At 43.5% G+C, this 288,358-nt stretch overlaps 1 protein-coding gene across 1 annotated transcript; it reads left to right on the top strand.

Moving 5' to 3' along the window:
* The first annotated feature begins 88,247 nt into the window (after positions 1–88,247).
* On the top strand, positions 88,248–261,549 carry FAM20C (FAM20C golgi associated secretory pathway kinase). The gene is made up of 10 exons (XM_066576373.1): positions 88,248–89,623; positions 97,830–98,017; positions 129,650–129,728; positions 204,591–204,683; positions 209,190–209,305; positions 236,504–236,684; positions 252,491–252,600; positions 253,083–253,164; positions 257,029–257,088; positions 260,371–261,549. The coding sequence occupies exons 1-10, from the start codon at positions 89,076–89,078 to the stop codon at positions 260,621–260,623; spliced, it is 1,710 nt and encodes a 569-aa protein (XP_066432470.1). The 5' UTR covers positions 88,248–89,075; the 3' UTR covers positions 260,624–261,549.
* The last annotated feature ends 26,809 nt before the right edge of the window (positions 261,550–288,358 follow it).

The raw sequence follows: 288,358 nt of genomic DNA, 5'->3' as shown, positions 1-288,358 counted from the left end.
CATCCAATAGGTGGTGCTGCAGAGGTATTGTTCCATTTTCCTTTTTAGTACGTATACCGAAATAATCCTTTGATCCACTATTGGACACGTCGTTCATGGATTTGTAGCGAGTAGAGTTCCAATCTTCTGCAACACCCAAATTCCTCTCCTTACCGATGGTACACGTATGAAGGACTGTCGGAGCCAGCAGCAGCCTACGGTCGTTTCATCGTACAAGCGGGTAAAGTATTGTATGGTACACAGCACAGAAAGGTGAGTACAATGTCACCCTATTTACACTAGCAGAAGGGAACTTGCTAGAGATGAGCGAGTATACTCGCTAAAGGCAATTGCTCGAGCGAGCATTGCCTTTAGCGAGTACCTGCGCGCTCGAGATGAAAGGTTCGGGTGCCGGCGGCGGGCAGGGAACTGCGGGGGAGAGTGGGGAGGAACGGAGGGGAGATCTCTCTCTCCCTCTCTCCCCCCCGCTCCCTCCTGCTGACTGCCGCTACTCATCGCTCCCCCGCGCCGTCACCCGAACCTTTCGTCTCGAGCGGGCAGATACTCGATAAAGGCAATGCTCGCTCGAGCAATTGCCTTTAGCGAGTATACTTGCTCATCTCTAGAACTTGCACATGAAGCGTCTCTCTATTTTCTATTGCATCCTCTGCCACATAGGAAGACGCCAGTATTACAAATTGCACATGGCAGGTAGAGGCCCTGTTGCAGATTTTGCACTTGGACCCAAAAAGTTCCAATTATACCTCTAAACTTGACTTTTAGAAATGTGCATTATGTGAAATTTGGATACCTCAGAACTCTATGAAAGGAAATCATTTTCTGCTTCTGAAGTTCTAGGAATTGAATTTTCCATTCCATCCTCATTTCCTCTTTCTATTCCGGACTAAGCCACTTCTTCAAGTCTAGTTTCCTCATTTTGATAAAGTGCCTTGGAAAGGGACATTTTGGTATCTGTCCCATTTTGCTTTCTTCAGAATGTCTAATTGGCGTCAGACATTGGATGGCCTCCATCTTCATTTGCTTTGTTTAATAGTTTGCCGTGCACAAATGTCCTGGTGGTCCTCTTCAATGTCAGATTAAAAAAATACTGTGGAACAGAAAACTTTAATTTAAGACTCAGCCTTGACTTTGCAATTCTTCCGAACAACAGAAGTGACCTGGTACAATCAGTTTCCCTGTCTTGAGTTCTTTTCTATCCGATGCATTCACATGGGGGTTGTAATGACTAAGGATGTAGTCATTCTGTTTAGTCAGAAGTCTTGTGTGTTCTTACAAATATTCACTTGTTTCCTAACACTCTCAGACACACAGTACATCTGCTGTGCTTCACAGCTTTATTCAGGAGTACGGCTATGATACTGATTTAGGGAACTGGCTGCCCTCCAAGGAGCTCTCTGAAATGAAACACAGAGCTAAGGGATCAAGTAATACTTCTCTGAGAACATGACAACAGTTGCAAGGAGGACCATCTGTACTCAAAGAATCAAGGATGCATTTGTTTTGTCGGAAGCAAAGGAGTGGAAGGATCGAAGGGTTATAAAATTATTATGGCTAACACTAAGTTGGCTGTCTACATTTCGTTCTTTCTAATCTAAAGGGAACATGTTGTCAGCATGTTGTTTTTTATGGGGCAGAGAATGAAAGTCCATTTCAGTTTGGCCTGGAATTTGGAACCCTTCAATACTCTCCATATGGTGTTTTTTTTCTTTCCATTTCCAAAGTTAGGCAAGCAAGGATTTGTCCATTTGCTTCAAAAAGAAAAAAGGCTCAGAATTAGCAAATGTTATCACACAGATTAGCCTCAACGACATTTAGAAATAATCATCTTCACTGCTGTCCTTATATAGCTTGTAACAACTTACGTTTCTACCCTTTAGACCCTTTATCATTCTAAAGGGTACAACTTTGCTGTCACTTCTCTATGTACTATTATGGCTTAAATAGCCAAACAAGGCACCATACTGGGACACAATGTTACCACATTTTGTGAAGAATGAGGGACGAGGATAGGGTGGGTAATGTAGACAGCATGTTTGTCTGGTGTATAAATTCTACACAGAAGTGCATAGAAGCATTAAACCATCAACTATTGCTGGTCTGTACTGGAAGATGAATACTTCAATGTTTCCTATCATTTTGAATCAAAATGTCCAAAACAAGATCTGGTATCTGATTGTTTTGGCACTTTCCTACATTGCCAGACTAATTCACTTGGGCCGCTAGAAGAAATGATCCTCCATCTAGGTAGAACATGTACATATCTACTTAGAATTGTACTGTAAACTTTGTTGTACATGCAGGACATATCAATAAGATCTAATAGGGTGTTTGTAATGCAACTAATAAGAAGTAAACCCTAGTGGCAAGCGATTGACTCCAAATGGTGTTGTCTTCTACAGGGTGTTTGGGGTTCATTATTATGTCAAAGCCAGTGGTCAGGTGAGTCAATCTGATCCTGTTTTCCTTATACATCACCAAATGCAGGGCCTTCAAAACTCTCTTAAAAGTGTACAAAGCTCTCTCCAATCCTCCCCCCTCATACTGCTTACACTGCAACTCTCAATCTCCCTTAATACATCCTCTTACTGTAATAAATTTGTGGAACTCCCAGCCAACTCATTAGATTTGCTCCTAGGTTTAAACTTCCCTTGAAAATATATTTCTTTAGGAGGCCTATGCCCCATAACCATAGTTAATGGATCAAATTCAACCTGATCTAGATACCAATATATTCACTCCAACCTGTCCTCAACCATCTACCCTTGTCACATTACTCAACACATAATGTGAAAGTTGGTTCAAGCAGCTTTATATTACCCTTGCCAACATGTGGTCAGTTTCCAAGACAAAATAGCACTTTGTGCCTACTGTCTCACTCCTATCATTCCACTAAGATTGCTAGCTTATGGGTAGACAGACTTCACCGTAGATATAACCCTACCCAAGTGAATCAGTAGAGAACTGTTGTATATAGAGATGTGAAGTCTGGGAGCCTAAGAGTTGGTACCTAAACTCAAATAAATCTGAACATATAGTAGCTACAGCTATGAATGGACATGATGTAAGTCAAGATTGACATAAGATAAGTAATGCAAAATATATGCAAAGTTATTTGACATTTTATGGAGATTTAAACTGTAAAATGGTGTTCATTAGTTGAGCTACTTTTTTAGCTGACTAAACACCAATTTGTCATTCGAGTAGGTGACAGATATAGAAAGATTGATCCCATCAGAATACACATTAAGAGATCAGAAGACTGACTTAATAAGCATTGTAATTTTAAGATTTCAGATTCTAGGCAAGGAACTTCTAAGAATAATAAGGATACGTGGACAATGAACGCTCCATAAAATAGCACAGCTTGTAGTGGATCAAAATAGACCCTTAAAATAGGCCAAAGGGCTGATGTATGTGATGACCAGCTTATAAGGTTGCAGAAAGCCGCATTACAGCTCATGGATATCAGATGGTGTGATGATCAGTGTCTACTGCTCTTCCAAGTCTTTGATGTATCACAACTAGAGATGAGCAGAAAACATGCACAGCAAAAAACGCCCTTCTCACTGAGTCCTAAATGTATAAAAATATGTTGGCTTTTTTCTGAAGCCTTTGCACCACTTTTCCCAACACATTCAAACGTGGAAGGAAAATATGGGTGTGGCTTCAGAGTTACCCTGTGGTTAAGGTCATATCTGTGGAAAGAGATACTGCGCAGTACTCTCACCTCACGGTAAATCAGTCTTGATTAGAGATGAGCGAACGTACTCGTCCGAGCTTGATACTCGTTCGAGTATTAGCGTGTTCGAGATGCTCGTTACTAGAGGCGAGCACCACGCGATGTTCGAGTTACTTTCACTTTCATCTCTGAGACGTTAGCGCGCTTTTCTGGCCAATAGAAAGACAGGGAAGGCATTACAACTTCCCCCTGCGACATTCAAGCCCTATACCACCCCCCTGCAGTGAGTGGCTGGCGAGATCAGGTGTCACCCGAGTATAAAAAACGGCCCCTCCCGCGGCTCGCCACAGATGCATTCTGACAGAGATCAGGGACAGTGCTGCTGGTGCCGAAGCTGCTATAGGGAGAGCGTTAGGAGTTATTTTAGGTTTCAAGAACCCCAACGGTCCTTCTTAGGGCCACATCTGACCGTGTGCAGTACTGTTGAGGCTGCTTTTAGCAGTGTTGCACAATTTTTTTTTTTGTATATCGGCCGTGCAGAGCATTGCATCTGCAGTCTGCAGTCATTGTAAAGAGTATAGGGCCAGTACTGGTGAGGCAGGGAAAGAGATATTCAGGCAATATAGGCAGTGGGCCTTTTCCAAAAAATTGGGGGAAAATACTATATTTGGGCTGCCTGTGACCGTCTTCAGTTTACTGCGTGTCTGCTGGGGGTAGTAGTCATAATTAATACGCAGTTAAGCGTTACAGCAGGCTTGCGCAAAATTGTTTCCTGGATCTGCTGTCTCTGTTACATGATCGCCGTCATCCCGCCAGAGAGAAAGAGTATACATAATATTATACGCTGCCTACAGTATCTATCTGCTGGGGGTAGTAGTCATAATTAATACGCAGCTAAGCGTTACAGCAGGCTTGCGCAAAATTGTTTCCTGGATCTGCTGTCTCTGTTACATGATCGCCGTCATCCCGCCAGAGGGAAAGAGTAAACATAATATTGTACGCTGCCTACAGTATCTATCTGCTGGGGGTAGTAGTCGTAATTAATACGCAGCTAAGCGTTACAGCAGGCTTGCGCAAAATTGTTTCCTGGATCTGCTGTCTCTGTTACATGATCGCCGTCATCCCGCCAGAGGGAAAGAGTATACATAATATTGTACGCTGCCTACAGTATCCATTTGCTGGGGGTAGAAGTCGTAATTAATACGCAGCTAAGCGTTACAGCAGGCTTGCGCAAAATTGTTTCCTGGATCTGCTGTCTCTGTTACATGATCGCCGTCATCCCGCCAGAGGGAAACAGTATACATAATATTATACGCTGCCTACAGTATCTATCTGCTGGGGGTAGTAGTCCTAATTAATACGCAGCTAAGCGTTACAGCAGGCTTGCGTAAAATTGTTTCCTGGATCTGCTGTCTCTGTTAAATCATCGCTGTCATCCCGCCAGAGGGAAAGAGTATACATAATATTATACGCTGCCTACAGTATCTATCTGCTGGGGGTAGTAGTCCTAATTAATACGCAGCTAAGCGTTACAGCAGGCTTGCGCAAAATTGTTTCCTGGATCTGCTGTCTCTGTTACATGATCGCCATCATCCCGCCAGAGGGAAAGAGTAAACATAATATTATATGCTGCCTACAGTATCTATCTGCTGGGGGTAGTAGTCCTAATTAATACGCAGCTAAGCGTTACAGCAGGCTTGCGCAAAATTGTTTCCTGGATCGGCTGTCTCTGTTACATGATCGCCGTCATCCCGCCAGAGGGAAAGAGTATACATAATATTATACGCTGCCTACAGTATCTATCTGCTGGGGGTAGTAGTCCTAATTAATACGCAGCTAAGCGTTATAGCAGGCTTGCGCAAAATTGTTTCCAGGATCTGCTGTCTCTGTTACATGATCGCCGTCATCCCGCCAGAGGGAAAGAGTATACATAATATTATACGCTGCCTACAGTATCTATCTGCTGGGGGTAGTAGTCCTAATTAATACGCAGCTAAGCGTTACAGCAGGCTAGCGCAAATTTTTTTTCCTGGATCTGCTGTCTCTGTTAAATGATCACCGTCATCCCGCCAGAGGGAAAGAGTATACATAATATTATACGCTGCCTACAGTATCTATCTGCTGGGGGTAGTAGTCCTAATTAATACGCAGCTAAGCGTTACAGCAGGCTTGCGCAAAATTGTTTCCTGGGTCTGCTGTCTCTGTTACATGATCGCCGTCATCCCGCCAGAGAGAAACAGTATACAAAATATTATACGCTGCCTACAGTATTTATCTGCTGGGGGTAATAGCCCTAATTAATACGCAGCTAAGCGTTACAGCAGGCTTGCGCAAAATTGTTTCCTGGATCTGCTGTCTCTGTTACATGATCGCCGTCATCCCGCCAGAGGGAAAGAGTATACATAATATTATACGCTGCCTACAGTATCTATCTGCTGGGGGTAGTAGTCGTAATTAATACGCAGCTAAGCGTTACAGCAGGCTTGCGCAAAATTGTTTCCTGGATCTGCTGTCTCTGTTACATGATCGCCGTCATCCTGCCAGAGGGAAAGAGTATACATAATATTATACGCTGCCTACAGTATCTATCTGTTGGGGGTAGTAGCCCTAATTAATACGCAGCTAAGCGTTACAGCAGGCTTGCGCAAAATTGTTTCCTGGATCTGCTGTCTCTGTTACATGATCGCCATCATCCCGCCAGAGGGAAAGAGTATACATAATATTATAAGCTGCCTACAGTGTTTATCTGCTGGGGGTTGTAGTCCTAATTATTACGCAGCTAAGCGTTACAGCAGGCTTGCGCAAAATTGTTTCCTGGATCTGCTGTCTCTGTTACATGATCGCCGTCATCCCGCCAGAGGGAAAGAGTATACATAATATTATACGCTGCCTACAGTATCTATCTGCTGGGGGTAGTAGTCCTAATTAATACGCAGCTAAGCGTTACAGCAGGCTTGCACAAAATTGTTTCCTGGATCTGCTGTCTCTGTTACATGATCGCCGTCATCCCGCCAGAGGGAAAGAGTATACATAATATTGTACGCTGCCTACAGTATCTATCTGCTGGGGGTAGAAGTCGTAATTAATACGCAGCTAAGCGTTACAGCAGGCTTGCGCAAAATTGTTTCCTGGATCTGCTGTCTCTGTTACATGATCGCCGTCATCCCGCCAGAGGGAAAGAGTATACATAATATTATACGCTGCCTACAGTATCTATCTGCTGGGGGTAGTAGTCGTAATTAATACGCAGCTAAGCGTTACAGCAGGCTTGCACAAAATTGTTTCCTGGATCTGCTGTCCCTGTTACATGATCGCCGTCATCCCGCCAGAGGGAAAGAGTATACATAATATTATACGCTGCCTACAGTATCTATCTGCTGGGGGTAGTAGTCCTAATTAATACGCAGCTAAGCGTTACAGCAGGCTTGCGCAAAATTGTTTCCTGGGTCTGCTGTCTCTGTTACATGATCGCCGTCATCCCGCCAGAGGGAAAGAGTATACATAATATTATACGCTGCCTACAGTATCTATCTGCTGGGGGTAGTAGTCGTAATTAATACGCAGCTAAGCGTTACAGCAGGCTTGCGCAAAATTGTTTCCTGGATCTGCTGTCTCTGTTACATGATCGCCGTCATCCCGCCAGAGGGAAAGAGTATACATAATATTATACGCTGCCTACAGTATCTATCTGCTGGGGGTAGAAGCCCTAATTAATACGCAGCTAAGCGTTACAGCAGGCTTGCGCAAAATTGTTTCCTGGATCTGCTGTCTCTGTTACATGATCGCCGTCATCCCGCCAGAGGGAAAGAGTATACATAATATTATACGTGCCTACAGTATCTATCTGTTGGGGGTAGTAGTCGTAATTAATACGCAGCTAAGCGTTACAGCAGGCTTGCGCAAAATTGTTTCCTGGATCTGCTGTCTCTGTTACATGATCGCCGTCATCCCGCCAGAGGGAAAGAGTATACATAATATTATACGCTGCCTACAGTATCTATCTGCTGGGGGTAGTAGTCGTAATTAATACGCAGCTAAGCGTTACAGCAGGCTTGCGCAAAATTGTTTCCTGGATCTGCTGTCTCTGTTACATGATCGCCGTCATCCCGCCAGAGGGAAAGTGTATACATAATATTATACGCTGCCTACAGTATCTATCTGCTGGGGGTAGTAGTCCTAATTAATACGCAGCTAAGCGTTACAGCAGGCTTGCGCAAAATTGTTTCCTGGATCTGCTGTCTCTGTTACGTCAGCGCTGTCATCCCGCCAGAGGGAAACAGTGTACATAATATTATACGCTGCCTACAGTATCTGTCTGCTGTATCAGCTCAGCATTTTAAAAAAAATAGAAGCAAAATACTTAAGGCCTACTACTGGCCTTTGGCCACTTGACTGCTTCTGCGCCGTGAATTCCACTAGCTCAGTCATACGCACCTACGTCTCACTACAGACTTGCGCAAAATTGTTTCCTGGCTCTGCTGTGCGTTAAGTAAGGGAAGTCAGCCTCCAACCACAGGCCAATAAGCGGCACATTTAATTACAGCGTTCTGTTTCTGCACTACTGGTAATACAGCATGCTGAGGGGTAGGGGTAGGCCTAGAGGACGTGGACGTGGGCGAGGACGCGGAGGCCCAAGTCAGGGTGTGGGCACAGGCCGAGCTTCTGATCCAGGTGTATCGCAGCCGACTGCTGCGGGATTAGGAGAGAGGCACGTTTCTGGTGTCCCCACATTCCTCTCACAATTAATGGGTCCACGCGGCAGACCTTTATTCGAAAATGAGCAGTGTGAGCAGGTCCTGTCGTGGATGGCAGAAAGTGCATCCAGCAATCTATCGACCACCCAGAGTTCTACGCCGTCCACTGCTGCAACTGAATCCTCTGGCTGCTGCTCCTCCTTCCTCCCAGCCTCCTCACTCCATTACAATGACACATTCTGAGGAGCAGGCAGACTCCCAGGAACTGTTCTCGGGCCCCTGCCCAGAATGGGCAGCAATGGTTCCGAATCCTCTCCCACTGGAGGAGTTTGTCGCGACTGATGCCCAACCTTTGGAAAGTTCCCGGGGTATGAGGCTGGGGACTTCCGGCAACTGTCTCAAGAGCTTTCAGTGGGTGAGGAGGACGATGACGATGAGACATAGTTGTCTATCACTCAGGTAGTAGTAATTGGAGTAAGTCCGAGGGAGGAGCGCACAGAGGATTCGGAGGAAGAGCAGCAGGACAATGAGGTGACTGACCCCACCTGGTTTGCTAAGCCTACTAAGGACAGGTCTTCAGAGGGGGAGGCAAGTGCAGCAGCAGGGCAGGTTGGAAGAGGCAGTGCGGTGGCCAGGGGTAGAGGCAGGGCCAGACCGAATAATCCACCAACTGTTTCCCAAAGCGCCCCCTCGCGCCATGCCACCCTGCAGAGGCCGAGGTGCTCAAAGGTCTGGCAGTTTTTCACTGAGAGTGCAGACGACCGACGAACAGTGGTGTGCAACCTTTGTCGCGCCAAGATCAGCCGGGGAGCCACCACCACCAGCCTCACCACCACCAGCATGCGCAGACATATGATGGCCAAGCACCCCACAAGGTGGGACGAAGGCTGTTCACCGCCTCCGGTTTGCACCGCTGCCTCTCCCCCTGTGCCCCAACCTGCCACTGAGATCCAACCCCCCTCTCAGGACACAGACACTACCGTCTCCTGGCCTGCACCCACACCCTCACCTCCGCTGTGTTTGGCTCCATCCACCAATGTCTCTCAGCGCACCGTCCAGCCGTCGCTAGCGCAAGTGTTGGAGCGCAAGCGCAAGTAGGCCGCCACGCACCCGCACGCTCAAGCGTTAAACGTGCACATAGCCAAATTAATCAGCCTGGAGATGCTGCCGTATAGGGTTGTGGAAACGGAGGCTTTCAAAGGTATGATGGCGGCAGCGGCCCGGCGCTACTTAGTTCCCAGTCGGCACTACTTTTCTCGATGTGCCGTCCCAGCCCTGCACGACCACGTCTCCCGCAACATTGTACGCGCCCTCACGGCGATTACTGCCAAGGTCCACTTAACAACGGACACGTGGACAAGCACCGGCGGGCAGGGCCACTATATCTCCCTGACGGCACATTGAGTGAATTTAGTGGAGGCTGAGACAGAGTCAGAGCCTGGGACCGCTCACGTCCTACCCACCCCCAGAATTGCGGGCCCCAGCTCGGTGGTGGTATCTGTGGCGTTGTATGCTTCCTCCACTAAACCACCCTCCTCCTCCTCCTCCTCCTACGCAACCTCTGTCTTGCAATCAGATGTGTCAGCAGCGGTGGGCAAGCGTCAGCAGGCGATGCTGAAACTACTCAGCTTAGGAGAGAAGAGGCACACGGCCCACAAACTGCTGCAGGGTCTGACAGAGCAGACCGACCGCCGGCTTGCGCCGCTGAGCCTCCAACCGGGCATGGTCGTGTGTGACAACGGCCGTAACCTGGTGGCGGCTCTGCAGCTCGGCAGCCTCACGCACGTGCCATGCCTGGCCCACGTCTTTAATTTGGTGGTTCAGCGCTTTCTGAAAAGCTACCCACGCTTGTCAGACCTGCTCGGAAAGGTGCGCCGGCTCTGCGCACATTTCCGCAAGTCCCACACAGACGCTGCCACCCTGCGCACCCTGCAACATCGGTTTCATCTGCCAGTGCACCGACTGCTGTGCGACGTGCCCACACGGTGGAACTCTACGCTCCACATGTTGGCCAGGCTCTATGAGCAGCGTAGAGCTATAGTGGAATACCAACTCCAACATGGGCGGCGCAGTGGGAGTCAGCCTCCTCAATTCTTTACAGAAGAGTGGGCCTGGTTGGCAGACATCTGCCAGGTCCTTGGAAACTTTGAGGAGTCTACCCAGATGGTGAGCGGCGATGCTGCAATCATTAGCGTCACCATTCCTCTGCTATGCCTCTTGAGAAGTTCCCTGCAAAGCATAAAGGCAGACACTTTGTGCTCGGAAACAGAGGCGGGGGAAGACAGTATGTCGCTGGATAGTCAGAGCACCCTCCTGTCTATATCTCAGTGCGTTGAGGAGGAGGAGGAGGAGCATGAGGAGGATGAGGAGGAGGGGGAAGGGACAGCTTGGCCCACTGCTGAGGGTACCCATGCTGCTTGCCTGTCATCCTTTCAGCGTGTTTGGCCTGAGGAGGAGGAGGATCCTGAAAGTGATCTTCCTAGTGCGGACAGCCATGTGTTGCGTACAGGTACCCTGGCACACATGGCTGACTTCATGTTAGGATGCCTTTCTCGTGACCCTCGCGTTACACGCATTCTGGCCACTACGTATTACTGGGTGTACACACTGCTCGACCCACGGTATAAGGAGAACCTTTCCACTCTCATACCCGAAGAGGAAAGGGGTTCGAGAGTGATGCTATACCACAGGACCCTGGCGGACAAACTGATGGTAAAATTCCCATCCGACAGCGCTAGTGGCTGAAGGCGCAGTTCTGAGGGCCAGGTAGCAGGGGAGGCGCGGAGATCAGGCAGCATGTACAGCACAGGCAGGGGAACACTCTCTAAGGCCTTTGACAGCTTTCTGGCTCCCCAGCAAGACTGTGTCACCGGTCCCCAGTCAAGGCTGAGTCGGCGGGAGCACTGTAAAAGGATGGTGAGGGAGTACGTAGCCGATCACACGACCGTCCTCCGTGACGCCTCTGCCCCCTACAACTACTGGGTGTCGAAGCTGGACACGTGGCCTGAACTTGCGCTGTTTGCCCTGGAGGTGATTGCTTGTCCTGCGGCTAGCGTCTTGTCAGAGAGGGTGTTTAGTGCGGCTGGGGGAATCATCACAGTTAAGCGTACCCGCCTGTCAACTGACAGTGCCGACAGGCTTACACTCATCAAGATGAACAAAGCCTGGATTTCCCCAGACTTCTCTTCTCCACCAGCGGACAGCAGCGATACCTAAACAATACGTAGGCTGCACCCGCGGATGGAAGCATTGTTCTCTATCACCATCAAAATTTTGGGGGGCCCTCGCCTACAGTGTAATCCAATTAATTTTTTGCCCACCTGCATTAAAGCTGACGTTACATCAGCTGTGCTGGTCACTGCAATGGGATATATTTATGTACCGCCGGTGGGTTCCAGGGAGCTACCCATGCTGTGGGTCCACAGGGAGTTGTAACTGCATGTGTCTACTTCTAAAGAACCCCAGTCTGACTGGGGCATGCAGTGTGGGCCAAAGCCCACCTGCATTTAATCGGACGTTACCTCAGCTGTGATGGGCACTGCAATGGGATATATTTATGTACCGCCGGTGGCTTCCTGGCACCCACCCATGCTGTCGGTCCACACGGAGTTGTGACTGCATGTGTCCACTTCTAAAGAACCCCAGTCTGACTGGGGTATGCAGTGTGGGCCGAAGCCCACCTGCATTTAATCGGACGTTACCTCAGCTGTGATGGGCACTGCAATGGGATACATTTATGTACAGCCGGTGGGTTCCAGGGAGCCACCCATGCTGTGGGTGCACACGGAATTCCCATTGCGGAGTTGTACCTGCCTGTGACTATTTATAAAAAACCGCGGTCTGACTGGGGCATGCAGACACCTTGACAGAATGAATAGTGTGTGGCACATAGGTTCCCCATTGCTATGCCCACGTGTGCAGCTCCTGATGGCGGTGGCACAGGATTATATTTCTCATTGCTTCTGTTCAGCATTATGGGCTATCGCCCCGCCCCTTTTAAAGAGGGTCGCTGCCTAGCCGTGCTAACCCTCTGCAGTGTGTGCCTGCGGTTCCTCCTCATGGCAGACGCACTTATAAATAGACATGAGGGTGGTGTGGCTATGAGGCCAGCGTGTGGCATGAGTGCAGCTGAAGGCTGCGCAGGGACACTTTGGTGTGCGCTGTGGACGCTGCGTCGTGCGGGGGGGGGGGGGGTTGGCAGCATGTAACCCAAGAGAAGTGGCAGCGGAGTGTCATGCAGGCAGTGATTGTGCTTTGTTGGAGGTAGTGTGGTGCTTAGCTAAGGTATGCCATGCTAATGAGGGTTTTTCAGAAGTAAAAATTGTTGGGAGGGGGGGGGCCCACTCTTGCCGCTATTGTGGCTTAATAGTGGGACCTGGGAACTTGAGATGCAGCCCAACATGTAGCCCCTCGCCTGCCCTATCCGTTGCTGTGTCGTTCCCATCACTTTCTTGAATTGCCCAGATTTTCACAAATGGAAACCTTAGCGAGCATCGGCGATATACAAAAATGCTCGAGTCGCCCATTGACTTCAATGGGGTTCGTTACTCGAAACGAACCCTCGAGCATCGCGATAATTTCGTCCCGAGTAACGAGCACCCGAGCATTTTGGTGCTCGCTCATCTCTACTCTCTGTTGCATCGCATCACACGAACACACGTTTTTTGTGCGATGCCAGCAACTTTGACAGTAGGAAATCCTACTGTCAGCCTGGCTGCATCTTCTTCGACACTAGTGTCCCCGTCACTCTTCTTCTTCATCTCTTCTGGCCAGGGATTGAAAAATCCCCGCCTCCTGGAAGCACTGGCTGTGAATGGCCCAGCGCTCGGTAACCAATCACAGCCATTTATCAAGCGCTGGCCCTGATTGGCTAAGCGTCAGCCAATCACAGCCAGCGTTTTCAGGGGACGGTGATTTTTGAATCCCTGGCTAAAAGAGATGAAGAATACCAGTGGCGGGTATGGGAGGAGGCTACAGCGGAGCCCCGGACAGCGCTTCTAGGTGAAGTATACATTTTTTTTTCTGCAGTTAGGGCTTATTTTCAGGGTCAGGCTTATATTTCAAGCCCCCTCCCCCCATCCAAAAGACTGAGGACTAAAAGTAGAGAAAATATGACTATAAGGGCTCATTCCCACAGCCGCATGTATCACGTAGCATTTTACCACAGTGTGAGCTAGATGTGAGATGGCTATTGCTGCGCGTGGCAGCAATTATGCGCTGCACATGACAGCGTATCTCATGCACGCTGTAATGCGCAGTCTGACTTATTTTTTTCAATTCCCTGCTCGCTCTCATATTATATTGCGCATGGACAGCATTTCATACACAACCAATAGAGAACAATAGGGCTGTACATGCATAATACGCAGTGAAATAGAACATGCTACATTCTTTTCATGCATGTATTATACACCATGTGAATGGATCAATGAAAATCAATGTACTTTCATTGACTCCAATCAGCGAGTATTACACACGTAATACACAGGGAAATTATGCTCCTCGAAATGAGCCCTAATAGGCTGTATTAACACTTTTTTTCCCTGCAATTTACCTAAGCTGATTGAAAAAATTATATTGATTGCATCACTTTTCTATTAGATATGTCCATTATGGATATGACATGCAATATGATCTATTATGATTAGAGATGAGCGAACGTACTCGTCCGAGCTTGATATTCGTGCGAATATTAGGGTGTTCGGGATGCTCGTTACTCATAACGAGTACCACGCGGTGTTCCGGTTACTTTCAGTTTCCTCTCTGAGACGTTAGCGCGCTTTTCTGGCCAATTGAAAGACAGGGAAGGCATTACAACTTCCCCCTGTGACGTTCAAGCCCTATACCACCCCCCTGCTGTGAGTGGCTGGGGAGATCTGATGTCACCCAAGTATAAAAGTCGGCCCCTCCCGCGGCTCGCCACACATGCCTTGTGAGTTAGCTGAGGGACAGTGCTGTTCTATTGGAGTTGCTGTAGGGAGAGTGTTTGTAGTGAGTGTAGGCTTCAAGAACCCCAACGGTCCTTCTTAGGGCCACATCTACGTGTGTGAAGGCTGCTGTTAGCAGTGGAGAATTTTATTTTTTTCTCAAAATCGGCAGTGCAGAGCATTGCACCCGGCATTAGGGACAGAAGTGGTGCTTAGGCAGGGAGAGTGTTAGGAGTGAGTGCAGCCTTCAAGAACCTCAACGGTTCTAGGGCCACATTTAACTGTGTGGAGTACTGTGCAGGCTGCTGTTAGCTGTGTTGCTTTTTTTTTTTTTTCTCAAAATCGGCGGTGCAGAGCATTGCACCCTGCATTGATACTACAGGCACAGAATTGTGTAGGCAGGGCCACAACACAGTTATTAGTCATTGAATAGGCACAGTGGGCCTTTCCTTTAAAACAAAAGGGAAAAAAGTATATTTGCCCTGCCTCTGTTAGTCCTAAGGGCTCTGTGTACGTGTGTGCTGCGTGGAGAACGTAAAAAAATCAGACGCAACCAGCTACGGTTGAGTGCAGCCTTGCGCCAATTTCTTTCCTGGCTGGGAAATACCTGCTCTGCCACAGTTAATAACTCTGCAACAGTAAAGTTCTGTGACACTTTTGCAGGGCCGCAACACAGTTATTAAACTTATTATTCATTGAATAGACGCAGTGGGCCTTCCCTTTTAAAAAAAAGGGAAACAATTATATTTGGCCTGCCTCTGACAGTCCTCAGGACTCTGGGTACGTGTGTGCTGCGTGGAGAACGTAAACAAATCAGACGCAACCAGCTACGGTTGAGTGCAGCCTTGCGCCAATTTCTTTCCTGCCTGGGAAATACCTGCTCTGCCACAGTTAATAACTCTGCAACAGTAAAGTTCTGTGACACTTTTGCAGGGCCGCAACGCAGTTATATTAGTCATTGAATAGGCAAAGTGGGCCTTTCCTTTAAAACAAAAGGGAAAAAAGTATATTTGCCCTGCCTCTGTCAGTCCTAAGGGCTCTGTGTACGTGTGTGCTGCGTGGAGAACGTAAAAAAATCAGACGCAACCAGCTACGGTTGAGTGCAGCATTGTGCCAATTTCTTTCCTGCCTGGGAAATACCTGCTCTGCCACAGTTAATAACTCTGCAACAGTAAAGTTCTGTGACACTTTTGCAGGGCCGCAACACAGTTATATTAGTCATTGAATAGGCACAGTGGGCCTTTCCTTTAAAACAAAAGGGCAAAAATTATATTTGCCCTGCCTCTGTCAGTCCTAAGGGCTCTGGGTACGTGTGTGCTGCGTGGAGAACGTAAAAAAATCAGACGCAACCAGCTACGGTTGAGTGCAGCCTTGCGCCAATTTCTTTCCTGCCTGGGAAATACCTGCTCTGCCACAGTTAATAACTCTGCAACAGTAAAGTTCTGTGACACTTTTGCAGGGCCGCAACACAGTTATTAAACTTATTATTCATTGAATAGACGCAGTGGGCCTTCCCTTTTAAAAAAAAGGGAAAAAATTATATTTGGCCTGCCTCTGACAGTCCTCAGGGCTCTGGGTACGTGTGTGCTGCGTGGAGAACGTAAAAAAATCAGACGCAACCAGCTACAGTTGAGTGCAGCCTTGCGCCAATTTCTTTCCTGCCTGGGAAATACCTGCTCTGCCACAGTTAATAACTCTGCAACAGTAAAGTTCTGTGACACTTTTGCAGGGCCGCAACACAGTTATTAAACTTATTATTCATTCACTAGAGGCAGTGGGCCTTTCCTTTTTAAAAAAACTTAAAAAATTATATTTGGCCTGCAGGCTTGCGGCAATTTATTTCCTGCCTGTGAAATCAAATCACTGGTAATACAGCATGCTGAGGGGTAGGGGTAGGCCTAGAGGACGTGGACGCGGGGGCGAGGACGCGGAGGGCCAAGTGAGGGTGTGGGCACAGGCCGAGCTCCTGATCCAGGTGTGTCGCAGCCGACTGCTGCGCGATTAGGAGAGAGGCACGTTTCTGGCGTCCCCACATTCATCGCCCAATTAATGGGTCCACGCGGGAGACCTTTATTAGAAAATGAGCAGTGTGAGCAGGTCCTGTCCTGGATGGCAGAAAGTGCTTCGAGCAACATATCGTCCAGCCACAGTTCTGCGCCGTCCACTGCTGCAAATCCGAATCCTCTGTCTGCTGCTCCTCCTTCCTCCCAGCCTCCTCACTCCACTACAATGACACATGCTCAGGAGCGGGAAGACTCCCAGGAACTGTTCTCGGGCCCCTGCTCAGATTGGGCAGTAGTGGTTCCTCTCCCACCAGAGGAGTTTATCGTCACTGATGCACAACCATTGGAAAGTTCCCGGGGTCCGGGGGATGAGGCTGGGGACTTCCGCCAACTGTCTCAAGAACTTTCTGTGGGTGAGGAGGACGATGACGATGAGACACAGTTGTCTTGCAGTGAGGTAGTAGTAAGGGCAGTAAGTCCGAGGGAGGAGCGCACAGAGGATTCGGAGGAAGAGCAGCAGGACGATGAGGTGACTGACCCCACCTGGTGTGCAACGCCTACACAGGACAGGTCTTCAGAGGGGGAGGCACGGGCAGCAGCAGGGCAGGTTGCAAGAGGCAGTGCGGTGGCCAGGGGTAGAGGCAGGGCCAGACCGAATAATCCACCAACTGTTTCCCAAAGCGCCCCCTCGCGCCATGCCACCCTGCAGAGGCCGAGGTGCTCTAAGGTCTGGCAGTTTTTCACCGAGACGCCTGACGACCGACGAACAGTGGTGTGCAACCTTTGTCGCGCCAAGATCAGCCGGGGAGCCACCACCACCAGCCTCACCACCACCAGCATGCGCAGACATATGATGGCCAAGCACCCCACAAGGTGGGACGAAGGCCGTTCACCGCCTCCGGTTTGCACCGCTGCCTCTCCCCCTGTGCCCCAACCTGCCACTGAGATCCAACCCCCCTCTCTGGACACAGGCACTACCGTCTCATGGCCTGCACCCACACCCTCACCTCCGCTGTCCTTGGCCCCATCCACCAATGTCTCGCACTGCACAGTCCAGCCGTCGCTAGCGCAAGTGTTGGAGCGCAAGCGCAAGTACGCCGCCACGCACCCGCACGCTCAATCGTTAACCGTCCACATAGCCAAATTTATCAGCCTTGAGATGCTGCCGTATAGGGTTGTGGAAACGGAGGCTTTCAAAGTTATGATGGCGGCGGCGGCCCCGCGCTACTCAGTTCCCAGTCGCCACTACTTTTCCCGATGTGCCGTCCCAGCCCTGCACGGCCACGTCTCCCGCAACATTGTACGCGCCCTCACCAATGCGGTTAGTGGCAAGGTCCACTTAACTACGGACACGTGGACAAGCACAGGCGGGCAGGGCCACTACATCTCCCTGACAGCACATTGGGTGAATTTAGTGGAGGCTGGGACAGAGTCAGAGCCTGGGACCGCTCACGTCCTACCCACCCCCAGAATTGCGGGCCACAGCTCGGTGGTGGTATGTTCGGCGCTGTATGCTTCCTCCACTAAACCACCCTCCTCCTCCTCCTCCTCCTCAACCTCTGTCTCGCAATCAAGATGTGTCAGCAGCAGCAGGACGTCGCCAGCAGTCGGTGTCGCGCAGCGTGGCAGCACAGCGGTGGGCAAGCGTCAGCAGGCCATGCTGAAACTACTCAGCTTAGGAGATAGGAGGCACACGGCCCACGAACTGCTGCAGGGTCTGACAGAGCCGACCAACCGCTGGCTTGCGCCGCTGAGCCTCCAACCGGGCATGGTCGTGTGTGACAACGGCCATAACCTGGTGGCGGCTCTGCAGCTCGGCAGCCTCACGCACGTGCCATGCCTGGCCCACGTCTTTAATTTGGTGGTTCAGCGCTTTCTGAAAAGCTACCCACGCTTGTCAGACCTGCTCGTAAAGGTGCGCCGGCTCTGCGCACATTTCCGCAAGTCCCACACGGACGCTGCCACCCTGCGCACCCTGCAACATCGCTTTAATCTGCCAGTGCACCGACTGCTGTGCGACGTGCCCACACGGTGGAACTCTACGCTCCACATGTTGGCCAGGCTCTATGAGCAGCGTAGAGCTATCGTGGAATACCAACTCCAACATGGGCGGCGCAGTGGGAGTCAGCCTCCTCAATTATTTTCAGAAGAGTGGGCCTGGTTGGCAGACATCTGCCAGGTCCTTGGAAACTTTGAGCAGTCTACCCAGGTGGTGAGCGGCGATGCTGCAATCATTAGCGTCACCATTCCTCTGCTATGCATCTTGAGAAGTTCCCTGCAAACCATAAAGGCAGCCGCTTTGCGCTCGGAAACAGAGGCGGGGGAAGACAGTATGTCGCTGGATAGTCAGAGCACCCTCCTGTCTATATCTCAGCGCATTCAGGAGGAGGAGGAGGAGGAGCATGAGGAGGATGAGGAGGAGGGGGAAGAGACAGCTTGGCCCACTGCTGACGGTGCCCCTGCTGCTTGCCTGTCATCCTTTCAGCGTGTATGGCCTGAGGAGGATGAGGAGGAGGAGGAGGAGGAGGAGGAGGATCCTGAAAGTGATCTTCCTAGTGAAGACAGCCATGTGTTGCGTACGGGTACCCTGGCACACATGGCTGACTTCATGTTAGGATGCCTTTCTCGTGACCCTCGCGTTGCACGCATTCTGGCCACTACGGATTACTGGGTGTACACACTGCTCGACCCACGCTATAAGGAGAACCTTCCCAGTCTCATTCCCGAAGAGGAAAGGGGTTCGAGAGTGTTGCTATACCACAGGACCCTGGCGGACAAGCTGATGGTAAAATTCCCATCCGACAGCGCTAGTGGCAGAAGGCGCAGTTCCGAGGGCCAGGTAGCAGGGGAGGTGCGGAGATCGAGCAGCATGTACAGCCCAGGCAGTGCAACAGTCTTTAAGGGCCTGGACAGCTTTATGGCTCCCCAACAAGACTGTGTCACCGCTCCCCAGTCAAGGCTGAGTCGGCGGGAGCACTGTAAAAGGATGGTGAGGGAGTACGTAGCGGATCGCATGACCGTCCTCCGTGACGCCTCTGCCACCTACAACTACTGGGTGTCGAAGCTGGACACGTGGCCTGAACTAGCGCTTTATGCCCTGGAGGTGCTTGCTTGTCCTGCGGCTAGCGTCTTGTCGGAGAGGGTGTTTAGTGCGGCTGGGGGAATCATCACAGATAAGCGTACCCGCCTGTCAACCGACAGTGCCGACAGGCTAACACTCATCAAGATGAACAAAGCCTGGATTTCCCCAGACTTCTGTTCTCCACCAGCGGACAGCAGCGATACGTAAGCAATACGTAGGCTGCACCCGCGGATGGAAGCTACGTTCTCTCTCACCATCCAAAACGGGGACATTTCTGCTTCATCAATCTGTGTCCAATATTCCTCCTCCTCCTCCTCCTCCTCCTCCTGAAACCTCACGTAATCACGCTGAACGGGCAATTTTTCTTAGGGCCACAAGGCTCACTCATCTAATTTTTCTAAACAATTTTTATATGTTTCAATGCTCTTAAAAGCGTTGAAACTTTAACTTGAACCAATTTTTCGTTAAACTGGGCTGCCTCCAGGCCTAGTTACCACTTAAGCCACATTAACCAAAGCGATTAATGGGTTTCACCTGCCATCTTGGTTGGGCATGGCCAATTTTTACTGAGGTACATTAGTACTGTTGGTACAACAATTTTTTTGGGCCCTCACCTACAGTGTAATCATAGCAATTTGTATGTTCTTCGCCTGCACTCATGGTACAGAAGTGTGTGTGGGGTTGGCCTACACTTTAGCTACATAAATGTAACTTGGGCCTTGGCTATACTGCAGCTACTGAAATGGAACTAAGACTGCGCTCCCACTATACTGCTGCTTCGGAATTGTTGCTGGGGCCTGTCTTGAGTGCTACTATTGCTGACATGGAACGAAAACTGCGCTCCCGCTATACTGCTGCTTCGGAATTGTTACTGGGGCCTGTCTTGAGTGCTACTATTGCTGACATGGAACGAAGACTGCGCTCCCCCTATACTCCTGCTTCGGAATTGTTACTGGGGCCTGTCTTGAGTGCTACTATTGCTGACATGGAACGAAGACTGCGCTCCCGCTATACTGCTGCTTCGGAATTGTTACTGGGGCCTGTCTTGAGTGCTACTATTACTGACATGGAACGAAGACTGCGCTCCTCCTATAATGCTGCTAGTGATATGTTAGTGGGGCCTGTCCTAATGCTACGGCTGAAATGTTACGAATTCTGGGCTCTGCCTATACCGCTGCTAATGGTATGTCTCTGGGGTGTGGAAACAGAGGCTTCCCAAAGACATGATGGCGGCGAGGCCATTTCCCACCAACGCGGTTACTGTTAAAGGGGTTGTCTCGCGAAAGCAAGTGGGGTTAAGCACTTCTGTATGGCCATATTAATGCACTTTGTAATATACATCGTGCATTAAATATGAGCCATACAGAAGTTATTCACTTACCTGCTCCGTTGCTGGCGTCCCCGTTGCCATGGCTCCGTCTAACTTCGGTGTCTTCTTGCTTTTTTAGACGCGCTTGCGCACATCTATCTTCTCCATTCAGCTCGGCTCGGCATCACCAGCATTTTGGCTCCGCCCCCTTGTACGCGTCATCGCGAAGCTCCGCCCCCGTCACATGTGCCGATTCCAGCCAATCAGAGGCTGGAATCGGCACATTTGACGGGTGCGGAGCTTCGCGATGACGTGTACAAGGGGGCGGAGCCAAAATGCTGGTGATGCCGAGCCGAATGGAGAAGATAGATGTGCGCAAGCGCATCTAAAAAAGCAAGAAGACACCGAAGTTAGACGGAGCCATGGCAACGGGGACGCCAGCAACGGAGCAGGTAAGTGAATAACTTCTGTATGGCTCATATTTAATGCACGATGTATATTACAAAGTGCATTAATATGGCCATACAGAAGTGTGTAACCCCACTTGCTTTCGCGAGACAACCCCTTTAAGGTGCATATAACCACGGACACGTGGAGAGGACACGTAGTGCCTCAAAAACATCCCCCTCCTCCTCCAACAGGGAAAACATTCTTGGCAAATGCCTTTGCATTGGTTCGTCTGGTGGCAGTCCAAGAATTTCACCTTTACCGACACTACAAGAGAGCCCCCCCACCATCCCCCCGCCACGGCCCACTTAATCCTGGCCACATTTCGAAAACCAACAAAATAAAACCGCGCTACTAGGTCCGCAGTCACCACCACATTACCACCAACGCGGTTACTGTTAAGGTACATATTACCAGTCTGACTGGGGCATGCAGACACCTTTACAGAATGAATAGTGTGTGGCACATAGGTTCCCCATTGCTATGCCCACGTGTGCAGCTCCTGATGGCGGTGGCACAGGATTCTATTTCTCATTGCTTCTGTACAGCATTGTGGGCTATCGCCCCACCACTTTTAAAGAGGGTCGCTGCCTAGCCATGCCAACCCTCTGCAGTGTGTGCCTGCGGTTCCTCCTCATGGCAGACGCACTTATAAATAGACATGAGGGTGGTGTGGCATGAGGGCAGCTGAAGGCTGCGCAGGGACACTTTGGTGTGCGCTGTGGGGGGGAGGGGGGGCGGTTGGTCAGCATGTAACCCAGGAGAAGTGGCAGCAGAGTGTCATGCAGGCAGTGATTGTGCTTTGTTGTAAGTAGTGTGGTGCTTAGCAAAGGTATGCCATGCTAATGAGGGCTTTTCAGAAGTAAAAGTTTTTGGGAGGGGGGGCCCACTCTTGCCGCTATTGTGGCTTAATAGTGGGACCTGGGAACTTGAGATGCAGCCCAACACGTAGCCCCTCGCCTGCCCTATCCGTTGCTGTGTCGTTCCCATCACTTTCTTGAATTGCCCAGATTTTCACACATGAAAACTTTAGCGAGCATCGGCGAAATACAAAAATGCTCGGGTCGCCCATTGACTTCAATGGGGTTCGTTATTCGAAACGAACCCTCGAACATCGCGATAATTTCGTCCCGAATAACGAGCACCCGAGCATTTTGGTGCTCGCTCATCTCTAATTATGATCTGTATGTTTTACACTTATTGATATACCGTATAATGAGTCTGTCAGGAATATTTTTTTCACTTATATTATAATATTTTTGTCATGGTACTTCGGACATTGACTAGTTCTCGGTGTAGATGCGTAATGTCATGGCATCAGCACAGGACCACGTTATGCGCCTGTCGACACAGGTGCAGTGTCATTTGTTGCCTGGCATTGTGAGAAAAATATCTCCTTATCTGAAATGTTACTAATAGTCTGGCTGGGTTGTCTATTTCCTCAGTCAACCTATCAAGTTCTCTGGAGGGGTACTTAAAATTGATTCTAGATTTCTGGGAGTCCCGATAATACACTTTGACTCAGTGTTCTGTGGTCAGGTGTTCTTGCTTCTCTCTGATTTGGATTTTACATCTTTCTAGGAGTGGGTTCGCCCTATTTGAGGCGGGTGCTCCACTTAGTTGTGGGTCTAGTTGGGGCAATTCAGGGAGTGTTACTTCAGCCATTAACCATCATAAGTGTTTGTCTGCTATGTTTCGTTCAAACTTTTCTGTGCCCGTCTCTTAGATTGTCACAGTGTCTTGCTTGCTAGGTTTTTGCCATGTGTTGTGCCAACAGGCCTGAACAAAGGTAACAATTTTATTCAACTTTTTTTGACCTTAGAGCAGGATTTACAAAGTAACAGCAACCTCTGCAGTGACCAATGAGGTTCTCAACCAACTTTCTAAAAGGACCGGACTGTCATATGAATGTGTATTATTAAAGGACTGCTGCAGTGAAATTGATTTCATCCATTATCTTCTTATTCCATCAGCAAATATAAATCAGAGGATCATGTCACAGAGTTGTAATGAAGGAGATCACAGTTTATTCGTAGTTTATTTTGGAAAATATAGAGGGAAAAGATATATATACTGCTCTCCCAGCAGACAGAGATGGCATTGGCTCTAGCTGGTCTAGCAATACTGTACCGATGCATCATGGGTTTCCTAGCAGAGCACAGAGGAAGGGAAAGAGAAATCTAAACACTGAGATCATGTCTGATATGCATCATATCAGACATGGAAGTGAGTGCAACATAAACATAATATGTCCAGTAGGGAGCCCATAGAGTATATGGCAAAAAATAAAGTGGCAGCTATACAGCAAGACACCTTCGCAATTTGTTACACCTGCTAATAGTAATGTTAGGCCTCATGTCCATGGGGAAAATCAGGCCCGCTACGGATTCTCCATGGAGAATCCGTAGTGGGTCCCTCCTGCCCCGCGGACATGAGGCATTAAATCAGAATAAACTCACGTGCTGCGGGCCGTGCGTGTCTTCCTTCCTTCGTGGCCGGATCTTCTTTCTTCGGCCCGGCGGATGTGCTCGGCACGCCGGCTGCGTGCCGTGCACATGCGCTGGGCACATCCGCCGGGCAAAAGAAAGAAGATCCTGCTGCGAAGGAAGGAAGACCTGCATCGCCCGGAGCAGGTGAGTTTAATTCAGGCGCGGGTCTCCTGTGGATCCGGGCGGCTTCCATAGGCTTCAATAGAAGCCTGCGGGAGCCGTCCCCGCAGGAGACCCGCACCTAAATGGAGCATGTCCATTTTTTTCATGCTCCAGGATTTTTTAAATTCACTTTTATCGACCATCCGCGGGTATTTATCTACCCGCGGGTGGTCAATGCATTCCTATGGGGCCCTAGCCTTGTATTTAACTAGTCTGATCACTGTAAAGTGGCTTGTTGGTGTGTGAACCCCGTGACGCCCAGAATCGGGGGCATGTACAGTACCCAATTTGCCTGGGCATCTGCGGCCCTACTACAACCTACTTACTTAAATGTGTTCTCCCGTCTTCTGTATTCTAGAAGACGTCTCTGTTCTGTTTCTCGTGCTTGCCTACTTGCTCTAGTAGAATTCTGTTTCATTTCCAATGTCAAATCATCTCCTTGCAGAGCCATCTCCCTACATTTGGTCAAAGATAACAGAACTGATTGCGAGCGGTCAATAAATTACTTGGCCTCATTAAAAGCAAATATCTGTATCCTGTCATGGTGTCACTGACTCATAATGTGCTACTTAGAACCCAATGAATCATTAAACCAGTGAACAAACCAAGACAAAATACTCTATGGAGACAGGTTAGTGCCACAGTCTGTCCTCAATGAATTTTATATCTACACTGAGATGATGACTATTTTCCGGGCTGCAAAATCATTCGCTGCTGCTGGTTTAATCAGGAAAGCAAATACAATATTTAATATGTTTCATCCATTCATTTCACTGGAGAGAGCCGTCCTTGGGTGAGACGGTTTGGTAGACTGCTCTCCGGTTGCACAGATTTAGACAGATCTTGATCCCCATGATACTGTACCCAATTAAAAAAAAATCTTTCTACTGAACAGTGGAAAGTTTATAAATCCTAATGGGATAAGATCTGAGAAAAAGTAGCTCAAAGGTCTTTCTAATTTGCCATAAATTGGTTGAGTTTTTTTTTAGTACCCACAGGAGGAATAAAGGAGTTTAAAGGGTATGTATACTTTAGCAACAATTTTTTTTATTGCTCCAATGTGTCTGCAATGAAAAATGTAGCACATACAAGGGGTGGGCAAAAATATGGAAACCCTGTATGAAATGCATGCCTTAAAATCGGTCTATAGAGGTCTTATTGAAATATAATTTATAATCCCGTGTAACTTCAGTGGAGGTAATAGGATACAGATGCTACTGGGCAGAAGTGAACATTTGCCCAAGCAGCAAGGTTCCATTGGACAGGGGTTTGAATCACTCAGCTGCTGTTACCAGGTGGCTCCAAAAACCACCCAGAGCAGGGCAAGAGGTGAAGTAAACACAAATTTGGCAGGAAAGATCCCCGCCAAGCTCAGTGCTAATGATTAAAATCCCATTCATTTCATAGGTGTTTCCATATTTTTGTCCACCAACTGTAGTCTTTATTAGTCTGTTCCTACAGTCATGTGTTTGGTAAGTGGTAACGTTGCTAGTGTCATACTTATTCACATCCCCTGGTGCTTTGAAGTCAACATTAAAGGCCCCTTCACGCTGCAAGGTAAATTGGAACGAGCATGCAATGGGCAGTGAAGTAGCGATCATATAACTTTCGCTCAACATACATTTACGCTAAACTCTAACTGATCAGCTTCAATCGTCTATTGGATCATAACCACGCCTCTTGTCAACCTTTCTGCCACTCATTTGCAGTCAGCGTTATGGCGCCTGCTTATATGAAAGGATTTGCCGTAGACGAATGATCATTTTTAGGCCCGGCTCAAAGATTTGATCGGCGAGAATCTAATGATTTGCAATTGATTGTTTGGCAATAATTGTGCCATGTAAGAGGCCCTTAATTGCACAGAAGTCAAACCCACAGGGACGTCAATCAAGGGAGAATGGGCGTGATAAGGGCCTTGACTCTGTAACCCTGCCCGATGCCAATACCACTCTGGGGACTCAGGTATGTGATGGCCTGCTACTTTTAAACCTTAAAGGGGTTGTCCCGCAGCAGCAAGTGGGTCTATACACTTCTGTATGGCCATAATAATGCACTTTGTAATATACATTGTGCATTAATTATGAGCCATACAGAAGTTATAAAAAGTTTTATACTTACCTGCTCCGTTGCTGGCGTCCTCGTTCCCATGGAGCCGACTAATTTTCGCCCTCCGATGGCCAAATTAGCCGCGCTTGCGCAGTCCGGGTCTTCTGCAGTCTTCTATGGGGCCGCTCGTGCAGAATGCCGGCTCCGTGTAGCTCCGCCCCGTCACGTGCCGATTCCAGCCAATCAGGAGGCTGGAATCGGCAATGGACCGCACAGAAGCCCTGCGGTCCACGGAGACAGAGGATCCCGGCGGCCATCTTCAGCAGGTGAGTATGAAGACGCCGGACCGCCGGGATTCAGGTAAGCGCTGTGCGGGTTGTTTTTTTAACCCCTGCATCGGGGTTGTCTCGCGCCGAACGGGGGGGGGGGGGGTTTAAAAAAAAAAAAAAACCCGTTTCGGCGCGGGACAACCCCTTTAACTTTCTTTCTGAATGTGTACAATAACTGAGGAGTTTAACGACTCGGTAGGATTGCTGCTTCTAAGCTTTACATGCTGTTGGGTTAAACTCCAAAAATCCAATAACAGGTTTCCTTTAAATGGTTGGTTATTCGAGTTTATGGTGGAGCTTAAATTTATGTGTATGAAGTTTAGATGAAGTTCATTTTAACAATTTATGAGTAAGTTGTTAATTTAATTTTATGGTTAAAAACGAAGGTCGTGGCCAATTTATACCGCACAAAAGCTCATCAGGTTTTGATTTTATTTCTTTGAATATTTAAAGGGAACCTGTCCTGTCCCTACAGTACTATAAACTAGGTTATGGTGCTGTTAGGGATATGACAGGGACCCGGATCCAGCGCTGTCACCAGTGAAGATTGTGTGCCGCTCAGCAATGTGACTCTTCTCAAATTTCTGTGTGCACGTTCTCCCATACAGGTCCATAGGGGAGCATGCGCATGGCAATCTGAGAGGAGTCACATTGTATTGCACGATCTTCACGGAAACCAAGGAGTGGGTGAGTATAAAAAAATACATCACTCGGCTCCCTGTCATGTCCCCCAACAGAACCATAACTCAGTTTATGGTGCTGTAGGGAGGCGACAGGTTCTCTTTAATATTGCTGTATTGAATAGTATGGTTTATAATCCCATGTGGTGGCCGACTACTATTACTTCCAACTCCCACTATAGTCATGCATACTATAGCCATATACTGTTGGCTGAGTATCTATATGTTCTCAATAGGGATAGAGGAATAAACCAGTGTTAGATACCTCTAGTGGCGGCTTATCTCCGGTGAGAACAGAGGATCAGTGAAGATGAAATCCAACATGGACAACCTGTCTGTGCCATGACTTTCAAGCTGTGGTTACAGGTCTGGGGTGATGTCATTGCCGCAGCTCCAGACCATATGATATTCCAGGGGGTTGCATGCATTCTATACTGGACGCCGAGGGAATAACATCTCCCTTTGGTTTCAGTACTAATAGGCTACCTAGGTTGTCTTTCAGCCCATTCAGTTTCTATGTAAGGGTAGTTAAACTGGCTCCTTGGTGCAAAGGTTACCGATTATACGTCTAGTGTACTAGCCATCATGCTGTGCCGGTATATTCTGTGTCTTAGAGCTCACACATCCTGTGTTCCGTGGTTCTGTTAAAGTTAGCTTCATACTTAGTTTCCCCTAGGCTCCCTGATTTAGTGTTTATTGTCAGGTACCACCTGTGCGCCTCTGACTTGTTCTTGGTCTTTCTCCTACAATTGGATCAGTCCAGTTTGGGCAATTCAAGTGATCTAGGTTGCCATTTTTACAGCTCCTCTCTCTGCACTTCACTACAGTACCCAATGTTAGTCTGGAAATACTTGGATCTCCTGCCCACCAGTTTCACTCTGTGCTTGGACCTGGTACTAATCACCTCTGGTTGTTCTAACTAGTCCTACCAAAAGGTAGAAGGTTTACACTTTATAATGGGCACATGAAGGCTGGCCCAGTATTGGGGGGGGGGGCACAGTAGATAGTACTGTTTGGGGATACACTGTGGTTGGTAATTTATAGAGGGCACACTATGGTTAGCTTAGAGGGCACAGTGGCTGGCAGGTAAAGGGACACACTGTATCTGGCATTACATATGGGCACATTGTGGCTAGTACTCTATGGTGCTAGCTTAGTATTGGAGGGCATATTGGGACAAGCTCAGAATTGGGGCACACGGTGGTTGGTACTTTATGACGATTTAATGTGTCTGGCTTAGTATAAAGTGCACAATATGGCTGTCCCAATACATGGAGCACACATAGTAGCATATAGCTTGCATTATATCGGGATACACTGTGACTGATACTATTTAGGGGAATACTGTGACTAGCTGGTTAAGTATTGGAATGCACTAAAAGTAGTTACCATTCACCTTTCCTGTTATATTCCATTAAATTCATGAGGTGCTATTCTTATACATTTGTTACAGTACTAGTGGGGTGCCTAGGTACGCATGGCGTGGGGCTCCCTGATCTTCACCGACGCCACTGTCCCTTACTAGAGATAGCCCTGATGGTGGACACGTCCAGGCCGCCAACTCTGACCCTACGCTTCCTACAGGAGACAGGAAGGGACCGCAGTACCTAGGCACACCTCTAGTACCATAACATAATAATCGGCCCAAACAAAGTGCCTAGACACAGTGTGGATCCTGTTCAGGCTCTTTCTAGCCAGTTTAGTATCATGTCCATACAAGAGCCAATGCAACCTTTGGCTCAGCATTATCGCAGCAGATGGCGGACATCATGCAGCAGCTGTCTGTCATTAAGTCTATGCCTGCAGCTTTGGATTTGTTTGCACAATCTGAACCCAGGCTTCAACTACCAGACCGTTTTTCTGGCAAACGGAGTGAATTTGTTTTCTTCTCCTGTGTTCCTGTATAGCCACCCATCCATTGGTGTGCGGACGCCCCCGATCTGTATCCTGACCCCTAGTCCGTTTGTAGGCGAATGTAGGGCCCTGTCTGTCTGAGCCCGTGGACGCCCGTTTTCTGTTCCTTACAGACTATTGTGGCTGAAACCTATTGTGTAGGCGCAATAAGTTCTGTTCAAGGTATATATGTATTTTCTGCTCCTTATTGTGACTGTTATGTGTTATTTCAGGCCGTGTTCATGAGTCCTGTAAGACGTGCGTCCATTGAAGGAGTTGGTATATATGTATTTTTTCCGCTCCTTATTGTGGCTGCTATGTGTTATTTCAGGCCGTATTCCTGAGTGCTGTAGACGTGCATCCATTAAAGGAGTTGGTATTTCTCTATATTTTTTTTGTTTCCCTAAAGGGTCCAGAGGCCCCTTTTTTGAGGGGGGATAATGTTATACCTGTCAGCTCATAGTTAATTTTGCCAGCACACCTTGTTCTGTCCAGACAAACTAGGGTTAACAGCTCTTTTGCCTTCCAGTCAGGTTAATTGCCCTACTAGGGTCCTCTCGCTTCCCTATAAGATCTAGCTCTTGCTGCCTGAGAGGGGCCGATTATTCTTCAGTATTGTTCAGTGTTCTCTGTGTAGTCCAGCTACTCTGACCTGCTGGTAATCTGGCCCTGGTACTTTGTGCCATTCCCTCAGTCTGCTAGCTTGTCTGCCTGGTTTGTATCCTGCTTCTGTCAGCTTGTCCGCTAGACCTCACTGTTATCAGCCAGGGTTTTCCAGTCTGCCTCTGTTTGTATCCTGCTTCATGTGAGTAAAAGAGATGAAAAAGGAGGGTGGAGCAAGACCCAGTGAGGGTGGTGGAATATTTTTGGAGTACAAAGTGTTTCCAATGATGGAGTATTTCAAATGATGGAGATGCTGCCAACCAGATGAGGCTCCACCAGGGTGGGCGTGAGTGTAACGAAAAGAATGTGGAAAAATACTGGTATGGGGGTGCAACCCTCTAAGCTACTAGAAGATAAAAGGTTCCATATGTGATAGTGAAAGCACTTCTTTTTTATTATTTCACAAAATAAAAACCAGCAATTGAAAACACGTTTTGGGGACAAGCCCCTTCGACAGTTCGGCTGGATTGGACACAACAGGATGCCTGGGATGACACAATTCCAAAGGTGTTTTGGGTGTGCCAGAGGTCCTGTATGTGCAGGGGGTCAGGGGAGAAAGAAGTGCTTCAGCTGTGTATCCTGCTTCAGTCAGCTTGTTCGCTAGTCCTCGCTGTTATCAGCCTGGCTTTTCCATCTGCCTCTGTTCTGTTTGTATTGTTTGTGTTGGTTAGTGTCATCTGCCTTTCCTGTCTGTACTAGTGGGTAGTATTCTCTTGCATAGGTATGGCGGTCCCTGCCTGTCCCCCCTAGGAAGCATAGGGTCAGAGTTGGCGGCCTGGACGTGTCCACCATCAGGGCTATTTCCAGGAAGGGACAGTGACATGGGCGAAGATCAGGGAGCCCTGCGACGTGTGTACCTAGGCACCCCACTAGTACTGTAACAACATTGTTCTGTGTATAGTACTGTATAGAGGCACATTATGGCTGGCTTAGTATTAGGGAACACATAGTGGCTAGCAAGCATAGGAGTACACTGTGATTGTCTGGCATTTTATGGGGGCACGTGACAGCTAACTCAATATTGGGACACATTGCAACAAGCTCAGTATTGTTACACAAACTAGTGGAGATTATAGGAGGGCATACTGTGTCTAACTTAATATTAGAGGGTACAAAGTGGGTACAAAGTGGTTGGCACAGTATAGGGGGCAACATAATATACTCAGCGGTACGAACGGGCATCAGTGCAGAGGAGAAAGAGAACTGTTCTCCTCCCCTGCTATGGACGTGGGATCCTGTAATACAGGGGTGGGCAATTAATTTTCCCATGGGGCCACATGAGAAATTGGAATGGTTTTAGAGGGCCAGACCAACATACGAAGGCTCCATGCACATTGCCTTAATGGGGCCGTATTCCAGCCGCCCGATTTGCGGCCAGAATACGGCCGCCATTGAAAATGAATGGCGCTGTAATACGGCGCGGTGAACACCCGGTGTTTCACCCCGTTTTACGGCGCGGCCCCCGTGTCTGCCAATGGAGAGGGGAGCGGTAAGGAGCACTCCCATCTCCACTCAGAAGTTACAGTGGCATCACTTAGGGCTCATGTCCACGGGGAAAAGAAGAATTAAAATCCGCAGCGGATTTTAACTCTTCTCCCGCGCGCGGATCCGCACCCCATAGGGATGCATTGACCACCCGCGGGTAGATAAATACCTGCGGATCGTCAATAAAAGTGATTTAAAAAAAAATGGAGCATGAAAAAATCTGGACCATGCTCCATTTTCATGCGGGTCTCCCGCGGGGACGGCTCCCGCGGGCTTCTATTGAAGCCTATGAAAGCCGTCCGGATCCGCGGGACACAAAAATCACATTTTACTTACCCGCTCCGGTTCTTCTCTTCGGCGCCGCGCCATCCTCTCTCAGCCGCGGCCGGATCATTTTGCTTCGGCCCGGCGCATGCGCGGGGCACGTCACCGACGTCATCGTGCACATCCGCCGAGCCGAAGAATGAAGATCCGGCCGCGACGAGAGAAGATGACGCCGCCGCGAAGAGAAGAAATGGAGCGGATGGGAGGTGAGTTTATTGTCATTTATTTGTATTTTCAGCGCTCATGTCCGCGGGGCAGGAGGGACCCGCTGCAGATTCTACATGTAGAATCCGTAGCGGGCCCGATTTTCCCCGTGGACATGAGGCCTTAGTTTCGCTGCTTCCCGTTGCTGACACCGGACTCATTGGTGAGTCACCAGGACACTCTTTGCGGGCCGGTCCGAGCTATTCAGCGGGCCGGATGTGGCCCGCGGGCCGTGCTTTGCCCAGGTCTGCTGTAATAGAACCGGCCAGCTTGAAGTTCGGTTCATTCACTTTCTAACACGCACTGACTTTTTCCCCGCATTAAAAGAAGCTACAATACCACCGATGTTTATTTTTTGCATATAAAAACATAAAACACATTTTGAAGGAAGTTGACCAAATCCAGCCTAAAATAATGGCTTCCACTGGTCACACATATTCATACACTGTTTGCAAATATCCCAATAATGCACTGCAGCTCCGTTTTGGAGGACAGCATTGTGACAGAATTGATTTGTATCGATTCTCAGGCTTAGGCCAAAAATGCAGAAGAACAAAGCTGATGCAAGATGATTGACAGCCGCTCTGTTTTATCTTTTCTGCACAAATCTCTGCTAGTAGGAACAGAGGGCTCAATGGTGTCAGTCTGTGACACTTGGGTGTCAGAGTCTTGCTGTAGAGGACTGAGCATAAATAGTAATTCTCTAATATAACATCATTAAGTCTACAGCCTAATTATAGAATACAGATGTTAAGGGCAGAATAGCTAAAAAATGGTCTCAGTTATAATAATCATTTCGGAAATTGATATTTCTGTAATTAGTTTTTAATTATGGCTTTAATAGATTTGCTCTTGTTTAGTGCAGAAGGGTGTTGTGATGAAATAATACTGGTAGATGGTAGAGATGAGCGAGCATACTCGCTAAGGACAATGCTCAAGCGAGTATTGTCCTTAGCGAGTACCTGCCCGCTCGGAAGAAAAGATTCGGGCGCGGGTGAGTGTTGAGTTGCGATAGTGAGCAGGGGGGGAGAGAGGGAGAGAGAGATCTCCCCTCCGTTCCCCCTCGCTCTCCCCCGCCGCTCCCTGCCCCCCGCCGGCACCCAAACCTTTTCTTCCGAGCGGACAGGTACTCGCTAAGGACAAAGCTCGCTCGAGTAATACCATACAATGGGAAAGTGACTTTTCATGCAAATGAGCGGAAACTAGTTGCGGTTTCCACTCGCGGATGACAAATTGTGGCATGCTCTATTTTAGAGCGTTTTCCCCGCGGACAGCTTCCATTGAAGTCAATAGAAGCCGTCCGATCCACGGCCCTTCCGCATTCATCATTGCGGAAAGGCAGTGGAATCCACGTCATTGCCTAGTGACGGTGGGGGGAAATCTGTACTGCGCATGTGCGCCGGCACACCGGTAGCCCGTCTGCAGTATAGAAGAAAAGAAGAAAGGACAGGTAAGCAGGGACGCCGGGAGCGGGCATGGGCGGATGCCGTGCAGGATTTCGCATGCGGAATCCGTGCGTGCCCATGTGGCCTTAAATATATTTTCTGCCAAGCAGAGCTCATCAATATTCATTCTACTGCCACTCATACCTGTACCAGAGGGGGGCTTTGATGTCACTTGCTCTTACTGGGACCAGCAAGGAAACCCTTTGATGTTAACAAAGTTACCAAGTTACAAGAGAATGTCAATTGTTATATCCCCCAACCATTTGTCCAATATACACAACCCAGACATTATGGCAGACAGCCTTAATAGTGAGTTAATCAGAGGAAAAATATAATTAGTAGCGCGGATTATGTGTCATCCGAAGGTCCCAGTCCCACAATGGTTATATTTTTGGAACTGCAAGTGTACCCCTGGACTTGGTGCATTTACTCCCATCATGGTTCGACCCCGGAACCCACTGAAATTCATATCTGCAAAGCTAATCATTTGTCACATATCATGTATGGTATCCACGAGTGGGTAAATTCATTATATGAAACATGGTGGCCATAGCTCTCCTGTTGGAGTGCATCCTGGGGAAATATGGATGAAGTGTTAAATTGGGGTCCATCCAGAAATCTGCACATATAGTTAGCCAGCGCATCAATGTTGTGAAAAATGAGGTCGGTGGAGGTGTAACTGAAAGAAGGCTTTAAAACTAAGGGAACACCTCCCTAAATTGTCAGACCCAGGAGTGGCATCTAATGCAGGCTGTCCTCTCGTTCTGCATGCACTCCTTGCCCCAGGACTATTGGAAACATCTTCATAGACTGGGATTTTCGATTATTATCCCTCTTTGTTTTTTCTGTGTTTTGCGTGTACTTGTACGCTCCTTACCATTTTGTAAATATCTCGTTTTGTACATTTTCATCTAAACACTGCCAACCCTTTTTAAAATAAAGCTTAAAATGTTATTAGCTGTCCTTGAACACTGTAAGTGAGACATAACCCCGAAGTGTATTAGTCGTCTGTTGGCTGGTGGAAACCGAGGTGGCTGACATACCCGTCAGAAAAAGGCAGTGGTGGCATTGAGGTGTGTTGGTGTGTGCAGGGCCATGCACAGTTCAATTCTGGATCCATCTTGCATGAGTGCAAGATCCAGGGAGCTGAAAATAAGTGAACCCTGCTGTCTGACCCTGTGTGCCGAACGTCACAGGTTGGTGACTGTGGGACCCGTATACCCCATATCCATTACAGGTGTGTTGGTCATTTTTTTTATCCTCCTCTCAGTAATGTTATTTAAAAAACTATATGCAGCTTAAATTGGCTGATAACAGTGAATAAAAGAATATAAATGTAAATAGCCAACCATAGTTAAAACTACAAATAGACAGGCATGTATGGCCTGGCAGTGAATTAAAAAGAACCGTTCTGAGACGACTTCTTTCCTACACCTTGTAATTAATCTAGCTACTTAACTTGACTAAACAGGATAGGAACATCTAGAAAAGCCAAGAAAAACTCCCCTAGGCGAAATGTACTTAACTCCGATTTGCAAATAGGTTGGTTCTCTCTCAGCCTACCATGATTCAAAGAACTTGAGGGTCAGGCTTTACATTAAAGCAAGAGTCCTCTATTGTCCTCTCAACTAGTGATAAGCAAAGTTTTGAAAAGTTCTGTTCCGCTGCTTCGCCAAAATTTTGCAAAAAGTTTAGTTACATCCGAATTAACTTGAGACAAACTGGAAGTTCACCAGAGAACTTAAAACTGGCCATAAAAACCCCGTATAACAATATGCGAGAACTTATGGCTCGTAGACAGTGTTATTCATTAGAGTTTAGGATTAGTGTTGAGCAAACCAAACCAGTAGAACCCTGTTTCAGGTACAACTTTGCTAAAAACTCTGTTTGGCTTTTTGCTGAACCAAACCTTTAGCAAAGTTCAATCTGAAACAGGGGTTCTACTGGTTTAGTTTGCTCCAGACAACTCTGCACCTTCCCTCTTCTTTTAAACAAATGAATCTTCCCAACTTCCAGGTCCACATGTAGACTCTTACTGAACACATGGATGGTAAGGACAATATAATGTTACTAGCAATGATCAAGACATTGTGGCCCAGTTTTGCTGGCTGGAACCATTTATTTTAGAAACAGGAACCTACTTAAATGTGAGAAGGCAGCACCGTGAAGATTAAGAAGGTGCCCCCTTCCCGTCCTGATTAACTTCACCACACCCTTGATCCCCTGAGATACTGTAGGCATCCCTGGAGTTTGTTTGCCCATCATCTCCTTTACAGAATCATTGGGTTAAAGGGAATGTCTCATGGAAATATCTTATCACCTATTCACAGAAAAGGTAATAAATGTTTGGTAATGAGAACAGAGCTCATGTGTATTCTAGCATTACCAGAGCACTTATCATGCATGTGTCCTACAACTCCATTCAATTTTATGGGACTGTTGGACATAGCTGAGCACTTGTACTTGGACAAACCCTCTTGTTTGCATTGTACGACCTGCAGATAGCCACTCCCTTTACTGGTTCTGAGCATTCTTGGACATTTGCATCCCAAGACCCAACCTGGACTTGGCCTATTCTCTCCAGAGCAGACACATAGGCTGCCTTTATAGTACATATGCCTTAATTTGGAAGTAGATATCTGTTTATTACATTCCTAAAGCTACATGGTCCTGATTTTTTAAGACTGTTGACAATGCTGCTTCAAACTTTGCCTTTCATATTTTCCCTATATGGCTTGACTTACCACTCTTGTTATCTTAACTGTGGGCAATTATCTTGACCCTCGGTAACAGAACACAAGTTCCTCTTTTTGTTCCCTATTTGTCTTCCTCCATATATCCCATTTGCTTCATTCATTTTTACTTTTCCAATTTCTTTGACTAGTTGCTGACCAACACAATTTCTTGTTTGGGTTGTCTTTTGTATAGGCTAGTCTTTGGACATCTATTTGCTGATAATATTGATATTTAGAGTCAGGATTAGTGATAAGCAAACTTTTCAAAATTTTAGTTCGAACTAAACCATAAGTTCACCAAATACCCTAAAACTCGTGTATAACACTGTCTAAAAGCCATAAGAGATGTATAACATTCTGAGATTGTTATGCAGGGCTTTTATGGGGTCTTAGACAGTGTTGTACACCGGCCGGTGTTCAGGACTAGTGTTTAGTGAACTGAACCAATAGAACCTAATTTCAGGTAGAACTTTGTGGAAAACTTGTTTTGGGTTTGTTCTGAACCAAACTTTTAACAAAGTTAAAGCCAAAACCGGGTTCTACTGATTCAGTTCACTCAACACTAGTCAAGATGCAGTTGTGTCTTTTCCTATACTTCTGCTCTGCATGCAATGTCTATGTTTCTATATCCTTCCTTCTGACATGGTTCGAACTAATACTGTAAGGGCTTTTCATGTTTGAGATGTTAATATTCATTAATACTCATATTTTTATATGGAAGTCTAAAAGGTGCAAAACAGTTTTTTCAAAAAATAATACAGCTCCACTCTGTCTGCAGACTTCCTCCTGCATCTTAACATTGGCAGGCACTCAGCACAGTCTCGTCCCGCAGTGAAGGTGTGTGTGCCAGCTGTCTTCACTACTTATACAAAGTCAACCGTTTTAGCTGCCAGATTTATCTACTTCATGAGTTACTCCCTGTGGGCTAGCAAAAAAACCTGACAGGCTATAATAGTAGTCATTTGGTACTTGGGGCGAGTTTACTTTTTGGAGTATGGAATAAGTTTTATTGATTGTTTCAGTATATAATAATAGGCAGTATTGTGCAGTGAGTTGTTAGGGCCATAATTAGTGCTTTCTCTGATGGTAACATGTTGTGTCATAGCATTTAGCTAAAATTATAGCACAATAAAGGGCAGTTCACATTGTTTGCTTACTTATGGTATTTTATACTAAAATGCACTCAAATGCAGGCAAATTTGAATATTTAATAACAAAAAATATCTCTTCTTGCCAAAACTAAGGTAGGACCTACATCTGATTGTAGGATACTATAGTAGCTAAGCTTTCCTTCATTGAGGCCAAGATTCACTTTGTAACCCTAGCAGTGTATCTTAAAGGGGTCTTCCAATGAAGAAAACTCCTGCTCATATGTCCTACTAAAGGAACGATAAGAAGACTCTTTCTCAAATTCTTGCTATATCCATGTATTATGTGGCTGCCACGTAATACTACATTTCCTCTGCCTGGCTATGGCTCACCCCAGGAATATCAGCTGTGTGCCAAGGGGGATAATCCTATTGAATGGCCTGGCTATGGCACAGTGACTTGTCGGAATTTCTTTGCCTTTGGCACGCTCAGTATTTACCAAGTCAGGTTCTCAAAGTTACGCCTCTGTGCATGTTTGGACTATGTGTACCTTGCCTTATTGTTACAAAGGTAATTAATATCAGGTGGCTGTGGTTGGAATAGCCTTTTCCCGATTCCTCACAATAGGCAAACAGATCAAGAGTGGGATCAATAAAAGTCCTGGAGAATCCAGACGTGTTTTCTCACAAAGGCACGATGGGTTAGCGTACATGCAATGCCCACGTGGCCACATCACTCCTTGGCACACTTCAGTTCAGTTCCAGAACCAACCCTGGCATTAGGATAATGCCTGTATTGGCACTAGGGAGGGAAGAGGATTACAAGGAAAGGTTAGTGTAACAATAGCCAACTGGCGGTATGACCCACTAGGTCAATAATAAATTTCACATAAAGCTAAACTAGGGAGCAGAGTCTAATGGACTAAGTAGTTTTCATCCTTGCATCATGGGAAGTGATTTTCCCACAGGGATTCCCCAGCTCGCTCTTCCAGAGTTGTGTCCCTAAGCAACAGTTGAGGCGCAGATTAGCTAAAGTTTTCAAGTCGCGGTAACCAAGTTAGGGGGGCAGGGGCAAGAATCATAGGCAGAACATTGGTTGATATTGACAGAGTTTAGTCGAAAGCAGAGAAATGACAGTCATTAAGACGGGCAGCAAACAAGAACATGAGGACCACATCATCGTCATCATGTGGAGCAGGAACAAATATATAGTAGTAGACTCTAGAACCTAATGGATCTTGTTACTCTGGTTCAGAGTGCTGGGAGAAAGACCCTTTTTCTTCTAAACACTTAATGATTCGTCTTTGAGATGATGATTTTGAAATCTGTGCTTAAGACGTTTCCACAAAATGTGCCCATATGCATAGACTTGTCCTCCTGTCGCTATAACACAACACTCGAGATCGCTTCTATGGGCCAACTTGGTGAGGAGCGATTTCTTCACATACCACATTTCTGTTGTGCAGTTTTGCTAAAAGAATGGAAAAAACTACAACAAAACTGCAACATGCATGAAATAATATAGGTAAATGATCATGTAATGTGCATTCTATACTCAGTACTTTTCACACTGCACATCATCTGTCCCATCGCCCATCTGTTATCAGTTTTTTTGGAGTGTACAATAATTGTAAATTATGTAATAATTCGCAACATCCTGTGCTTCATGATAACAGATGGGAAATTGACCAAAGGTTCAATGTGCTCGTGCCTGTATATCATCTGTTGGGATCTAATCCCTCATATAATCTGGCAGAATAACATTAACAAGTCCTCAGAAAAGTAAATTGCAGTTATTTGTTCAAGAAGATGTAAACATATGCATTTGGAAATCTATAGAAGTGTTATCATTGTCATGTGCCAATATATGTTAGAAGAAGAGAGATTCTGGGGCTGATTTTTTTTGTATACCGATCTTAATAAACAGCCCTACTGTCGGAATACGCCTAAAATACACTCATTGTCAAACAAAATCCCTCCTAGAACGAGTTGCCGGGATAGAATGAAACTTTTTATATGTGATTGTAACGGTGATATAAGTGATTACAATATCAGAGCAAAAGGCTAATTTATTGCGGAAAACTGACCACTTGAAGGGAGGCTCTAGTACCCTGCTGGGAGCCTCTAACTTGGATGGAAGATGTGATACTGGTGGGCATGGAGGCTCAAGTATCCTGTTGTACCGCTTCTAGCTTGGATACAAGATGTGATGCAGGTGGGCATGGAGGCTCTAGTACCCTGTTGTACCGGCTATAGCTGGGATACAAGATGTGATACGGGTGGGCATGGAGGCTCTAGTACCCTGTTGTACCGGCTATAGCTGGGATACAAGATATGATACGGGTGGGCATGGAGGCTCTAGTACCCTGTTGTACTGCCTCGAGCTGGGATACAAGAAAGGATACAGGTGGGCATGGAGGCTCTAGTAGCGTTTTGTAATACCTCTAGCGTGGATGCAATATATGATATGGGTGGGCATTGAGGCTCTAGTATCCTGTTGTACCGTCTCTAGCTTGTTTGTAAGATGTGATATAGGCGGGCATAGAGGCTTTAGTACGCTGTTCAGAGCCTCTAGCTTGGATGAAGGATGCAATACGGGCAGGCATAGAGGCTCTAGTACCCTCTTGTACTGCCTCTAGCTTTTATGTAAGATTTTATAAGGGCGAGTATGGAGGCTCTAGTACCCTGTTATACTACCTCTAGCTTGGATGAAGGATGTGATATGGGCAGGCAAAGAGGCTCTAGTACCATCTTGTATTTCCTCTAGCTTTTATGTAAGATTTTATAAGGGCGAGTATGGAGGCTCTAGTACCCTGTTGGTAGCCTCTAGCTTGGATGGAAGATGTAATATGTGTGGGCATGGAGGCTCAAGTACCCTGTTGTACCGCCTCTTGCTTGGATGTAGAATATGATACAGACAGACATGGAGGCTCTAGTACCCTGTTGTACCGCCTCTAGCTTGGATACAAAATGTGATGCAGGTGGGCATGGAGGCTCCAGCACCCTGTTGTAATGGCTCTAGCTTGGATATAAGATGTGATATGGTTGGGCATGGAGGCTCTAGTACCCGGCTGCACCACCTCTAGCTTGGATACAAGATGTGATACGGGCTGGTATGGAGGCTCTAGTACCCTGTCGGTTGCTTCTAGCTTGGATTAAAGATGTGATACGGACAGGTATGGAGGCTCTTGCACCCTGTTGGGCGCCTCTAGCTTGGATACAAGATGTGATACAGGGTATGGAGGCATATAGGTTCCATATGGTATGCTGCAGTATATTAGTCTACATTTGTTGTCACTGAGCTCTAGATCATGCAAACCTGTCGAAGTTGGTGTCCCAGATGGTCCCATACATGTTCTATCAGCTATAAATCTGGCGACCAGACAGGGCATGGCAATTTTGTGGGAGCATTCCTATGTAACCCTTATGTGTGCGGCTGAGCACTAGCCTGCTGAAAAATGCCTCTTGGAAGCCGCCATGAGAGGAACACATGTAGCTGCAGGATGTCCTGAACATATCGCTGAGCTGTCATTGTCCCTCGTACCACTACTAGGGGTGACCAACTGTCATGTTATAGCCCCAGTATTGAGGTGCTCAGCCCTAGGTCTCCAGACATGAACAGGGCCATCATCTGTGTCCAAACTAAATCGCCCAGGTGAATGGCCCAGATGGTGGACAATTCATTGATATGACCATACAGCTTCTTGCATTCTATGCGCCCCTCTCAAAATCTATTAACTGGGCAAAATCTTTTCGGCTACATGGTAGAGGCGTCTAGTGGAAAACAAGCTCTACAGAAGCAGAAAAAGAGGTCACTACACACAAGTAGCCTCTGAGAGCTTTTTTATGGACCAAGGGTGGACCACTTTTAGGGCCTCAGGTGGCAAGACTATCTATCTAATCACGGCACAACTCTAATCATTTGCATATCTGCTGAGATGTAACTGCGTGCCAAGGTTTGCAGTAAAATGACAACTGCTTCTAGGTGCTTGAGTTTTTAAAATAAAAAGTATATTAAGAGGTGAATGCCTCTTCCTATATTAGGCTCATGCTGGGCCACCAAAAGAAAATTCATGACAGCTACAAGCTGGTATAGATTTCAGCTTTAATTTACACTAATTTTTTTGGTCATGCCCCCTGACGTCAAGTCCCGCCACCTTTTTTAAAAAAGGGGGAAGGCTGGCGTAAAAGTTTTGCACAAAAATCACCTGTGCCAAAATTGTGACTTTTGACCTGTGCCAACTTTTGACACCACCATTCTATTGATACACATTTTGTAGACTCCTTTCTATGTTCTTGGTTTCCATTTTTATTATTATTGGAGACTCTTGAATGGGAGTAAATTGACAAAAAAATTAAATTAATTACTACAGTCTATTGAAAGTGATGGGGTTCAGCCTTACCTGTGTGTATATGGCAATATCTTGCCTTATCTAGACCTCGAGCAATAAAATAGAGCACTCATTAAAGGGGTTGTACCAGAATAGCAAGTTATTCCCTATCCACAGTGTTACGTATTTGGATGTGGAACCACTGTGTTGTCCCTCCGAGCAGGGGAAACTACTTGGAAGGACTGACAGCTGACCCAGAGACCGGATGGTCACTCCTCAGTGTGTAGATACGTACGAAGCAGAGACTGGGACTCAGCTAGCCCTGTGCTGGAATGGGGTAATGAAGTCCCTGCCTAAAAGAGCAGAGTAATCGTCCCGATAAGGACAGCCCTGAGCTGGGACCTGGGCACTGAATAACCCTGTCAAGGCCCTAACCGGACTTAAATGTACCAAGCAGAAACAGGAACCAAGGAAGTGAGCAGGAACAGGAGATCTGGGTAAAGCACAAGTAGCTTACAGCTACAGCAGACTTGAGATCGGATGTCACAGAGATACTGCAGGAACAGCAGCCACAAGCTGTCATAGAAGAACAACAACAACCCGGAAGCACTAGATAGCAGGGGAAGGTATATAGGGGAGTGATTGGCAAACAGCCTCTAGCTGGGTGGAGGAGTCAGGAACGTTAACTCCAGAGATGCTGGAGCAAAATAAATACAAACTCAGATAACAGACAGGGCAAAGCAGCAGACCTGTCTGTTATACCTAAAGGCCCATATACACGGGACGAGTGTCAGGCAAATGATGCCTGACACTTGTCCCCGCACATACTAGTTCCCGTGCACCTGAACAGTAGCTAGTATCGCTGTTTCACAGCAGGGGGCTGGAGGAGATTTCTCTCCTCGCGCTCGCTCACCCTTCTTCATTGACATAACATAGCAGCCATTCAGTACTGAATGGCTGCTATTTACACTGACCGATCAATGATCAGCTCATTGTCCATCGTTTATGCTGCATAAAATCCTGATCGGGTAGTGTAAATTGCAGCCATTCAGTACTCAACAGCCGCTATGTTATGTCAATGGAGAGGGGTGGGGGAGTGCGAGGAGAGAAATCTCCTACAGTCTCCCCACTGTGAGCCAGCGATACTAGTTCCTGTGCAGGTGCACGGGAGTTAGTATGTGCGGGGATGAATGTCGGGCATCATTTGCCCGACACTCGTCCCGTGTAAATGGGCCTTAGAACATAGAATCCTTGTTCTCAAAATTGGCAGGGATCGCAGTGGTGAGACTCCCAGTATATTTTTTATGTGTATACAGCCTTAATTTAAATGATCATGTCATTTTCTGAAGATAAAGTTACTTTACAAAACTATCTTCTGACTATTTCTCCCATTGAATTTAGTACCATTTTCCTTCTAATTGCTGGGCTTAAATTATGTGATCATGTGAAGCCGTATATATGTCACTTGCTGAGAATATTAGATAGTTTAGTACGTGAGTGCACATATAATGTGCAATCACTGAGTACATGGCACGTCTCTAGAAAACACCATATTTAGATGCACCTGGCCAGCAGCGGTCTCGGTGGAATTTCTATCCTAGTAGCTGGAATGCCCCACGAGGATTTGGCTGCTTAGCAACAGCACAGATTTCACATTGATAATAAAAAATAAAAAAAACTATAGGGGATTTTAAAAAGTATCCAAATGTAACTAATAGTCAGAGGGACACTTCTTGGTTAAAGTTACACCAGGAAAAAATAACAGCCTCACATTTCTAAAAAAAAAAATGCTTAAAATTTGTATTAGTATGCAGTGTGGGTATGATATTTTGAATTTAAGAGTCAATTAAAATTTTTGAAAAAAAACCTACTACTAGCCCTGATGTATGAACAAGAATGAAAAAATTGTCATATGCTATCAGTTTGGGGCATTTTTTATACTGTTCTACTAAGACTTAAAGGAGATGTCCCGAGGCAGCAAGTGGGGTTATACACTTCTGTATGGCCATAATAATGCACTTTGTAATATACATTGTGCATTAATTATGAGCCATACAGAAGTTATAAAAAGTTTTTTACTTACCTGCTCCGTTGCTAGCGTCCTGGTCTCCATGGTGCCGACTAATTTTTGGCCTCCGATGGCCAAATTAGCCGCGCTTGCGCAGTCCGGGTCTTCTGCTGTTCTCTATGGGGCTCCGTGTAGCTCCGTGTAGCTCCGCCCCGTCACGTGCCGATTCCAGCCAATCAGGAGGCTGGAATCGGCAGTGGACCGCACAGAAGAGCTGCGGTCCACGAAGATAGAGGATCCCGGCGGCCATCTTCAGCGGTAAGTATTGAAGTCACCGGACCGCCGGGATTCAGGTAAGCGCTGTGCGGGTGGTTTTTTTAACCCCTGCATCGGGGTTGTCTCGCGCCGAACGGGGGGGGGGTTTAAAAAAAAAAAAACCCGTTTCGGCGCGGGACATCTCCTTTAAACAAAGTCTGTCATGCCATTGCGCATGCACTCATTCCCCAAATGCAGCACATCTATAGTCTATCTGGAATGCAAGGCATCTTTGGCAAGCTGGAGACATCAACCCAGATTATAATGGATGTAACATAACATAGTATGTTAGGCTGAATGGAGACAATGTCCATCTAGTTCAACCTGTTTCCACCCCCACCCCTTGTTGATCCAGAGGAAGGCAAAAAAAACACCTAATGAGGCAGAAGCCCTTTTGGGGAAAACAATTCCTTCCCGACTCCATAGTGGCAGTCAGAATAATCCCTGGATCAACGTCATCTGTAAGTGCCACATCTTATGATAGGATTACTTTGGAGTTCTACAGTAGATTCAGATTGACAAACTTCCTGCCATAGCATCATAGAATACTAGATTGGGAAGGGACCTCCAGTGTCATCTGGTACAACCCCCTGCTCAATGCAGGGTTCACTATATCATTCCAGACAGATGTCTGTCCAGCCTCTTTTGAAGACCATTGAGGGAGAACTCACTCCTGTGGCAACCTGTTGCACTCATTGATCACCCTCACTGTCAGAAAGTTTTTTTCTACTATCTAATCTGTATCTCCCCCCTTTCAGTTTTATCCTATGGCTTCTAGTTTTTCCTTGTGTAAATGAGAATAGGGCTGATCCCTCTGCACTGTGACAGCTCTTCAGATATTTGTAGACAGCTATTAAGTCTCCTCTCAGCCTTCTTTTTTGTAATCTAAACATTTCCAGATCCTTCAACTGTTCCTAATAGGACATAATTTGCAGACCGCTCACCCTCTTGGTAACTCTTCTCTGAACTTGCTCCAGTTTGTCTATGTCTTTTTTAAATTGGGGTGTCCAGAACTGGACATAGTATTCCAGATGAGGTCTGACTAAGGAAGAGTAGAGGGGGATAATGACCTCACGTGATCTAGACTCTATGCTTCTCTTAATACATCCCAGAATTGTGTTTGCCTTTTTTTGCTACTGCATCATACTGTTGGCTCATGTTCAGTCTGTGATCTATTAGTATACCCAAGTCTTTTTCACATGCACTGCTGCTTAGTTCAACTCCTCCCATTCTGTATTCTCCCAATTCCTTGTGTGTTGAAAAGGATATCTAAAAACAGGCTGATCACAGGGCATCCTGCTGATGGTACCTCCAGAGATCTGCTGGGGAACCTGGCAGCAAATACATTTTTTCTCAGCATGACCATATTGGAAATTAAGTATTACATTGAGACCATTGAAAGCAATGGGGAGGCCATGTAGTGTGGTCTTTGTGGTAGTTAATTGTTAGTAGATCTGAATGACAAAGCCCTATCTATTAACTCGTCATTCCATAAAAAGGTTTTTAAAAATGAATTTTACAAAACTAGTCATCCCTACTAATGTGGTCATCATCATCATTAACACATGCATAAACATGTTGATGGAATGATGGAAATATGCAACACTATGCAGCATATCCTTGCCTTGTGATATCCAGGATATATTGTTTACAGCCTCTAAATGTGGGCAGGAGAAGTGAACAGCTAATACCTGGGCCAAAACAAAGTGGCTTGTTTGTGTTCTCTAATGCCCAGAACTCGTTCTATGCCAGCTTAGTTTCCCAATGGGATACTGCAGAAAAGGGTGCTTAGTCTAGCCCAGTGGTTCTCAACCTTTTTCAGCCTAGCGCCCCCTTTAGGTATTGGGATGGTGGCCAGCATCCCCCAAGCCTTACTAGTTTAACCCCTTCATGACGCGGCCCTTTTTTTTCCATTTTCGTTTTTTCCTCCCCCCTTAAAAAAATCATAACTCCTTTATTTATCCATCGACGGCACTGTATGAGGACTTGTTTTTTGCGGGACGAGTTGTATTTTTCAACGGTGCTATTTGATGTACCATATAATGTACTGAAAAACTTTTAAAAAATTCTAGGTGGAGTAAAATGAAAAAAAAAAAATGACATTCTGCCATCTTTCAGTCCGTCTTGTTTCTACAGTGCACAAACTGCAACAAAAACGACATGATAACTTTATTCTATGGGTCGGTACGATTACTACGATACCAAACTTGTATAGTTTTTTTTTACTATACTACTCTTTTTTTTTTTCAAAGACATTTAATTTTTTTCAATTATTTTCTGCTGTCATCTTGTGCACGTAATAACTTTTTTATTTTCCTGTCGACGTAGTTCAGCGATGGCTCATTTTTTGTGGAATGTCCTGTAGTTTCCGTTAGTTCTAATTCAGAATATGTACAACTTTTTGATCGCTTTTAATTGCGTTTTTTCTGAGAGACAGGTCAACTGAAAAAGTGCATTTCTGGCGTTCTTTATTTTTTTTTTGGACGGCGTTCACTATGCAGGGTAAATAATGTGCTACTCTGATAGATCGGACTTTTACGGATGCGGCGATACCAAATATGTATTTTTATTTTATTATTTAGACTTTTTAATTATAGATATGGCAAAAGGGGGGTGATTTAAACTTTTATTACTTTTTTTTTACATTTAAATTAAAAACTTTTATTGGTTATTTCTTTACTTTACTTTTAAGTCCCCCTGGGGGACTACAATATGCGTTACTTTGATCGCTCCTGCAGTATGACGTAATGCCACAGCATTACGTCATACTGCATTCTGACAGGCAGCCTATCAAGCCACCCCGTGGGGTAGCTTGATAGGCAGTCTCTCAAGGCAGCCCTGGGCCATTCAGAAGGCCCCTGGCAGCCATGACACCTGCACGGCTCCCCCGATCTCACTGCGGGGGGGCCCGTATGGGACCCCAGAACAGCGTCCGGGGGCTTTAAATGCCGCTGTCAGAATTGCCAGCGGCATTTAAAGGGTTAATAGCTGCGATCGGCTGAAAAGACACTTGGCATCCACTAAGACTACAACTCTCAGAGACCCACACAAGGGAAAGTTTGAAGTGGTTCCAGCCAATCAGCGGCATTATGGAATATAGCGGGTTGGATTGTGCTATAGGTTATCCAGTGTTATAAAGTGTGATCTATAGCGGAGTAATGGAGTAATAAAAGTCATACATTATATGATAGAGGCACGCATGCTGCACACAACTTCCATTACATGTAAGTCATTCATATGCAAATAATTGCCTTGGTTTTTGTCAGCGTCGGTTTTCATCGATTGTTTTCGGATGGATTATCGACGAAAACTGAGGTATCACTTCTAATGTTTAGAAAAATGTAGTTACTGGACGAAAAAAATAAAAAATCAACAAAGCAAACACGGAATGCCCCCCTAACGCCCCCTTTATGTTCCAACACCCCCCTGCCACACCTTTTCATTCCACCACCCCCTTGAGAAGTTAAACCACCCCCCAGGGGGCATAAATGCACACGATGAGAACCACTGGTCTAGCCCATCTTCCATTACCCTGGGCTGTCTAGGATGGTAGAAATAAAAAAGTTCAAACGCCAAGCCATCATTGCCCTGTTGATTAACCCCTTGAGTGGCAGGTTTCCTACCACCCTGTCGTGCCCACCAGGGCAGGTTTTTTAAAATGGTCTAATCATTGAATTTCAACTAGTTTTGCAGTTGCGTCTCAAGAGCCATAACTTTTTCATTTTTCCATTGACATGGCCATATGAGGGCTTGTTTTTTGCGGGACAAGTTGTGATTTTTTAAACAGGGGGGAGGAAAAAAAGAAATGGGGAAAAAAGAAAAAAAGGGGCCATGTCATTAAGGGGTTAAATAATGTATTAACTTCCTTCTCTGGGTCATTACGACGCACACGGATACCACATGTGTGATTGTATTTTTGATTTTTTACAAAGTAAAGGGAGACAAGTGTTTTTTTTTATTTTTTTAATAATTTTTTTCCCTTTTTTTTAAAATTTTTTTTTAATCTTTTTTTTTTTTGTCCCTTTAGGGGACTTCCACAGGGACCCATCAGGACCCCTGATCACATTCCGGGGGTCTGATGGTGACAGCCCTTTACATGCTGCAGTGACAGCCCTTTACATGCTGCAGTGACAGCCCTTTACATGCTGCAGTCACATAGACTGCAGCATGTAAAGGGTTAACACAGCAGAGATCGGAGGTTTTCTCTAATCTCTGCTGTAAGAGCTAGTACCTAGCTGTCCTCTGACAGCTAACAACCAGCTCTCCCTGCCACAGAGACCATCGGCTTGCTTCTGACAAGCCGATTGTCTCTATGGCAACCTGTAAACAAAGCAGGAGGTTGCCGACATGTCGGCAATATCTTCTGCTGGTTTTTCAAAGCCCTTGCTTTGTTCTCTCTGTGGGTCTGTGCAGGCAGAGCACACTGCTACAGCTTGGGGCATTGTGCTCTGCAGCTCCCATAGTGATACATAGCCCGGAAATCTTCCGGGCTATGTTGCTATGAGCAGTGGAGCTCGTCCCCGGAAATTTTCCGGGCGTGCCACTCAAGGGGTTAAATAGCTCCAAACATCCATTTTGCAGAGCTGTAGAGAGATTTCCACCATGTAAATTAGTCCCTACCCAAATTTGGTCTCACAGTCTAGGAGTGGTTGTAGATAGGACGACTGTTGGAGGCTTAAGTGCCCAACAACTGTCCCAATGACTAATGCCCCAGTGACTAATACTCCTGTGCTCTCACACAGAAGTGATAGTCATTCAGTGAATGCAGGCGATGCACACTGGAAATCTTCTCTGGCTGCCTGCCTGCAATCACCACAAACAGGCAGATAAATAACTGCCTGTTCCCACTGACCAAGACCTTGCTCACTATTGATTCTGTTTCAATAAGCTGAAACAAAACAGCTAGTCACTACTGAGCGACTTCTCTCTCAGTATCCTTTCAGGTGCCCTAATTGTATGGGCTGATGATCACCTGTACTCGGTCATATCAGCAATTATTCAAATGACTTTCGGCCAATGTAAAAGTACTCTAAGGGATGTTCAACTTGGGCCAATATCAGTGTTTGACCACAATCAGTCCTATCTAGCATTTTACACAGGACAATTCAGACTCTATGGGGATGAACAATCCTACCATTGTACAATCATATGATTGTTCATCAGTCATTCACTCTCTGCTCACATGGGAAGATGTGCCTCTGAGGCCTCGGTCAGACGACCGTTTTTTGCCGTGATTTGCGTATTGCATGACGGATGCGCATCCACAAATCGCGTGACCGGGCCGACGATTCGCCGAAAAATCTACAGCTAGCAGCGTTTTCGGCGAAACGGGCCAGACACGAGGAATCGCAGATCGCGCCTATCTGCGATCTGCGATTCCTTGTGTTCTATATATGTGCTCAATGGGGCCGGCGGCAGCAGCACCGACCCCATTGAGAAAATATACTACAAAGATCATTCTCCTCTGCCTCAGCTGTAACAGCTGTGGCAGAGAAGAACGATGTTAGCCCATTGAATTCAATGGAGCCGGCAATACAGCCGGCTTTATTGAAAGCAATGGGCTGCCGGCGAGTGCGGCATGAATTTTCGGGAAGGGCTTAAAAATATAAGCCCTTCCCTGAAAATCATCCTAAAATGTGTAAAAATAAAAAAAATATATACTCACCTTGTCCCTGCAGCCAGAGTTCAGCCGCGGCTGGCCGGCAGTTCTCCTGATCTGCTCTGTGTAGTATTCAGCAGGCGGGGATTTAAAATCCCCGCCTGCTGAATGGGCTGCCTGTGATTGGTCACAGCCCTCACCAATCAGAGGCATCTCTCACTCACCCATTCATGAATTCATGAATGGGTGAGTGAGTGCTGCCTCTGATTGGCTGAGCGCAGGGACCAATCAGGGGCAGCTCTCAGCTGTCATTCAATAGCAAAGCAATGGTTCTATATATGCGCAGATCGCATGCGCATCCGCAAATCGTGGCAAAAAACGGTCATCTGACCGAGGCCTGAGAACGATGCCTCTTTCTGGTAGTACCAAAGACGCAATTAACTATTGATCGAGCACTTACTCGTTCATCGGCTGCTCGATGCTCTGTTTACACGGAGCAATGATCATGTTAACGAGTGTTCTAATGAATGCTTGTTCGCAATCATTGGCCCATGTAAAAGGGCCTTTATTCCCTACTTCGGACATACTCTGGGACCAATTTCACAGGAAGCCAATTAACCTATTAGTATCTTTTTGGTATATGGGAAGAAATGGGAGGAAACTCCATGCAGTTGTAGACCTTGCCCCTTTTTGGCAATAGTGCTAATGACTAACCTGATGTTCCTAGGATGATGAGAGGTATAATTGCTTGTACAAGCCCTCATTATGGATTTTGCCATTTCTTCACTGCATTCCGATGTGATGGATATTAGCAAAAAACAAAACAAAACACAATGCATGGTTCAGGTAGCCTGCTCAAGGTTGACTCAGCCTTCCATCATTCCGAGGTCGGTAAAATGAGTACCCAGCTTGGTGAGGGGTAATAAATAAATTACCTGAAAGCGCTGCGGAATAAGTTGGCGCTATAGAAATAACAAGATTCACCCAAATGCTCGGGTCCGCGTTATTCGAGTCGAGCTTTTCGTAAAATTTGAGAGCTCTACTCGAGTAACGAACCCCATTGACTACAATGGGAGACTCGAGCATTTTTGTATGTGGGACGTCGGGTGCCAAGCTTTTTTTTTTTTTCCTTGGTCCGTGTGTTCTCTCCTTCTTGTGCGAGCTGCGTCGTGGCGGGGAGGGGACAAAACAGGCACGTCACAGCGGGGAGGAGCCAAAAACTGGGGTGTGGTCGAACTCGGCTTGATGCTCGTTTGAGTAACGAGCACCATCGCGTACCCTAATACTCGAATGAGCATCAAGCTCGACAGAGTATGTTCGCTCAACTCTAATTCCAGTATTCTTCAGAACACTATTCCTATGAAATCACTTCTGATCTTTCAACTAATGTTCCCAGAGGACTCCAAATCAACGAATACACATTCTAATGGCATCTACTGCGGCAACACTTGTGCGAAGAAACAATCTTTATTTGTTCCAATGATCTTGAGAAAGTCAGTTTCTGTTTTCTCAATCAGGGGAGACCATTTCCAAGTGGGAGCGAAAGAATCAAAGTTAGTGATATGTTTCCTTGATACGCGAGCCCTGTGCGCTAGTGTGATACTGTGATAAGGCAGGCTGCTTGGGAAGCTGAGGTTGTAACAATGAAAGCCTATCACATGTCACTCCATTCATTATCATTCAGCTCAGGTTACAGATTCGCTGCACCTCCAATCAACCTTAGCAAAACCATTAGGGGAAAAGGATGAGAGCAGGGTAGAGTATCTAGTTTGTTGGCAGTCGTGATGCTTAACCCTTTTGTTTCCAGCAAGAAAGTCAAAAACAAAAAAAAAACACGAAGCGCGTCTAAAAATGCAAATGTTTTGCAGCATTAAAATGTGTATCTATGACAGCGTTTGGATGTGATAAGAAAATTGTTGTTGTGGAAGTGTGTTTGTTTCGGTCTTATCCAACCAGTTCTGACACCTGTCATGATTAATCTTCAGGAAACAAGTCAGTAAATGAGATTATGTGAGAAGAAATAGATGGTAGTGCCGAGAAAGAGGAGGAGGAGGAGAGGTGCTTTTTTTTACAGTCTACTTGGCTGCTGATTCACTTAATGAAAATGTTATGCAATTAAAAGACATTTCACTGCCGAGATACAAATTTGGCAATAAGCAGGGGGTACAACAAAGTCATGGAAGGGGCAAGCATTGCCTGAGGTGGCGGAAAATGTGACAGTATATGTCACATCCCTTATAGCAGCAATTGTCAGCCTGGGGCTCTCCGGCTGTTGTAGGACTACAACTTTTGGTGAGCATGCACAGAGTTGTAGTTTCTCAACAGCTGGAGAGCCGCTGGTTGAAGACCACTGTCTTATACGAATAGTCTTAAAAGTGTCATCCTATTAAATAAAGTTGTCCACTATCCACTGGATAGGGAATACCTATTTGATCTGTGATGGCCCGACCACTGGGACTTCCAACAATCTGGCAAAAAGAGCTTCAAAGGTAGTCAATAATAAAAGGAGGAGACATTGACTTAAAGGGTAGTCACCGTTATATGGCATTCTTACTTCTGGAGGACGGTGGTAGGGGGGAGATGGATTAGTCCTTATTGAAGAGAACCAGAAGGTGTATGGAGACTTATTTTCAGGTAATGCTCCATGAGAAAAAGTATGCAAATTAGGTAATGTCAGCCTAAGGCCTCATGCACATGGGTGGATTTGATTTGCAGAATCCACGATCGGCACCCACGCGGGAGATTTGCTGTACTAATCGCCCATGGGAAAGCATGGAGCTTCCCAAGCTCCATGCACACCTGTGGATTTGATTTGCGAATTCCGCGTGCGGTAAAGAAATCATAGCATGATGGATTTTACCATGGATTCAACGCAGATAGGCTCTATTGATCTCTATGGAAGTGAGCAACCCGCAATTGACGTGTGGATGCATTGGAGATTTGTAGGCTGATACCTCTCTGGTTGCTTGGAGGCCAAACAGGGAGTTGGGGAGGAAGCGAAGGGCAGTCCCTTTGGGCTTGCCATTTTTTTTCCATGCGGATGATCAGCTGTGCATCCGCGCGGAAAAACGATTGCATCCACGATTGCCAGCAAGCACTTGGAAATCATGACCGCACTGACTCGCAGGTCTTCTGCTGCGGAAATCCGTGCATGCCGTGTGCATGAGGCCTAACTACAGACTCTTGCAAAGCAACCCATCAGTAGACAGACGGCTTTGGACCTCTTGCCTTTCATCAGTACCCTGTTCTGTACTGATGGGGGTTAGCAAATGCCAAAATAGTATAAAGATGGTTGGCATGCATACCTTATGTGAACGATTCAGTCAATCACTGGCTTCCATGGTATATGACATGAAAACATGGGGTATATGGATACATCACTGCTATAGACAAGTAACCAAGAGTCATCAAAGAGAGCCACAACGTGTTTACAACTCAGACACCCCTTTAATAGAACTATACATTAGTAATTAATACTTGGTAGTTTTAGTTTGCCCCTGGACTACAAAATGGGGATTCTGGGTAATTTCCAAGATTTTCACCCCTTGAAGCCCTCTTCATTCACATGACAGTGTAGAGTTGCGTATGTTCCCTATTATTGACTGAAAGGCTTTACATAATATGGACTCTTCCATGTATGGGACCTCTGCAAGTAGTTTTTGCACTGGCAGTAGGATAGATTTCAAGGCTACCATTTCCCCTACAGAGCAACTCTTAAAATGAACATTTCGTTCAGTGTAAACAGCAGTCGTTCACTTCTGAAGGGCTGTCTGCTTACAGTGAATGGAGGCGGGCGGGGGGAGAACCCACTCTGGCTGGCTCCATCTCCATTCCGGCAGTGCTGTCAGCGATGCCAACGATACTCGCTCCTGTGTAAAAGCACAGAAGTGAGCATCACTGAGAAGAGTGTTGGGCATCGTTTTCCCGAAAGCTTGTCCTGTGTAAATGGGGCAGCTATCACAATAGGGGCGGCTATCTTGTCTGAGACACTGTATGCAGAAATCATGGGATGAATAATATGAATAATACAATGTGTAGAAGCTAACCTGTTGACTTGTAGAGGAGAGTGTCGTGGGCATGCTCTGTAGCCTGTGCAGGGAGAAGGAGGAGGTGAGTTTTGACCATCACATATTGTGGAGGGTGGATCCTGTGATTTATATATATATATATATATATATATATACATATATACATATATATATATATATATATCTCATATATTCTGGCGTATAAGACGACCTTTTAACCTCGAAAAATCAGCTCTGCATTTGGGGGTCGTCTTATATGCCGGTAATACAAAAAAAAAAAGGGTCAAAAAAAAAAAAGCAGGACTCACCTCCCCCGGCGTTCTAGGGCGCTGCTGCAGGGTGTCGCTCCCTACTCGTCCCCGACAGAGCATTGCTTCCTGGAGGCGGGGCTTGAAATCCCCGCCTCCAGAAAGCTAATGCTGTGATTGGCTAACTCATGCGGCGTCAGCTATTCAATGCAATTCAATTACATCATTGAATGTCTGTGATTGTCTAACTCCCGCGGCGTCAGCCAATCAGAGCCATTCAATGATGTCATTGAATGGCTGTGATTGGCTAACTCCCGCGGCGTCAGCCAATCACAGCCATTCAATGATGTCATTGAATGGCTGTGATTGACTGACGCCACGTGAGTTAGCCAATCACAGCATTAGCTTTCTGGAGGAGGGGATTTCAAGCCCCGCATCCAGAAAGCAATGCTCGGTCGGGGACGAGGAGGGAGCGACAGCCTGCAGCAGCACCGCAGAACGCCAGGGAAGGGGAGTACTGCTTTTTCTTTTTTGACACCGTATTCCTGCGTATAAGGCGACAGTTGGGGTTGTCTTATACGCCCAGTCGCCTTATACGCCGGAATATACGGTATATATATATATATATATATATATATATATATATGTGATAGCTGCCATTGCAATCCTGTCTATGATAACAATGAGATGACTGCTGAAATGTTTTCTCTACTGAACAGGAAGTGTCAGACTATTATTAGGCTTAGTGGTCAAACTGCACGATTTAAGAATTTTTTTAAACAGATTGTGAGATCACAACTTAAAAGATTTTAGATCAATCTCAAAAAAATTCTGACTAAAATATGTTTAACACAAAAAACTTGATTTATACAACAGGCCATTTTCTGATGACACATTCCCTTTAAAGTACAGACATTTTTGCCGTCTTTATATCATTGTACAAAGAAGAATAAAGCGATGTAGTCATGGTTATATATCCCAGTGACGGTCAGGGCATGAATGAGGTTCACCTAGAAGTGGCAGAACGTGTTTACAAGAACAGCTTTTATCGTGGTAGGTGGTGCCTCGCTTCTTTACAATGTTATCTACAACATAAATAGTGTCTTAGACCCGAGGAAATAATAGTTCACGTAATCACATTATAATCACATGATTCTGCCATCCAAGACACCATTCAGTTTTATCAGTCTTCTTGGAACAAAGCCTTTGGGAATTAATCATACACAAATCTGCAGGAAAGCTCCAGTCATTGTAGATACCAGCGATGATAAACCTTGAAAACATAGATGTTTGCTCTTGTAATGGAGTCAAATGACACATTGGGATAGCTTTCGGAAAAATGGAGTAACCAGCAGATTTCAGCTCTCATTTTTCAGAGGGTTTTCTGAAAATTAAAGTAGCCACCGGATGTCGGAACATTGCAGTAATATCAAATGCACGTTTTTGCAGGGTTTTCACTGCAAAAACGTTTCATTTTTTTCCCAGTTTTTTTTCACTAGAAGATGCCTTGTAGAGTTGAGCGAACATACTCTGCCGAGCTTGATGCTCGTTTGAGTATTAGCGTAGTCGATGGTGCTTGTTACTCGAACGAGCAACACGCCGTGTTCGACCCCGCCCCAGTTTTTGGCTCCTCCCCGCTGTGACGTGCCTGTTTTGGCCCCCTCCCCACCGTGACGCAGCGTGCGCGTCAATTGCAAATTTTTCAGCTGGCGGGCAGGCAGGGGGAGAGATAGAGAGACAGAGATAGAGAGAGAGAGAGAGAGAGAGAGAGAGAGAGAACCAAGAAGAAAATTTTAAAAAAAGCTCGGGACCTGGCGTCCCACATACAAAAATGCTCGAGTCTCCCATTGTAGTCAATGGGGTTCGTTACTTGAGTAGAGCTCTCGAATTTTACGAAAAGCTCGACTCGACTTTTAAATCCATGCCTGCTGAAAGAACTGCATTACAGAGCCATGGACAGTGCAGAGAGGATGCGGCTGAGCCCCGGCAGCTGAAGGAAGATGAATATGATTTTTTCTTTATTTTTTACACTACTTTTCCTTGTTTTTCAGGGAAGGGCTTATATTTAAAGCCCTTTCCTGAAAAACAATTACTGGGTGCTGGCAGCTGGATCCGCTACCGCAGCTGTCATCTATGAAACCTGTGGTAGGGAATTCTTTATTCCCTGTGGGGATTTAGAATTCCTTTGCTGCATCTGTCAGCAGGAAATTCTTTTTCTTCGCGGGGTTGACGGAAACATCTGCCGCATGCGGCAGATGTGTTTCTTATTCCCATGGGGGACACAGCAGCGGCGGACAGGTATGAACTATTTTTTTATTTTTTTTTCACTAAAATTCTTGTTTTTTATGGAAGTGCTTATATTTAAAGATCTTCCCTGAAAAGCAGTTCAGGGGTGCCGGTAGACCATTGTCTTCAATGGAGCCGCTGGCAGCAGCTGCGGCTCCATTGAAGATAATGCGTGCATTCCCTGTGGTGCACACATGTCCTATCTTTACAGACACACACCTGTAAAGCACGGACATGTGCACACACCATAGGGAATGCATTGGTTCTAATAGAAGCGTGTTTTTGTGCACGCGTATGCACGCACAAAAACACACGCCTGTAAAGCCACCCTTATAGTGATGGTGTAACTGGTTTGGTGTAACTAGTGTTTTCTGTATTCTTACAGTGTTGGAGTCTGACTGTATAATAATAATGGGTTTCAGGAATAGTGATATGTCTTTGAGAATGGGTTTAAATCATATTTTTTTGTAATGGGACGATGCATACCCAGGATGCGGTCCAAAAAATGAATTCAGAGAGATGTTTAAGAAATGTCTTCAGAAACAGCCACAGATCTGGTGGAGTAAAATATTTTTGGAAAACTATGCGTTGAAGGGGTTAACTCCATGTGGATTGAGAATACAGGTATTTCCTACATTTCCAATAAATGATGATGAATTCTGGAAGAATTGGGAGAAGGCATGTAATATATGTTCAAAAAGATTTATGGAATGACTGTAATTATTGGTTTCAGTACTATATTTTTGGTGTCTGAAGAACAAGAGATCGCAGTCATGCAGGATAAATTGATAAGCATACGTGCCTCAAAAAAATTGGAGAAATTAAATAAAGAGGTTGATAATTGGCTAGACGAATAAGTTAAATCTATGAAGATAGTAAAGAGTCAGAAATTTCAACGAGATGTAAACGATGGCCAAGAAAAACATGTGTATCGGTGGACAAATGAGAACCAGTCTTTACAATAGACAACATCTATATCATCATTGGCAGTGACCGATGTAGAGTCTGAATCATACGTAATTAGTAACTCCAGTTAGAGATTTCGGTCTAGTAAATGAAAATGGAGTTTAATAGAAAACAAGTGGATAAAAGGAGGAGTAATGACAAATCCTATGACCAGCCATCAACATCTATTTCCCCATGAAAGGTAATAAACTTGACGGATATCCCTTTAAATAAGCATTAGCTGAATGTTTTGGATCTGGGTTTATCATTTTCGCCAGCTGCTAGATTTAACTTACTTTCATTAATTAAGGATTTAAATCTTTTTAATGAAAAAATGATTTTCGAAAAATATTTCAAAGAAAGGACCTTTATATCTTGACATGCATCTGACCATGAGGTGCTAGAGATCTTGGAGGATTTATTGGAGGAACAACAGGGTGCAAAAATAGGCAAGCCCCCTTCATACTTGCTACCAAAATCTAAGAACTTCCCGAAGTTGTCCAGCAATTGATTTATTTATAAAAAAAACGGTATCATGTGAATTGAAATTGGTGTCAGAACAATATAGCAGGATAATTGATCTCATTCTCAATGAAAGGCGTTGAAAGAGCTACGCCAATTGAAATGTATGGACAAGAGATATAACGGCAATTGCAGGATAATGAATGTTCGTATAGTCGTTAAACAATTAACCCTCTTTCATCTTCTTGGGCTGAGGTATATGAAATTTTACATGGAGCATTTGATAATCATCTTCTATCGAAATCTCAACTGGATGGGTTGATTGTTTCTGATCCAACAATACCAGTGATTGATCTGTTCACAAAAATCAAAACAATTTCCCCGGTTGACCAATTGCGTCCGGTGTTGACAACTTCTGTGAACCAACCTGCATTTTGATTGATTTCAACTTGCGTCCTTTGGTTGAAAATTGGGTGCCATTCGATTTGAGAAATATATATGATTATTATACTGATTGATTAGACACTCAGATGGTATTTCTGCAACTCATTTTTTTCTGTCTATGAGTGAGTTGGATATGGACATGCAAATGTGGAGATTGTAGAATTTCTGCTTACCCATAATTTATTAATCTTCAGGGAGACCCTTTACCTGCAGCTCCAGTGGGATGTCTATGGAGGCACCTTGTGCATTTTTGAATGTCAACCTTTTCCTGGGCCTGTGGGAGAGGAAAATGTTTTTGTCAAATCAATGTCTTTGATTGCATTTTTTTAAATAACACACATTTTTTTAATGAAATTTTTTGCTGCACTTAAAAAACACGAAGTATGAACACAGCCTAATCCTAATAATAGCCTGATAATTCTAGTTCTGTAGATAAAACTTCTCAACAGTCATAGAATCATAGAATAGAATCGTCATAGAATGGTAGAGTTGACAGGGACCTCCAGGGTCATCTGGTTCAACCCCCTGCTCAGTGCAGGATCACTAAATCATCTCAGACAGATGTCTGTCCAGCCTTTGTTTGAAGGCTTCCATTGAAGGAGAACTCCCTACCTCCCGTGGTAACCTGTTCCACTCATTGATCACCCTCACTGTCAGAAAGTTTTTACTAATATCTAATCTGTGTCTCCTCCCTTTCAGTTTCATCCCATTGCTTCTAGTCTTTCCTTGTGCAAATGAGAATAGGACTGATTTCTCTGCACTGTGACAACCCTTCAGATATTTGTAGACAGCTATTAAGTCTCCTCTCAGCCTTCTTTTTTGCAAGCTAAACATTCCCAGATACTTTAACTGTTCTTCATAGGACAGGATTTGTTGACCGCTCAACATCCTGGTAACTCTTCTCTGAACTTGCTCCAGTTTGTCTATGTCTTTTTTAAAGTGAGGTGCCCAGAACTGGACACAGTATTCCAGATGACGTCTGACTAAGGAAGAGGAGAGGGGGATAATGACCCCACATTTTCTAGACTCTATGCTTCTCCTAATACATCCCAGAATTGTGTTTGCCTTTTTGGCTGCTGCATCACATTGTTGACTCATGTTCAGTCTATGATCTATTAGTATACCTAAGTCTTTTTTTGCATTTCTCCTTGTTAAATACTATTCTGCTAGTCGCTGACCACTGTTCAAGCTTTTCTAGATCTTTTTGAATACTCACTATCTTTTCCCTAGTGTTAGCTATCCCTCCTAGCTTTGTGTCATCAGCAAAAGGATCAGTTTCTCATCAATTTCCTCTTCCAAAGAAAATAAAATATTGAAAATATTAAAAATATTGAAAAACACTGGGCCCAGGACAGAGCCTTGTGGTACCCCACTTGATACATTATTTCACTTGGATGTGCAGCCATTTATTGTTCAATCCATTTTTATCGAAATTTTCAATAGGATAGATTACAAAACATACAAATCTCAATGACCACTCTTTGAGTATGATCACTCAGCCAGTCGTGAATCCACCTAACAGTTGCCGTGACAATCCCATATTTGGTCATTTTTTCAATAAGTATAGTATGAGATACTTTGTCAAAGGCTTTACTAAGGTCAAGATATACTATATCCACCGCATTTCCCTGATCAACCCAGTCGGCGATTCTGTCATAGGAGGAAATTAGATTAATCTGGAATGACTTGTTTGTTACAAACCATGCAGGCTCTGCTTAATTACTCCATTTTTATCCAAGTAATTGCATACATGCTGTTTAACGCCTTCCCGCTGCAGGGCATAAGTTTACGTCCTGGCAGCCTGGTACTTCCCGCAAACTTACGTCCTGGAGATAGCGCGGGATCACATATGATCGCGCGCTATCCCGCAGCGGGAGCCGGCTGTTAGTCACAGCCGGCGTCCCGCTGCAACAGCGGGGGGGCATCGGAGATGCGCCCCCCCGCTGTTAACCCCTTCCCTGCCACGATCTAAGTAGATCGCGGCAGGGAAAGAGTTCACAGAGGGAGCGGACTCCCTCTGTGTCTTCGGCCGGAACTCGCAATGTCATCGCGAGAGCTCGGCCTGTCACCATGGTAACAGGACGCCAGACACCGGCGTCCTGTATTGCCTATGCCTATGATCGCTGTATAAGCGATAAGGCATGGCAGAGCAGTAGCTCTGCCATGCCTTATGACAGCGATCATAGGCACAGTGCTGCAAGTCCCTCAGAGGGACACAAATTATGTAAAAAAAAAGAAAAGAAAAATGTAAAAAAAGAAAAATGTTAAAAAAAAATGTAAAAAACCCCCCTTTTTTATGCTTTTTTTCAGATTACCATAAAAAAAGGTAAAAAAAAAATTAAACCCCACATATTTTGTATTGTCGCGTCCGTAACGCCACGTACAATAAGTTGCACATGCTTTTGACTGTGCACGCAAAAAAACGCTAAAAAAACGCTAAAAAACTGAGGCAAAATGCTAATTTTTAGCATTTTGCCTCACTAAAAACGCAATAAAAGTGATCAAAAAAGCTGTATGTACCCCAAAATGGTATCAGTAAAAACTACAGCTCGTCTCGCAAAAAATAAGCCCTCATAGAGCTCCATACATCGAAAAATAAAAAAGTTATAGAACTTTGAAAGCAGCAATTTAGAATAGAAAAAAGATTTCCAAAAAAAGGGTTTTTATTGCAGAAAAGTGGGAAAACCTAAAAAAAATGTAAGAATTTTGGTATCGTTGTAACCGTACCGACCCGCAGAAAAAATGGAATGTCTCATTTATGCTGCATGATTAACGCTGTAAAAAAAAAAAAAAAAAATCTATGGCAGAATTGATGCGTTTTCTCTCCCTGCTATCATAAAAAAAAAATAAAAGTTTTACAATATAGTCTATGTACCGAAAAGTGGCACCGATAAAAACTACAGTTCGCCACGCAAAAAACCGCGTCGACGGAAAAATAAAAAAGGTATGACTTTTGATAAATGGAGAAGAAAATCCGCCAAAAATTGTTGCGTCCTTAAGCCCAAAATAGGCCATGTCATGAAAGGGTTAATACTTTGTTCAAAGACTTTCCCGGTATAGAAATCAGACTCACAGGCCTGTAGTTTCCTGGATCCAACTTCTTCTATTTTTTGAAGATAGGGACAACATTTGCCCTTTTCCAATCTTCTGGGACTTCTCCTGTTCTCCAGGAATTTTCAAAAATTATGATGAGTGGCTCAGCAATTACCTCCGCTGCTTCTTTTAGTAAACTAGAATGTAATTCATCTGGACCTTGAGTTTGAATTCATTTAGGTTAGCTAAGTGTTCCATCATAGATAGCCTACATTCTTTTATTCCCCCAATAGCACTGAGAAGATTTGATGTTACATCTACTTTCTGAGAGAAAACAGATACAAAATAGGAATTTAAAAGTTCGTCCTTCTCAACATCACTCTCAATTCACCATTTTCATCTTGTAAGCATCCAATACCATCTTTGACTTTTCTTTTGCTTTTCATATACCCCCCAAATTCTTTTTATTTGTTTTTGGCCCAATTCTCAATTCATTATTAGCCCTACAGTTTCTGCGGACAGCATTATATTCTTCTTTAGATATTCACCCCTCTTTCTATTTGATATTTTTCTTCCTTTTTAACACGTGTGCCAGTTCTGTGTTCATCCATCCTGGTCTCTTTAAATGCTTCCTGTTCTTCCTTCTTTTAGAGATTGTTAACGATTGGGCTTTGAGAATCTCATTTCGCAATATTTCCCCACCTTCTTGGACATTTCTGTCCTTAAAAACATCCAGCTATTGGATTCTTCCTATCCTCTTTCTGAGTTCATTAAAATCTGCCTTTCTGAAATTCAACTAGAAATTCAACCTTGAGGTCTGAGTTTTCTCAGGTCTTCCTCCCCTTTCTATCCAAAATTCAAATATAGCATGATCAATGCCTCCTAAGGTTCCAGTCACCCTTACTTCCTCAACCATTTCCTCCCTGTTGGTAAGAATTAGATTCAAGATAGCAGATCTATCTCAGATCTAATTCTTGGACCTAAAGGTAGATTTCTCTTCTACCTTTAAGATAAAGTTATGAGCAAGAGCAGATAAGAATTTGTTGGATCCATTACGTTTACCAGAGAGAGATTCCCAACAAATCTCTGGATACTTAAAATCTCCCATGATCACTATGCTGTGCTTTTTTGAGAGATTTGCCATCTGATGTAGAAAGAGTTCATCCATATTTTCTGCTTGTCCAGGCAGCCTATACTAAATGCCTACAATGGTGTCCTTTCTGTTGTTCTCTCCTTGTATTCTTACCCAAACCGTTTCTACAGAACTACCATGCTCTGAAGCTTGAATCTCTGTGGAGATGAATGTTTTTCTAACATACAACCAACACCTCCTCCCCTTTTTTAGGTCTGTTTCCTATAAATAAGTTGTATCCTTCAAGCCTTGTGTTCCAATCATGTGTATCACTCCACCAAGTTTCCGTAATGCCTATGACATCATATTTCTCTTCCTGTGTTAGGAGCTCCAATTCTCCTTGTTTGTTTCCCATGCTCTGTGCATTTGTGTAAAAACATTTTAGTTTGTGATCGGTGTCTCTTGCTCCTCTACTTTCCTTCTGATTCTTTTGTCTTTGTTCTTATTTTCCACTTCTAATAGCAAGGTTCTCAAATGTATTAATTAGCTGTATATTTTTACCTGGCCTTTCACTTCCCTTCCCATATTGTTCTAGTGTAAAGCTCTCCTAATGAGTGAAGCAAGGAACACACCAAATATATGCTTACCTGTCTTTGTAAGGTGCAACCCTTTTCTAGCAAGCAGTCCATCATATAAGTAATTCACTTCATGGTCTAGAAATCCAAATCTTTGCTGACGGTACCATCGACGTAGCCAGTTGTTCACCTCTCCTTATGCCATGGCCATGCACTGGGAATATGGATGGAAAGACCACCTGTGCTCCTAGTACCTTCACCTTCTTTCCAAGGTCTTCAAATTCTCTGCAGATAGTTGCAACGTCCTCTTTTGCAGTGTCATTTGTCCCTACATGTATTAGTAGGAATGGGTTGTGTTCTGTAGGACCAAAGAGTCTTGACAGCCTGTCAGACACATCTTTAATTTGTACACCTAGAAGACAGCACACAGTCATCTCATTATTATCACAGGCATGATCACAATGACAGATAACACTAATCTATAGATAACACAGGATCCAACATTTACAATAGGTCATGATCACAGCTCTCCTCCTCCTCCTCCCTGCGCTATGACCTCTGCACAGGTTAGGAAGCATGCCCACAATGGGTCGCCTTTTACCCACTGTGTCTATGACCCTTCAGGCTGCTTTAATCATTTCTCTAAATGCTGATAACTGGATTTCTGCCAAGATCCCCCCCCCCCCCCCCCCCACACACACACACACACCATTGTTATTTACAGGCAATTGAATTTAAAACTACATTCAGAAAATAAAAATAGGTAATAAAAATGGAAAATTTTACACTATCTGGCTTTAACTGAGTACAAAATATATAGGTGATACATTTCCCTTAAGTGCAGCCCCGTAATGAAAAAGGCAAACATTTCCATTGAACCTAGCAGTAGGGGGAGCTATAGTTTACACTCTACATTTAAAATGTCATGGGGAACATTATACATAGCTTTTTATAGCTTTTATGAATTGGCACTCTTTATACTGTTCTGGAGTTGTATACGGTAGTGTCTTTTGGATGTTTGTTCTGAGGTATAATTTGCAATGTAACAAGTTTTGACATTGTCACCTCATCGAATATCATATCAGCTGCAGAATTTGCTCTTGTGATTTGCATTTTGTTTTCTACAAGTCCAATCTATTTACCAGAAGAAAAGTCTTGAGTAAAAATCAACACTTAAGGATGTGACTCTTTTTTAATTATCTCTGCAGTATTACTCCAGGCAATATAAGCAACATCTGCCATCATTGATTGAATTATGATCCCGTGATAAGTCATCCGCGTGCCTGCAATCATACCTGCTGTAGGTTAACATGTTTAACAGCTGGGAAGCAAAGCTGTACAATTATGTAGATTCAACAAGAAAATAAACAGGTAATACTTCTTCTCTGTCATGATATATATAACAGGATACCCTGTTATAAGCTGGAACTTTTACCAGCACTCACACCTTGCAATGCTGTATTGTACTGAATGGGCCGAAAAGTCTATCCACATCAACTTCCACATCTAAACTCATCAGAAGGCCACCTAATTAAAGTTACCCCATGACAACATTTAAAGTGTACCTGAGTTTTCAACATGTTTTCTGAAATATAATAGGTTCTTCTGACCCTCTCTTTTGCTGCTGTTTGCACCCTGCTTCATATCTGTAAGTTCTGATTTTCAGGTGGTCTTTCCCATTTTACTGCTGCCCTGCTATTTGCAATCCACTTTCAGGGGGCACGTTGCAAGCCTACTATTCTGCCAGTAGTTTACTGTCCTGAATTTCTTTTCCCTCAACTCCCATGCTGCATTGTGATGCCTCTGTTACAAGTGAGGTAGTATGTGAATGCACACATCTCTATTGTATGAGTCATGGCTTCAGAGACATTCTGGCCAAATGATTAGTAAATCCAAAATAATGTGCACACATAGGTATGGCAACAGCAGGAGAGGCAGATATTGTGTACAAACTGACTGCAAATCTGACAGATTGCATATGTTATGTCCATGCAGCACACTAAAGCACCACACCTCAGCATGGAAGCAAGATGGTGTCCTAATAAAACTGCAAGCACCACTTGTAGCATTTGCACTGACAAACTATACTTCTCCAGGCAATGATTGAAGGACACCTGTCCCTTACTAATCTGGGAAAATGGGGAACCCCTGCCTAAAAGCAGGGTAATTGTCCCGATAAGGACAGCCCCACTATCTTCATCTGGGACCTGGCTATCCCTGATTAAGAACCTGGAGAGTTGCATTCAACAAAGAAGAGAAACCCTACCCGGAACTTACATGCATCCAGATAGCAAACCATAGCTTGTCCAAGTGTCCTCACTCCAAGGGGAAAGAGAGTCAGCCATTGTGCTGAGATACAGGGAACAGTGTCAGGCATCACCCACCTGACACACACATAAGACATCAGACATCTGAAGGCTGCATCTGTCAAGGAATAAGGAGAAGCCTGTGGGTGTATGTACCTGTGTGGTCACCGTACTCAACGCACCCCACAATGCAAGGAGGAGAGGGACAACAGGTGTCCTGACCATCCTTAGGGAAGGTGTGAGAGACACTCCAGACCAGCATGCATGACACCAGGTGTGAGTGGGTTTACAACAGAGTAAAACAGTAAAGCACTAAATGACCAGCATCTACTACCAAGAGATGCTGTTTTCTATATGTGGCAAACATGTTAGATTCATTCTGTGTCTCTTCACAGGTGCTCAACAGAACATCAAATTTAAAAAAATCATAACTCCTTTATTTATCCATTGATGTAGATGTCTGAGGGTTTATTTTTGCGGGACTAGATGTATTTCTCAATGGTACTATTTAATGTACCATACAATGCATTGAAAAACTTTAAAAAAAAAACAAAATTCTACCATCTTTTGGGGCGTACACACTTGTTTTTTCTACAGCGTACACACTACTGCTACCTATATTTAAAAACCCAGTCTGCAAAGGTCGGTCCATAAACATGGCAGTATCAAGACTGCTCACATATAATATAATAGTTTGGTAACTGAAGTAATCTATGAAGGATGGGCAATCCTGTATTCTTAGTACAGATAAACTTTCTGACTATCAGAGACTGATATCCAAAAACTAGCTGTATAACTCCTAATAGTAAAGCTCCAACGTGTTTCGTTGTCTAAACAGCATCATCAGGGAGACAAGGTGTTAGCTGTTAGATGTATATCAAGTCTTACATCCAAGCAAGAGGCAGTATAAATAGGAACTAGAGCCTCCATGCCTCCCTCTATCACATCTTGTATCCAAGCTAGAGGAGGCACAACAGAGTATTAGAGCCTCCATGCCCTCCTGTATCACATCTTGTATCAAAGCTAGAGGAGGCACAACAGAGTATTAGAACCTCCATGTCCGCCCGTATCACATCTAACATCCAAGTAGAGGTGGTACAACAGGGTACCAGAGCCTCCATGACCGCCTGTATCACATCGTACATCCAAGCTAGAGACGGTACAATTGGGTACTAGAGCCCGCATGCTTGCTTGTATCCCATCTTGTATCCAAGCTAGGGGTGGTACAACAGGGCACTAGAGCCTCCATACCGGCCCATATTACTTCTTGTATCCAAGCTAGAGGTGGGCCAACAGGGTACTAGAGCCTCCATACACATTTGTATCTCATCTTGTATCCAAGTTAGAGGCAGTACAACAGGGTACTAGAGCCTCCATTCCATGCCCTCCTGTATCACATCCTATATCCAAGCTAGAGGTGGTACAACAGGGGACTAGAGCCTCCTTTCCGGCTCGTATCACATCTTGTATTCAAGCTAGAGGTGGTACAAGGTACTAAAACCTCTATGCCTGCCCATATCATATCTTGCATCCAAGCTAGAGGCAGTAGGAAAGGGTACTAGAGACTTCATGCCCACCCCAGTATCAAATCTTGTATCATAGCTTCAGGCGGTTCAACAGGGTAATAGAGCCTCCATGCTCATCCGTATCACATCTTGTATCCAAGCCAGAGGTGGTACAACAGGGAACTAGAGCCCCCCATGCCCAGCTGTATCACATCTTACATCCAAGCTAGAGGTGATACAACAGGGTACTAGAGCCTCCATGCCCTACTGTATCACATCTTGTATCTGTTACATCCGCTCAGCACACTAAAGCACCATGCCTCCATGCGTATGCAAGATTATGTCCTTTTAAAATAACAATTGCTCGCACAGTGTTGCATAGACCAATTGCACCTCTCCAGATTATGATGGAAGGACCCCTGTTCCTTACTAACCAGGAAAGTGGGGCACCCCTGCTTTAAAGCGGGGTAATCGTCCTAATAAGGTTGGGCCCACTGTCTTCATGTGGGACCAGACTTTTTCTGATCAGGAACATGGAGAGATCCACTAAACAAACAGGAACATGACACTGTTCACACACACTGAACACAGAACAGGGCTTCACATGAGCACATGTCTGGCCACCTGCACAGGCATACCACATGTCACTGTTCACACCAACATACCAGGTTACACATACCACTTGTCTTCTGCATCCTCCGCTCTGAGCGCTCAGCTGTATAACAGCCGGGCGCTCAGAGAGGGGAACAGCTGGATGCAGAAGACAAGTGGCAACACCCCACTTGTCTTCTGCATCCTCCGCTGGCAGTGCAAGGTGATCGCTCATCTTGAGTGATCATCTTGCGCTGTAAATGACACGATTGTAGCTCAAAAGTCACTTGAGCAACATCTTTTGAGCGATAATTGTTGTGTCTAAATGGGCCTTTACAGTGCCAGGCATCACCCACCTGACACACACATAGGACATCAGACGTCTGGAGGCCACACCAGCCAAGGGATAGGGAGAAACCTGCGGTCCCCCTGCACCTGTGTGGTCATGCACGGACCCCAGAATGCAAGGAGGGGAGGGACAGCAGGTGTCCAGACCATCTTCTGGGGAAGAGAGAGGGACACTACAGACAAGCATGCATAACACCAGCTCTGAGTGGGATTTACAGTGAAGAACTAAAATGACCAGCAATCTCTCCCCAGAGTTTGCTGGTATTTATCTGCAGTAGACAAGGGGGACTAGCTGGTGGAGAATACCACACCCAGCCAGCTCAATTAACCCCTACCAGTAAAGGTGCGCACTAGGAAACCTGTAGAAACATGGGTCCCAGATGCACAACCTTAACAGTATCCAAGCTAGAGGTGACTCAACAGGGTACTAGAGCCTCCATGCCCACCCCTTTTGCATCTTACATCCAAGCTAGAGATGGTACAACAGGGTACTAGAGCCTCTATGTCCACCAATATCACATCTTCTATCCAAGCTAGAGGCGTTCCAGCAGAGTATTAGAACCTCCATGCACACTCGTATCGCATCTTGTATCCAAGCTATAGGCGGTACAACAGGGTACCAGAGCCTTCATGCCCGCCTGTATCACATCTTGTATCCAAGCTAGAGGCAGTACAACAGGGTACTAGAGTCTTCATGCCCACCCATATCATATCTTGTATCGCAGCTAGAGGCTGTACAACAGAGTACTAGAGCCTCCATGCCCACCCATATCACATCTTGTATCCAAGGTAGAGGTGGTATAACAGGGTACTAGAGCCTCCATGCCCCGGTATCACATCTTGTATCCAAGCTAGAGGTGGTATAACAGGGTACTAGAGCCTCCATGCCCCGGTATCACATCTTGTATCCAAGCTAGAGGTGGTACAACAGGGTACTAGAGCCTCCATGCCCGCCCGTATCACATCTTGTATCCAAGCTAGAGGCGGTACCACAGGGTACTAGAGCCTACTAGAGAAAATGCGTTTCCTAAGGCTATTGTTACATGGGCCAATATTCGCCAAGTAATCACTCAAAAGAGCAATTATGTCAGACTGTCACCTTGTGTAAACACAGAACCCAACATGGCAAGTGAATGAGAGTCGCTCGCTTGTCAGAGTCGCTTGGTTTTTAGCTCACCTAAAAACCAAGTGACTGTCAGCAGTCATACGGGCGACCGGAAGGATCTCCGGCGTGCTTGGCCTCCATTTTTGAGTGATCATCACTCCTGTGTGAAAGCACAAGAGTGCTACTCAACGGGTCTGCCGTTGGGTGCTTACGTACCTGACTATCATCCTATGTAAAAACACCCCACACCACACAATCCCTTTAAGAAGGAAGTGTCCCAGAATGTGACTCGCTCCTGCGTTTTTATAACTGTGAAGATTACTATATGCATACAGCTGCCACATCTATAAAAGCAGGACTGTCCTTAGAATCAGGGACAGATGGCTGCTCTACAGTCTGTATTCACAATAGGAACTGTTAGGTGATTACCGCCATCGTTTCCAGTTTATCCTCGGTTTTAAATACAGCGGTGGTTAAGCCGGAGAGTAACATTAAGAGGAGAAGGAAAAGTGCATATTTGGAGCAGATGGCTTTCATTTCTAAGCATGTGGGCCTGGAAAAGGAACTGGATTCTGGTGGGTGCAGTTTATAGGAAACGTGAGGGAGGCGACTGCGGCAAGCGATTTCTTACGAGGAGAATTTTAAACCACGGTGTATAGGAATAAATCCCTCTTTCCTGTTACACAGTGACTGTTCACATACGTAATGCTGGGTTTGCTCTTAGTTAATATGAAGTGGTGGATTAATTAACCCCTATAGCGCTAAGGGGCTCTGTGAGTAGAGATCAGCCGTAAGCCGTCATTAAACATGGAAAAACATAAAATAAAAACGTTAACAAGTGGTGCTTAAGATTCAGGTGAGGTCATGTCGCTACTTCAGTCTTGAATTCATTTGACATGGCGTGTGCTTATTTTCTTCGCTTTGCGTGGATTTGGAAACTTTGGCCATACATTGATTTCACTTGTTATTTTTGATATTATGGGAAAGAATTTTCAGATGAATCACTGGCAACAATTGTCATGGAGCTGGGGGCACTTACCAAAGTAAGCCTCACCTACATGGCAGGATCGCAGCTCCGTATAACTTCTGTGCAGTTGTGTAATACAGCACCTGTAGAACTATATGGGGCCGCACTGTACCTCTGCATTGGGAGACATAAGTGTGTGATGTAACCCCGTATATTGATAAAGTATGAAGACTAAAGAGGAAAAATAAGTCAAAGAAAATTACAAAGAAAATGTTTAAAAAAAATTCTAAAAAGTTCAAACCCCCTTTGCCCATTTTTCATAGAAAAAACTAAACATAATTAGTATCGCCACATCCGTAAAAGTCTGAACTATTATTATTATTTATCGGCATGCTGAACGCCGTAAGAAAAAAAATCCATACGGACAGAAATGAAAAAAATTTGAAAAAAGCTCTCAAAAGTCATATACACCCCAGAATGGTACCAATAAAGACAGCAGCTTAAAAAAAATAGCCCTCGCAAAGCTCTATCGACGGGAAAGTAAAAATGTCTTGGCTCTCATGAGTATGGGGACAAAAAAAGTTTAGAAAAAAGGCTCTTTTATTTTTATGGGCTTATTCACACGGACGTATTTGCACACAAATTTTCCGCAGGCAATACACAGAGAATAGAGCCCACTGATTTCAGAACAGAGTATGCTGCGGTTTTTTTGGCGGGTACAATTCGGGTAAAAAGTACAATAAAAAACAGTTGCGCATGCAAATACGCAACGCCCATTCTGGAAATACGCTTGCACTCGTGTGAATCTGGGTTAAGACTAATTACACACGGGCAAATGCGATATCGCGTTCGTGCATGTGCAATGTTTCCTGAAAGCAGCGCCGGAGGATCAGCAAGTGTTTTCCATTGTTTTCAATGGGAAACGTTGCTCGCACTCACGTGCACCTGGCATGCTGCGGGATGTTTTTTCCAGGCCCATTGAAAGCAATAGGCGAGGCATTCCAAGGGAACACCCAAATATAGCACATGACCCCAAAAGAATGGGGTTCATATTTGTGCAAGATCTGTGCATCTCACGTGATTTTCACAACTATGTGAAAGTTGCCATAAAGTGATAAAACATTATGAAAAAGCCTCATTGGTACTAACGGGCGGAATAAAGTTAAAATGTCATTTTTGCTACACCATGAATGTCGTAGAAAAAAATCCCAAAACATAATGGCGCAATTCTGGTTTTTTTTTCTCTACTTTAAAAAAATGTCACCCTTAAAAAGTACATCTCGTCCCGCAAAAAAAGCATACTCTCACACGGCTATGTTTAAGAAAAATTTTAAACATATTGCTCTTGAAGAGCGCAGATAAAAAAAAATAAAAAAAAAGAGAATTAGAAGAAACTGCTGGCCACTAAAGGGTTAACATTCAATTTATTTATTTGTATTCATATTATTCTTTTTTAGATTCAATTGTTTTTCTATGATTATATGGTTTCACAGAATGAATGTAGTTGTCTTTGCGATGTATGGCCATGTGATATACATTATGATATACTGTAGGTTTCAAATGTGCTGACATCTAGTGGACAAACAGGTTCCCTGCAGGGAAGCAGCATCTCGTTTTACAGCCTACAGTGAAATGTAATGCTGTTATTTCATTATTACTAGTAGACAGGAGAGTGCTGATATAATGGGGGAGATAAACCCTCACAAATGCAAAGGATAAGTGAGTGTGAGTTAGACAGCAGACAGGGAGGAGAGTGAAGGGCAGAGTTATCAGGGTAGAGATGGTGATATCCCAGATGTATGGCAGAATTATCTTGTAGTGATGATGATGGCACAGAGTGAGAGGCACGGTGGTATAAGGTACAATATTACAGCAAAAGGATAATTTATTGCAGAAAACTGACCCCTTGCAGGGAGGCTCTACTAGTACCCTGTTGTACCACCACTAGCTTGGATGTAAGATGTCATACAGGCAGACATGGAGGCTCTAGTACTTTGTTGTACTGCTTCTAGCTTGGATACAAGTTGTGCTATGGGGTGCATAGAGGCTCTAGTACCCTGTTGTACTGCTTCTAGCTTAGATACAAAATATGATATGGGTGTGCAAAGTACCTTGTTGTACCGCCTCCAGCTTGGATGCAAGATGTGATACAGATGGGGATGGAGGCTCTAGTATCCTGTTCTACCGCTGCTAGCTTGGATACAAGGTGTGATACAGGCCGACATGGAGATTCTAGTACCCTCTTGTACTGCCTCTAACCTAGATACAAAGTGTGATACAGGGAGCATGGAGGCTCTAGTATCCTGTTGTACCACCTCTAGCTTGGATACAAGCTGTGATATTGGGTGCATAGACGCTCTAGTACCCTGTTGTACTGCTTCTAGCTTGTATACAAGATGTGATACGGGCGGGAATGGAGACTCAAGTACCCTGTTGTACTACCTCTAGCTTGAATACAAGATATGATACGGGAGGGCATGGAGGCTCTAGTACCCTGTTGTACCGCTTCCAGCTTGGATGCAAGATGTGATACAGATGGGGATGGAGGCTCTAGTATCCTGTTGTACTGCCTTTAGCTTGGATACAGGATGTGATACGAGCAGGGATGGGGCCTCTAATACTCTGTTGTACCGTCTCTAGCTTGGATACCAGATGTGAAACAGACGGGCATGGAGCTCTTAGTATTCTGCGTACCACCTCCAGCTTGGATACAAGATGTGATACAGGTGGGTATAGAATCTCTAGTACCTTGTTGTACCGCCTCCAGCTTGGATACAAGATGTGATACGTGTGGGCATGGAGGTTCTAGTACCCTGTAGTACTGCTTCTAGCTTGGATACAAGATGTGATACGGCGGGCATGGTGACTCCAGTACCCAATTGTACCACCTCTAGCTTGCATACAAGATGTGATACAGGGGGGCATGGACACTCTAGTACGTTGTCGTACCACCTGTAGCTTGGATGCAAGATGTGACACAGGTGGGCATGCAGGCTCTAGTACCCTGTTGTACCACCTCTAGCTGGGATGCAATATGTGATACGGGCGGACATGGAGGCTCTAGTACCCTTTTGTATCGCCTCTAGCTTGAATACAAGATATGACACGGGTGGGCATGGAGGTTCTAGTACCCTCTTGTAGCGCTTCTAGCTTGGATAGAAGATGTGAAATGGGCGGAGATGGAGGCTCTAGTACCCTGTTGTACCGCCCCTAGCTTGGATACAGGATGTGATACGAGTGGGAATGGAAGCTCTAGTACACTGCTGTGCCATCTCTATCCTGGATGCAAGATGTGATACGGACGGGGATGGAGGCTCTAATTCCCTATTGTACTGCCTCTAGCTTGGATACAAGATGTGATACGGGAGGGAATGGAGGCTCTAGGTTGACTCAGCCTTCCATCCTTCCAAGATCAGTGAAATGAGTACCCAGCTTGGTGGGGGGTAATAAATAAATTACCTAAAAGCGCTGCGGAATAAGTTGGTGCTATACAAATAATAAGATTTATTGTTTTGGATTGTTTTTACCCTGTTGGGCCACCTCTAGCTTGGATACAAGATGTGATATGGGCGGGCATAGAGGTTCTAGTACCCTGTTGGGCTGCCTCAGGGTACTGCCTATTGATTTCAATAGGAACTGTGTAATGCAATGCTGATGATGTCTCCTTCTGTGACAGATAGCCCCCCTCAAACACCAGGGCCTGAGTGTAACTGTTATATGTGCACCCTCTATAATTACATCCCTGGTAAGATGAAGTGTTATATGTGGATAAAAGGCTGTTAGTGTGCAATGGATTTACACAATGGCGGATTTTATTAGGGATGGCCACCTTGTGGGAGGAGCAGCACAGGAGGTGTGTATAACTTTTTTACTATGCACAAAAAGCACCTCTAGTGAGTGGTTGGACTGGGGTATATATGGGGCACTATCACTGAGTGGTGACCTGTAAGGGGTAATGTTACTGAGTGGGGGCCTATGAGGGGAATAATTACAGAGTAAAGGCCTACATGGGGCTTTATTACTAAATTGGGACCTATGAGGGGGATTATTACTGCGTGGTGATCTATATGGGGCATTATTACTAAATGGGGGCCTATGATAAGGATTATTACTGAGCAGGGGACTATATGGAGCACTGTTACTCAATGGAGGTCTATATGAAGCTTTATTATTGAGTGAGGGCGCATATGGGGTATTATTACAGAGTTGGAGCCTATATGAAGCAGTATTACTGAGTGGGGGCCTGTGACATGCATTATTACTGAGCGTGGGCCAATATGGTGCATTATTATTGAGCGGGGGAACCTTTACTGTGTGTGGGACATGAAAAGTGACACTTACGGTGTTGGGCCTACAGGGAAAACAAAAATGGGGATACTACCGGTATTACTTTGTGTGTCACCTCAGGTGGCATTACTACTATCTTGGGTCCCTATGGATGGAGAGATTATATGGAAGTATATGGTTTTCTGGGATAGGGGATAACTATTTTATCGATGGTGGTCCGACTGCTCGGACTCCCACTGATCACGAGAATGAAGCGCAGATCTGGCAGGTGCACTGCACTCCATTCATTTCAACGAGATTTTCGAGTCAAACATGGGTCTTCGCATGTGCATTAAACATCTTTCCTATCCTCCATCTATGGACTGACTAGGCCCCCTACATTCCTGATGTGAGGCCGCCACTATCAAGGTGATCGCCCTGCTTCTAGGCAGGATCTGCCACCCCAAAGTTAGTTAGGAATAGTGTTCCCATCCCCGCATTTCTGTTGCCATTACTTGCCCTATTTTGTGTTTCCCGCGTTTTGGTGTTATATTACTTATTTATATTTGTCCATTGCTGACCTTGCTTCCATCTAGGTTTGGCATGTTAGTGACATCCATAGGGGGCACCAAACATGCACTCAGCATGAACGTAACCCATATTTTACCATATTTACTGCTGCTCCTATGGGATTTAAAGAGAGTGTGGTTCTTGGCCTCAGTTACTTTGCTAGCTTTCCCCCAAGACTAGCATCTTTCTTAACCCCTTCATGATGCGGCCCTTTTTTTTCCATTTTTGTTTTTTCCTCCCCCTTAAAAAATCATAACTCCTTTATTTATCCATCGACGTCGCTGTATGAGGGCTTGTTTTTTGTGGGCCGAGTTGTATTTTTCAGTGGTGCTATTTAATGTACCATATAATGTACTGAAAAGCTTAAAAAAATTCTAAGTGGAGTAAAATGAAAAAAAAAAAACGACATTCCGCCATCTTTCAGTGCGTCTTGTTTCTACGGCCCACAAACTGCAACAAAAACGACATGATAACTTTATTCTATGAGTCAGTACTAGAGATGAGCGGACCTACTCGTTTCGAGTAATTACTCGATCGAGCACCGCGATTTTCGAGTACTTCCGTACTCGGGTGAAAAGATTCGGGGGGCGCTGGGGGGCGGGGGAGGCGTGGCGGAGCGGGGGGTAGCAGCGGGGAACCTCTCTCTCTCCCTCTCCCCCCCCCCACTCCCCGCTGCAACCCCCCACTCACCCACGGCGCCCCCTGAATCTTTTCGCCCGATTCACTACTTTTTTTTTCAAACACATTTAATTTGTTTCAATTATTTTCTTCAGTCATCTTGTGCACACAATAACTTTTTTATTTTTCTGTCGATGTAGTTTAGCAAAGGCTCATTTTTTGCGGGATGTCCTGTAGTTTCCGTTAGTACTAATTCGGAATACATACGACTTTTTGATCCCTTTTTATTGTGTTTTTTCTGGGAGACAGGGTGACTGAAACAGTGCATTTCTGGCGTTCTTTATTTTGTTTTTCTGGGCGACGTTCACCGTACGGGGTAAATAATGTGCTACTTTGATAGATCCAACTTTTATGGACGCGGTGATACCAAATATGTATTTTTCTTTTATTATTTAGACTTTTTAATTATAGATATGGCAAAAGGGGGGTGATTTAAACTTTTATTACTTTTTTTTTTAACAATTAAAAAAACTTTATTGCTCTTTTTTTCACTTTACTTTTAAGTCCCTCTGGGGGACTACAATATGCGATGCTTTGATCGCTCCTGCAGTATGACGTAATGCTATAGCATTACGTCATACTACATTCTGACAGGCAGCCTATCAAGCCACACCACGGGGATGACTTGATAGGCAGTCTCTCAAGGCAGCCCTGGGGCCTTTTTTTTTAGAAGGCCCCCAGCAGCCATGATACCGAGGGGGGCTTTAAATGCTGCTGTTAGAATTGGTGTAACTTAAATGTACGTCCTGGAGCGGGAAGGGGTTAAGACAGACTGCAATACCAGACACAGCCTATGGTCAAGAGTGGGGCTATTTCTGGATATAAAATAAATGCTTTTCCTAATATCATATTATCTCTTTATTTCATAATACCTGAATATTTCAGGATTGGGAGAGGAAACCGGAGTGAAAACCCATAGTGCTGCAGGACAATATTCTAAGTACCATCAATCAGGAGATTGCTACAGCTGTTAATGATTGCTGTAGAGCATCTGATTGGACAGAGAGGAAGAGCACCGGAGGAAGATGTCCCGCTCACAGAGCATTGGTGGTAGGCACACGCCAGGGACGAAAAGATGAATTTCTCCATAATGCAGTTACTGACAGCTTTACTAAAGGTATATATACTCCCCGCTCCTCAGCCCCTATGGAGAGCTGTCAGCAGGTTTGCATGGGCAAACCTGCTGACATAATCCCTCTAACAGACAATATTAAATGTGGGGTGGAACTGAACAGGGAGATGTTTCTGTGACATAATGATAAGCATAGACACTGCAATGTAAAGTATGTCTATTTGTGTCAGTCATTGAGAAAGGGAAAAGCCTTGGTAATCACCAGAGGTGTTAAATACTTACATGTACGGATGTCTACAATCTTAGGTTCTCTTGAATTGCCTTGTTATACAATTTGTCATGATATCAATTCAATACAATCTTGTGGCATGCAGTAAAAAACACTACTATAGATATATATATATATATATATATATATATATATATATATATATATATATAGTAACTGATTCAATCAGCATTGACGGGTAGAATAGCACTGAAGGCTATATCCTCCCCATCGACCATTAACAAACCCCATGGTAGGACAGTAGGGTAGCTCAGGCATCAGTAGTATTTACTGTGAAAAAGGTTCAGCTATGTGTTGTTCTAGAAGCACACCACGACACAAGTGTGAACAGAGTAGGAAGCATGGAGATTAGAGATGAGCGAACGTACTCGTCCGAGCTTGATGCTCGTTCGAGTATTAGCGTGTTCGAGATGCTCGTTACTAGAGGCGAGCACCACGCGATGTTTGGGTTACTTTCACTTTCATCTCTGAGACGTTAGCGCGCTTTTCTGGCCAATAGAAAGACAGGGAAGGCATTACAACTTCCCCCTGCGACGTTCAAGCCCTATACCACCCCCCTGCAGTGAGTGGCTGGCGAGATCAGGTGTCACCCGAGTATAAAAATCGGCCCCTCCCGCGGCTCGCCACAGATGCATTCTGACAGAGATCAGGGAAAGTGCTGCTGGTGCCGGAGCTGCTATAGGGAGAGCGTTAGGAGTTATTTTAGGCTTCAAGAACCCCAAGGGTCCTTCTTAGGGCCACATCTGACAGTGTGCAGTACTGTAGAGGCTGCTTTTAGCAGTGTTGCACAATTTTTTTTTTTGTATATCGGCCGTGCAGAGCATTGCGTCCGTAGTCTGCAGTCATTGTACAGAGTATAGGGCCAGTACTGGTGAGGCAGGGAAAGAGATATTCAGGCTATATAGGCAGTGGGCTTTTTCCCAAAAATTGGGGAAAAATACTATATTTGGGCTGCCTGTGACCGTCTTCAGTTTACTGTGTGTCTGCTGGGGGTAGTAGTCCTAATTAATACGCAGCTAAGCGTTACAGCAGGCTTGCGCAAAATTGTTTCCTGGATCTGCTGTCTCTGTTACATGATCGCCGTCATCCCGCCAGAGGGAAAGAGTATACATAATATTATACGCTGCCTACAGTATCTATCTGCTGGGAGTAGTAGTCGTAATTAATACGCAGCTAAGCGTTACAGCAGGCTTACGCAAAATTGTTTCCTGGATCTGCTGTCTCTGTTACATGATCGCCATCATCCCGCCAGAGGGAAACAGTATACATAATATTATACGCTGCCAACAGTATCTATCTGCTGGGGGTAGTAGTCCTAATTAATACGCAGCTAAGCTTTACAGCAGGCTTGCGCAAAATTGTTTCCTGGATCTGCTGTCTCTGTTACATCAGCGCTGTCAACCCGCCAGAGGGAAACAGTATACATAATATTATACGCTGCCTACAGTATCTGTCCGCTGTATCAGCTCAGCATTTTAAAAAAATAGAAGCAAAATACTTAAGGCCTACTACTGGCCTTTGGCCACTTGACTGCTTCTGCGCTGTGAATTCCACTAGCTCAGTCATACGCACCTACGTCTCACTACAGGCGTGCGCAAAATTGTTTCCTGGCTCTGCTGTGCGTTCCGTAAGGGAAGTCAGCCTCCAACCACAGGCCAATAAGCGGCACATTTAATTACAGCGTTCTGTTTCTGCACTACTGGTAATACAGCATGCTGAGGGGTAGGGGTAGGCCTAGAGGACGTGGACGCGGGCGAGGACGCGGAGGCCCAAGTCAGGGTGTGGGCACAGGCCGAGCTCCTGATCCAGGTGTATCGCAGCCGACTGCTGCGGGATTATGAGAGAGGCACGTTTCTGGCGTCCCCACATTCATCTCACAATTAATGGGTCCACGCGGTAGACCTTTATTAGAAAATATGCAGTGTGAGCAGGTCCTGTCATGGATGGCAGACAGTCCATCCAGCAATCTATCAACCACCCAGAATTCTGCGCCGTCCACTGCTGCAACTCTGGCTGCTGCTCCTCCTTCCTCCCAGCCTCCTCACTCCATTGCAATGACACATTCTGAGGAGCAGGCAGACTCCCAGGAACTGTTCTCAGGCCCCTGCCCAGAATGGGCAGCAATGGTTCCGAATCCTCTCCCACTGAAGGAGTTTCTCGCGACCGATGCCCAACCTTTGGAAAGTTCCCGGGGTCCGGGGGATGAGGCTGGGGACTTCCGGCAACTGTCTCAAGAGCTCTCAGTGGGTGAGGAGGACGATGACTATGAGACACAGTTGTCTATCACTCAGGTAGTAGTAATTGGAGTAAGTACGAGGGAGGAGCGCACAGAGGATTCGGAGGAAGAGCAGCAGGACGATGAGGTGACTGACCCCACCTGGTTTGCTACGCCTACTGAGGACAGGTCTTCAGAGGGGGAGGCAAGTGCAGCAGCAGGGCAGGTTGCAAGAGGCAGTGCAGTGGCCAGGGGTAGAGGCAGGGCCAGACGGAATAATCCACCAACTGTTTCCCAAAGCGCCCCCTCGCGCCATGCCACTCTGCAGAGGCCGAGGTGCTCAAAGGTCTGGCAGTTTTTCACTGAGAGTGCAGACGACCTACGAACAGTGGTGTGCAACCTTTGTCGCGCCAAGATCAGCCGGGGAGCCACCACCACCAGCCTCACCACAACCAGCATTCGCAGACATATGATGGCCAAGCACCCCACAAGGTGGGACGAAGGCCGTTCACCGCCTCCGGTTTGCACCGCTGCCTCTCCCCCTGTGCCCCAACCTGCCACTGAGATCCAACCCCCCTCTCAGGACACAGGCACTACCGTCTCCTGGCCTGCACCCACACCCTTACCTCCGCTGTGCTCGGCCCCATCCACCAATGTCTCTAAGCGCACCGTCCAGCCGTCGCTAGCGCAAGTGTTGGAGCGCAAGCGCAAGTACGCCGCCACGCACCCGCACGCTCAAGCGTTAAACGTGCACATAGCCAAATTTATCAGCCTGGAGATGCTGCTGTATAGGGTTCTGGAAACGGAGGCTTTCAAAGGTATGATGGCGGCGGCCCCGCGCTACTCAGTTCCCAGTCGCCACTACTTTTCCCGATGTGCCGTCCCAGCCCTGCACGACCACGTCTCCCGCAACATTGTACGTGCCCTCACCAACGCGGTTACTGGCAAGGTCCACTTAACAACGGACACGTGGACAAGCACAGGCGGGCAGGGCCACTATATCTCCCTGACGGCACATTGGGTGAATTTAGTGGAGGCTGGGACAGAGTCAGAGCCTGGGACCGCTCATGTCCTACCCACCCCCAGAATTGCAGGCCCGAGCTCGGTGGTAGTATCTGCGGCGGTGTATGCTTCCTCCACTAAACCACCCTCCTGCTTCTCCTCCTCCTACGCAACCTCTGTCTCGCAATCAAGATGTGTCAGCAGCAGCACGTCACCAGCAGTCGGTGTCGCGCGGCACGGCAGTACAGCGGTGGGCAAGCATCAGCAGGCCATGCTGAAACTACTCAGCTTAGGAGAGAAGAGGCACACGGCCCACAAACTGCTGCAGGGTCTGACAGAGCAGACCGAACGCAGCGTAGAGCTATAGTGGAATACCAACTCCAACATTGGCGGCGCAGTAGGAGTCAGCCTCCTCAATTCTTTACAGAAGAGTGGGTCTGGTTGGCAGACATCTGCCAGGTCCTTGGAAACTTTGAGGAGTCTACCCAGATGGTGAGCGGCGATGCTGCAATCATTAGCGTCACCATTACTCTGCTATGCCTCTTGAGAAGTTCCCTGCAAAGCATAAAGGCAGACGCTTTGCGCTCGGAAACAGAGGCGGGGGAAGACAGTATGTCACTGGATAGTCAGAGCACCCTCCTGTCTATATCTCAGCGCGTTGAGGAGGAGGAGCATGAGAAGGATGAGGAGGAGGGGGAAGAGACAGCTTGGCCCACTGCTGAGGGTACCCATGCTGCTTGCCTGTCATCCTTTCAGCGTGTATGGCCTGAGGAGGAGGAGGAGGAGGATCCTGAAAGTGATCTTCCTAGTGAGGACAGCCATGTGTTGCGTACAGGTACCCTGGCACACATGGCTGACTACATGTTAGGATGCCTTTCTCGTGACCCTCGCATTACACGCATTCTGGCCACTACGGATTACTGGGTGTACACACTGCTCGACCCACGGTATAAGGAGAACCTTTCCACTCTCATACCCAAAGAGGAAAGAGGTTCGAGAGTGATGCTATACCACAGGACCCTGGCGGACAAACTGATGGTAAAATTCACATCCGACAGCGATAGTGGCCGAAGGCGCAGTTCCGAGGGCCAGATAGCAGGGCAGGCGCAGAGATCAGGCAGCATGTACAGCACAGGCAGGGGAACACTCTCTAAGGCCTTTGACAGCTTTCTTGCTCCCCAGCTAAGGCTGAGTCGGCGGGAGCACTGTAAAAGGATGGTGAGGGAGTACGTAGCCGATCGCACGACCGTCCTCCGTGACGCCTCTGCCCCCTACAACTACTGGGTGTCGAAGCTGGACACGTGGCCTGAACTCGCGCTGTATGCCCTGGAGGTGCTTGCTTGTCCTGCGGCTAGCGTCTTGTCAGAGAGGGTGTTTAGTGCGGCTGGGGGAATCATCACAGATAAGCGTACCCGCCTATCAACCGACAGTGCCGACAGGCTTACACTCATCAAGATGAACAAAGCCTGGATTTCCCCAGACTTCTCTTCTCCACCAGCGGACAGCAGCGATACATAAACAATACGTAGGCTGCACCCGCGGATGGAAGCATTGTTCTCTATCACCATCAAAAACGTGGACCTTTTAGCTTCATCAATCTGTGTATAATATTCATCCTCCTCTTACTGCTCCTCCTCCTGAAACCTGACGTAATCACGCCGAACGGGCAATTTTTCTTAGGCCCACAAGGCTCAGTCATATAATTTTTGTAAACAATTTTTATACGTTTCAATGCTCATTAAAGCGTTGAAACTTTCACCTGAACCAATTTTTATTTTAACTGGGCTGCCTCCAGGCCTAGTTAAAATTAAGCCACATTAACCAAAGCGATTAATGGGTTTCACCTGCCCTCTTGGTTGGGCATGGGCAATTTTTCTGACGTACATTAGTACTGTTGGTACACCAATTTTTGTGGGCCCTCGCCTACAGTGTAATCCAATTAATTTTTTGCCCACCTGCATTAAAGCTGACGTTACATCAGCTGTGCTGGGCACTGCAATGGGATATATTTATGTACCGCCGGTGGGTTCCAGGGAGCCACCCATGTTGTGGGTCCACAGGGAGTTGTAACTGCATGTGTCCACTTCTAAAGAACCCCAGTCTGACTGTGGCATGCAGTGTGGGCCGAAGCCCACCTGCATTAAACATGACATTACCTCAGCTGTGATGGGCAATGCAATGGGATATATTTATGTACCGCCGGTGGCTTCCTGGCACCCACCCATGCTGTGGGTCCACACGGACTTCACAATAGGGAGTTGTACCTGCCTGTGTCTATGAATTAAAAACCCCGGTCAGGTTGGGGCATGCAGTGTGGGCCGAAGCCCACCTGCATTTAATCGGACGTTACCTCAGCTGTGATGGGCACTGCAATGGGATACATTAATGTACAGCCGGTGGGTTCCAGGGAGCCACCCATGCTGTGGGTGCACACGGAATTCCCATTGCGGAGTTGTACCTGCCTGTGACTATTTATAAAAAACCGCGGTCTGACTGGGGCATGCAGACACCTTGACAGAATGAATACTGTGTGGCACATAGGTTCCCCATTGCTATGCCCACGTGTGCAGCTCCTGATGGCAGTGGCACAGGATTATATTTCTCATTGCTTCTGTACAGCATTGTGGGCTATCGCCCGCCCCTTTTAAAGAGGGTCGCTGCCTAGCCATGCCAACCCTCTGCAGTGTGTGCCTGCGGTTCCTCCTCATGGCAGATGCACTTATAAATAGACATGAGGGTGGTGTGGCATGAGGGCAGCTGAAGGCTGCGCAGGGACACTTTGGTGTGCGCTGTGGACACTGGGTGGTGCGGGGGGGGGGGAGTGTTGGGCAGCATGTAACCCAGGAGAAGTGGCAGCGGAGTGTCATGCAGGCAGTGATTGTGCTTTGTTGGAGGTAGTGTGGTGCTTAGCTAAGGTATGCATTGCTAATGAGGGCTTTTCAGAAGTAAAAGTTGTTGGGAGGGGGGGGGCCACTCTTGCCGCTATTGTGGCTTAATAGCGGGACCTGGGAACTTGAGATGCAGCTCAACATGTAGCCCCTCGCCTGCCCTATCTGTTGCTGTGTCGTTCCCATCACTTTCTTGAATTGCCCAGATTTTCACAAATGGAAACCTTAGCGATATACAAAAATGCTCGAGACGCCCATTGACTTCAATGAGGTTCGTTACTTGAAATGAACCCTCGAGCATCGCAATAATTTCGACCCGAGTAACGAGCACCCGAGCATTTTGGTGCTCGCTCATCTCTAATGGAGATCTAGGTTGACCTGCCATCCCAGAAGGCAGGCGCCATCACCTTGGATGACTGCTTCTGTACTCTGAACTTCTTTGGACATGGGGAATCACTGTGCCTCCATTCTTTACTGCCCTTTTGATTCAAGATCATAAATAAAAATTTAAGTCTCATCCATTGTCATTAGTCCAAATAGGAAAACATCAGCATCCTGCCCAAAACACTGCAGAATTCCCCGGGAAGCTTGCACTTGGACACACTTTTGATCTTCTGCAAGCATTTCGGCACCCACTTGGCAGACACCATCCTCAAGTCCAGGTGATCATGAATTATTGACCCAACTCTTTCTCAAGAAATGTTCGGAGCCTCGGCTATCATCTTAGCAGAAATTTGCCAATCTTCCAGAATCATATAATGGACGGCACAGTATGGTTTCTGGAACGGCCACCACTAGAAGTCTCGCAGAACAGTCTTCATCGTTGGCGTCGAAGTGGTTGGTTTTAATTTGGCAGCCCAATTTTTCACTGTGCAGTACAAAGAGCACTTGTTGCCTAAGCCATCCCCCAAAAATAAACGCTAGCAAAAATACATAAATAAAAAAACAGCAATACTCAGCTAGACGGCAGCGTCTGAGTCCCTCGCGCTGGTCTCCAGCTCTGTGGCAGGTTGCCATGTCCTCAGCAATCACACAGCACTCTCTGGTGACAGGGCTTTGCATACCCCACCTCTAGCAAGCGAGTGCTGTGATTGGGTCATGAGCGCTGTTGCTCAGTCAATCACAGCCAGTGCCAGGTGAGTATAAGACACCCCCCCTGAAAATAAGACACCGTGCCTCTTTTGGGGCAAAATTTAATATAAGACAGTGTCTTATTTTAGAAATACAAATATACCAGCAGCATCTCCAGAGAAAGCACGGTCAGTGGGAGGTGAAGTACTATGCAGAGCTCAAATAGTGAACCTGACTCCCAGGTCCACAAAAAGTCGCTCCAGAAGATGCAAATGATGAGCAGCATAGGCGACTGTTAGCAAAAGAAATGCATCTGTCTTGATGCCCCTTTATTTACTCCAAATGAACATGCAATGTTTCAACCCCAGCAGGGGTCTTTGTCAAGCTAGTGTCTTATTTTCGGGGAGAAACGGTATAACTTGCTTGGTCCTTAAGACACAAAATAGGCCGATCACTAAGGTGTTAAAGATGCAACAAATTTTTCAACATAGAAAGATGAATGCATTGTGCGAAATTTAGTTGGATAGATAGGAGATAAATAGATAGATATATAGATTAATAGATAGATATAAGATAGATAGATAGATATTAGATAGATAGATAGATAGATAGATAGATATAAGATAGATAGATAGATAGATATTAGATAGATAGATAGATAGATAGATAGATATGAGATAGATAGATAGATAGATATGAGATAGATAGATAGATAGATAGATAGATAGATAGATAGATAGATAGATAGATAGATAGATAGGATATGAGATACATAGATAGATAGATAGATAGATAGATAGATAGATAGATATAAGATAGATAGATATGAGATAGATAGATAGATAGATAGATATGAGATAGATAGATAGATATGAGATAGATAGATAGATAGATAGATAGATAGATAGATAGATATGAGATAGATAGATAGATAGATAGATAGATAGATAGATAGATACGAGATAGATAGATGGATATGAGATAGATAGATAGATAGATAGATAGATAGATGGATATGAGATAGATAGATAGATAGATAGATAGATAGATAGATAGATAGATAGATAGATAGATAGATGGATATGAGATAGATAGATAGATAGATAGATAGATAGATAGATATGAGATAGATAGATAGATAGATAGATAGATAGATAGATAGATAGATAGATAGATATGAGATAGATAAATAGATAGATAGATATGAGATAGATAGATGGATATGAGATAGATAGATAGATAGATAGATAGATAGATAGATAGATAGATGGATATGAGATAAATAGATGGATATGAGATAGATAGATACGAGATAGATAGATAGATAGATACGAGATAGATAGATACGAGATAGATAGATAGATAGATAAATAGATAGATAGATCGATATGAGATATATAGATAGGTAGATAGATAGATAAAGTCACATTTACTATTGATGTTGTGCCAAAATTGTGGCATAAAGTTGCACCTTTTTTGGCACAAATCAATTGAGACACATCTACTATTGATAGGTGCCAAAAAGAACAGATGTTTTGTCTCTCACTCCACTTTTGTGTCCTGAAAATGGGAGGGGGGGGGGGGGGTGTTGTGAGGATTTCAGACACATTTGAGGTTGTGTTCACATGGGTGATTTTCCTGCCTGTCCGAATATGCAACAGATAGAACACGCATGGGGAAGGCAAGAATTCATTTGAATGGGTTAATTCGCACAAGCTATTTTTCTTTTGGATCAATAGTCTGATTTGAAAATCTTGCTGCATGTCCTATGTTTGTCCATATTTTCTATGTAAGTGTGACTGAAGGCATCACACCCGCATGCTGTGTGAGTTACGTACAAGTGTGATTTTAAAGCATTTTACTATTGGAATCACACATGAAAAACGTGCATGAAATGCGGGTGTAAATCGGATGTAGGCTGTGTGTTTTTAGCATAAAAGTGCATCGCGCATGCAGGAAAATCACTGTGAAATCTCATGTAAAATGGTCGTACATTGCACTTGCTTGTGTGCATACAACCCGAGGCCTCTTTCGCACGGGCGTTGCAAATTTTCCTCCTCCAGCATCGCGGCCGAAAATCACATGAACGTGATCACTTGCCCATACCAACGACTGGGCTGCGGTGTATATATGCCACAGCCTGGAATTCCATGGGTTGGGGGGAAGGTCTCTTGCCCTCCCCTTGCCAGCTGAGAACGGCAATAGAAGCTCCCATAGAAACCTATGGGAGCTGCCGGCAAGGGGAGGTAGAGGGAAGTTAGCATGGCAAGCGCTGCTAAAGTCCCTCCCCAGCCTATGAGAGCTGCTGACATGGGGGATGGGGATACACACGCACTTTAGCAATGCGAGCCACTGCTAAACTCCCTCCCTTTTCCGGCAGCTCTCATAGGCTCCCATAGGAGTCTATGGAAACGGCCGACAAATTACGGCAAAAGATAGGACAAGTCCTATCTTTTCCAGCTGTACATAAAAGTGGCCAGCCGGAATGTGCACCGTCCGGCCGATTTCACGCATCAGAAAATCACTCATCTGACCAACTGCATTGGAATCCAATGCTTCAGATAGTTGTGATTTTTGGCCAGTGTTTTATCACTGCAAACTAGCTGAGATAAAACTGTCGTGTGAAAGAAGCCTCAGAATTACGACCTTTTTAAAAAGCAAAATGTGTCGCAGTCTTACTCCAATAGCTAGGTGGTGAATAAAGTGACTCCACATCTGTAGACAGATTAAAAGATGCAACACATTTATCAACATGGTGCTACATTTCATAAATGTGTTGCCTTTAAAACTGAAGGAGAGACAAAAAGGATGCCAGAAAAGTGTCACCATAAATGCCTATGTTGATAAATTCCCGCTAATGATAGATAGATAGATAGATAGATAGATAGATAGATAGATAGATATGGGACATATAGATAGATAGATAGATAGATAGATAGATAGATAGATAGATAGATAGATAGATAGGAGATAGATATGAGATAGATAGATAGATAGATAGATATGAGACATATAGATAGATATATAGATAGATAGAGGCATATAGATAGATGCATAGATATGAGATAGATAGATAGATAGATCGATCGATAGATAGATATGAGGCATATAGATAGATAGATAGATAGATATGAGATAGATGGATATAAGACATATAGATACATATATATGAGATAGATAGATATGGGATAGATAGATAGATAGATAGATAGATAGATAGATAGATAGATAGATAGATAGATAGATAGATAGATAGATAGATAGATAGATAGATATGAGGCATATAGATAGATACATAGATATGAGATAGATAGATAGATAGATAGATAGATAGATAGATAGATATGAGGCATATAGATAGATAGATAGATAGATAGAGGCATATAGATAGATGCATAGATATGAGATAGATAGATAGATAGATAGATAGATAGATCGATCGATAGATAGATATGAGGCATATAGATAGATAGATAGATAGATAGATAGATAGATAGATAGATAGATAGATAGATATGAGATAGATGGATATAAGACATATAGATACACATATATGAGATAGATAGATATGAGATAGATAGATAGATAGATATGAGGCATATAGATAGATACATAGATATGAGATAGATAGATAGATAGATAGATAGATAGATATGAGGCATATAGATAGATAGATAGAGGCATATAGATAGATGCATAGATATGAGATAGATAGATAGATAGATCGATCGATCGATAGATATGAGGCATATAGATAGATAGATAGATAGATAGATAGATAGATAGATAGATAGATAGATAGATATGAGATAGATGGATATAAGACATATAGATACATAGATATGAGATAGATAGATATGAGATAGATAGATAGATAGATAGATAGATATGAGGCATATAGATAGATATGAGATAGATAGATACATAGATATGAGATAGATAGATAAATCGATAGAAATGAGGCATATAGATAGATATGAGATAGATAAATAGATAGATAGATATGAGGCATATAGATAGATAGATATGAGATAGATAGATAGATAGATATAAGACATATAGATAGATAGATAGATAGATAGATAGATAGATAGATAGATATGAGGCATATAGATAGATACATAGATATGAGATACATAGATAGATAGATACATAGATATGAGATAGATAGATATAAGACATATAGATACATAGATATGAGATAGATAGATAGATAGATATGAGACATAGATAGATAGATATGAGGCATATAGATAGATACATAGATATGAGATAGATAGATAGATAGATAGATATGAGGCATATAGATAGATAGATAGATAGATAGATAGATAGATAGATAGATAGATAGATAGATAGATAGAGGCATATAGATAGATGCATAGATATGAGATAGATAGATAGATAGATCGATAGATAGATATGAGGCATATAGATAGATAGATAGATAGATAGATAGATAGATATGAGATAGATGGATATAAGTCATATAGATACATAGATATGAGATAGATAGATATGAGATAGATAGATAGATAGATAGATATGAGGCATATAGATAGATATGAGATAGATAGATACATAGATATGAGATAGATAGATAAATCGATAGAAATGAGGCATATAGATAGATATGAGATAGATAAATAGATAGATATGAGGCATATAGATAGATAGATAGATATGAGATAGATAGATATAAGACATATAGATAGATAGATAGATAGATAGATATGAGGCATATAGATAGATACATAGATATGAGATACATAGATAGATACATACATAGATATGAGATAGATAGATATAAGACATATAGATACATAGATATGAGATACATAGATAGATAGATAGATAGATATGAGACATAGATAGATAGATAGATAGATAGATAGATAGATAGATAGATAATAGGAGAGAGAGATGGATAGTTTTCAGAATTCTAATTTATGAAGTTATGTAATAATAATGTATCTTTACATTGCAAGCGGCAAACCCTGCAGTCTGCTATGTGCTCCCACTACTATCCTAATCCGTCTGATTCCCAGCCCGTCCCATTGTCATAGAAATGATTAGCACGGATGGATCTCTTCTTTGCAAACCTTTGAGAATCTGACGCCCTCTCCTTGCCCTAAGTGGAGCTGCAGAGAACAAAAATCTATCACGGATATAAAAAAAAAAAAGAAGAGAAAAAGATTTACTTTTGGTCTCGCTCTGTCCTGTTACTATCACTGTAGCATTTATTTAGCCAATCTCCTAAGTGTGACGTGTAGAAGGCCGGCTCCATGGCTTGCTCATAATATTTAACACACCCACAGAAGGCTGGAGCTGCAGCATTGCTAGTTCAACCAGTCTACTGCTTCCAGCAGAAAGAGAATTTCAGTCTGCACCTGCCAAAGACCTTCCCTTCTCCTTTTCACCTCCATTCTGTCCTTTTTCTTTTCTCTTCCCCCCTTCCCGGTACTCAAGCTGACATGAACCAAGGAATCAAATGACTGCCAAGAAGCCAGCAGCACAATCCCGGCTCGCACTCCCTTCTTTGTGTCATATTATTCCAGCTTGTGTTGCAGAAATGTCCACAGGCAGCCAAGGCTGTTTGGATGCAGGATCAAACAGACCTGATTTGTGACAGCACACTGGATCCCGGTGCCTGAAGAGATCTGGATCTTTACTTAGAACTTACCCTACACAAATGGTTGTGAAGAACTGGATGGTCCTGCCAAGGGGTCAGCTCGCCGAGGATGGGAAGCGGAGCTGTGTCTTATCCAGCCAAACATTCCGGATTGTTTTATTCATCTCATAAACCCATGCTTCTCCCCTGCTAATATCCTCCTCGCCTTTCCTATACATTCCACTGTCTATTCCATGCCTTTAAAGAATAATATCCATCCCATTGCAATAAGGCTGCACCGAAACTCAAGACTCCCCCTTATTTTTTCTTATTTTATGCATTGCGAAAAGAAGCGACACAGAGGAAGACTTTAATTTATATCTAGATTATTATTATTCTATTATCCGGTAGATTATTTTTTTTTTTTGCAGTAGATTACATTGTAATCTGCAAATTATTTTCTATATATATAGGTTAATCTGCTTTTTCCGTGAAAAAGCTTTTTATAAGTTTATTGCAAAAATATATATATATATTCTAATTTAATAAAAAGAGTTGAAGATGAAGATGATCTTAGTTCGTAAGTTCAGGGTGTTGATATTGATGGTGTTTTTGATTGCTTGCACAATGCATATTATGATAGATCTACTACCAAAGCTGGAGAAGAGGGCGACCAGGAGTGATGGAGAAGTAGGATGCTCCTGTACTCACAACCTCAACGAGGACTGGGGGAAACAGAGACCCAAGAATACAGCTGAATCAGGGTGGCCTAATAAGCACACGTTGAGGATCCTACAAGACTTCAGTAGTGACCCCAGCTCGAATCTCACCTCGCACTCGCTAGAGAAAATCACTGGAATAATGGACAAAAATGACTCTTTTAAAAAACTGGAGCAACGTGAAACGGTCAAAGACTCCAACAATAAACAGTTGATCCAAGATGGAAGTATAAAGAAGCCCCAGCCTGGGCTTGGGTACTCTAGGTTGGCTGCCCTCTTCCAGCATCCTCTATATAAAAGTGCTATTCCGGAGCTCACTGAAGATGATGTCTTGTTTAATGTGAACAGTGACATCAGGTTTAACCCCAAAGCTGCTGAAAACCAAGATTGGTAAGTGCCGAACTATACGGTGAAATGAATTTATTACTGTACTGTATGTCGTCTATCGGTATGCTATTAAATCACAAGTCCATTCAAAACCTGATTATTCAAATGTGAATGCAATTTTCCATGGAAGCTGATATATGGGGAGCTGTTTGACAGGGTTCCCATACTGGTCATTTCTTTCCATATTGCTTTAAAGGGTTAATAAGTCCAAATATTGACACTTTTTTTAAAACCAGTAGTAACTAACTCCGATATACCATGAAACACTCAAAAAGGATCTGGAAGCTGAGATATAGGGAGCTGTTTGGCAGATTTCTAGTTTTTGGGATTCTCTTTCCAGGTTGGAAGATTAATAAACAGAGACACTATTTTTTGAAATCATTAGTAAATAATTCCAGTATCCTGATACCTTATTCACAGGAAGCTGAGATATGGGGAGATGTTTGATAGGGTCCTTCCTAGTTCTAGTGATTTTCTTTACCTGTTGAAGGGTTAAAAAAGGAAGCCACATTTTTGAACATCATTAGTAACTCATTGCAATATCCTGATGCCACATTCACAAGGTTCTGGAAACTGAGATATGAGGGAATGTTTGTCAGGGTCCTAATTCTAGTGATTTCCTTTCCCTATTAAATGGTTAATAAATGGAGCCACATTTTTGAACATCATTAGTAGCTAAGATAATTCCAATACTCTGATGTCACATTCACCGGCGACTGGAAGCTGAGATATAGGGAGATGTTTGACGGTCCTGATTCTAGTGATTATTTTCCTTACTATATAGTTGAGGGGTTAATAAATCAGGCCACTATTATTAGTAACTTTCCCCAATATCCCAATGACACTCTCACAGGGGGCCTGGAAGCTGAGATATGGGGAGATGTTTAACAGGGTCCTCATTCTAGTGATTTCTTTCATTCTTAAAATAGCAGGAATGAAGGGTTAATGTGTCAAGGTAAGGACACTATAGGTAACGTACCACCTGCCCTGACTGCACTTAACCCTGATACCCCCTCCCATCCCCCATGCTGGGGTCTGGAAGCTGAGATACAGTAGCTGGACATTTTGGAAAGGTCCTCACATTATAAAGCAGGTGGTTACTTATTAACAATACAAAGATGTTTTTTTGTAAGCAGGTAAAGAAATCGACCAAAAATCTCCCTGTATCTCGGTTTCTAGACCCCCGTAAGAGTCCTATGGGGGATGGGAAGTGATATTGGATATAACTGCAGTCTTACCTGAAATGTCTGGCTTTAATGGAGTTGCAGAATGAATCTCACTACATAAACATCACCTATATCCATAATTCTAATAATACATTGTATCCATATGTGATAATACTGTTCTAATTAAGTCCTATCATCCATGACATGCCCCCCAACCCCTCCCAATACAAACACTTTGCATTATGGGATTGTGTTTGTCTCATTCAGAAAAGGTAAGTAGGTCAATCTCAAGGGGGGTTAGTGCCGGCCCTGAGGACAGCCGAGAGTAGATTAATACAATGATTCAGCGGCCAGGTCTCTGTAGACTGACCAATTGTTCGACAAATCAGCTAACTTTAACCTTTGTTGTCCCTGCGGTAGAGTCCAGGTAAATAAGCCAGTACCGAGACTGATAAGATTCCAGGATCTGGACAGTCTTTTTTTTTAATTTTTAACTAAGGAATATCATTGCCTTTAATTGTTTAACCCTTGATAAGCTTCCTTGGTAGAACACGTTTTAAAATGACCCTTATGGATACAACAGATGAGCAATTACTGTATGGTAGCAAAACAAGTAATAATGCAAAGCATCAGGTCGGCTGACTGTAGAACAACAGCTCCCTCTTTCAAGCAGACTGACACTGTATTGTCTACATTGTACTTTTCAATGCAAGAATGAGATAATTGGAGGATTCAAGTCTTAATTAGAGTCAGATCCAGCACATACAATAAACCATTTATCCCATAACAGGTAGATATGGGACCTGCTTGGCCAACTAGATGGTCTTTGATGTCCCATAGACCTGTAATCTACTGTGTAACCCATTCCTATCGTCATATGGAGGCATAAATTCAATATTTGCAGCTGCCACTTCTCTTCGTCTCTTTTTTCCACCTTGCTAATGGCTTTTAGATTATAGGTGTATAGTAATTGAAAATAAAATGTCAGCTGTTAGCTCTTAATTGCTTTTACCTACCTTGCCCTGAAGGTTAATTCAGTCACCCACTGTTCCAGGTACAGTACAGCAGTACATAAAAGAGATTTCCCATCTTGTCCCAATACAAGGGCATATGTAGCCATAGGGGCAAACATGCATCTGCCATGGAGCCCCTGAAGAAAAAGGGCCCTTGATGAGGTTGGCTGTATCCCTTGTTTCAATGGGTGCTGAAAACCTGTTCACCAGAGGTCCTTCAATGCTGGCAAACAAGTGTGGGAGATTAACCCATAGAACTACCATAGAAATTGGAAATGGGTGAAGAAATAAGTCCTCCTGCCCCAGTTGGCTAGGAGAGTAGTGAGGTTAACTAGCACCAAGAGTAGTGTCCATTTTGCTATAGGATGTCTTACCTCTATGTACTGTTCTGTATGTAGCCTTATGTAGTAAGGTGGACTATTTGCCGGGCCCAGATGAAGTCAATGAACTTCTAAAAGGCGATAATATAGTAACCCAAAGATAAAATGCAGGTGCAAATGAGGTATAATTAATATTTTCAGGTTAAATTGGAATCACCTTGAATTGTCAATGTCCGTAGTTTTCAGGTTCCGCATGAAGCTGGCCATTTATGTGGCAATTATGACTTAAAAGGATATATAATATGTAGAGATTGATTGAAGGTTCATTTTAAATCTCTTCTGACAAGTCATTAAGACTCTACTAATTAAGTGCCACATCTCTTCGTCATTAATTAGAGTCCATATGTCCAACTTGGCCTGCCATCGCAATCCATTGGATTGTAACGCAAGATGTTTAAAGGGGAACCTTCACATTAACTAGAGTTAAATGGGTTTTCCAGGGAAATACTATTGATGACCTATCCTCGGGATAGGTCATCAATTGTTGATCGGCTGGTTTCCGCTGCTCGGGAACCTGACCGATCAGCTGATCGGGTGCCTGCTGTCAGCGCCAGAACACACAGTGAATATAGTGAGAGCAGATGGCTTTGATCCCTGTGTAGTAGTCGGAGCTGGTAAATGCAGGCACAACTGTCATTAAAATCAATAGGAGCTGCACTTGCAGTTAGAAATGCCAGCCACTATACAGGAGTCAGAGCCAACTGCTTCAACTCCAATACTTGTGTACTGTGGCACCAAAAGCAGGTGCCCAATCAGTTTTGACTGGCAAACCCTAGCCAATCAACCAACCGATCGCTCGCCCGCTGGCGGTGCCACCATACACAGTTATTGGAGTTGAAGCAGTTGGCTCTGACTCCTGTATAGTGGTTGGCACTTGTAACTACAGGTGCAGCTCCAACTGACTTTAATGACACCTGCATCTGACTATAACACAGGGGTTGGAGCTGTCTGCTTCTGGTCCACACCCTGTGTATTGTGGCGCAGGCATGAGGTGCCCTATCAGCCAATGGGCTGAGGTCCCAAGTGACGGACTCCAGCCGATCAACGATCGATGACCTATCCATATGTTAGGTCCATAAGATAGGTCATCAATAGTTTTTTTTTCCATGAAAAACCCCTTTAATTGCCCCATAAACAAAATGGAAATCTATTGGTATGGTAACACTTTAATCCATTCATTTATATAGCAGTGCTTTACATCGCTTGATTTTGGGTTCTGCCCTCATTAGGGCTTACAATCTAAATCCACCTTTTAGTATGTTTTAGGAGTATGGGAAATAACCCATGCTAATCCCTGGAGAATGTAAAACTTCATGCAGATCTTGTCCTTGATCAGATCTGTACCCAGGACGGCAAGGCAGCACTGCTAACTACTGAGCCACCGGGCTACCCACAGTTGTGAACAAACTCAATCATTGAATTGGGATCGATCACTGTCAGTGGAATATTATAGACAACCAACTAATGATTACATGATCCCAACCAACGACCATCCAAAGTCATTTAATGTAAAGTGTGAATAGATTTTGACTGATCATTACTGTTCCTCCATATCAAAGATGTAATAATTATCTCTAAAGGAGATCGTTTTATTTTATGGATTAAAGAATTTTAAGGGTTAAATAGGTTCTTAAAGAGGCACAACATTGTTGAAACAAAGCCAGTAATTTTGCCGGCCTGACTTTCCTTATGAGAAGGTGATGACAACTCGTTTTTTTTTTAATTCAGTATGTGAATCAATTTATTAAGAGGATCACCCAACAATAATCTGATCCCAGGCAGTTCTGCTTTTTGGCCCCACCAGTTGTCAGCTGTAAGCCGTACTGGAATCTGGCAACAAGTTTTCAACTTCCCTGCAGTGCCCCTGTAGGTAAAATAAAGCATTACACCATTCTCATTGAAATCAGAGAATTGTCCATGTAATGTACCAAGGTTCTCAAAAGTGAGAGCTGTTCTTTGTAGCCACTCTCCACTGTGGCTAATAGATGAGGGTCTTGAATTTATACTGCACAGGTAGACTTGTTTTTATGGTCGCACTGACTTACAGATGTAGCAAACGTTAACTTGACTTAATACATTATGATAACTACAGTGGTGTAAATTGAGTTGTTATCATCATGAACCAGTCAGGTTAACAACTGCTACATCTGTAATAATGGAATAGGGACTCTATAAAGATGCTACATATAGGAAAGACCATCTGCAGTATATAGAGGATTACAATGGAGCCACCATTCTAGTATTGCTTCTCACTATCTACCCTTCTATTAAGCATGTAAGCAGCCATGGTGTTTTTTTTTTGTCCTCCTTTCTTCTCATGACATGTAGGGGATTAGGGGTTGCATGATGCCTGTGTAGAGGAGAAACCATGAGCGACCTCAAATATCCTATGAAACAAATGTCTGAAGTCAATTGGGCTGCCTTCCCCCTCCATGGACCCCATAGTAGCCACATACCCAGTTTCTCCGAAAATAAGACCTAGCATGATTTTTCAGGATTTTTTGAGGATTCATAATGATTTTTCAGGCTTTTTGAAAATGCTTGAAATATAAGCCCTACTCTAAAACTAAGCCTAGTTACAGTTAATAAAAAAAAGGCAATTTAAATAGTGTCCAGGCAGCTATACTTGTAAAAAAGTGAAATCTTTTGGAGCAAAAATTAATATAAGACACTGTCTTATTTTTGGAGAAACAGGGTAGGCTTTGTTAGTGGTCACTAGAGATGAGCAAACCTTTCAAATGCTCAATTTTGCAGAATTTTGTCAAAAATGTTGTCGCAATCCAAATTAGATGGAACCAAGCTGAAAGTTTATAAAAACTCCTTAAAACAAGTGCTGGACTATGGCAGTACTTCAATGGATGTAGCTCAATGGTTAGCATTGTTGCCTTGCAGTGCTGGGTTCTTGGTTCAAATCTGAGTTGGAAAACTCTAGGCAAATATTGTATTTGTTCAGATTTCAACCAAGGACCCAGCACTGCAAGGCAACAATGCCAACCATTAAACCACCGTGCTTCTTCTTCCTTCTACGGAGGAGGAAAAAAAACAAGAAGAAATATAAAGAGAACCTAGGACTCCAGCATTGCAAGGCGACAATACTAACCGCTAAACCCCCATGGTTATGTTTTAGCATTGCAGAATATGTGGGTGCTATGCAAGCAGTGGGTAATAAATACTATTTTTCTGCTGATACATAATTTTTAGTTTCTTGGCCCAAGAATAAAATCTATAGTTGGGCCTCCAACTAAGACATGCCATTTTTATCACTGCTGTTGTATTATGTGGCATATAGGCCTTATGGACCCCTCAGACTTCGGGGCCCGTGTATGCCTGCAACATCTGTGCCCTGTGTTACATCTCATCTACTCTGGTGGTATTTTTTTTTCCTCTTTTGCTCTAGTATTACTGATTTAGCAGAGCAGGAATAGCACACAATGTTCTGTTTATTTTGACACCTTATTTCTTGAATTTCGCCATTTCCTAAGGGAATTCAGCGCCAGCACACGCAGTTAGGTAAAGACTTCTAAACGAAAAACATGGATCTTACTTCAGAGGGGCACAAGGTATGAGGCCAGTCCTACAGTGCATCCGCTGGTCTATAACACTACCTGATGGAAGACTTGGGAAATCGCTATGTAGATAGGAAAGTTTAGGGAATGTGGCTACTAAATGCAAAGCCTCATGGGAAATTGAAATAAGTTGCTTTAATGTTTGCGTTACCTTAATGTGGTTCTATATTATATAATGCTGCAGTCACAATAATAAGGGAAATTCAGATTTTGAATTGAATATTACACTTTGTCATTATTTGTGCATTGCTAAGACTGAACCATAACACAAATAATAGCGAAAATCTAATAATGAAGTGATATGTAACACTGCAAATAATAAATAAATCTTGTTATTTGCAAAGCACTAACTTATTCCGCAGCGCTTTCAGGTGATTTATTTATTACCCCCCACTAAGCTGGGTGCTTATTTTACTAACCTCGGAAGGATGGAAGGCTGAGCCGACCTTGACCTGGCTACCTGAACCATGCGGGGATTGAACTCGCAACCTTAAATTTAACCTCCCCTCCGATCAAAGACGGAATGGGAACTTAAAATGGCCTTGTAGAAAAAAATCTTAAAGTGGCCCCATGTTGTAGGTGGGTCCAAATCACTAGCAGAGGGGCCAATAAAAGTACTAGGGTGATTTCACAGCAGCATCGGGGATTCTGCTTTCCTGCTCTGAATGGCTCCATCTCTGGATAGAACTGAGCAGTGATGGATGGATCCCAGTGACTATAATGGGGTCCTTCTGCTTTCCACTCAGCTGTTCAGCTTTTGGACAGAAGAAAAAGTGCTACATGCAGTACTTTTTCTTCCGGAACATTGACCGGATCTGTGACGGAACCTGTCATCGGTGTGAGATGTCATCGCTCAACGCTTGTCTTCCTAGGCTTTGATGAACTGAGCGTGGGGCACCATTGCACGAGCTCAGTGCTGTATTGCGCCAAAAACAAAAAAAGGGGGCAATGTTTAAATTGGAAGAGATGCTGCAGTACCTGATGCTGACACAGCCGCTAGCACCACAGCTACACTGCCTTCTGTACTAAAAGGTCCCCCAGCACAGGCAATCTGCAGCTGATCTCTGGGTCCCCTGAGCCAGCAGGACAGCGGGGTCTGTAGCAGGTGCTCCGTCTTGCATTAACCCTGATCAGACGGACCCATGACCTGACCAGCCTGCTGGTAGTGCAGTTCACCTCCATTCAGTGAAAGGGAACCTGTCAGGTCCTACAAGTCCCATCAATTAAAGTTATAGGCTCACAAGAAAAGAGGTGCTGAGCCTGGAAGTGTGATTTTTATACTTACCTGGCTACCAGTTCCCTCGCCACACACAAAGCCACTGCTTGGTGCATTGAGTTGTCTTTCTTTTTTGTAAACTGTCCTCTAATTAAAAAGGGGTTCTGTCACTTTATACTATTGATGGCCTATCCTCAGGATAGATCATCAATAGCAGGTTGGTGGAGAACTGTCACTCGAGAGCTCCACCAATCAACTGATTGTCTAGCCCGCTGTCTGTACAGAAATGTGATACACAGCTATGCTCCCAATGATGTCCATTGGAATGAAGCCGGCTATTACACTTTCAGCCCTGACCACCAATACGGACATCCAGCCCCGCTGTACTGACAGCAGGCCGGATGATCAGCTAATTGGCAGGAATCTTGATTGGCAGAAGACAGGTCATCAAGGGTTGTTGATCTCAAAGGTTGATCCAGGGACTATTCTGATTGCCATGAAGATTTTTTCCCCCCGAAATAGGGGAAAATTGGCTTCTGCCTCATTGTATTTTTTTGCCTTCCTCTGGATCAACAAGACTGGTGATTGGAAACAGACTGAACTAGATGGACATTTGTCTTTTTTCAGCCTAGCATACTATCTTACTATCAATTGTGACAAAAGCCCTAAGGATATTAGGGACTAGTATTATGTCTTGTAAAAAAAATACACCTTTTTTCTGATGCTGGACATCACTTTAGGACTGAGGTGTCACCAGCATCTATTAAGACCACCCACCTTGATTTTCTAGCTATGTCCATAGAATGTGATTATTGAGTTTCTTCCACATCCCTCCATGATTTAACTTTTTTTCTTGTCACCTTTCTAGGCAAAATGTGGGGAATGAACCAAATGAGGAGGAAGAATTCTTACCTACTGGAGAAGCTCATGTAGACTCCTACCCAAACTGGTTAAAGTTTCATATTGGAATCAATCGGTATGAGTTATATTCCAGACAGAACCCAGCAATAGGAGCCTTACTACAGGATCTTAGCAGCCAGAAAATCACCAGTGTTGGTGAGTGATCTGTATTTTATTACATATATTACATTTATTTGCGCCACTTCTATGTTCTTCAATGGTTATTTCAGAGGAGTATATAAGAAGGCTCTACATGCCAAATGGTTACTACCTCCTGATCCTGCTCAACCAACATGGTCACCGTCCAGGACAGTGTTTGCCGAAGGGTATCAAGAACATTCGCTAACCTTTCTTCTTAAGCACTGGCCCCTTAGATGCCTCAAGGACTGTTCATGTGGATTATATGACAAATAATCATTTCTATGAACCAATTAGACATTTGATATGGTCTTGATGTAACATCACATTCAGCAACAAGTCTTGAGGTTGGACTAATTTGGCTCTAGATACTTACTGTCATGGTGCAGTGGCGGCAATGCGGAAGCAGGTTCTGGCTGATGTCACAACGTCAGCTTAGCCCATGTGACCCTGGCATTGGTGCATGCGCCCTGTCATTCAGCGCTGGGCGCCAACGACTGAATGACCATCTGCTGTTTGGGCCTTGCCTGGTCGGTGGAGAGGTGTTTCTCCCAGCTGGCCAATCAGCCATTATTGTATTGTATATACTCTGGCCCCTCCTCTCAGAGGGCACCAGTTATTCCCTTAGTGGTGGAGCTCTGGTCTGGTCCACATACTCACTGTGAGAGAAGCCCTTGGTCTTTATACTGATTTCTTGTTATCTTTTCATCTATTACTTAGTGCCGTTGTGACGATTGTTATTAACATCTGTGTATTATCACCTCCTATTACCACCTAGGGACAGACTAGGCAGTCCCCAGGTTCTGGACACGGGACCGTCCTTGTCAGGGCTGAAGCCCTATAGAAGTTGTCATGCATGCACATCATCGGTCCACTCATGCAGGGGACTTAGGGTGCACAATTTTTCTGATCCCTGGGGCTCTTGGAGGTCAAACCACCAATGCTCATACACATCCTGTGGATAGAAGATACATGATTTTATTGGGCAAACCCCTTTACAATTTCCTCTAGGGAATTCTGAGTTAATAATAGGGACCCACCCTTAACATCATTAATTTATTAGTTAAAGCAGGTGAACCTCCCACCTTGGAGGACCCAGCATGATCATCCATTACAATTACCTTTAATATGAATGATGTAATGCTTCAACTTTCCTGTGGAGGTGCTGCAGGAAAATGAAATCAAATATTGCAGCTGATTGCTATAAGACACTGTGTGGTCAGTTTACTGTCTGGACCCTTCTAACAATAAATGGACATGCAGAAAATGATACCGGTAGCTTGCAATACAGGACTAGCAATTACTTTCATTAGTCTCACTTGCAGCATGCTGATGAGTTATATGTTTTGTTGCCATGGTTTATAGCACCATGCTGTTATGTGATTAAATAATCTTTGTAGTGCGGATAGCAGACGCTCGCCGTTCTGGCAGGTGTTGTCATTTGCTCGTATTCTGCTATTAGTCATATCTCTACAGTAAAATGTTCATTAATTTGCTAGGCCTATGCTATGCGCGGTAGCTGCCTTTCTGCAGCGCCTGGTGTAAGGTTACACTTATATTCACCCTTTGTACCTACCTGGTTTTATTTCTCTCGTCTGAGAATTTTGTCATTTATTGACATGCGTGAAAGGGAAACAGCAATCTGGGAAGCGGACTTGGATCTTGGATCTGTGTACCGCTGACTGTTAATGATTGAATCAACCTCGCATTTAGCTGTGATGTTACCCAGCAGGAAAAATATCCAATTTGTCTATAATCACCTTGCTTGCATTAAAAAGCTTCTCGCCTCAGCCCATTGTGACTGCACACAGAGATCTATTGGCAGAAAGCGCTGCAATGCTATTTCTTCTTTGAGGCCTGATTCACATAAGCGTATTTGCGTGCGTTTTTGTGGAGTGGGCATTGCGTATTTGTGCATGTATCAATGTATTTTACATGCACTAATGCTCTCAGCCATTGAAATGGTTAATTAGTTTCATGAGTTCAGGATGTGTTCTTTTCCTGCGCAAATGGACAGGAAAATAGAGCATTTTGGATATTTTTTGCGCGACTGAATCGTGCACGGTAAAATGCACGCATGTGAACGAACTCATTGAAATCAATGCATTCTATTTTCTGTGTATTAAACATGCAAGTTTTTCATGTGCCAATACGTTCGTGTAAATGCGGCTTTACTGGGTGGTAAAATTGGCTTCATTTCCCTCCATTCATCCTGCAAATGTATGGGAAGTTCTCTCAAAGAGGATAGACACTTTTCATTTTACCTGACTAAATGTTCAGTTCATCCCAAAGATGTTCAGTAGGGTTCAGGTTGGGACTCTGTGAAGCCGGTCCAATTGTGGAACCAACGGACCGAGACCATGCCACGTGAAACATGCCCAGAGCATAACAGAACCTCCGCCGTACTTAACTGTTGGCACAACACCCTCAGACAGGCGGCGTTCCTCAGGCTTCTTCACATCCAGGTACCTCCATCTGAGGTTAAGATGGAGTAGTGTGATTCATCACTCCGTAGAATGTTCTTCTATAGCTCAACTCTCCATTGATGGTGCAACATTGTCGACGGGCTGATGCATCAGTCTTTTGACAAAGGGGGGTGTTTTTTTTCTGGATTGAGGACTCTTGCCCTTCTACATGGGCCAATTGTCATGAGCAGAGGCGTAACCTGAAGCTTCTGGGCCCCAATGCAAAACCTGTAATGGGGCCCCCAACTTTAATGCTTTACTCATAGTACTGGGTTCCCTATATGGAGAAGAGAGGCCTTATGGGCCCCCTAAGGCTCCTGGGCCCGGGTGCAACCGCATCCCCTGCATCCTCTATAGTTACACCCCTGGTCATGAGTGAGTGTTCATCTGCAATCACGCAACAAACGAGTAAACGTTTGTTTATTGGCTAATTGCATCTTTGGTGCACCCTGAAAAAAAAACCCTTCTTGGCCGCACATCTCCGAGATGCCGACAGCGATTAAAGTGAATGGTGAACAATACTCTATCCTACCAAAAGTAATTGGACACCAAAGCAAAAATCAAAAGTAGTATTTATGTCCATATATTAATACTTAGTGGGCCTTCCTTTGGCCCTAATGATATCAGATACTCTCTGTGGTATACTTTCTACTAATGTCTGATACACCTCAGCTGGTATTTCCCTCCATTCATCCTGCAAATGTCTGGTGAGTTCTCTTTAATTGGGCAAATATAGATCAAATACTGATGACACATGGTTGTAATGTCATCTTTAACACTCCTTATTAGTAGTCAGTTCTACGGGTGTGTATTGGAATCAATGGGTTCTATTTACTGCGTATTGCATGCGCAAAACACTGCGCAAATACGTTTTGGTGCATGCAATACGCAGTGAATAAAACCCATTGTCTTCAACGGGTTTGTTCATGCGCATATTTTGCAAGCATAATTATGTAGCGCCAAAATATACACAGCCTGTTCTATTTTGCTTCGCATTTGTGCAGGGAAGTAGAACATAATGAATCTAATTAGGCTAATTAGCCATTTCAATGCATGGGACCGCAGGTTTTGGTTGCGCTCAGCCGTGACGGATCCTCTGATCGGGGGCCCTGAACGCAGATGTGAACTTAGTGGGTCGTACTTCTAGCAGTCTTTCCGAGTTCTGTACATGAACTCATAACGGCTCGTCTACCAGCTCTGTCTCTCCTCAGCACTTTGGCGCCAAAAATACATCCGCCAACTTCCGCCCACAAACCTAGCTCCTCCTTTTCTATATTTGTCTTGCTTCTAGGAACGAAGTAAAAGAAAAAAACAGATGCAAATGGAGGGGGCAGATTAGTCAGAATTATTGGCAAACCTTTGCATACTTGTTTTGACTGATCCAGTAAAAAAAAAAATGATTTCCTGCTGGATTCATAAAAACGCAGTGTGAAAATCGCCGTAGAGCCCATTTATTCAGGTATTTCTCCCATCCGTGCGCTTTCTGTGTTTTTTGAGCGCAAAAAATAGAGAACACTCTATTTTCCTGCGCATTTGTATGCCAAAGGTCCCCATAGAAGTCTATGGGGGGATGTGCAACTAGGCATACAATACGCAAGGGGATGCGGGAAACACTGTTGAACTCCATGAAAAAAAGAACACAACTGGAGAAGGTAAATGAACATGATCCGCGTACACAAAAATTTGCCGATACGCATGAAAAAAAAACGTAGCTCATAACGCAAATATGTTGCGTTGAGTCACGCACCGTATGATCGCATGAATCAAGATTTGACGTGATCGAGTCCCGATTTTTGTTCACGTATTTCCATCCATTCAGCCATTCACATGAGCCGCTGCTGCGTATCGTTAAACAAACATACGCAGAAGCGATGAAAACCAGCGATCGCTGTAAAATGCGCGAAATGAGCAATAATGCCTAATTAGGGCCAGCTGCCTTTTTTTTCCAAGTGTTGTACGCAGCTAAACACTCTCCCTCCATCTTTTCCACCTCCCATAGAAGTCTATGGAAACTTGCTGCAAAAGATAGGGTAAGACCTGTCTTTTCATGCGGCATATGACGTGTTTGCGCGATTTTTTTACACCACCAAAAATCATTCGTCTGCATTGACTATCCGCGGTTAATTAAATAACCACGGATGGTATTTTAAGTGATTTGCGGCTTTCACTTGCATGAAAAAAACCGCGACATGCTCCATTTTAGTGCGGATCACGCGTGCGGGAGCTCATGAAGCTCATATCTCAATTGATCTCCCGCATGAAAGAAAAAGACAATTCTAGTGCATTCGCAGCAGAAATCCGCTTGGGCCTGATTTTCCCCTTGAACATGAGGCCTTAGAGTGGTGGGATTCTTGCTGCACCTGGTATTGCAGTTTACTGCATCGTCATCCTATTTATGTGAATGGGACTGAGCTACAGCTGTAGGCATGGCCATCACTAAAGCACGGTCTAGTAAAAGGGACCCGGGGCTTGCCGGAATATCTGCCTCTTGAATCAGCTGATTGGCAGAAGCATCGAGAGTTGCCCCCCCACCCATCCCATATTGATGGCCTATCTCAGTGTAATATAAGGGATAACCTCTTTATTAGTCATGCTGGTGGTCACAATGTGTTTCAGGCTTCCATTCCCGTGAGCAGTTATTGTAGAGGAAGTTCCCGGTCTGCAGCCGTTGTGTTGTGGTCGGAACATGATCTTTCCATCAGTGAAGGAAAACTTTCCGTCATCGCCAAGAATCACAACGGCAGACAGAGCTGAGTGACAGTCACATGAGGTCCCTGACAACGGCGTCCTTATCGCGCGGCGCACTGCTTCCTCCATCCGGTTATCTGCTCGTCCTCTGCTATATCATCAGTAAACATCTTGCTCAATAAAATGTTAATATCAAACATCTGCTTTCAGAGGGAACGCGTCCACAAAAGGCTCTCCAGAATGAGTCACGGGACGCCGGCCCGAGTTCTCATGGAAAACAATACTTTTCTATAGACTTTTCTACGTATGGACGGAAAGGAAAAAGTGATGTAACGGCTGAGTGGGTTGTAGCAGAGACTGCTTTTGTGCGTTTGGCATAGCATGATATAGGTAAAACAGGCAGATATATAAGTAACGGCCCTTTTACACTGCCGATCATCAAGCCCGATCATTGCTCCGAAAGTTTGTTACCCAACTACTGGCCCATGTGACGGGACCATCGATCAGCCAGCCAAGGAGCGAATGCTTGTTCGTTGATCGATCATTCCTTTTCAGCTAGTAGTCTGTTTCCCTGAAAATAAGACATAGCATGATTTTCCAGAATTTTTGAGGATGCAAAATGATTTTTCAGGCTTTTTGAGGATGCTTGAAATATAAGCCCTACTCCAAAATTAAGACCTGCTAACAGTTAATTAAAAAAAGTTAATTTAAATAGTGTCCAGGCAGCTATACATGTAAAAAAGTGAAACCTTTTTGAACAAAAATTAATATAAGACACTGTCTTATTTTCAGGGAAACACAGTATCTGAACAGGAAGATGTTCAACCGGCCTGCGGAGACCAAGCCAGTTCACAAGCGCACTTTCTGTGGAGTTGAATGGCTATTTAAGCCTTATAAGGGCCAGCGGTCTTCTTTTTTCTGTGTTTTGCGCAATGTTACACCCTTGCAGATTTTGGAATCTGCCATAGACTTCTATGGCAGTTTCAATATGCAAAACGCAGGGAAATAGAGCAGGACCTATATCTTTGTGCATGCCAAATGCGCTTATTAGAATAAACCCATTGAAACCAATAGGTTCTGTTCTTTGTGTTTAACGCATACATATTTTGCGTGCGCAAACACATTCGCACTAAGGGGTGGCCACACATAAGCGTAAGGCTGTTTGCACCCGTGCCTGCTGAGCGTATTTGTGCCGGCACTACTTGCTCACACAGGTGGGGGAATCACCTCTGCCATGATTTAGAAGGCTGATTAGCCTAAAGAAGTTCCGGTGTTCGTAGGTATACACAATGCTTTGCACATACCCACGCATACATACGTCCGCATCCCCATAGACTGCTTTGAGGACCTTTGGTGCGCAAATATGCACCAAAATAGGAAATGTCGCATTTAATTTGCACGAGCGAAATGCACGCACAAAAAAGACCTGTGAGAATGAAGCCATGGGTTCTATTGGCTGTATATTGCGCGTGCAAAATTTTCCCCCGCAGATACGCTCGTGTGTGGCCCCCCTGAGGGTGGATTTACACAGGTGTATTTGTGCATGCAATTTTAGAGGACAGAACACATCTAGAACTCAATAGGCTAAAGAGCGATTTATATCAGGACGTGTTTGTCTGCCGCCCGCAAATAAACACGCCGAGTGCGCAAAAAGCACAGTAAGATGCACCGATATGCACGCAAAAAAGACCCGTTCATAGCGCAAATACATTGTGCTGAGTCAAGCGCAAAAACACATATGCCCGTGTGAATCCACGCTTTCTCACATGGGCGAATGCAATTTCGGTCAGTGAAAAACAGGCTGATTTCACTGCAAGTTTATGTGTTTTACATAATTTTTTGTGGTGTATTTAACCCTTTCCAATCCACTGTCTGACGTCTAAAGACATTCTGATTTGAAGGCTGTACAGCTCCGATGTCAGAAGACGTCCAGCAGGGTATTCTTACTGTAGATTACTGGCCACTCTGTTGTTGATCTTCAGCATGTCCCATACCGCAGTACTGGCTCTAGCCAACAGATGGCGCCATTGTATAATGTCAGAAAGAGAAAGACCCCTAGGAAACCCTGAATTCAATTGGATTGCAAAGGGTTAACATGAGAGTGCCCTCCAAGTTTGATCTGTTTTTCATGCATGTTAAAAAACAAAAAAGTGACCCAATTTATTTTATTTATAACACTTTAATGGTTCTTTAACTAGTTCTGTCCGAGCTCTGTCAGTTGCAAACTTCGAAGGAACTTGGACGTTAAACTTGCCTGTGAATATACTCTAAGACTATTGCTTTATCTTATCTCAATGACATCAAATGCTTAAATAATGCGGGTGCCAAGCAGTTGAATGACAAATTCACATCTGCTACATCTGTATGTATGGGGTATATATAGAAATGTCAGAATCGGATTCAACTGCCAATTCACACCCTCTGGTACCCCAAGGCCTTGTTAGCACGGCGTAACTTTAGTGCAGATTCCGACGTGGATTTGGTGCTGAAATCCACAGACCTTCCGAATCCCAATGACTGCAATAGGACTCTGTGCTGTATTACATACAGCACAGATCTTTCTGGGAACAGATTTGAAATCCACATCACCAAAAAAAAATAATTAAGCAACATATAGACATGGAAACCACATCACGTAGCCAGGGGCGTAACTATAGAGGATGCAGGGGATGCGGTTGCACCCAGGCCCAGGAGCCTTAGGGGGCCCATAAGGCCTCTCTTCTCCATATAGGAAGCCCAGTACTATGAATAAAGCATTATAGTTGGGGCCCTGTTACAGGTTTTGCATTGGGGCCCAGAAGCTTCAAGTTACGCCTCTGCACGTAGCTGTATGTAGATTGGTAAAGTTCCCTGGTGCAAGCACTGCATTGTGACTGACATCACATTTTCTTGGCAGATTGTTTTTGTGGGGTGGTTTGCCATTGCCTTCCCAAGCCATCTTTACCTGAGTATTCATTTTACTGACCTCAGAAGGATAGAAGTCAACCTGGAGCCAGCTACCTGAACCATGTAGGAATTGAACCTGCAGCCTTCAGGTCGTGAGTGAGAGCCTCATGAGCCCCATGTTTTCAATAGCTGCCAAAGTTGCATCTGCAAGGTCTATCCTTTTGGTATATACAACCCTGTATGTAATGTCACATAGCACCATTAGTGCTGTACGGCACATATAGATTTAAGGGAGAACAAGTGTCAAAGCACCTTCAGCTATCTACTATTCTCAAAACTGTGCATGCAGTATGTGATGCATATGTTGGCATCAGAGGCGTAACTTGAAGCTCCTGGGCCCCGGTGCAAAATCTGTGACAGAGCCCCCAACTATAATGCTTTTTTCATAGTACTGGGCTTCCAATATGTTGAAAAGAGGCCTTATGGGCCCCCTAAGGCTCTTGGGCCTGGGTGCAACCGCATTCCCTGCACCCCCTATAGTTACGCCCCTGGTTGGCATAGGTTTCTCTAAGGGCCGTTTTACATGGGACGATTGTCAGGTACAGACGTGCTGGACAGTCGTCCCAGAGATAATCTGTGATTTCACACAGAAACGATCATCGCTCAGTGAATGGTGGAGCTGGCCGGAGGTTGCTTCACAACAAGGCCTTTTCCACACCAGCGTATTTGTATGCATTTTTGTACTCATGCGCACAAAGCAGAGAATAGAACTCATTGATTTCATTGGGTTCGTTCTCATTTGCTCTTTTTGCAGGCATATTACCCACACGCTCAACAATATAGAACCCGCTCTATTTTATGTGTATTTGCACATCAAAGTATCCCATAGAAATCTATGGGTGGTATGTAAATGCCTTTTATATCAAGGCAGAGGGGGTGAACATGCTCTGCGTGTGCAAAGTATAGTAAAGTGCGCAGATATGTGCACAAATCAACTGTGTTTTAGCACAGATACATGTGCTCAAACACTTATGCCTATGTGAAGGAGCCCTAAACAGGCAGCCATTCATAGATGATTGACTACCTGTTTACACTGGCTTTTATGCCTGCAGAGATGGAACAATGAATGATAAGCGAACAAATTATTGTTCATCATTCAGTTGTTTGCAGCGTTTATACTGAACAATATCATTATGCTTCCTGTTATTCAGTGAGAATCTGAATGCTGATCAGGTTCTAAAGCATGGTGGAAGATAGATACAGATATTAGATAGACAGATAGATATGAGATAGATAGATTGATAGATATGAGATAGATAGATAGATAGATAGATAGAGAGATAGATAGATAGATAGATAGATAGATAGATAGATAGATATGAGATAGATATTAGATAGATATGAGATAGATATGAGATAGATAGATAGATAGATAGATAGATAGATAGATATGAGATAGATAGATAGATAGATAGATAGATAGATAGATAGATAGATATTAGATAGATAGATATGAGATAGATGGATGGATATGAGATAGATAAATAGATAGATATATGATATATATAGATAGATAGATAGATGATAGATAGATAGATAGATAGATAGATAGATAGATAGATAGATAGATAGATAGATAGATAGATAGATAGATAGATAGATATTAGATAGATATGAGATAGATAGATAGATAAATAGATAGATATGAGATAGATGGATGGATATGAGATAGATAAATAGATAGATATGTGATAGATAGATAGATAGATGATAGATAGATAGATAGATAGATAGATAGATAGATAGATAGATAGATATGAGATAGATAGATAGATAGATATGAGATAGATAGATAGATATGAGATATATATGAGATAGATAGATTCTATTGCACATGCACAATGTTGCTCCATGTGGTTGGCACTTCTTTACCCCAGTACTGTGCATAGAAGTGATCTCCAACCGTTTCTTCTCCAGCTGTGGGGTAACTACAACTCCCAGAATGCCCTGACAGCTGCAGGTTTCTAATACATGCTTGGGGTTGTAGTATCCCAATAGCTGGAGAGCCAGGAGTTGGACACCGCTACTGTAGCGGCATGCAGCAGTACAAAATACCCAATTCCTAAGGAGTTTGTTACTTTGTATCACTTGTTTACTAACACATCCCTGTTTGTATATTTTGCCTGTAGTTGTATTTTCATATCTGTGGAGGTTGATTTAGTGCAGCCAGTTCTTCGTCTGTGGCAGCAGCTCAGCTATTTATAAATGTAAAGCACATGTTTCATAAGAGTCGTGTCTATTTAAATACATTACCACTTTGTGGTCTAGTCAATGACTTAGTGTTTTTAAAACACCAGTGTGGAAAGAGGGAAGAGGGAGGACGCTCACATAGACTGGGCTTGGCAGCGAAAATCATAACACTGCGAAAACCTGCCATGGTCAAAAAAAAGAACTTAACTCTACATAACAGGGCCCAAAGTGTAACATCACCATACCGGCTTACTGCATCAGTATATCTGCTATGGTCAAGGCTTGATGTGTCCTACATTGCAGGTGTTGTGGATTTGACTCCTGACTTCATGTACAGTGCATCAAATTTCTTCCTGAGTTCACGCCTTACTGATTTTCTTAGAAACTTCAAAAACATACATGGAAAAATGATGAACTCATACATAAATAACCAAAAGCAAACATATTGTAACTGAAAGGGGTTTTATGAGACACCCAAAAAAAATTTTGAGCAGGAAAAAGGCCCAAGAAAAAGCACTACTCACCTGATCAATGGCTCTCAGATCTAGCGCAGCCACCCCAATCCTTGTCGCGCCAATCCTGGAAGCTCATGCAGCAGTAATGTGTTATTTATTGGTCACATGACCACTACAGTCAATCACTGGCTTCAGTGGTGATAGTGCCATGAATGCCACGTGAGCACTGCAGCCAGTGATTGACCAATGAATGGCATGTGAAGGATACAAGAGCTTCTGAGACAGTAGCAGCAGGACCAGTGAGGTTGCACTGGCTCGGGAAGCCATTTAATAGGTGTAAGGATGAGTACTGATCTCTTTTTTTTTTATGAGCCCAATCCTTGGAAAACCACCTATAAAAGGGTTGTCCACTTTTTCTAAACATATTTTATTAGTGGGTCTTCCTCCAAAAAAAAGTTAAGCACAAGTTGGAACCCTCGATTATCAGATCTAACTTGGAACCTGGCAGAAAATGCTTTGCTACCTTGCAGTGGAGCCACTAGGGAAATGAATCGCTACATGGGATGTCCATGGGTTGGAAGAAGTTTCTCCTTGTGAAGAGCACCTAGTAGGTGTAAGGAGAATTATAAAACCCTGCTTGGTTCTCTCGGAAATTTTTGCAAATGGCAGATGGTACAATGCTTCGATGGTGCCATCCATTAGAAGATAGTAGTCCTGCAAGTCAATGTCTAACCTTTTAATAGGCCTTGTAACAACGACTGGGAATATACGCAAAGCCAGTGTCTTCTCCTCCAGCCAGCAATCTTCAGTACTGGACACTGATGAAGGGCAAAACCCTCAAAACAGCTGTCTCTACGTGGTTATCTTTTCCTTCCGGAGAAGACTCTGTCTTTTGCTTATAGTGTATATAGAAGAGATGAAGCCCCATAGCAGAAACTTAAAAGGCATTATAGCATCTGGTTTTGCCACCCTACATATGGTCTCAAGGTGCAATAGAATGGTGCAATCAGAGTTGAGGTTTCTCTCTACAAGGGCCCCAAAGTAGTTGCATGGTATGCCTCTATGGTATGTACACCCTTAATTTCCAGTCATTGTTACAAGGCCTGTTAAAAGGTCAAACTTTGTGTCTTTTTCTAGCCGCTCTTTGTTCCTTCGAAGTAGGAGAGCCCTTCAATGAGATAAATAATGGAGGAGGCTATAGATTCTGTGCAAAAATTTGAGGTGAAACAGGAGTAAGGCTGTAATTTAATGCTGGAGTCATTGAGTTATTTCCTGACTGTACCTGCATAGATTTTTTGTTTTGCACTCAGGGCTTCTGCCCAAGTCCAAAAACATACACAAAATGTTGGTAGTAAACAACTCATTGGATTAAAACTTGCACCAGATGTCTAAAAGTTGGAACGATTGATGTGCGAAGGCCATCAGAGCCACAGGAGGAGTTTTTGAATTGGGAAAGATGATGCTACTATGTATGGCTGACCTTCGTCATAGGCTCTAAGTAGCAAACATAGCTTCAGTCACTGGTGTAACTATAGAGGATGCAGGGGATGCGGTTGCACCCGGGCCCAGGAGCCTTAGGGGGCCCATAAGGACCCTCCTCTCCATATAGGGAGCCCAGTACTATGGAAAAAAAAATTCTAGTTGGGGGCCCTGTTGCAGGTTTTGCATTGGGGCCCAGGAGCTTCAAGTTACGCTCTGGCTTCAGTACCAGGCCAACCTGGGAAGATGCCAGTGTGCTCATAGTGATCTGTGTCAGCATCTTCTGTATTTTTTTAGGTAAAATTAAGTGGACAGGGGGCCACTTCTGATCTTGCCACTCAAGAGCTCACATTTACATAAGGCCATAATGGTACACGTCTAAGATGCTGGCGCTATACAAATAACATCGTAAAATCCTAACAGTTCAATCATCTATTATAATCCGCAGAGCTGACTTTGAATTGCATTAACCTGATATTCACAAGCTGAGAGCGGCTTATAGCATGAGGAGTGAGTTGGAGCGGACATAGGGCAAGCGGCTGCGATTTGGCATGTGATTACAAATTACTTCCAACCAGCAGCTTTCTTTATTGAGTAAACAACATTGTTATCCTATTGATAGGTGGAGAAAGTGCCGTCTCCAAACTTGCTGTAAAACTTCATGAAATATGGTATCATTGATTTGTTTATGGAGAAAAGAGGCAATAAACCTGCTCGGATCCGGCAGATTGATGGCCATTGCCGTGATGAATGAACAAGAGGGGCCTTTCAATGCAATGAACAAAAGTAGTTTGAATCCTGTAATGCTTCTTGCTGTTGGAATAAGAAGTAGTCTCCTCTCAGAAAGGTTCGGGAGAGATAGCTTCTTCTTCTCATATTCTTTGCTATGGTCCTTGTCATTCTCGTGCTTATTGGTAAGGTTAATTTCTTATAAAAGTAGTAAGGCTGCCCGTCCACGGGTGAGTTTGAATTGCGTTCCCCACGGCGATGATCCGGCCGTGGGGAACGCAGTTCCAGCTCTCCATAGCGCTTCCTCCCTTCATTGCAATTCTCCGCTCGCGGTCTGCAAATCGCAGCATGCTGGGATTCTCTGCGGTCCTCCATGGCCAGCCTATCTATTAGATAAGGCTGACAGCGGAGATCCGTCTGCCGGCCCTTGCTCCCGGGTGGTGGCTCCCGCGGCGGAGATCCGCTGTGGGATACCGCAACGCCCATGGACAGGCAGCCTAAATGTTTGAGGACTCCATAAATAGAACTAGCTTTGTCTTTCTTGACACAATTAGGTTCAAGAAATTGAATATTAAAAAATATAGACAGTAATGCAATGACCTTCTGTATTTCAGACCACAACCAGTTTAGCCACAAGACAGAATACCTATAAAAGCTTGCCCTAGCAAAACAATCTCTACATACTTCTAGAACCAACCATAATCATAGGCGCCGTGACTTCCAGGTTCTGAAATTAGCACTGCAACCCGGACCATGTGATACCCCAGTGGGACATGCATGCTGTTATTCAGCCCTGGACATTGAGGGAGTAACATCTTCCTCTGGTACCAGCACTGATAGGCTGGCTGGATTGCCCTTTAATTCAATCAGCCTATCAGCTGTAAGCGTTAGATATATCAAAAAAAAGTTTGGTATCGTGTTAGCCAGTGGAGCAAAGCATGATTGTTCTCAGTAAGAGAAAGCAAGTAATCCTGTAGTTATGATACCTTTTAATGGCTAACAAAAATACATGATCTTATTGCAAGCTTTTGGACCTCTCAGGATCCTTCCTCAGGCATAATGAAACTGATCTGGATGGGGCATATATAAATACAAATGTACACACATGAAATGGCACAGAAATCGGAGACTGATTTGTACTTAAAACAATACCAGACAAGATGAGCAGAGAAGTAAATACTTAATCAGTCCACTGGCAAGAAATGTGACAGTTTTATGATCCCTACATTTGTGCTAGGACGTGACAGGCCTGTGTGTTATCTCTCCTTCAGACCTGCACATAAGGAAATTAAACAATACCTCTGCAGCGTCACCTTTTGGACTGCAGCATTCCTTCAAATCAATATATGAATTTTCACGAAGTCTTTAAAACAATGGTTGGGAAAAGTACCCTTTCTGGGTGCCCCACTGGAAAAGAGATGATGCTCGTAGAGGCTTGAATCGCCAGCTACTAGGTTGACTTAGACTGTTAGTCGTCACCTCCGGTTGTGCTAATTAGCTGTACCAGATGTGACAAAGAGGTTGTCCAAGAGTAGAAAAAGTATTTGTTTTTTCTATCAATGAACAACACCACTTCTGTCTATGTGCTATTTCTGGAACTACAGCTCAGTTCCATACAAATGAATAGGTTTGAGCTGTAGTACCAGACTAGCCCATAGGCAAAAGTGGTGCTGTTCTTGGGAACAGACTAAACCCTTTTTCTAATCATGGCCAATCCCTTAAGATGGCAATGTGTGACTAAACCTAGGGATACTTACAATCAGCACATTAGTACCATGTAGAATTGCCAATAATTGCCCTAAAGAGTGATTTCGAGATTACAGGGTATTCCCAAATGTTGTGCCCTCGGCCACTACTTAGGAGTGATTATAGATCAGGTACAGACACAGTATTGAAGGAATAATGGTCATATAATATTGTCAGCCAAATAGCAGTACCATATCTTTACAACACTGTCAAGCACTTCACGGGGTCTTCTGGTTCATTATTTATCAGGAACAGCTCCAGACTTTTGGTGGTGGCTGTGCTTGATATTGCCACTCAGCCCAATAGGTCCGAAAGGCAGCAAGCTGAAATACCAGGTGCAACCACTACTAAAACTATGTCCCTTTCAGTCAGGTGATTGGTTGAGGGGTTGGAAATCGGGCCACTACTAATCTGATATCCTAAGTATAGATTATCAGTATTGGAGTTTCAGAAAACTCCTTTAGCATTGTTCATGCAATAAGAAAATAATATCAAAGTATCAGAAAAATAGTATTAGCCCCAGGGTAGCCCCCAGATTAGGGCAAGCCACACAGATCACTAATTCTTGCAATAGCAGAGTCCTTTCAGCAGTGCCAACTACATGGCTGCCATATTGATTATTATGGCTTGAACTACTGTAGCTTATGAGCTCTGACAAACAGATCTACTAGCGCAATATCAAAAGTAATGTTGAGCAAACGTATGAAAAGTTTGCCTTGTCAGGTTCCGTGAAATTCAGCAAAAAGTTTGCTTCGTTCCAAATTAGTTTGAACCGAAGTAGAACTTCACCAGTATCCCTAAAACTAATGTATAGCACTGTCTAAGTGCAGTAAAAGTCATCATCCTCCGCAGGAAGAAGGGGAAGTGAGAAGCATGGTGGTTCAGTGGTTAGCAATGCTGCCTTGTAGCATTTGGATCCTAGCTTCAAGTCTGGCCAAGGACGACATCTGCATTCTTGGTCAGATTTGAACCTAGGACCCCAATGCTGCAAGGCAACAGTGCTAACCACTGAGCCACCTTTATTAAGGAAGAGGCTTTTCAGTACGTTCAGCTGAGACAAACCATGTTTGTGCCAAACCAAACCTTTAGCAAAGTTCGATCTGGTTAATTAATCAATTATTTTTTTGGGTAAATGATTGGTAATAAAAGCCAATTGAAGCACAGAGAAAACACGGAAACTGCAGAATAGTGTCCCCCTGGTTCCAGCACTGCAGAGATACCATTGAACCACATTGACCTCTATGCTAATTAGCTTGCCAGGCATTCTAGTCTCTGAATCAGTTGCAATCTCTCACTTTTAGATATCTCCTAGGGATGTGCCCGTCGCCTATATTCTCTTCATATTGTTCTATTACATTGAGAATTATTTGATTGCTCTATCTACTGCACCCAATACATACCCTAAGGCTTGGTAAACTCTTCCAAACTGGCACAGAGGGAGTGTTATCAAAGGGGAAAACAACATTTAGATGGGTTGCAATGGGTTGCGTAGCAGCTGGTTCACATACCACAAAAATCAATGATCTCACGAGCCTCCGTAATATGGTTACTCTATGTAATAACCCTCAGAGGAGGAATTTTCGGGGGTTTGGAAATGCAATGTAAAGTAAAACGTTGCTATTAAGAAAATCTCATATGCTGTCTCCGAGAAATTTTTGTCTATGGGTAGTCATAAAAAAGCTGCAAAATTATGATCATAATTATTTGCTGGTTATGTAATCACGTCACAGTTTCCATGTTTTGGACTTGGCTGAACTTGCATATCGTTCTGAAAAAGAAGAAGAGATGTGCTGTGTGATATTTGTGTCAGCCCAGCGAAGTTCTTTATAAACTTTTGAACTCCCAACTTGTTTTTTTCAGTATGTATGGCAGAGATCTAATTCTAATTTAATGTTCATGTCTTAGGCGCAAAGAAACAAGTTGCTGTATCTAGGATACAGGGAGATTAGATTAGAAAATTAGTCTGTTTGGTTGGATTTTGCAGGCTTCGTAACAAACATGTTCATTAGGTGTAGATGTGATGTTTCCCTACTTCTAATATGGGAGTTTGTTACCGGCTGGATTAATTCAGGGCAAATATATTATGGCATGTTTGCTATCTGTTCTACTGCAGCCTCACTAAGTGCTGTTCTACCATGTTTCTCCGAAAATAAGACCTTGTCCTATATTAATTTTTGCCCCCCAAAAAGGCACTAGGTCCAGGTCTCTCCCGCTGCTCTCCACAGCTCTGAAGCGCTTTCCGCAGTCCTCGGCTGCTCATACAATATCACTTTCTAGTTACGGGATTAATAAATTCCGCCTCCAGGAAGCGATGGCTGCGATTGGTTCTTCGACTGCTGTAGAGGCGGGATTTAGGAATTGGCTGAGACACGGCCAATCACAGCCATCGTATTGGTTCATCCAGCGCTGCATTGATTACCTGAGCAGCGGTGGAAGAACTGATCACAGCCATCGGTTCCTGGAGGTGGGGTTTATGAATCCCGTAACCAGAAAGTGATGTTGTATGAGTGGCCAAGGACTGCGGGAACCTCTCCGAACCGTGACGAACCTCTAGAGAGCAATGGGAGGGACATGGACTAAGCCTGCTATGTAATGTATGCTTTACTTTTACAATATATGGTAACTAGGGCTTAGTTTCGGGGTAGGGCTTATGTTTTAAGCCTCCACAAAAATTAGGCTAGGGGTTATTTTCATGGTGGTTCGTATTTTCAAGGAAAAAGGGTACCATTGGATTAATGAAACAGGCATATTAGTATGAACACATGAGTTGCACCAAAGCTGATTTCAAGTTGGCTTAACCCTTTCCAATCCAATTTCCCTGCCACCCGCACACTCACCACTTCTTTATTTTGGGTGGAAAAACGCTTTGCAGGTTCCTTGGAATTACTCAATAGAAACGTATAAAAATGACCTATCATGATGATTTTATTAGCAATTTTTTGAAAATTAAACGGGAGTTACTATGTATATTACACTATATGTATATTAGATATCTATATTACAGTATGTAGGAAAGATCTGACATCCAACCTGTCTTCTGCATATGCATATTACAGTATGCAGGAGAGAGGTCCAACATCAGATCTTTCTTCTGCATATGGATATTACATTGCAGGAGAGGTCTGACATCGGAACTCTCTCCTGCATACTGTAATATACATATGCAGAAGAGAACTCCTATGACGGACCTCTCTTCTTCATAGTGTTAGAAACACGTGTCAGACCCCATCCAACATGGGAGCTATGCAGGGAAATCTCAATGTCAGACGAGGTCCAACACTGGATTGGAAAGCGTTAATGTTATTCAAATCTACCAATTTTGGAAAGAATAGCATCTATCTAATGTGTATGCCATTGTCTAGACTCCCCCCCCTCCCCCCCCCCCCCCCCCAACGGCAGATGCCAGGGCAAAGAAGAATCAGGTGGTTGAATTTCAATATGTCCAATCTTTTTGTTCTCAAGGAGATAAGTCGCCAACAGAAGTGTCTGGCAGCACTACTGAGAACACATACTGTAGACACTCAGCCAGAGCGATGGCTTATGTACTAATACTGTCTAAACGTTAGACAGTGCAAATGTAAACTAGACAGTCTTAAAATGCATCGTTTTTATCATAGAGGCTTTATTATAAATTTGTTGAATTTTTATGGCTGTCTAGTCTCTCGGGCGACAGATCACCTCTGATTTGCTGTTGATGACCTATTTTGAGAAAAGCTCATTAACAGCCAGAAGTTATAGAACTTACATAATGGCGCCATGCAGAGGCGTAACTTGAAGATTCTGGGCCCCGATGCAAAACCTGTAACAGGGCCCCCAACTATAATGCTTTACTCATAGTACTGGGCTCCTTATATGGAGAAGAGAGGCCTTATGGGCCCCCTAAGGCTCCTGGGCCCGGGTGCAACCGCATCCCCTGCATCCTCTATAGTTATGCCATGCATTGAACACTTCAACTGTTCTGTACAGTGCTGGAATACCAATAACGAACATTAATGTCTCCTATGTTGTGTCCCTACTTTGTAACACATAGACTCAAGAGATCCCACCTGATTTATTAGTATGGGGCTAATTAATAGGATGTAAGCCTGTATAGTAGAGTACATGTAACTGTATGACTATATGTAGCCTATGTAAACCTTAGGCCTTATTCATGTGAGCATATATACGCAGCTAATGTAGCCGTGTCAAAAAATCGCGACCATCTGAAGCATTGGATTCCAATATATTCATTCAGATGACCAATTATTAGCCGTGTCACGAATATTAGGATATTGGTGACCGAAAATGGTGACCGGTTTTATACAGCACGTGAAAAGACAGATCTTGCCCTATCTTTTGACCAGATACGCTGGAAGCTCCCATAGACTCCTATGTGAGCTGAAAAAAAGGGAGGGAGTTTATCTGCGTCCAACGCTAGGCAAAGCAGACAGCTGGCTCTATTTACCCATTAGCAGTCATTCCGAGGATCTCTGCCGACCGAGGAATTTCTGCGCTGCAGCGTATATTTTCGCCGATATGCTGCAGCCGCCCATATGAATGGCCAAGAAAGTGCTAATTCAAATCGGAACTTGATCGACGCTTTTTTTCTTTTCATGTGAGTTTGGGTGGCGCTGCAGCAAGCGTAAAAACGCATGGGGTCATCTGAAGGAGGCCTTATGGTGGCTTCAGACGAGCATATTTGAAGTTTTGTACGCCTTAGGGCAACATATTTGCGCATTAGACAAATTTAATTTGCGCGTGTGTCGGCACATAGTACTGCACTTTTTGTGCACACATGACCTGTTCACATGCATGCACAAAACATCGCCGCCCTGACTTTAAAGGCTGCTTAGCCCAACGAGGTCCAGATGTGTTCTCTTCTTCATGAAATTGCACAGTGTATTTCGCATGTTCCTGCATTTTGCGCACGCATATGCGTACCACCAATAGACTTCTATAGGGCACATGCAGCGCTCATACGCAGGAAAATAGAGCAAGAACTATATTTTTTAGCATGCGCAAAATATGGAAGTGAGAACGAACCAAATTAAATCAATGGGTTCTATTCTCTGCATATTGCATGGGCAAAGTTTTAGTGCGTAAGTACGTATGCAAATATGATCGTCCGAAGGAGACTTTAGTATTAAGGCTTAAACAGACGAATGTTTTTCGGATCGTTTTATGGCATGAAAATCATGTCTGCAAAATGTGAAAAAACAAAGCCATTGATTTCTACGGTTTCGTTTTCACTAGTGTGATTTTTGCGCTATATTTCTACACGTGAGAAAAAATAAGCCTCCCCTATATTTCTCGCACATAGTTTTTATACGTGTTGGAAAAGATAGGGCAAGAACTATCTGTGCCGATTTGGAGGGTGGTAACCCTTTGCAATCCAATTTTGGATTAAGGGTTTTCTAGGGGGGTTTCTCTTTCTGCCATTATACAATGGCGCCACCTACTAGCTAGAGCCAGTACTGCGGTATGGGATATGCTGGAGAGGCCCCCAACAACAGAGCGGCCAGTAATATACAGTAAGAATACCCTGCTGGACATCTTCCGATATCGGAAACTGTGCAGCCTTCAATCAGAATGTCTTTAGATGTCAGACAGTGGATTGGAAAGGGTTAAAATGTGTTATGATAAAGTGAAGAAAGAGAAGGAGGAGCAGAAGGGGGGTGAGGAGAGGACAGACGAGGATGAATATCTCACAACTCTTTAGGGTACCATGAAACGTTGACCACCACTTTCGGCTTCATGGCACATCTGCAGCTCATTGACCCAATGTGCTGTTAAGGATATGTAACCCTTCTGGACCATGTGTAGCTTCTATCAGAGTGTAGTTTATATCTTTGTGAGCTGTCCCTGTTTGGGGCAGTGTAATTGAATTCCCCAAACCCCACTGCTAGCTGTGTAGTAGCTGGACTGTCGACTTTGAAAAACGTGCTGTCACGCACTGTTTATATTTGCTGTTTCCCTGTTTGGCTTTCTTTTTTGTTTAATATTACCAAATAAAGCACTGCCAACTAAATAAGCTTCAATCCCAGGGAGGCGCAATATGTGAGAACAGAAGGCTACTGAGCATAGCTTTATAGTGCATAGGCCTTATGGAAAATTTGATTTTCCTATGATTTTCACAAAAAATGAGTTCAGACTAACTCGATTTTATTTTCCTAAAGTTAGGATGATTTTATCACTCGGCCAATCAAGATAAGCAACAGTAGTATATTTTTTTTACCTAGAAACGGTTATCTTAATAAGAAATTCACAGTCCATCAGTTAAAAATGTTAATAGAAAGACAAGTAAGGTCTTCTGCCAGTGTGGAGAAAGGGTCCAGGGTAGCAAATGTAAGAGGTCCGACCTGCTATATGTAAGCTGAGCAAAGTGTCTTGTAAAAGAGCTGAAGCTTGATCATCTCTGCAGCTGGGAAATTTTATGTCAGAGGTGCTGAAAGTGTCATACTGTCACCTCCGTGTCACAGATTGTAGCTGCATGTATTTTTCATCAGCCTGACTTTTATGTCCCGTCTCTATAACGTGATAAATCAGCACATCAGTGAGCTATTCCAGTCTATCAAAAGTCTAGTGGGAAAAGCAACCGTCCTGTTCTGTTACAGCCACCAGAGAAGCTCCATGATTTGTGAATTCCAGATATTTATATCAAGTTGTCTCCAAGGAAAAAAATATACCATAGTCAAGTGATTGCAACATACCTAATCAGGCACCCACGAACTCACACACCTACCCACTCATGTGCCCACACAGGAACTCACTCACTTAAGGGCCTTTTACACAGCCCGAATAAGGCCTGCCTGGTTCAGGGTAGGTGTAGGGGTGAGAAAGTTGGTACCCGCAGCAACAGAGGTGCTTGACACCGGGGCGCTTGTCTGAACCCTTATAGCAGTCACTGGTCACACATAGTAGCAAAACTGTTTGGCATCCTGTTATGCACATTGAGAGCGGTCACATGCCACTTGTCGGGGACTTGATGGTAAGAAATACATGGCCGATACATACTCAGAATACTTTAATCCAAACCTCCAAACAATATCAGGGATTGAACTTGGGACCTCCTGCACTCCAGTCGGCAGCTTTCTCCACTGATCTATCCAGTCCTTGGACAGTTCCCTTTCTGAAACTTAGCCTTGTTCCTGTGCAAATGTTCCAGTCCCTGTTTTGGCTCCACCTGTTAATTGAAATTCTTATAAAAAAAAACTGTCCCTTTCTCCAGTACCTTGCGTGATTATTGTGCTCCAAGACTAAATCAAGCTCTGCTTCTGCCTGCTCATCTGCACTGTGTACCAAGACCTCCTGTTGCTGACCCCTTCTGACTAGGCTATCCGCCCTCTCCATCTGTGCTGCAAACTGAGACCTCCCGTTGCTGACCCATGGCTTCTCTTCTGACTACGTTACCCGCCTTTTCAATCTGTACTGCTAACTGAGACCTCCCGTTCCTGACTTCTGGATCTTCCCTGACTACTCTCTAGACCTGCGGCTGCGACACCTGAGGCTCCACACTAGTGCCTGAAGCCGCTACACAGAAACAGTCTTTGAAGTACACGGCTGTATGGCTTTGGCAGGAGTCTCTCTCTTGAAAGAATACACCAGTTACCCAGTGACTGGGTTATCACTGCCATCTGTCATTACGGCGCTCTATCCGGAGGAATTAGCTCGTCATGTGGCAGACATCTAAGGCCTAATAACATAAAGCCAATTGCAGGACTCTCCGGCAGAACCAACTGTGATACACACACAAACGCCACCACCATTCCTTTTATATTCAAAGCCTTCACGTATCCTTCACGTATCTTCTCAGGAGAGCTGCCAACGTCCCCTTGCACCCACCTGACCTGTCTTAAAGGCAACGTCATCAAATACAATGTACAATAGTACAAAGGCGCCATACTTAAATAGTAATGAACATATTAACAAACACATTGGACTCCAACTATGATTATTCACTTGGATGTTCATTTGTCTGATCATTGGGCCATGTAAAAGGACAAATGATTTGCATAAAGGCTTGTACCGTGGACTGGTGCTCATCAATTGGAGAAAATCGTTCCACGTAAAAGGACCCTCCCACTTTACCTACTTGTAATTCTTGCAAAAACTAACAAAACTAGGCGACAACAACTTCTTCTCTTTGCTCGTATCTGGAAGGATCAATCATCCATTAGTCATATTTCATAGGACTATCTTACACACCACAGTAACCCAACTGTTAACTCTCCGGTTAGTTACAATTTAATGCATGTCCACAGACTGTTGTGGAACAAACACGCATTATGGATGCCATATATCAGTATGTGTCTAAAGCTTCTGTCTAACCTTGGCTTTTAACAGTTTTAATGTCATGCTTCATAGACATCAATGTCACACTTAGAAGACAGCGGAAATTGATAGTCTTCCACGACAGTAGCTCGAAATTTCCAATGTTTTTCTAGGGTGTAAAAAAAAGTTGTGTGGCTTAAATTTCGAGAGTTGCATCATACATTTCCAAATTTTCAAAAGTTGTACCGCACATCTCAAATGACATGAAAGTAAGTGTGAGTAATGTGCAGGGAATGCAGGGAAAGTCATCTTTTATCTTTACTGTAGCTGAAGGGGAAAATACTGGAAGTAAAAATTCAGCTGTGTTCATTTCTTTGTTTTCATTTTCAGTTTTCTGTTCCATCATAGAAGAGAAAAAAAAATGAAAATGACCATATCCGAGATATAATGGACACCAACGGTGCCTGAGGAATCTCATTGACGCTTCTTTCCCACGAGCATATATCAAAAACGGCCGGTTGATACAAGCTGTGATCTGATGCATTGGATTCCAATGCATCAGATCACATGGCCGTATTCCTGAGACGTAAAAGCGCCTGGCCGGCCAATATAGCACCGGGCATTTTTACATCGGGCCCAAAAGCTAGTCCTGGAACTATCTTTTGGGCCGGAATATGTCGGCTGCTGCATCAACTCCTATAGGTGCCCATGACAGCGTCTGCAGGTGGGAGGGAGTTTAGCAGCATGGCTGCTAAACACCCTCCCTCTGCTCTCCTTTCCTCTGCAGACTCACCATTCTTCTCCTTCCCGCTGGCTCTCTGCAATGGAAGGGGGCAGGATGGGGTGGAGCTAAGTGCATGCCCATCCCACCTCCCACCATTGCTGGCTCTGGACAAGGGGTGGGACGTGGGTGGAGCTAAGCTTCCGCCCTCTCCCCGCCACTTATCCATAGCCATCAATGGGAGGAGGTGGGACGAGACAGCACTCAACTCCGCCCCCGTCCTGCCCTCTCCCATTGCAGAGAGCCAGCGGGGAGGAGAAGAATGGTGAGCCTGTGATGGGGAGGGAGGGAAAAGGGGCGACGGCATGGTAATCTCAAGGCATATACGCCAAGACCCATGCCATCTTAGCAGGCGCACAAACGTTTGATTTGTGCACCCGTTCACCAGTTTTATTTCTCCCAACACAGCGTTTTCATGGCCGGCGGATATACGCTGGGTGGGGAAGAAGCCTAAGGCTGCTTTCACATCTGTGGTGGGGATTCCATTTTCCTCTTCTATGCAGAAAGCAGAAAAGGGAAATCCCCTGGCTGAACGGATCTGTCTAATGAACGGACTCCTTGGACTATAATGGGCTCCGTTCATTTCCGCTCAGCTGCTCGGCATATTACTAGAAATATCAGCAGTGTTGTTGATGATGATGATGGTGATGATGGATTGATAGAGTGATGATGATGAAGAGGATACCATCAGCATAATCGTCACTCTCATTATAATAATCAATTCATCCCTATCATCATTATCAATAGTGCATCAACTTCATTCATGGCGATGGTAAAGTGATCATGATGAGGATATCCTCAATGATGAGTGGCCATCCATAAAAACTCATCATCATCATAGTCATCATTATCATCAACAATTCATCACAGGTATTGATGATGATGATGCATTGACACTGGTAAAGGTATATCATCAGCCTAATCAGCATTCTCATTGTTATATTCAATTCATCCCCATCATCATTCTCAATAATTTATCATGAACATCATTCATGATGATGATGATAAAATAGTGATGCTGATGCTGATAATATAATTATCAGTTTATCATAGTTATTGCCCATTAATCATCATCATACATTTATCAGAATGATCATACAGATGTAGCAAAGTTTACCTTGGCACTCAATACATTAGTTATAAGTTCTGTGCCACACTTCGTCTTTCCAATGGCCTTGGTTGTGTTACGATAAGATAACTTGTTGCAGCAAGTTGTCACTGTTGGTTGTGTTGAGAGAACCTAATAAGTTGTACCCTGCTAAAAGTTCAGTTGTCAACAAACAAAGGAAGAGTTATCTTGCAGTGCTGGGGTCCTAGGTTCAAATCTTACAACATCCGAATGGAGTTTGTATATTCTCCTTGTGCTTCATAATACTCACCTTTATTTAACTCTATGGAGATGTTGCCCTTGGTCAGATTTGAGTCTAGGCCTCTAGCACTGCAAGGCAACCATCTTTTCCCTCCTTCTTCCTCCTCTTTAATAAATGTATACACTATATTAATTAAGTTGATTATTATGAGGAGGAAACCCCCACAAGCACATGGGCAGCATAAAAACTCCACACATAATGCTGTCGTTGGTCAGATTTGAACTGGCAAACCAACGCTTCTAGGCAACATTGCTAGCTACTAGAGATGAGCGAGCATACTCGCTAAGGACAATTACTCGAGCGAGTACCTGCCCGCTCAGAAGAAAAGATTCAGGTGCCGTGGGGGGCGGGAGCGGCAGGGGAGAGCAGGGTGGAATGGAGGGGAGATCTCTCTCTCCCTCTCTCTCACCCGCACTCCCTCCTGCTCACTCCCGCAACTCACCGCTCACCTGCGCCGGCACCCGAATCTTTTCTTCCGAGCAGGCAGGTACTCGCTAAGGACAATACTCGCTCGAGTAAATGTCCTTAGCGAGTATGCTCGCTCATCTCTACTAGCCACCAAGCCTTCTTCACCTTCTGAGCTGAACTTTTTTCCATAATTCAGTAAACTAGCCAACCAAACTTTTCAAGTTGACTCCTCCCTATCCCTTCAATGAAGAAAATTTGAACATAGGACCGCAGTTCGATTCGAACCCAGCATTTTCCCAAAATTGAGCGAACCACCAAAAGTTTGTTCATCTCTAACTGTTAAGTTAAACTTTGCTACATCTGCACAGTTGGATATTATCATCACCAAGAGCGTAACTATAGAGGATACAGGAGATGCGGTTGCACCCGGGCCCAGGAGCCTTGGGGGGCCCAAAAGGCCTCTCTTCTCCATATAGGGAGCCCAGTACTATGAATAAAGCATTATAGTTGGGGCCCCGTTACAGGTTTTGCATTGGGGCCCAGTGGATGACTTAGTGGATGAAATATTAATAATGCTTCCATATTACAGTCTAGATTATGGCTTTCAAATGTTTTCTGCTGCTGTTAAATGGAGTACCACAGCGGTGTGACCTGAAGATGTATTCATCGTGAGACGTGCGCTATTCCTCCGGCTGCTGTTGTGCGGGTTAAAACATTTCTACTATTTGCTTCTTTGCAGTTGGCCTAAGGGTCATTCATTATCGAGTTCACTCAGCTGGGAAGACTGAAAATAAGCAGGATCACCAAAGTACAACCTCAACTGCACTAACATATCCCCGGTACCTCTTCTACAAGACACCTAAATGGCCTTCATTTTCTAATTATTTCCACTTTTCCTATGGGAAGATTCTGGCAATGTAATAGAAAACATAGGTCAATAGAAGCAGCGATCCACAGGAGATCAGCCCATAATGAATCAGTATTTAAAGTGGCCACACTTGCATAACCATGGAATATGAAGAAGAAAACCTATATTACAGGGCATAGACCTCCCACTATAACGTCTGCATCACAGTATGAAAGGCCAGATAATAGTTGCAGAATTAATTCTTGCAGTAGACAAATTAATAAATTGAGTTTTCTAGGAAATAAGGTAGCAGGACAACATAATACTGCCAAAAATGTGCGGCATAAGGAAGTCACTTAGACTCCATAGCTGGTTGCGCATTATGGGAGATTGAGGTCAACAGCAGCGGACGTGCCAAAGGTTTGGCTCCATGCTTGAGGCAGTCAATCAATTGACAAGAAGCTTTAACCCATTATACTGTATATTGCATTAGCTTGCAAAAAATAGAGTACAATACTTTGATGAATCCTGTCTACTAGAACCTTTAATCTAATTACAGATAATCTCAATTAGCCAACGCAATTAGATAAGGGATTTATTTTCTTAAGGATGTTGGATGGTTCTTCCATGGTTTCTTAAATGACTGAGTGGTTTCAGGATTTCTATTATTGCATCCATAGATCTGGACCTTATAATGTAGTCATAGGGGGCGTAGAGGCTATAGTTTTAGTTCCTGATCAGGTCTAAAGATCTCTCTGCTTCAGGTGGGGAAATAAAACTGTAACGAACATGTAATTAGTAGAAAATCCATACCACTTGCTGTATGTATGAATGTATTCAAAAAGCGTACCTGATAGTGATGAGCGAGCATACTCGCTAAGGGCAATTGCTCGAGCGAGCATTGCCCTTAGCGAGTACCTGCCCACTCGAGAGAAAAGGTTCGGGTGCCGGCGGCGGGCAGGGAGCTGCGGGGGAGAGCGGAGAGGAACGGAGGGGAGATCTCTCTCTCCCTCTCTCCCCCCTGCTCCCCCCTGCTGACTGCCGCAACTCACCGCTCCCCCGCGCTGGCACCCAAACCTTTTCTCTCGAGCGTGCAGGTACTCACTAAGGGCAATGCTCGCTCGAGCAATTGCCCTTAGCGAGTATGCTCGCTCATCTCTAGTACCTGACTTTTCAGAATAAGCTGCCATGTTTGTTCATGAGGAATAACAATATTGTGGGCCATTATATAACTTGTACCCTGCATTTTCCACCCTATTTGCTTTCTTCAGGCTGTATCTGTGATTTTGGGTTCTCTTTGAGCTGCTGGAAGGAGATTGGTGTTATGCTGTTTTCTATACACTGTGCACAGAGAAAACAGCAGATTCTGTTCCCTGTCTGTAACACACACATACATACAGTAGATATAAAAAGTCTACACATGCCTGTTAAAATGCCAAGTTTTTGTCATGTTAAAAAAAATCAAACAAAGATGAATCATTTCAGATGTATTTCCACTTCCAATGTGACCCGTTATCTGTGCGATTCCATAGGAAAACAAACTGAAATCTTTTAGAGGGGAAAAAAACTAAAATATTGTGGTTGCATAAGTATCCACACCCTAAAACTAATACTTTGTTGATGTACTCTTTCACTTTATGACAGCATTCAGCTTTTTGGGGTAGGTTACTATCAGCATGGCAGATCTTCCCTTGGCAATCTTTGCCCACTCTTACTTGCAAAAAGCGATCCAATTCTGTCATATTGTAAGGGCATTTCTTATGTAGCGCCCTCTTCAGGTCAACCCACAGATTTTGAATGGGATTCAGTCTAGGCTCTGGCTGGGCCATTCCAAAACTTTGATTTTCTTCTAGTAAAGCCATTGGTATGCTTTGGGTCATTTTTGTGCTGTAAGGTGACATTGCTCTTCAGCTGCAGCTTTTTAGCAGAGGCCTGAAGATTTTGTGCCAAAAATGAAGTGATATTTGGAACTGTTCATAATTCCCTCCATATTGACTAAAGCCCCGGTTCCATCAGCAAAAAAACAGCCATAAAGTACAATGCTGCCTTCACCATCCTTACTGTGGATTTGGTGGTCTTCTGGTGATGTACAGTGTTGGCTATGTGCCAAACATACCTTTTTGCATCAATACCAAAAAGTTTAACTTTTGTCTCATCAGACCATAACACGTTCTCCCACATACTTTTAGCAGACCTAATGTAGTTTTGGCAAAACATAGCTGGACTTGGATGTTTTTCTTTGTTAGAGAAGGCTTCCATCTTACTTACGTCAACCCATACCCCCACAACTCAGACATATAAAGAATCCGGGAGATGGTTGTCACATGCACTACATAATTATTACTTGACAGAAACTCCTGCAGCTCCTTTAATGTTGCTGTAGGCCTCTTGGCAGCCTCTCAGGCCAATTTTCTTCTCATCTTTTCAGTAATTTTTGAGGGATGTCCAGTTCTTGGTAATGTCACTGTTGTGCTAAATTGAATCCACTCCTTGATTCACTGTGTTCCATGGTTTATGTAATGCCCTGGAAATGTTTTGCTCCTTCTCCTTACTGATACCTTCCAACAATTGGATCCCGTTGATGTTCTGTAAGATCTTTACGGCCTTTGCAACTAAGAAAATGTCAGGAAAACCCTCCTAGAAGAGCTGAACTTTATATGGGGAAAATCAGAATCCCTGTAAATAATGGCAGCGGAGTGCTGACTACTATTTATCATGAGTTTACATGTGATTGGCCAATTCTGAACACAACCACATCCCCAAATATGAGGGTGCGACACTTATGCAACCACATTATTTTAGTTTTATTTTTGCATCCTAAATAATTTCAGTTTGATTTTCAATGGAATTGCCCAGATAACAGGTCACATTGAAGGTGGAAATAAATCTAAAATGATTGATTTTTGTTGGATTTTTTAAACATGGCAAAACCATGAAATTTTAACAGGGGTGTAGAGACTTTAATATCTGCTGTGACATCATCAAGGAAGACAAAACAGAGATACTGAGCAGTAGCAAAGTAAATTAATAATAGTAAATAACTCACTACTAGCCCTAACATCACATCTGTGTGAATCTCTGCTTTTCTCCACCTTTTTCACCCATCCATCTACTCTTAAGGCCCTTTTACCTGCAAAGATAATTTTTCAAATGACTGAAAGATTGAAAGATTTAGTGATCGATCTGCATAAAGTGTTATTGGCCATTAATACTTTATCATCCTCATTTGCATGTAAAAGGGCCTGCAGGAGTTGTTTGCAGAGCCCAGCATGTGTTCAAACACACTCCCAAGCTGTGTAAACAGCTGCATTGTTCTCCTTGAGGCTGCCGGAAGATTGAATTTTTCTTCTCGCGGCAAGTGTAAACCTGCTATGGGGAGAACATCCTGCAGTCAATTGAAAGATGAGCGAAATACATTTAAATGGAATGCATTTGCTTAGTGTTTCAGAGGTGTGAACAATGGATTTTAAGTGAACTGAAATCCATTGTTTAAAGGAAAAGAGCATGATGCCGGCGTTTTCATGTAACGATTATCGCTCATTTTTGGCCGTTTGGACGAATTTTGAGCAATAACCATTGCGTGTAAAAGGGCTTTTATAGACTTTGATGGACAACATGAGTCATCACCTTCCTCCCTTTACTGCTCTTTGTCTTGCTATGTCTGTTATTAGAGATGTACACTTGACAACAGGCAATGACCAGAAATTAGAAGGGAGATCCTTAGTGGGCAGCATCTCAGAGGGATTTCTTAGCAGAAAAAACATCATTTTAGGTAAATAAAGGGATTTGCACTTCTGCTAGTTATCACATTGGCTTCCATATAATAAGCATAAGTAGTTTGAAGAGTAACCCACCAGTTAACACAACTGGATTGATTTTAACTTGTGTTGAGCTGAACACCCTTTCAATAAAACCTATGTAAAGGCAAGTTCATTTAAGGCCCCGTGTGGCCCTATACCGCCGAGGTACTAAAGTTGTAGCCAACAAATATATTCATACAATCCTTTTTCTTTCCCGGAAGCCTGAGTGATTAGCTGGTTGACAACTAATAAATGCCTTGATGCCATTGTGCTGTGTCACTCATTCTTCTAGCTCTAGTATCACTGTATTATGTACTGGGTCTACCATTCAGATCTCTATATATATTACAAGCATATACTATAATTCATTCATGTCATCATTTTCCCTTGAGGAGTTGAAGGGAACAGCTTACTTGTATTTGCACTCACATCCACAGAACACTGGTATTTTGGCTCCTCCATGTATTGCTAGACCCACCAGACCCGTGAGAGACAATGATTGCTGGAATGACGCTTGTTTAAGAAACGCATTCTGCATATGAAACCAGATAATTATGTTTTAAACTACGCAATCATCCGTAATGATAGTTATTGTGAGAATAAACACCACTTTTCAAGAAAATCAGCTGGGGGTGTCAGCAGGTTAGACTTAGTAGAAGACATGTTTTAGCTGGAAATCAAAGTGTGCTTTTCATGTGTAATGCGGCCTGGGTAATTCGGCACAAGAAGTGTCTGGAAACATGACATTACAGGAGGCTTGTAATGAGCTGCTTAGCAAATGACTGAGGTCTGATCCAAATCTTGATCTGTTGCTGATATGTTATATTGCCAAGAGAAGAACATCAATTGTAAGATATTGAATGGCTTCAACTGGGGTAGACACAGTCCAATAAGGGAGTCCAAGGCGTTCAAAGCGTTGAACAGTAGACTAGGCATCAGCCACTGCAATTGCATCAGAAACGGAGGGAAATGTGGTTCCCTTAAGGTGTTTCTTCAGATTAGAAAACAGCTGATAGTCCAAGGTTGTCAGATCAGGCGAATAAGAAGGATGATCCAGCACCTCGAAGCTCAGGGCAGCCAGTTAGCTCTGAGTGATGGCCATTATATTGGACGAGGCATAGTCATGCAAGAACATGACACCTTGGGTCAACGTTCCAGGCCTTTTAGTTTTCAATGCCTCCTTCAATTTATCCAGAAGTATTGCGCAATACACAGCCGTGATAGTAGACCCCTTCAGAAAGTAAGGTAGCCCACAAGCATCTTTATCCCAGAAGACAGACTTATCAGCTTCTCTTGTATACCGCTAAGGGTGGCCCCGCATCTTAGTCCTTTACTGACGGTACTGTGTGTGTGTGGGAGGGGTGTGTCCAGGTCAGAAGCCCAATAAAAAGGGCAACATGAGCTTCTTCTCCTTTTCTCATGAGCCCCTTTAGCCTTTGAATGGGTTGTCGCAATGAAGATAATATTTAAGATTTCCATTTTTTTTTCTTTATTAGCAATGAAATCTGGAGGTACCCAACTCAAGCTCATTATGACCTTCCAGAATTATGGACAAGCACTTTTCAAGCCAATGAAGTAAGTGAAAAGCTTTTTATTGCAATGCTTTACATCTATAATTATGGTGATGATGTCCATTAATGAGATCTATCCCTCAAACACTGCTCCTGGTTGACTGCACAAATGCAATGCAATATAGTATTACTGTAATGCTTTACATAGGTTTCTTCTTAGCATAATCCCGTCAGTCTTACCATTAATCTTTCTCTAGATGTCTAGTATGAATTTTTATAAGGATAAGAAGTGGCAACTTGGGGTGGGGTGTTTTTGAATCATCTTCCCCTGCTTGTAACTATTTAAAGGTAGAGAATAGTATTTGCTGGATTTAATATCTTCTTGTATGGGTTGCATAGAGATGCAATTGAAGATAGACTGAGTTACATATTACATAGTTGAAGAATGTAGATCATTGAAAGCAGAGGCGTAACTTGACGCTCCTGGGCCCCAATGCAAAACCTGGAACCTGGGCCCCCTACGATAATGCTTTATTCATAGTACTGGGCTCCCTATATGGAGAAGAGAGGCCTTATGGGCCCCCTAAGGCTCCTGGGCCTGGGTGCAACCGCATCCCCTGCATCCTCTATAGTTACGCCCCTGATTGAAAGTTATCTTACCAGGGCAACCCTTGTTATATTGAAGCTGGCCCAAACCAGGTTCTGAAGCCCTTAACAATTAGTTATCAGAAGGGAGTGTCTGCTATGGTCATTGAGGGGAAAAACAGTGTTAACATGTCGGACATTCAAATGAATGGCTAACAGAAGGATCTACCAAGTTGAGTCCCCCCACCCCCCATCCGATGATGTCTAGATTCCCTAATGCAGCATATGTAAAAGGCTTGTTATCTTAATGAAGTAGGGCTTTTAAGATAGATCAGAGGTGTAACTTTAAAAGCTTCTTGGCTCCAATCATTAGGACAAGTCAAAATTATTCCATATTCTTTGAATTATAATAGTGCCATTGGGAACGGCAGAGTGTGTGCTTATAGATATTACTTTAGACTCTGACTTCCTAGATTACCGGTTCACGGGAAGTTCAGTAAATATTTCTTAAGCTTTCCTTTCAAAATATATCGCCCAGAGCTCTTCACTTAGCATATCTCAAAGGTCCCTGACATGGAAAGTTGTGTAAGTGTTTATGAATGCGGCTGTTCACAACTTCATATGAGATTATCAGCTGCAGGATATAGCGATACTGTCTTCCACCTGTTCTATTTCATCAGAAAGGCCTAATAAGACTGATTACCTCAGTTATTTCACAGTTCTAAAGTATATCTTACTTTCTTTAGGAACTTGAAATAACCGTTATTAACTATGGTGATGTATGTATTAGTAGTAATCCATGCATTTGGAAAATTCTGATTAGTAGAGCAGTCCAAGATGGCAGGGTGGCACAGCCTGATTGCTCCAAGCCTCGATAGACGTCAAACTACTAGAAGAGCAGCTATGTCATGTATGACCAAGAGTTTAGCTAGTGGGGGCAACCAAGGAATGTACCCTGAGTGCTGAGGGTGTGTCACCAAAAAACCACATTGCTTTGCCCAGGGTATATTGAGATATAGAGCTAGGTTAGCAAACTTAAGCCTCATTTACATGCAAAGATGATTGCTCAAAATTTGTTCGAAAGATAGCTTGAATGACAGCTCGAGCGATTATTTTGCATAAACTACTAATGGGTACTAATGCCCATTAGTAGCTTGTTATTAGCTTTCTTTGCATGTAAATATAGCTCCCTTCGCTGTATGCAGATAACAGCGGCTGGTCTAATATCTGCATACAGCTCCATTGTTCTCCCTCAGGACAGCAGCTTAAAACGATGTTATCAGCGCTCCCATGGAGAATCATAGCATGCGGTCCCTGCTATCTTCTGCCTGGCCGAACAATGGTTTTTATGCTGAACTAAAAATCATCGTTCTTCTGAAAAGCTAACAATGCTAGCATTTACACGCATTTACAAGCATTTACATGCAACAATTATCGTTCAAAAGACATTGTTTGAAGAAATTTTGAGTGATAATCGTTGTGTGTAAATGGGCCTTTAGTCTTTGCTTCAGGTGAAAGATGGCCTTGCTGCACATCAGTATGTGACAGTCTAATTGCTAAGAGGCATTGCCTAACAGCTTCTTTACAGTCCACTTGCCAAGCAGAAAATCATTAGTAACCAATCTCAGATTACTCAGGTCTTTATCTCTAGGGAGAACTTCCACTGAATTGAGATCAGACGGGGCAGTATCTCTCTGCGCCGGCTCATAGAGTCATATGACCTAACGTAACTGTAGGTTATCAGTCCAACACTACCGACTACTCGAATGATATTTGGAGTGGTGTTTGCATTGTACCACCTTAACCTCTGTGCTCTTATATATGCAGTTGCTCTTTATAATCCAGCTGTACACCTACAGAATTGTGATACAACACTTCTAATGCCTTAGAAAAGTTAGAATGGATTCCTATGATCGACATCCCCACAGTTGACACAGATGTTCATAGTGGATCACAGTACCGGTTATGGTTGCAGTATGCCCTATAGTCTTCAATCCACGGTTCTTCTAGTGTTTTGTTATGAAGTTATTCCTCACAGGGACCAATTATTTTAATTATGACTGCAAGCTATGCTGGCTATATCATATAATTCCTGTAGCTCAGCTCTGGTGAAATGTATGTGAACCCCTGTATATGGTTCCCTAAACAGAGAACTAAGTTTATTGGATGCTGTTGTTTAATGACAACATGCAATTTTTTCATTTTGACTATTGACAATGCAATGAAGGCAAAGCTAGCTTGATGGAAATCATGTACAAATTACCACAGCACCAATAGAGGTACTACCTGAAGATTCTACATCCTGATGCAAAAGCTACTGTATAGCCAGGCCAGTCATATAACTAACAAGGATGTCCTATCCTGAGATACTTGAGTCTGCATATAATAGAGGCATCTGTTATATTATCCTATGGATATGTGGAGGTAGGGTCTAGCTGTGCCGTTGAAAGTGGCCCCTGTGTTCAGGTTTGGCCATTGACAGGAATTAGAACGAGGAACCAGCTTCATCTGTTTGCTCTCCCTGTGAACCAACTGGTAACACCAAGGGGAGTAAAAAAAAAAGTTAAAAATGTAGAAGAATTTTTTTTCAGAAAGGGACTCACCTGGTGTGGGCACCTGGACCCAATGTTATATGGGATAACCAGGCGCCACACCTGTAGTCCTGGTCTTCGTATCTTAGTTAAATCCTCTTACGCCGTAGGTATCCAATCCAATGGAGGAGAGCCGCAAGGAATCCAGAAAACTCCAAAGGATTTTTCGGGTATACAGAGCTTATGGGCGCAGGAATTTTCTACAGTTTTGCTGGTTCTCTTTTAAGTCCTTCTTAGGGAAAACAACAATCTTATATGAGTAAGCCTCCGGTGGTAAAGGTTAGCTCAATAAGAACTGCCTCTTGAGACTTAAGCCCAATGTCCGCGAGCGGATTTTATTTGCGGAATTCACGTGGATCGCCGCCCATAGAAATAAATGGAGCTTTTGCGATTGATTTTAGGTCCGCAGATTTGATTTTATGGTATTTATTTACTATCCGCGCGGATCTAAAATGGCAGCCTGCTCCATTTTCATCGTGGATCCCATGCGGATCTGGCTCCATTGAAGTCTATGGGAGTCGCAGATCCGCAGCGATCCGCAAATACATTTAAATGCGTTTGCGGACCCGCTGCAGATTTGAAAGTTAGAAGTAATGAGGCAGGTGGGGAAAAAGTTTGGAGGTGGGGTTGCAGATTTTCTCCGTACGGCTGATTTGCACAGCATCCGCATACATCCCGTGCAGAAAAAAACCACAATCTGCGATCACCCGCAAACATTTAAAAATAATTTTTAAGCATTTTATAAATGATCCGCAGTGCATCCGCTACAGATATCTTCTTCTGTCTCCGCAGCGGAAGCACTGCGTGCTGTGGACATTAGGCCTTACAGTTTTGTGTTAGAGTCCTTGTTTGGATCCTCTGATGGTGTACGAAGGATGGTGCTGTCTCTACTGTCTGCCAGCGATGAGGCACAAGCTTACGACAGATGTAGAGTTGCCCTGCCAGTCGTTCTTACCTAAATAGGGATTCCCCGATAGGTTGAAGTTCCCCTTTCTGGGGTTCTTATACCGGATACCGGCTTACACTTGTGGGACCATGCCATTTCAGCACCCAACTTTCAACGTCTCCTTCACACAGCTGCTGGTGAGGACTACGCCCAGACACTATGTGCACGCACTTTTTATACCGCGCGCAAAGATTTGACCTCTGCATGCTTCCTCATGACCCACTACAATCTACCGCAAAATCACAATATTAACAACATAATAAGAACTAAAGGCTATAATAACAAATGACTTCTAAGGGTCTGCATTTTACATAAACACCCCTGTAAAATAGCATGGCTATGACTTTACAGCAACATGGGAATGGGGATACCCCCTTACACCCCTTCCCTATAAGTCATGTGAACTGGCATGGATCCTCTGTTAGGAACTGCAATAAACATAGGATGTGGAACCAACTGGACATAACCTGAGGCTCATGGGCCCCAATGCAAAATCTGTAGCCCCTAGCTGCCTGGAGATGGGCGGTTACAATGGGGTCCTGTAGGCTTCTTTGTGCCTATTTTATACAACGTGGCTTCTTTGTGCCTATTTTGTTGGGTTGCCATTTTTTAAAGTAGTACAGTGCCTACAGGTCCCTCCCAGACGATGGGATTTAGTTACAACTGCAATCATTGAGTTGCAAGCAATTTGTCTAAAATTCTAGTAATATTTCCAGTTATCTGAAAACTGGGCTTCAGACTCAGACACAATGATTGACTTTTGGAAAGTATTTTAATCTATTGTGGATGGAAGATAATTTGCAGGCGCATTTCCATTGCCAACTGAGGACAGAAGAGATAAGCTATTCTCACCGGGCCTCATTCCAAATGTTAGTAATTTGTTGTGTTTTTTTTTTCCCCCACTCTGTCTGAAAATCACATTCCATTATCTTGTTTTTGAGCTGCATTTTGCTTTGCTGATTTAAATAGTTTTCCTAGGCATCCGTCCACAATAGTCTCTATTAGTAGATACCACAGGCTTACAAATGAATTTCAAATTAAAGTTTTATGAATAGCAAATCCAAGAAAACCTATGAAGAGCGCAATGAGCTAGTATACAAAATATTACTACCACAAACACTGTACCATGAGAGAAGACTAGTGAAGGAAGTCGGAGCATCTAACCTTGTAACCACAAACTTTTCTCATAAGGAGTCGGATATTGCACATACCAAGTCTAATGCTGATGACTACTTGAGAAATAAGTTGCTCCCCAGTGAGATGAGTCAACAGTATTTACCAGCACACTAAACTCTTTCTCGCTCACCTAAAATGAAGCAAGCACAATTACTTCAGTAGTTAAGAGTCTTCAACTTAGGAATCAGCCTATACATGTGAACTTTGCCATTTCCAGTTTACAGACTAAGGACTGGTGTATGGAGTCTTGTAGGCAAGCAATGCTCTTCGGGCAGAAGGATATATAAACTACATGCCTTCCAGAAGAAAAGAAAGCTGTCTGACTAGTGCTACCCAGTGGAGGTAGCTACCCTGTAAGTCAATATACTACCCTTTAATCCTTTCCAATCCACTGTCTGACCTCTGAAGACATTATTATTTAAGGCTGTACAGCTCTGATGTTGGAAGACGTCCGTCAGAGTCCTCTTACTGTATATTGGCAGCCTCTCTGCTGTTGGAGCCTATCCAACGTGTTACCTCATGCAGTACTGGCTTTAGCCAGCAGATAGCGCCGTTGTATAACAACAGAAAAAGAGTAAGCCCCCTAGGAAAACCAGGATACAAATTGGATTGGAAAGGGTTAACAGTCCTTGCAACATGACTGGGGATATTAGCTAAAAGGAAAAGAGACTCATTTTTCAGGGTTTTTACCCCTCATCAGTATACCGTAGTGCATGGTCCTTGACTGGATACATGAAAGATCTTTTGATATAAGTTTCAGGGGGTACTCTTTCTACATTGGCATAAGGGCTCTATAGGCCAAGCAATGCTGCTTGGGAAAGAGGATATGCAGATTAGCTCACTTCCAGGAGAAAGTGGAGGCAACTGCCCTATAAGTCATGGATGCAGGACCCTTTCTGGGTGGAGCCGTAAATTGTCATACTGAAACACTCTAAAGGACCACAATAAAACTTAAGGCCGGCTGCACATGATTGGGTTGGATTGCGCATGTGAGATCCCGCAGCGGAATCTGACCCTGTGCCCAGCTGGCATCCGCCTGTACCTGACATTCTTTTTCTGTCCTGCGGATGGTCCGCACGTCGAGGCGTTATACATGCGCAGTACTGTTATGTTTGTAAAATCCCTGCTTTTCCTGCATCATCATTAGGTGATGACACGGGTACCAGCGACCTTTCCGCAATGTTTATTGTGGAAGGTCCACAATTCGGACGGCTTCCATTTACTTCAATGGAAGCCGTCCATGCAGAATGAATAGAGTATACTGCGATTTTTCCCCCGCAGGCGGAAAATCACCATTGATATCCGTTCATGTGCAGAAAAAAAACGCATTTCCATAGCATGCTATGGGCAGTATTCACTGCGGAATCCGGATGCGTACGCCCGCTCCAGTTTCCGCAATGCAAATCTGTCCGTGTGCAGCTGGCCTTAAAGGGGCATTATTATCTGAGGTATTTGGTGTATTTTAAAATAGGTGCAGGTGCAGGTTCCACTTCTAGGATTCCCACTTATTGGAAGATTGGGGAATACCTTCTCCTTAAATCAGCATTCCACAGAGGAGTCCATGCATGCATTTCCATTGTACATGATGGGTATTGTTATGGTAACAGCCTGGCATTTAACAACCCCCTGATCCAGAATGGAGAAAGTGGTATACATAGACAGCCACCTTTAAGGGCCTATTCACACAATCATATGCGAGTTGCGCTCACATTGGACAACACATGGACGTGTGTGATACATGTGAGCAGAGGGTATTGTATATCTGAACGGTACAGATTACGTCTTTTTCAAGCAGACCATTAGTCCATGTGAATAGCGTAATTGGCTAGAATAGGTCCATGTGCTGTCCATCCAATACACGAACAGGAAATGCGTCCGTGTGAATAGACCCTAAGATATATACTCCTTTCTGAAGTGCCAAACAGGGGTCATAGGATCCCGATCTCCTACTATATGGGGGACCCAGAGATGGCTGCACAGTGCACCATTAGTACTTACCTCTCTCTGCTCCTGAGCCGTGTGCCGCCCTCCACTTTTTGAAATAAAAAACTACATGTTCACAGCCAACAGACACTACAAGTATTCCGTGTCCACATGGTTGGGCTCCCGTAAAAGGCCGCATGTGGGCCATGAGCTGAAGATTGTGCACCCCACTGTAAGTAATGTCCCATATAAGTTATAATAAGTTAACCCTTTGCAATCCAATTTTGGATTCAGGGTTTCCTAGGGGGCTTTCTCTTTCTGCTATTATACAATGGCACCATCTGCTGGCTAGAGCCAGTACTGCAGTATGGGACATGCTGGAGAGGCCCCCGACAACAGAGTGTCCAGTAATATACAGTAAGAATACTCTGCTGGACGTCTTCCGACATCGAAACTGTACAGCTTTCAATCAGAATGTCTTTAGACGTCAGACAGTGGATTGGAAAGGGTTAATCAACCTATTTCAAGTCCAACGTTGATGTGAAAAGAGTGAAGTCTATCTGGGCCATTCTTCCCAAACTTTCTTCCCATGCAAAAATATACAAGCTGATATAGCAATTAATTTAATTAGCAAAAACCCATCATGGGCATTCGTGTGTCTGCATATATAATATGGCTATGTACAACTAAACACACAGGCGCAGAAGGAAATATTACCCTCTAATGCATCAGTCTACAAGCATGTACTTTGTTGTTTAAACCACAGCAATATCGCTGTGATGAAAGTGCTAAAATAACAGGCGAAAGGATTAGTAAACAGACCCTAGAGTTTCCGTGTTTTTTACTGCGTCGCGCCAATCCACTCTTATATTCTCCTACCGCACTACAGAGATAAGCCATTAATTGATAGCTACCAATCTGCATTGGTAACAATAAACTACGGTAATAATCTGTTTGCTTACATGCAAACAGATTATTACCGAGGGGATATTTCAGTAAAATACCGGAGTCTCTGTATAACCTTCACCATGTAGTGTGCAGCGGCTGCAGCGGTCTATAGATACAGTATCCCTGACTATACATTAGTCCCTCTATAGCCTTTGGCATTTTCAAGCTGTCATCTCTCATCAGCCATAGGGTGCAGTGACTCACACCATCCATTAAGTCAGCAGAAAAGTTGAAGGAAAGATGTAAAAAAAACAATGCCCATTGTGTGATAGGTGCGGAATATGACGCCGGTGATGGAGAGGTCTTACCCCACTTCAGTTGAACAAGCAATGCTTTACTGAGCATACAATAAAGAATAATATAACAATAACATACAGCAGTATTATTTGGATACAATGCAGTTTGCTATTGTTTGATTAACGCCATAACTTAGTTCGTACCCTGCAAATAGAGGGTCCTTAATATATAGAATTAGTCAGCAGTAAACAGGTCCACAGGTGCTGGATGAAAATTGGAGTCTCTTCTGAAGTAACTTGTAGAAACTTTAGTAAGCCAAATGACTAAATCTGCTAATTTAAATAGGTCATCTCAACAGATTATTAGCACAGGACCTTTGGGGAGGCTGTACAGCAATGAAGTCAAAATTACATTTTCTACTGGTGATGAGCCTGGGTGATGATACACAGGATTACCACTAAAACTAGAATATCCAGATACTCGCTGTTGATCTATCTGTTCTTGCTGGTGGTCTCTCTCTGGGTGATGGCTTGGAACTTGTGGATGGTAATTGCAGCTGACAACTTCTTGGAAAATTGGCAGACCTCCCTCTGCACTTATATCGCAACTACTGGGTAGGGCCACTCCAGGAATCTGAGTTGTGCTCTTTCTCTCATGCAGAAAAACTCAGCTGTCCAGTAGCACTGGGGCTGTTCACTCCTCACAAGGCTCTGTGCTCTGTGTAAAACTTCTGAGTCACAGAAGAGTTCAAGAACAGGACCTGCCTTCTATTTCCAGCCCATCAGTCAATCAACACCCAGCTCAGGTCCTGTTGATCCACAGTAGCAAAGTTTGAGTTAAAAAAGTGACCTCTCTGAAGGCTCTAGCAGAAACATATATATATATATATATATATATATATATATATATATATATATATATATATATATATATATATAGGCTAGCAATAGTAAACACTTCTACCTTTTTCAGTAGGACCTGTATGAAATTCTTGAACTTTGATAACATGGAAATTTGGAAGTTGGGATTGTATGTCTAGTTTTGCATTTACTGTACATTTTCTGATATTTGGGTGGAATGCATTACATGAATATTGCTAATGTGCTTTAGAAAACACCTTGCAGAAGGAGTAATCACAACAGTGGCCATGGCTGCTGCAGGTGAAACAGAGCAAATAGCTGGTAATGAAGTTTGTAAACAAGCAATAGACTACTGTTTCATTTATCATCCATCCTGTGGAAAGGTACTAAAGGCCACTCCAGTGATTTTTTTTATATGATTTTTTTTATTCATTCATTACATAGCTAGTCCCTCCAGTATATATAAGTCAACTAATATTACATTGTTTAGTTATTCCTTCTATTAGAAACTCCTGGAGTCCTTCTCTTCAGGTGGGTCATGTGATCTCAAATCTGAGATTTGCTTGGGTTTATATGCTCTCAAATTAGTCAATTTTTCAGTGAGAATAATTCCTGTGTAAAAGACTCTGTGTAATGGAAGTGTCATCCCTGCAGGCAGAGATGGTACAGGCTCTAGCTGCTCATGGGACGTTGTGGGAATGCATCATCATATGAACGTTAGCAGAGTGTAGAGAAAGTGAGCAGGGAAAATTTCAACATCAAAATGGTGAAGGAGGCTGCATTGCATGGAAGTGACTGCAATATGTATAGGAGACATTGAGAGTGCAACAGGCAATCAAGTGAGTGCAGCATGCATGGAAAAATGTGTTTTTGCCAGAATGGTCTTTTAAGTAGTGGCAGTGACTTACATTAGAACTCAGACACATTAACTTGAATGGGACTGAGCTGTTTAGATGGATAGATGGGTGGGTAGATAGATAGATAGATAGATAGATAGATAGAAGATACATCAGGGGCGTAACGATAGGGGATGCGCTTGCACCCAGGCCCAAGAGCCTTAGGGGGCCCATAAGGCCTGTCTTCTCCATATAGGAAGCCCAGTACTATGAATAAAGCATTATAGTTGGGGGCCCTATTACAGGTTTTGCATGGGGGCCCAGGAGCTTTAAGTTACGCCTCTGAGATAGATAGATAGATAGATAGATAGATAGATAGATAGATAGATAGATAGATAGATAGATAGATAGATAGATAGATAGATAGATAGACAGACGTTTCTATGTCTTGCACTTTATGTATTATTGTGGACCTTACATACTTACATTCTGCAGAGTACTAGTGATATGTGGTATTTTATGTGTTCAGCATCATTTTATGTTGCCAGGTCCCTTTGTTTAGTGCTACAGCAGACAGCCTGAGATACAGTAATTCATGGTGTCAGCATAGCCCTAGTCCCGGGCCAGGCATCAGCTTGCACTGTTATAAATGGATGTGACGTGAAGAGCTCTCAGTTTTACTTTGTCTGGTGTGGTTGGGATGAATACACAGTATACGGCCAGTGACTGGTACATGTGACATCAGATGGGGGAGGCTAGGCTCAGGAAACATCAACTCATCATTACACAGACTAGTGCCAGCTAAACCTCAAGCCAAACAGGAACCAAGCAGGCCAAGAAGAGGCATCTAGTAATTTGATGAAAACGTGTATGGAAAGACAATATTATACAATGTACACCCCGACTTTATACAGTTTCTACCTAGGTTATGTTTTATTTTACTGCTTTGCTATTTGCAGGCATTTTAATGGATTTTAAGTTTTAAATTCCTTCTTATTAGGTTTCCATTAAGAACATTTGTCTAATGCTCTCTTAATTACTCGGGAGTGATGGTTAAATGAATGCAGATTTCATTAATTTCAGAAATTCACAGTCATTGGTATAAATCAGATGAAGATGCGAACAGAAGCTTAAAAAAAATAGTTGTACCTTAAAGAGAAACTGCCAGCAGCAGGAAGATACAGGAAATACTTGCGGACTGCAGTGTAGTGTGTCATATGATGACAGTCAGTGGGAGAGTCTGACCCAGAGGAGGTCAAGATGCTTGTTTGTTGTATTGCGAGTTGTATTTTTATTGGTACCATTGTTTGGCTACATGCCTTGTTTCCCCAGAAATGAGGCCTATCCTGAAAATAAGCCCAAGCCTGATTTTCGGGGAGGCTTGAAATATAAGCCCTACCCTGAAAATAAGACCTAGTTATACTACATAAAGCCACTCATACAACATAACTTCCTGGTTATGAGATTCCTAAATCCCACCTCCAGAAAGAGATGGCTGTGATTGGTTCTTCGACCGCTGCTCAGTCAATCAATGCAACGCTGGATGAACCAATGCGATGGCTGTGATTGGCTGCGGCTCAGTCAATTCATAAATCCCACCTCTATGAAACGATGGCTGTTGATTGGTTCTTCCACCGCTTCTCAGCCAATCAATGCAGTGCTGGATAAACCAATCACAGCCATCACATTGGTTCATCCAACGCTGCATTGATTGGCTGAGCAACATTTGAAGAGTCAATCACAGCCATTGCTTCCCCGAGGCAGGATTTATGAATGCCATAGCCAGTGATGGTGTATGAGCGTGTTGGAGCTGTGGAGAGCAGCAGGAGGGACCTAGACCGAGCCTGCTATATAAGTATATTAAGACATTCCCAAAACATAAGACCTAGTGCCTCTTTTGGAGCAAAAATTAATATAAGACAAAGTCTTTTTTTCGGGGAAACACGGTATAATATATTGTATAACTTTATTTTAAAAAATTTTGAAGGCAGGAAGATAGAACACATCAATTCTGACTTTGCTTTTGATTTTTTAGGCTGGCTACACATGAACGGGTTGGATTACAGATGCGGGATCCCACACCGGAACCCGACCCTGTGCCTGGCCTGTGACCCCGTGTACCTGTAGTTTTCTTCTTTCTTCTCTATTGCGGATAGTCCAGCCGGCAAGCTGTCTCACATACGCAGTAGAGATTTTTCCACGCTGTCGCTAGGCGATGATGCGGAATTTGTGACCGTTCCGCAATGTTAAATATGGACGGGCCACAGGTCGGGCGGCTTCCATTGACTTCAATGGAAGCTGTCCGAGCCGGAATCCGCTCAAAAGTAGAGCATGCTGCGACATTTTCCACAATGCAAATATGTCCGTGTGCAGCCAGCCTTAATCATGCTGGCCAATGTTTTTGACGTGGCCGGAAAAGATAAGTCTTGCAATAGAAGCAGGGGCGTAACTATAGAGGATGCAGGGGATGCTGTTGCACCCGGGCCCAGGAGCCTTAGGGGGCCCATAAGGCCTCTCTTCTCCATATAGTGAGCCCAGTACTATGAATAAACCATTATAGTTGGGGGCCCTGTTACAGGTTTTGCATTGGGGCCCAGAAGCTTCAAGTTATGCCTCTGTGCAGCATGGTTTAGGTATGGTACGGGTACAGATACAGATAGAGAGGGGGCCCCCAGCTCACCTTTTGCATTAGCGCCCCTGAGCCTTTAGTTACGCCCCTGAATAGAAGCCTATAGGAGCGTCCGTCAAGAGGAGGGAGGGGGAGGGAGTTTAGCAGCGGATTGCGCTACTAAGCTATCTCAGCTGACTCTATTGAGCCAGTTGAAGTATTTCTTCTAGCCAAAGGAATTCCGGGCTGCGGCATACATAGGCCGCACCAGGCCATATGAATGAGCAAGAAAAAGTGACATTTAGCCACAAGTTGGTCGTGCCTTGTCTTGTTCATGCGGATTTCACCCACGATGTGGACAGGCGAAAGTCACAGCTCTTGTGTGAAAGAGGCCTTAACGTCACATAACTCTTTTACTTTTCCATTGACGGAGCTCTGAGGGTTTATTTTTTGCGTGATGAGATGTAGTTTGTATTGGTACCATTTTGGCGTACATATGACTTTTTGATTACTTTTATTGCATTTTTGGGAGATGAAATGAACAAAAAAAGCAATTGGGTTCATTTCTCCTCTTTTTTTTTTAGAGCCACGCAGGATAAAAAGTGCATTCAATTTATTGTATGCGTCATTACAGATTGAACAATATCAAACAAGATTTTTTTTTCTATTTTTATACTTTTTTTTATAAGTACTTTAATTTATTTTTTTACATGCTTTTGTGGCCCTGTCATGGACTTGAACCATAGTGATCGCAGGTCATAGCAGACCTGGATGCCAATGTGCAGCAGTGGAAGGCCTGCTGTCAGTCACAATCAGCTCCCGCTTAAGAAGGTGCACACTCAGCTTCTGAGTCCGCGCCATCCATAGGACATACGTGTACATCCATTTATAGGAGCTGCTTCCCAACCAGGATGTACATTTATGTCTTGGGGCAGGAAGGGGTAAATAGACAAAAGAGATAGGCACATTGAATAAATGTAGCTGTCGTGGCCTCGTGGGTCACTCGGAATAGCATTGTAAGCCATATATAATGCATGTATAGTTTGGAGCATTCGTTGCATCCAATAATTTAATCTGGACATTTTATTTCTGCGGGACCGGTAGTAGGAGGTCCTGCTCGCACACGCTCGCTGGACCGGACAGCACGCATGGCCTCTAGCTCACTTTTACCTCCATTATCCGGAGTTGGCTATTCCTCTGTAATGGGTAGGGAAGTCAAGTACAAGTCAGGCTCAGGTTCGGGCAACACCAGTTCAGATGGAGGTCACATGACAAAGGGTACGCCCTGATGCCACATCCGTCCCAGCCTCACTTCCTCTGTCTTTTGTGCTCAAACTCTCCTCTGTTCCCGCCCCCGTTTAAAGGCACAAAATTCTGTACAAATTTAAAGGTAAAAAACATAATATAAGACAATGCATTTTTAAAAGTAGTTGTCCACTTAAGTCAACCCCTGTTCTTATGCCATATTTCCGTATATGGATATGGCTAATTACTGCCATTTAAAGGTAATGTGCTATCAGAAAAATACCTATTCTAAAAATACATTTTCTGTTAAACATTTTTTAATTTTCAATATCATGGTCTTGATTAAAAAAAAAAAAATCCTAAAATTCTGCAGTTTTCATACTCCCCACTAAGCCTAATAATAGTCTGATGCTTAATGTTGTGTAGAGAGTTTCTCAGTCGTCATGTCAGCATCACAAGCAATGAAAGGTAACACCTATTTATAGGTAACAGAGGATCCACCATTTATAATTGGTGATGGTCACAGCTCACCTCCTTCCCCTCCCTGCACAATGTCCGCTGCACATGTCCCAGAACATATATTGTGGGGGCGTGCTCAGTATACCGAAAAAAGCTTGTTGTAATACTAAAATGTTGACCATCTAGGAGATTTTTATGTGTTTTTTTCTTGTATATAAATCCTACGTTGCAATAGACTTCTTACGACTTTATGTTATGTACTGTTATTGACACATTATTCAACATATCAAATTGCCCTCCCACATAAGTAATTTCACAAACCCACATGTAGCAAAAATAGTTTATCAACCAGAAAGTTACCTAAGTGTGAATGATAGTAAATGTATGAAGAATCTAAACCTTTCACTTCCTATACAGTCATGTGGATTCTGTATCCGACCCCCTTTGGATGACATTTGTGCTTTCAGCTGTGTGCCTTACCCAGTGGGCTGTCAGTTCTCGGGGGATCAATCCGAGCTAGATTTGAGAGTTTGATGGTGCCCTTCCCTCCAGCAGCGAGCTTGCCCTCTGTGACTAGGGCATGGTCTTGTTTTGATGTGCGCTCCCGAGGAAAGCCTGTGGTGGTTAGTGTGCAGGCAAGCAGTTTGGAGATAGAATCATGTCAGATAGAAATATGTTATAGACAAAAACAGAGTTATTAAAACACTTACCGGGAAATCCTCCAGATCCAATATCCTATCCAAAGAGCATATTGGTAATGGCATAATTATAATGAACTAATTATGATATTCTACATTTACTATTAATGGCTTGGTCTGAAGGACCTTTGTGGGTTCCAATTCTGGTGGCCATTTGAGGATTTCCTATAATAGTTAAAGTGTTGGTTGGACTTGATGAACCCACTATAGTATCTTAGCAATATACTAAAAAAATGTTAATCATCTGCATTGTTTCACAGTGATGACTCTGACTAATAATGGTCTGACACATTTCCTGTTCTGTAGAGAAAACTTTTCAACAATTGTCTTATTTTCATCACAGGCAGGAATACAATGTCAGAATGTTTAGCAGATTTGGATATTTAGTATTCTGCTTTTATGAAGTTTTGAGCCTGAGTGGATCCTTCCATCAGTAGATGTAGGAAGTCTACTGTCTATAACATGTAGAAATTAAAGGGGTTGTACCACAATTGACTTTTATCAGCCATCCATAACATAGGTGTTAAAAGTCTACCTCTGAGACCCCACCAGTACTGAGAACAAGTGACTCATATCCCCCTCTCCTCCTCAGTGTAGGCTCTCTGTACCCACTGCAATGAGAAGGAGATTGAATGGAGCCATGGTCAAGCAGTCACTGTGCCTCCCAATTCAATATCAATATGACAGCCGGAGATAACTGAGCACTTGTACTTGGCTACTGTAGTTCTTTCAGTCCCAATGTAATAAATGGAGTGATGCCCCACATGCGTGGCTGCTTCTCCACTTAATTTCCACATTACTGCGGGTGGATGCAGAGAGCCTGCAGACAAAGAGAGGAGGGCATGGACCCCTGTTCTCGAGATCAGTGGACTTCTTAGTGTTGTGGTACAATCCCTTTAATTTCTTAAAGTGACCCTCTGGATTTAGGACAAAATTCTATCCCAGGAGCGGACAGGGAGATAGGTATATTACCTACACTTATTCTTCTCTGCCATCTACTGTTTCCGGGTCTTGTTTTTGGCTGGACAAGACAGCCAAAACAATCTTAGATTGCCAAAAACGAGGACTGGAACCAAAAGATCAGACGGACAACAGAGATGAACAAGTAATATATCATTTTCTCCCCGGTCCCGGGGAAACAATTTTGTCTCACAACTGGATGGTTGCTTTAAGGTCCCTCTACATGGGCCAATTGGACCTAAGTGTTCCTCTGAATGCTTTTTCAAGGATCAATGATCAGCAGATGAATGAGAGAAGTCCCATTGAGTTTTAGCAAACATAACAATGCCCACTGATCAGCGGTACATCTTCCCGTGTGAACAGGGAGACGTACAGACAACCCATGGGGACAGATGATCAATGTAGTGATCGTTAATCCCCATAAGCTGAATTTGCTTCTCAATATTTAAAATAATATGTCTGTCTGATTAGAATCCTAAGGGGGCGCAAACATTTTAGGAAACTGTTGTCGAATGCCCATTTGGCCAGTGGCTATTATTCTCATCTCCCCTATAAGAATGGCTTGGCTGAGCATGCATATGTCCAAAGGGGAGAGGAATATAAGTCACTCCTTCGTGTACAAAGGATGGGGCATGCTGAAATTCAAATGCCTGATCCATCTTTCCCCCAACATCTGTCATCAGGGAAGAGTCATAAGACCACATAGACATTAGGTAACTGGCCAATCCTGATGAGACCGGCAGATTTTGCTGGCATTTATTTAATGTGCATGACCACTGTATTACTTAATGGGTGTATGGAGACTCATTTTCAGGCAATGCTCCGTGTGAAGAATTATGCAACCTAGCTCATGTCAGTCGAACCAGAGTCCTCCAGAGTGGTTCATGTGTAGACAGACTGTTTTGAGGTTCTTGTCTCACATTAGTACAGAATAGGGTATTGATTGGATGGATCAACTAAAAGGTAAAGTCCCCTGGTGCAAGCACCGAGTCGTGACCTACTCCTCGGGTGACATCACATCGTGACGTTTTCTTGGCAGACTGTTTTTGCTGGGTTGTTTACCATTGCCTTCCCCAGGCTGGATAAACATTGGGGTGTTAATAGGCTGAAATGGATGGATATATGTCTTATTTTGGCCCTACATACTATGATACTGTGTTGTGTTAGATACAACTCAGGGGGGTTGAAGAGACCCAATGGGTGTGTGGCAACTTATTTTCGAACTCTGTTCTGTAGCAGTCTGTCTACAGATGGGTTTTTCTTCCTTTCGGAGGAGTCTCTGGTTTGGCTGGCATGGGCTAATATTCCACTGTGCACTATATGATATTATAACACTGCAATCCTAACATTTATTGAAGGAAACATTTTTGAAGGTCTATTAACCGACTACAATCAGGAGTACGTAACAGACGGTTATATAAGCCATAGAGGAAGATAATATAAATGATACGAAGAAAGACACAAGTTGTAAAACAAATCTAATTTGATTTTATGAGGTGCTAATTAAAAGCCTGGACAGAGTGGCGTCTGTGAATGTATTATGGTCTTTGCAACAATGTTTGAATATATATCTCAATATTGCTTTAGAAAGAATAGCTTAGGATGGAAATTAAAGTGACGACTATTTTACTGCTTTAATGCTCTTACCGTAAAGAAGTCTTTCTCACAGCTGGAGAGTGAAGCTTCCTTCCTACTTTGATAGAGGAGTCCTTCACTTCTCTGAGGTGCGCTAATAGTAAAATTTGCCCACAGTATTTTTCGTATGGGCCATTTTTATATTTGCGCAAATTCATCATATCTTCTAAATTTAACTCTTTCCTCATACCTTAATAGGGTATTCCGGTTACGTAAATGAATGCTAATCAAATGTTATTACATTTTGCAATGTGCTTTAGATTTTGTGTCTGTCGCTTTATAAACCATTACCTCCTCCTGGCACTTCAGAAGTGTTTATTCCCAGGTTGCTCCTGGATACGACCAGCAGGCATTCCAGCATTACAGGTCGGGTCTGCTCAGTATGAATGACCAACGACACCTTTTTTTCCTTTTAGCTCTTGAAACCAGATTGCTGACCGACAGTGCTCAATAGGAACATGCACAGGAAGGGAGTGCAGAGCAGGGAACTGTGGGGAGTGTAGTTTAAATCTACATGTCATCAGGGATGTGGCGGCCATATTGAAAAATAGTAATACAGGGAAACATCAGAAACGAAGGACAGGACAAGAAGATAATGGCTGTATGATTTATAGCCGTAAACATGGCGCAAGCACCTTACATATCTGGAATGTTAAAAAATAAGCCTCAAAACTGGTATACCGTTTAAGGTAGCCATGCACATTAGATTAATGTTGGCAAAACCAGTTGGATCGGCCGACCTTCTAATGTCTTTGGAGGTGTCCCAACTTTGCCCTGAAGGCAGATAGCAGAGGGAAAAAGAATCACGTATTTTGGATTTCAGCATGCTTAACCCTTTTATTCTCAGCAAAGATAAGATGGTGTCTGGTAATGGATTACTCCCCATTCAGAATTTATACATCTGTCACGAGTAGGTGGAGTCACGACACAGATTCGGGATATGACGCAGCAGAAGGAGTTACAAAACAATATTTATTTGCTAGCAAAGAAATGAAAATGCATAATATTATAATAAGAAGCTAGCAGGGTAACTTCTACCATAGATTTACTTGTTGCTAGCTATGGCCATGCAACTTTTGCCTCTTTCACATGACCATATGCGTTTTTACACTCGGCTGATCGCGGCTAAAAATTGTATTGATGAAATATAGCCACGATCAAGTCTCGATCTTAATTAGCGTTTTCTTGTCCATTTACACGAGCGGCTGCCTTGGTTGGCAGAAATCCTCGAAATGACTGCTAATGCTTAAATAGAGCCAGCTGTCCTCTTATCCCAGCTTTAGACGCTGCTAAACACCTCCCTCTCCCTTTTTTTTCACCGCATCTCGTCAAAAGATAGGGCAAGACCTAATTAGTCACCATTTTCGTTCACTGAGGCACTATTTTTGGCTGCGTGATTTATTTTTAAGCACCCAAAAATCTGAATGCATACATTGGAATCCAATGCATCAGATGGTCGGAATTTTTGGACACAGGTACAATAGCTCCGTATATATGGTCTTGTGAATAAAGCCTTACGTGGAGGTAATATGACACAGATGCTGCTGGCAAGAAGTGAACATCTGCCCGAGCAACACGTTTCCATTGATCAGGGTTTGAGTTACTGGCTCCCAAAACCAGCTAGAGCAGGGCAAGAGGTGAAATAAACACAAATTTGGTGGGAAAGGTCTCAGCCAAGCAGAGAACAAAAGGGTAGCTCAGTGCTAATTATTAAAATACCATACATTTCGTAGGTGTCTCCATATTTTTGTCCATGGTGCATGCAGATTATAAGTTACCAAGTATATAACACAATATTTAATAGATTTATACTAAAGTCTATGTACCAAGATCCCCCAACATACACAAACTCCGAAAATAATTCTCCTGACTGAACCTAAGGGTAAATCATTGGCCTTAACTTTCAGTGTATGGTCCATGAGTGACTTTATAGTCCCATTACAGACTACACTCTCTAATCTAATGTGCGGCTGTACTGTCTTCATTCGGTCCTGTATAGAAGAAATTCTTTTAGGGGAGGCTAGATATGTACCTACAGCATGTGATGGAGCACACAATGATTTTTTTAGTTGTATTTGTATGGAAACCATCACAAAACAAATCTGTACGTCTTCGTAGAAAGTCAGAAACATATATGGTGAAGGCACCATGCAATTGAATGGGAACTATACGGTCATGCGCATGGGACCTTAAAGGCAACCTGTCATCAACTATAAGCACCATAACCTTAGTGATTCTAATCAGCCCTGGCTTGTATCGGGAATTGGAGGACAATTGAAATCTGTCTTTTTGTTCTAGCCTACATAATAAGTCATTGTACTTTAATTACGGCAGACCTCATAAGTATCTTTCATAATATCCTGACTTGCAATGCGTGGCTAATTCATACTAACAATAAGTGATGCAGACACTTACCGCTTAATGCCTATAAGGCAAATGAATAAGATTAACGTGATCTCCATACATTTAATTGTGGTCTTGTAAGAGGAAATGTGATACCTAGAGATATCTCTTGTTGTTTCGAGCGATGGGATTAGTGGGTGTAATAGACATCTGCGGATCTCATGCCCTACAGCTACAACTAGCTGCTGCTGTTTTACCCCCGAGATAAATGGTTCCAGAGTTGTCTGGCTACAGCACAATTGTATAGGGAATAATTATCACCTTTGTATGAATATACAGTAACGTTCAGAACAATGGCGCATCTGACAAATTAAAGGGATTTTCTGACAGTTAAAAAAAAAAAGTTGCCCAAGGTAGGGAATGGTATAAAGAAAAGAAACAAGGATTACTCACCTTCTCACGTTGCCTCCAATCCAGCACCGCAGACTCAGTCGCCTTCACTCTGGTCCCCACTTACACAAGAAATGATGACATCACAACTGCCGCAATGATGACCTTGATATCATTGCTTCCTACTTGGTGGTGTTGGACCGGAGGCAACATAAAAAGATGTAATGTCTATTTTTTTGCACTCTGCCCTACCCTGTGACAAGTTTTTAAAAGTGGCAGAAAACCCCTTTAATTGCTGGTCATCAAACATGTATGGCAAGCTTCAAGGGGTTTTCTTACAACAGACACCTCTGGCAAACAGATACATGGATGGATCGTTAAAGGGGCAGATATTGACTCATAGGGTAGATATCTTTCAATAGGTGGGGCTACAGAGAATTATTCCATTGCTCATTTGCATAGCTTTTTCCCAAGGAGCAGGGCAGGGCCTATAAGACTTTTTATACTCTTATGACATAAGCACTTCAATTGGCTCGATAGAAGCAGCTCCCTAACCCTCCATTTGCCGGCAGCTCCCATTGAAGCCTATGGGAGCTGCTAGCTGATCGCTAACTAAAGATAGGGCAAGACCTCTCTCGGTGTCTTTGGTCGCCAATGTCCTATGCTCTCCAGGCTGGATGTTTTTATGCAGCTAACAATCACCCATGTGAATGAATGCGAATCCAGTGCTTCAGATGGTCGCGATTTTTAATTGTGGCTAAATTAGCCATGTAAAAACGCTCGTGTGAATAAGGCCTTACGGTGTTCCCTGCAAGGAAAAATACTACCTACCTGGACTCACATTAACTTCTTCTCACCTGACCAATCAGAACCCAACCCTGTACTGATGAGGAGTAAGTACCCTGAAACAGGAACCCGCGCAAAATCTGACCCTGCCCACTGCCGAGGACCCTGCCTACCTGTTCGGGGCTTCTTTTTTTTATACTGTGGAAACGTGCAGAAGTGCCAGCCAGCGCGCATGCGCAGTACTTTTTTTTCAAACTCCTGCTGTCCTGTGGCATCTGTGGCCTGTCCATAGTGTCAGTGCCAGGATCGGAACGGCTTTCATTGACTTCAATGGAAGCTGTCCCTGCGGGAACCACACTGAAATGGAGCATGCTGCAATTTGATTTCTGCAGCCAAAGATCTGCAAATCAAATCCAAATGCTTTAATTCAGGTGTGGACGCCCATGTTTCCCTACGGGTGGCTTGACATGTGAATCATCAATTCAGATCTGCCTGTGGACATTGGGCCTTAGTGCAGTACTAGAGCCGGTGCAGCATGGGAGTATTGTTCCTTTCATACCCTTCCAAGCCATCACTACACCCAACTAGGTAGCTATTCAACACTAGGCATAGTACAGTTATGCCTAATGTATTTTTTAATGGAGCAAAAGCCAAGGTCGGCCATCTCCAAGCGGTAGTGAAGTGGGTGAAGTATTCGTCTTTGTCTTCCCATGTCATGTTAAGCCCTCTAAAATCATGAAGTCAGCACTAAGTGAAGAGTTGCATGGAATCAATGATGTATATCTCCCAACCTTCCTCTGCGGCTGCTTTGTTTATCTCATTAGAGGACTTGTTGCATCTTGTAATGAGTCGGCCCCTAACGGGAGCGATCGACGGTAAATGTCTATATGTAAATCAGCCGTCTGTTAAGCTGAGCTGGTGCATTATTTATAAATCTGGTGTTTTTCTCCAGAAATCAGTTAATTCTGAGGTTTTCAGTCACTAATCCAACATCTGTACTCACCGAGGGAGTAAAATAACATTTCCAACATTTGGTGGGAAAAATGTCAACAATCTAAAAATAATTTATCTCTGCTCAATGGACAACGTGACTGCTAAACTCCCTCCCCCTTCTCTCCTCCTCTCCACCCCTTGCTGCTGTTTGCAATGAGAGGAGGCATTGCTGTCTGTGGAGAGGGGGCGGGACTGTAGCTCTGCCCCGTCCCGCCCACTCCCATTGCAAACAGCCGGAGGGGTGGAGAGAAGAGGTAAGCCGGCGAGGAAGAGGGAAGGGGGAGACAGCTTAGCAGACCTAAGCTGTCTTCCCCTGCCTGAAAGGATATACGCTGAGCCTGTGCATCACATGGTAATGTATATTGGCCAGCCCTGAAAACTGTGGCCGATATACGCTCGTGTGAATAAGCCCTGAGCACCATAAAAAAAAGAATGCCAGAATTGCTATTTTTCGTTCATCTGCTTCCCAAAAACACAATAAAAAGTGATCAAAACCATGAAAAAGATACATCTCGTCCCGCCAAAAAACAAGCCCTCGTACGACTATGTCGAAAAATACAAATAAAAATGCTATGGTTTTGTAATGTGACAATAAAAAAAAAAATAAAGATTTGCCTGGTGATTAAATTGCAAAATAGACCAGTCACTAAGGGGTTAAAGGGGTTGTGTGGTCTAGACTATTAGCTAGAATAGACAACTGGGTGACCCAACATGCCAGTGTAGCACATGTTCGGTAAAAGTAGTCTCCTGATGCAAGCACCGAGTCGTGACTAGCTCCTAGGGTGACGTCATATTGTAACCTTTTATTGGCAGACTGTTTTGGCGGGGTGGTTTGCCATTGCCTTCCCCAGGCAGCACATGGACAGTCCACTAATTTCAGTGGATACAGTGTAATGCTTCATTTCTCCTGTAGAGGCACTGTAGAGAAATTAAACACTTGTTAGCTCCTCTGACAGACTACAGCTGATCTCTGCAATCTTATAGTTATGGCATCCTTGTAACAAAAATTGAGGCAGCCTGCACACGGGCGGGTCGGATTCCAGGTGCGGAATCCCGCAGCAGAAGCCGTTCCTGGCAGGCACAGCATCCATGCTTACCTGCGTACCTATTTTTTTAAGCTCCAGCTTTTCCTGCATCATCGCCTAGCAATGACGCGGAATCCGTACGGAATCTGTGCAAAAATAGAGCATGCTACGACTTTTCCTCTGCGAGCAGAAACCGCAATTGGTTTCCGCTCGTGTACATGAAGAATCACTTTTCCATGGCATGCTATGGGCGGTACTTACCGCGGAATCCGGACGACCGCTCTGGATTCCGCAATGCAAATCTACCCGTGTGCAGGCGGCCTTAGACTTCACTAAAGCTGTCCAGCACCCACCTCCTCAAACACACCGGGGGCAGACATCTCATCCAATAACTACGTTGTATGTAAGTAACGATGGCGCCATGTCACAAGCCAGGAAACACTCGGAGTGTTCTCTATGTAGGTAGGATGTTTGGGGGTGGAGGATTGACCCTAATCCAAGCAAAATCTCTATGTATTGCCAAATGTTTCAATGTAACTTTTATTTCACGCCTAGTTGTAGAATCTGGTAGAAGTTGTATATTTAATGACTAAAATGTCGCCATATGGCAAAAATATTTCCAATGGAAGTTTCCGCAGTGAGCAGACTGAGCTGTCTGTAAGACAGAGACAGAGAGGATGCTGGGAAGCTCGAAGCAGACCTGTAAGCAGTGTTATTCCTCATGTGTGGCTCTACAAGAAGACAAATCTGCTGTTTTCACATCAGCAGGAATTAAATAGGATCAAATAACTGAAAATTACCGCAATTTTTTTTTCCAGTCTCTCCAATATTATCTGCCTCCATTTCTTTAGCAACAGAAGGCGCCAATATGTGATAATAGTGCCGCGCTTTTAGGTATGTAGCTAATAGAGGTAACGAGGTCTTCGGTGCAGGAGAGATGTGACAGCGTTGGAATGACTCTTACTACTACAAGGAAACTGTTACAGCCGGTGTTTTAGGTGGAGGACTGTGAAGCCCATTGGGGGGGGAGAGGGAGAGGGAGAGGGAGAGGGAGAGGGAGAGGGAGAGGGAGAGGGAGAGGGAGAGGGAGAGGGAGAGGGAGAGGGAGAGGGAGAGGGAGAGGGGGGGGGGTTAGAAATACTTAATCACTTCCAGTCTTCTCGATCACAAAGGAAAATAGGATTTGAGTATGATGAAATTATTTTGGGGTGGGGTCATCCCTAAATCTGCAAAAATAATATACTATGTAGTGCCTATGTAGCAGTGCCAAGCGATCCCTGAGCGCGGCTTCACTTGGGCGGATGCAAGGGTTTTTCGCACGTGTATTCGTTGCGTACACAAGGCATGTTCATAAGCGCGCAGCAGATGAGCACGCATCAATATAAGTAGGTGTTTAGTCTAATGACTTCCAAATGTGTTTTTTTTTTTCACACAATTGCGCAGAGTTCCACGTGTTTTGCTGCACATTGCGTGCGCACATTTTGTAATTAACTTCTATGGGGATATTTGGTGCACAGGAAAATAGAGGAAGCTGCGGTACGATTTTTTCGAGGGCTTATTTACACGAGCGTATATCGGCCAGCATTTTCATGGACGGCAGATATACGCTTCCATCTAAGCAGTTTCCCCCCTTCCCTTCAACTTACCAACTCTTTGCCTCTCTCCTGCCCTCCGAGTGGGTGGGACGGGGGTGGAGCTAAGGTCCCACACCCTTGTCCATAGCTAGCAATGAAGTGGGCGGGAGAGAGCAGTGCCTAACTACGCCCCTCCCCCTCTATTCCAAACGCCCTTTTTTGTGCAAGGGGGGAAAAAAATTGGACATGCTTTATTTTTCTGTGCATTTGCATGCAAAGGGTTCCTGCAGAAGTCTATGCGAGGTGCACAAATGTGCGCTCAATGCAAATGCTCAATACAGTGTACAATTGTGTGCAAAAAAAGAACACATCTGGATCTCATTAGGCTAAATAGCCTTTTAAATTACGGGGACGTCCCATAGCCATGTGACCATGCCTTCCATGCGCAAAAAGTACCATTAGATGCACCGATATACACGAAAAAGCAGCTTGATTATGACTAGAGATGAGCGGACACGCTCAGTTACTTATAGATCTTTCTCTCTCTCTTTCCCCCCTGCTATCCCCCACCGCCCCCCGCTCCCCACGCCGCTCCCCCGAGCACTCTCGGACAAGAATACAGTTACTCAAGAAGAGCGAGGCTTGCTCGAGTAACTGACTTATCCGAGTGTACTCGCTTATCTCTAATTATGACACAAATGCTATTTTTGACCGATTCTTGTTCAAAATTCAACTATTATTTTCAATGGTAGCGTGAAAAAAACGCATCACACTCATATGCCGTGTGCGTTGCATGCGAGTGCAATTTCGTTTTTGTAAAGCATTTTACTGAACTGCATGCAATTTTTTTTAGATATGTGAAAAAGCGTACATGAAAAGCTCATGTAAATCTGATGCAAAATTGCATGTTTTTGGCACAAAACACATCACACATGCAGAAAATTGCTGTGAAATTGCATGTAAAACAGTCAGTTTTTTAATGACCTGGCTCAGACTCACCCATGTGAATACAGCCTAAGGGCTTATTCAGACGACTGTATATCGGCCACGTATTCACGCCGGCCGATATACGGTGTCCCTCTCTGAAGAGGAAGGAGGCTGGAAGAGCCGGGAGCAGTGCTCTGAGCTCCCACCCCCTCTCTGCCTCCTCTCCACCTCCTCTCCGCCCCTCTGCACTTTTTGCAATGAGAGGGGCGGGGCGGGGGTGGGGCCAAGTTCCGGGAACTGCTCCCAGCTCTTCCAGCCTCCTCCCCCTTTAGAGAGGGACGCCGTATATTGGCCGGCGTGAATACGCGGCCGATATACGGTCGCCTGAATAAGCCCTAAGTATATATATTTCTATGCAGTACTTAAAGGCCACGTGTCTCCTATATTTTTTTTACTAATTAAAACCAGAGAGTCATTAATGTTCAATTTCCTAATCTGTTTTCGTTTTCCGATTGTAGATTGTTATATTCCACTGTCTGTACATGACTATGTTTAGAAATATGCTTTACAGCAGCCTTATGGGACATAGACACAATGTCCTGGAGGAGACCCATTCATCTATGAGAGTGTGCTGTATAGTCTGTGACCTTTTACAGAAATCATTGTGCAGGGAGGGGGAGGAGGTGTGCTGTGCTCATCACCTATTATGAATAAATAGAGAAATAAATATCACCTTTCATTATATTCTTGTCTGTCATGACAATAAATGACTGCTGAGAAGTGATCCTTAGAGAATAACAGGCTATAATTAGGCTTAGTGGTGAGTGTGAAAACTGCAAGAATTTAGGATTTTTTTTTTAAATATAGATTGACATAAACAAAAGTATATGTTTAATATAAAAGCTTCCTTAAGACATTCCCTTTGAATATTCCCAGCATGTAGTGACCAACGGCCTTCATCATTGTCTACATATATTTAAGACGTAGGGACAAGTCAGCTAATAATACAGTAATAAATGCAGGTAGGATGAAGGCTAGGCAATATTAGTATATATATGCAAGGTACAAACATATATGTACCTTACAAGAAATGTTCCCTATACCATATATATATAAGGGAAACCGGGAAAATATGACTTCTCTCCACACAGAGCAGAATGTTAAATAAGGAATTACATCAAAGAGCCTTTGAGGTTTTAAAGTAAAGAAGCAAAATTTCAAAGTATGCAAGTCAAAAGGCTCGAGCGGCATCAATGACTTAAGAAATACTCCCTACAATTCTAGATATCTCTAAAAGTAGGTAAGAGATAGTGGAAGGTATCACATACAGTGGCAGCAATCTATAGTATCCACAGAAGATACTCATTCACACTGAAATTGGTAGACATATACACCTGATCGGGACCAGGCATATTTATCTGTGAAGCCGCACTGGGCTCATACATGAAGAGGTGTGTGCTAGAGATGAGCGAGCGTACTCGGATAAGCGGTACTCGCTCGAGTAATTGGCTTTATCCGAGTATCGCTGTGCTCGTCCCTGAAGATTCGGGTGCCGCTGCGGCTGACAGGTGAGTCGCAGCGGGGAGCAGGGGAGAGCGGGCGGGAGAGAGGGAGAGAAAGATCTCCCCTCCGTTCCTCCCCGCTCTCCCCTGCAGCTCCCCGCTCCGTGCCGGCACCCGAATCTTCAGGGACGAGCACAGCGATACTCGGATAAAGCAAATTACTCGAGCGAGTACCGCTTATCCGAGTACGCTCGCTCATCTCTAGTGTGTGCCCCTGCATGTATTAAGCACTCCGTGTGCTAGGGGAAATTGTACTACGTCTGGGCTTTGTACATCTCTGCCATAGTCTTGTTTGTAAAATTATTCTTTCTAGTGAAGAGTCTGAAATATTCATATACTAGCTCTTGGTCTATCTGCTTTCACTGGTGGTCTCTCTCCTGATGGCAGTTCGGCACTTACGGTTGGGAATGACAGTTGACATTGACTTGGATGATTGGCAGACGTCCCCTTGACACTCGCATTGCAACAGCTTGGTAGAGCCATGCCAGGAATCTGAGTCGCTCTCTCTGTCTGGTATAGGAAAACCATCTCTGCAGTAGCACTGGGGCAGCTCACTCCTCACAAGGCTCTCTGCAAAAACTGCTTAGTCCCACCAGAACCTGGGAACAAAACTTGCCTTTTATATCTAGTCCATCTGTCAATCAACAGGCATCTCAGGACCTGTTAATCCACAGCTGCAAAGTTAGAGTAAAAAAATCACATAAATGACAAGTTGCTACGGTGGCTTGACTTTTTTCTAGACCCAATTTTCTCTCTAAGGGTTTTTACCCACTAGCGTTTTTTTTTTTTCTCTGTGATTTCGCTGTGTTTTTTTTCCAAATGTCAATAGGACTTTCTAATGTTAAAATTGCATCGCACAAAAATCACAAGTTTGCGTTTCTGCGATTTTTGTGGCATGAGAATTGTAGTGAAAAAAAAAAAAACACTAGTGGGAAACAGCCCTAACTGAAAGGTATATGCACCACTTTGTACATAATTATATATATGTACTCATGTGTGGGGGGATCTATATATTATTGTCTTCCCATGCATACTATATGTATGTGATAGTAGGCTTGCAGGCCAAGTTTGGGAGAATGGCAGCAGTCATAAATGTGAAAAAATAGGCCCAGTGCTTAAAGGGTTAGGCCTCATGTCCACGGGGAAAATCAGGCCCATGTAGAATCCGTAGCGAGTCCCTCCTGCCCCGCGGACATGAGCGCTTAAAATAAGAATTAACTTACCCACAGCGGACCGGGCAGATCTTCTCTTCTTCACGGCCGGATCTACTTTCTTCGGCCGGTGGATGTGCTCGGCACGCAGGCAGCATGCCGCGTGCATGCGCCGGGCACATCCACCGGGCCGAAGAAAGAAGATCCGTCCGTGAAGAAGAGAAGATCTGCCAGGTCCGCTGTGGGTAAGTTATTCTTATTTTAGGTCTCCCGCAGATCCGGACGGCTTCCATAGGCTTCAATAGAAGCCTGCGGGAGCCGTCCCCGCGGGAGACCCGCACTAAAATGGAGCATGTCCATTTTTTTTTATGCTCCATTTTTTTAAAAATTCCCTTTTATTGACCATCCGCGGGTATTTATCTACCCGCGGGTGGTCAATGCATCCCTATGGGGCGCGGATCCGAGTACGGGTGATCCGCTGCGGATTTAAAATCCTATTTTGCCCGTGGACATGAGGCCTTAGGGCGAGCACCCACTGGCGTTTTTTTACCTGCGTTTTGCGTTTTGCGTTTTTCCTGCACAGGCATAGAGATAACATGTACTCCTGTCCACTGGCGTTTTTTTTGTGTTGCGTTTGCGTTTTTAACATAGGAACTGTCAGTTGCATATGTGTCCCTATTTTTCTCCTAATGCACCCATGAATGTCAATGGAAATGAACGCAAAACGCCGCGAAAACGCCGCGAAAAACGCCGCGAAAAACGCGCGGAAAAAACGCGAGAAACACGGCGAAAACGCTGCGTTTTTTTCCCGCGGAGAACGCAAACGCCAGTGGGTGCTCGCCCTTATTCAGATTTTTAAGAAATAAATGTAGGTTTTATAGAGGATTAGCAAATGATCCCAGTTTTCTTCTAAAAACGGCACCAAACCTATCCACAGGCTGGGTCTAGTTTCTAGCATTACAGCTGCAGTAGCAGATCCAACCTGAGGACAGGTACGGCACTGTTCTTAGAAGAAAGCAGCCAGGTTTTTCTAATCCTGTATAGCCCCTTTAAGAAGAGAGAATCTCGGATTGTATTCAGAGTTACAGCCATTGCTTTTACTGGTTTTGCAGTATTTTGGCAGCCACAATAACCCTCCCTTCCCCTCATTTCTGGCAGGCGGCTCCATTTTCTGTAACCTGGGATGTTATTGGCTGCTGTTGTGAATACTTTTACCAGATTTTGCAAGAACAGCATTCTCCAAAATCAGACCTCTTTGAAGTGCTGCACAAACGCAGACTCTGTGATAACAAGATCAGGCAGTAGGCAAACAAGTGATTAACAATGCTGACTATTACATGCATTGTTTAATAACACGCTCGTCTACAACCCCACATATCAATCGCAGCCACAGAACTTGTGAACCTTCCTACAAAACAAGGTCGGAAATAAATAGCAGCCGAAGTTAAAGGAACGGATGAGAGAAGAGTTGCTACAATGTTGCATCGTGATAGCAACGCCATCATCTACTCATAAAGCATTACAATGGATGTAGATAAGAGGCAGGGCGTAGGTTAGGTAGGTTATAGCGCTAAGCAGGGGCGTGACTATAGAGGATGCAGGGGATGCGGTTGCACCCGGGCCCAGGAGCCTTAGGGGGGCCCATAAGGCCTCTCTTCTTTATATAGGGAGCCCAGTACTATGAGTAAAGGATTATAGTTGGGGGCCCTGTTACAGGTTTTGCATTGGGGCCAGGAAGCTTCAAGTTACACCTCTGGCGCTAAGGTAGTAGAAGCACATGGGTCCTGGTACGTAGCGAGGCCCAAATTTCACCAGTATTTTAATGACACATGGCTATGTACAGACAAGGGTGTACCTATAAGGGGCGCAGAGGAAGCATTGCATGGGGTAGCTCATACCTCTGCGGCCCATGGTGGCCCATGGTGCTACATACATGAGGTTGCCCAAACTTCACCAGTAATATAAGAACACTTGGCTATGTACAGACAGGGGGTTACTTATAAAGGGTAGAGGAAGGAGTCACATATGAGCCCTGGTGCCATAGGGAACCCAGAGGTTAACAGGGGAGTGGGCATACTCAATGTGCAGCCGACTTGACTGCACAGGAACTCTGGGGGTTTGGGAGGCCCAGGGCCCCCCAACCACTTCAAGGTATATCTACATGATTTGCTGTGTAAACCCTTCGCACAGAAAATCTGCAGCATTTACAGAACTACATTATTTAGGGGCGCCCCGGGTGGCCTGCTGTCTGCTCACAGACTGGGATGGCGCCGCCTTTACCGTTAAATGAAAGAGTGGAGGATGCGCAGTATTCACACTGCATTTTCTGTATCTGTAAGGCTGGTTTTACACGAGCGTTAATCTCACGTGAGTTTTGTGCGTGGTATGGCAAATCCCGCGCGAATATGAGCTGGATTCTTTTGAATACACAGCGATGCCGAGAGGAAAAAAATCATAGCGGGTTCTATACTTGCAAATTCCTTGAAACGCATCACGCATTGTTTATAATGGGGCCTGAGCCTCGTGTGGTGCAGAGTGTAAGCTCTCGCCTACAACCTGAAGGTTGCAAGTTCAATCCCCGCATGAATCAGGTAGCCGGCTCAAGGTTGACTCAGCCTTCCGAGGTCGGTAAAATGAGAACCCAGCTTGGTGGGGGGTAATAAGTAATAATTACCTGAAAGCGCTGCGGAATAAGTTGGCGCTATACAAATACCATGATTTGAACTACATTGCATGCTGTGAGACGTGAGGTTTCCCATTGAAAGTAATGGAAAACGCTTCTGTACGTGAGGATGGGAGTTGCACGGAAGTGATGCGAGGTGTTTTTACCTAAAGATCGCCTTGCATCCGAAGGTAAAACTTATGTTGCTGAGCGCGATATTAGTGCACGTTTCTCGGCCTGATATCACGCTCACCTGTGTGCAGTTAGCCTAAAAAATACATGTTTTTCTGCTGTGAGGGCGGTTTCACATGGGTGTATTCTTTTTTTGCGCATGACTCGGCGCAATATATTTGTGCTTTAAACTTATTTAAATGGCTATTTAGCTTAATGAGTTTCAGAAGTGTACGCTTTTTCAGGGAACTGCGAAGCATATTGCGCATGCTGTTGCACATTGCTGAAATGTGCAGAAAAAAAAGCATGTTCCTTTTTTTTGCATGCGCAAAATTGGGAAGTTTGTACTTTTTTTTAACCCATGGAAATCAATGGGTTTTAATCTCTATTTATTGTGCGCGTAAAGTGAGTAAATACGCCTGTGTGAAGGAGCCCTCAGAAGTCTACAAACCTATACTTTAACGTATACTTATACTTTATAGTAAAACCGTACACAAGCGTACACAATGTTATTGTCTATGTTTAGCTACATTTCACAGGTTTGCTTTCCAACTCTTTCTTTGCAGTACTCTATAACATAGACGCCTGCGCTATTGTGTCACGCAAAACAATGTATATGTTTGCTTACGTTTTTTTTACAATGGTTTACTATGGCCTGACGTATTGCTCAGTGTGCGGTACTGCGCAATACACTTCTCCCTCTAGGAAACCTGTATGTCTTTAATTTTCGTACATTTTCTTCTTTTTTTTCTTTTAAAAAAAATGTATACTTTTTTAGGTAAAAACCTACGCAAACATATACAGATGCATAGGTTTTTAATCAGCTAGATTGACGCGATGCTTGCTACTTGAACATAAAATGGATTCATTCACATTAGCGATGTTTTCCTGCATGGAGCCGCGTTGTGGTGCTATGCAAGGAAGAAATCGCAGCATGTCCTTTCTTTTTGCAATGTCGCCCATTGTGAGAACATCGCAATCCCCTGCTGTGGCTGTAACAGCTGCATCGGGAGAGTCCTTCAGCTGTGCAGGCATGCGAGGCTGATTCCATGTGAAAACTCCTCGTATCCTGGGGTTTCCACACGGATTGCCAGGGCGATGCATGAACTTTTTTTTTGCAGTATCACCCATTGTTTTCAATGGGGCCGGTAACAGTAAACTCTTACGCGAGAATCTCGGCCGTGTAAAACTGGCCTTAAATACACCAACACGCATGCGGGCTTGAAAACATGGGCATGGTTTTGTGTCATTTCGCGGCCGTGAAAATCACGACCGTCAAATGAGATGAAACCACTGATTTTAATGGCTTTGTTTTCACTGGCGGGATTCTCGTGCATTAACCCCTTCATGACATGGCCTATTTTGGTGTTGAGGACCAAGCGATTTTTTGGTATTTTTCCATCTCCATTTTTCAAAAGCCATAACTTTTTTATTTTTCCGTGGACGCGGCCGTATAAGGGCTTGGTTTTTGCGTGGCGAACTGTAGTTTTAATCGATGCCAATTTTGGGTACATAGACTATATTGTAAAATTTTTTATTTTTTTTTAATGATAGCAGAGAGAGAAAACGCATCAATTCTGCCATAGATTTTTTTATTTTTTTTTTTACACCGTTAATCATGCAGCATAAATGAGACTTTCCATTTTTTCTGCAGACCGGTACGGTTACAACGATACCAAAATTCTAACATTTTTTTTAGGTTTTCCCACTTTTCTGCAATAAAAACCCTTTTTTTTGGAAATCTTTTTTCTATTCTAAATTGCTGCATTCAAAGTCACGTAACTTTTTTATTTTTTGATGTACGGAGCTCTATGAGGGCTTATTTTTTGCGAGACGAGCTGTAGATTTTATTGGTACCATTTTGGCGTACATAGCTTTTTTTTAGCGTTTTTTTCGGTGCACAGTCAAAAGCATGTGCAACTTATTGTACGCATCGTTACGGACGCGACAATACCAAATATGTGGGGTTTTATTTTTTTTTTACCTTTTTTTATGCTAATCTGAGAAAAAGCATAAAAAATGGTTTTTTTACTCTTTTTTTTTACATTTTTTTTAATTCATTTTTTAAATCTTTCTTTTTTTTACACTGTTTGTGTCCCTCTGAGGGACTTTAATCACTGCCCTGATGATCGCTGTCATAAGGCATGGCAGAGCTACTGCTCTCCCATGCCTTATCGCTCATACAGCGATCTCAGGCATAGGCAATACAGGACGCCAGTGTCTGGCGTCCTGTTGCCATGGTGACAGGCCGGGCTCTCGCGATCACATCGCGAGTTCCGGCCGGAGACACAGAGGGAGCCGCGCTCCCGCTGTGAACTCTTTCCCTGCCGCGATCTACTTAGATCGCGGCAGGGAAGGGGTTAACAGTGGCGGGCGCATCTCTGATGCCCCCCCCCGCTGCTGCAGCGAGACGCCGGCTGTGACTGACAGACGGCTCCCGCTGCGGGATAGCGCTGGATCATATGTGATCCCGCGCTATCTCCAGGACGTAAGTTTACGCCCTGTTGCGGGAAGTACCCCGCTCCCAGGACGTAAACTTACGCCCTCCAGCGGGAATGGGTTAATGCTACACGCAAGAAAAGACAGGACTTGTCCTATCTTTCTTTCTACATGCTTCTTCACTCTGTAGAGTACCAGGACGACTGGCGTAAGTATAGGGGGTGCAGAAGGTGCTGTCACACCCGGGCCCAGGAGCCCTAGGGGGGCCAAAAAGGCCCTCTTTCCCATAGGGTCATACCAATAGGGTCAATGAAGCCTAATAGTTGGGGGTCCAGTTCCAAACTTTGTACTGGGGCCTGGCAGCTTCAAGCTACGCCTCTGACCAGGACCATCTTAGTGCTGCCATTACAAGGAACACAGTGCTTACAACAGTACGCCACTGATTTTAGCAAGATCCATCTTGCGTTATAGATATCCAATGACTGATTTGAACAACAGGCTATCAGTTTTGTTGTGCAACATCTAAAAAATTCAGAGAGTGTATTCTGCTTCAGAGGGCTCTCACACCATGTCTTAGACTACATTCCGGATTCCGTCTCGGGGTTAAATCTGAATCCCCCCAAAAAGAGCCATAGACTTTTGTTGCCTAAAACAAATGGAAAGCTGATCAAAAGGAGAACTTGTTGGTCTTCGAGAAATAAAAGTCCATGATTCCATCTTGGGGTGCTATGCTTGACGCCTTGAGAACAGGGATGGAACCCTAAACAGAGTCTAAAATGTGGTGTGAATGCCACCTTGGCTGGTGACATTTGGGAAATGTGGTCACCCTAATCTATTGCAACTTTCAGCAAATAAGATAATGAAGCCTTAGGCCCCCTGTCCACGGCCGGGACAGAATATCGCCAGCGATATTCTACCGCGGGGAAGGAGCACTAAAAGGTCTCCGTGATAAGGACACCTTTACTGCGATAGGTTTACCGCGGAGAATCACAGCGATTTTAATCATGTGAGCAGAGAATGGCTATGATTCTCCGCTCGTGGATGTCGGGCTGTGTTTTACATAGTTCTCCTATGGAAAGCGTGTCATGCGAGCATCTTGGTTTGACATGCGCAAATGAACACGTCCCGCGGCTGGAAAAAATACAGTAAAATATGCCGATGCATCCGAAAAAAAGCTCAATGTTACGCAAAAACACTACACACATTTGCGTGCAGATACGTTTGCGCTTGTGTGAAGTCGACCTAAAGCCTCTCAGTCAATAATAATTTAATGTGTGTGTGTGTGTATATATATATATATATATATATATATATATCTTCACTACCTATAGGTAAAGTCCCCTGGTGCAAGCAACACGTCATGACTGATTCCTCCGGTGACATAACATCGCAACGTTTTCTCGGCAGACTGTTTTTGCAGGGGGGTTTGCCATTGCCTTCCGAGTCATCTTTACCCTCCAACAAGCTGGGTTCTCATTCTACCGACCTCTAAAGGCTGGAAGGCTGAGTAAACCTTGAGCCGGCTACCTGAACCAAGCGGAGATTGAACCCACAACCTTCAGGTCATGAGTGAGAGCTCACTACCTATGCTGACACCCAAATCAAAATTTACCAATTAAAGGGGTTTTATAGGATTAAAAAACAAAAAAAAACTATGGCTTTCCTCCAGCACTGTACCTATCCATGTATGGTGTCTGGTATTGCAGGTCAGATTCATTGAGGTGAATGAGTCTGAGCTGCAGTACCACACATAACCTGCGGACAGGTGTGGCGCTACTTATGGAGGAAAGCAGCCCTGCTTTACTAATCCTGTACAATGTCTTTAATTGATGCACCTGATTCCTTTGTGAAGCGAGCCAACATTTCGGGCTGGGATACTGCTCCTCGTTGTGATTATTAACGCCTGCGAGTTTTTGGCGTAATGAATGCTTTAATGTCACTATTATTTATTAAACAATGGGATTAGAGACAAAGATTGCCAATAATTACTGTCAGGCAAAATGCCCAAACCAGCCTAAATATCCCAATGGGTGCCAATGGCAGAACTATATTTGTGCAGTCAAATTTATGTTGCCTTTCTGAATTCTTCACTTCTCGAGCTCAAAGGTGATTCTAATAAAGATTTAAGGAGCGCAACCCTCGTACTTAGAAAGATTTAACTTACTGCAAAGTGGAACGGATAATCATTTTTTAAAACACTAATGAACTAGCCAGAAAAGTAGAACATGCATTACGCCGGATTAGTGGGGAAGGGCGCCGGCTTCATCATTACAGAGCTGCGGGGGGAATTTCCGGAATTTCCCTATTAGACACAATATGAAATAGCCTTTAGTTTTATTCAGATTTCACTTGATTCAAACTGGGTTTCAGTTCTTTAAGATTAGTGTTTGCAGACGTGTAGCCATAAACCTGTAGTTTTATGGTGCGTGAGCAATATATATATACACACACACACCGTGTTTCCTCGAAAATAAGACAGTGTCTTATATTAATTTTTGTTCAAAATGGTTTAACTTTTTTACATGTATAGCTGCCTGGACACTATTTAAATTGACTTTTTTAAGTAACTGTTAGCAGGGCTTAATTTTGAAGTAGGGCTTATATTTCAAGCATCCTCAAAAATTCTGAAAAATAATTTTGCACCCTCAAAAATTCTGGAAAATCATGCTATGTCTTATTTTCAGGGTATGTCTTATTTACAGGGAAACAGGGTGTGTGTATATATATATATATATATATATATATATGTATATATATATATATATATATATATATATATATATATTCACTTCAATGGGCAGATATAGCAGTGTTGTAATCTCCATTTACACACACATATACAGGTCTAATATATATATATATATATGGAAATTAGCCCTGTACCCCAAAGTGCAGTATAAAATCCACATTAGGGCTGCTGCAGACGAGCGTAGGCGTGTGTACGCTCGTGATAGTGGGATATAATAGCGTTGTGAAGAGAGCGCTATCACGGGCTGTTGCGCAAGTATTCCTGCATTTTGCTGTACTTTTCTGCAGGGCTCTTGCACATCAGGACACTCCCGGTGATTGAACTGGCTGTGTTGCCTAATTAGTCCCCGGTGTTATTGATTAACACCGCAGAATTGTGCAGTTCAGTGCACTATTTAGTGCGGACAGGGTGTGCATCCCCCTGCAGACGACCGGGTCGGATCCCGCTGCGAGAATTCTCGCAGCGAGATGCGGACCCATGCTCCTGCAGAGACCTGCGGCTCACCGGCTCCTGGCGTCTCGTCTCCTCTGCTATGGGCCGGCTGCCGCCCAGGCGGTGCATGCGCAGAGTGGAGCCGGCCTGTCACTACTGACATTTCTGTTCGGGCCTCTGCAAGACCCACACAGAAATAGAACATGCCGCGATTTGTTTTCTGCAAATGTTTTCACGCGGACAAATCGCGGCTGTGTGCATAGGATTGCATTAACTAATGCAAGCGGGCACGGGCGGAAATTCTGCGGGAAATCCCACCGCAGAATTTCCGCAGGAGGCCATAGACTCCTATGGTGCCTTGGGGGTGCAAATGCTCTCAAAAATAGAGCATGTCGTGTATATTGTCGTTTGCGTGAAAATTGAGCTAAAAAGCACAGAATGGGAGGGAACCCATTGAAGTCAATGGATTGTATTTAGAGATGAGCGAGTATACTCGCTAAGGTAAACTACTTGAGTGAGTAGTGCCTTATGCGAGTGAGCGGTAAGTTGCGGGAGTGAGCAGTGGGGAGCGGGGGGGGGGGGGCAGGGAGAGAGTGAGAGAGATCTCCCCTCCGTTCCTCCCCACTCTCCCCCGCCCCCCGCCGGCCCCCGAATATTTAGAGACGAGCGGGGAGATACTCGCATAAGGCACTACTCGCTCGAGTAATGTGCCTTAGCGAGTATACTCGCTCATCTCTAATTATATTCTCTGTGTTTTGTGTGAGCAGTTTTGCGCACGCCAAAACACATGCAAATTTTCCTGTCTGCAGAAGCCCTTGGATGCGAAAATCTAACAATCTGAGCAAATTCCACCGTGGTCTGGTCATCGGAGCTAACTAACTGAATCCAGGATTTTATATACTGCCAACTTGGTCGGGTTTTCTTGCATAATGGTGTGGAGAGTATACCGATAATGATAGAATCATAGAATGGTAGAGTCGGAAGGGACCTCCAGGGTCATCTGGTCCAACCCCCTGCTCAGTGCAGGATTCACTAAATCATCCCAGACAGATGTCTGTCCAGCCTTTGTTTGAACACTTCCATTAAAGGAGAATTCACCACCTCCCTTGGTGTGTTTCAGGGAAAGGGGATCCTGTGGATATAAACAACTCATCACTTATAGGGGTCAGAGGAGGATGTCAAGAATCATCCTGACAAACAGGCGGTATAGTCAGGCAAGTTACATGCTGGCGTTCCAGCTAACACATATACGAATGCAGAACTCATCGTTCCTTAGCACGGAGAGGCTATAACAGCAAAGAGAAACAAAAAAGATGAGACTCTAGGGGGGAAAAGAACAAAAACTGGATGGATCACTGAGCAGTGAAAAAACAATGGCCAGATGAATCCAGATTTCTGCTGCACCGTGCTGATGGGAGGCAGCATGAATCGATGAACCCATTTTGTTGGGTGATCGGAACATGCAAGTACTTCCATCTTGAGGTTTCTGTCCGCAGGGGCCAGTATTCCTGCACAATGATTTGATCACTTAATAGAATCTATGCCAAGACAAATTTCTGCGGTTCTGAAGGCCAAAGGGGGCCAATATGCTGCTAGAAGATATGTCACTAATAAAGTGTTCCTTCAGTATGTATGTAAACTTTTTATTTCGGTTGGGTGGAACTTGAAGTTCTAGAGCACAATTGCGTTGGTAATTACATCTACAGATTAGCGATACTGAGTTTATCGATGCATCAAGCCTAGGTTTTTAATAGGACACCATGTGCCATGATGTCACTACTGCTACGATTGACCATGGGACTGATAATAAGTTCATTTCAATGAGTTATCACAGTGCTGAAGGTAACCAGCTCTGCTGCATCTGTACATGTTTCCAGTAATAATGGCCGTTACATAATATCCATTAACTGACATCTTCTAATTAGAGATGAGCGAGTATACTCGCTAAGGCACATTACTCGAGCGAGTAGTGCCTTAGCCGAGTATCTCCCCGCTCGTCTCTAAAGATTCGGGGGCCGGCGCGGGTGACAGGTGAGTTGCGGCGGGGAGCGGGGGGGGGGGAGAGAGAGGGAGAGAGAGATCTCCCCTCCGTTCCTCCCCGCTCCCCGCCCCCGCTGGCCCCCGAATCTTTAGAGACGAGCGGGGAGATACTCGGCTAAGGCACTACTCGCTCGAGTAATGTGCCTTAGTATACTCGCTCGAGTAATGTGCCTTAGTATACTCGCTCGAGTAATGTGCCTTAGCTAGTGTACTCGCTCATCTCTACTTCTAATGCATCTCCTTGGGTCAAGATATGGAGCACCATAGACGTTGTCATTCAGCTCCATCTCCGGAGACGTTTGGCCAACCATTTTTATACTCGATTGAGATTAGACGAGCAATTGTGTTTGAATGTAGAGAACTTAGCCTTCTTTTAAGATAATACAGTAAGAAGTTACCCTGGCCCGTACGTGCTTTGCACTTCAAATAGTGACTCTTCCGTGGAACGATCTGCAGTGCGCCTTACAAAAGCAGCTTCTTCTCTGAGCATTGGCCAAATTATCTGGTAAATTTGCCTATTATCTAAAGCAAAATTCCTGGAAGAAGTCATTTGGCAATGCACTAAGTGAAATAGCAGCTACTTAGAAAATGTGCACAGTACTTAATGACTTTCCACTATAATTAGCTTCTTCAATCTAATGCTTCTCATGGAATCGGCTTGAATGTTTTCATTTGAAGGGAACACATACCCTATGTAAAATTTCTGGAGTTGTCCTGCGGAAAAAAGTTTTCCCCTATCCGCAGGAACAGATCACAAAAGCAGAAGCTCTGAGTGTCCCCAAATGACTATGATTGGAGTAATAGTCACATGTGCTAGCTGCTGCTCCATTCATTTCTATGGGTCTAGTAAGGACCCACACTGATGTGTGATATTGTTGTAGGGGTATAATGGGAAAGATGCACCAGAAATAGGGCCAAAACCGTAATGTGCGCCAAAATTTGGCACACCAGAATTGAGCATGCTCCCCAAACACTTATTGATTGGTTAATGCTGTGACTATGAAAAGGACTTTTTCTGTTGAGTAGTGAGCTGAGCTGATGCATGACCAAGGTTGGGAGGTTGGTGTTTATGCTGCCTGGCACCAGGAAGGAGCAGCAATGTAACAGCTGCCAATGGCAGAAGATGGAGGGAGTGCACAGGGATTAGCACTCTTGACCACAGATAAAGTAGTGGACTTACTTTGGTCAGGAGGAGAGGCTGAAACATCCAGTGGAAGAAACTGTAAGTGGGGCCAGCCTCTGATAGGACTATAGGTGTGCACAAAGAAAAGGAAGAGCTAGCAAATAGTCAGTAGGGCTGCTGCATCACCGGCTGTTTGCTGCATAGATTGAACTGTTATAGGCATTTTCCATTGGCGAGTGTCTAAGGCTGTTTCTAAAGAACTACTCACCAGGTCAAGGGAGTACTTACGATAGAGGCCGATCATTTGGCTACTCTAGACACATTGCAGAGAGGCAACCCAGCCCTGGTTAGTCCCATTCCCTTTAACCCTTTCCAATCCAATTTGTATTCTGGTTTTCCTAGGGGGCTTACTCTATTTCTGACGTTATACAATGACGCTATATGCTGGCTAAAGCCAGTACTGCATGAGGTGACATGTTGGATAGGCTCCGACAGCAGAGAGGCTGGCAACATACAGTAAGAGAACCCTGACGGACGTCTTCCAACATCGGAGCTGTACAGCCAGCCTTAAATCATAATGTCTTCAGACGTCAGACAGTGGATTGGAAAGGGTTAATACTGAGTGGTGAGAACCTGTGCATGGGTATAAACAGAAGAGAAGGGGCTTCACAGCAGAGATAAAACTGGTCCTGCTATATTTCTACCGATTCTGGCCAAAAAGAGCAGATACTGGTTTCCCCTTCAACCCCCTTCCATGACTCTCGGGCCAATTCCGGATTTTCTTCTTTGCTAATAAAGCAGTTCCTCTGGAGAATGGAGTCCTGGACGTTGTATGCTGTGTGCAAGGTCCAAGTCTGAAAGAATTGTTGGAATTCCACCCTGTTATTTATTAGTTCCTGTCCGCCCCAGTGACACAATAGCTACATGTTATATAGTCCCTTTCCATTTTATTATTGTTACGGGCTGAACCAGTATCAGATATCTATAGTGTTCTCTTCCATTACATTGCACTGTGATCTTTTCCACTAATGTTGACTTATCCTCTGTTTCACACGATCAGATATCAGATAAATTAGGAGTCAGGGATAAGGCCTTGAATCTTAACACAATACATCTAAGATATGCTTTCTCAAGGTAAAAACAACTACAATACATTTGGCTTCACTGGAGCTTTTTTTCTCATCAAGGACCAGAAAGAACGGCTCTTCTATAACAGATGTCGTGTATTCTCAATTCTTTTGTTTTCTGTTACTTTCTATTAGTCATTTCAAATTTCGACTTTCCAAGCAGCCAACTCATCATAACTTCTCCGATATTAAACCAATGTTTTCTTCCTGCCGAGGATTATTCTTCCATTCCTTTATCGTTTTTTCTCTAATTAATCCTATTCATATAATTAGTTTTTGCTCACATTCCTTAAATGTAGGACCTTTAACCCTTGGCAATACAATTTTGGATTCAGGGTTTCCTAAGGGGCTTTCTCTTTCTGCCATTATACAATGGCACCACCTGCTGGGTAGAGCCAGTACTGCAGTGTGTGACATGCTGGAGAGGCCCCCGACAACAGAGCAGCCAGTAATATACAGTAAGAATACCCTGCCGGACGTCTTCTGACATCGGAGCTGTACAGCCCTCAATAAGAATGTCCTCAGACGTCAGACAGTGGATTGGAAAGGGTTAAAAAATGGAAGCAGCTGGTGTCACCCCCTTGTTGAAAGGTGTCGGCACATTCTGACGGCCTCTCTGCACTCATCCACCGTGCTGATAATACCTACAGGGCAGCAAAGGGGTAATTGAAATTTCCCATCACCCTGCTGGGTTTTTGTTAGGTTGCTTCTTTTTGAAAATAATATCAGAGAATTGCTCAAAAATACACAATCTGTATTTCTGAGTTGATTCAAAGCAGTTACGTACTATTTAGGCCCCATAGGAAGATGGAACAATGCCTCTACAGCACCACCTATTGGAAGGTGGCATTCCTGCAAGTCAATGTCAGACGTTGTAACAAGCCTTGTACCTAACAAGGGTTCCATCTTCTCATTTGCATATTTCCCAGAGGAGCGTGCATGGCCTTATAAAGACCCTTTAAAAATATATATATCGCAAAGAGTTAATTAACAACAAATATAGGGCTCGTTAATATCAGTGCTTTGATTTCCATATTGAATTGATCCGTTTTTTTTTTTATGGACCGGAAAGCAAAATAGGAACGGAAACAAACAAAAAACATAATTTCCATTTTTTAATGGATGCAGGACACAGATCTGATAAAAAACGGAAACTTTGTTTCCATTTGCTTCCATATATGTCCGTTTTGAAGGGATCCGTTTCTTTTGTCTTTCCAATCTTCTACGGATCTGTTAAACGGACATTAAAAATGGAAGCAAATGGAAGCGTATATTGACTATAATTTAATAAACAGATCAGTTTGATTTGGGGTTTTTAAACGGAATTAAAAGCGCAAACTGGAATAAATGGAACTCAAGTGCAACAGAATTGAACTGAGAATAAGTGAAGATCGGAAAATCCTGTTGAAACCAATGGAACTAAGTGCCCCTTCACACGAACAGATTCGCACGCGCAAAATTTGTGTTCACAATATGAATAGAACGGGATCATTCTCAATACTCGTTTTTGCACGCACATTTTGCGTGTGCGAAATAAATTGCAGAATGTTCTATTTTTGCGCACAAACTAACGCCCCAAAGATCCCCATAGAAGTCTGTGGGAGGGGCTTCAATGCATGATACGCTGCGATTCCACTGGAAAAACAACACATCTGGAACTCATTAGGCTAAATAGCCTTTAACCCTTTCCAATCCAATTTGTATCCTGGTTTTCCTAGGGGGCTTACTCTTTTTCAGCCGTTATACAATGGTGCTATCTGCTGGCTTAAGCCAGTACTGCATGAGGTGACACGTTGGATAGACTCTGACAGCAGAGAGGCTGGCAGTATACAGTAAGAGAACCCCGACGGACGTCTTCCAACATCGGAGCTGTACAGCCTTGAATCATAATGTCTTCAGACATCAGACAGTGGATTGGAAAGGGTTAAAATCCTGGCAGGGGTGTGTCCCGCGCTCATGTGAACTGGCCCTACGATCGCAAAAAGTACAATAATGTGCGCCGAAACGCAAAATCGCATTGTTCACGGCGCAAATGCGTTGAGCTTCTGCAAGTGTTTTTGCGCATACGCTCGGGTGAAGGGACCCTTAAAACAAAACCTTTTCTTTTTTCCATTTCTCAGCACCTCTGACGGAAATGCAATATGGAAATCACAAAAGATGATGTGACCGAGCCCTGCGCTCTGCTACATCATGTCTTTTCAACGGAAGCCCTGAAGATGGAGCAGTAGATTCTATTCTACCAGCCCAGAACAAATCCTAATATCACAATGAGGTTTTTTCCAAAGAACTAACTCAGCTCTGCTACATCTGTACACGCTGAGTCTAAAAAACCACTAGGCAACGTGGTTTTGCGAATGAAGCTGGAAGACTGCGCGCCACATATGGGACCTCCCCGGGGTGATTACAAGGAAGGCTGGTCAAATCACATCATCAAATATACTGTATTACCAAGTTTACTCCTTTTACAAGTGTGATGGGATTAGCCCCAAACTTCCCAGCCAGATGCACATGTAATACTAGATTGCGTCACGCTATGGCCAACTACTCTAATGTAGACCAGACAATAGAAATATAGAAAATATTGGCAGCGCTCTCCTATATATATATAATCTGCAGCCAAGCAGACCGAAGTTCTTCCACTTTCTCGAGACATAAAACCCACTTGATTTCCAAACCGTCTTGCTGATCTGCATCTATAATATTTAAACTCCCGCTCGCCAAAGAAAGACAAAGCGTAACTGACACGGGCCATGTGCTGAAACGCTATAGTCATAGTCTGCGAATATAAAGGATGCCTATTGTCACTATGGAAGTGCAGAAACAAACATACGTTCCCCCTTCTCCAGTGCCAGGAAAATCACTTCCTTCATTTCACATTGCAATATACAGTACATAGTGTTATAGGGGCCGTAAAAGTAATCCCACATCAAACAGCCAAATGCAACCATAGGCTACAGGCATGCCGCGTTCTGCCTAGAAAGTTACTGCCGAAGTCGAAGAAATTACGGAAAATTCTATACATGTAATACAGCATACGTTTATGGAGGGGCGGTGTGCACACGTGATCGCCACTTCATTCATTCGAGGACAGCGCTAGACGTCAAGACTGGTGTCCTATATTGATATTACGGTAGATAGGAAGTCACGGGTGCCCTATGTGACGGTATAACGTACAGGCCCCTGGGGCCAAGAACATGGATTTCTATTTTGTACTGTGGCCCCTATAAGAGAGGAAAAGCCAACTGCAAAGTTGAAGAGTAGCATGTGAGAAGCAGAAATCAGCTTTCCGCGTCCCTCCAAGTCTGGTGGGACCGCTGATATGACTGAAGTAAGGAAAGTGGCCTTCTTCCGCTATGATACATGCACGGAGCCGTTTGACGGTGCAGTACGCGGCTGACAGTATCATTTCGGGGAGTGTTAGTGAACGGCAAAGCGACAATTCAGTGCAGATGCTATGTGAATTACTAATAAGAGCGTGACCCAATCAGAAGACAATGCAAATGTCAGCGTGAACGTGTGAGTTGGAATTTGGCACAATCGCCTCGTTATACCTGTGTTCATTCCAAGGGCTCTCAACGCGGATCGGTACCTAAATCTACTGTAGACGACTATGGACGACTTCCTGGATGATCTGCCCCAATCATAGCAGAAGGAGGACACTTCTAATACGCTTAACTTACTTCGGTCATAGAAGCTGTCCCACGCGATTTGGAGATGCAGGAAGTGGATTTCTGCTTCTTCACTTTTGCAGTTGGGTTTTACTCTCTTACAGGGCCCTATCGAAAAATGTAAGGTTATGCACATGGGCAGGAGAAATGGATGTCACCATTATACACTAAATGGGGTACTGCTAGGGAAAAGTGATATGGAAAAAGACCTGGGGGTACTAGTGGATTAGTGATAGACTAAACTGGAGTAACCAATGCCAGTCAGCTGCTGCAAAAGCTAATAAAGTCTTGGGGTGCATTAAAAGAGGTATAGGGGTGAGGGACGAGAACATTATCCTCCCACTATATAAGGCACTTGTCAGGCCTCACATGGAATACTGCGCACAGTTCTGGTCGCCGGAGCTCAGGAAAGATGTTACAGTGCTGGAGGGGTTTCAAACTAATACATGGAATGACGGGACTGGAATACCCAGAGAGGCTATCCAAATTGGAATTATTTACTCTAGAAAAAAGAAGGTTAAGGGGCGACCAAATAACTATGTATAAGTACATGAGGGGACAACACATGGATCTCTCCCAGGATCTGTTTATACCCAGGACTGTGACGGTAACAAGGGGGCATCCTCTACGTCTAGAAGAAAGCAGGTTTCATCATCAACATAGAAAGGGGTTCTTTACTGTAAGAGCAGTTAGACTGTGGAACTCTCTGCCTGAGGACATGGTGATTGCAAAATCAATAGAGGAGTTTAAAAGGGGACTTGATGTCTTTCTGGAGCGGAAGGATATTACAGGATATAAATCTTAGGTTAATTGTTAATCTGGGTATACAGGCAGGTCGGAACTATTAGGGGTTGATCCAGGGAACAGTCTGATTGCCATTAGGGAGTCGGGAAGGAATTTTTCCCCCAAAAGGGCTAATTGGCTCCTGCTCTTGGGGTTTTTTGCCTTCCTCTGGATCAACAACATAGGAGGACAAACAGGCTGAACTAGATGGACATTGTCTTCATTCGGCCTTACATACTATGTTACTACCGGTATGTATTCATGTACACTATTATTATTTCAATATAAGGCACCAGTATTGAGATGGATGTGCTAGATCAGACTTTTTGAGTCCACCCTGTGTAGTCCCTCATCAATAAATAATGGGCAGCGAAAAATGTATAGGGTTATTTCAGGATACAATAAATGTTCTTTCCTACATGGCGGCTACATATTATCTGCTGGTGAAGGGCACGCATGGTGTTTACTTTTTTAATCTCTCCTATTAGTTCACTTTTTGTCCCCCTTGGCTTGGAGTCGGCAAATGCCATGCGGATAAAAAAAAAAAATCCTGAAGGTGACATTCTCTAGCTATTATAATGAAAAATATATTTACTTGTAGACCTTCACATTTGGTCTCATTTCACATTTTTATACTTGCAAAAATATTCTATTCCTTGCGAGGGATACGGTGCCAAGATCCGCGCTCTCTCTGAAATGATGGAATGAAATTGCTGTGGTGCGTTATACTAAATTGATTTTGTGTAGATCATAAAATTCTCAGGGTTGTTACAGCACACCCTCTTATCAGTTACAAGGCGTAAGATTTAACGCCGGTCGTTAAATAGATTCCAGGTTGTTTGACCTGTGCCCACTTTAATATAATTGATAATTACCAATGTATTCTACCATTATAGTGCCGAACATTATGGGAACACCTGCCTTTTTCTGCTCTTCTAAATTCCAAGCCAACAGGCAAATGAAAACCTCATTACTCTTTTATTACTTATTGAGAATGGGCCATGACCACTTTCCCGTAGATGAAAATATTCACTTAAGTTTATTAGCTTGTGGTCCTTCTTTATGCCGTCAGCTCCGGCCAAGTGAGTTTTTAAATCATTTCAGATTTTATGCTAAATTCTACCCGGGAGTGGAAACAAATAGGCATTTGGTGCATTGTAATCTCTAGTGAGACTATTCTAAGCTTGACACTTTTTTATCTTTTGTACCAAAATGAAACCATATGATATTTTATATCATATACACAGTACATACCAAAGTGTGTTGACCCTAAGCTTTCCTTCAAGATTAAAGGGGTTGTCCCGCGCCGAAACGGGTTTTTTTTTTTTTCAAACCCCCCCCCCCCCCCCCCCCGTTCGGCGCGAGACAACCCCGATGCAGGGACTTAAAAAGGGATTCTTCTCCCTCGGTGGACCGCAGGGCTTCTGTGCGGTCCATTGCCGATTCCAGCCTCCTGATTGGCTGGAATCAGCACGTGATGGGGCGGAGCTACACGGAGCCCCATTGAGAAAAGAAGAAGACCCGGACTGCGCAAGCGCGGCTAATTTGGCTATTAGACGCCGAAAATTAGTCGGCTCCATGGAAACGAGGACGCTAGCAACGGAGCAGGTAAGTGAAAAACTTCTGTATGGCTCATAATTAATGCACAATGTACATTACAAAGTGCATTAATATGGCCATACAGAAGTGTACAGACCCACTTGCTGCCGCGGGACAACCCCTTTAAGTTTGCTGCCCCAGTCCTATACCTAAAAACCCTGGTTGGGTCATAGAAGCTAATCGTGACTCGGGACTGGGAGCATATTCCTCATCAGCCCACCCCATAACTAGGTCCATGATATACTCTGAATGGCCACTTTAGTAGCACCCATCTAGTAGCTCGTTGGACCTCCTTTGGCCTTCCGAACCACAGCAATTTGTCATGGCATAGATTCCCCTGAGTGGTGAAATCATTCTACAGGATATTAGCCCATTCGGACAGGAAAGGTTTTTTTGTAGCTGTTGTAAAGTAGTATGAAGTACTGACATTCTCTGAACAGCTGACAGGAAGGGGTCATCAATTCATACTGCTTGCACCTAATGACCTCCTATCAGCATGGTGCAGCTTGGTGCAACCTCCCAATAGCATGGTGATTAATCAGACCAAGTGATGTTTTTCCACTGCTCGGGGATCCAGTTTTTTCTGGGTTTTTTTGCCCACTTGATTTTCACCTTTCTGTTTCTCTTAGATAACAATGGTACTTTAACTGGTCAACTGCTGTTATAGTCCACCCATTGTGCCTTAATTGAAGGCAGTAGTGTTGTATTTGACTATTTGCTTGACTTGACACCACTTGTTGGTCAAGTTTGGCTACAGTTGACTATAGTGTTGTTGTTAGAACCATTCTTGACATCTTCCTCTTACCCCTTTTGTTGAAAAGTTGTTTATGTCCACAACACCCCACTTTTGCTGGATTTTTTTCTTTGACCACACCATTCTTGGTATAGTCTCCACGCCACTAAATGGGAATACCCCACAAGATTGGCAGTGTATGAAATCCTGGCCCCGACTAGTCTGGCAACGACAACCAGACTTTGTTGGAAGTTGCTCAGATTCCATGATTTTTCCTATTCTAGTGGGGATTCACACGAAAACTGATTCATGGAAAACTTGTCACTTGATTCTATGCTGCCCTCCGGGGTCACAGGGATAATTTCTATATAGGGAAGCTCCAATCATGAAAGAACCAGTGTCTCTAATAAAGTGACCATTCAGTGTATACTTTACTTGTTATCTTTTTCGAAAAGGCCTAAAGTGTATGCTTCATAAATGTACCCTATTGTAGGGGACCATTGAAGAAACAAAGGTATCATCTACAACAATCCACACTGAAAACTTATATAGGAATGCTGGAAAGAGTTCATGGAGGGTGACTAGGTTGGTAATTAGTGTAGGAGCTCTCCCTTACTCCTCACAGAGTCTGTAACTGGCTACATTGAGTCATTATGATGCCTTCCTCAATGCTTCTTGGAGAAAATACCTCCATAATTCTGTATAAGATGGAGCATGTCAGATGTTTTCTTCTCTTGGATTAGATTGGTGAAAAGAAACCCTGGTATAAAATCAGAGGCACATGGAGGTACAATATTTCTTCATGGAAAAAGAGCCTTAGAAGTAATCTTATTACCATGTGTAGCAACACGGGGGTTAATGAGTACGCCAATGGTCAGTTTTACTTCTCTATTAGTTTATTCAACATAAGTTTTAGCAGAACAGAAACGTCTGGGTCTCCAGAAAAATGATAACATTTGCAAAGTCCTTTCAATTTAATCCTCCACAGTCCCCAGGAGGAGCAATTAAGTCCACAGCTGCCAAACAGTAACAAGTCCGTTCACCTTCACAGACCTGTAGTAGTCCAGAAGCACAGCTCATAACCATGCCGTAGCGTCTCCAGACCTCAATCCCAGGGCCAGAGTTCTCCAAGCATCCGGCTGGAACAACGCAGCTCTCCACCTAGTCACAGCGTCTCTCTCTGCTTACAACAGGAGTCAGTTTAACCAGAAGTCTGGTCACAACACAAGTCTGGTTCTCCTAGACACACACACTTCCTCCTCACTTCCACCTGACTCTTTACATAGCTTGCTGGTTCAGGTGTAAGATCTGGCCTGGAGTAATATTGGACCGATCTATATCACAGAAGCTAACAACCTCTGTGACACATATCTTCCATTCCATACCATACCTGTGGGTGTTTTTCCTTTTTCTCCGACACCAGAATGCCTGTGTGTTGCCCCCTACAGGCCATTCTCTATAGTGCACCTCTACACATGTTATACTATATGTGCGATCTATGCAAGAGCAGGTGCCTGATTTATTAAATTCCAAGAACTGTAGAAAAGACCAGCGGATAATCTTTACATGTGGAATACCTAGTAATGAATGAATTTCAGTTTGTGCGCTTCACCAAACTTGTGCAAAAAGTTTGGTTCTGTCTGAATTAGTTCCAAAACAAACCAAACCGGACGTTCACCAAAACCCCTAAAACTGGTGTATAAGAATGGCTATTAGCCACAAAAGCTTTGTACAATGCTCTGAGAGTATTATACTTGGCTATTATGGCTCTTAGACAGTGTTATACACCATTGTTCAGGACTAGTGTTGAGCAAACCGAACCAGTAGAACCCTGTTTAGGGTTGGACTTTGTGCCGAACCAAACTTTTAGCAAAATTCGACCCAAAACAGGGTTCTTCTGATTTAGTTCACTCAACACTAGTAATAACAATTCAATCATCAGTTTAAGAAGGATTATTTACAGTAAGAGCAGTGAAACTTTGAAAGGTCCTACCAGAAGATAGTAAGTAAGGGCAGATGCAATGATCATATACTAAAACGGGCTTGATGCTTGTCTCACAACTAGTGGTTTTAAAGGGGTTGTTCCAAGATTACATGTTATTCTTTATCCTGTGTTGATTGTTGGAGGCCTCACCACTGATTTCACCACCAATCTCAAGAACAGGGGTTTCATATGCCCCATCCTCTTCACTGCAGTGTTAATGCACCCCCCGCAGTGAGGAAGAGACTGAATGGCATACTGGTCATACAAGCTCACTGATGTTCACTGGTTTGGTTTCCATGGGACTGTAGAGATATCTATGTTATCCAACCAGATATTTCTATCACCCACATTGGAATGAATGAAGTGCCGACCGCACATGCTCGGCCGGCTTTCCATTCACAGTGACATCACTGTGAGGAAAAAAGTGACCCTCGCAGTAGCAGGCAGAGGAGGACACAAGTTTTCCGTTCTTGAGATCGGTGGGGTCTCAGTAGTGAGACTCCCCACCAATCAGCAAGTTGTGTCCTATCCTGTGGACAGGGAACAGCTTGTAATTTCGACACAACCCCTTTAAGACTTATCGTTAATATGATGATGAACGATGACTAATTCCTGCTGGAAAGTTATCCAAATGTCACATAGGGTAAGAGATGATTTCTTCCTCATGAAGCACAAACTGTGTTCTGTAGATTTCATAGTAGCTGAAAAGCGTCCAAAAGAAAGGAGAGAAATAACAAGAAAATATATCCCCAACATTGGAATTCCTGTTGGAGGAACATTTTTAAGCCCTCACAAAACCTCCCGAAAATGCCCACGTTGGGGCAAATGTCTATCATCTCCACGGTCTTGAAAACTGAACACTAAAAAAATGATTATTTATGCCTCCAATAAGTTACACCCTCCTTATGTTGACTGTTCTTGGCTATTGCAAGTGATATGATGCTGCTCCAATTTTCAATCTTGTGTCTGAAGCAATAAAAACTAAGAGACTCGACCTTACCCAGGAGATGAATATGAATTTAACGCCTTTATAGCAGGCCTCATACTCTTGTACTGCAATTTTCATTTGAAGTTGAGATCGTATGATGTATTTTTCATAGTTATTTCCCACCTCGCACCACCCAACCGCATACTTGTCGTCACAGCTATTCCTAGGCAATGAATTGTGCTCCCTTTCTGGCATCTGGGGGTTGCGGTTGAGCAGACTGTAAACTCTGAATGGCGTAATAAAAGAGGATATGGGATAGATGACTGATCTCTGGGGGCCTGACTGTTGGGACACCTAGAGATCCCGATATATGCACACCATGAATGCCCCAAGTGAATGTAGTGGTGTTGAACTCACTGCTTCATTCACTTATAATGCAAGGAGGGAGATCGATGCGCTTAAAAATCTTCCTCCATGCCATAGAGGTGAATAGAGTGGTGGTCATGCATGGACACCGTCACCATACCATTCACATGGAGGATTCAGGTTATATATATTGAGATCACTGGGGGTTCAGCTGCTGGGACTTCCAGCGATTCAACATTTATGCCCTATCCTGTGGATAGGAAATAAATGGCATTAGTGGAAAAACCTCACTAAGGCTCTGTTCGCACTAACATTGTGTTTTCAGAAATGGAGCTATGATAATCTTAACAAATCCTCATTTATTCTTAAAGAGGGTCATACATATTTTTTTGTCTTGTTTCTGATGCAAAATCTGTAATAAGGCCTCCACCTGCCGCGTGCCATTTATAATACTGGTTTCATATGCGGGTGATTTCGATTGGGCCCCCTGGCCAAGATGCAATTGTTACCTCCAATAGCTAAAGGCTTGGAGCTTATCCTTTCTTGCCATGAAAAAGCAAGAAAGGATAAAAATAAGAACCAAACCTAATACTTCACCATTTTTGCAAAAAGTTGCACCAAAAATTGTAGCTCTGTTGGTCACTTTTTAAGGGGTTGTACCAAGATTAACTTTTATCACCTATCCATAGGATAGGTGTTAAAAGCCTGATGAGTGGGGGTCTCACCACTTGGACCCCCACCAATCCCAAGAACGCATGTCCCTCTCTTCTGTCACTGTAGACTCGCTGCAGCCACCTGCAGGGACGCCAGATTGAATGGAGCTCTGGTCGCACATGTATGGTGCTGCTACATTTATGTCAATGGGACTGATGAATATAGCCAAGTACAATCACTCGGCTACAGAATGTCTCCTATGGCAAATGAATGAATCAGTACTGCAATGCGTGACCATTGTTTCATTCAATCCCCTCCTTACTGTAGAGGGTGCTGCGAACCTGCAGTGAGGGGGAGAGGGAGACAAGTAACCCCCATTCTTGCGATCAGTGAGGGTCTCAGCAATAAGACCCTGACTGATTACACTTTTATCATTTATACTGTGGATAGGTGATGAAAGTTAAAGGGGTTGTCCAGATGTAACCTATTGATGGCCTATCTGCCGAATAGTTTACGGCTGGACAATCCCTTAAACTTTGAAACAACCCCTTTAACCCTTTCCAATCCACTGTCTGACGTCTAAAGGCATTATGATTCAAGGCTGTACAGCTCCGATGTTGGAAGACATCCGTCGGGGTTCTCTTACTCTATATTGCCAGCCTCTCTGCTGTCGTAACCTATCCAATGTGTCACCTCATGCAGTACTGGCTTTAGCCAGCATATAGCGCCGTTGTATAACGGCAGAAAAAGAGTAAGCCCCCTTGGAAAACCAGGATATGCATTGGATTGGAAAGGGTTAAATTAGCTTGTGCTGCAATAGTAGATACTATTATGAACAAGAGTGGCTCTGTTTCAGAAAAAAAGACCTTTTTGTCCCATTCTATACAAGCCTTTGAAGCCTATAATATAAATGCCATAGAATGAACCTAATAATCCATGTATATAAGATATTTACAACTACTGATGCCCACATATACCCCATCGCACTTTAGGGACTTAACAGTCGCGGCGGATTAAATCCGATGTTTATATAAATATCTTCGCCTCGTTTGTCTTCAACGTTTAATAATATCCCCCTTAGATTGATTTTTTTAGGCAATTCGGCGATTTCTTCTACTTTGTGCCGCTATATTCTCTGTCCTGCGTACGATGACATTTACTTCATCCATGTGTCTTCATTAAAGGCGGCGGTGCCATTATAAGTTCATTTTGTCGATCTAAGTGAATAGAGAATTTCTTCCACACATTTCCACGGGAAAATTGAAAGATGTTCCTCGTCTCTTTTTTTTCTTTGCCATGTCAACAGCATGAAGCGTGTCATCCTTCAATCTTCAGAAGATTCTTCCTCCTCAACTTCAAAGATTAAAAAAAAGAGACGAGGAGAAGAACCTGTTCTTAAGAGATGTCTAAGCCACCAAGTAAGAAGAAACTTTTACCGCCATGGTGTCTACCAGAACCTACTGACCTTGCGTTAGAAGAAAGCCATTGTGTAGCTATAGGGGGCTATCTCCCCTAGATCTGCTTCCTAGAAGATGGCTACATCGTAGGCAGGCCATTCATCATTTCTATATTCTATGGTAGTATTATCTCATACACACTTGGGCACATACCGGAGAAGTTTTCTCTCACACGCATGGCTTACCTTAACTACTTCTGCTGTTTACACATCTCCTGGGAGGCGAAACTTCTGCAGAAGAAAGAGCACATTTTTCAAGCGCTGATCCCTAGTTCTTTACATCTCTTAGTACAAGCGTCAATCTGCCATCTCAGTAATGCACTGTAGTGTCACCCGTGATGTTTCAGAAAGGGTTTATTTATATGCGGAGGTGTCAGAGTTGCCAGTAAATTGGCACATACTTCATAATTGAAAGCTTGACATTTCTATTTATGTGCTATGAGATACACAGGAGATTAATTTTACTAATAAATCCTAGTGTGCATCAATCCATGTGTATTTTTGATGTAGCTAACTTGTCATTGGCAGCAATTCAATATGCATTTCAAATTTGGGAGTGAATGATATCTGATCTGAAATATCTGATCCCCATACGGCAAATAAATAAATAATAAAATAAATCTTGTTATTTGTATAGCGCCAACTTATTCCGTGACGCTTGCAAGTCATTTTTTATTTATTACTCCCCACCAAGCTGGGTACTCATTTTACTGACCTCGGAGCCAACTACTTGAATCATGCAGGGATTGAACTCACAAACCTTCAGGTCGTGAGACAGAGCTTAGGACTGCATTTCTGCAGCCTTAGCACTCTGGGGGCAAATTATCTAGTCTAATGGACATCAATCTACTTATTGTACCCATACAATGATCAAGTGATTATGGAATAAGGGGGAATAATACAGTATGATCCCATTCAGCCTCTCCGAGCTATACGGTATGTTTAGATGGTGGAGTGCAATTGGAGCCTCTCCATTTAGGGCCTCTTCGCATGAGTGATTTTAACATCTGAGTTCTGTCCAAGTTTGAAATTGACAGAACCTGAACCCATTAATATCAATCAGGGATATTTGGGTCCCATTTACACGGACGAGAGTGAGCTATGGCAGCACACGGACACCCCTTCCATGTAATGTGCAATGTGCAAGAGACATTCTATAATCTTTTGATCTCGCACTGTCAGCAAAAAATCGTTATATACATGAACTCATTAAAAATAATGGGTTATTACAATGTAATCGCCCAGAACTCGCACACTATTCTTCACCGTGTAAATCCAGTCTTATAAAGGGTCTATGCTGAAACATTCTGTGCGAGGGGAAGAGTTGTGGGACTTTTTTTGCCCCTTTCATGTAATGCAATGCGCTGTGGAAAACTATACTACTGTAAGACCGGCGTTGGAAATGATAGACTTAGTAAATTTCCCTCAATGTGTGTATTTACATGTGCAATTTTGTTCATGGACTTATAGTCCTTGTAAAAAAATCACGGGCTTTTTTTATTCCGGTGCCATTCTTGAGCCAGAATCATCACTCATTCAAGTCAATGGGTGCATTAAAAAGACCTAACACTTGTGAAACTAAGGTCACTGAGTTGGAAACCAGGAGGAATTGCTGAAAGTCAAAGGACTGTCTGATCAGTGGGGGTCCGAACGCTGAGACCCATACCGATCATGAGAACCTGGGTCTCGTGTCTCTCTGTAAGAATGGAGGGGTGGTTGAGCATTCATATCTATGTCACTCCGGAGATTGCTGACTGTTGTACCAAGGTTCTCTTTGACAATCTCATAAAGATAAATGAAGTGACTGCATTTATACTTGCTCTCTTATCTACTCATACATAGGGACCCAAGATCCCCGGTCTTGTGATTGGTGGTGGTCCTAGCAGCCAGACCTCCATGGTCAGACGCTTATTCCATATCCTGTGTATAGAGGCTAACTTTAAATCTGGGGATAACCACTTTAACAGCTCCCATGCAACCCCCCATAGGTAGTCGGTGGTTGGCAGTCCATAGTTAAATTTTGACCCTTAATTTTCCAGAGCACTTGAAAGCACAACCACCTGTACTGCCATAATGGCGGCCATGACCCTCAGTTCTTTCACATCACCAAACGATCTTCAAGTAGGGTTGGCGTAAGCTGATCCTTATACACCTTATGAACAATATGCTGACCTTTCTTATTTTCTCAGAACCTCGTATCCAGTGAAGGACTCTCTTCTGCTTTTCTGGGTTAGTGTAAAGTTGTTCATTTCGGTTTACCATCATTTTTAAGTTAAACATTACCCTCTATGGGTGTTTGCCCCAGTAAGGGAATCTTGGCAAATGCATTATGAAGATCTTGATGTGATGTAGCGGTAGTAGAGGGGAACTGTAGTCATAAACTCAGAGGACTGGACAGGGTTGACAGTCTCTAGCTCACTTTTACCTCCATAAGTTGGAGCTGGTCCTTCCTCCCTAACAGGCAGGGGGCTGAATACAGATCCGGCCTAGGTTCTGGCCATACATGTTCAGACAGTGGTTGCCTGAGAAAGAGAGCCTAGCTGCATGAGGTACATCAGAGACCATTTCGATAAGAGATGAACTTTCCTTATTCAGTCAGCAGTAACAGTTTTAGTTGTTTTACCCCTATGTGTCATAGAATCCGAGAATGGTAGAGTTGGAAGGGACCTCCAGAGTCATCAGGTCCAACCCCCTGCTCAAATGTGTCAATGAGGACGGTTACACTTGCCAAACTCGGTGTACGAGAGTTCATTACACCCTATGAATCAGCTGCATGTAAATCACTTTCTATCTCTCTCATGGGGAACAATAATCTTCCTCTCGCTTTCGGGCTCCAAAAACTATTTCCTGTCTCAGCCCCGTCTTAAAGACAATCTGAACAAGTTTCTAAAGTAGCAAACATGGTACAATATAATGTATACTTCCCCCATACACACACCTTACACTTACATGGACTGTGCAACTGTGAAATCTCTCCATGCATTAGGTCATCCGAAACTTTTTATATAATGAATTGCTGGAACGAGCCCCGTATTTTGGTTTCTGATTATCTTCTCTATTAGCGAGCCTCTAGCTCTGCATATTAAGTGAAAGTTGCAATGTAAGTTGTATTTTGGCTCAACGTTATTGCAAAGAATTAAATGAAAATCAGGTATGTGGTACTGCTGAGGAAGCTGCAAGCTTTGTTGCACAATTAATAGTATAACTTTTCCCAAAAGACGGTACTTAAACTCCGAGCAAAATGAGGTCAATAGCAAGTAGAAAGTTTAATGTACTGAGGATTAGAAGTGCACTGGAGCAGGATGGGATTGTAGAGAGGCGAGATCCCATATGCAGTACAATCTATGTTATCATACAGGATATCTGCATTGGGAAGCACTATGTTGCTATTGATAGCTGCATATAATAATAGGGAGAATGGTTTCAGACATTTTTTGGTTAACTCCTTGTTTTATCATATACTGAAAGGATTAATTAAGGTGTCCATACACCACCAACAACTGTCAGACGAATGATCATTCTTCCGACATCTGTTTCTAGTGGCTTCCCCATATACACAAATGTTTGGCTTGGCTGAATGTTGGGGTGTTTAGGGAGGTAAGCCACAGCCGAACAGTTCTGGCACTGACTTATCTCTCAAGGAACAAAAGGATCAGGTGTTGAAATTCAACATCCCTGATCCTTCTTTTCCCTGACATCATATGTTGGGGGATAGTTGACCAGCTCTCATATACATAAGAGCAGACATACTCAACAGGCTGACCAGGTTATGAATTCAGACCTTGGTCACCAGTTGTCTGGACCAGGAGCCGGCGCCGCTGGGAGTCCCCCTTTGCCCCTCCACTAACTTCTTTCAGTTTGATAATACTGACAGGACCTAACACTATAGTTTTAGGCTCTGGACTCCCAGTGGTCTTAAGAACAGGAGCCATCTACATATGTGTACTGATGAAAGAAGAGGAGGTAGTATTTTACATGGGACTGTAACAGGAGATAATGGGAGGGAGAGTATGGTGTTTATATGGGACGGTATGTTGGGGTTGAAGAAAGGGGAGTATTCTTTCTTTGAATAGGACTGTATGATTGAGGAGATAAAAGGAGGGAAATTGTGGTTTTTACATTGGACTGGATGATGGAGAAGTTAGTGGAAGAGGGCACTATAACCAAAGGGGCCACAGGGGTCATTATAATTAAGAAAAGTCACAAGAGCACTATAAAAAGGGCCATAGAGGGCAACATAACTATGAGGGGCCAAAAAGGGTCAGCATAACTAACAGGGGACACAGAGCGAGCAGTGTAATTTTGGGGGCCCACAGAGCAGCACTTTTGACTATGGGCGAGTTACTGAAAGGGGCATAAGGGGTAGCAACAGGATAGAAAAGTGTACAGAGATGAGTTGTAGCTAGTAATAGCAGTCTGAGGCAAGATTGAAAAGTTAAGCACAAACGGATGTCACCAGTCGGAGAAGACGTCACCTGGGATCACAGGAGGTAACTGCACTGCAATCACTATTGCTTCATAGAACTGTTACACTGGCTCATAAGTGCTAATGCCCACAGCCAGATTTCTGCCGCGTTTCGAGGCGTTATGCCGCAGCTATTAGGTTCTATTGAACCTAATAGCCCAATGTTCACGCTGCGGAATTCCGCATCATGAAAGCGGCATGCTCTATTTGCCGCAGGAATACATGCGGCCGGCTTCCATTATAGTCTGCGGCATTGTAATCTGCAGCGTTATGCCGCAGCTATTAGGTTCTTTGAACCTAATTGCACAATGTTCATGCTGTGGAATTCTACCGTGGAATTACACATCATGAAAGAAACCGTGGCATGCTCTATTTGCCGCAGGAATACGCGCGGCTGGCTTCAATTGTAGTCGATGGAAGCTGGCCGTCACACTATACTTCCACTGTCAGCACAGCGAAAGTATCGCGTGATTACGCATCACCGCCGGCCGCGTCATGCGCTGTACTGTGCATGCGCATCGGCGCGGCAGGCGGGATGTGCACAGCGGATCCAAGAGGCGAGTATGGGGTCTTTGGGGGATTGCCGTGACAAACTCTGCAGCGAAATTCCGCTGGTGCAGTCTGTCACAGCCATGGGCATTAGCCCTAAGTGTTCAAAAAGTCATATGTAACCCAAAATGGTATAAAGGAAAACCAACTCAATGTTTAAAAAGCAATCTCTTACAGAGCTCTATTGACAAGAAAATAAAAAGTGATGGTTCTCAGAATATGCCAAATTGGGTGAGCTATAGTGCAAATGTAGTAAGAAAAAACCTATATATATTCGTATCACCAGAATCGTACTGTCATTTATATGTAAATAACCCTCATTATCTGGGTTTGTCGAACCTTATCCTGACCGCAGACCCAGGTAAGTGGACCTTTACAAAAACAATTTGAGCACCCTTAGTGCAGGGGTCCCCAACTCTAGCCCTCAGGACCTCCAACAGGTCACGTTTTCAGGGTATCCTATAGTAACAACCCCTGTGGCAATGTCTGAGACACCGACAATAATTACATCACCTGGGCAATACTGAGGAAATCCTGAAAACATGACCTGTTGGCGGTCCCTGAGGACTGGAGTTGGGGAACACTGTCTTAGAGAGTTGTGCGGCTCTGCTGTTGTTGGTGGGTTCGGATGACTAACCTCCAAGGCCATTTTAGTAGGGGTGGATTTGCTGTGGATTTTTCATCTGGATTCTCCTCATAGAAAACCCATGGAATTTACAGTAGAAGTAAAGAGGTTGAGATTTCCAAAATCTCTTCCACACAATGTGGAAAAAATCTGCACAAAATCAACATGGAAATCGACCTCCAATGTGGATTTTGGATCTACGGCACGTTAATTGTAGCAGTGGATTTGTGGTACGAATTCCACCTCTTCCACTGAGGGGGTGAATTCCAATCCCTACCAAAACCTGCACCAATACCAAATAGACCATCTGCAACAATTTCGTGCCCATGTGAAGACAGTCTTATATGTATGGGGGCCTTTAGACATTGCTAACAATCTCTATGTAAATGACTGGAACAATTTGATGACTTGCATACAACTGTTCCAGTCATCATGATCACCAGTAGTCTTTCAGACCAGCATACTTTCACTCTATATTTGGTCCATGTTTTGCAGACCGTAAATCGAAATCTACTTATCTAGTCACGTAACTGTATTTTTCTTGGCCTTTTTTTTAAAACGCTGTATAACCTATTTTTACCAGTTTTTCTATTATTTTCTATGCAAACACTGATGACATACTGGAGGGACTCTCTAACATGGACCAACATATTATTGCTGTGTGCATGTAAGTGTTGGTATATGTTATCTCTTGGAACAGATGTTGGAAACCATGACTGATCGGACTGTCTTAGTTTGTAGACAAATGTATTCATTTTTGTCTGTGGATGGTCTCCCACTAAAAGTCCTTGCTCTTTAACCCTTTCCAATCCACTGTCTGACATCTGAAGACATTATGTTTTTACAGCTCTGATGTTGGAAGACGTCCGTCGGGGTTCTCTTACTGTATATTGCCAACCTCTCGGCTGTTGGAGCCTATCCAACATGACATCTCATGCAGTACTGGCTGTAGCCAGCATATAGCGCCATTGTATAATGGCAGAAAAAGAGTAAGCCCCCTAGGAAAACCAGGATACAAATTGGCACGGAAAGGGTTAAGACCACATTCAGTGAATTATAAAGTATGATGAGAAGAAAAAAAGTATGGTGCCGTGTTAGCCAGTAAAAGAAAATGTGATTGTTCTCAGTATGAGAAACCAAGTAATCTTGTAGATATGGTACCTTTTAATGGCTAACAAAAATGCATGATGTTATGGCAAGCTTTTGAGGCTCCTTGGCCTCTTCATCAGGCTTATATATCCTATTATTGGCCTGATGAAGGGGCCAGAGAGCCTCAGAAACTCGTTGGAACATCAATTCTTTTTATTAGCTATTAAAAGGTATCCTATCTACAAGATGACTTGGTTTTTCTTCCCTTTCATACAGTATAATAGAAAGTAGCTGTTTTTAGAGTGTCAATGGGCTCCCTACCCATTAGGCCCTGTACAGCTGTAGCCTATATGGTATTTCAGCCCCTAATTACAATAATATGCAGGATATACAACCCACAATTTATCCTACAAATACAGCTGCCTCGGCTGGCATCTGCTATCATCCCACACAAGATACCGCCATTGTGTTATCAGGCAGCTCAGTGTTATATTAAAGTGCTGCTATAACAGTACAAACTTTTTTCCAGACGTTCTCTTGAAACGGCGCTTCATATAATTACCGAGGTCAAAGAAAATTGAAGTTGGACTATGTGCTATCTACATAGTGGGGGAGAGGAGAGGCAGGACAGGGCGTTAATGGAAACTATTGATAATGTTCAATAAAGATCTACATCAGTAAAACAACATTAGGTAAAGAAAATAACAGATGGCCACTTCTGTAATTAGAAAGGAAAGGTGGGAAGATGCCTCTTCTTCCTGTCTCCCTGGCTACGAAAACTACTCAGCATCTCACCCTGTAATTAAATGATGTACTGGAGAAGGTTACAGGCCATACAAATAAAGCTAGAGTCTAAAAATGTCTCTGTTCTTAGTACTTTGTAAGGAGTCTACAGCTGTATAAACAAGAAAAATAGCAAAAAGTCAAGAAAAAAAAAACAAAAAGAGTTCATCTTCAGTGAAGCATCAACATTTTAGAGTTGTCCACATGTCTATTATTACCACCACAGTATTATCATCTACTATGTGTTTACTTCTCTAATTAGGTCTGGGTGGATAAAGTTTCTTCTTGAGGAGATTGCCAAGAGTGTATTGTAGGCCATGCAATGCTCCCTGGGAAAAAAGAGCATGCAAATAGAGGATGGAAAAATACCTCCACAACGCCACCTATTGGAAGGTGGCTTCACTATAATTCAGAGTTTAATATTTCAACATGACTAAGAGTAAAAGCCAAACTAAAATCTTCTCCATAATGCACCCAGGCTGGTTCAAGATGTTTGCTACTTGTCAGTGAAGAGTGAGGGTCCTGGTTGTCTGGGTGAGAAGCAGTTAATGTTGGTCCAAGTGGATAAAGTAAATGGGCTAAAAAGTTACAAGTTGGCATAGGGGGTCTTAGATAGGCCATACAATGCTCCCTAGGGTAAAAAATATGTGAATAGAGTATGAAAAAGTACCTCCATCATGCAACCTGTTGGAAAGTGACTGTCTTATAAGTCAATGTTCGACCTTTCAACAGGCCTTCCAATAGAAGGCGCTGTGGAGGTACTTTTTCATTTGCATACTTCTCTGTTCAAGAGGATGATGATATAATGGTTTGTTCAGTTTTTTCTTTGGCATCTACATGAAGCAAACACAATGGTAACATATGGAGTGGATACTCAAAAGTGAGTTTTCTTATATTCATACTCAAAATTTCTCCGATAGTCTCATACTTTGATTTATTTTGTGGAGCATTGGATCAATAATGGAGCATCAAAAATAGCAATTGTTTGTATAGGTGGGAGATATATTAGAAGTGCAGCATCCTGTTCACTAAATATCCAGTGATGTGCAATAATCGTTTCTAACTTCATCCATTTCATCCACAACTGAAAATAAGATTTTTTGGAATAACAATTTTTGGGAATGTGTGAGATAGGTGCAATGCTTCAAGTCTGCAGGATCAAGGCAGGAAGAAGTTCACTAGGAATCTAGTAGGAGGCCAAACTTTTCTAAAATGTGGCCAGTTCCTGTCATGGCTGGGGGCAACACAATAATTCCTTCAGTGGATCTTGAGCTGCTGGTCATCTATATGCTGCCAACTGGTGCTAGGATGTTGGTAGAGTCTGATGTTTTCCATGGTTGCTCAGTTACTGGTGCAAATATAATAAAATTGCTGTGGCTGACCCTCAACCAAAAAATTATAATGGGTTTGACCTTTGTTCCGGGTTTAAGGTGGGCCTAGTTTGGTACTTAGGATTTGGAGTGACATTCCTTGGAGTCTAGCATACATGGTGGGGGGGGGGGGGGGGGAGGTATAAAACATTCCTTCACCTGTACCAAAAATTCATTTTATTGCCCTAGCACTGTCTCTAAATACCCTCTACCCAGGCAGAATGGCTTGTTAGCATCCCCTTGGCTCCCAGCACTCGAAACACATGTACCCGTCAGCTACACTAGTACAGATACATTTTATTAATGCTTCCATGTGCTTAAGCAATTGTGACTTTGATGAGATGGTGCTGTATGACTCTACTGATATTCGGTTTTTTGAAGCTGCTGACTTTGAGGTTTATATTTCTATTTCATGAGCTCTTTTTTAACTGGCTGATCAAGTGATCTGAGAAATGGAGGTGATCATCATACTGTATTCATACAACAGTTTATTTTAGGACTCATTGCTGTTAACAAGCAGCTGGAAGCCTCCGCTGCATCTCATATGTTGGTGTTCCGATTTATGTTTTTTTAATGAGCAAATTATCCTCATAAATCATCTTTAACTCTGGATAACTAATATAGTACAGAAAATAAAATCACATTTGCAGGCTATATACTTAGAAATGATACAAACATATCCCGAAAGCATCATTGACTTTGCATCGGGTCATGTGACATGGTAATATATGACATTTTTAGAGGTTATCGTCACATCCCAAAAAAATCAAGTGTTTACAAGCATACATCCCCAGTCTATAGAGGTGCTAGGCGTGATGCTGGGCAGCACATGCTCCATGAGCTTGACCAATCAGTGAAGAGCACGCCGTATTCAAAAATGTCATGTGACAGTCTGATCTGGCTATTTGTTTATAACTAGAGATGAGCGAACGTGCTCGGCCCCGCCCCTTTTTCGCCCGAGTACCGCGATTTTCGAGTACTTCCGTACTCGGGCGAAAAAATTCGGGGGGCGCCATGGCGGCGTGGGGGGTTGCGGCAGGGAGTGGGGGGGAGAGGGAGAGGGCTCCCCCCTGTTCCCCGCTGCTACCCCCCGCACCGCCGCGCCTCTCCCCGCCCCCGGCGCCCCCCGAATCTTTACGCGCGAGTACAGAAGTACTCGAAAATGGCGGTACTCGGGTGCGTAAGTACTCGTAACGAGTACGTTCGCTCATCTCTATTTATAACCTTTTGTAGCTCACTTGGATTGCTGACCTTGGTTTTCTGACCTCAGCTAGTTGGACTTTGTCTTTGTGCATTAGTTTGTGCCTCCTACCACTGCACTTTCACTCTTGTACTTTTTCTTATGGCTCAAGCTAGTTTTGCTGTTTGCTTTTAGTCTTTGCACTCAATTGTTTAAGCTTGGCCCAACTAGATAACGACAAGCCTTTTGTTGCAATCGACAATCACTGTACCCAAATGACTTAAAGAATTAGTTACTACAAGACCTTCACATACCTCCCCCAAATTACATGTATCACCTATCCACAGTAGCCCCCATATCCTAAAAGGGGGGATACAGAGGCTCAGCAGCAATAGGAGACCCAAAGGCTTCTCTGATACACAAGAGGATACCACTATTGTACATTGCATTTCATACATGGGGAGCCTCGTTACAGATTTTGCATTCAACCAAGGAAGTCATGACAATTTCTTAAGACTGATATATTCCAAGTTACGAACGTCTTAAGAGCATCCCGAAATGATTGTTTAATTCCATAGGATTTGCTACTAATGTCCCAACTTTGATGTGTTCTTCATTCACGCTAGATGTATTGTATAGATAAGGATTTTGTAAGACTTGAATCATCTCCAAAAAGGCCACTCTTGCTCAAGACGTACATAGTGGGCTGTTACACCATGTCTATGTTTGCTCAAGATACAATGACCCATTTTCAATCTTTCATTCCTGACTCAGAAGGCAATGTTTCCTAATTAACTCATTATGAAGACACGTCTAGAGGTCCAGTGACAGGTGAAATGTAATCATGGTAAAGGAGTCAATAGGGCTAATATGAAGGATCTAAGTATAGTGTTACATAGCAGTTAGCCAGGATGTTAATGGGTGGAACTTCATTAGCAAATATTTCATATCGCAACATGTTGTCATTCAAAGGATTGTCCAAGATGCCATCCCCTGTCCATATGCCCTGTTGACCTTCTGCTGTCCTGTTAATACAGAATGGCCGTTCATGTAAACGGCTATCCTCGAGTACTACTTTTTGCTACATCAGCTGTTTGCTGGGAGTACTGAGAGCAGATACAGAGTGAGGCCTTGGTCACACTGGCGTTTTTTTGCGCGATTTGCGGATCACATAACGGATGCGCATCCGCAAATCACGTGACTGGGGCCGACGATTCGCTGAAAAATCTGCACCTGTGGCAGAAGAGAACGATCGCCCATTGAATTCAATGGAGCCGGCAATACAGCCGGCTCCATTGAAAGCAATGGGCTGCCGGCAAGCGCTGGATGAATTTTCGGGGAAGGGCTTAAAATATAAGCCCTTCCCTGAAAAGCATTCTGAAAATGTGTAAAAATAAAAAAAAAAGTATACTCACCTTTTCCCTGCAGACGGAGTTCAGCCGCGTCCGTCCGGCAGTTCTCCTGAACTGCTCTGTGTAGTATTCAGCAGGCGGGGATTTAAAATCCCCGCCTGCTGAATGGGCTGCCTCTGATTGGTCACAGCCCTCACCAATCAGAGGCAGCTCTCACTCACCCATTTATGAATTCATGAATGGGTGAGTGAGTGCTGCCTCTGATTGGCTGAGCGCAGGGACCAATCAGAGGCAACTCTCAGCTATTGAATGACAGCTGAGAGCTGCCTCTGATTGGGCGCATATATAGAACACAACGATTCGCAGAACGCAGATAGGCGTGTTCTGCGAATCGTTGTGTCCTATAATTTATCGCACATCCGCATAAAAAACGGACATGTGCCTGCTCCCATTGGGATGCATTGGGTCTATAGATCTGCAGATCGCAAGCGCGTCTGCAGATCTGACCAAAAACCACCCGTGTGACCGAGCCCTGATTAGCTGAGCAACTTCAGTTCCACATTCTCAAATTGGTTGTGCATCTTGGCACAACTCCCTTACGTTGTATAGAGGACTATGAAGGCCAATGTGCAGTTGCACATAGAGACTCTACTGTTTCTTATTTCTGATTCTTGTGTGAAGCACCAAATATCTCCATGATACAACATATGATGGAATACAGTTTACTAGTCTGTACTACTTCATATAAACATGAAGGTGAATAGTGGAATCATATGGGTCCATTGTAGTATATGGATGCCAAATTGTAGCTCTATGCAACATACATTTATAATACGGCCATATGCATCATGCTGTATCCAGAGATTAAATAGAATAGAATAGGATGGTATAACTCTATTACCTTTATGCTTGCATTCAATTAATAATTCAATTATATAGTCCTATGATTAATCTATCCACATCCATTGGTCCCCAAGTGAGATGTGACTTGAAGTTCCTGGGTCCCAATGCAAAATCAGTAAGTGGGACCTCACTTTCATTGTGCCATTTATAATACTGATGTCTACCTATGTCGTAGAGGGGCATTTGTGCCTCTCCAGGGACCAGGGCCATGTCCAACTGCTACCCTCTCACCCCATACGTCTACTTAATCTCCTGGTAGCTGCCTTGTAACAATCTTTTTACTCAGAAGTCACATTCTCCTTACTTACTTCTACATCTAGAATAACTGAACTACCAAGATGTACATTTTCCAGTTTTCTCTCTCTACACGATGCTGTGATAATTGGTCACCTCCTGGATTCCGACCCTCAGATTTTTTTCGTCCTTCTAATCATATTGGAGACCCGCAGTTACTGCACAGCGCATAACCATTGATCCAGAACTGTACAATCCCATTTGTCATAGGCTTTTACCCCTCAGTTTCATATTGTTCCTTGGCAGAGATGATCTCTAAATAGAGTAAACAGGAAGCATCCTTCTTCTAGAGCAGAAGAGTTTTACAAAGCCAGTTCTTCCACCTGTTATGTCCAATGTGTTCTTCGGTTTGAGCGCCAAATGTTGTATCTTTTGTACCATAAATCTGTTCTGAACAGGCAGATCTTACTGCGATCCATGTTTATTAGTGTCTATTCTTTAGTAATATTAGGCAATTGAATAATCAACAGATGGAGAAGAATCTTTTGCAGCAATTGTCTATTAAGACTAAAGAGTAGATGAAGAATTGATTTGCTCTGTTCCATGTAATATATGCTTACAACATGTGCAATACTCTAGACTAGCAAACACCGTGGATGCAATATAATGGACGCTGATGATTATAAAAATCCCAGAAAATATGAGCCGGCTATATAATAAGACATTCTCCTCTACAATCATTGCTTCCAGGAGGGCATACGGTAACACACTGGGTGTCTATGGGCCCATAATAAAGTCCTGTAGGGGTTGTGCTTAAGCCATAAGTTTGCATGAAAAGTTGAGTAACTTTAATACTTTGTCTAACTTAAAGAGGACCTGTTTTGTCCTCAGGTCAACAGGACCAACTGCATACATGAAGCTTTTCAGCCACGGACTTCATTGATGTCTTTCTTTTCCTTATACTCACCCCCAATCCTCCATATTTAGATTCAGTTCTTGTTGTATCAAGTTGACTATTCCCAAAGCTCACTGTCAATGGGTCACATCAGACTTGATTGACAGTGAAGGGTGGGTACTGCCCACTTGACACATTCTCCATGTCAGGAAACAAAGCTAATGGCAACCTGTTTGGGGGAATGAGGTTAGGGTAGCATGAGCCAAAGAAAGGTTCTGAGAGAGTTAGCGGGGCCACAACTACAAAGCTATGCAGCTAGCCCTGCTAACACGAGGACCTAATACTATAACTTACACCACTTGGTTGTCATTGACTGTTACAGTAGAAAATTAAATTCAGAATTCAACTAGACTCCTGTTAAGAAAAAAAAAAGTGCATTTCTTTACACACTAAAGCTGGCCATACTCATCCAACATCTACAGGATTTCACCCGACTCCAATAAACATACATGCTTTGCTTGGCTGAGCTTACACATTTATTTTAATGAGGAGACGGAAATAAGACTCCTTTGTCAACAGCTTATCTTCGAGGTGACGAAAAAGCGGCCATGTTGAAATCCTTTCCCTTGAAATACGCTGTCTGGTAACAACCACATAGATATTATATCTTTAACCTATTTCACTAAAATTGCCATTTTCGGCTGACCTCTATCTAATGTGTATAACCAACTCTTAAAGTTAGCTGTTAGATTCCTTGATAGGAAGCTTGGAAGTAGCTGTGTATATGAATGGAGAACACAACATGAAATAACAGAAAACCAATGCAAAAACAGTAAAGCAAAGTATTTGCAAAGTGACTCAACATTTTTGTTGAAATTTTGCTAAAAATGCAATTTTACTGTAAGTTCCTGAACCCCCTTTGAGTGTATTAGAGCTTTAGCAGAGAATGTTGACGTTGAGTATCCAGCTAAGTTTGAACACCACAGATTTACCATATGAAAGTTAACATCTTCTTCCAAGGAACATGCCTCAAATATTTAATTATTCATGCTCTGCTTTCTTTTAACAAAATAATCAGACAAAAACCGCTGTGACGCTTGGAAAAAGTCCCGAGGCCTGACAGTCTTACGTGCATGAGATGTGGCTTGTCAGTGTTCACGGCTGCAACAATTACTGTATGCACAATACGTATAATTAGATGGCATCTTGTCTGCTGGTACTTAATATGCCTTACAGCCTTTTTTTTCGATTTGCTGGTGATTTTACCTGAAGATCTAGAGTGACACCTTTTGGAAAAGAATATATATTATTACCGTTATATCTAAGCATGGGTTATTATAGGAAATGTCCATCAGGAGAGCGGGCAAAAAGAACTCTTTGCAATCAGCTTTTAGCCGTTGCAGGAAAAATGTGATCCTATATAGTACCCATTCACTTAATGGCAACTAAGTAATCCTGAGTCTTCCAGCATGGGAGCGTTTAATGAATGAATAAGAAAACATTACATAACTGATAGTCCTTGTTACGATCGTGTGGGCAAACTAAGCACGGGGCCCACACGATCAAAACATAATGCCCCCCCACTTACAAAAAGGGGTGCATTAGGATACGATCGGGTTTCACCAGGGTCACACAGCAGGCTTACACAAAACACCATACAGAGACTGACCAGGAGCTGGGTTTACATGTGAGCACAGACCCAGGAGATTGGCTAGCAGGAAGTACCACACCCAGCCAGCTCAATCAATTAACCTTGTGAGGGCTGTGCTGCTAGGAAGCTTAGAACTACAGATCCCAGCAGCACACGTAACAGTCCTGTTTTCAGTAATCTAATGGAGTAATTTGAACTAAAAGTTTAACTAATTCTATTACGGCATGTATGTCATGGTTGGGACCACAATTATTGACGCCCTCTGAAAGAATCAGTGTCACTTAGTAGCTATTCATTTGAGTAGGTGTCGTGTAATACCATATTTCTCCAGCAGTGGCAACTGCGGAAATAATATATAGCTGCTTGAAGCTTTCTGTAGATAGATGCTAATTGTGTAATGGGAGATGATATTCACAGTGGTCATTCTGGTAAATATCCTTTTCCCATCTGGTTACACTACAGTGAATGATTGAGGGATTATGGTAAGGGCTGGTCTCTGCTCCTCAGTGTGATAACTTGGTGCAATATAATACACCCTCACCCCTGTCCCTTCAACGAGAGTCCAGGGAGACAGAAAGGGTAACAGTTAACTCATATTTATTCAGCATCCAGATAATGAAGGCAGAAGTTCTTTACAATCCAAGTTTCCTAAGTCCCATCCTGAAAGTGGTGGCTGTAAGTGCTGCTGCCTCTCTATTTGCTTCTGCACTGCTCATGTTAGTTGCCCACCATGGCCCTGGAAATCTTCAGCCCACACTATGCACCTTTCATCCTTCAGAAGTTATATCCAGAAATTGCTATTAGGAACTGTAAGGATCTGTCCCCCAAACCAGCTGTCTGAGATGACACTGTGGTACACAACGTCCCACTCTCCTTTGACCTCTCTGGAACATTACAACTACTTATATAACTTGCTCATTCCATCATCTTAGTGCTGATTGGCCAGCTGGAAGAGCTGAGTCAATGGGTAGTGTCTACAAACTGTTCTATCAGTCTCTAAAATTAAATCTATACTAACCACCACCTTCAAGATGAGACATTTCACAATATATTTAAAGTCACATTTTTGAACTCTCCCAGAACTATCAGTACAATTACGTAGTGACACTTTTAGGGTCACTACGATTGCCAAGGATTTTGCTGATAGACCTGCAGCGATTGGTTGATCATCACCATGTGACAGCAATCACAGAATAATCTTACAAGTATTTGTATGTCTACAGCTGTGGAGGCAAATATTTTCGAGGCCAAGTATTAAAAAAAATCGTGATAATGCACTATTTGACTTAGCTAAATAATGAAGCCTCGATGATGTCATGAGACCTCAGTTATGTAATTGGCCAGCCGTAAAGTGATTGGTTAATATTAGAGATGAGCGAACGTACTCGGATAAGCACTACTCGTCCGAGTAATGTGCTTTATCCGAGTATCTCTCCGCTCGTCCTGAAAGATTCGGGGCGCTCCGCTGCTGACAGGTGAGTCACAGCGGGGAGCGGGGCAGAGCGAGCGGGAGAGAAGGAGAGAAAGATCTCCCCTCCGTTCCTCCCCGCTCTCCCCTGCAGCTCCCCGCTCCGCAGCGCGTCCCGAATCTTTCAGGACGAGCAGAGAGGTACTCGGATAAGGCACATTACTCGGACGAGTAGTGCTTATCCGAGTACGTTCGCTCATCTCTAGTTAATATCTTCAAATGCCATTTTCCAGCATTGTTAAATAGACAGTGCATTCTAGTTGTGTTTTCCAGAACAAGTCAGGCTGCCTAGATACACATTTCCTCTCCCTCTTTCTCTTTCTTCCTACTAAACAGCAGAATAGATGGGTAATGGCGTCTGCTTCGCTCATTGTCTAAATGATGGAAATGAGGCAAAGCATGACTGTTTTTGTTCCACACACAGCACTTATTCTGTTAGAAATAAACTAAACATTGCTTTTCCACCTCGTGGATGCCTAATATTTATTAAAGACAGGAATAGTAAGTGTGAAGAGTATTTATCTTGATAATGTTCTCAGCTGTAAAATGCCTCATTGCATGGAAACAAAGTAGAGAACTAAAGAGCTTATGGAAATGAGAGCGGCAAAAAAACTCATTGCATTAATGTGTCTGAATCTTCTACGAGTTAAGGCCATTGGAATTCGGAAGCAGAAGAAATGCTAGAAGATTAGAAGGGGTGTCATTCATTTCTACATATTCTTAGACGGAGGCTGATAAGTAAGGAGTCAGTTTCCAAATAAAAATGGAAATGCATACAATCACGTACTACGTACTGCTCAATCATTGAACAACCGAAAACGATCTACCGGCCACAGAGGCGTAACTTGAAGCTCCTGGGCCCCAATGGAAAACCTGTAACAGGGCCCCCAAACTATAATGCTTTATTCATAGTACTGGGCTTCCTATATGGAGAAGAGAGGCCTTATGGGCCCCCCAAGGCTCCTGGGCCCGGGTGCAACCGCATCCCCTGCATCCTCTATAGTTACGCCCCTGACCGGCCATATCATGGGTATACAACATTAAGTGGCAACTTCAACGACTGTTCTAGATTTCAGCCACAGCTGTAGTTGAGCTGAATGCAGGCTCACTGGATGGGCTACAGGTCCTGGGACAGCCATCGCCTCAACATCAAGTCGGTGCAAATCACTCCGAGGTGGTTTAGCTTTACCAAGATCACGCTCAGCTCAGCATACTCTGCGGGCGCACACGTTCAGCTCCTTTCACGAACCATCTACAATTCGCAATGTGCTTGATTCCGCACTACATCATCAACACTCAGCGTGGGAACCCAACGCCTTTTATCACATAGTATATACAAACCACACCGCTACTCAGACAACCACAACTGCCCAGAGCACTTGTTTTTATGTGCCGACATAAATAGGCCATGTCTCTCTTTTATTAAAGTGATAGTACTATAAATTCCTTTTGCATACAATTTCTAAATATATTTTTAACAATTTTGAGGACATCGACCCTCTTCACCTGGTTGACCTAATTGTACGGGTCCGTATGCATCCACCTTCTGGGGCCCTGTGTATGAGTCTATCTAACACGACTTCTGTGTGAAAATTGGAAGTAGCCCCGAAGCTTGTGCAGGTTTTCGCTCTAGTTTGGCTCTTCAAAGAGCGTAATCTGATTAGTATTCATCCACTATACAATATATATTTTCTTCGTTAGATTGGAGGGATTTGCATAAGAAAAGGGAACACTTGGGGTTTAACTAGCCACCAGATGACTTGAAGATCTGTTTGGAGACTCAAATTAGCCTCGATAAAGTCAAACAGTAGACAAAACCAGCTTGTAGAGGAGAAGGACATTGATCTCTGGGGTTTATTATTATTTTTTTCTAATTACATAAGTAACAGTTCAACCTTTATGGATAATATAACCTGCAATAATCCATAACCCGCAATCAAATGCACATGTCCTATATAGATATACGATGGGTGCCTCCAATCATCTTCTCAGATGGACCATCTGAGAAGATCCAAATAGATACTATGTACACCTTTTCCTCTTACTCATCTTACCCATAGCTCCTAACGCGATGCATAGGCTGAAGTCCACTTTTCTTCACCCTTCTATCTGATTAACATCAAGAATGATCAAAGTATCCATGTTGTGATGACCACCAAGCAGCCCGTTTTCTCTATAAACCCCCTAACAGCCATATCAACTATCTTCCACAAATACACCATGGCTTCTCATGCATTCGTATAATTGCAGTCTCCTCAATGAAAAAATAGTATCCTTCAGGGCTACCTGAATATTTTGAGTTAATCCACCATCACAGCACCACGCAGATATTTTTGTTGAGCCCCGGCAGTTTGCTAATTGGTGGAAAAAAAACATGAAAGCTCCTCAACTATTCCAGTGGAGAAAGGCAAAGATTAAACATTATTTCCAGCAGTGAAATACGGGTACCAGGTGGTAGTCATCTACTGTAAAATGTTGCATTTCCATCACTCTTGTATCTACAATCTATTTGGTGCTCCTTAGCTATTGTGAAACAGAATTCTTCTGGCGCCTGTTGCGGATAACATAATGATGAGAGGTTTGAAGAAACTCTCCGAGCTGCAGAACGCGCCAGTGTTAAATGCATTGTGGCCATCACTTGGAAAACTTCTTGTTTTGATGTCTGGGAAGGTTTATACAAACAAGCTGAGGAATGCAAAATGATAAACTAGGGAGGAAAGTTTTGTTTTTTTCTCTTTCTTAAGATCCAAAGTTAATGATGTATATAGTATGAGAAGCCGGAGCTGCAGGCAGCAAGTAGACAAGTAAAATTTGTGAGAATGTGCTGTTCCTGCAGTGATTTAATGATTGTCCCATATGTCACTTATGGAGACGTAAGGTACAATTACAGCTTGTGCAGCTGGCTAAACTGTCAGAATGAAAAAGCCTTTCATTTGGGGTTATCCCTTTAAGTTGCCGGCATTGATTTTCTTTTTTTTTCTCCCCATTGTAATTAATAAATGTGACTTGTCTTTAGAGAAAGCAATCGTGATATAATTGCCTAATTTATAAATGATCTCCGCAATTAAAGGAGAGAACCTTATGACCTGTTGCAACTATGAGTCTATTTGTCAGTCATTAATTTTGTATAAGGCAGTTAAACAGTGTGCATTGCTATATAATAGGGGCACAAATGATGTGTTGGTACTCCAGGTCTGTGCCTTCTGATCCCAGTACATGTGCCTACATAACATCTTTGAGGTTCCAACATACCCAGGCAACATTGTGGTGGTGTTTCTTCTTGTTACAAGTAGTGTTGGGAGGATCGAAGCAGTAGAATTCAACTTTGAGCAAAACTTTACTAAACTGTCAGTTCTGCATGAACTTGAACCAAGTTTATAGCAACGTTCTACCCAAAATAGGATTCTACTGGTTCATTCCTCTGAACCCTAGTCCTGAACACTGGTAAGAACCATAAAAGCCCAGGATAAATCTCTCAGGGCTCTTTCACATGAGCATATATCAACCGCCATTTTCACGACGCCTGGCCGATACACTACCATCTGGGCGTAAAAACTCGTGAACGGGCACACAAATCTAACGTTTGTATGCCCATTCAGACGGCATGGGCCCCAGCACATATACACCGAGGCTGCCATGCCCTTGCCCCTTCTCTCCCCCTCACTGGCTCGGCTCACCTCCTCTCTCCTCCGGCTGATTGCAATGGGAGGGGTGGGCGGGGGCACAGCTAAGCCCCACCCCGTCTCACCTACTCCCATTGCTGGCTGCGGACAAGGTGCGGGAACTTAGCTCTACCCCCATCCCACCCCTTGTCCGCAGCCAGCAATGGGAAGCGGGACAGGGCGGTGCTTAGCTCCACCCGTGTTCCTCCCCCTCCCAATGCAATCAGCCAGAGGGGAGGAGAGAAGAAGGAGGGAGTTTAGCAGTCACGCTGCTAAACTCCCTCACTTCTCTGGCCGCTGTCATTGGCTCCCATAGGAGCCCATGCAGCGGCCGACATATTGTGGCCCAAAAGATAGTTCCAGGACTATCTTTTGGGCCCGACGTAAAAGCGCTCAGTGCTATATGGGCCGGGAGCTTTTCCGCTGCAGGAATACAGCCATGTGATCTGATGCACTGGAATCCAATGCATCAGATCATAGCGTATATCGGCCAACCGTGACAACAGCGGGCCGATATACGCTCATGTGAAAGAGCCCTCAGAGTGTTATCCTGGGCTTTCATAGCTCTTAGTGTTGTACACCAGTTTTCAATGTTTTGTCGAACTTCCAGTTTGGTTCAAAATAATTCGGACTGAACCAAGGTTTTGGCAAGAGTTTAGCAAAGCAGCTGAACCAAACTTTTGAAAAGTTTGCTCATCCCTACCTACAAACATACAGCTTTGTTACAAGCCATGGCAGTTTTCTCAACCATAAGCATGGAGAAATGAGATGCATGATCAGAGGACAACTCTGCCCCCCTGTTATCCCCACTGTCTCAGACATGTTGCCCATATACCAAGTTACAGTCCCAAATAATAGATATAGCAACTGTTGCAGATTCACTCTCGGTTACAGTTTTCTATTTAACCCACTTGCTTGCACCACTCACCCAAGGAAAAAGTTTTTATAGCCTGGATGTACACCCAGCGATAGTTCTGATACCAGGTGAGGGTCCTTTTTACATGGGCTGATTGTCAATCTGATGGAGCAAGCACCGATAGACCAAGCAAAGAGTCAGATTGATCAAACGTGTGGAAAGAGGGGTGTGGGTAAGCATAAAATGTTCCCCATCACCTCCTCGAACAGCACCATAACTTAGTTCATGTTCCAAGGTGATGGTGTCACTTTAGGGTGGCCATGGGCTTCTACAGTTTCGGGGGCCACGTGTCAACTGTATATAAAGTATGTTTGTCCCCAATGGGTTAATTCCCATATTCCCCTACTATCTGTACAATAATTGACAGAAGATTTGAACATATATTTATTCCTTATCTTTTTTTATTTTCCAGGCAGACAAGGGAGCAAGAAACCCCGCCGGACTTCTTCTACTTTTCAGATTACGAGCGGCATAATGCTGAGATCGCTGCTTTTCATTTGGACAGGTGAGACTGATGCAATATGAGATTTTAAGAGAATATTTATAAGAGGATGGATATACCAAATTCTTATCCTCCGGGGATTTGTCTGACACAATCTTCATGCATCATGTCGACAAGAGACAGGTGGCATTATGTATAAAGTGCTGCTGTCTTGATGCGTCGATCATTCACATTCTTGACCAAGGTTTTTTTTTCTTTCGGAATGGAAACTTGCAATAGCTTTTATATGACCCCCTTTTTCGTGTAGTTTCCGTGGCAACAGTGCCATCCGACTTGCTGGCAAATTTTAATTAATGGCGGGTGACAAGAACACAAGCAACACTAATGGATCCCTTTAAATAACCATAAGAACCCTTAAATTCATGGCGGCATTTTTTTCCGATACATTTGTCTTTGTGTAATTGCTACTTTGTTGCTCCTCTCTTTTAAAAAAAGTCTAACGAAACTGTCCTATATTTTCCATCTAGTGAGCTTTAGAATCCAATCCACTTCTACATCCCTTTAAATCATAGCTAGGAATCATAAACCCATAACAAGCAAGACAACAAGCAATTCAGTGCTGAGCAATGTCAATGATTTACAGACTGCGCAGCTCAGAACGGACACATTTAATACGGCCTCGCTGAGCCAAACACAAGCAGATGGAGCTTCCTCATCCAGCGCGCAACGGGCTTCGTTCTTAAAGGGGACTAGATGATAATCTTGTCCGTGTAATCTGAAATCAGACGTCCAAAGACATGGATACATGGATAATTGCGATAGTATATTAGCCGAGCCATGCAACGCTAATTCGGGCTCCGTATGGTAATACGAGACTGGTAATAGGTTATTAATATTGCCAGGATGTGTTTGTAATCCTGGGAACAAAGCGTATCTCTGTGCATTGTTTGTACTGAATGTGATGAAATGTTAAGAAGTGATTCAATTAAATGTTATTGTTTGTAACTAACAGGAAATTAATGTAGCCGGATGATTAGAGCAATGAGCTGTTTAATCCGTGATACTAAGCACTAGTGTTGCTCCTTGCGATCAATAAAATTGGACCAAGTTTTGCCAAGTTGGATAGGATCATTCCATTCCAATTTTGAGCAAAACTCGCCAAAAACTATCAGCTTTCTGCTTGGGAGCAAAAAGGACAGGTGTGTTGGCTTAGTGCTGCTACCTTCTGGTAATGGAGTTCTAGGTTCGAATCTGACCTTGATGGGGATTTGAAACTGGGACCCCACCAGTGCAGGCCAGCAGTGCTAACCAGTGGGCCACCTCTACTGTTGGTCATGGAACATTTTGGAGGCCAAATTAGAGAATCCGAAGTCGAAATCAGGAGTCTCGATTCACAAGTATTTCAATAATCGCTCAACACTTCTAAAGACATGATTGAGAAAAATCGGATCTCTTGGGGGATACATAGAAAAATTAAGATGAGTGCCTTCCTGGACTCATCTTTGACAGAAAAATTGCCCAGGACTCATGCACGCAGTCATATGTCATTTTGATGCTTGAAAATCACACTGTTTTCACTGTGTCTGTGTGTATGTAGGCCTGTAGGCGCAACTACACTCAGTACAGAGCGTAGTTGCACCTAAATGAGGGAGATTTCTTCCCCTTCACTGGCAGTTTAAACTCTGCGTCAAAGCGTAGGAGTTGGAAAAAAGAGGCGGGAAGATAGTGGCTGCCCGATTTTCCCCACATGATGCATTCACTACGTGCGGGGAAGATGGGGCAAGCCTATCTTTTCATGGCCGTACAAATCATGGTGAAAATGAGACCACTGATATCCCATAATAATCAGCGGTTTCATTTTGCCTCGTTATAATTATCACGGCCGTATAAGTGGACTAAATCGCGCTTGTCTGCATCCGCTCTTGGTTTGGAGTATATGCGTTTTTCTTACCTGTATGTTGCATCTGTATTCACGGCATTTTTAACACGAAAAGAAGACCCTTGATTTTTTTTACCACTGTTTCCTGGCAACATAGGAAAAGATGCAACTACGTATTTGTTGTGTTTTGTGCAAAATGTAATTACTGGTTCTTTTCTGTTATATGGACTGAAATAGGACATCCTGCAATATTTTTACGTGTGGAAATAATGCTCATCGTTATACCCCAATGCAAATCGATGGGGTTTATACTGTCCGTATTAGGGCATTAAAAGAAACAGAAAGTGCGCATGGGCATGAGCTCTTAGGGATACTCACGAGGGTAGCTCCAAGAGGTCCCTGGGCTTCACCCTTTAGTCCCTTTTAGAGGGATTCAGTCTTTGCTGCAGGGAGCCTCCTAAACATAATACCTCTGGAGTAGTCTCAGTACAGTGATAGCTGACTGCGGGATGGGTCTAAAGATACCAGAACGTGGTACCAAAGGATCAAGCTAGAACAAAGTCAAATAAATGGCTGAGGTCAGGATGGGCAGAGCATGGGAAAGCTGAGAATTCAGGCAGAGGGTCAAATTAGGAAAGCAAGAAGAGTACCAAAATGCTTTTACTGTAGCACTAGGAGTCTTATTATTTAGGCACCTTGCAGTGGAGGAAGGTTTCTTAACCTAGGATGGGCTGGAGACAGGAAAGCAGGGTGCACTGAGCAAGCACTTACCCTACAGGTCCAAGCAGTGGCAACATTACACACAAGGAGGCAAGGGACATTGGTGACTGCAGAGAGGGATATAAATCTGGTTTATGCTGTCCGTATTATGGCCATTAAAAATGCAGAAAATACGCCCTTAGGCATGAGCATCTACCTTCACCCAATCCAGTTAAGGTCATTAGTTCAATATGTGCTATTTTCATACACAAATGAAAATAGAGCATGCTGGGTATTTTTTTGCAATCAATAGGTTCTATTCACTGAGCACAAAAACTACTGTACTGGAATAAAATATAACAAGAAATAGACCTCCACTCTTGTTTCTTCCACCGATCCAGCACTGCACCATCTGCAATGCCCCGATGGTCTCTGTTTGCAAGTGGCCAGCAATAATGTTTCATACTGCTTGTGGTTGCTGCAGTGGGCACATGCTGTACTCCTGGCATCATGGCTTCCATCGCTGACCGGTGACACCAGTAGTGTGGCATGTGACATCCCGATTCATATGCTGGCCCTTGTTACTAAAGACCAGGACAACAGTGGGACCTGAGCGTTGGATCACCAGTGGATATGGGAAGTAGGTAGTGTTTCTTTTTTGTTTTATACGAATGACAGATGTTTCTATTAATTTATTTTTTTTAACCCAGATAACCCATTTAATATTGTAATTTAAAGGCATTTGGTCATTTCGGCTTTTCCTGAGCGAGATGCACTACTTGTTGGAAACAGCCAAGTGCTTCAGTCCAGCACAGTTTCCAGAGGCGTAACTAGAAGTTCTTGAGGCAAATTCTGTAACAGGGCCCCTTATCTGCCATTTATAATACTGGTGTCTTCTTATGCCTTTGGGCCCCTAAGGCTCCAGGGCCCGGTAGGGACTGCTACACCTGCAGCCCCTATAGCTACACCCCTGGCTGTTTCCATATCTCTTATTGAAGTGAATGAGAGCTACAGAAGCAGCGTAGCATAGTGCAATATGCTGTTTATCTAACTCGTTGAATTACAAAAACATTGTAGTGTGCTCTCCTATGCTGTTTCCATAGCTCCCATTCACTTCAAGAGTAGTAAGTGAATAGTGGTACGCTAAGCTTTCGGCTCTTTCAATAGACTCTAGCAAAGTGACTGGTAGTCATGGCAGTGGTTTCCTATCTCGGCTATGAAAAGCTGAGATAAGAATACCCTTTAAATAAAAACTAAATGATAAAATTCTGGTTGCCACCAACCACCACTAGGGGGAGCTGAAGAAAGATTAATAGAACTCTCATTGAATTTAACCAACATGATGTGCACTACCCCTAGTGGCAGCTTCAGAAAGTGAGATTGTCATCAATTAAGATGCTTTAGAGCTTTGCATGAGAAACATATAACCATTGGTTAGGACATGGCTTGGTGATTGGCCATTGAGTGGCATTGGACACTGTATTTAAAAGCAAGGCTCATACAAGAGGTGTGCAACATGCATCCCTCTAGCTGTGAAACTACAACCCTCAGCAAGCTCCCATGAAATGCTGGGAGTTGTCTTTTTTATAAAAGTTGGAGACTAATATGGTTGGATATTGTCAGGAAGTCATATAGGACAAAATGCAGAATATACTTAAATTCTAATATACGAGAAAATCAGATACAACAATAGATTTTGAAGAACTTGCTCAGGTGCTTATTATTCTCATTGCTCTCCTGGCTTGTAAAACCTGCCATAGCGGAGCTGTTATTTGCCGTATCTTTATCTGTTTGTGATTAAGCTGTGGCTGTAGTTCTTAAAGGATTAGACATCCCCTGATACAAGCCATCAACTTTTATGTCCTTGAAATTGTGACATTGTCAGTGTTGCAAAAAGCCCTGAGAATAATGGCCGTTGGTCATCTCCAGCAATAAAGGCCCTGCGTTTACCTTTAATACAATATATTACACTTTCATATTGCTCCTTGCAGGATTCTGGATTTCCGCCGTGTTCCACCTGTCGCTGGTAGATTGGTGAACATGACCAAAGAAATAAGAGATGTGACGAGGGATAAGAAACTGTGGAGGACGTTTTTCATTTCTCCAGGTAACAGAAACGTCATGTGTGATTGATGTGCTGAATGCAGGGAATTTTACTTGTGTATTTTACAACCTGTGCTTTCAATTGGAATAAGAAACCAGTTTCCCTTAGTGTATATGGTGAAAGACTTACTTTAAACTATATAGTTCATCTGTATTTTTATGCCTTTTAGCTTTACCATGTTAGCTTGAATACTACGCATAACGTTAAAGGGGTAGTCATAACTCAGACATTTATGGCAAATCCACAGTATATGATGCCACATCCACAGTATATGATGCCACATCCACAGTATATGATAACACATCCACAGTATATGATGCCACATCCACAGTATATGATAACACATCCACAGTATATGAAGACACATCCACAGTATATGATAACACATCCACAATATATGAAGACACATCCACAGTATATGAAGACACATCCACAGTATATGATGACATATCCACAGTATATGAGGGCATATCCACAGTATATGATGGCATATCCACAGTATATGATGGTACGTCCACAGTATATGATGGTACGTCCACAGTATATGATGGTACATCCACAGTATATGATTGATGACACATCCACAGTATATGATGACATATCCACAGTATATGATGACATATCCACAGTAGATAAAGGCATATCCACAGTATATGATGGCATATCCACAGTATATGATGGTACGTCCACAATATATGATAGCATATCCACAGTATATGAAGGCATATCCACAGTATATGATGGCACATCCACAGTATATGATGACACATCCACAGTATATGATTGATAACACATCCACAATATATGATGACACATCCACAGTATATGATGGCATATCCACAGTGTATGATGGCATATCCACAGTATATGCCATAGATGAAGTACATGTATTGGCCTTGTGGACAGTCAAACACTAGTGACCTTAAAAAAATAAATCAGTTCAAAGTTTTGGCCCTTTCTAGATTAAAGGAATCAAATCAGATGTCCAGGTTGGACAAACACTTTAAAGGCTATGGACACCTTTGAGGGGCACTTTTCTTTCACTTAAATGCATGTTGTTTGGGCGGACAATCATTTTTGGTGACATGTTTTTCTTCTGCAGATTCTATTTATTACTGTATGTGGAAACTGCAGTCTGAGTCTTAGTAGGAGATATGTCAGTGAGACTGGACTGACATCTTAGCTTCCCTCTGCGCTCTCTTCTCCTGCACCTTCTTATGAGCTAATTTATGGCCACAACAATCTTTGCTGTGGTCATAAATTAGCTGATAAGAACATGCAGCAGAGAAGAGGTAAAAGCTGAAACCTAAGCGGCCAGTCCAGCCTCATGATGGATCTCCTATTGAGACTTAGACTGCAGTTTGTATATACAGTGATATGTAGAAGACAAATGGTACAACATTTTTAAATTAAATCCTCTTGTAAAAATGATTGTCATCCCTGCCTGGCTGAGAGCTTTCCTGCCAAATTTGTGTGTACTTCACCTCTTGCCCTGCTCTGGGTGGTTTTGGGAGCCAGTGGGTAACAGCAGCTGAGTGGCTCAAACCTCTGACCAATGGAACCTTGTTGCTCTGGCAGATGTTCACTTCTGCCCAGCAGCATCTGTGTCCTATTTCCTCCACTAAAAAATGTCTTATTAAAATATGATTTAGAATCCCATGTCATATTAGGAATGTATTTCATACAGTGTTTCCATATTTTTGTCCACCCCCTGTATGTCAGATTTTCTATGACTTATGTCAAACCTTCCCTACGGAATGGTTTTGATGATGAATGCTGATCAATGAGATCCATGCTTGTCTGCCTGGCCTTTACACAGACCGATTCAGAATCTACGGCAGATAATTGTTTGTCCTCCATAGAGTTTCAGCATATTCCGCAGCATATCCCCCATTTACATGGGGAGATGTGCTGTTGGCAATGATGGTGCCATAGGAAAGATGCGATCGCCTGAGGCACAACTGTTTGCTCATTCGTTAGGTCACATGTGTCAAACACAAGGTCCGCGGGCCGAATTCGGCCTGCTGCCTCGTGTTATGTGGCCCGCGGCGTACCAGCTGGGGTGTCGCAGCTCCCTGCTCGTAATCACGCCGGCAGCGCTGATCCCGGCGCACACTGACGTCAGTGTGCAGCCAGGATCCTCCTCCCCTGAGTCCCCTGCTCTTTAGTCCCGCAGGAGAGGACTTGGGGAGGAAGCGTTCCGGGCAAACACACTGATGTCAGTTTGTATCCGGGAATCAGCGCGAGAAGAGGAGGAGAGGCGCTGACAGCAGGGAGGAGGTAAGTATATGGGTTGGGGGATTATTATTGTTACTGAAAAGGCTTATTACTGGGGGGGGGGTTATTACTGAGGGGGGACTTATTACTGGGGGGGGCTTATTACTTGGAGGGTCATTACTGAGGGGGGCTTATTATTGTTACTGGGGGCTTATTATTATTGCTGAGGGGGGCTTCTTATTGCTGAGGGGGGGCTTATTACTATTACTGAGGGGAGCTTATTATTACTGAAGGGGGGCTCATTACTGAGGGGGGGCTTATTACTGGAGGGGGCTTATTATTACTCAGGGGGGCTAATTATTACTGAGGGGGGGTTAATGTTGCTATGGAGGTATTACTATTGAGGGGGTTAATATTACTAATTGGGCCACTGTGGGGGTCATTATTTTTACTGGGGCCACTATCAGGGTCCCTATTAGGGCTCGTTTACACGAGTGTAATTGTATTTCGGTCACGTAAATACACTGCGTATTTGCGCTATCGAAAATCGTTTACGCAGAATTTCCGGCAGTGATGACGGCGGTGATTTGTCCACACAAAATCTCGCGCAGAAAACAAATCGCGGCATGCTCTATTTCTGTGCGGGGCTCGCAGAGCCCCGCACAGAAATGTCGCTCCCCGGCCGCTGGCTCCGCTCTGCGCATCGCCGGCTGCCCGGCAGTCGGCACATCACAGAGCCGGAGCCGCGGGAGCAGGTGAGTGCTGTGCTGGTTGCTGCAGGGGCTGTAGTCGGGTCCCGCTGCGAGAATTCTCACAGCAGGATCCGACCCGGCCGTCTGCAGGCGGCCTTACAATCGGCCCTTTGAAAGTCACCATAAGCCTGATGAGGCCCTCAGTGAAAATGAGTTTGACACCCCTGCGTTAGGTGATCGGCGGCACCTTCACAATGATCAGGCAAAGGAATGTTCGTAGGAATGTTCTTGCCTGATCATCGGGCCATGTAAAAGGTTGTTACAATGTAGCAAGTTTACCGTCTCAACAAATAAGGGGAACACACAGCAGGTTAGGAGGGAAGATACATTGGTTGAAGCTCGGCTATAATTTTACTACATTGTTCTAGCCATATGGCTGTTTTTTACGAAACCTTTTAACAGCAAGGCAAGGACAGAGCGTGTGAAGCCCCGTTTATAAGTATGATAAATAATGCAGTCAGCTCTTTATGCCTCGTAATATTCGGCAAGAGGCATATTTCTTCCATTTATCACAGTTACTCAGTTGGGAGCTGCATTTACTCCAGGGACACAAGAGCCGTGTTTGCAGGTCAGATCTTCTTGCTATTGTCTTACTGAAGGAGCGGGCTAATAGCATTTTCTCCCCTTGAGTAATGATTGAAGATGTTACAGTATTCGTGAAGCACTTTCCTGAGCTCATGCACTGATTCTTGAACGTAATGATATGTAATGCATTTGCCTAGCAGTTGTTAATTATGTCGGCATTAGCATGCAGCGGACCGTTCTAACTCTCCCCGTGAGCTTGCTTATTTATTGGGCCTGAAATTTGCTTTATCTGTAAATGGAATACGATCAGGATTTGATGGGCTGTAAGTGGACACAGTCCATAAAGCACGGACACATACAAATATGACAAGGGCAATGAATCATACTTTCATAAATAATTTAAAACACATGTTGGGCTGGTGTGGTAATTTTGGCAGGGAGACTTTGAAATGAATTACATCAGTCAAATATTGTGGTCAGATGCAGCAGGCGCGTAAGGGGGGGTTGGGGTTGACCACAGGATCTAAACGCTGTGACTATAATTGGACGTGGATGAAGCGTTCTAGTTCTCATTGTATTTCCCATTGTCTATTTTCAAACTTAAAATGAATGTCTCATCGGAAAATGACCTACTGTTTGCATTTGGTTATAATTATGTTTTTTAGGTGACCATCAATATAAAAAATATTAATATTACGCTTCCTGTTTACTGTAACTCGCTTGCCAGCTTTGTTGTATTGACTGAGACATTATGAGCAGAGTCATCTCACTATTATTATGTTGTGGGCAAGTTAAAGAGGTTTTATCATGAGTATAGAAATGTTTCCCATAGCTGGGTCCATTATAAAATAGGAAAAATAGATACTCACTTCTCCTCGGACTCATGAAGAACGTGACTGCTGTGGCCAATCAGAAGGCACAGCGTCACGTCAACAAACTCCTGGCGGCCAGGATATGAGTGTTGATGTCAGGAGTGCCGACAGTGAGGCTGCGGCTTATGATTGGCTGCAGGGTCATGTGCTTCCACCCGACCGTCTACCTGGAATCCGGCACTGGGGCAATGTGAACTTCAGGGGATCTGAGGAGAGGTGAATTTGATCTATTTTTTTTATTTTCTAACAGGCCCAGTTGTGGGAAAAATGTTTATACTTATGATAAAAACCTCTTTAATGACCACACAATTCCTTTTACATGGAACAATTAGCTCTGGTAGACAATCAACAATCTATGAGATTAGCACTTGTCTACCTGGGCTTTCCATAGGTCGAGTCAAACTCTATGTGGGAGGAATGATTGTATGCAACTTTACTCAGGTTGACAGTTGGGCAAATGAGTGTTCATACAAACATTTGTGCCCAATCTGTGTAAAAGGGCCTTATCACTATATACAAATATAAGGCTCCGTATACAGCTCTCTTGTCATTTTCTGGTCTCTGGGAACTTCATCACATCCTGGAGACTGTAATACTCCATGACATTTCTATTTCAGTTGGCTCCCATCCATTTTAATTGCCATAAAGGGCACGGACATTGTGCTGTGCTGGAGGGAGGAAGTATGTTTCTCCAAAATGGCCGCCTGAGGGAAGTTTTTAAAAATAACTAGAGGCAACATATAAAAGGGAAAATAGGACATGGAGCAGATTTGTGAAAACTGTCTAAAAGAAAACCTGTCTTTGCTGCTCATGGCAACCAATCACAGAGCAGCTTTCATTTTTCAAGAGTATTATGAGGAATGTAATCTAAGTTGCGATTGGTTGCTATGGGCAACAAAAACTGTCTTTCTTTTAGACAGTTTCCTAAATTTCCCCCATTATTTTTCTTCTACAGACTTAAAGAAACTCTTGGCTCCCAGGGACAAAATTTGTCTTGGAAGTAGAAGGGTGTGTAATATTATCTGCCACTCTTCCTTTGTGCTGTTCTCCCAGATCCACCATTTCCTGGCTCCTCTTTGGACTTCCAAGATGGTGACACTTCACACTACTTTTAGATTCACCAGTGCTGCTCATGTGAGTAACCCTTCTTAATCAAAGAGCAGGCCTAGGGTATCAGTAGTCTAAAACAATACTAATATACAGCGTATAGTACATCAGAAAAGTGCAGCAGCTATATTGGAAGACCAAAAAATGGGTCAAGGAGCCAGCAGATTTGGAAGACAATGGCAGAAAGGGAGAGTGACAGGTAATATTACTTTTCTCCTCCAGTCTTTGGAAAGATTTTGTTGTCTCGGGACCAGATGGTCATTTTAAATCTAGTTAAAGTATAACTAAACTTTTTTCAAAACTTTTGACATATCATAATGACTTGTCAGAAGCCTTGATTGATAGGGGTCCAAGTGTTCAGACCCCCATTGTTCATTAAAACGAATAGGCAGAAGCACTCAGCTGAGCACTGTGCCTGTTCAGCCATCATTCGAGCAGTGTTCAGACAGTCCAAAGACTTTTTGTGGAGTCCATACATTCCTCCGAGCAGAGACAGAAAAAAAGCTGAATGGGTATTTTTGCCTGTTTGTTTTAATGATCAGTGGGGTTCTCAGCAGCCAGACCCTGACCAATCATAACTTCTGACGTGTCACTATGACATGTCATGATCATGAATGATAAAATAGTTTAGTTACCCTTCTATAAAATTTAAGGCCTTTTTTACACAGGCCAATTAATGTGTGTGAACAAGGGCGTAACTATAGAGGGTGCAGGGGATGCGGTTGCACCCGGGCCCAGGAGACTTAGGGGGCCCATAAGGCCTCTCTTCTCCATATAGGGAGCCCAGTACTATGAATAAAGCATTATAGTTGGGGGTCCTGTTACAGGTTTTGCATTGGGGCCCAGAAGCTTCAAGTTATGTCTCTGCGCAGCATGGTTTAGGTATGGGTACGGGTACAGATACAGCTAGAGGGGGGGTCCCAGCTCACCTTTTGCATCAGGGCCCCTGAGCCTTTACTTATGCCCCTGGGTGTGAATGTTCTGAACATTCGTCCGTCCAATAATAAGTCCAAGAAAAAGGGCAATGTGCATCTGATGAACCAGTGACCACTCATTTGTTGGCTGATTGTTGATTTTCAGCTAGCATACAAATGCGAACAGCGAGGGCTACAGTCGACCTATTAGAATGAACGATCATGCCAACCATCATTCAGCCATGTAGCCACGATTCTCTGCCCAAATGAGCACCAATCAACATGTTTGACCATCAACATTCAATTATATTGGGCAGAGTCAGCCCAGGTAGAAGAACTTTAGTCTTGTTTCTTACCATTTAGATTCCAGGATATAACATGGGGAAAAATATAAGGAAAAAGAAGAATTTGAAGCTGTAGGCTATCTATAGACCTAGAGGTGGGAGGGTAACAAACTGAGATAGACTCCATACTCTATATTTGGCTTTTGGCTTCATGTTTGTGGTTCACCTATGTAGGAGTGTGCTGTAGCTGTGTACTCCGCAAGGCTAAACTAGGATAAGACGTGCAATCTATATGTTTACTACTAAAGAGCCGAATAAAGGGTTATTCATTCGACGGGTCATTGGGACTAATAAAAGGCATGCTGGAGACATTCATGCAAACATGTAAAACACAAAGATAAGTCGGACTAATGACCTCAAGGCTGCAGTATGTTTTATAGGTTCTTCTTCATTTTACAGTCAAGGACAGTGCTGTTCTGTACTGGGGGCTTCAGTACTAACTGAAAGAGCCACTTAGGGAAATGTATATCATGGACAAGGGGGCTTTCTTCGTATCAGACAGCTGGTAGTCTGCTATAGAAACTAGTAAAGGAAAAATTCTGTTGCACCAAAAAAAATAGTTTACATATGCAGATTATTATTGACAATAAGGGCTTAGTCAGACGGGCGTTTTTTGCCGCGATTTGCGGATCGCATGACGGATGCGCATCCGCAAATCGCGTGACCGGTGCGCGCAAGTCGCCCGCAAATCGCCGGAAAATCTGCTCCTAGCCGCGTTTCATTAGAAACGGGCCGGAGCTGTCCAGCGCATTGCATTCAATGGAGACGGCAATACAGCCGTCTCCATTGAAAGCAATGCGCTGCGGGCGAGCCCGGGATGAATTGTCGGTAAGGGCTTAAATATATAAGCCCTTACCTGCAATCCATCCTAAAATGTGTTAAAATAAAAAAAAATTGCATTCTCACCTTCTGCCTGCAGCTCCGGGCAGCCGTCCTGCAGTGGGTGTGAAGGGGGTGTGAGTCAGACCTGCCCCCTGATTGGCTCAGCGCTGAGCCAATCAGAGGCATGCCTCACTCACACCCATTCATGAATTCATGAATGGATGTGAGTCAGACCTGCCCCTGATTGGCTCAGCGCTGAGAGGCAGCAGTCACTCACCCATTCATGAATTCATGAATGGGTGTGTGAGTGAAACCGGCCTCTGATTGGTCAGGCTGTGACCAATCAGAGCAGATCATTCAGCAGGCGGGGATTTTAAAGCCCCGCCGGCTGAATAGTGCCGAGAAGCAGTTCAGGAGAACTGACAGCGGCCGCGGCTGGACTCCGGCTGCAGCGGAAAGGTGAGTATACAATTTTTTTTTATTTTAACACATTTTAGCATGAATTGCAGGGAAGGGTTTATATATTTAACCCCTTCCCGACAATTCACCCCGCGCACGTCGGCAGCCCATTGCTTTCAATGGAGCGGCTGTATTGCCGCTCCATTGAATTCAATGGGCAAACATCGTTCTTCTCTGCCACAGCTGTTACAGCTGTGGCAGAGAAGAATAATTTGTCTTCTATATGTTCTCAATGGGGTCGGCGCTGCTGCCGCCGGCCCCATTGAGCGCATATACAGAAGCGAACAGGAATCGCAGATCGCAGATAGGTGCGATCTGCGATTTTTTGTTCTATAATTTTTCGGACGAGCGCATAAAAAGCGCTCATGTGTCCGATACCATTGCGAAGCAATGGTTTTAAAAAATCGACGGACGCATGCGCATGCGCAAATCGCGGCAAAAAACGCCCGTCTGACTAAGCCCTAAGGCTGCTAGATATTATAGGGGAAACTATCACCAAGAATATCAGCTTCAAATGAGGGCATCTGCAAAATGTAGACATTGCCATATTATATATGTGGGTGCAATAGGACTAAATGCCCCACAAATACCAGTCGGGGGCCATGATGAAGAACAGGGATGTGTGGACACACAGCTAGAGGCCCCTGCATATGGACCCATTGTTCTTTGCTATAAAGAACCCCCTTAAAGGGGTTGTCCCGCGGCAGCAAGTGGGTCTATACACTTCTGTATGGCCATATTAATGCACTTTGTAATATACATTGTGCATTAATTATGAGCCATGCAGAAGTTATAAGAAGTTTTTCACTTACCTGCTCCGTTGCTAGCGTCCTCGTTTCCATGGAGCCGACTAATTTTCGGCGTCTAATGGCCAAATTAGCCGCGCTTGCGCAGACCGGGTCTTCTTCTTTTCTCAATGGGGCCGCTCGTGCAGGATGCCGGCTCCGTGTAGCTCCGCCCCCTCACGTGCCGATTCCAGCCAATCAGGAGGCTGGAATCGGCAATGGACCGCACAGAAGCCCTGCGGTCCACCGAGGGAGAAGATCCCAGCGGCCATCTTCAACCGGTAAGTAAGAAGTCACCGTAGCGCGGGGATTCAGGTAAGCGCTGTGCGTTTTTTTTTTTAAGTCCCTGCATCAGGGTTGTCTCGCGCCGAACGGGGGGGGGGGGGGGGGGTTGAAAAAAAAAAACCCGTTTCGGCGCGGGACAACCCCTTTAAGTCTCCTTAGTAATTGTGAACACTAAGGCCTCATGTCCACAGGGATAGGGATGCATTGGACACTCGCAGGTAGTTAAATACCTGCGGATGTCATTTTCCCTTGAGGCGCGGATTGCGTGTGCGGGAAAACACCCGCAGCATGCTCCATTTAAGTGCGGGCCTCCCGTGGGGATGGCTCCCGCAGGCTTCTGTTGAAGCCTATAGAACCCGTCCGGATCTGCGGCACACTGCGGCTGAATTCCTGCTCTTCGGCACGGGAGTGTGGGAGAGCAGGAGTTTAAAAAAAAAAAAACAGTGCACGGCGCATGCGCGCAGCACGCTGCCGCTGTGCCGAGCACATCCACCGGGCCGAAAAAAGAAGATCCGGCCACGACGGAGGGCAGATCCGCAGCGTCCGGAAAGGTAAGTAATTCTTATTTTTAGGCCTCATGTCCGCAGGGAAGGAGAGACCTGCTGCGGGATTCTGTATGAAGAATGATTTTTCCCGTGGACATGAGGCCTTAGGGCTTACTCACAAGCCTGAGAAACTCGAGCGAGCTGTGTGCGATACAACATTGCTTGCGCAAAATGCATAGATTTCCACAAAAAGGCTCTAGAATTGTCATTTTATAGGATAGTATCAAGGCCAAAAAAAGACATATGTCAATCGAGTTCAGCCTATTACCCCCCAATGTTGATCCAGAGACAGGCAAAAAAAGCCCTAATGAGGTAGAAGCCAATTTTCCTCATTTAGGGTGAAGTCACGCAAGCAATTTTTTTTGCTTGCCTATGTGTGCAAAAAAATACGCTCCCCACATGTTGAAATGGCGCGTGACCACAGCCCTGTGCCCATTGCTTTCAATAGGGCTGAGACTACTGCCACCCCATTGAAAGCAATGGGATGCAGGCAACCCCCGCATGATTTTCGGGGGAGGGCTTAAAATATAAGCCCTTCCCTGCAAATCATCCCTAGCTGCTGCAAAAAATTAAAAAATATATATACATCACCTCTCCACTGCTGTCGGGGCTCTGGTGTGTCTTCTTCCCGACTCCCCGACACTGCTCTGAAGCACTTTCTCCTGCCCGGGGATTTAAAAATCTCCACCTCCTGAAAGTGCTGGGTGTGATTGGCTGAGCGCTCAGTCAATCACAGGCAGTGCTCAGCCATTCATTGAATGACAGCTGAGCGCTGCCTGTGATTGGTCACAGTGCACAGCCAATCAGAGGCAGCACTCAGCCATTCATTGAATTTGTGACGGAGCCCTGACAGTGGTGGAAAGGTGATGTGTGTGCGTGTGTGTGTGTGTGTGTGTCTATATATATATATATATATATATATTTTTTTTTTATTATTTTTTTTAATTTAATTTAATTTTTTTTTAAAGCAGCTAGCGATGATTTTCAGGGAAGGGCCCTTCTCCCAAAAATCCTTGTGGGGGTTGTCTGCATCCCATTGCTTTCACTGGGGCAGCTGCAGTCGCTGCATCATTGAAAGCAATGATATAAGATCGTGACTGGATTCTTCCGTCCCCGCGGAAGTCCCATCATCACTTTACACTGCTGAGAATCTATGCACAGCATGGACCTGCCCAGAGTACAGATGTCCTATCTTTTGCAAGTACAAAGATTTTGCGCCTGTAAAAAAACGGACATGTGAACACTGCATAGGAATCCAATGGTTCTAATAGACGCACTTTTTTTGCGCAGCGCAAAAAAACGCTCACCTGACTTCGCCCTTATGGGAAAAAATTCCTTCCTGACTCCAATCTGGCAATCTGAAAAATTCCTGGATCACCGACCCCTCTGAAGTTATTAATGACTATAGAGTCAGTTGGGACTTTTTTCTCCCTTGGCCACCTATTGAAATGATCCCTGAAAGTACAGGATCTGCTAGTATTTCCTAAAACAGACGTGAGGAGCGGCGACAGCTCCTCCTCACATCCTCCTATGAGCTGGTGGATTAGTTGGCTGTAAAGAGTTATAAAGTATAGCGAAGCTGCTGTCATTAACTCCCTATCATCGCACTTTAAGGGCACTTGAGAAAGAACTCTTTATTTGCTCCTTCAGCAGCAAATATTAGAAATCAATACGTCTGGTGGAGGTCTGAAGGACACAAAGCCCGGCACAACAATACACACACAGGACGGGGCTGTGCGGCCTCCGAAATGAACAGCGAAATAAGGAATCTTGACATTTCAGAAGTAGCGCTGCCTCTCTGCCTCCTGAGGGGCTTGTTATAAATCCTCCTTTCCTTAAGAAGTTTTTATCTCAGTACATAGACTGGTGGGAGCCTCATCACTTCTCATAGATTTAATTAGGCTTTTTCTGCACATACATGACTTCAGAGAAGACAGAAAAAGGGATAGGGAAGCCTCTGGTGTCCTGCCGACCGGGATGACGCTTGTGGAGAGAAAAAATAGAGAGATTTGATAAGCAGCCCGTAGTGATATTCTCAGGTTATTATGGTTTTTAACCCCTTAGAGACGCAACTTATTTTGGGCCATAAGGACGCAACGATTTTTTGGAGATTTTCATCTCCACTTTCCAAAAGACATAACTTTTTTGTTTTTCCATTGAGGTGGCCATAAGATGGTTTGTTTTTTGTGTGACCTGCTGTAGTTTTTTATAACTTTAATTATTATTTTTTTTGTTGAGGGCAGGAAGAGAAAACACATCAATTGTGCCATTTTTTTACAGCATTATTCATGCAGCATAAGTTGCACACCCACTGGCGATCCGACTTCCCTGCGATGCCAGAGTGAGTGAAAACGCATGATAATGAAAGCAATGATTTACAATGGTTTCATCCTCATTAGCGATGTTTTCACAGTAACCTCGCATCACAAAGAAGAATATTCGATATCGCACATTGCTCTTAATGGGGCCAGCGACAGCAGCGGCAGCCCCATTGAAAACATAGGGAGTACATTGTGCTCCCCTGACACAGCTGTGACAGCTATGGCAGGGGACCGTGGGGATGAAGGAATGCCCTGTCACAGCTGTCACATCTGTGGCAGAGGTTCGTGATGCTATCCAATTGCATTCAACAGGTCTGGCGCTGCTGCAGCCTCATTGACAGCAATGGAATGAAGGCTTGAACTATAAGCCCTTTCCTAAAATTCATGCCTAGCTGTAAAAAAAATAAATAAATAACTCACCTAGAAGAGTCGTCCGGCTCTTCTCTCCGGCCCTGGCAGTTTTCTTCTGTTTTCTGGTGGTCGTGGATTGAAAAATCCCCATCTCCAGAAAGCGCTGCCTCTGATTGGCTGAGCATTGTGGCCAATCAGAGGCAGCGTCAAGCCATCATTGAATAAAGGAATCCCCTGCCACAGCTGTCACAGCTGTGTCAGGGCAGCACAATGTTCTCCTTATGTTTTCAATGGGGCTAGCACTGCTGCCGCCGGCCCCATTGAGAACACTGGGCGATATTGCCCATTCTTCTTTGCGATGCGAGATTACATTGAAAACATCGCAAATGAGAATGAAATCATTGAAAATCATTGATTTCATTATCATGCGTTTTCACTCACTCTCGCATCGCAGGGAAGTCGGATCGCCAGTGGGTACGAGCCCTTAAAGACATGATCATTTTCTCTGTGGGTCGGTGCGATTAAGACAATACAAAAAATATTATATATATTTGTTAGGTTTTCATACTTTTGCACAATAAACACCCTTTTTTTTTATAAGAATATATATTTTTTGCATTGCTGTGTTTAAAGTCCCATAACTTTTTTATTTAAAAAGGGTTTGAAATTTATTGATCGGTTAGTTAAAGATGCAAGGATACCAAGCGCTGTTTTTTTTTTCATTTTTTCTTCACACAAAAAGGGAAAAGAGCGCAAAAAAAGTTTTTTTGTTTTTTTTTTACTAGATTTTATTTATTCTTTTACTATTTTTATTATTTTACATTTTTTATGTCCCTGTAGCGGACTTGAACCTGTGTACCAATGATAATACACTGCAGTACTTCTGTACTGCAATGCATTATCGCTAGTATTAGTGATCATAGACCATGACAGACCCAGACGCTATTACAAATACATTGATCCTCAGTGATTACATAGTGAAGGACCAATTATGTCAGAGAGGGTGCGCTCTCCCTCTGTGACCCCTTTACATGCTGTGATCATCATTGATTGTGGCTTCTAAGTGGTTGACAGTGGAGATTGGTGTCCTTGTCACTACAGCCAAAGGACTGAGACCATGCCACGTAAAACATCCCCAGACCATAATGAACCTCCACTGTACTTACCTGTTGGCGCAACACACTCAGGCAACAGGCATTCCCCAGGCTTCTCCACACCCAGGTACATCCATCTGCTTTGAAGATGAAGTAACATGATTCATCACTCCATTCCATTGCTGAACTGTCCAATGGCAATGCTTCTTGCATCATTGTAAACAGCCGATGTATGACAGAACTGGTACTGTGTATCTTGTCTCCACCGAAAGTATGGGTGGAGACAAGGTATAGCCAGTTTGACAGCCAGGTGACGCCCACAGGTCGTGATTGGCTGCTGGAGTCTGTGACTGTAGGCGATCGGCGATGTCCTGGCAGCAGCGTTTCTGACAGAGACACTGGAGCTGTGAGTGTGTGACCGCCATAGAGTCTTCCTTATATGCCGCTGCTCTCACTCTCCCCATTAGACAACCCATCTGTGGCCACAGTTACTGTCCTCGTAGCATCGTTTGCAGCGTCTCCTCCTACCCGTCGTCTGGCTGCATCATCTCTGCCTCAAGCCGCCCTGCAATGTCCCCTGGCAACCCCTCCTGGCTGCTGTAACAGTTAAACTGGCGGCTTGTTTCATATACACTCTGTACCCCTCCGCCCCCCTGTCACATACCCTCTCCCTGTGCTGTTCATTGTGCCATAGCAGTTAACAGCTCCCAGCTGCTCTCACTCACCCTGGAGCGCCACTCTTCTTTGTGCCGTAGCGGCTCCTGCTGTGTCATTGTACCCACTGCTGCCCTCTTGTCCTCCTGCAGCGCCACTGATGCTGGTGGCGGTGTCAGCATGACTACATGCAGGGATCGTATGGGACAGAAGCCATGGCTTGCTGTCACATATGACAGTGAGAGAGCGGATGCAGCTCCGGTTCCCTCGGTCCTGCTGTGGCAGCAGATGATGGTGCGAGGTGCTGAAGAGCTTCCGTCTCTTTTCCTGGATGGTAGTCCTGTAACCCAGACTCTAACCCTAATCCTAACCATCAAACCATACCAAAAGCACACTCTAGCCAATCAGCAGCTTGGAGGCATGAACTGGGAGTATACTGTCATTCACTAGGTCTCCACCCATCCTTCTTGTGGAGACAAGATACAACAGTACCGAGAGAACTTGCCAGATGTTTGCAGGATGAATGGAGGGAAATACCAGCTGAATCAGATGCTAGTAGAAAGTGAGCTACAGAGAGTATATGATATAATTGGGGCCAAAGGAGGCCCACTAAGTACTAACACATGGAAATAAATACATTTTTTAGTTCTTCCTCAGATGTCCAATTACTTTTAGTATGATAGTGTATAGAACCTCCTTACATTTACTAGCCAGTAATTGTGAACTATAACATTTATTATTTTATTCCTTTACATGCAATCTAGACAGTATGAAGCTGTATTTAAGGTGGAAGTGCACCCCCTTTCCTAATGGGCCCAAGGCAGCTACAAAAGAAGGATGCCTGCCCCCATCTCACCTGAAGAAACATAGCATGAAGCATCCTGGACTTCATGTAACCTTAACTATAAGCACCATAACTTAGTGAATGGTGCTTATAGCTGATGATGGGTTCCCTTTAAGTTTCGGGTGAACATTTGTATGAAATTGATGTAATTGAAAGTCTGATTTCTCCCGTTTCAGCTAGGTGATGAAGACATAGAGGACAAATCTGATAAATGTGTAAAAGATCCCATTGAGCATGCACAATTCTGATCATTGTCCTTTGTCTTGCGGGGTCACATATCACATGTATTTTCATAGAAGCAAACAGTATATTGCAGATTAGTTTGATGAATGTACCTTTTGTATTAACCATAATAAACTGTGTGCAAGCCATACACCCAGCATATCGAACAAGACACGTAGTACCATGCACTGTCGACATACAGTCAATAGCCACTTTCAATCATGAGCCTTTCATGATTGAATCTTCCCTGTATGGGAATTAGTCCTGTGACTAAAATGTCATCAATCAGTTTTAGTGTGAATCCACATTAGATGGGAAAATCCAGTGATCTGGGTAACTTCCAACAAGGCCGGGTCATCGGTGCTGGACTAGCCGGGGCCAGGATATCATATCCTGCCAACCTTGTAGGGTTTTCTCATGTAACAGTGTAGAAAGTATACGGAGAATGGGGTGTTTGAGGAAAGAATTCAGCAAAAGGGGATCCTGTAGACATAAAGAACTTGTCAACGAAAGGGGTTAGAGGAGGATGTCAAGAATCGTTCTAACAAACAGATAGTACAAGGCAAGCAAATTAGAGCCAAATACAATACTGGTGTGCCAGCTGACATGTCTGAATGCAAAAATCATCGTTCCTCAGCACGGAGGGGCTATAACAGCAGACGACCAGTTCCAGCGCCATTGTTGTCTAAGAGAAACCGAAAGACTCCAGCGGGCAAAAGAGGGCAAAAACTGGATCACTGAGCAACGGAAAAACATTTCCTGGTCAGATGGATCCAGATTTCTGTTGCTGATGGGAGGTCAGAATTTGGCACAAGCAGCATGAATTGATGAACCCTTCCTGTCAGCTGGTCAGAGCACATCAGTAACTCATCTAATTTGCGACAACTACAAGAAGCTTCCTGTCTGCAGGGGCCAATATTCCTGTAAGAATGGCCTTGCATGGGCGTACACAAAATCTGCATACGGAATACGCAGTGAATAGAACCCATTGATTTCAGTTGGTTCCTCCACACATGCAACATGCTCTATTTTGGTGCACAACTGTGCACCAAAGGCCCCCGTCTGCACTAATTTGTGTACTGAACTGCACGATTTCACGCAGAAAATCGATAACAACTGAGACTAAGTGGGCTGGCCCGCCTACTAAGACATGGAGCTGATAGCATGCAATCGGGTTCCCTGCACAGCGCATATACGTCACGCTATTGTGAGCATATATGCACTTATGCCTCTGTGCAGCCGCCTTAAGGCCTCATGCCCACGGGGAAAATCAGGCCCGCTACGGATTCTCTATTGAGAAGCCGTAGCGGGTCCCTCCTGCCCCGCGGACATGATGCTAAAAAATCAGAATAAACTCACCTGCAACGGTCCGTGCGTGTCTTCCTTCCGTCGCGGCCGGATCTTCTTTCTTCAGCCCGGCGGACGTGCTCGGCACGTCGGCTGCATGCCACGCGCATGCGCCGGGCACATCTGCCGGGCCGAAAAAAGAAGTTTCCGGCCGCGAAGGAAGGAAGACCTGCATCGCCCGGAGCAGGTGAGTTTAATTCAGGCACGGGTCTCCCGCGGATCCGGACGGCTTCCATAGGCTTCAATAGAAGCCTGCGGGAGCCGTCCCGCAGTAGACCCGCGCCCGAATGGAGCATGTCCGGATTTTTTCCTGCACGTGGAACCCGCATCTGCAGGGAAAAATGACATCCGCAGGTATTTAACTACCTGCGGGTGTCTAATGCATCCCTATGGGGCGCGGATCCACGTGCAGGAAAAACGCTGCGGATTTCAAATCCGAATTTGCCCGTGGACATGAGGCCTTAGGGCGCCCACCCACTGGCGTTTGCGATTTTCGTGCGTGGAAAACGCAGCGTTTTCGGCGCGTTTTCGTGGCGTTTTTTGCGGCGTTTTCGCGCCTTTTCCATTAATTTCCATTGACATTCATGGGTGCATTAGGAGAAAAATAAGGACACATATGCAACTGACAGTTCCTATGTTAAAAATCGCAACGCACCGCAAAAAAAAACGCCAGTGGACAGGAGTACATTCAATTCTAATTGCTCTTGAGAAAAAACGCAAAGAAAAAAAAAAATCGCCAGTGGGTGGGCGCCCTAAGGCTGTACTTGCGCGCTCTTGGTCTGAGAAACTCGGACCGATATTGTGTATGTAAAAATACGATTTACGCAGCGAGTGCGATGCGATTTGCAGAAGCACACTGTCTTTTACGGCCATGAAAAGTGATGAAACAAAAGCGTTCAGTTCAATGGTTTAGTTTTCACTAGTGTGATTCTTGCGCGATATCACTACGAGCGGGAAAAGATAGGACTTGCCCTATTTTGTTGCTCTTTTTTCTTCTTGTGCACAATAGTTGTGAACAGATTAAAAAAAAAAAAAGGCTTTTCAATGGCTCATGCGTAAATATGCTCCGTGGCGGCGAGCATATTTGCGCATGCGCCTGTGTGTTCAAGCCCTCGGCATATAGAATAAGACAAGTGGCACTGTACAGTACTCATACCTAGAGACCCTGCTGTTGTACAGACAGGCAGTGGCACGTGAGCCAGCAGAAACGCCATCCGCCAGACCGTGTAATTTTCGGTTCGGGATAGAATTATCCATACCATTATTCTAAATATACACCACAGTCATATTGTTTTGTTGAGACATCACAGCGCATAGGAAGGCCATAGATTTCATCTGAAGTACATAATCAAGTAGTAGAGCGTGTGAGATTTCTGCTAACAAATGGAATATATTGTGTTCATGTGAAGATGGAATTTGAATCAGATGGATGCGAGCCTCCCTTCCCTTGTCTTCTGCTTTAGAAGATTTCCTTATAAATCATTTATTTTTATCACAAGGGACACTGCTGTGAAAATGAAATAAAATTGTTATCACACCAAGCAAAGAGGCTGCTGGAGAATGTGCCCTGCTTTAAAAGCAGATGGTCCTGCTGGTTATTAAGTATGTTTTAAATTGCTTTTATCTGTCTTTTTTGTGATTTTTTTTCATTTTTTTTCCCCCGAACTGGGAATTCTTATAAAAGAAGCAATAAACTCCAGCTCACACTTATCCGTATATCAGAACAGATTTATGCTGCATTTGTCTTAATTACAAAGTATTTGCTGAATGCATGGAAAATAACACTTATCTATAGAGTGCAGAATAATAGTCATGGAGGACTAAACTAGAACATAAACTCGTTGACTCAGGAGGAAGAAATAATCAGTTTAGGTTGATATTAAAGGGATGTAGGAGACTAGAAAAAAGCTCTGCAATTTTTTTTCTTGTGACAGCGCCACTATGGTCAACAGGCTGGGTCTGGTATTGTAGTTAAAGGGGTTGTCTGGGACTCCAGGGATTTTTTTTTTGTATTGATGACCTATCCTCAGCAGTGTCAGGGATCAGCTGATCGGGGGGATCCCGAGTGGCAGAGTTGAACCGATCAACTATTGATGACCTGTCCTGGTCATCAATAGAAAAAAAGACAACCCTTTTAATCCTTAGAGAAATAAATAAGACTCGACTGCAATATACAGGCTGTGGAAAAGAGTGACGCTGTTTTTGGAAAAAAATGTAGATTTTGATAATCTGATAAAGACTTATTAGTTCACATCATATCATAGAGGCCAAAGTATCACTAGAATTCAAACTTTAGAAATGGGTCCTCATTAACTAGCTGATAGCAAACTAAGCTAAGGGGTGAATAATAAGTAGTAGCATATTTAAGATATTTTACATAAAGCAGACGACACTTTAAAGGGTTGGATTGGTACACCTTGCCTGTCTCCTTTTTGTATTGAATATGCACCCTTGACCTCTGAACCCCACAGTATCTGCTTTGGTTACCATACAGTATCTAAATCTATTATGGAGGCAGTCATTGCTTTGAAAAGTCTGGAAAGGGAAGGTCCAGATCAGGTTGACCTCAAACCTGTTCCGCATGGGCGGAACCTTTATATGTTTCACTTCTTCACAGATTATTTTGGCTCTCATAGCTATAGTTACATCTATGATAGAAATAGTCTTTGTTTTAAAGCCTCTGTAGGGGGAGGCTCCAAATCAGGTTGTTCCTCATGGGTAGAACCTTAAGATGTGCCATCTCTCCATTGAAGGTTATATGGCTCATACAGCTATAGTTACAACCGTCATAGAGGCAGTCTTTGCTTTAAAGCCTCTGGAGAAGGAGGATCCAGATCAGGTTGTCCTTCTTGGGTGGAACCTTTATATATGCCACCATTTCACAGAAGGTCATTATGGATGTTGGTGCTGTATTTTTACTGATAATAGAGGCAATCATTGCTTTGAAGAGTCTGAAGTGGGAAGGTCCAGACTAGGTTGTTTCTCAGGGGCAGAATTCTCTGTCTGTGCCACCTCTTCCGAGAAGGTTATTATGGCTACTATGGTTGTACCCATGATAGAGGCATTGCTTTTGAGCATTAGAGAAGGGGGCATGCAGATTGGTTTGGCCTCATGCCTCTTCCTCAGAGATAGGTGTAACTCAGCTTTAGCAGATAAAGAAGGGGGAATATGATCTGAAAGTCTCTGGCATCCTGTCCTGTGGCATCAGTACTGCTTGGCAAGGGCAATATTTGGTCTCTGATACCACGTCCTTTGCAGAAGCCAGCTTGATTGTCCAGCAGTTCCTGTTGAACAATTGTCTCCAATGTATTTTTGTATGATCTTTAAAAGAATTTTGCTCGTGTGAGGTATGAGGGCGATGGTGCGGTAACTGGAACATTCTTGAGCATCACCTTTTTTTGGAAGTGTGACAAAGACAAATCTTATCCATTCTTTGGGCCACGAATTGGGACACGATCTCCAGCAAGCAATTAATCAGACCCCAGCCAAGGATATCACTTATATAACAGAGGATTTCAATGTCGGCTTGCTAGAAGCCCTACCAGTCGCTGGCAAATTTGGATTGTGTAAGTGGAATAATGCAGGCAACCGAATGGTCCAATTTTGCACGTAAAACTGCCTATCAATCTTGAACACATGGTTTGAGCAGTCGAAACGCCGTTTGCACACATGGACGGCCCCAAATTGCGTGCAGCGAAACCAAATCGACTACTTCCCATGTCAACTGCATTAGGAAAGCTCAATTCTGGCCGTGAGAACACTTCCGGGTGCAGACTGCGGCTCTGGTCATCAGCTTCTAGTCACAAAAATAAAGCTCAGATTCAGCAACATCAAAAGGTCACCAGCAATACACTGTTTCGATGTAGACAACATCTCTTCACGATACACAGTCGAAGTGAATAACAGATTTGAAGTGCTCAGCACCAATCGGAAAAGGCCCTGATGAATTATGGGAGGAAATCAAATCCATCACGCAGAATACAGCCAAACAAATGATCCCTTTCAAAAAATCAGCTAAACAATCACAATGGCTATCGAATGAATCCATCAGAATCGCCAACAAGCGCCAAGCAGCTAAAGCAGCGGGCACCATCGTTGAATTCAGATAGCTAAATGCGGAATTACAAAGGAAAGTCAGACGCGACAAGGAGCACTACTGGAACAACCAATGCACGAAACTGGAGGAAGCAAACCAGCAAGGCAACACCTAAGCTCTCTTCGCCCATGTGAAGCAGACTTGGGCACCAAGACAGCAACTATCAAAGACTGGGATGGCAAATTATTAGAAGAAGAAGATCAAATCAAGCATAGGTGGTGAGAATATGAGCTGTATGCAGGCAATCAAATAGACAACCCATTGAATCACGTACATCAAGTAGAACAAGAACCGGGCATTCTGGAGGAAGAAGTCATATGGGCCCTGAAAAAGGGACCAAACAGGAAAGTTCTGTGCGTTGATCACAAACCAGCTGAACTGCTCAAACCAATGTCAGTCAAGATCCAAACTGACCCATGTCAAAAGATCTGGAGCTCCAAATCATGGCCCAAAGACTAGACAAGATCTTTGTGACACTGCCAAAAAAGGTGATGCTCAAGAATGTTCCAATTACTGCACCATCGTCAATTTCTCTGTAGGACAAACCTATACTTCTAAGGGTTATAGTTGTCTCTTTGCCTTTTACTTGCCATTCTATAAGCAATGTGCTATGTTCTGAAGAGCAAAACTGTCAAAATGCTGTCTCAGAGGGAGTTGTAACACTGGTTATATAGAATCACAGGGTTTGAAAGTAATCTACAAAAGTTGAGACCCCTCTAGGTATAGTTTATATTTGATTTCAAACCATAATTTGATTTCTGTGCGGTGGAGCAGCTATCCTAGATGTGTTGTATTTCAGGTTATAATTTCCTAATATTTTTGTATGTTTTTAACTAACTTTTGAACCATTTCATATTATTTGCTGGACTTGAACTGTAGTATAGTCAAAAATAACTGGACAAAATTGAGGTGTTCGAAAACTTTTGACCAGTAGTGCATAAGCCAAACCATTATCTTTTCCATAAGGAAAAGACACCCGTGTGCAGACAGCTGTTCCTGTGTTCTTAGCCCTTATCAGGGTATAGCAGGGCTTCGTTTTGGACTACCCAAAAAAAGTCCCAGATGTCAGTCATGTTTCTCGCAGCATCATTTCTGCTTTTTCGACTCGAACTGCTGAGTTGCTTGACATTTCTAAACACATAGAGACATCCCTTTCAGCATGGAAATATTAAGATGTATAGTGGATGTCATATTTAAGAGGGGGCCTCATTTTACTTGCTTTACCATTACAAAGTATACAAATGACAGCATCCAATCTGTTTAAAGCAATTCGGGTGCTCCTATGTATGTTTCTATCGAAAACCAAGTCAAATAATATATTCTTTCTTACAAGAATTACACTGGGAACTATTATTCATATATTCAGAGCCTACACTACCAAAATGCCTTAATAATATGCAATTTTGTTTCCTCCGCTGGCTGATAATATTTCGACTTGGCTGATAAAGTTCTCTCCGTGTGAAATATGTCAATATTTTTATTCAATATTCAGTAATGTTCTGCATGGAGATGGTTAGGCGGCACTATGAAATTCAATCTGGGACTCGCTTTACTCTATAATTCCAATGCATCAGCATTTTGATTACGTTAACTGTGGATTATTTTCACCATCCCCATTTGTCTGTTTTGTAGACTTCAGGAATTTGTTTAGCGACAGTACCGAGGCGTGTCAGGCTTTTATATGTAATCCCCCGAGTTTAAGGATGTCATTTTTTTCTTACTACTAACTTGACTAGTGGCATTTATTAGGAGGCAATTAAATCTGTAGTTCTGTCTATAAATTGACCAGGGAGAAGATAAATTATGATGAAATTAGATTTGTCAACAGTACACTGCTGCCGGCGGCATAATGCGCAGAAAATTTACTATGGCTATTTGATATGCATTCTTGAAGAAGATACTTGGAACAATAATAAGATGAGATATTGTATTACAGTGTGTGTTTACTTGAAATTTGAAATAATGTACAATATGATCATCGTTCAGGGTGGTAATCAATCTTTTGTGGACTTATTAAAAGTTTTAGATGTACAGTAGATAGTGTTTTTTTTATAGTGCTAGTCAAATATATGATCAATATGGCAGGGAGAGTTATTTTTCGAGCGCTGCAGTCCTGGGTTCAACTCTAAGGACAACATCTGCATGGAGTTTGTATATTCTCTCTGTGCTTGTGCGGGCTTCTTCAAACTCACACAAATATTCATGCATACAGAGGTTTCCCTGGATCAGATTTGAACTTAGGACCCCAGTACTGCAAGGCAACAGTACTAATTACTGAGCACAGTTTTTCTTTCCTCCTCCTCTTCTGAAGATCTTCTTTCTCTCCTCCTCCTCCGAAGATCTTCTTTCTCTTCTTCTCCTCCGAAGATCTTCTTTCTCTCCTCCTCCTCCGAAGATCTTCTTTCTCTCCTTCTTCTCCTCCAAAGATCTTCTTTCTTTCCTTCCTCTCCTCCGAAGATCTTCTTTCTCTCCTTCTCCTCTTCCAAAGATCTTCTTTCTTTCCTTCTTCTCCTTCGAAGATCTTCTTTCTCTCCTTCTTCTCCTCCGAAGATCTTCTTTCTCTCTTTCTTCTCCTCCAAAGATCTTCTTTCTCTTCTTCTTCTCCCCCGAAGATCTTCTTTATCTCTTTCTTCTCCTCCGAAGATCCTCTTTCTCTCCTTCTTCTCCTCCAAAGATCTTCTCCTTAGAAAAAAGCACGATGACTCAGTAACTCGTTCTGTTGCCTTGCAGCTGTGGTGTCCTTGGCTCAAATCTGGCTAAGGACAACATTTGCAGGGACTTTGTATGTTCACCTTGTGTTTCTCAATAATAATCATCATCACCTTATGTAGCACATACATTTATTGAGAAGAAACACAGGTAGAACATACAAATTCCATGCAGATATTGTCCTAGGTCAGATTTCAACCCAGGACCCCAGTGTTGCAAGGGGTTTACTGAGAAGGGGATCCAAGAGAAGAGATGGGTAGGGCGACTCCTGTTAGAGATGTGATCCTAATATTCAGAATAAGCCCTTCACAGTTATAGACAAGTTAAAATATCGATTCTTTATTGACTCAACTTAAAAACTAGGGCTATTACGAACGACAAACATATACCAGGACACACATACATACAAGCCTATAATACTCGGTCACAGGTTGGCATGACCATAGTGTATAGGACTGTACACCTGTTTTGTCTACTGAAACCTGACTGGCTAATAGGGTCCCAGTAGGAAAAATAACCAACACTGAACTAATGCCTATGTCATGAATAAGAGTTCAGGGTAATTTAAGCCAGCAAATAGTATAGGCACAGAAAAAATGTTTCTTATAGTCATATGAAATTTGAAATGCCACCAGTTGGTTAAAATTAATCTGAGGAGAACCAAACCAGTAATACACCTTCATGTCCGCAGTTTTTGCAAGATGGTGCTTGCTTAAATATATCGCAAGCAATACCACTACAGAGGTGTGGTAACGTTTTAGATATTATATTTAAATTTGAAGGCTTGACGCGTTCCTATGTCTTGATGATGACGTTTCATCAGGAACCTAGGAGGTTTGCATCAATCTGTATGCTAATTTATTAGAACAATGAAGGTAGGACTTGCAATATGTTGCTAGGAGGGCTGATTGTTTGATCTTAGGACCAATGAGAAGCGTAGGTTAATCTCCGACCTACCATCAAGGCCGGAGGTGCTGCCTGTTCCATGTTGCATATCACCTCATCTCCATTAGGGCTGATAGTGTAGTTTATCGCAGACAGACTCCTTCTTAGGAGCTTTCTCAAATAGAATAGACTAGTATACTAACGGCTTGTGTATCACCGCTGAAGTCTCTCCAGCTCCAGTAATGCAGTCAATGTGCATGGTCCCTTTTAATGTCCTTGCTGCCACTATTACTAAACTAGTATCTTAGGAAGCTCTCTACTCAATAGTGGATTGTGACCATTTCAGTGAAGGTAGATAGATTAGCATATGAATCTTTATCACTGTAAAATTCTACCCACGCTACGCTTCTCATTGGTCCTAAGATCTGACAATCAGCCCTCCTAGCAACATATTGCAAGTCCTACCTTAAAGGGGTTGTCCCGCGAAAGCAAGTGGGGGTATACACTTCTGTATGGCCATATTAATGCACTTTGTAATATACATCGTGCATTAATTATGAGCCATACAGAAGGTATTCACTTACCTGCTCCGTTGCTAGCGTCCCCGTCTCCATGGTGCCGTCTAATTTCAGCGTCTAATCTCCCGATTAGACGCGCTTGCGCAGTCCGGTCTTCTCCCTTCTGAATGGGGCCGCTCGTGCCGGAGAGCTGCTCCTCGTAGCTCCGCCCCGTCACGTGTGCCGATTCCAGCCAATCAGGAGGCTGGAATCGGCAATGGAACGCACAGAGCCCACGGTGCACCATGGGAGAAGACCTGCGGTCCACCGTGGGTGAAGATCCCGGCGGCCATCTTAGCAAGGTAAGTAAGAAGTCGCCGCAGCGCGGGGATTCGGGTAAGTACTATCCGTTTTTTTTTTTTTTACCCCTGCATCGGGTTTGTCTTGCGCCGAACGGGGGGCCTATTGAAAAAAAAAAAAAAACCGTTTCGGCGCGGGACAACCCCTTTAATTGTTCTAATAAATTATCATACAGGGCTTATTTAGGTGACTATATAGACAACCACTGCCTCAGTGAAAAGTAATATTCAGAATAGGTCTTTGTAAAATACTTAGTAGGGGCTGCTAGTCCAATAACCGTCACCAGGTAACGGGGGAAAGAAAAGCTTAATTGTAAAAGGCAGAAAATGATGGACCTTTGTAATGCAGAACGCATAAAAGCAAAAGGATTAACCCAATTTCTTCTTTATTAATTAAATTATAGCACTTCTTCATAAATGGCCAGAAAGAAATACAGGGATGTTACTGGATATTCATGTCCTGTACCTCCAGGAAAGAAGAAATGAGAAGGGGAGGAATTTTATGGTTTTTTAGTTTTACATAACCAGTAATAGGGGTATTGGTGAAGTTCCGTCTCGGTGTGAACGAATTTGGACCAAGCCAAACTTTTCATACATTCACTCAACTGTACTTAGTTCAGCTAAAGTCTACATTAGGACACATGTATAAGGATTTCTTCTGTGGGTGCATACCATACTATAGTGTGAGACCATATTGTATGCTTACAGCTGCATAATACAGAACCATCGAGACTTCATGCGGACTCATATAGGCTTCATTGCTTTACCATGAGCTTAAGGCCTTAAATGGGTTGTTTTGTAAAGTTTGCCAGATGCATTGGTTGCTTCGGCAGGTTAGCAGGTTGCAGATCAATGAGTGGTGGAATGAAGGGTTGCAGAGTTTGTGTAGGCCCACTGCAAAACTAAGATTGGCCAGATGGTATAACAAACAGACTGGAGGCAGGGGTGCAACTTAAACCCTAACTTTACTAGCAGAGTCTCTACAACAGTAGGTGGCTCTATTCTACCTCAGGGCTAGGCAGGTAAAACAGTCTGTGATGACAGAGGAGAAATGCGGCTTCTGAGAGTTTTGTCTTAGAGTCTTTTTGGACCATCTTCACGCTGATCTGTGCTTGGAAACATGTCTTCTCTATCTGAGGTCTCTGCTCGCTCTTGTTCTGCTTGTGGCCTTTCCCTCAGCTGCTGGATCTGCTGTACCTTGCTCTGTTACTATCTGACTCAACACATCAACAACTCTGCACATGTGCAAAATCCCATCCTTTATCTCGCCCCTCTCTACCTATGGAGCTCGCTGCTATCTTCCTCAACCAAACCACCATTATTTTGAAGGACCAGTAATGTTATAACATTAACCCCTTAATGACATGGCCAATTTTGTTTTTTTAATTTTTTGTATGCATTGCATTGGTGGGGGAATGAACTCTCGTTTATCTTCTACTCCATTTCTCCATCTGTCCCAGGTAGCTTAATAAAAATTTATATCCAGATATCCAGTTTTTCCTGAGTCCACTAGAGACCTTTGGCCCAAAGACAGGTATCTTTTAGATCTAGCTACCCATTCAGTAAGGTTTGCCTGGACATGGCAGATGGGCCCACATGCTTTGATCAAAATCTGTGCTAAGAACCTTGCATTTTTATGTGGTTACCGTTGCTACAATATAGCATGTGTTACCGTTGCTACAATATAGCATGTCGATCAGCACTTGTTCTTGCAGTTTGCATGCGGCAAATCATGGCTATTATGTCGACAAACAATTGTTACTAGAGTTTGCATTTGTCGGGAGTAAATTCCCTTTTTACACAAGGAGATATTCTGCTGACATACGTGATGCGATTAGCCAATAAATGAGCATTTGCCCATCTGTTAACTGATCGCGAACATATTTACACGGGCCAATGAGTAAATTGTACTCTAAAAACCCTCAGAATAAGGTCAATATGGGTTCAAAGTGACCACCGCAGAGACGTCCCTCTTGGAGGAATTCCCATCTCTACCTTACTGCCTATTATAAATGGGCTGGCAAAAGGTAGACAAGCTGCAGTATATCATCAAGCTGACATTGTACTTGACCTTCTGGAACTCTGGATGTTAGGCTGAATGAAGTCCTTATTTTAGTCTTCTTACTGTTTGGTATTTTCAATTCTAGGTGCATTAGAGCGACACTAACTGATAGTTTTTTGTTTTTTTTTTACAGCAAACAACATTTGTTTCTATGGAGAATGTTCTTACTACTGTTCAACAGAACATGCCCTATGCGGAAAGCCAGATCAGATAGAAGGGTCCTTGGCTGCTTTCCTTCCAGACTTGTCCTTAGCGAAACGGAAGACATGGAGGAATCCATGGAGACGTTCATATCATAAACGCAAAAAAGCAGAGTAAGTGCGTCTTATCTCATTATTAGAAGGGTCATACACTGTGTACATGTCCCAGGAATAAAAAATCATTTCACCATATCATCTGTAGATTAACCCCTTGCTGACACACATACAGCTATATTCATTCTAACTGCACATATCCCGTTTGGACATATATAGACCACTACAGCATATGGAGCCAACTCCATACACAATGGGTATCAGCTGTCTTTGACAGCCAAAACCTGCCTGCAACAGCCGCGATTGGAGATAACTTAGATCACTGCCATTATCCCTTTAAATGTCCCAAACAGCTCAACTTTGAGTTGCCTTCTGGGTGTCATAGGAGCTTGGGGCCTTTTGAAGGTTCCCAGATCTGCCATGATTGTTTGCTAGAGATGAGCAAACGTACTCGTAATGAGTACTTACGCACCCGAGTACCGCCATTTTCGAGTACTTCAGTACTCGCGCGTAAAGATTCGGGGGGCGCCGGGGGGCGGGGAGAGGCGCGGTGGTGCGGGGGGTAGCAGCGGGGAACAGGGGGGAGCCCTCTCTCTCTCCCCCCCCCCCACTCCCCGCCGCAACCCCCCGCGCCGCCACGGCGCCCCCCGAATTTTTTCGCCCGAGTACGGAAGTACTCGAAAATCGCGGTACTCGGGCGAAAAAGGGGCGGGGCCGAGCACGTTCGCTCATCTCTATTGCTTGCCTATTAAAACCTGCCTGTGGCATGTCTTTAATGGGCAGCTTGTAATACTGTATATTGCAATACTATGGTATTGCATTATACTGTATAAGCAATCACACAATCAAGTGTTCAAGTCCCCTATGAGAACTAAAAAATAACTAAAATAAAAACTTTTGACTTATTACAAAAAATAACAAATATTATACGTTTTCACAGTGGGTGCCTCAAAAAAAAGTTAAAATTGGTATAGCTGCATTCATAATAGTTGGATTTATTAAAATATCACATCAATCCCGCCCAGTGAACACTGGCAAAAAAGAAAATGCAATGCCAGAATTGAGTTTTTTTTGGTCATCCTATGGGCAAGAAAAAATTTATTAAAAAGCAATTTTAAAAAGTCTTGCACCCCAAAATGTTACCAATAAAAACTGCAAGCCGCCCACAAAAAGCAAGTCATCACATAGCTCTATCTATGTACAATTTTAAAAAGTTATGATTTTTTGAAAGTGGGAATGCCAGAACTACAGAACGTGACCTGCAGGAGCATCAATGACCCTTAGTCATGAAAGGGTTATTTACTCATCTACAGGATGTGTTTGCTTGGTGGTTTCCATAACCCTCATTTATTTTTAGGAGCACTACACTTGTGCATCCTTTCCCCAGTATTCAGGATCCCCAGAGTCCAGATCCCCACAATGAATCTTCCATGACTAGGATCAGCCTAATTGGATGGTTTCACACGTGGTAACTTCTGTTGGCACCCTTCTCCCAATACTGTGTACTGTCATAACCCTCATTTATTTTTAGGAGCACTACACTTGTGCATCCTTTCCCCAGTATTCAGGATCCCCATAGTCCAGATCCCCACAATGAATCTTCCATGACTAGGATCAGCCTAATTGGATGGTTTCACACGTGGTAACTTCTGTTGGCACCCTTCTCCCAATACTGTGTACTGTCATACATTGCACAAATATTATACCATGTGGTGCCTAATTATAAGCTCCATATGCTGATAAAATAACAGCAGATTAATATACTGTAAAGTGTTGAAAGTGGATGTGTCATCAGAAAATGAACTATTATATAAATCAGGTTTTTATGTTAAACATAGATTTAAAGAAGTTTTGGTGATTTTTTTTAAAAAATTTCAATGCCATAATACAGTCATACAGTGCTCAAATACTGTGTTTTCCCCAAAATAAGATGTACCCTGATAATAAGCCCTACCCTGATTTTCAAGGAGGCCTTGAAATATAAGGCCTACCCTGAAAATAAGCCCTAGCTACACTACATTAAAAAAACATTAAAAAATGACATCCTTAAACAGCTGTGATTGGTTCATCGAGTACATGGAAGCCTGCCGGAGCGCAACAGCCCAGCATGAGGGACCCGAACAGCAACTGCTATATGAGTATAAGACACCCCCCGAAAATAAGACCCTGTGCCATTTTTGGGACAAAAATCAATATAAGACAGGGTCTTATTTTCAGGGAAACACGGTATAATAAATGTGGACTAACAATACTGCTATGCAATGACTACACCTAGAATTAATATTCAGTTAAAGAGGTTTTCTAATATACCATGTCCCTCTCAAATCATTGGTGGCAGTGGGAGGGACAAAATAAAAAAAAAAAACATACATACCTCTCCGCTGCCGCACTGCTGCCCCGCTGTCTCTCTGGTTTACAAGATTCATGCTCATGTGAGTGTAGCCTAAGGCTATGAACGAGTGCTGGTAAAAGCTGTGTTTTACCGCCGTGGGAGCCGGCGTATTGCCACATAGGGCAGCAATTTTTGACTGCACATGACAGCGTATCTCACGCACGCTGTCATAACAGCCTTCCTTGTTTCATTTTTTTTTTTTATTTCCCACAGTTTAGCTAATGATCCAAAAGTATGATAAAGGCCATTTTCAGAGCCAGGTATTACGAACGCATCTTTGCTCCCATATTACGAATAAGGATCTTGGCCCAACCACTATGCTTACCACTTTTGTCACGAAAAAATACCAGCCAAAGTTAAAGGGGGCATGGCTAGGGGTGTGGTTAGGGGCATATATTTTTACCCCCATTAATCTAGTGGCCACATTAATATTAATGGCCGCAATAGCAATAATGCCCCCCGTAGTGGCTCCAGTAGTAATAGTACCCCTCTAGTGCCCCTAGTAGTAATAGTGACCTGCTTAGTTACCTCAGTAGTAACAGTGGTCCCCTTAGTGGCCCCAATAGTAATAGTTCCCCCAGTAGTGGCGCCAGTAGTAATAGTACCCCTTTAGTGGTCCCAGTAAAAATAGTGACTGCCTTAGTGTCGTTTCTAGTAAAGGTGTCCCGTTAGTGGCCCCATCTTTGTGCCCTCCCTAACTGTTAAGCTCCAGTCAGGCAGCAACCCCCATGCCATCAGGTATTTCACTCGCTAACTCCGATCTGGTCTGCCTGCTCCATCAACACAGACAGTTGGAGGAGAGGTTAGGCGTCACAGCTCTGATTACATCATTGGCGGCCGGATCAGATCTACGGAGTGAGTGAAATATCTGAAAGTTGGGGCATTTGCCTGGCTGGACTTGCTCACCACTGGCAATTATTTCTTACCGGCCATTAATGTAGCCAATTAAAAAAAAAAACCACCGTCCTTTCCATCCAAACTAGTGAGTTACCGGCCTGGTGGCAACCCTACCAACCAAAGGTCTATTGAAGTGAACTCAGAGCATCGTAGATCCCTATGATGTTGTGAGTTCGGGTTAGTAAATGCACCCTTAAACTGGGACCATCTATTGTAATATGGGGGCAAAAATATGCCCGTATACGATTGTCTGGAAATGGGTGTAAAAAAAGATATTCTCATTTTCCCGTAAATTGTCACTTCTTAAAGGCAGATCCTGCCATACCGTACATCCCCAGCAGCTGGAAATGTCATAACTCCTAATACTATTTCTAACGCTCCCTTCACTATCCTATTGTGCATATTAAGAGCTGTCACTTATCATCGTAACACTGAAATAACTACATTTCTTGCTATTTTTTTTCACGCAGTTTCTACTTCGTACCATAGCCGGATGTTTAGCAGACGTAAACGGCGATAAATGCATGTCACTGTGATAAACCACATCATAATGTATTACATTCTTCTTAAATTTGCAGTGTAGATTGTATTTTATAGCCCCATTTACTCTCTTAAAAGCAAATCCTTTGGGCAACCTTAAAGTGAAGTACGCCATACAGCATTTGGAAATAACCCATGAAAATGCTCTATATTACGTGAAGCTTTTATATTAGCACTTGGTAAGACCATAAGGAAATTGATAAATTTCTACCTTTATGGATATATAGCACCTAATGTGTTCTGTTTATGGATATCTAAAAGCTTATCAGGCCACTGTGCTATGTCTATTGCATTACACGTCTGCATTCTGTTCATTTATCATTCCTGGCAGCTATGTGGATATGATTTCCGAAGACTTATCCCTTCAGATCTTATTAGAGGGGAGGATGGAGCAGAGCAGTGGGTTGGCTGGGCTGATGTGTCATCAGATTATTGCTTGATTACCTGCTCCCTGCATAGCATTAACCCTTTTGGAGATCTGCTTAAGCCAACTTGTTAAAGAGATAGTAATCAGAATATAGTTTGCTGCTTTCTGGGAGGTAAGCCATTTTTAGGTTCTGGAGCAAATATTCCATTTGCACTGCCCCTTATTGGCGAGGCCCAATATGCCAAATTTAAAAAAAAACAACTATTGCTACAGTGCCTGCAGGACGGTGAAGTCCGGGTTCTAGGCTCTAGTCTGGAGTAATGTCATAGCATCATCCCCGGACCATGTGACATAATTGGCGGTGCATGCCCAGTGTTATTTAGCCCTGAAGAGTAATTTCTCCCTTTGGTTCCAGTGTTGATAAGCTGACTGGGCTGTCCAACAGTCCAGTTAGTGAATTAGACTTACTATGAGGGTATTTAAATCAGCCCCTTTTTATTAACAATGTTGATTATACTGTTTGGTAAGTGGCCATGCTGTGCCAGAGGTTTTTCTAGCGAGATTTAGTGAAAGTTCCTTTTTCCGTTTAATACACAAGTATAATTAGTATCTGTGATTTAGGGTTCAGAGTAGTTGTTGCCAGGTTTGTTTCAAACTTATTTCTGGCCTCTCTTCCATACTGGGGTCACCCTTTTTCGTGCGGGTGCTCCATGTGAGGGAATGGTTCAGTTCAGGTTGGTTGTTCTATTAGTTGATCGGGTATCTTTGCACTTGGTTATTATATTAAATCTCAGTTCATAAGGATCCATAAGACTGGCTATCACTTTAATTCTACCTCAGAGTCCAAAACTTTGTGCATCCAGTTGTGCAAACTGGTTGTAGCAAACGTGGCACCTATCTATCAGACGTGATACTCTTAGCTCATCATTGGAATTCCATGGGTTCCTCTAAGGAAATTATTCTCAGGACTTTCTTACTATTGTTGCATACACAGGACATAAAAATAATTAAGTCTAATCCTTTATTAGTGAATTAACCTATTAGAAATACTGTCATTCATGGTGGTAAGGGATTGGCTCCAAAGTCACATCCAAATAGGTTGTCATCTGCCTGCCCATGTTGTAGTAGTGGATCATTATTATGTTCCTGCCTGGGTCTGGTCTCTAATCAATCCTTCACTTGGTGGAGCCAACCGCTTGTAATTTTCAGCAAGGCACGGTTAAACTAGCCTACCAGAAAATTCTCCAATGGGACATTTTGATCTTACCATGGCTGAAAATAACTGGGGGTGGGGGGGGGGGGTGCAATTCACCAGAAGGATTATATAGATAGTCATGAGTATGGAACTCTATGATGAACCTGTAAGGAATGGAGAAGTCATCAAGAGACTATAGTTTCTATTTGACGCCTTACTAAGGAATAGTTTTTCTAGTAAGTAGTTGTTGGCAGAAGAGTCAAAGAGTGAGAACATTTGATGAGTGTGTGTCACAGAAACCCAGGAGCGTTATCAGGTGCCTCAGGCACATCTATGAAACCATTTACGCCATATTCTGGCCTAAAAAAAGTTTCTGAAATTGTGCAAAAATTTGCAACTTTTCTTCATTCTACGTTGATCTTGCTACTTGTTTGATAAGTGGGCATAAGTTATACCTGAAATATACTCCAGGTTGGACCTGGCATACATTTTTGAGAAGGCGCATGAAAGTGCCAAGGAAGCACTTAATATATGAAGAAATATGCGCCTCTTCAAGTTTTTAGTGCACCAGGGGAAATTATAATAAGTCTAGGTTCGGAAATGCTTGGTAAATTTCCCCCATTGTTGGGCATGTGCTCTTGCTATGTGCACCTTCCTCTCAGAAGTATGGCGCAATAGAGTGAATCAGGAAGAAGACTGAAAAGCACGTCTGCAACATTTGAGGGGCCAAATGAAATGTGACCAGGGCTACGGACAGTAAGTCTAAGACAGATAGGGGTTACTGACTTAGTGAATGAGAAGAATTGTGACTGGGAAAGATTGAGCTAAGCCATCAAACCTAAAATCACTGCCCTTGCAAATTTGTGCCTCTCCTGCTGGAGAAGACTGCTATTCTCTTGCTTTGAATATGGCTTAAATATTGGGTCTGTCCCTAAGTCCCCGAACCAGGCAATTGACTCCAGTCCCAGTATAGGTCGTTTGGCTTCATTGAATAAAAAAGTTAAAGAAACTTTCCTCAGCTCCTGCAGCTGTGATTTCCGTGACTATTCTGGGAGGTCCTTGACCCTCTTTCAGGGACCTTTCCAAATTAGTTTGAAGACAATGAAGGGCTACATGCTATTCCTGCAAAGGAGTTGTCTCCTTTCGAGTCCTACCATTGGTCTGTAGGTTGGATTACAGATAGGACTCGCCTGTTTCTAGCGCTAAGAATCTCCAAAAACATTTCCTTACATATATAACTGCTCTTTCACCGGCTGTTATCTTTAGGCTCAGTGCTCCTTTAAGAAATAAATCGCAAGTGCCAATTTTGTAGACTGAAATCACAGTTTGTTCCCTTCCTTACCTTAGATGAGGAATAATACTGTATGGTCCATGACTTCTTGCACTGTTAATGCTTAAGCAACTGTTAACAAAGGAACAGACCGACCGCCGTGCTTACAAATATCACTGCCTTAATTAGACAGAATGTAAAAATAACTCAAAGGGGATGATATGCTGCGGAGCATTCTTCCATGCATTAGTCACTTTGGTTCCAAATAAATAAAGTACAAGAGGAATTATACAATGAAAGGATCTAATGTTACAGACAAATGCCTCTTAATGCACATAGAATTGGCTAAAGATGTTTGTTTCAGATGTGGCTTTTATTGACTGAAAGTACGGTTGAATAGAAGCTGCTCAGTAGCGCAAATATCTCTCTATCAGCTGGAAAGAGAACTCCTGATCTTTGCTTTACATGGATGGATTATTCGGAAATTGCTTTCACTATACCACAGTGCAGGGTGAGCACAAAAACAGTCCTTGGTTTCCAACAGTTATAGAATGAAATCAAGAACTGTTTTTGTGCTCACCCTGTATATGTGCCACAATATCAAAGACCAGTCTTTGACTGGGTCAACCAAAAGGGATTATTCAATGATCAGACGCTCCAGCTATGCATTTCTATGTCTTAGAGTGGTTGTCTGAAAAATAGGAAAAAAGTGGATAGTGAAAAATTCGATGTATTCAGTATTGTAAATAGATACCTAAATACCCTTAGTTATTTCTAACTGCTTATTTTGTCTAGAGGACAATCATGGGGGAATGAAAATGACCCTAAACACAGAGCCAGTTCTGTTAGGATGGTGGTGTGTCCTGCAGCAACCGAGGCACAAGGCCCACGCTGAGGAGCTGGCAGGGTAGAGATGGCACTTGTCACGCACGGTGGCACTACCAAAACTCCTCCCCTGAGGAATGCATGCAGCCTCGGCCAAGGCACCGCATGTATGGGTGTAGTGGACTGAAGAAGTTGTCACTCGTGACGTCACAGTTCCTTCACACTTTTATTCTCCGGCAATAGAAATAATAAAGTCCACATACTGTTAACGTTGAAAACTCAATTACTGGGAACAGGCAGTGACTGGAAACTTTACTTCTTGTTTGCAAGATACAGCTTTACACACCAGTGCAGGAAAGATAGTTTAGAAGGAGGTCAGAGAGGAGGACACAGGATGAAACCGGGCCTACAGTCTCGGTAACTGTATGACTCCGCTCCTGGACACACACACTCCAGGATGCAGAATAACGCTGGAGGGGGACACAACACTCCGCTGACACTCACTTGAGAATTAGTAGCTTAATTGCTCCACAGCGGACTCCTTCTCTCTCTCACTCCTCAAAGGAGGTTCCTGGAATTAGGAATGTCAGGATACCTCGCCTCAGCTTTCATCCCTTCACCACATGAGGGTTAAAGGAACCTCATGTGGCTTGTACTCTCTCTCAGAAGAACTAACTCCCTTGCACACACCTTGCAAGCACATATATCATACAATACCACATGACCAGACAAACCTGTTACATTTTCCAGACATATCCCAGCCACTCTCAGACATTAACCTCTTACATGCTGCAGCTGTGCAATACATATAACTAAAGACAAGACAATTTGCACAGTGCATCCACGCTGAAGACATGACATGTATGACTATTATGGAGGGGCCAGATATATAGACTTCAGGCCACTACAATGGGTTCCAGCAAGACAGAGAGCTGAGCACCTATATAAGCTCCTATATCACCATTGATAGCAATATATACTAAAGTCTTTTCTTTCAGAGGGGTTACTATTGCAGGGAGTCATTACTGACCAGCAGAGCAGGAAGGAGAGTTTAGATATGTGCTCAGCTCTCTGTTCTGATGCGATCCGTCTTAACAGAATGGTTCCTATTTTTAGTGGCCATTTTCATGCCCCAATGGTGGCCCCTAAAGAAAACTAGCAGTTAGAAATGACCAAAGGTTTTCAGGTATCTATTTACAGTAGTGTATATACTGCTTCCTTTTGCTATTTAATTTTATTTCTATTTTTTGGACAACTTCTGTAAAGGGGTTCTGTCATTAGAAAAAAAAAAAACAATACTTACCTATTTCTCTCCAGGCAATATTCTTACTGCATCTTCACCTCAACTATCTTCTCCTGGCTCCTCCAGTCCCCCGGGGTCACCTCGAGCCGGCCGGATCCTCTTCTTCAATTAGCTGCAGTTCACTTCCTGAAGGGCAGTGTACGCTATGAGTGATGTAGCGTTCACTGCCTAGCAAGGATTACCGAATCCTCAGCAGCCTGCTTACAGCACGCATGTGCGATATCTCGTGGCTAGTGTTTCATATAGCATATATGAAATATAACACTAGCGGGGAGACATTGCACATGCGCAGTTGCACTAAAGCAAGCTGCCGAGCATTTGGCATTCCCTGCTAGGCAGTGAATGCTACATCACTTGTGACTGGGTACACTGACCTGCAGGAAGCAGAATACCGGCAATATATGCAACGTTACAGGAAAAAGAGGATCTGGCTGGCTGTAGGTGACGTGGGTCATGGGACTGGAGGAGCCAGGAGAAGATCGGTAAGTTGAAGATTTGGTAAGCAGACTGCCTGGGGAGGAATAGGTAAGTATAGAATTTGTTTTTCTAATGACAGAACCGCTTTTAGTTATTCTCTCCTACTTGGACATGTCAGATTTGGACAATCCCTACTTTTTTAAAGGGTCCTTTAACAATAAGTTGATCACAAAATGTTCTCCTTTTGAGATCCCCAGTGATAACAGGATCAATCTATAAGGCAACCCAGTAGTAAGTGTTCAGTTTCCCTGCAGTGCCACCACAGGAGAAATTAAGAATTACATAATGCGTCAGACAGAACAGGTCCTCCAGAAAGAGCCGATCTCCACTCTGGACCCACATTAATGCAGAAGTCTCTAATAGAGTATAAAATTTGTTTTCTAAAATGGATAACCCTTTAATAAGGATTTGTTAATAACTAATAAGAGTGCTATTACCCTGTTTCCCCGAAAATAAGACGCGTCTTATATTAATTTTTGCTCCCAAATATGCGCTACGCCTTATTTTCAGGGGGTGTCTTATTTCACTGCAGCAAATCTGTCTGTGGCCGCTAGTCCCTCAATTGGCCAGCTTTGTGGATGAAATTTCATCTACATGGGACAGCAAATCTGTCACAGCAAAGCTGGGAGAAGCCAGCGTTGTGGTGCGGATTCACCGGCCACAGAAACGGAAAAGCGGCTGAGTGCCGTGGGTTTTGAAGCAGCGCTTTCCCGGCGGAAATCTCGCTGTTTATCGCTGTGGCCAAACTGCGAGATTTCCACTGGAAATACGCTCTGTGAGAACCCAGCCTTAAGAATCACACACAGGTTGCCTGACTCACACACAGAGCCATAAAAAAATAAGGGCTGTAAAGTAACGTACCTGTCTGCAGACAGAAGGTCCTGGACCACCTGTAAGCAGGGATGGTATTGCAGCTTACGGCCACCAGGGGGAGCTCATCACAGCAGACATGTACAGCAGGAACAGAACCTACAGTATGAACTTTTCCAGCCAGCAAGGGGAGCTCACAACAGCACACTCGTACAGCACAGCAGGGACAGGATAACAGCAGACTGTCTGCAGATCTACCTATACATCTGGAGGTAGGAGACAACGGGGATGGCAGCAGGGGACAGGCCTCTTGACTTGTCTGCACACTTTACTATGCCTTACTATCGGGGGGTGCCTTATATTTGGGACTTCTGCAAATTTCAGGGGGTGTCTTATTTTCAGGGGGTGCCTTATTTTCAGGGAAACACTGTACATGAGCGTTTCTTCCCTGCAAAATGCAGGCAGAGCTATACTGATTACAGGCGGCACATGGACTTCTCAGGTCAGTGACTATGACAAGTCCAGGTTGTTGCTGCAATCAGCATTTGTCTGCCTGTGTTTTGCAGGAGAGACACGCTGCCATGTAAAAACAGCTGTACAGTGTCAAACCAGTTTTCTTGATCAATAATTCGAACCAGCTGAACTTCTTTTGGTTTAAGCTAAGGCTATTATAATATATCAGATCCTGGGCCCTTTGGGAACCTTTGGTGAAACAGGCCAACTCTGATGCATGAAATCAGCGATGAGATAGTCATGGAAGCATAACTGAGAACACGTTCTAACTCCGAAAAGGAATATGAAATGCCTGCATAATGAGGTAGATTTCTCATAGTCCAGTCATTGCACTGTATGGTCAGCTTTATCTGTGACAAAATGTCCCAAAAATATACATTCCCTTGAGGTCATGGTAATTTTTTTGTCGTGAGTCGGGGTATGGCAGCACAAGGCTCAGGATACGATGCAAGCAGATAGGGTAAGGCCTCATGCACACGGACAGATTTTTGCGGGGGAATCTGGGGCTGGCACCCAGCTCTGGATTCGACAGCTTTAACTTTCCATAGCATGCTGTTGAAAAATGATTCTTCATGTCCACGAGCGAAAAAGCAATTGCGGTTTCCACTTGTAGATGGAAAATCGCAGCATGCTCCATCTAAACAACCAGAGAGGCAACTGCCTACAAATCCGTAATGCATCCACAATTAAATTGCAGATTCCTCGCTTCCATAGAGATCAATGGAGCCAATCCTCGTGGAATCCGCAGTAAAATAGAGCATGCTGCAATTTCTTTTCCACGCGGAATCCGCAAAACAAATTTGCATCTGAGGAAGCTTCATGCTTTCCTATGGGAAACTAGTATTGAGGATCCCAATCGTGGATTCTACAAATCAAATCCGCCTGTGTGCATGAGGCTTAAAGCAAACACGTGCGGTTGCCAGCTGGGCACACGGTTAGTGTGAGAGTGACCTAACAGTCTGATCTCCCTAACATAATCTGTGGACACTGCAGCAGACCTGCTGACTACCTGTTAGCTCTCTCTTTCTGGGTGCACAAATATAGTCCTTGTCAGAGGCTGGCCTCACTTACGGTTTGATGTGCAGGATATCCCAGCTTTTACTAGTCCATTGCTCTACATCCCCGGCTCACTCTCTCTTCCTGTGTGTGTGTGTGTATATATATATATATATATATATATATATATATATATATATGTAGATGTAAGGGAGAAAAAAATATATATACTTATATTTTCTCCCTTACATCCACATGGCATTTATTTATATACATGTGGGTGGAGCATATATATATTGTGTGTATTTATGTTTTTTTAATTATTTTAATACTTTTATTGATGCACTTTGCTATGAGAGTGGATGATTCAATATGACACTTATGGGACTTTATAAATGATATAGCTTTATTAGTGTTAGTTTGGTGGCTTGATGAATTTATGATTTATAAATTTGGCAACATAGGGGGGTGATGAGATACCCATTTATGTGGTAGTTTTATTTTGTGTTTTATGTTTATGTATTGACTAGCTGATATACCCGGCTTCGCCCGAGTTAATTTGGTACTGATGTTTATCTGGTTTTCACACGGAAAATCTTATGAAGTCGTGGTTATTTTAGAGATACCGAGGAAAAACATATGTTCACCATTTTGCATAGTTCTCTGCGTTACCCAGGAAACACCACGGGGAGGTAACCATGCGATGTTTCCTTTATATAAAATGACATCAGGAAGTGAGAGAATTAGATTCCATACGTAAAATTTGGATGCTAATTCTTTTGCACTTAGAATTGAATAATCGAATTGGGACCCATTAACTTTTCCTATTTATGACATAATCAATGCCCGTACCAAATTTCAAGTTTCTATGACATCGGGAAGTGAGAGAATTAGATTTTGTACGTAAAATGTGGACGCTAATTCTTTTGTGCTTAGAATTGAACAATCGAGGCTGCATTCACACAAACGTATATCGGCTCGGGCCCCCGTCCCGCCTCTCCCCCTAGCAAATAGTGCAGAGGGGTGGAGAGGAGGCAGAGAGGGGGTGGGAGCTCAGTTCCTGCTCCTGGCTCTTCCATCCTCCGCCCCTGCACATGAGGACGACATATCAGCTCGGCGTGAAAACCGAGCCGATATACATTCGTGTGAATGCAGCCTTACGATGAGATATGAAAATAATCATTTTCAGGGTGGCAGTGGGTACCATTAACCTACCAGCAGTGGTTGCACATGTACGGCATTGTTATGTGTATCTGTGCCCACCTAGTGCTAAAATACCTACAGTACATTTCTACCTGCACTGCATCGAGTTAGACCAAACAGGATATATCTCCATACCGAAATGACTGAACAGACTGTATAGCCGCAGCACATGCAGGTCCACGTTGACAGGATTAATGAGCATCATTTGTATCAAGGGGGTTTGATTTTTGTTATTCACCGACATTGGAAAAAATGATAATGGCCGCTCTTTGTACGTCCCGTTCTCTGCGTTTCCGAAGGTGTATTCGTACCCAGCGTGAGGTACGAAGAATTCTAGGCATAAAAATATCAGATGAGTCTTTGTTTTGGTCTCCGAATGCAGCGCCCATATGAGCGGACACGTAGCAAAGGCCTTTGTGCGGAAAATGTTCCATGCTTAATAAAAGAATCTCACTCCACGGGATTTCAGAATGATATGGAAAATGCCTCATCATCCAACTGATGGATTTGCGACGCTGAATAAAATGCAGAGCATCTCATTATTCAAGAACCGGGTGCAGCTGCAGACTAGGCCCTAATGCAAAATTCATTCCCACTGCTTTCCTAAGAGCCAAGTGCTTATCCTGGGGGTTAATAAAGCAGCATAGCGTTCGCCTATAAATCCTCTATCGGGGCAATTAATTGATGATATATTTACCTAGATGTTCTGGAAACGGCTCTCCAGACTGTTAGATATCAGCCAACACTCTATATCTATATTCTACAATTCTACTCGGTGAGATGCGGCTCTAGCGAGTACGAAGAAATATAGAAAGAAGTCCATTCAATTAGTAATTCATGAATTTAAAAAAATCACAATAAATTGCTCTAATATACGGTAACTAAAATAAATAATGAAGGGACCATGCAAAGAGTCTTGGTTAACCCCTTTCAGTCCGAACACAAGTTAGTGATTTTACCCATTTGGTGGTTTTATGGCCCTACTTTTTTTTTTTCCTGGGGTCTGAAAATTATTTTTGCCGCATTTTTTTGTGACAAATAGGAATATTTTTAATACTTTTTGTTCACTGAAATTTGTTTCTATTTTTTTTTTGTTTCATTAGAGCTAATGCATGCGAAAAGGAAAAAAAAAAGATTTTCTTGGAGTTAGCGTTCTTTTATTGTTAGGGCTGTTCATATTTTTGATATATCATTTGTGTAGTCTCAGATTACAGGGCGGATATGGCAGCCGTTTAGTTTGGCATGGATGGTGGATTTAAAAAAATATATATTTGCATCATATTCTGTGATTTTTTTTTTACTTACTTTTGTATATAGCTTTTTAACATCTAGGTGGGGACCATGACATCATATCAGATCTCTGAGAACATTCCCAATGTCTTTTTCTTTTTTTTTAATCTTGCAGTTTCCCACTATATCTGGCTCATCCGTAGGAATGGAATCCTTAGGAGACGAATTTACAGCAGGAAATATTCCCCTATAGTGGCAATAGTCATTCCCAGGGCTGATCTGGTTCTTCTTAGACCCAGCAGCTCTACCATGGCAGGGGACACCCAGTGATCATTGTGATCGCTGGAACCAAAAGAGAAACGGCCCTGCTGCTTTCTCTATTGACTGCATAGTGCCCATTGAGCGCTCCATAACCTGCAAAAGAGAAGGCAGGAATGGTTCTAAACCACTTCTGTCTTCACCTCCGGGTCTTTGGATGTTTTTGAGCGTTGAGACCCCGACTTGCTCCATTTAGATTGCAGGAGCTTTATACCCGATAGTGCAGGCTTAAAGCCCAGGACCAAGCACTGTATATGTACAGGGTTAAAAATCATTTACCATTATGTGTATTCAGCTCCTATGCAGATCTATATGTCTGAATGTAGACAAAAGAAGCAAAGAAGGGGTGTAAAACATGATTTCAAGATCAGGCTACATACAAAGTTTGTATTTTGTAACCAAGGAGACACATAGTTCTGCATAAGAGCTGTATACTCAAACTGTAGGAGGTTTTATATCCGCAAACTTTCTTCATCTTTTGTTTTAGATGTATTAGAGGAATAAAAATTGTTGTTACACAAACTACTTGGGCAGCTTTAAAAGATACTCTTACTTAAAAAACACTTTTCTCATTCTGTGCTGACAGGTCCTTTAGAGACTCATCTGTAAGTGTCCACATGGTTACAGACTACAAACAGACCTTACATGTAGTCTGATGCTGCAGCGATGTCTTAAATGCATTCTCCAGTCTATTTTTATTGATGACCTATCCTAAGGATAGGTTATCAATAGCTGATTGGCTGGGGTCCGCCGCTCGGGATCCCCACTGATGAGCTATTTGGGCGTCACTGACAAAACACAAGGTACAGAGCAGAAGAAGAAAGCTCCAACCCCTGTGTAGTGGCCACTGCTGGTAATTGCAGGCGCAGCTCTCATTGATTCTAAGGGGAGATGTGTCCGCAATTACCAGTGCCGGCCACTAAACAGGGGTCGGAGCAATCTGCTTCTGCTCCATGCCCTATTTTGCCAGTGACAGCGGGTGCCTAAAGAGCTGATCAGTCGGGTTTCTGAGCTACAGACCCCAATTAATCAATAAAAATAGCCTAGAAAATCCATGAAGGGTCCTTTTACACAGGCTGATGATCAGGCACATACGTTAATGTAATTTGCTTGTTCGATCATCAGAATGTGTGAATATGCCGACAGTCAGCCAACAAACACTCGTTCATTAGCTAATTAGATCTTTATGCAGGCATAAACATTTTCATTGGTCAACAGCACAGGTGTAAACAGGGAGATGTGCTGCTGACCTGAATGGGGACATACAATCATTCATCCCTATCCTAATGATTATTGGCGCCAAAGGCAGATTATCTGCTGATGTGAGGCAACCCTTACCTCATGTTTCAATCTGACTTCAGTTCTTCATAGGAGCTTTATACGCAAAACGGTTCAAGATTATGTATAAAGTTAAATACCTAGAATCCATAATAGTGTATGGTCTTCACTTTAATAATGACCACACTAACCCTATTAATCCTAATATTGGTACCTATGTACATACTAATCAAAATTCATGTTCTCTTCCAGATGGGAAGTTGACACTGACTACTGTGAAGGAGTGAAGCAGACACCGCCCTATGATGGTGGCACCAGGCTTCTAGATGTCATCGATATGACAGTGTTTGACTTTCTTATGGGTAAGATACATTATTCTGTGCATTAAAACTTTTTTCTTCCCATGAAGCCACAACCCCTATCCCTCCATCAAACACAAGGGTCATATATAACAGTTACTTCTTCTATGCAATTAAAGCATATATCTACTTATTTTACCTTATTTTTAAACACTGTAAACACGGAAACGATCTGAATGACTACCATTACCCACACCAAATGTGCATAAAAGGGATAGCCCATTAGTTTTAATGAGCCCCATGTAATACTTAATTTTTCCTGCAGGGGTGCTGCAAAAAAAATGGATACCTGTTTTTTGGTTTTCCTAGAAATTACAGCTGTTCATTGGGATTTTCAGCAGTGGGAAACGGTATTTTCTGTTTATTTTAGGGAACATTCTGGCAAAAAAAAGTTTGTGAAAAACAGACAACCTGTTCGACAGAATTTGATTGACTTCCAAACGGTATATGTAGTTGTATTCATAAACTTTTTATTCCACACACAGGCAACATGGATCGGCATCATTACGAAACCTTTGAGAAGTTTGGAAATGAAACATTTATAATTCACTTGGATAACGGACGAGGGTAAATATTCATTGGCATGGCCACAATGGCGTCATACACGATGTATACATAAACAATACACTACTACTAACTAAGCCCGATCAATCATATTGTAAAGAGGATCTGTTATGATGGCAATGTTTTTTTTTATAACTAGGGCATCCCTAATAGAAAGTAATATTGGGTGCAAATGAACCCAGTGAGCCACCTCATAATGACCAAGACAGATGGCTTGTAGGTGCCAGGCAACTTGCACAAGGAGCAGATGGCATGCTTTACAGTAGAACTTGCTTCCCTACAGTAACTGTATGTCGAGGTTGCTAGAACCTAATTAAATATACCCAAATCAGAGAATCAGAGACATTATCTGAATGTGCATCCATTGAATAGAGACTCCTCTAGTAGTTTGGAAGTGGCCTGGAAATAGACCTCTCAGGGACTTGGAGGGTTCGGGGGATCAGATATTCTATAACTTGCTGGACAATCCATTTTGGAAAGGGTTGTATTTGGGACTGTGAAGTCAGCCTCAAATATGAATTGAAAACTCCAAAAAATAGTATCCTTGGCTAGTTCATCAGCTATGATTAGCCAATATTAGATAGGTTGACATCCTGGACTAGATTCTAACGCCCAGATGCAATGGTGTATATAGGGAAGAAGAAGCCCAATACCAAACATCAAAATGGTGAAGGATCTGGTGTTTGCTTTTCCCTATCCCACTTTAGCTGATCCTCCATGTCATTGTTTGTTAACAAAGCACTTCATTTGAAGAGGGACATCTCCACTTTGTAGCAATAGAGATGGCACCAACTAGGACTGGACTTCCTCAATCCAAGGCAGTTTGATCTGCCCAAGGTAGCCCACATGAAATTATTTGTTGTTTGGGAGGAAAAAGAATAATATGCAGCAACAGGAAGGTCAAGCTAAAATTTATTAGACATCGTGACGTGAAAAGTAAATAGACATTGCTTAGGCATCTCGGATAAGATCCTTAGCCATAGCATAACTCCTGGACTTTCTGGATCTCTTTAACCCTTTCAAATCATAATTTTGGATTCAGAGTTTCCTAAAAGGCTTTCTCTTTTTGCTGTTATACAACGGCACCATCTGCTGGCTTAAGCCAGTGTGTGCGTGCCAGAGAGGCTCCGACAGTGGAGTAGCTGGCAATAGACGATAAGAATACCCTGTCGGACGTCTTCTGACATTGCAGCTGTACAAGCTTCAATCAGAATGTAGGAAGATGTCAGATAGTGGATTGGAAAGGGTTAATGTACCTTTCTTAAAAGTGAACCTGTCACCAGGTTCATGCCACCCGAACAACCGGCAGCATGAACCAGGGATAGATAAGCCCATTCGGCCCATGTATGTTTTAATCTGTAATGCTGCTGTATTTTTGTATATTTCCTGTATAAGTGTATTGTATGACTAAGGATTAGAGATGAGCGAGCATACTCGCTAAGGCAAACTACTCGAGCGAGTAGTGCCTTATGCGAGTACCTGCCTGCTCGTCTCTAAAGATTCGGCTGCCGGGGGAAGGGGGGGGGGGGCGGGGAGCGGCGGGGGAGAGCAGGGAGGAACGGAGGGGAGATCTCTCTCTCACTCTCTCCCCCCCTGCTCCTCCCTGCTTACACCCACAACTCACCTGTCACCCGCGCCGGCAGCCAAATCTTTAGAGACGAGCGGGCAGGTACTCGCATAAGGCACTACTCGCTCGAGTAGTTTGCCTTAGCGAGTATGCTCGCTCATCTCTACTAAGGATCTTATTCGAAGTAAGTCATATCTACATTGTGTAAGCTGTCTCCGTTGTTATACATATGTAGTTTTTTGAGGTACATTCTTCCCTACCGACTTCATTACCTGTTCAGAGATTATATATAAACAATTGGGCATTTCTAAGAACTGATATATTGATTTCTTGAACCTGGGTTCGCTTCTCATCAACTTTCTATTGAGTCCAATGAATTCAAGCGTCTTCATATATCATTGTGCCATAATAAAAACTCAACCGCTAATAAAGCCTGTGAGTCCTACCGTCATCTAGGATTGTTGTATTGACTTAGTTTCAGAGATTCCTTAAAGCTTACTTTTTATGGTAACATTGTATCTGCGGTTACCATGGTAATAACACCACTTTGTGTCAGGCAGATAAAGAAAGATTTATTTTGACCTTGAAAATATGTAATGTTCTAAAAGCTCGTGTCTTTTGAATGCAGCGTAATGCGGGAACTAGGGTGATGGCGGTAAAGAAAAAAATGGGCTATAATGGGCTGAATCATTTAAGAAGCATTCTGCATTTTGTATGGAAGAACTGGCTTTTAGTGATGGATGGCATAAGAGAAAAGTGAATGGGGTACCCAAAATCAACCCTATTTCCTCTAATGTCAGTAAAGTGCATTATTTCTCTGCTCCATAGACAGATTTGAACACTCTGCTAATGCACAGCTCCATTGACTGATATTAAAGAACAAATATTGCTTACGTATTAGTAAATCAGGAGCAGTAGCCAGTTCCGGAATTACATTTCTTTTACTTCTTTATACAGTTTTTGTCATTTTTCTTGCGGCAGCCATCTTGACAAAAGTGACAACAGGAAATCCAGCCATATTGGTTGTCACATTTGAATTGGTTTCTTTTTTGAGTAAGTCTCTGAATGCGGCTCCACTTGTCACTCCTTAGTCTCTAAGGAGGGGGCTGAACTGCATCACCTTCCAGAGACTGTAATAATCCAAAACATTGATCAATTGGCCCCCATTCATTGCAGCATAAACCCCACTGCACTGTCTAGATGGACAACACAGGAATGAAGTTTGTGTCTCCAGTATGGCTGCTTTTAACCCCTTAAGGACCAAGCACGGTAAATATACATCGCTTGTTCCTGGGCTTTAATGTGACCTGGTGATCATGTGACTGCTGGTGCTCTCTGTCACAGCAGAGCTGCAGGGTCCTTGCACACCCTTATCAGCTCTGACTATTGTCACTACAGAGAGATCTTTTTCCCAGCTCCTATGAATGCCTCAGCTACAGTGGAAAAGTATGAAATGAGAAAAAAAAAAGAATTACAATGAAGTCTTATATAATATCATGGGGGTTATAGATGTTACAAAATGAGTTACCAAAATAAGTAAAATTACAGAATAAAATCAAAATATGTACATAAAAATGACCCACCGCCGATGCCAACCAAAACCGTCCCCATATGCACCCTGCAATCCAAAACTATACATATTATATATCAAGACGTCTGAAATGGAATGAGGAACCCGTTCCCATATTTTATTTTACTTTAGATTAGTTGTATCAAGTGGCACCTGGAGGACATAGATTTTTGTCCTTTAGGTTAAAGGGGTTAATTGTCTTGGCCCTAATGTCAGATGGAGAAGTAAAATATTGAACCTCAATGGTGGCAAATAATGGGGAATATCAATGTTTAAAGCTTTGGTTGTTCCCACATAACTCCATGGAGTTGGGACCTTGATTTAGTCCTTAGCAGTGTTGATCCTGTGTGAATATAATGGATTATTTATTATTACACTTTATTCTGAAATATCTTATCCAGTCTAAAAAGGGAATAATAAAGATGAGAAGAGTCTGAGCGCGGATTCCGGGGCCTCCGAGTCCCATACGTGCGTTCACACAACTCGGAGGATGAAAGGGTCTAAACTCTCGGAATAAAACATCTCTCATTTCACAGGGAGATTTGGGTTGTCAGAAGATAAAAGAGTTTCTTGCAATAAGTGTTTTATGGTAAATTGTTTGCTGCAAAATAGACTCAAGACAGATATTAGACTGACATATAACAGGTCCCAGGAACCATCAGGCAGGTTGATGCTGTTTGCACACGGTTGGTGTATCAGTTTTGTCAATGGTTTGTTTTGCTTTTAACAGGTTCGGGAAATATACGCATGATGAGCTGTCTATCCTGGTGCCGCTCAACCAGTGTTGCAGGTATTTACAGAACCACTCTGGCCCCTAAGTGGCCCCCAAAAATCCCACTAAAACTGTGGATCTCTAAGGCTCTATTCACACCGAGAATCAGGAATGCTCCAATGTATATGGCAAATGTGTCCATACTAGAGATGAGCGAATCTACTTGGTTCGGGTGTTTTTGAACTCGAGCACTGCTTTTTCCGAGTAACTCACTACTCGGATGAAAAGATTCGGGGGGCGCCGCGGGTGAGCGGGGGGTTGCATAGGGGAGTGTGGGGGGGGGGAGAGAGAGCTCCCCCTGTTCCCCACTGCTATCCCCCACTCCACCACGCCGCTCCCTGAATCTTTTCGTCCGAGTAGTGAGTTACTCGGAACAAGCCGTGCTCGAGTTCAAAAACACCCGAACCGAGTAGATTCGCTCATCTCTAGTCCATACCTTATAATGGACCCCGCTTATGCCAAAAGAGTGCCCCTTTTGCATACATTAGGCTGCTTTACAAAGCTGTACTGTTTAGCACTCTCTTGAGAAGAGCAGCCATGGTATAGTTTTTTTTTCCACAATAGGAGTCAATGGGTGACGCAGCTGTATAGCACCAGCATTTGACTCCCATTTTATGCTGGCACTAGTGTCTGATTGAGTCCAAAGATTCTTCTGCAACTTATGAAAGGGGCCTGTATAATAAATGGCATATTGTAGGACAAATTTGGCATAGGATCCAAAATCTTTAACTGCGCCTCTAGGGTGATTTACTGTATACAATTTTATAGCATACAGTTGCATATATATCAGAGCCTTAAGTTCAGTGTATACTTGAGCAGCTTATAGCTCACATGTAAACCAAAAGAAAGGTCTTAACAGAGCCTAGGTCCTCTATGATATCAAACACGAGAAAGTGTCAGCTCTACGTACAAAATAGGCTTTATTTTCCTTATAGACAGAACATCACGTAGCACAGAAGACGTGTTTCCACCGACAAGCGGTCTTGATCACATCTGATACACTTAGACAAACACATAGATTTAAAAACACTTCATACAATCAGCTGGGAGTCCCAACCCATTACCGCCCACTTACTAAACAGACAAACCGCTCCCCATAACGGGTAAGTCTTCTGCAAACACAGCAGATTAACTAACATAAATATACTATAGAAACAACAGTACTATATCACAGTTTTAGGATTGCATGCATAATAGTTATTACTGAATAGGGGCGTAGTCAGACGAGCGTTTTATTTGCATGCGCCTATGTGCGCAAAAAAAAAAAATGTCTGATAGAACCATTGTTTTCCTAAGGTGTGTTCACATGTCCGTCTTTTACAGGCGCAAAATACTTGCACCTGCAAAAGATAGGACATCCGTGTGCTAGGAAGGTTTGTTCTGCATGGAAAGATTCACCATGGGGAGTCCCATCCTCACTGAAAACTGGGACAGCACTGTCACAGTGTTCAGTGACAAGGGGACTCCGATCCCCGGCCACAGCTGTCACAGCTGTGGCAAAGAATCGCAATGCCATCTCATTGCTTTCAATGGACCCGGCGCTACTGCCACCGGCCCCATTGAAAGCAATGGGAAACAAGCAACCCCCACAGTGATTTTCGGGGAAGGGCATGAAGTATAAGCCCTTCCCTGAAAATCATCATTAGCTGCTGTAAAAAAAAAACCATCACCTCTCCGCTGCTGTCGGGGCTCCGTTGCGTCTTCTCCCTGGCTTCCCCAACACTCTTCTGCAGCTTCTTCTCCTGCTGGGGATTTAAAAACCCTGCCTCCTGAAAGGGGTGTGTCTGATTGGCTGAGCGCTCAGCCAATCACAGGCAGTACTCTGCCATTCATTGAATGACAGCTGAGAGCTGCCTGTGATTGGTCACAGCTCTCAGCCATTCATTGAATTCATGTCCTTCAGTGGCTGAGTGCTGCCTCTGATTGGACACAGCTCTCAGACAATCAGACACAGCATTTTCTGGAGGCAGGGATTTTTAAATCTTCGTCCAGGAGAACATACCTCAGAAGAGTGCCGGGGAGCCAGGGAGAAGACACGCCGGAACTGGACAGCGTTGGAGAGGTGATGTGTATATATATTTTTATTTTTTTTCAAGCGGCTTGGGCTTATTTTCAGGGAAGTCCTTATATTTCAAGCCCTTCCTCGAAAATCACTGTGGGGGTTGCCTGCATCCCATTGCTTTCAATGGGGCAGCAGCAGCACCGGCCCCATTGAAAGCAATAGGAGAACATTGCGATCCTCTGCCACAGCTGTGACAGGGGATTCTTTCGTCCCCACTACAGTTCCCTCATCACTGAACACTGTGACAGTGCTGCCACAGTGTTCAGTGATGAGGAGAGTCTCCGTAACATCACCCGATGTTACATGCAGCATGGACCTTGACTGTGCACACATGTCCTATCTTTTGCAGGTGCGAGTATTTTGTGCCTGTAAAAAATGGACAAGTGAACACTGCATAGGGAACCAATGGTTCTAATAGTCACGATTTTATGTGCGCACATAAGTCCACGCAAAAAAACCGCTCATCTGACTTCAGCCTAAAAGGGTAATGTAAGGTAAAACAATTACTTGAAAGCTGTTGAAACATAATAGAAGTCACACTCACCTCGGGCTTAGGTGCCCGACAATCATCCTGTGTAGAGGACCATTAGGAGTTTCAAAGGCTTCCTATTCCTGCTTTAACACACCTCTCATAGCATGCAGCTTCATAGACACATGGAAGGAGATATACTGCAGCAGCTCCTCTCCCTTTTTTCGTGGACTGAAGAGCCTTCTCAACATTGACAGACAGGACATGGATGCTTTGTCTCAGAATCCACATAGATAGGCAACAACTTGCAATCCAGATTTTAGCTGGCTTATCTCCTTTAAACGGCACATTGCCTTTTGGGCTCATTCACACGAGCGCAGTTAGCAGTGAGAAAAGATCGCTGCATAGTGCTGTAAAGATCATGTAAACGGGCTACTTCAAGCTCCGTGAAGTAGCCCGTTCACACGATCGGAGGTATGTGGAGCATGCTTTCCAGCTCCCATAAGAGCTTATGGAAAATAACAGCAAAGATAGAACATGTCCTATGTTTGCACGCACCTCGGAGCCGACATGCGAGTTTGCACTTGCATGTCCTATCTTTTGTTAGGTGCGCTGATTCAGAGCGCCTAGCATTCTCTAATGTGAACCCTTCTTAGGAACCAATTGGTTCCTATCAGAAGCATATTCTATGAACGAGCCCTTTTATGTATTTTTGTAAGCAAATTTCTCTTTAGCAATTACTATATCCTATACGTTTTTCCTTCACCAGGATTAAGAAGTCTACATACTTGCGACTGCAACTCCTAGCAAAGGAAGAATACAAGTTGAGTAAGTTGATGGAGGAATCACTTCAAATGGACAAAATTACTCCGATCCTCTTTCAACCACACCTTGACGCCATGGATAGAAGGCTCCGGATTATCCTGAAAGCTGTCAGTGACTGCTTAGAAAAACTTAGCTACGACAACGTAGTCGAAAACGATTTGGACTCTGATCTGAACAACAAGACAACTAAGAGGTAGTGACGTAGAATCACTAGCCCCAACCAAGAAGACATAGTCTTGCCGAAGACTGCGAATGCTACTCTGTGAATTCAGTGAATTCAGATTTAAGATGAAATTGTTCCCACTGTAGACGAGTTCTAAAAAAAAAAAAAAAGGAAGAAAGGATTAGATGATATGTCTATTACATAAGTATATTATATATGGGCGATCGTAAGATGATACGGTCAACGACCTGCAGAATTGGTTTTGGGTTCTACTCATATCCCACTCTTTTTGTACAGATAGGAGGCCTTTATTTAAAAAAAAAAATATGAAAAATTTTGTATTTATATATGGGATAATATTACAAAATGACGACCTACCTACCACTTTTTTGAAAAAAAAAAAAAAAGGGACAGTATAGTTTTGTTTACCTGTGATGCTGACTTGACTATACCACATTGACGCCTTCAAAATCACTTTAATCCCTTAACTGTATCTCCTGCAAGTTGTATTTCTGGAGGTCATAAATCCAAAGTCTTAAGAGTAGATGGTGTCAGGATGACTTAATAATCTTCAACGGTGGAAGCTTTACTTGAATGTTAAGCATTGAGATGAACTACTTAATCATTAAAATAAAAATGGCAGGCCTTATTGTCTAGATCAGAGGCTGGCAACATGTTGCTCTTCACTTGTTGTGGTTGAAGACACTTCCGGAAGGCTTTGTTACTTGATAACTGACCTAGGGGGGTAACAAATGGACTGCAGCATTTTGCCTTGGACCTTTCTTGTCGTTTGTAGCCAGGTAGCTGCCTTCCCATGTTTGCTTTTGCTATATTTGTGTAAATACTGTATATACATACATGGATTACAGCTGTATTCTGCAGCTGGGAGCTTCATTTTGCAACGTTTTTGTGATTTGTTTGCAGCGTGGTAAAAAGTGCAATAAAAGATATAGCACATAATTAGCCGTAACATCTCGGGTTTATTGTTTGGTAATACTATGACAACTGAAGTGTTCTTTTCCACCCCTGAGATTTTATGGTTGTCTTGAAGGGAATGCATAGGATTATGAAAAAAGTCTGCTTTATCTTCTGGAAATGGCACCAACCCTGTCCAATGGCTGTATCTGGTACTGTAGGCTGACTATAATCAAATTAATGGGGCTGTCCATATCAATCACATACAAGTGCAAAGTTCCCAGCACATATTTTGATCAAAACATGTGGGCCCATCCATTACGTCCAGGCGAACCCTATTGGATGGGTATTTAATTTTAAAAGGTGCCATTCTTTGGGCCAAAGGCCTCCAAATGGATTCAGGGAAAGAAGGATGACTAGCTATATACTCTTATTAAGACTCCTGGGATAAAGGGAGTGCAAGACAAAAGTGATGGCAGCCACTCCTCCACCAATGCAATGCATACACTCATACACAGATATTAAATGTGTAGGAGTGCTGATGCACATATTTCGGTTACTACATTTGTCGCAGCCATGACTTACATGCACCTTCACATTTAAGTTATTTGATGGAAGTGCTGACTTTGTTTTTTATATGAACAGAAACATAAGTGTCATCATGTTCTCTTATTGCATAGCACTGACCTCTAAAAAAGAAAACTACTCCTCCCCTTAAATGGAAAATGAACCTTTGAAGTCTGATTTACTGTATAATAAATGCCACCTAATGTAAAATGTATTAGTTGGGTTTTAAGCTTGCTACTAATCTGTAACAAGTAAACATTCTGCAATTGTTTTTGAAACACAATCTATTTAATGTAACACTCTGTAGAAAACTTAGACACTGTTGTGTATGCTGCAGGGTCTGCAGGGGTGGAGCGTGGAATGGGATCCCGACCCACATGTTTTGGAGTCAGTGCAATCTGTACATACATTATTTACTGGAAGAGATAGGGAGGCAGTACTATCTGTGCATTACATATTTTACAGGGCTATACAAGGACACAGTACTATCTGTACTCACATCATTTATTGAGAGACGGGGAGGCAGTATTATCTGTACTGTATTTACATAATTTAGAGAAAGATACAGGGTCTGCAGTATAATCTGTGCCTATGTAGTTCACAAGGGTACTATTGTACCTTGACACCACCGGAAGTTAGGGGTCTGACAGCCCTTAGCAGGAGGGAACGCCCCTGTCAGGCCCCTAGCTGCCGATTGGCGGCATGGCACACTATGGAAGAGTGGGGAAGGCGAGGGCGATAGATCGCAGGGGGAGCATGATGGAGGGCAGGCGGCTGCACATTACACTGACAGCGCTCTGTCCCCACTGGCACTGTCAGTGTTCGGAGGCTGGTGTGCTGCGGTGTCTTGGAGCTCCAGGCCCCACTGCTGTCACCTGCCCTCACAGGTCCGCTCTCACAGTAGTCCGCTGGCGGCCTCACATATCCACTAGCGGCGGCCCCACTGTCACAGTTCGCGAGGGGGGGAGTTGGGGGTGGGAGTCTTCGCACACAGCCAAGCGCACAGGCTCCCCCCTGCCAGTGGCCTCCCCTCTGCACTCCCGGCTGCAAGTGCTAACATCCATACCCTGCGCTCCATCAGCCAACGGAGTGCGCCTGTTGGCTTCAGCAACCCTGGAGCGCGGGGGAGATGTGGCTGCTGACAGCTACTCCGCTCCCCATGGTCCTCTCGGCAGCGGCGCCCGTGACAGCTGCTGAAGGCAGTGGAGCGGAGTTGCCATCAGCAGCCGCCTCTGCTGAAGCTGGGGACAGCGTGTGACTGGCTGTTCCACAGCCCTGAGAGCCGAAACATCACAGGCCAGGCTGTTGCTCCCAGCCTTACCGGTGACAGGCCCCCCAGCCAACCACACGCCCACAGCCAGTCAGAAGCTGGGGGTGTTAATAATTTTCAGACAGCTGTATTATGTAACCACCCCTTACTTCCGGTGGCGACATAATACAGCAGTACCATACATAAGGTGCTAGAAGAAGACATTGATATCTATTTATACCAGTCACAAGAGACAGGAAGTTGCACTATCTGTGCCCACATCATTTACAGAGGGAGGCAGTACTATCTAACTGTACATTGTTTACTGGGGGGCAATACCACTGTATATGTACCTACATAATTTGCAGTAAGAAAATGGGGGACAGTACTCTTCACATCATTATCAGTCTATAGGCAAAAGAATGTCCTGCTTTTCCTATTGATCAGCACCACACAACACACAACGTTGCTTTCACACAGTTTGTTCCTATGTAACTATCCTACAGTAAGTCATTGTGAGTGCATAATCTTCTTAATATAATAAGTAAAATAATGTTATTCACATATGAGTGTAGCAGAGAGAAAATAAATTTGCGATAGCTTCTCACTAAAGATGCTCTGCCACCATCTTTTTGCACCCCTCTTTGAGAGCCCCATAGGGTAGTGGCTGTCACACTGATTTCAGTGATATGTCTGATGTGTATATCTTTGCAGGAGTTTTAGTGAAACTTGCATTTTACAGGTATTGGCACATGCATAAAGGACTACCTACAGTAGTCCTGGATATTTATGAGCTGCAGGCTAGTCCCACCCACCCCGCCTCCAGCCAATGATTGACTGCTGTCTGCTTTACTGTACATAGCGAGAGAGCTGCGAATCATTGGCTGGAGGGTGGGGTGGGCGCGGCCAGCTTGTAGCTCATGAAAATGCAGGAATAGTTCTGTGCCTGGCTGCTACTAATAAAATGCAAGTTCCTCCAAAACTACTGCACAGATCTACACAGCAGACGTATCGCTGTAATCAGTGTGACAGACACTACCTTATGGTGTTCTCAGTGAAGGTTGCAAAACCATGACGACCGATTCCCTTTATAGAGATTCTTTCACTAAGTTCATGCTGCGCAAACCATGGGCAGCATTAACCCAAGACAGCTATGCTCATGACCCCCATGAGTGCTAGAGTTGAGCTCCAAGTCATGGAGGCATGCCACGCTGGCCTCTTCCTACCTGCAGCATGTCGATTGACAGCTCCATCCCTATACACAAAATGTGAGAGAGTTGTCAGTCTACATGAAGCAGGTGGGAAGAGTCATTTCTAACTATGATGGAATCACAAGTTACATACTTTCACACCAATGCAGGCGCCTTATGGTACCATAGCTTCAGTAGTATGTGCATGGTAGAAGTACTCTAGCATCCACATCAGGCAGGCTTCAGTCTGAAGAAAAATCGAGCAAGTCAAGACCAATGGCATTCAAAAGTAACCAGAATCTATTGCCTGTCAGGCTGAGAGGGTGGTGGACAAGGGAATCACTGTGACTCTATTGCCAAAGGGTACTTATAAAGCTGGCGTCAGCCCCGGGCAGAGTCCACTGAGCTTGGAAGGCCCATGGTGATCTGGATAAACATTCTCCATACATATCAATCTGAGTGTGGAGTAGACGTTGAGATCGGGACTACAATATAAGTCAACTTGTCTTGAAATCATTCTAATGTAAAGAATAGGTTCCAGGATATTTTAGTGCTATGCACAAAAACACTTTATCATTTGACCTCTATACATAAAACCACTTCAGTATTGTTCTAGACCCTTCATATGAAGAATGATGTCTGCTTGTTTCACTCATTAATTATTAATGACTTTCTTTTCATGCAGCAAGGCTCAATTTGCTCGTCTTTTCTGTTTCCCAACAAATCTGAGATGTGATACCTCTGTTGCATGGAACATTAATATTACATTCTCTGTTGGATCATTCTCCTTTGAAATATAATGACTATTAGTCTGGTAATTCAGAAGCAATCAGCATTTCCCAGAAGACACAACAGTCTCCTTTCGTCAGCGTAGACCCAGCCGGATGATCTATGGTTGTTTGGGAAGTAATACAAGTTGGATTCACACCATGAAGGAAGCAATGGATGAAAGTAAATTTTGGAAGAATTTGTATTTTGTTTGTAATATGTAGTAATGGTTGAAATGTCTGATTCATCTTGTTTTGAAAATAGTAGAACCATCCAACAGGAAACTGACTTTTATTGCAAGCAGATATCCAGATGCATCAGACACTGAGGGTGTAATACTGAAGCCTGTTGTGATGATGTACTAGGGAGGTCCAACGCATGCATGTTCAGTAGACATCTGACCTTCTTAAGCTGGTCATACAGTGGAGATTTTTAGATGGGTGTTTTTGAAGGACTTGGTGTTAGTAGTTGGTCTCTTAAAAGTTGTTCTGGGCATTGCCATAGATTAAAATGACAAGTCACTGATTGATCTCTGCCTTGGCCTGGAATAAAGGCTGAGCTTCTACCTTGATTTGCGTGACCTTGACCAACTTTTGTTGATTGGGTGCACGTCTGTGGTTTGGCATAAACGGCTTTTCAATTATTGCCAAGGACCACACTCAAAAAAGTTCTGAAAAATCCAACATGTCAGGTTGAGATTTTCACAAAATCTGACAGATATGGGATTCCATGGTGCTCAGAAATTAGGGTTCTTCTTGCTTGCTTCCTCCAAATCATGAACGTCTTACCACCGACACAGAGAGATGCAATGAAGCAAATGTGTCCTCTGTATAAATAAATACTCTGTCTGCTAGACATTACATACCCATAATCTAGATCAGTGGGCATGTATTATTTATACAAAAGATGTCAAGTTAAATGAAGGTCGGACTGGCCCACCAAAGGACCAAAGGAGCCAAGCTACTGATGGATTACTTGGGTTACTTTACAAATAACCCTATAGCCACTGTTAATGATACAACTTATATGTGAATTAATAAGAGTAGACTTTATAAGTGCAAATGTAAGATTATTGTACTGTAAACAATGCTAGGTTAAGTTATAAAATTATGTTATGCTGTGCATTATAGGCTGGTGGCCCTTCTGTACTATTATAGTAGACACCACAGCAAGGTAAAGTGGTAGCATTAAGCCCAGAAGGGGGTATATAGGGGGGGGGGGGGGGGAATGTGCATCATGGCAGGTTGTTAACTTTGTCGCATGGAAGTGTTGTGTGAAGAGCACAGAGAGTAGAGCAGAAAAAGACATGTTGTCATCTGCAGATCAAGGTGGACAGGTAGTCATGGGTCCTAGAGACTGGCTTGCAGTGTGTCACTGGAGAAGAGAAGCAATAGTTTTGACGAGTCCGTTGAGTAAGGACTGTACTGTTAATGTAGTTGTACCGCTACCTGCATTCCTTCCTATCTCCTGAGGTAGCTTAGAGACATTTGCGGTGGTCAGCCTGATTAATCTGTTTTCTGCTCAGCAAGTAAGGGTTACTTTACATGGGAAAACTGATGGGTGCATATGTGGCAGAGAGTCATCCCAACGATTATCACTCCTGTGCTTTTAAACAGGAGCAACAGTCGTTCAGTGAATGGAGATGGAGCATGCTGGAGATCTCTTCCGACCGCCTCCATTTACTGTGAACAGGCAGTTGTTGATAGATGAGCGACTACCTGTTTACACTGCATGAGAAGTTGCTCACGAGTTGCTTTGTTTCAGCTCACTGAAACAAAACAACTATAGCTTGTCTCACAAAGAGAATGCAGCCGGTAGCGGTGGCATTGAGTGTATTACTCCTCCGTTTGTGGTTGGGGATTGGTGCCAATCGCGTGACCATCTGTTGACTGGAAGACAGGCGTTAGCTATACACACACTCCAATACAAGAGCGGACAAACGGTGGAGTGATGCACTCAGTACTGCTGCTAACGGCTGCATACTTTTTGCTAGATAGCCTATAGCGACTACTGAGCAATTTTTCACCCAATACCCTGTTGGATCCTGTTCTTACACAAGACAACTATTGCTGAAAATTGCTAGTTTGTATGATTTTTCGGACGATAGTTTTCTGTGAAAGTCACCTTAAAAGTTGAGTTGATTGATCAACAACTATTGACTGTCTATGATGTTCTAAGTGCCATCAGGCTACTGGTAAGGCCACCATGATACACATTATACACGTGTCCCCATTTTCCATATACTGTACTGTATATATGAGTTAGTCCCTCAGAATAAAATACTCTGGAGGGCTAGGAATGGTTCCAGGCTGACGGAGTAAAAGTAGGTCTCCTGTATATTCCCTTCTCAGCTCTACACACATTGATCATGCTTACCCTGTTTAACACGGGCCTCACCAGACCCAGTGGACCTCTGGCATCTGCTCAAGGTTGCCTTAAACCTCGGTGGGGGAAAGATACCTCAGTCCACGACTGTGGGCAATGACAGAATAATGTTCTACATTAAGCAGGCTGTAAGAAAAACCTCCAATATCTCGGCCAACATTTCCAAAGACCAATTAATATAAGTAGAAGTGAAAAAACAGCAAAAAACACAAAATTTGTATCTGCTGTTCAGCTTTTCACTCCAACAAGAATAGTAGTAGCAGTAATGTGTCGATATATTCAGGGAGCGAGGAATAATATAACGTGAAAACAACAGTTGCACAAATTTGTAGACTTTAATTGCGACAATAAACCAAGAAAATGAAATAACAATTCAAACTTAAAACTACACAGGGATTTCAGAGGGAAAAAAGGGAACATGAATCAAAAGGGCTGGAAAGTAACATTTATATTCATCGGCATAGAGGAATGGATTTTTCTCTTTTAGAACTACACTGCTGGGTCATTTAGACACATGTTCATTTTTTTCTAGTCAATTCAAACAAAATTACTATGTCCCCTTAAGCTACTGGATCTTTATATTCTATCTCCAAGCCTCCAAAGAATTTTTTTTTCACTTTCCCCGGGCCGCTATAATAAATTACATTGTAAGCTCTGAAACTATAAGTAAAAAAAATCTGTGCTTCAAAATATTACATTGCAGATCTTGGTCCCCAAAGAACCTTTTATAAGTAACGAAACTGAGAAATCCCACGCGGTTTTTATCGCAAGGAGAAGAAGAAACACAGACAGCACTACCATAGAGAAATTGGTAGTCGCACTGTACTATTTGACAAATTAAGTAGGTAGAAATAGGGGTTAAGCATGCTTCTTACAAGAGGGAATGCTACATAATAGAGGTCAAAATGACCCTCCTTATTATGCAAAGTATTGCAACGAGTGGTTATTTGAATGATCGGTTCGGGCCAGGATTGGCTCGATTCTCAAAAAATAATTGGGAATGTACAAGGCCTGATCCCAATTCCCATCTAAGTTAATGAGAGTGAAATCATTTTCTAATTTGGCCTCTAGTAGGTCTTTCATGCAGCCATATAATAAAAAAATATATATATATTATATATATAGGGAGGAGGAAAGAGGAGAAATTGGAAAAAAGGAGCAGCACTAGGATCCAAGGTTCAAATCTGGCCAAGGACATCTGTCTGGAGTTTTTCGGTTATCAGTGGGTTTCTTCATAGTAATCCCCTTTAGTTATATAGCCCATACGTGTTACACAGGAGGAGGAAAAAGAGGTGGAAGAAAAACCATAGTGGCTAGTGCTGCAGTCTTGTAGCATTGTGGTCCTTGGTTCAAATCTGGCCAAGAAAAACATCTGCATGGAGTGAATACAGATTGTGCGCTCCAATAAAGATAAATTATTTCGAAGAAAGTCATGCAGACATAATCCTTGACATGATCTGAGGGCTGCAGGTATTAACCACTGAGCCACCATGCTTTGTGAAGATGAGGATGATTTGGGGGTTTTTCTCATCACTATTGCTGACTAGCCAATTTTTCAGCGATTTTCACCAAAAATCGGGTCAGGTTGACTCAATCCAATTGTGTGAAAATTGGCCTAATTTTACCCACTGGCCAATCATGACAAGTAACACTAATTGCCACTCAGGATAGAAGAAGCTGGTGTTGGTTTTCCTCCATGTAGAAGTGTAGCAACAGGAGATGCAAAGGGTAGTAATACCAGGATCCTGTTGTCTGTGGGGGCCTAAATGCCTATCTACAACATAGGCAAATGCAGTATTGTAAATGGCACATATAAAGTGGGGGTCGTGTTATAGATTTTGTATTGGGGCCCAGGAGCTTAAAAATATACCTGTTGTTTCCAGGTTAGTTCCCTACCCTTTGGTTTGCTAAAAAAGAAGTTCCTCTGAAATACATAGTAAAATAGTATATTGGGCAAAAGAAGACAATGTCCATCTAGTTCAGCCTGTTTGGGGTATCTTGCACAATTTCTTGCCACCCAGCAGCAAAGTGAATGGGATTAACCAGAGCTGGACATCCTTTCTTCGAGCCCTTGATTATATGGATTTGGAATATGCCCCTTATAAAAGTCTATGGGGCCATGTTGGACCTCTATATGCTTTTACTTTCTCACCAAAAGTCACGGATATTTTGTGTTAGATATTCTACCCAAGAGCGATTCCTTTTAGAGAAGACATGGTGCCCTATGGAGACGTCATACCACATATCTACAGTGCCATAGAAAAGAAGCATTGTGTGCCAACATACATAGCCCAGCTGTGTGCATGAGTACCAACACATATACTGCACAGTCTGTAAATAGCTCCGTAGTCACATGATTGAATATATAATAGCAGTAGCATTTAGTCCATCCTCTTTGGACCCAATTATACAAAACATTCTACACTATGCAGAAGACGGCAAAAACAACTCAAGAGAAAATTTGGTCTGGAAGATGGAAACCACCAAGGTATTTTTTCTTTTCAACATGTTGCACAAATTGTAGACATCTTTTTTTTATATATATTAGAAGAAAATTGGGTAATTTTGTGATATTATTATTTGTTTTTGACATCCAGCAAACATTCAGTAAAAAGAGCTTTGAAACTTTTGCTTCAATAACTGTTGTAAAATATGTCAGGTTTTATAGAATCTGTGATTTGTCTTTTGTATGTACTGTATACTTTTTCCCTGGTACCGCACGATCCGCTGGAGCTGTATAAATAAAATATAATAACAGAATAAAAAAATAGGAGGAATCACTCATAACTCACTGTCAACTGGCCGACAGGCTGAAATAGTTGATGAAATGCACTGGTGGTGCCCGGCAAGTTAACTTCCAGCCTTATGGCCATTTTTGGAATACCTACTGCCAGGGGTGACATCGCACTAAAAATGAGCCAATACCTATTCTTACATACCGAAATGGAATAATTATACTTCATCTACAGTACTGTGCAAAAGTTTTAGGCAGGTGTGGAAAAAATGCGGCCAAGTAAGAATGCGGTCAAAATAGTTTCCTTTTGTCAATTAACAAAATGCAAAATGAATGAAGAAAAGAGAAATCTAAATCACATCATAATAGTTGTGATCATCCTTTGCCTTCAAAAACAGCATCAATTCTTCTAGGTACACTTGCACACAGGTTTTGAAAGAGCTCACCCGGGTGGGTTCTTCTAAACATCATGGAGAACTAAGCACAGATCTTCTGTGGATGTTGGCTCGCTCAAATCCTTCTGTCTCTTCATGTAATCCCAGGCAGACTGGATGATGTTGAGATCAGGGTTCTGTGGGGCCAGATTATCACTTCCATGACTCCATGTTCTTCTTTATACTGAAGATCGCTCTTAATGACATTGGCTGGATGTTGGGGTTCTTGTCCTGCTGTAGAATAAATTTGGCGCCAATCAGATGCCTCCATGATGGTACTGTATGTCGGATAAGTATCTGCCTGTATCTCAGCATTAATCCTGACCAAATCCCCAATTCTATATGCTGAAATGCAGTCCCAAATTTGCATGGAACCTCCATCATCTTTCATTGTTGCCTGCAGACACTCATTATTGTACCACTCTCCAGCCTTTTGGTGAATAAACTGCCTTCTGTTAAAAGCCAAATATTTTAAATTTTGATTCATCAGTCCCGAGTACCTGCTGACATTTTTCTCTGCATCCCAGTTCCTTAAGTGAGTCACTTGGCCTTCTTTCTGTGTCGACAGTATTGCTATTTTGTCACAATGCCTTTATGAAGACCACTTCTGGCTAGACTTCTCCCAAACACTAAACTTCCTTGGCTGACCACTGCGTCTACTGTCCTCAATGTTGCCCGTTTCTTTGTGCCTTTTCAAAACAGCTTCAACACCACATCTTGAAAACTCAGTCTGCTTTGAAATCTTTGCCTGGGAGAGACCTTACTGATGCATTAGAACTACATTGTGTCTTGTGGGTGGGCTTAGTCTGGCCATGGTGTGTGATCTGTGACCTGAGATTGTCTTCCACAACCTCACCTTTATAGCAGTGTCTGGCTCATTCTTGCCCAGTTTTAAGCCTCCTACACAGCTGTTTCAGTTTCAGTTAATGACTGTGTTTCAGCTTACATATGAATATGATGATTATTAACACCTGACTACAATCCTACAAAATCCCTGACTTTGTGCAAGTGTACCTAAAATAGTTGATGCTGTTTTGAACGCAAGGAGGGTTCTTTCCACACCTGCCTAGAACTTTTCCACAATATTGTATATTTTGCATTGGATAGCACTAGCAATGACTTGGAACATTTTAGAGATGTATGGGCTATGGACACTTTGCTAATTTTATTTTTGCTTTACTCTTCAAAATATCTAAAATAAAAAATGAAGCAAAAATGGAAATAATCTTTATTAAAGGGCCACTCCAGGAAACTGGCATATGTAGCATATTGGACAGATGTATTTGCTGATCCCTTCATTGATGAGAGAGGCTCCCCATTCCGGGGCCCATTGTACCATGTGACCCTCATTGTGACTAGCTGCATCCTTTTGGGTCCTCTGTGTGGCCCCAAAGTTATTTTTTTTCTATTTATTGCTATGAGAGACAGAAAGTTATTGTCGCCTGAATGCATACAGACTGTGACTCTTGGTCTGCTGAAAGATCCAGCTGGTCATAACATGAGTCACATGGGATGACAGGGACCAGAGTTGCCCTCTCATTAATGAAAGCATTGGTAAATAATCTATCTGCTCCAATATGCCCTGTATGTGTTACATCCGTGCTAATCTCGTTTACGCACCACACCCAGCACAGAAGCAAAGCAAAGTTTAGGTCAAATAAACACTGGTAGGTCCGACATAAAACACCAAAACCACCACCCAAACACAAAAAAAGGTGAAATTTAGCCTAAATAGCCAGAAGAGAAAAAAAACTCTGCCTAAAGTAAGCGCTGCGGAATAAGTTGGCGCTATACAAATAAAGATTATTATTATAAAGTGGGGCAATCGCCCCGATAGGGACAGCCCCACGCTTGATCCGAGGGGCCACCTGCACTTACCCTAGGTGGAAACGGGAAATATTTAAAAACAAGTAGTAACAACTATAGGCAGCAGGGGTGATGGCAGAAGCAACTCCAATATACAAATAATACTGTTGAACTAAATCAGGATGACAACAAGAGAAATGTGAACCAGACCAACTTCACCGCAAGAGATGAATAATCAGCAGCTAGTGAGAACAGAGGCTGGAATATATACACCTCACTCTAATAGATTGGCCAACAAGGGAAAACACCTAGGGGAATCTCAACATACGACCTTTTAGAAATGACAGGGGAATACTAAGGGATTATAGACATACGATAAAAAAATGGTGTTATAGTGCGGCCATTATGCCACAACCCTGTCATAGCCATAGAACTCTAACAGTATGCCAATTGCACCGTGGGCGAACACTAATGTGCTCTGATTAGCTATTGGGAGGTCAAATGTTTGGACTGTGAAAGGAGAGAGCCCAATGTGATGTGCAGAGGGCCGGAGGCGCTGCTGTGGTTTACAGTGGGGACCTGACTGCAAAGTGCAGTGTCTGGAGCTTGGAAGCAGTTGCTGGAAAAGGTGCCACAGTCTGTAGAGTATTGAGGACAACAGAGACTGCTTGCTGCCTAGAGTAATCCAAGAAAGAAAGAGACTGTGCTATGCCTCAAACTGGAGGGTTAGCAGAACTGCAACAAGCATCCTGGAGACTGTTGTTGAGAAATACTCCCAACTATGGCTTATCCTGAGTCAGGATAACATACGTAAGTGAGGTCGGCCTCAAATTAACCGTAGGTGTGAACGACATTAAGGTCTCAACTAAAAGGACTGTCGTCAAGAATTTTAACTGTTCCGGTTCTCATGTTTACAAACTGAGATACAGGGACATGAACTTACACAATCAACGCATATTGTATGGGATGAAACACTATATCTCACATGGACTGTGCTGCCAGTGATAGGGATTTTTCCATGTTACGTTAATATGCTGTGGGGCTCCAAATCAGAGCTGGTTATGCCGGCCACCATGAGAAAGCAATAGACACAGGCATCACGGTCGTGTCTTAGAGCAATCTGACTTTATTGTGTAAATTGACTTAGTCTTATACAGAAAATAGTAGGCGTATCAGTAGGTTAGTGTTACAGAGGTTGACCTGTTTTACTGGTACATAATTTTGTCTTCTCTATAAACAATGCTTTATTTGTTTGTTTGTAGACATCGTGTCTGGTACCCTGATTATCATCACACTCTACATTCTTATCACATGCCCTACCTAGACAGCAGTAAGAAACAAAGCATTCCATACAACCTTTTGATCAGTGTAACGAGATAAACAGGATCTTGGAGACATGATGGACACTTAAGATTACACCTCTACATAATGTAATTAAGTACTAGCCTAAATGTACAAGCATTTTAGCAGAGCTTTTTATAGGACACAGAATAGAGTGTACAATTTAGGCCTACAGCCTCCGGAAACGTATAAAGATACATACATATATAAATTAATATGTTCATAACCCTCACAATCCCCCATTTGAAACAGTCCATCTTGAAAAGAGCCTTTGTAGTGGTACTATCAGGAGTGCTAAGCCACCCCTGCCGGTCTTTCTATCCTCTTCGCCGGATCCCCACTGTTGTTGCTCTTTTACGTATGACTGTTTTAACGATATCGTAGAGGGAGCGATTCCAGATAATTTGCTTGTCTCCGTATCCCACAGAATTTCCATAAATTGCAAACACTCAAAAGAATGAACAAAAGAAACAGTATTAGTAAAGGGTGAAACATAAAATCCATCATCTTTCCTGCAATAGGTGACCATTCAGTAAAAATATCATACCAGTTATACTCTGTGTCTACCTGGATCTTAGTACCTAGGCTGACTAGGTTATCTCCTACCCATACATTTTTCTAATTCCATAAGGGAGAGTTTAGTAACATCCAAATGTTTTTAAAGGTGTTCAGTATCTATCATTAGTCTTACAATTCTACCCAAGGATATAGTCAGATTTGACATAGGGATAGCATCTGGGTGCTAGTAATACTTTATTGCAGCTTCAGCATCTGGCAAAAAGGTGTAAGTTTCTGTAAATCTATGTATCACCGATATGTTCTGTATACATCCAGACAATGGAGTGGTGAGATTATACATACTGGTGGTTCCAGTTCGGTTGGCAACAAAGAATATATATATTGGGGGCCAACTTCTATCAGCATATAGATGAAGCAGGTAACACCGTCCAATCACATATGCTGACTGAAGGCTGCTGGAAACATGGCTCATATGCGGCTGTACTCCGTCCGCATGCTAGGCCATCCAGTGTTTCTTCACAGTTCTCTATACCATGGGTTTTATTTTCACTATAAATCATCATACCTGTGAACTTGGGCAACCAATATTGTAAAGCATATAGAGGCGGTCCGAACACCACAGGTAGTACTACAGACTTACACATCAGGCTTGTGTCCTTTACATCATAAAATCATTTCCCCAGTGCTATACTCATCAGAGCATTCTATACCATCAGCCCCGGGCCGTATCCAAGATGCTACTGGAATTACATTATTGAGAATATTTCTCCACAATTTTTCATTATTTGTCATCACATCTGACTGCTTTGTCCCTCTCGTGAATCATATATACATATTGCAGGCTACATTGTGTATAGTTCATGAATTTACTCATATTTACAAACAAATTCTTTTAAACCGCAAAACCAGATTAAAAAGCGTTAATACATCCTTATCATATCCTAATGCAAGACATCGGGGGAGGAACAAGGAAGGCATGCATTGTGCCTGAACATTTATCAATCTAGAAACATCCTGTCCTACCCCAGCCATTTTATTCTTCATCACCTCTAAATCTATAGAGTTCAGAACCCCTACACCTGTACCAATTCCCCCTAATAGGGTATCATACCATTTTCGTTTTCCTCTGGTGCAGGGTTTCATTGCCTGAAGAGAAATATTATAATGCAATATGGTTTTCTGGCTCTTTGTGGATGATAAGGGGGTGTCAAATGCCTGGGAGTTACCCAGGGCAGACATGAAGTGTTGCATTATTTCACCTGTGAAATGTGTACCTCTATCTGACTCGATTACCTCTGGTACCCCGTATCTGCAGATTACCTTATTCATGAGCTTCTTTTCGGTTACCTGCTCATTTACTTTTGTAACAGGGTACTCCTCCAACCTGAAAAACATCAACAACAAGCACATATTCATACTTCCCAACACGTGGGAGCTGAATGTTGTCAATTTGCAATCCCTGAAATGGGTAGAGTGGTCCTGGCAAGTGCCTTTGTGGTCAATTTACTTCTACCCTGTTGCTTACGGCATAGCTCATGCAAAACTGGACAAATGATGTAGCAGCTACAAAGAACCCAGGGGGCAACCCTTTCTCTCTCAAGCATCAGTAGCATAGCTGCCTCCGATAGGTGAGTCTTTCCATGGATCAGCTGGGCCATCATGGGGTACAGGGATCGTGGTAGGCAAGTTACTGACTGTTTGCCATACGCCACCCTGTTCTACTGCTCTCATATTAGTCCATTTATCTTTTTCTTCTTTGCTGGCTTGTGACTGTAATGTCTTTAGTACATCAATGTTCAAATTTTTATCAAAGTCCAAATCATAGTCTCTGACTTGTGCGGTCAGTATCTTCTTTTCTTCTTTCTTCCACGGCTTGAGGGCCGCTGTCTGCGCTGAAGTCTGCTAGGGCGTTGCCTTTTGCTTCTGCACTGTTGGCTTTAGTATGAGCTTTCACCTTCAGGATTGCTACTTTGTCTGGTAGGAGTAGGGCTTTCATAAGGTTCTGTACTGCTACACCATTCTCAATGGGTTGTCCTACAGAAGTTTAAAAATGTCTGGCCTTCCATATTGGGCCGTAACCATGATCTATGCCGAATACATACCAGGAGTCAGTGTAAATGGTTACCTTCTGTCACTCTACACGCCTCAGTGAGGGCCTTCAGTTCCGCTTCTTATACCGAGACATGCGGAGGCATTCTGCTTTTAGAGATCTTGTTGTGTGAACATCTGGTGTGGAGTCGTCAATCACCCTGGTACCATCTATAAAATACAACTCAAAATATGTATTAACAAGGGGTTTCAATAACTCTTTAAAACTTAAACTATCTTGTTGCATCAATGCTAGACAATCATGCTGATATTCTATTCCAAATAGATCACGTTCTTATTTGCAAAAATTTTTAAAAATAGCTGATCTGTAATACATAGATCACCTATGCATCCCCCTCCCCCATTTGATCACCTATGCCTCCCCCTCCCCCATTTGAAACAGGATACTCGATTGGAAGAAGAGTAGCCGGGTTCACCATTGAAAAGAAATATTAAAGGGGGGGCATGAGCAAAGCACATTGCAACCTTATTTGACGAGCTAGAGACAGATGTTTAGGTTGTACTTGAGTAAGTATACTCTGGATGTCATGAGGGGTGAGAACCACTAGGGGGGGTAGTTCAGGACTAACTCAGAAGACTTGTCAACCCTTACTTGTACTGCTGCCACCGCACAGACACAGGAGGGGGCTCCTCGGGCTACCGGAGTAATACCCAAGTGACCGTGGACGTCCTCCATGTTTTTGCGTCAATACTGCTGTCGCATGAAAGGCCAGGGACGGCAGTATGAGACAAGTCCCAAAAAGGTGCGAAGCTTTGGCAGCAGAAGAAGATACAGAAATGGCTTGAACTGCAGCCCTGCGTTGTTCTGTGAGATGTCTGCCTTCTTGAGCTAGACAACAACCTTTTGTTTACAAAGCTGTAATTTTTCCTTTTTAAGCCTTGCAGCCATTTTCTGCTAAAAAAAAATTTTAGAAGAGAAATAGATGCAGATTGACATGTTTCAGATCCTCAACACAAAGCTGGAAAGTCATTAACATATTGCAACAGCACAGTCCCCTCAGGCGGAGTCCAAGCCTGCAGGACAGTTACATAAATGCCCTTTTGTCTGAAAAAGGGCCGGAGATTCAGACTGTCTCCACTCTGGCTTATTATCTATGACCTTAGGGATTCCAATAGACCTTCTACAAAGGCCATACTAAGTACATGTTTGCCCATCTTTTCTATGCCCCTATACCCCTGATCTGACTAATGTTGTTGAAGGCGGGCATAGAATTGTTTTACACTTTCTTCCTTCTCTTTGTGTGATATTAGAAAGAGACAAGGAGGATTCTCTCAAATTTTTGTTTTTCTTTTTCCCAATGTTAAAAATATTTTACCACTTCTCAATTCTCTATGATTAATTTTATCCCAATCTGTGCCACAATAGTTTTTCACATAATTTTAGATTATCGTTCCCACTGCCTTCCCTGTTTTACATCTGCTCCTATTCCACCCTCCGCTCCCTGCATCTCTTTCTTGTCCTCATGCTTCCACTCACTAGCCTAGGATCTAGTGAGCATAGGCATAACCGGTTTGTGCCGAGGAGCTCCGCAAGCAGGGCAGCTCTCTCTCCAATCCGGGTTCTGTTGTCCACAATGCCAGCAGGTCCATCCCTCCAGTCCAATGTTTGACCTTGGAGTGGATGACTTGGCATAGGGTGGGGAGGAGACGGTTGGAATTGAGATGAAGGAGGGGGTGAAGATGGAAGAGGGAACTAACCCGACAATGAGAGAACATCTTTGAATTCTTTTCTCATTTCATTTTCAGCTACTGAACAGTATATATATATATAATACAACATACTTCCTGTATAGCCAAATATAACCAATTCTTAATTCAGATTTCTTTGCAAAGACAAGTAGGTCTTCTAAAGCCCAGTACTCCACCCTTTGAAATGTATCTTATCTTCTATAGAACACAGAAACTTCTCCAGACAAATAGCTGTATAACTGGTTCCACTGCCTGTAAACCTCTTCTAAACTGCAAATTCACACTCACTAAGGGGGTTTTATTCATTCCTATACGGACTGATAATATGTGAAGTAGAAATTGGGATTGTATTTACTGTACACCAGACTTCCAATAATGAGCGAATTATGTATAGATAAGAAAAACTCTTAGTACCGCGGTTTTTACACAATTTGCTCAGAATAGGCTACCCAATGACAAACACAATACAACTTATGCCCATTTCTACCCACATACTGATATTCATCACACTGTGACCACTCAGCGGCCAATATATTATAGGGGGCTTTATTCCACCCTGGCATAATTAACAATTCATCGGACACTTCTTTGTTCTTAGCTACCGACATTTTCGTACTATTGCGGATTTTCTTAAAAGGCGACATTTTCACACTAAGCCCGATTATCACAAGAAATTCTTCAACTATCAGTTTATCAAAATTTTCCTTTAAAACAAACTAGTGTATTACTCTCTGCGTAATCCTGTTCACAGCGCCATTTATGTATTGCTGCAAGGAGCAAGACTTAGTTCAAACTACGCTTTATAGAGAGTAAGACACTATAAAAGGCTCATACTGTAGTTGACTGGGACCCCAATAAGTGGGATGGGGACCAATATTCATTTGCCAATTTCTTTAGCTATCTTCCGCACCTTATCCTCTTTACCAGCAGTATGGACAATGGCTGGCGGTTTATGTACACCAAGAGGCTTATAATTTTTATTCTTTCACACACATAAAACAATTGTTTGTTTCACTATTTTCTTGTGCAGTCTTCCGCATCTTATCCTCTTTACCAGCACTATGGCCAATGGCTGGCGGTTTATATACACCAAGAGGCTTATTATTATTATTATTTTCTTTATACACTCTTCAAATAAAATACTGTTGTTCATTGAAGATGAATTACACTTTAAATAGAACTTTTGTTATTAATTTGACTAAAGTACTTATCAGGTGTTTCAAGTACACAATTATCTCATATTAATATCTTAATTCAATAATATTCAAATTAACACAACCCAATATTTTTGAATTCCACATATTCCACGAATCTGTATATACATATATACACTGTGGTAATCCTGGGCTATTATCTCACACAACTAGTCTCAGGAATAAAATTAGATGCCCCTCCTTTGGTCACTCCATTCGTTCAAGTGAGAGACTTAACATGGAGTCTAAGAGTGACCTTCACTCTATACATTACCACAATATACATATATATATACCAACATCCACTTAAAATGGAGACACACTTTTCACCTAGGCTGGACTGTGTGGAGGGTGGAGCAAGACCTGTTCCTATTGTTCTTCCCTCCCATCTCCTTACATCACCTAGCTCCACCCCCTGTGGTCTGGCTCAGCATTTGGTCATTTTTGCTTCATTTCGTTTCTGGTTACCGGACAGTATACACCATATAACACAGTCTAACTCTCATACAGGTCCTTCCATTTATACACACACATAAAGACAAAAACATTTGCATGTCAGTTACTAACGTGTCAGTACTTTTTTAAGTGTCAGTACTTCCTCACTTGTCTAAAAGTGTCGGTACTTCCCAACCCTGCTTATTTCCCCCCGTCTCAACTACTTCTCTTATACCTATAAGAGGATCCCATCAGGGATTTTATCCCCTGAAAATTTTAGGCTTCCCTGGTACAATTTATACCATGCCTTTCAGAGATCGGCAAGCGGGTTTCATATTCTGTACTTCCTCACCCTGCATATTCTGTACACTGACCATGCAAAGTAACAAATAAAGACAATAACAGTTAAACACCCGCACAGCATATTCAGCCCACCATATGAATTCTTAAAAAGCTTGAAGATTTATAAGAGGCAAGCACTTCTTACCCCTCGGACAGGAAAGGAGCAGCCAGGAAGCACGGATAGATTGTGGCAAGATAAAACCTTACCTTACTGCGCAGTTTTTGTCAATCCGTGGTTCCGAGTGGCTCCTTATCCCATCTGGGTCCGGGGGGGTTCGAGGTGTAGGTGGTCCTCTTGTTCCATCAAGCCCCGCGATCGGGCGCCAATTACTGATAGGGATTTTTCCATGTTACGTTAATATGCTGTGGGGCTCCAAATCAGAGCTGGTTATGCCGGCCACCATGAGAAAGCAATAGACACAGGCATCACGGTCGTGTCTTAGAGCAATCTGACTTTATTGTGTAAATTGACTTAGTCTTATACAGAAAATAGTAGGCGTATCAGTAGGTTAGTGTTACAGAGGTTGACCTGTTTTACTGGTACATAATTTTGTCTTCTCTATAAACAATGCTTTATTTGTTTGTTTGTAGACATCGTGTCTGGTACCCTGATTATCATCACACTCTACATTCTTATCACATGCCCTACCTAGACAGCAGTAAGAAACAAAGCATTCCATACAACCTTTTGATCAGTGTAACGAGATAAACAGGATCTTGGAGACATGATGGACACTTAAGATTACACCTCTACATAATGTAATTAAGTACTAGCCTAAATGTACAAGCATTTTAGCAGAGCTTTTTATAGGACACAGAATAGAGTGTACAATTTAGGCCTACAGCCTCCGGAAACGTATAAAGATACATACATATATAAATTAATATGTTCATAACCCTCACACCAGTAATAGAGAGTTAACCTCTTAAATTATGGACTGTGTGATACATATTTCTGTTTAACCACATTGATCTCTTTGTAGCATTATTGATATTGTTTGCACATTATTATTTTTGGTTCTGCTAATAGAGTACTAAAGGTTCTAGGATTTAGCTAGCCGAAGTTAGTGGCAGGAAAATGCACAATAAAAGGTATGGCTTGTTTACACTGGTGTTAGGCTCAGTTAAGCATTTCCGCTTCTCTGTTTCATTTGAGGAGCAGAGAAACGCAAATAAAAACGGAATTAAACGTCAGCTATTTGTTCCGTTTGAAATATTTCCATATATTACCATTTAATTTTCCAGTTTTAATGGAAACCCATTGAAATCAATAAGGAACAAAACGGAAACATTTAATTCTGCCTTTATTTCGGATTCTCTGCTCCTCAAACAGGACAGAGAAACTAAAATGCTTAACTGAGTGTACTGCCAGTGGAAACAACCCCTAGACTGGTATTCATGTTTTTATAACCTCGCTCACTTTCCTGTCTTTGTTCACAAATAAAGATTGTTCATTGTGGTTACTCCATCTGCTGCATCGTAACCCGAATCCTGCATTGTGATACCACTACCCTCAACAGGGATTCAGGACACAGAAAAGCAGGTGATGTCAAGCACTGCTGTAGATGATCAAAACTCTGTTGGAACTAGTACAATAGATAATTTATTGGTAACGCAGTCCAGAATTGAAAAAGATTCCTTGGTTAAGCTATAGAGATTTAACCCTTTCCAATCCACTGTCTGACATGTGAAGACATTATGATTTAAGGCTGTACAGCTCCGATGTTGGAAGATGTCCGTTGGGGTTCTCTTACTGTATATTGCCAGCCTCTCTGCTGTGGGAGCCTATCCAATGTGTCACTTCATGCAGTACTGGCTTTAGCCAGCAGATAGCGCCGTTGTATAACATCAGAAAAAGAGTAAGCCCCCTAGGAAAACCAGAATACAAATTGGATTGGAAAGGGTTAAAGAGGACCTATTATCTCCTGAGAAAACTTCAGGCCTCATTACTAGTCCCTCTGTGCTGTTGGACTAATTGTTACCCACTCTCTTTTTTCACAGTCGCCCTGCCCTCTTTGCCCAGATATTGGTGCTTTTCTAATAAACAAATGAGAGCTGAATGTGTCACAAGGGCAGACACTGACACTCCACTACAAAGGGGCGTGTATCTTCCAGTTCTGCCACTGTCAATCCAGCTCCTTTGTTCCAGGTCCTTCCTCGCTGTTCCTCTAGTGACAGTGGAGGGTGGGCAGGTATTGCCTATCCAGTTCACTGCTATACTCTACTTAGGTTGCTTTGGAAACCGAGCATGAGCTCACTATTGAAGTTATGTTATACGAGATCACGCTCCAATAGCCAATATAACACTGATTGGACAGTGTCAGAAATAGAAGGTAAACTCCTCTTTGAACCCAAATCATGGTGTTCACCGCACTGACACATTCAGCTCTTATTTGCATGTTGGCCATGGAAATAAGCTGCACCAATACTTTGGGGAAGCAGTGAAAAAGAAAACTGGCTATCATCAGTGTGGCAGTAAACTGAGGTGTCAGGTTCGCGGATCAGTCCTCCACCTTGAGTATCGGAGGTAGACATTACATACCTCCGCATGGAAGGGTCAGATGACAAGATGGCAGCAACAGGCAGGTACTGGAGGCAGCTTTGGTTACTTTGTATTTGTGTAATCCTCAAATCCCAATGTACACCACTCAACCAATTGATGCTTTTAACAGAACCTTACTTGCCAACTAGCTGTGGTACAGCAACCCTGGCAGTCTACCGGACAACGCTCTTCAGCTTCGGAGAGGAACCAAGGATGCAGAGTTCCACACTGGGTTTGCCAAATATACCCTCCGAAAATGTAGCCTTACCTCTAATGCTCCTGAGAAGCAGCGTACTTTAACCAATGACGCTCAACGCCACTGACATCGTTACTACAGTGGTCTCACACACTGCATGTAATCCCAAAATACTTTGAATTAATACCTGTGGTCCGGATTAGTCTCCATCCTCGAGGATTTGGCTTTAAAAAGGTTTTTAAAGAAACATCACACATTTTCAACAAACTTTCAATAAAGCACATTTGTTTTCTTGTACAATAAACATGAAATAAGACAATAATCGGGGTTACCTCACCCCACAACAGCAGTGCCAAGGGACTGGTACTGAGACCTGATTTTTTGGAGGACATGACAGGTCCTCTTTACCCCTTTCCAATCCACTGTCTGACATCTAAAGACATTCTGATTGAAGGCTGTACAGCTCCGATGTTAAAAGACGTCCAGCAGGGTATTCTTACTGTAGATTACTGTTGTCAGGGGGCCTCTCCAGCATGTCACATACCACAGTACTGGCTCTAGCCAGCAGATGGCGCCATTGTATAATGGCAGAAAGAGAAAGCCCCCTAGGAAACCCTGAATCCAAAATTGGATTGCAAAGGGTTAAAGTAAATAGGGTTAGAAACAAAGGTGAAATGACATTGTAAGGATTAAATGTCATATAACAACAACAATAATAGTAAATCAAGTTAAAAAGAAGCACAAAGCCGTACCAATCAAAGAAACAACTAGCAAACACTTAGTATAAAAATAATGAAAAAGACCACAATAATAGTGCTGGAAACAGACAGTGAACATGTAAAATACAATCATGGGAAAAACAAAAGACCACACAGGGATTTATAGTTGATTGTTGGAGCTTAAACATGGATATCCCGTAGATAAGTGTTCTCATTGAACAGTATGCTCTCCTCGTGATAACAGAACACTCATTTATATGAATTTACCATTAGGATTATATGTTCATTTTTTGTGCCTTTGGGGTATTTTGTTACTTTACTTCTGGCATTTGTTTCATCACTGCCGGACTGCAAATTTATTTCCTCCTGACATTTAGCCACATGGCTACATCTGCTGTCTGCACTGCAGGACATTAATTTGTCTTTTCTAGAATATTCTATTCTCCTCTTGCTAATTTGTATAGGATTGCACGTCAGACCATAGCCTTATTGCACAATAAATATCAATATAAGCACCCTGTTTATTTGTCTTATTATGTCTTTTTTTACTATTTTGTTGTTTTTTTAAATCTAGAGACATTCACATTTCTGTTTTTTAAATGAAATTGCTAGAACAGAAAACTCATTGTCTGTTAATGTATTAGGGAATTTTGTGAAAATAGAGGAATATCCCTCATTCAGAACTGTCATCTATTAGCCATTGCAAAGGACCAGACTCATCCATGCTTTACCTGGACAACCCACTGATTTCAATGAGAACTTGTGCAATTCTTTTTTTCTCCTCTGGAGGTGCTGCATAGAAAATGAACACTTGATGCTACATTTCTCTACATGGCCTTTTGTGATGCAGAGTGTTAAGGCAGCAGAAATGCAGTCCTAAGCTCTTGTTCACGACCTGATGGTTACAGGTTCAATTCCCGTATGGTTCAGGTAGCTGGCTCAAGGTTGACTGAGCCTTCTATACTTCTGAGGTCGGTAAAATGAGTACCCAGCCTGCTAGGGGGTAAAACATGACTGGGAAGGCAATGGCAAACTACCCCACAAACACAGTCTGCCAAGAAAACGTCACATTGTGACATCACCCAAGGAGTTGGTCATGACATGGTGCTTGCACCAGGGGACTTTACCTTTACCTATATTTCTCCACTATAGGTAATCTAGTGGTGTGACACCCTGTAATCAGATTATCATCAAAAGACCTTTCTAAAGAAAAAGGACTATTTGAAGATGATAACATTTTTAATTTATTCAAGGTGGACCTCTTAGCGGTTTGGTACATACTTGTATTTCTTAAGAAGTAAGAATGCTGACCATCTTTTCTACATCGTGCCGTTCCTCCGTTGTTCCTTCTTGAAATGTATGAATAAATTGACAAATGAAAAATGAATATTTGTATAGGAACCTACTCTAAAGGGTTAAATTGTTGCCATGGCAATAAACTGAGTTCTGCCAAGAATTGCGCTAAAATTTTCTTGTGTGCCTAAATTTGTGACAAATTTTGGCGAGGCAAAATAAAGCATTCCTGAGAGATGCTTAATGAGTGGCTGAGGCTCCACAAACATAAAAGACAATTTCTGCTGTGCCATCGGAAGCGAGTGCAGAGACTGTGATAGTGAGTTGGAAGTGCTGGTGGAGGGCTACTTGAGAGAGATGCAATAGTCTACAGGAAGGCTGCTTCCTTCGTGTGGTTGTGAGAGAAGGGCACCTGTACTGTGACGAAGAACATGGAGAGTGTTGGTGGAATTATGTTTCTGACTCCAGAAAAGTCTGAGTCGGTAGAACCGTCAACCCCCAGCCAACAGAATCGTAAGTGAGGCTGGCCTTAAACAGCAACATGGAGATGGAATTTCTCAGAATCCTATGCACTTTGCTGCTGTAATACGCTGTGAATTTTCTACTGCAGAAAATCTGTAACATATTTACCATGTGTGAAACTTTCCTAAGGAAGACATAGCAGCATTTCCATCACATTATGAGTTATCAGAGGAAGTTACAAGGGGAGAATATAAGAGTGGGAACTATAAGTTCCAGCAAGCCCATATTGTCTCTATATGATATTAGAAGACACGGATATAGCAGAATTACAATTTCCATCATCACAGGGGTATAACAGAATTACAATTTCCATCATCACAGGACCTTCAGTCTACACTCTGCCCCTCCTGACATTATCATAGGTCCTTCAGCTCCACTGCCCAGCACACATCCTAGTTAAACACCCCCTACCTCTCATGACATAATTGCAGTCCCTGATATAACAGCATTCAGGTAATCTCCTTTTCTCTTGTCCGCCATGCCAGCCCCTCTTCCATGCATCATAAATGGAACACCGTTGATTACATTGTGGCTATTCAAATGGTGCAAATACATGCTCACATTGAGAATGGGTTAGCAACAACTCACTTTTCTAGCTAAAAGGGATGGGGTGGAGGGGGTTTCTCATGTGAGAGACCCTACTGTGATATTCATATGTTCTAACAGGACATATAGACACTGACATATGAGATTTTGTCTTCCCTGGAGATAAGCCACCACCCCGAACTGTCTGGCTGCTGCTTTCTCCACTGCCCTCATGTAATGCCAAACTGAGCATTCACGTATATAAGGGAGCCTAGAGAGATAGCTAAAGGCCAAAGGAGAATTCGGGTGACAGCTAATGAAGGCATATGAGGATCTTCTTTCAGTAAATGCAATGAGGTTTTTGAAAAGTTTTCATAAGAAGATTTAATTGCTGCTGCCCTTATTGAGTGATCGGAAAGCAGGTATAGAATAAATGAGTGTGTCATATTAACGTTATCAAGGTCTTATGTGATGACTCACATACAAGGTATACAGTCATGCTGTGCTGTTCAATTGTATACGTAAGGGGGAACAAGCTTTACCAAGTAATTAATGGAACTTTACAGCATACATATTTGTCAAGGTATTATCCTAGCTTATAATGAATGGCCTTATAATGGGTCAGACTGTGACAACGGAGCACTTAAACACTGAATGAAGTGAAGAAACTAACAACACGAACACTAAATGGGAACCCACTGGGTAAGACTGACATGGAAAAGGACTTTGCGATTTTAGTAAACATTTAGTGGGTATAAAAAGTCTACATAACCCTGTTATAATGCCAGGTTTATGTCATGTTCAAAAATCTGAAAGATTTATTTCCACCTTCAATGTGACCCGTTATCTGTGCAATTCCACTGAAAAACAAATCAAAATATTTTAGTGGGGAAGGGGGGAAATAAAAGCTAGAATGATGTAGTTGCATAAATATGCACACCTTAAAACCAATACTTTTTGGTGTATCCTTTCGACTTTATGACAGCATTCAGTCTTTTTGGGTAGGTGTCTATCAGCAGGGAACATCTTGAATTGGCAATCTTTGCCCACTCTTCCTTGCAAAAGCACTTCAATTCTGTCAGATGACGAGGGCTCTAATGGGATCCAGGTCTTGCTGGACCATTCCAAAACACTGATCTTCTGGTGAAGCTATACTCTTGTTGATTTGGAGGTATTTTTTGGGCCGTTGTTGAGCTGAAAGGTGAAATTCCTCTTCATCTTCAGATTTTTAGCAGAGGTCTCAAGGTTTTGTGCCAAACTGTTCATAAATCCCTCCACCTTGACTAAAACCCCAGTTCCATCAGCATAAAAACAGCCCCAAAGTATAATGCTGCCCCCACCATCTTCACTGCGGGTATGGGGGTCTTCTGGTGATGCACAGTGTTGGCTCTGTGCTAAACATAGCTTTTGGAATTATGGGCAAGAATTTACCCCTTGGTCTCATCAGACCATAACATGTTCTCCACATACTTTTGGCAGACTTGATGTAGGTTTTAGTAAAACATAGCCGGGCTTGGATGTTTTCCTTTATTAGAAAAGGCTTCCGTCTTGCCCCCCAACCACACAGCCCAGACATATGAAGAATACGGGAGATGGTTGTCACATGCACCACACAACCAGTACTTGCCAGAAACTCTGCAGCTCCTTTAATGTTGCTGTTGGCATCTTGGCAGCCTCCTGCATCAATGTTCTTCTGGTCTTTTCATCAATTTTTGAGGGACATCAAGTTTTTGGTAATGTCACTGTTCTGCCAAATTTAATCCACTTCTTGATGACCGTCTTCACTGTGTTCCATGTTATATGTAATGTCTTGGAAATGTCTTCATATTTGTCGGATATTTTAACATGACAAAAATATGGCATATCCACTGTAACTGGAGCAACTAGTGTCAGGCAGCTGCTGCCAAAGCAAATAGGATTATGGGGGGCATCAAAAGAGGTCTAGAGACACATGATGAGAATCGTGTTCTTCCTCTTTACAAATCACTGTTCAGACCACACATGGTAATAAATGGATTGGGCGAACTACAATCCCCAGAGAGGTTATCAAAATTGGGGTTATTTAGTTTAGGAAAAAGATGGCTGACCTAATAACTACGTATGAATATATCAGTGGGCAATACAGAGATCTCTCCCATCATCTATTTATAACAAGGACTGTGACTGATCCAGGGATTATTCTGATTGCCAGATTGGGGTCAGAAAGGAATTATTTTCTCTAAAATGAAGACAATTGGCTTCTACCTCATTGGCAACTTTGCCTTCCTCTGGATCAACATTGGGAATAATAGGCTGA

Source organism: Eleutherodactylus coqui, chromosome 8 (assembly GCF_035609145.1).
Source record: "Eleutherodactylus coqui strain aEleCoq1 chromosome 8, aEleCoq1.hap1, whole genome shotgun sequence".
NCBI classification, from domain to species: Eukaryota; Metazoa; Chordata; class Amphibia; order Anura; family Eleutherodactylidae; genus Eleutherodactylus; species Eleutherodactylus coqui.
The sequence above is the reverse complement of the archived record's forward strand: the minus strand, read 5'-3'. Positions and strand labels throughout refer to the sequence as shown.

Excerpts from the sequence above, each read along its gene's own strand:
- FAM20C (XM_066576373.1), top strand. The coding sequence starts at position 89,076 with ATGAAGATGATCTTAGTTCGTAAGTTCAGGGTGTTGATATTGATGGTG. Across the intron at positions 129,729-204,590 it reads GCACTTTTCAAGCCAATGAA|GCAGACAAGGGAGCAAGAAA; the intron begins GTAAGTGAAAAG and ends TTTATTTTCCAG. Across the intron at positions 204,684-209,189 it reads GCTGCTTTTCATTTGGACAG|GATTCTGGATTTCCGCCGTG; the intron begins GTGAGACTGATG and ends TGCTCCTTGCAG.